The sequence below is a fragment of the Poecilia reticulata genome, chromosome 1, assembly GCF_904066995.2.
Source record: "Poecilia reticulata chromosome 1, P_reticulata-male-v2, whole genome shotgun sequence".
Lineage (NCBI taxonomy): Eukaryota > Metazoa > Chordata > Actinopteri > Cyprinodontiformes > Poeciliidae > Poecilia > Poecilia reticulata.
Window position 1 is genome coordinate 13,752,174 of NC_088830.1, and position 268,289 is coordinate 14,020,462.

The window sequence follows — 268,289 nt, forward strand, 5'->3', positions numbered from 1 at the left end:
CATTGTAACTGCAGAAGAAGAGTCAAGTGTGAATTTTTGGTACTCCTTTCCTTTTGGAATGAAAGAAAAGACATGACATGTTTAAAATGAAGTTTTTACAATATCTGAAGACATGTCTGCAGTTTATTCAGGCTGGGAGAAAGAGAGAAAGAAGGAGAGAGAGAGAGAGAGAGAGAGAGAGAGAGAGAGAGAGAGAGAAATTTAGCAGTTGCTATTATTTTATAATTTTCAATCAATCAAGTTTAAATCACGTTTATTTGAATAGCAGATTTCAGCAAAAGGCAGTGCTTTACATTATTAAGAAAATAAAAAGTCATAAAAACATACTGTCACATTCAACTTTGAGCTTTGAATCTCTGTCACATGAAACATGATGAATTTGGAAGACCTTACTTTAACCTGGAGTTAAGATAGGAACCTAGAAAATACACATAGTTCATAGTTACTTGTGCTAACCAGGCAAACATCCGGTTAACACTAACCAGCTGTTTAATAATGCTTGAATTTCAATTAATTAATTACAGAAGTTTTAACGTGTTAAATGTTTTACAGGAAGTAATTGCTTCTTTTATATATATATATATATATATATATATATATATATATATATATATATATATATATATATATATATATATATATATATATATATATACAGAAGTCAAGAGCAGGAACCTTGAACCTTGTTGTACATTTCTAGCGCGCCTGTAAATCTGACACACAAAGTTACATTTGCAAACGCAAACAAAGTGATGGATGACAAAGCCAATTCTCTTGGCCCATTAGGGGGTTAAATTTTGCTTCAAAAGTAGCAAATCTGATGGGACTTCTGTCTCTTCTAAAGGAAATCATGACCCACTCACACATTTATATTTATGTTACAGTGACTTTAAAGCACTGTATTCTTGTGGCGACTCAGAATTGTATAGTTGTGTGTCACCGGTAAATTGCAAAGGATGTTTTAGTAGTTTTTCATCTAAGCATTGTCAAGCACATCAACACTGAATTAAAGTGACCCTAGCATGGAGCTTTGGGGAATCCCACATGTGATCTGTGTTTACTCAAATTTATAATTGCCAAAATGACACAAACTAGTCCATGTATGTCAATGAGATCTGAACCAGTTTACCACAGTGCCAGACAATCACACTTTTTCAGTTTTTCAATCAGTATGCTATGTTTGGCTGAGGTCCAACAACAAACACAGCTCTTGATGCAATGCTGTTAAAATATATATGTCATTTGTTTTATTAATGTGGTCTCAGTGCTGTGGTTTGAATAAAAATCTACCTAGAGATATTCCTTGCCTACCAAAAATGGTTAACTTTGTTGATCATCATGTCTTCGCATCAACCATTAAGTGAAGGCATAACAGTCCAGTCCCATTCTGAGCATTAGTGTCAGTCCACAGTTTATTTATGAACAGTTTATGTCAGGTTTGTAGCATGCTGTACCAACATTATGAGAAGCAAAGCACTTACAGGTCAAAGTAGAGTACAGTCTGTGACCAAAGAAGCACTGCCATTCCTCCCCTCTCTTGTAGAGCTGCCGACACCTTTCCGGAACAACCCCGTTCCACATCCTGTGGAAACAAGACATTCTTTGAAATAACATAAATAACAATTTCAAGAGAAATAAAGAAGATCTCTGTGTTAATTTTAGGGATAGCGTCTGTCTTTGACAGTCTATCGAGTGTCAGAAGTGTTCCAGGGTCTACCTGAGTCCTATTTTGATAGCATCTTCAGGTGTGCAGGAAACAGTCGCTGGGCAGTTGGGGGACCGCTGCTGCTTGCTCTCCAGAAACCATCCAGAGTCCACCAGGCCGCGTACCTGAGCCTCGGTACCTAGCTGCTCCAGCTGGCTGGCGACCCTCTCAATGTTGAGCAAAACACCTGTCGCGCCAGCACTGCAAAGGGACCCAGGGGAATGATTTCATAACCTGGCTTTGAGGTTCATAATCACTTTCAGCAGCTTCCCATTTAGACGGTGGATCTCATTTTGGGATGCAGAGGTGCTGTCCCTGCAACCATCCCGCTAACCAGAGAGGAATGTTCACCATTACAAGGCAAGGCCCTTTAATAAACATTGTGTCACTGATCACAGATGACTATAAACATCTTTATTACCGACAAGAGGATGCACCCAAAATAGGACTTCTCGTGTTTAAAGCTAGGAGTGGAGGACATCCAGGGGACTTGGTTCCAAAAGCTGTAGGCGTCATGAGAACACAAGCGATAAAACAGACTCACCTGGTGCCAGCCAGCATGACAACCTTGGCCTGCTTGATTCCTTTGGGAATGAGGTCTTTGATGACCTCCCGGATGATAAGGGATCCCATGAAAGAATACTCAGCTGCAAGGAAATGTCAGTATTAATGACAAAGGGCAAACATGGTAAATAACAAAAATTGTTTGTCCTTTAAAAAAAAAAAAAAAACAGGTACGTTTATTAAGAGACTCACTTGCATTTGTGCTTCTGTCTTTCACTTTATCTTTTCCTTGTCTTGTTCTTGGAGCGGGAGTCGGAGCAGGGCCCGTGCCGCTCCATACGTCGCTGGAACAGTATGGGATGAATCTGCCCAGCATTTACATTTGTTACGTTACAGATGAAGGATTTAATCTCACATCATAAGGAATATTGCCTGTCTTAAATGTTTGACTTTGTACATTAAAAAAAAAAGTGTTTCAATTCAGAATAAAATCAAAAGTAAGCACAAGAGCTATGTCAAAACAACCAGATGAAATTGTATGTATTTAATTTTATTAATTTTTATTGTATGTTTTTGCACATAACGCAAAGTTTAAAGAACACATCGGTACCTTGACCCATGACAAGAAAGTAATTATAAAGCAGATTTTAACTGTGAGCTGGTTTTGAGTTTGGTCCAGTAAACATTGACGTCAACTACTTCAAGGTGCTAAAAATCTCTTAGTATATCAAAGCTTTTTAAAGACAATAACATAATTCATAACATTAAAACCTTCAAAGGGAAAGTAATTAATTCTCTGTCATGTACAGAGGTGAATCAAATGAACAAATCAACGTTTTTTTCTTTAAATCTGTTTTTATTGGACTTATTCAGGTGAAATTTAGGCTTCAAGTTAGTAACAGGATGTAAATATTAAACACATGAAATAAAAAGCAGCAGTAAGACATAGAAGTCTAGAAAGCTTACGTAAAGACGTGTCTTTAAGTAGTTATTACTAAAAACAAAAGCCTTCTACTAAATATCAAACTAATTTAAGAAAGCATAATCAAGGCTTTTTTCCTTGTGCCGTTCCACTTCCTTAACCAAATTTATGGACTAATTTTGTATGTGGATGAGTTGGTGTACATATTATATCTTATAAAATAAGATCTTATAAAAAATAATATACTCAATATTTATTTTACCCACTACTATAATGTAATTTCTTTGTCAGTGGGGGTGCAAAATAAACTATAATCAACCTCCCCCACATTTTACATATTAATGTTTCTTTAAACAACTAGAATTATAGTCACTGACTACAAACTAAGTTGCCTGAACTGCTGCTTGTAGTTTTTCTTTCTAACAGCCATACTACATTAAAATGTGGCAATTTGCAAGGGCAATTTAAGAAAAGAAAGAAAAAAATCCCAGTCCAAGGTTTCACTTATGCAAAATGACATATTGGTCTCAGCTACTTACACAAGATTTGCATTATGCCAGTGGGGGTTTTCCTCTGCTTGGGACGACAATATTCCAGTCCCTGCAAAAATATCCAATCGCTAAATAAACCTCTTTCCTGACAAAAACAAAAAAACATGTGTAGCACGCATGCCAAAGTATGGATAGATGACCAACCTCTTTTAGTTTGGGGCCACCCCGATGAGCTCATTAGGCGGGGGATATTTTGGTACCTGGAATCACAGGTCTCTTTGCTGTAGCAGCACCAGCCACCTAAAAATAAGTCAGACTAATATTGGAGACTCCGATGTGAGACACCCTGGTTAGCCCATCGGGCCTCCGAGGAACACCTTCAACCGGATCAAATTTATTTTGTTATAGACATTTGTCCACTAATGTGAAACTATTGCGTCGCTCTAAAGTTGGCAAGCACGATTAATATTTTCTTCTGATTAGACATCCCCACAAGTAAAATACCACGGTGTCGAAATATCTCGCTCACAAACGAGACTTTTCAGTCAATTTACACGATTTCCATTGTTTTCCTCCATCCTTGGGTCAATCGAAAAAGTAGAAACAACCAAAAATGGAGAAAAGCAGACGATGACATAACAAGACAACATCCCCGTCAAAATTCCAAAGGGGGCATCATGCCAAAAGCATCTGACCTTAGAGGACCAGTTTAACCAGTTTGTAAATACTCACCTTCCAGAAATAACAGCCATCTGCGGCTTCCTCTGAACTCTTTTAGGTAGAACCTGCACAAACACCGAAAGGGACCAGATGAAGGCAAAGCAGTAATGAATGGACCTGCGCAGGAAACCTGTTAGAAATCCAAATCATCTCACCCAGACGCTGATCCATCATTGCATGTCACCTGGGCGCTCCGAAGGAACTGCAGCCTCATCTCGTCCGTCTGTTGTCCAGCTGCACGACTTCCTGCAGTGCTGTCCTGCCTCGAGTCAGCTGACCTCCCGGAGTTCCTGCTGCTCCCTTGAGAAGCGTCGGCCGTCGGGGTGGACTGGCCGGCATCGCCTGCTTGGGCAACACCACCACCACCTCTCTTGGCGGATTTCCCACTCACTTTAGCATTACGGCTGCTCTGAGCAAATATTCCCCCGAGCAGAAGGAAGAAGGTCACACGGCCAAGTATCTTCATGTCTGACAACATCAAGAAAAGAGGCATGCAAAGCAAAACAATTAACCCGACACTTGCATATGCACGTGGAAAGCATGACCTCTCTTCACTGTCAAAGGTGTAAATGAATTAACTTTTTAAAGTTTACCAGCCTAGAAGGTTGCTGCAGAGGTTCCTTGTGAGGGCCGGTGCTGCTGCTGCTGCTGCTGCAGAGGAAGAAGTCAGAAACTCAGTGATCTCTAACCAGGACTGAGATGAAGATGCCGGTCATGAGAAGTGATGGGAGTCCTAGCCAAGTATTGATGAATCCTGCAAATCAGTGATGAGCTTTATAGAGGCACCACCTGAACCACATCACCTCCCACTTTCTCCTGAAGTTCTCCCCAAGACCTGAGATAAACCGCTGATGACACAACCCAAGGGGGGAGGTACTGGACAGTCAGCGGCCAGGAGAATAGATAACAAACATTTCTCTTCAACATATTTCAAGCCTTTGCACACGCCCACCGCCGAGCACTTTACCAGCTGACCATTACTTAGAAATGAGCCCTCGTTGCCATCTTTCTCCTCTTTCTAAATCCCTGCTGGGTCAAAATGAATGCATGCAGAGCGTTTGACCTGGAGGTCACCGGAGCACACACCTCAAACTTCAAACGTGAAGTTTCTTTTACGAAAATGGAAACTGTTTTTTTTTTTGACATCACATATTATGACACATAATAACATAAACATATTGCTTCTCTAGTTTGTGATGGCAAAAATCAAAATGAACTTATCAAACAGCAACACTATTATTTCCCTGCAAAAAAGAATAGAATAGATCAGTGCAACTACAGATGCACTGAAATGTCAGCTGATCATAAGCTTGACTAACATCGACTTTTCACCCAAAGGTGGAAACTCTAAAATTTGAATTTGTTCAAACCTGTGAACGTACCACAGCTGACAGATTTAGCTATGGTAAATCTGTCAGTGTTTTTCATTTTCACTGAATGAAAAACACTTAAACATAACTACTGCTTGTGCCAGTGGGGTGATTAGAAGAGAACTAGATTTGGCAGACATTTAAAAACTCTTAGGGTTAAAGGACAGATCAGGGGAAAAACACATTCAGAGAGTGAGCTTTTAGAAATGCTAATGGCTGATGATTGCTCATTAGAGTTAATAAACACATTTTAAAATATCCATCATTCTGCTTTTGTTGCAAAAATAATAGTAAAACCATGTTTTAAAGCAACTGCTCCTATGACACCGTCCCATTATGTTAACTCTGCTCCTGAAATAATAATAATAATAATAATAATAATAATAATAATAATAATAATAATAATAATAATAATAATAATAATAATAATAATAATAATACATGATGACTGCTAATTACAGGAACTGTAAAAGAAAATATTTAAATTGCTATTCGTAGATTCTCTAATAATATTGTTCTGAATGCAAAATTGGAATTGGCCGTTCTGCTTTGAATCTAAGTCAATGAAAATGCAAGAATGTTAGCAAAGAAAAAGAAATTATTTAAGCAGCATTTTCAAACCTAAAGGTGATGAAACAGACGAGCTAAAGTTAATTGTTTTGTGTGTCTTTTGCTTTGAATAATAAACTGGAATAATAAACTGAACCTAACGTGCAATAATTAAAACTAAGAACAATGTGGAATATATGTGTTTGACTCTGAATCTGTATGAATGAATTATTACAGGTTTGACTATACATTTCTGCATATTAATTTGTTTTCCTTTGGGGTTTTTTGTAAAGTGCCTTAAAACAGCTAACTGTGACTAGTGCTACATAAACCAAATCCAAATCGCATCACAAGATATTTCTTCACCACAGAAAACATTTGCAAATCTCCAAAACCTCTGATTGAACCTAAACGAGTCAAGTTTAACCATTTCTAACCTACAAAGTAAAAGATTTTGTGCAGTGCAGATGATCTGTCTTTACCTGCAGCTTCTTGCCTGTCCAGGTCAGTGTCTGCGGATTCCCCGGGTCGGCTGGTTAGTTTTGTTGGGTTCTGGTGATGAAAGTGACAGAGTATTTGAAAGTGATCTGCAACCGTACCCTCTCTCAGATGGCCTTAGGGTGACGTACCAACGATGGCTGAAGGATCACAAGCCGCAGGGCTCTAAAATTCTCATCAATGAAATGCACACCATCCCAAAGTGTCAATCACGGAAAATAATGATCTCTTGGAAGGCCAAAGGCTACAGGGCGGTGCTACAGGCACTGCGTGGGACCTTGAAAAAAGTCCGAAGACTGCGGTGTGTGTACGTGTCTAAATATGTGAAGATGAATAAACCACAGAATCCAAGATAGAATTGATCCAATCGATGAAAGCCCAAATGAGTCTGATTGACAGGTGGATCGTTTGACTTTTGGTATCGGAAAAGAAGGGGGCTGTACAATCGCATAAGAGATGATAAAAAAAGGGCAGATTAAAACGCTGTCCCATTTTTAAGATACTTGTGGTATTTCATCTACTTTCAACAATAGCCAGAGAGAAACAAAGCTGCTACAAAAAAAATTATAGTGAGTCTATACACCCACGCGCAGTGCAAATGTAGCCAAGGCCTATAGCAAATTTGATCTACTGAGCTGAACAATCCTTCATTCCTTCACTTGTCCTGAAGCATGCACACCACCATCTGTCTTCCCAGAAATCAACGCAACAATCTGTTTAGCAGATACCTGAAACAGCTGAAAAATGAAAGCACTTGTTGTAAATCTATCATTGTTTCACCAGAATGTCGATAGAAAGCGGAGGCATTACTAGACTTTTTGTTTTTCTTCAAAATTGGAGAGGACAGAATGATATCTTTTTTTTTTCGAACCAGGCTTTTGATCAATAGATTAAAGTGAACTTATGCTCTCCAACGATTCATCTTGTCAGACACTCTCCCACTTAGGTTGAGCATACCGATAAAACACATAACAAAACAGAACCGACACACTTTGGCAGTGGGGTCCATTACTGCTGATAAACTTTTTTTTTTTTAATAAATCATCAGGGCCTCATCATAAGACATGCTGAACTTCACCCTGATGGGGCAGTAGCGTGACCCCCTGCACAACATTGGAGGCATTCTTTCTCCCCTTGTGTTGTTATTTTTCACAGCCAGCCTCCAAGGTCAGGACACCTAAAGCCCGGGTGGTCCGGGTACTTTGTCTGTTCAGCATGTGTGTCATCGCCGGCCTCGGGAGCCTTAGGGCTCGGCCGTGAGCTGGAATATTTCTCGGCTGATAACTTCAAAGAACAACGAGCCAGGGACTGCAGTCATGTGCTGGATTCTTGTGACCGCACCGCGGCAGAGAAAGGTCACGACCCAACGAGCTGTAGGTTCAAAATCCAAGAGTGCTACAATCAAAAGATTTATCTTTTAGCACACCAAGAACACCACATTAAAACATTAAAACTCCCCTCCCCTCCCCTCCCCCCATGGCACTAAGACTGCTGAAACAATCACACCTCGCCTCGCTCCTCGTTGCCTCATTCGTGACGTCGACAATCAGAGAATCTCCCTGAATCGGCGTCGTCACCGGCAGCGGAGTGCGCAACTTAACAAACAGGATTGTGATTAATGGGAGTTAAGAGTGGCATCTTTACAAGCCACACGAAAAGAAGCCACAGGCGAGAGAAATGGGACCTGGGTTGAATAACACCGCCAGAGCTCAACACTGAATCAACGAGCATGACAGACAGCCTTAGCAGCACCGGCGTGAGGTGCTGGGCCGCAGCAGGAGGCGAGCAGGTGGCGCAGACGAAACCATCCATGAAACCAGGTGTTTAGGGGCCTTCTGCAAACGGCCAATGCATCACAGTGATGAATGGAGGAGGGGTCGACAGCAGGGATATGAGGTGTTGGATTCAGTGATGCCTAGAGAGGGGCGGGGGGGGACGGATGGCGATAAGAGTTTTAGGGTTCACCTCGTTCTGCTGATCCCCTCACCACCAACCGTGCGTTTTGTCCATCTTAATAGCATGCCACACACACCTCCAGCCGGGGAAAATATGTTCAGCATGGAGTTTAGGTGTCACACCTGTAATCCTGCATACTCTGGAGATAACCATAACCAGCTTGAACGACATACAGTTGAAGCCAGAAGTTCACATACACTGTACAAAATGAAACATTCTCCGTTTTTTGTTCCTCAGGGTCTGAAGTTAAATTAGGCCACGTTCATTTCGTTTTAGGTCAGATAGAATTACCAAAATGGATAATGATAGAAAGAATATGTCAGAGACTTATTTATTAATGACTGAAGTGTCATAAGCTTCCATACATTTTCTGCTTGTATGGTTGCATTGCTCTTGCAAAACAATTTGGTCAACTGTTTTGGGTTTCCTACAAGCTTCTCATAGCACATTTTTCACTTTGAGATGGCCACGTCAAAACAATGACTATATTGTCCTCAAGCCACTTTGTAACCACTGTCTGTATGCTGTGATAACAACAACTTATCGTTTTCTTGCCACAATTCCTTAAAATTCAGATTTGGGGAGCTCAAAACTCCACAAGTTTTGTCCATCCTGCTGCAAATTTTCCACCTGAGCTCTACCAGAGTTACCATGGGGTCACACTGCTGCCCGTCTGATTAATGCGGCCCTGGTCTCAGTACTTAGTTCAGATAAGGAACCTCGGTACACAGCAAATTCAAAAGTGTTAGATTTCCAGTGTAAGTGTTGTATGTTAAAAATACAATGTTAATTCAACAACATGAGTATTAGTGAGTATTAGTTTCCCTAACACTCACTAAAGAGTTCAACAAAAAGCAATCCATTCCATTGTTGATTTCTAAATTAACACCAACAGTAACTCAGTCTGATGTTGATTTAGAAATCAACATCAGACAGTTCCTCCCACAATTGTAACATATTTGTGACATCACACCTCAGGGAAGGAGCTACAGGTAGCAGCAGAATTGCAGCAGAGGGGACCTAGAGGGAGCCCAAATGGGAGGCAGAACATGCCTTTAGGGATTCAATTTTTTTTTTTAATCACATCTGACAAGAACTGGAAAGGAGAGCCCTGACTGACTGATTTTAGTGACATAGTGGGTGTTAAATATTGAATAAAATGTTGTGCTACATGACTGGTTTTATTTTCACTCTTATATTTAACTTTATGACACACAAAACTACAAATGAGTCGTCATTATTGTCTCCAGGTGCATTCTGGGTAAAGCTTGTCACCAACGTCATCATCAGTCACTTGGCAACAAATGGCAAACTAGCTAGAGCATTTCTACGGCCCACGTTAGCATGTTTTGAATTTGTGTTGTTTCATTAGTGACCTGCAGCCTGATGTTTCTGTTCTTCTCTTGGTTTGTTGTACTTCATGTCAGATGGACTTCAAAAATGACAAAGCCGCTCTCTCTGGTGATGAAACTTGTTAGCTCCGCTATTGCGGGCATGTCCATATTGTAAAGTTAAATTATCATGAGCTTTATTATTTGGGCCCGGTCTTTAGTCCCGCCCCCCGGCCAACTCCGTCTTGTTCCGCTACTGCGTCACATGTTTGGAGGAGCAGAGGCAGCAGTATGGCGTCTTGTGTGGAGATTATTATAACAAGGTAAGTTCCATGTTAAAATGATTATATTTTTGACTATTTTTTATGGAGGCATTATTTTTCAGTTTACGCAAGAGTATCGATTCATATACACAGTTCGCTTAACGTATGTTTATTTGTTTGGATATCATGGTATATATGACTATTTGTTATCTTAACCGAACATTGAAACTATCAGGAAAATCTGGAGGCCATTTGAGTTAACATTATTTAGCTGCGGAGGTCGTTTTCTTTAAGTTTTTGGCTGTAGACTCCAAAACGGGGAAGTGGCTGTGCTGCAAAATGGGGGATTGGCTTGATCTATGCCACAGGTGTCAAACTCCAGGCCTGGAGGACCACTGTCCTGCAACATTTAGATGTGCCGCTGCTGCACCACACCTGAATACAATAATTAAGTGATTAGCAGGACTCTGGAGAACACATCTACGCAATGAGGAGGCAATTGAGCCATTTGACTCTGGTATTTTATACCTGTAGCATATCTAAAAACTGCCAAAATGTTTTTTCTTTGTTAGTGTGTCATGTTGGTCACTGAAGCCTGTTATGATGACTTCAACACATTTCTTCAGACAGTTTGGCACGACTTTTAATGCTGTCAATTTTTTTCAATAAGCTGACTAATTTCTTTAGTAATAATTTCTGACTTTTTTATGCTTTATCTTGTAAACAGGGTGGGCAGAGCAATTTGAATGAATATGACGGTGACACACACTGATTAGTTTTGTTCAAACTTCATTTTAAAAATATTTATTTATTATTCTAATGTTTCTGCTATATTTCCTGTTTTTGCTTCCAGGCTGGAAGTCTTCCTCCTTCATGTTGGTGAAAACAAGAGCAGCACCAAAGACACTTCACCATCAGTGATTACAAGACCATCCATGGCCGCTTCCAATGAACTTTCAAAGCACACTTCACCTTCAGTGCAAAGTACCATGAATGAATGACCTTTGTTTGATGTTTGATGTTTTGAAATGAAAGCAGATTACATACTGCAAATGGTACTGGTGTTTTTGTAGATTCAAGTTGCATCTAATGTCTTAAAATGAATTTGGGGATTATTGATGGCCAGTAGTTTCTGGGGAAAAAAAGGTTTTAATTACTCTAGTGGCTTTCATTAGGTAGTAAATTGACAAAAAGTGGGTAATGAGAGAAGGGGAAGACCAGGAAGCGATCCCACGACAGCCGCATTGAAAACTAGAGCCTTCATATGAGGGTTGTGCTTAAACCCCGCGCCACCACAGCATACCCTGCCAGTAGTATTTCAAAACTCAGATTTCTATATTAATATATATACTTTACACTGTTCTGTGTTACACTAACACGTTCATGGTGTTCTGACAAAATACACTAGTGTTGAGTAAGTCAACACTGATGTGTTTAATTTCAACTACTGTGAGTGTTAATTCAACTATATCACAAATAACACTTTCAAAAATGTAATTTCTACACCATCCAGAGTGGACCAAAATAGACACTTTCAAAATGTTGAATTTAACTCCGTAGGAGTTGATGGAACACTTCCAAATTTCCTGTATAGGCTTGTAGTTGCAGTGGATGAACTGAGCAGTGAACCATGAAATATTTAAATCGTGGAGTATAGTTGTATAAACTAACCCTGCTTTATTCTCCCACACATCCTGATCCCTGACCCATCTTTGTCCTCATGATGCTCTTTGCTTTTTTTAATATTATACAATATTTTGATGAAATTTAGTATATTGGACTTTCAGAGAAATCAACAAAGGAGACTAATGGCAAATGGACAAAAACATTTTTCTGATTTTAATTAGCTAAAAAATGTGTAAATGTTAAACTGAAAAAAAATAATCTAATGATTAAAAAACATACTAATATAGTTATTCCTGCAAACGTTTGAACCGTAATCTTGACCGGGCTGGAGAAGCGTTCGTTCTCAACCTTCAGTTATGCCCTGTTGTGCTAGAGAGCGTGTTTTTGAATGTCTTTTGGTCTCATGTCATGGCATTAGCTTGGCCTCGGAGTTATGCTGAACAAACCAACAGGCCTGTCATTGCACTGATAGATATTATTGAAGAGGGTCACGCAACGCTTAACTCTGGCACTCAGCGTGAGCTCTGCCGTCTGATTGAAAGCTGAAACAAACTCAGCGACAACTGGGTCTTACGTGATACCGGGAGAATCACTCTAATTTAGTAATGTTGGTAGACAAGACAAAGAAAAAGTTTTTGTTTCTGATTTTTTTTTTTTCTTGCACTAAACTGGCCCCCAAAGTGGTCAATTGGTTGGTGCAAAATTAATTGCATCTTGTTTTGTAAACAGATGTTCTGTAATATTGTTAAATATATTCATACTTGGGATTTATCAAAGCTGTAGATAAGTATTTGGGTTTTATTTAACACATACATATATTCATACCACACATATTCTTGTTATATAATTTGTGAAAGGTGTATCTTTTTGCCTACATTTCAATCTAAATCCATTATTTTTTCTTTGTGTGTAGCTTGTTACAAAAACGAATGTAACTTTTATGCTTGCTTTTGGACTGCAGTTGCCAGACATCTGTAGTCTATTATTACTTTTCTTTTCATTATATGTAGAAAACATTGTGCCACTAGCATTCAGACAACAAATACGTTTTACACTGACCAACCTTCCTAGAAGACTGACCTTGGTTTGTGTTGTTTTTGTCTTTCTTCAAAGCAGATGGTAGATGTCACTGCATGACAGACCATAAATCAGAGATTCCAGCTGAAATGATGTCAGCCCTTTACATCATGTGTTGTCACCTCACGCTATGAAGACATGTGGACATGTGGTCGCTCTCATAGCTACATTCACTCCTCAGACTCACCAGAGATTTTTCCAGGGGTTAACTAGTCACATAAACAGATGAACAGCGTATGTCTTGCAGCATAAAACAAATCAGTAAGTTACGAATCAGTCCTCTACGATGATTGAGCCTCTCTAGTGACACGGAGGTGATAAAGAAGAGCAATATTAATTTAATTATAGAATGTGGCTGTATTAATTATTTTCCATTCTATTTAAAAACAAGCATATGATTTTGTTTTAGTGTGCCTTGTGTTATGTCACAATCATAAACGGCAAGAAGTGTAAAATTTGTGTAATATAATTTTATTATATATGGTTCATATTGTTTCGTTTTCTTCCACTTGTTTATCCATGCATCCATTTTCTTTACAACTATTCAAACAGTTATTTGAAAGGGGAAAATTGAGCAGTTTTTTACCTTATGTTACAGTTCTCTATTTCTCTATTTAATATGGTAAAACTACAAGCTCATGAGTTGAAGCCCCAAGTGTAAATTGTAAATGGACTGCACTTAATGAGGGAAGTTGGAAGGAAATGTATAATATTCCATTTGCCATTGCCACCCCCATTTCATATCAATTCAATTATAAAACAAAGAAGTGACGGATGAAAATTGTCATTTTTACCATCAAGTGTTTTTGCTAGGATATTAAAGCTCACCTTTATCCGCTAAATTCCCATCTGACTATTTTCATGCTACCCATTACTCACTATGAACTTCTGCAAAGCCGAAAGACTGACAGACTGCGGGTAGAAGAGCCAAAAAGTATTACAGTCTGTATCCGAAAGCTTTAATGACGTATGGTGATTTGTATTGTCCGTGCTATTCAAAATTTACAACATCAATTATTCACGGATAGCAAGACAGTCACAGTTTGGTAAAAGTTTTACTGCTCGCTACATTCTTGTTGTTGCCAGTTTCTGAGTCAGTAATTCAGCAGATTCCTCTGGAAGCGATTCTGAGAAACCGTGCACATGAACTCCTGACATTTACAGGAGCAGGAATGATTTCTTCGATTGTCTTAAAATGTGCCTGTGCAGGCATTACCAGACACTTGGACTACATGGTGGACATTGTTCATTTATTTGTGGTATTAAAGAATTTTGGTTAATAATATCAGCTCTTTAACGGAGCCATCACTCTGGTCTTTATGCGGTGGTGACTTCGTCACCCAGAATGCAGCTAGGAATGGAGCTGTACATGTGTTGCTTTATTTAAACAGTTACACCTCGCTGTAAACCTCTCAGCGCCATTAATCTGGGGCAGAGACGATGCGAAACGATCCACCTTTGAATTTCACGGCTCCCCGTTGTCTTGTGTCGCTCATGTGTGGCGACTGACCTCAGCTGATCATGTAACTACAAAAACATTTATACGCCTTAAACTTTTGCACATCGTCACCTTACAATCACAAACCTTAAATCTATTTTTTTGGGGGGAGGATTTGTGTGATTGACCAAAAGAAAGTAGTCCTTGATTGAGAAGTGGAAGGAAAGAGAAAGTTTTTTGCAAAAGAAATCCAAAAAGTTGGTATGCATTTGTATTCGGTCCCAACTCCCAAAGCTGGTTAATCCATCAAAATGCCATGCATTGCGTAGTAAAAAGATAACCAGTGAATGCACCATTTCCATGGTTAAACACGGTGGAGGAGGCATCATGATGCTTCTCTTCAGCAGGGCGGAGATGACGGGAAGATATGCTCATCAGATATGATAAGCCTTGAGCAAAACTTTTCAGAGGATTTGGGGATGGAGCGGAAGTTCACTTTCCAGGAGGACAATGATCCTAAACCTACATGTCGACCAGGTTGTATCGTGATGAACCCAACTTGAGCAAATTGAGGAAAGTGGATGATTACTTTTCATCAGCAAGATCTGGTTGAGATCTGACGGCATTTAAGCTTTTTCTGTAAAGTGGCAAAGTGTGAAAAAGTTTAAGTCTATAGATATTTTACATGTCGCCTAATGTATTTTTTTCATTAGTTGTGGTATGTCAGATTTTGTGGTACAGAGCATTTATTTTATGAACAAATTGCTCTGGGCATTCTCTGCGTTTACGCCATGCTTTGTGCTCAGTGGCCTAATGTACCCTGAACAGCTGTGCGCTTAGCGGCTTGAGATGAATGACAAGTTGATTCATGAACTATTACATGTGAAAGATGAGTGGAAGGGTGTAGCGTGAGCATCAACATCCCGTGTGCATTTAAGCTTTTCACATTTTTGACCAAGACAAACAGAAAATGATGCAACATCATGTTAAACATAATTTATGGACTTATTTATTTAAAGAGAGTTAACCAACTTTGCCACCAACAACACAAAAATTTGTTTTAGCTTTCCTGATAATGCAATACTAAAACCAAACATTTGAGAAAATAACATTGATGCATTTAAGCAGCTGTACAGATAAATTGAAGCATAATCAATGCATCGCAATGATGAAGTCAGAACTCAGTTATTTATGTCTTTTTTTTTTTAAAGTATGTATACCAAATGTCACATCTGGTAAAGGTACAACAATGTGTTGCGTCACAAGGTCCTTCATTCATCGATGACTGCGTCAAACAAACATTTCCAACAGAGAGAACAAAAAAAAAAAAAAAAGGAATTCTGTTGTGTTTAAGCTAAAATTCAGACACGTTGAGAAACGTATATCGCAGCTTTGCAGCCCAGCTGGATTGCGTTTTTTAGCAGCCAATATCCAGGTAGCTGAAAAAAATAAACACAAGAAACACATTTTACTTTTTTAAAACTACACAGCTTGTATGTACTTATATTAAATATGTTTATTTAAAATCACCCATATGGATTGAAGACTCAACTGTCCAAGACATGATTTGTTGAGAAAACTTTCATGTGGATAATAGAAATGCACTTACTGATTCGGCGTCATGCTCCAAACCAGTGTCATGATGGTCCATTTCATCATCTCTAAATTCCTTTATCACCTATTGAAGGGAACCACAAATGAACACTTTTTACATCACTTCTTGGTGCAGATTACTAAATAAATTGTATAATTTGTTCATAAAAAAATGTGTCCCACACGTTTTCTTGATGATGTTAAACAAACCAGTCATGGAGAATAATGTTATTCGATCAGGCAGGAAATACGAGAGTTTTGCGTTATCATTAACAGAACCGAGTTCAGGTTAATTAATCAAGTCAACTATAGATATTACATGACATACGGCACAGAACAACTTCTTCTGAACAACTTCAAATATTTGCAGACTTTATTCCTAGTCTCGATTTAGATAAAACAAGTAAGGATAAAATATTGTTAATAAGTGTCATCGTTGAGTTTGGCTTCAGTCAGTTTGCAGGGGTCTTGCTCGAATACCTTTTTGCTTAAAGTTAAACACAAAGTACAAACATCTGAAGTGTGGCCCTCACTTGTAACAGTTCAGTGTATCTCTCTGGGTCACTCTCCATCAGCGCTCTAATCTGGCTGTTGTAGTGCTCAGAGATGCTCTCCTCCACTGCCACTGTGCATGCCATGGCCCCCTCTTTACCCAGGAGAGCAGTGGACGCCCCTGGAGGATGTGCAAAACAAGAGAGATTAATACAAATAAAACGGTAATCTTGTCTTTTTTACCAGCTGTGTCAAGAGAGATTTTGTGTTTTTACTTATCTATTGTCTTTTTTTGTCTACGTTACAGCTATACAGACACTGTATATTTATCTGCTGCCCCAACCTAAAACAAACCCAGCCAGGTTCCAGAGTGGCAGGAGAGCCGTGGGTCGAACTCTGTTCTCAGCAAGGATTTCGTTGAATTTTGATAGGTGTTTCTTTTCTTGATCCCACATTTGCTTAAAAAACAAACAAAAAGGTTAAAATATTACTCGTACCATTCAGCTTGATCTGACAAAATAATTTAACTGAAAAGTATAAATTTTGATTCATTTCTTTTAAATCTACTAAAATATTTAAGTACATATCTAATAAAAAAAATTGATCTGACAAATGAAAAGTTATAAACCCCAAGTCTTTTTTTTTGGTCTTACTGTGAACATTTTCTCACTGTTATTAATGGTTTAAATGCAATATTCTCAAATACCGAACAACATATTGGCTGAGAAAAGCAGTTGCTAGGTTAATAAACTGATGATGGTGTCATTCTTTGAGCATTGAACATTTTTATTTATTTATTTGTGGGCATAACCTTTCATAAGTTTCAATATAAATTGAGAAACATACATGACCACAGAATGGAACTTTTTAAAATGCTCCAACTATCAATTTTTGACCAGCATATACGACCTCTGCACTATTTAAAATATATTTTAATGTTCTTTAACATGAGACCTTTTGTAGTGACAGCCAACTCTTTTGAACGATCCGCTCACGAACCTACTTTTAGACATAATGGGGTTTTGACACCTGTAGGTTTTCTATGGCATGTTTACCTGGATGAGTGGTCCAGTTCTGGACCGGCCCAACACTGCCATCTGCCCGGCGTAGATGCGATTAGCACCGTATTCACCCGCGTGATCCACGCGCAGCATCCGGTGCATCATCTCCTTCTCCGCGCTGTCGCGCGGCGCAGGAACAACACTGTAGGCACGAGCGCTGTTCTGGAGGCAGCCTGTGTAAACATTATAATGTAAACATGAGTAACTTGAGGAAATCCTTCAAAGATGGTGTCCATCTCTAACTGCAGGGGGAAAATAGTGGCAGATTTAATACTGAATAAAAAATATTTCAGTAATATCAAACAGCTAAATTTTGTTTTAAGCACGTTCACAATCTAACTTCAAAGACAATGTCATGATGCCAAGCTGACAGTTACATCATGGCTATCTTAGGTTTGTGTTTTTAGCATTTTAGCTTCACGCTGATAAACCAGCAGCTCACCTGTGCATTTTAAACTCTGTCGGATCATCGCTGGTCTGACAAACTGAGGCCAGTCACAGAAAGCCGTGTGCGCTGCTCTGTGCATTATAGTTAGTGAGGGATTTAACTGCTACCGTAGAAAAACACATGCAAGAGGACATTGAGCGTCAGCTGATAAACCAAACGCACACTTATGACGTATGCGCGCTTTACGACGGCGCCCCATTATGGCAGGCTGTTGTACCATTTAATTAACGAAACGTTGGACAACAACTTCTACTAGATTAAATTACCTTTTAAAGCGGGATTTACTGAAGTCTGTTCCTCAGACAGGGATTAAAATACCCTCAGACATTTCTTAGTCTGGAATCAACCAAGCTGTTTTTTCAAGTAAAGTCCAAAAGAGGACTCAAATTATATATGACCAGATGCAATACAGATTAAGGCCTATTTGCCTCACGGTGTGTGATGTAACATGTTTTTCTTTTTTATTTATGATTGACAATGAAAGTCCACTACCAACAACATCTGAAAAGGTGAAGGAAGTAAAGATGGAAGGACTACTGTGAGGAGTGACAGCTCATAGATGACCCGGTAACCTTTCAACAGGACAATGGTCCCAAGTATATGGGCAAGATGTCAAAATAGTGTCTCCAGGAGTTCCTTAAATGACTGTGAGTGGTCAACCAGAGTCCCAAACCTCTGACTGATCAGACTGAATCTGATTAAACATCTCTTCCAAGGTCTGAACATGACTCTGATGTTTCCCATTCAACTTGATGGAGTTCTAGTGACTCTGGAAAGAGACAGGTACCCCAAACGTGTTGCATCATATTGAAGAAGACGTGCGGCTTTAATTGCTGTCTATGATATTGAGTTAAGGCTGTGAATACTTATGTATTCCTCCAAAACAAAATTACATTATGCAGTGTTTTGTGTATTGAGAGAAAAAAAATAGAATTTCTTTTTGAAACAAGGTCATAAATGCAAAATGTGGAAAAAACGGAAGCGCTGTGAATTATACGAGCGTCATTTCTGTTTTCCGTATCCACTGTGCTTTGTGAAAACACCCACACAGGATCATGAACTGCTGAGGTGAACAGGTTCAACACCTTGGATAATTTACTTGTCTGTCACAACACAAACAAATCCACGCTTCTCTCCAGCTAATTCAGTGCTCACAGTTTACTTGGCTTACATATATTTGGCCTGAGGGGCATAAACAAACATTTAAAGGTGAAAATTACATTTTGGCTGCTCTCTCTTTGTTTTTCCTGTGCTAAACAAATTTTGACTGTTTTCTTTGTTTAGGCATGTTGTGTAAGAGGCAATTAGGCAAAGAAAATGAGGGCTTTTATGGAGCAATTTGTGTTATTTTTGAAGGTCTACAGATGGCAGTGCAGCACAGTTAAAATAGGCAGAGGGACGTTTCAGCTCATGTACACCAGCTGGTCCCAGTTTGAAGGATTTCAGTTGAAGTCAACACGTTTTTACTGAAAAAAAAAAAAAGCTTCATTTAACATTTTAACTTAAACTAAAAAGCAAAGAAAAAAAAACATCTTTCTAGAATTATAACTATGATCTCTTATAATCCTGCTGTCATGAGTTGCATTAGCAAATATTAGTCTGATTCCTGCTTTTGATGTCTAATAATGACAACAATAAACATAATAATAATGAAAACAATAAATTACACAACACCTAAAACAGACTGAGTGGAGAAATGTGTGAAGAGGTTGACTGCTGCAGCAATACGGTGGTCAAAAGTAAACAACGCCAGGGCCTTAAATGGCAGGGTGTGTTGGTTCTGTCTGTATGTGTGTTTGTGGTGAGACACCGGATATGTGTTTCCTTATCTGTCTGTCTGACTCTGGGTTGCTACATACGTGTGGCCTCGTATCGGTGGGTTACCCAGGGCTTTCAGTGCGAGTGTATGTTGGTTTTACTGCAATAAAAAAACATTTCGAATAACTTTCACAATCGCCTTTGGTGATCTTCTCTGCTTCTAATTTAAAGCAACTAATTGCTGGTGTTTGGAAAGTCGCACCGCAGAAGCAGCGCTTCCGCTTGGTTCTCTGTTTTCACATTTGATTCGGCTGTTACTGAAAATAAACTAACTTCCGATTTTAAGGGCTGATGAAAGCAAGTGCTGAAATTTATCAAGGTTTTTTTTTTAGATATTTAATCTTGAAATAATTAACAGGGACATTCAATTCAATAAAATCTGATTTTTGGAGTGAAATTACACAGAATATCTGAAGGTCAGAAAAACAATAGTAAAATATGGAACTGAGAGGCAACAGTAAAAAAAAAAAAAAAGACTTAGAGAACACAATGTTTCAGAAATCTACTACGATTGTTTCCAATCATAGTGGTAGTAAATTACAACTACCACTGAAACAAAACTATTCACTCTTCTCCAGTAGTTTCACATTTTGTCATGTATCAAACTGAAACTGCAGTGTAATTTATTTAGATTTCCTGTTGCACACTAAAACAACGTTCTAGTTCATAATTATAGCTCGAAGGAAAATGATACACGGTTTTCTAGATTTTTCAACAAAAACATCTAAGAAGATTAATATGTAATTATATTCAGCTCTTTTTATTTACTCCTAAACTAAATTACGTTGACTTAATTAGTCACATGAATTAGCTTTCATCAGTGGTGCTGGTTTTCATCATGGCCAGGCCAGGACATGGATCCAATTGAGAATCTGTAGCAAGACTTGGGATTGATGCGCTCCATCCAGTGTTAGCTTCAACTATTCTGGAAAGACTACAGGGCAAATGTGTTAATTACAAGAAAAAACTGGTGGAGATAATCTACCAAACGTATTTCAGCTGTAATTGTTGTGAAAGGTGGTAATAGAAAGCTGAACACAAACATTTCAAGGCCATGCCATTTTCTTTCCACTTCCCTTCTACATCGTTTTGGTCTGTCACATAAAATACCAATCAAATACACTGAAGTTTGTAGTTGTTACAAAACATGGGAAAAAGTTAAAGCATTTCATGCTGGATGTCAACTATTGGGCCAAACAGTGACTCACAGTGACACGGTCTTACCCTTTCAGTATTTGGAGTTAATTGTAATTTCTTGGCTTGTGTTTATTCTGCCGCTTTTTGAGAAACTTGTATCCTGGTTCTCAAAAGAGTAGGATTGAGAGAGCTCTGAGGTTTCCTCGTACCAAAACTTTCAGCGATAGAATGCATCTATTAGTTTAGAACCACGCATACACAAGCCAATCCAAGATTTATTTTTATATATATATATATATATAAAATAGGATTAGAGAATCTAATTAAAGCAAGGAACAAATGAAAAATAAAACAGATACCTTAAAAACAAAACATCTTTGTGGTCATTGTTTGTTATGTTGGAAAACAGATCATCTCCTAATTGTGTCTGTTTTTCAGAAGACGCTTCTCCTCAGTGATGTTTCTAGCCCTCTCTTCATTCCTGAGTAGAATAGCGAGTGAGCTCTTTTGGATGAAAATCAGACCTACACATGGATTGTATCAGGATGCTTTGCTGCTGGCATGACAGAAAACTCATGGTATCCCTCACCTTTTGGGGGAAATGATGTTCCAGTTGTCTCAGATAATTAGAATGAGGATTCATCTCAGAAAACAACATGGCAGGCAGTAATCTTCTGCTGTCCATTCCTGTGTTTCATGTTTCAGTCTGTCCTCCTTGCTTTATTTGGACACATGCAGCCTTTTTTCCTCAAGATTGTTTTCTTGTGTTTTTTCCACAGGCAAAACTGTCACCAGTGATTGCAAATATTTTCAAGCTAATGGATAACTATATACATTTATTGAGATCCATCAAATCCAGAAGCTGTACTGAAACGTGTTTCTTCTCTGGTCTTAAGCTGAAAAACAAAAAGGAACAACATTTTAACATTCAGTATAGTCATCAACGTCCTGCCAACAGAGAAGAAAATCACCATGCCTTCCAGTCTCTAGATTTTACTTCGTCTCCACCGATCTCATTTCATCAGGAGTGCAAATAGTGATGTCAGTAACAAGCCCTAAAGATACAGTCAACTATCTGCTGTACAAACTCTCAGAATACAGCATGCAACTGTGCAGCAACACTGGGCCACGGCAGTGGATCACTGGAAGGTTGATAAATTAGAGTCTTTAACGTCACGTTTGGTGCTGGGCAGAATCAGAAACTAGTAGATTTACAAGTTTATCTTTATAAAATACAAAATGGTTCAATCTCAAAACACAATGTGTCAAAAAAAAATGGAGGATTTTTCCTTTTTTAAGGAGGCTAGGAACTTGAACTCCCCTCCAGCTTCTATTAGAGGTGAACTGACTAGGCTGTTTTCATTAGTCAGCACTATGCCGTGGCAATCCTACGCAAGCAGATTTTATAACATTAGGAGAGATTGCCCTGAATGACTTGCATCAATGGCACTTTCTTGTCTCTGTGGCATTCTGAAAAGAAAACATAAGGTTTTTCTTACTCAAAACATTTTAGAGGAACCTTTATACCTATCTACTTATATCTAGATAAGATAAGATAAAAAGTAGCAATAATGTGAGTGGTCTGTGGCTTATTATGCAACAAGACTAGATGTCATTCAACAGGGGTACAGCTGAATTATTTTTTAGCTGTAGGATTGTCAAATAAAAATGTAGGGAGCTGAAAAGGGCCCCACAAAACACTTCAGTTTTTCCATAACCCAATCAAATCTCCACCAAGTTCTAACCAAAGACCAAGAGACAGAAAAATTATACAAAAGAAATCTCTGTCTCATCTCAGATAAAGTGCAAGATTAAGATCCTGGGTTCAGTGAGTTTTTGTCTCAGACATATTACAAATTATGAACCACAAGGAATAAGTGCATGCTTCTAAAGTAAATATCAAGGGGCAAATTATACATGTCTCAGTCTTTAGTTGAGCTTATTCATACATCCGACATTACACTTTTTCTGCTTCTAAGAAAAAGGGATAAAGGCTGTTGCTAAATTCAGCAAAAGCAATCATTTGAAAAAAATAATTAGAATGAACCAGGACACTTACTTTGAACAAAAATTAACTCCAGTACACTGTAAACATCTATTATATTAAATAAACAATGTTTTTTTAAAAGGTTTCTTATTTAAATTTGATGCACAGTTGCAGGTCATTAGTGGAACTATGCATCGGTATTTCTTTTTATTTAGATTTGATGAACTGTGAACATTTGTAATTAAAATAGGTTTCAAATAACTAACTACCTCACATGTAGTAACAAATAATTGTCATGTCATTGTCTTCATGTTGTGCGTCTTGGCGCGAACAGGGGGGAACAGTTATGACAATTCTAAGGGCCCTTGACCGACAGGGGGCACCCCACAAAAAATAAAATAAATTTAACGGAAATATTAAAAACAATCAGGGCCCTGTCAATTACTGTTATTGTATTTTTAAAAATTGTTTTTGTAGTAAAAATTGAATGTTACCTCTTCCAGACCAAAAAGCATACATCCATATTGGCACTGAACTCCCCCCGTATCCGCGTTAAATGGTTCGTTCCTTCTTAGAGCGCTTGACCGTAAGCTGTTTTCAGCAGCAGTCAGTACAAGAACTGTGGCAGCTACTATGCTGCCTAGAAAAATAATAAAGTCAAGTTAAAAAAAAAGAGAGAAAAAGACAAGAGTGTCTATTTGTAATCCAGTTTTTCTCCAAGAGAGGTGAGTAGACTGACTGTGTGAGATTATCAACCATTTAGCATAGTTAGCTTAGCTACAGACTACTCCATAACATTTAATGAATTAAGGAAAAGAAATAGCAAGATATCTATATATTTAACATGTCCCTGTACCTCTTACCACACTTAACAACAGGTGAGTCAGTCAGCAGCAGCAGCTCTAACCACTATACCAGCATAAGCCCTCTTCCTCCCACATCCCTGTGAAAAAGGTGAGCAACACTGTGTCCAATTAAAACCTAGTTAGCATCATTCCAGGGAATCCATAGGGATTTCTCTGTGTCTTTGCTCTTTTTACAATTACACAACAAAAACAATATATTTGTTGTTGACAGAAAGTCAAACAATCTTTATAAAGTGAAATTAAAGCTGCAGTATGTAACTTTTATAAAAGATATATTGTTTTACATATTTGTTGAAACTGCCATTGTGTTGTGACTGTACGGCATGAGAAATGATTAGTGAAGAAATTATTTCCTCTGCCTTCTCCCAGTGCTTTCTAGAAACAACCAATCAGAGGCAGGAGGTGGGTTTTAGTGCTGTCAATCAATCACAATCTCATGTGGCTGCTCATCCTCCCTCCCCCTCGCTTTGTGCTATGCTACAACTAGCATAGCCTGTTGTGAATTCTCAGTTTAGTTAGCATAGCTACCAATGACGGCAGATAAACAGTTTTTCTGTAATGATAAGTTGTTTCTCCACCATTAGCACATTTAGCAGTGAGTGAATGAAGTTGATTAACAACACTAAGACCCTCCTCCTGGTTCTGATTGGTTGTTTTTGGTCAGAACAGCGCATTACTTTAGCCAGCAATAGTAGTTCAGGAAGGAGATGGAGGAGATTGATTTTTTTTTTTTTTACAGATTATCTGTCTCATAGCAAACTGTCACAACATGGTGACAGCTTTAACAAATATGGAGAAAACATTTATTTTAATTAAAGTTATGTACTGCAGCTTGAATAAAATGCAACTACATACCATTTTTTGAGAAGTCTGGATGGTTTTATGTATATTTTGCACATTGTCTGTGACTGTTGCAAGTGGGAAGAGACCTTTCAATGAGATAAAACTAATAATAATACAAAATTTTAGCAACCTATTTGCTGTATTGTATGTGGACTGTTGCATATAAAATTCACTAGCAGTAAATATTGTGGTAGTGTCAGGATTGGACCAAAGAAACAAGGCAGTTGCAAGCCTTTAAAATTGTGATGCTTTTTATGGGTCAGATAGACTCAAGAACCTGTAACAGTAGTTGCACAGCGGGAGCCCAATTAAATTTTTTGTCATGGGGCCCAAGATTCCTGGCTGCGCCCCTGCTTGATGTTTTTGTGAATTATCTGTCATGTGAGGTCAATGGGGTAGACATGTCACAATAGACATTTTTAACATCTTCCCAATGGGCCTGGAAAGTAACTTTTTTTTCTCTGAAGAATCAGAGGAGTAAAAACAGAAACTAAATCTTTCAGCGCAGGCAATTTAGGCAAAGACATTCCTGCAAGATTCATAGTTAATCCCAAAGAGTGAACGCCCCCTTGAAAAACAAGAAAGAAGCAAATTGTAGTTATGTAAAATTCAGCAGCTCGACTGAAGGAAGCAAAGGTCAAGAGAAAGTGCACCTTTCCTTGCACACTTTGCATAAGATTTGAGGACTGAGCAACAAACCGCAGAGCTTCAGAAGGAGCTCGACTGGGCGACTGGCTCATGCATGTGTCTGAGCACCTGCATGCATGCGTCTCTGACCGTGTTTGCATAACGTTTGCATGCATCCGTGGATGCGTGTGTGTGTCTACACACACCCTTGCTCCAAGGCTCTGGTCAGACGGTGCATAGCTGTGGCGGGACGCAGCCCAAGCGCTTCTAGACGGCACTGAGTCAACAGCGTCTGCTCTCACTTAGGGAAGACATGATAGGTCTTGTCTCATTTGGTCTCTGACTTGTGTGGTGGGACTCCCGGAGCTGGTGTGTGGGGTGTGTAATTTTAAGTAAAATTAGCAATATAACTAGTAGAAGAACAACATGCGTCATTGTCTCAGCTTACTAACGTCACAATTTAAGTCGATAGCTCTTTGGGTCATGGAAAGTGTTTTTTTTTCCCTTTTAATGACAGATGAAAATAGATTCAAGCATCTGCTTTAAAAAGGAATTACTATGCGATGTGGAAATTTAAAGTGTAAATGTATTTTATAATCATGTTTGCTTTACCAGCCCCCTTGAAGTTTTAATTATTAACAGAAGCCACTCCGGGTAGCAACACTTAAATGGCTCATTCTTTTCAAGAATTGAAGTTGCGTCTTAAATTTGGGCCTTTTCAAAAGTATTTAAGCCAGTTAAAGGCATTTCACATTTTGCCACATACCTACCTCAAAATTAGTTACTTTGTTAAAATTTTAGACCAACACAAAGAAGTGCATGACTGTGCTGTGGAAAGAAATTGTGTATTTTATGCCTAGGCGCTGAGTAATCCAGCACCTAGGCATGCTCTTTACAAATTAAAAGCTGCAAAGTGAGGCATGTATTTGTATGTAGCCCCATTACTGCACGCAAATACATATAATACTATAGTTTACTTAGGAACTCCTAAATAAACCAATGCACACCGGCATGAACACACCAGATGGATAACGAAGGATGATGATGGTCGCATCCTGAGATCTGATGAGGTCAAACAGCAGAAATCAGTGAAACGTTGAGGAGTGGCTTGGGCCATCAGTGGAGCTGAAAACACAGCTCAGGAAGCTAAAAATGTTTGAGGCTCTTGTCTGACAGATTTTACTAATTTGGCCAATATCCAGCATCGAGGGGAAGACTTATGGAATGACCCATTCAACCCGACCGAGCTCAAGAGCGTCGGTAAAGAGCGATGGTAGAAAACTCTCCATTGCTGCCATAGGTGCTTTAACCCTTTCATGCATGGATTATGATCCTTTGTGTCAGGATTTTTTTCCCAATTTTTCTTTTATTTTCTTAAGGCATAAAAAAAAGGTAGGAAAAAGAAAATTGTAAAAAAAACATGTTTAGGTGATCTATTGTAATTTTATCCAAATACCAAGTTATTTGAAAAACACATCAGTAGTATTGTTCTTCAGGGGTTATCTGAGGTCACAATATTTTTTTTACCTGCTAGAGTCGTCTACAGTAGAAAAAGGGTCGGCCACATTGGATTTAACAAAAATAATTTCTTGCATTTGCAGCTGATGGCCAGTAGTTGACAGTGTATTTTATGATGCATTAGTGTCCACTTCAGTGGTCTGTGTGTATTTGTAACATAAAAATCCACAAAGAGGAACAAGGAAATGGCTTTTAGACAGCTGTCCACTGTAGTGACCACTATGCATGAAAGGGTTAACAAAGCATTGAGGAAAAGCTGTAATTACATTACATAGAAATTTGAGGAACAAGGGAGTTTAATTTCTTTTGAAAAAATAAAAGCTACGAAGTAGCAAAATGTGGAAATAGAGAACACCTTCCCAGTGCTTACTGAGGTTTGAATCGTAGTATTGTGTGAGTGGAGTGGTAGGCAACATAATTGCTTTGACGGCATGGTACTCCCGTTGAAAACAACAAATTAGTCATCCCAAACCGTTGCAAAGCAAGGTTGAGAAAGAAATTAAAGTTATGTAACATTGTTTAAAAAAGCCAACCATATTATGGGTTTGGTGGTAGCCCTCTGGAAAAGGCACAATGTCTCATAAAACACAACTAAAAAGAGAAAGTCATTTTCAGATTTCAACTCACCAAGGCTCTTAAAACACCACCTACCTCCATTTTAAAGACCTCATACGTGATTAACACCAGATGACAGAGATTTCTATTATATTATTGAGCTGTTACCACTCCTAGGCTGCATACGGATATAAATGTCCCGGAAATGTCCTGTTTTGCAGGTCACTGGAGAGAACGGAGTGTCTTTTTCCACATTGTAGTGGTGAAATCACAACTTTCACTTGGTTTTCACGTAATGGAAACAAAGTAGTGCATATTGTGAACTGGATGATAAAAGGATAAACGGTTTCAAATATTATTTTGCAAATAAGAATTTTTTTTATTCTGCTTCTTTTATTTGGATACCCCTAAACAAAACTCAGTTGCTTCCAGAAGTTATATAATGAATAGAGTCCTCCTGCATGTAATTTTATGTCACTATATTTAAATCTGTTCGGTGAAGGCTTGTTACAGAACATCAGTGAACAAACGACGTCAAGAAAACCAAGGAACGCCACACTGGTGTATTTTTATATATATTTACAAATATGTCCTGGTTTATGTCGGCCTGTTTTGTCAAATCCAAATGAAAAACATAAAGGTTTGAGGTTGGTTTGTGACTCATGTAATATTATGTAATCCCAGACCGAGAGGACACAAAGATGATAATCAAAAGCAAGTTTTACCAACGTTTCCAGGTGGAGTCCTCTGTAAAAGTTTAGGGTTTCTGAGTTTAGGAGAGTCACAAGGGGATCGGTTTGAATCAAAATGTTTTCTTCAAAAGATAGATTTTACCTTCTAAGACGACCCGAGGAGCTGCCGAAGGTTAAACTTTTGGAAGGCGACAAGGAAGAAGTAATGTGTTCTGGTCTGGCTGGGAAAAAAACAGAGAGACAGAATCAAGCTGTTTCTAGTGAAGGTGAAACAGTTCAATGCTTGTGAATGTTTATCAAGGCATCCAACAGCCTTGACCTGTCCAAGCTGAACAATCTGTGCCTGCATGGCGCTTATTTGTAGTTTTAGCAATTGGAAAAAAAAACCCATGAATTTCTCTCTCTGGGCTTTCGAAGATTTTGACAACTAAATTACTCCACCAAAAAGTAATAATAAATGTGATTTAATGAGAAACATTTAAGGGAAAATTTGCTTCCCAACTTACAGCTTTTTTTTTGACCATTTAAAGGTAAAAGAAGAATATGAGCTGCTTTATGTACAATATAAGCGTGATTATCCCTTCGAATCATTGAATCCAGCTCCTAGGCATGCAGACTGCTATAATCGTGACAGAACGGGTCGCACTCAGGAGCTGACCTCCATCCAGCAAGCATCTGGACTGGATGCAACCTGTCCAATAAGACCAGTCGAGGAATTTCCTCATTTCTGAATATTGACCAGGCGTACCACTAATAGTCAACTCGTGGTAATATAATAAAATGGAAGCGACTGGAAACAACAGCAACTCAGCCACAAAATTGCAGGCCACAGGAAGTTACAGGAGGGTCAGTGGATGCCAGGCTCAAACTTTCCAACTAGCTCCAAGCAGCTGCATCCAAGCCTCACATCACAAAGTTCACTGCGAAGCACCAGCGGTTTGACAGCTGCCAGAAGAACAGCATTCGTCCGTATAAAGTTTGACTCAGACGAGGTTATATCGTGGGGCTCTTTATCAGGAGCTGTGCTTGACCTCTTAGGGCTAGTAAAAGGAAACGCTTTACCTCTCCAATTGCTTCATCCAAATCCAAACAGTCACGCTGATGCAGAACGTTCGTATTCACACACGCACACCTCCGGCTTCGGTATGCGTCTCACCGGGTTCCCCACGCTGTCCATGCATTCTCCACTTTGCTTTAATCAAACAGCAGTGGAGAGAGAGACCAGCCTCCTATGTGGACAACAGCTTTGCAATTTCCATCCTGAAGTTGTAAATCATTTGACAACCTTTGTAGGGATTCGGCGAAGAATTGTACAAATGTGATTCCTCGCAGCGTCTAATAAACGCTCCTCAAAGCTTTTCACGCTGGCTTTGGATACATAAGATTGGACAGTAGAAGCAGACATGTTAAAGAGAAAAATCAACATTGCTGTTCGAGAGCATTTTTAAATAAAAGAGGCTCCCAAGCTTCTGACAAATCACACAACACATGACATAGTTCGACCAAGGCATGGCAAAAAAAAAATAAATCTCATAAATAAACTTCTAGTAGTACTTCCTAGGAGAGTTGAAGCTGTCACCTGCAAAGAGTGCTCCAATAACATTAAACCATGGTAAAGAATGGTCACTCAATTTCATTTATACAGACAAGGGAATGTTTTTCAGTGCATTTAGTAGTGCGACAATAATTTAGGGGAAATCATTCTCACGATGTTCACCGCAAATGTGATAGGAATCAACAGAAGTCGAGTTAACAAAGATTTTTGAATAGTTGTTACATTTTTAATGAAGGAAACAACGGAATATGCCAGCAGGCCGTCGCTTGTGAAACCTGTCATTTAAACATAATTTCCTGTTTCCCTCAAAATGCGGCTCATTTCACTCCACCAGCCTGGCCCCTCCTGTCCTATATGTCTTTCCCGGAAGTCTGTCGTGTTTTTGCTCTCTGATTTACTGGGTGAAAAGTGCAGGTTTCTAATGTTTGAGTACATACTGCAACAAATGGCCCTGCAATAAGATGCTGAGTAATACACCCTGCGTGAAAATACTTTGATTTACTGGTAGTTGCTCATTTTCCCATGCTTTCTCATAATTGAAGCCAACTTTCCGGAGAAAAATGAAAATATCATTTCATGCTGTTTTGCATATTTTGAGCTGCGATTTACGCAAAAACATACCATGTTGCGGATTTTAAGACGGAATATGTGATGAAATGTCTTTTAGCTATGTTAAACTTAATGCACATCAACTATGACACAGCATTAAATGACTACATCTATATATATATATATAATTACAACAAGCTGTAAAAAAAAAAACGTGTTGCTGGTAATCGCAACATCATTTTACCACATTGTACTCATCCCATTTGTTTTCCACCCTGAAAAAGGCAGTGTTTTTACAACCCTTAGGGAGTGGATGATTCCCTAATAAATGCCGCAACCGCAATCCAAGCCTCCCCCTCAGTTTCCCTCTGTGATATTTTTAGAGGGGATCTGTCCTCAATCATCAAGGGCAAAGCAGAGGAATTGTTTTTGTTGCTGCTCGTCTTACCACTTCTCTGCGGTGATTTGTGCTGAGCTGGTGCCTCTGTACGTCACAAGGGCCATGCGTGAGTGGGAGCCAGGCTCCGGGATCTATTAAAGTGGGAGTCGGGAGTCCAGGATGCTGGGTAACCAGTGATGAGGGGCTGTCCCGTGAAGCTCTGTTTGGTGCTATTTTTGGGTGGTAACATGTCGGTTTTACATTAGGAGAGAAGCTGCAATATCCTGTTGAACAGCGTGAAAAAAAAAAGCTGAGTTCATGCTGGGGCAGGCGATGGATGGATGGATGGATGGATGGATGGATGGATGGATGGATGGATGGATGGATGGATGGATGGATGGATGGATGGATGGATGGATGGATGGATGGATGGATGGATGGATGGATGGATGGATGGATGGATGGATGGATGGATGGATGGATGGATGGATGGATGGATGGATGGATGGATGGATGGATGGGACAAGAAAAGACAATCAAACCAGTCAACATTTGGTTATACGCTTTTCTGAAAAACAAAACAAAAATCTTCCTTTTCTGTGATACACTTTTAAAACAGATGTGTCAAAATCCAACCCAATAATGTCTCTATGTAAGAATGGCATATTTTGCATTAAATTTGACACATTTCATGTGCTAATTGTTTAACACGGTAATTATAGTTAACACAATAACTGTGTTTCTATACACGGTTATTGTGCTAAATGATTTTACCGTAAGGCAGGATAAACCCTGGACAGGTTGCCAGTCCAATGCAGGGCAACATAGAGACATATACGCTCACTCCTGCGGACAGTTTTACAGAAAATTGTCTAACATGACCTAACAGTGGCGTCTTTGGAAGCTCGAGTACCCAGAGAGAACCCAAGCATGCACAAGGAGAGCTCCATGTGGGAAAGGTCAGGGTTCAAACCCAGGATCTTCTTGCTACAAGACAACAGTGCTACCAACTACACCAACGTACAGCTCCACAAATGAAAAACCAGTTAAAGCTACATTTGGTGCGTAGGGACAATGTTTTTTTTGTTTTGGTTTTTTTAACATTGTCCCCGTTACATAAACTAATAAACCAATAAAAGCCTTAAAAACAACTATGGAGGTTGCTTTAATTAATTGTTTTTCCAGTGGAACGTTCCAGAAGTGACGTCCAAGAAGTGACGTCCAAGAAGTGACGTCCAAGAAGTGACATGATTTGGTCGACGGTTTATAACATATTCCGTGTCCAGTTGTTGTAATAAAACAAGACAAAGTGTAGAAAACATCACAAAATATGTCTGCCTGATGATAACACAGAAAATATGCTAAAAAAAAAAAAAGAACAATTCACTTGCATGAAGAGTGTGTAAACAGAAAAACAGATTAAAAAAAGATAAACAGCCTTCAAATTGCCGGAAAGACTGCTCAGTGCAGCAACTAACAAATATGTCAAACTTAATTTCTACATTTGGTGTTTCCCGTTTCTCCATGGTTTTTGCCCTTGCACATATTGGCAAATAAGAGTATCCATCAATGTAAAAATACACACACTGTAAATTAACACTGTTTGTTTGGAAAATTACTCTCCAAAGTGATCCTGCGGCATCTCTGCCATTCCTCTGGCTGGATGTCATCCAGTGTGGTTTCTCCTCTAAAGAGTAATCACAGCACAGTCTCATTCAGACACCTTCGGGTTCCAGGACAGCTGAGAAAATGATGGCAGCCATCTGCTGTCTGAGAGGGAAAAAAGAGCATCTTTACTATGTCTGAGGTTTGGAGATGTCAGGTTAAGATTAGAAAAACAAAAGCTCAGCCCCACAATTATCTTACTAATTCTGGATACATTTTGCAACCAGCTGTCTCCCGGTGTCATGGAAGACAAATAGGAATCAGAATAAATATTGTGTTTACCTTCAGAAGTAGAAGATGGTTAAAGTCTTATTTGGACATCATTCCAAACAGACGGCGCATGAAACAGTAGCTCAGGCATTTTACGTAATCTCGTTTGGTCTCTTGGAGTTACACGAGGAAAGTTTCACAGCTCCAGGTTGCTTTGTTTAGAGTTATGCCTGAAAAAAAAAGGCTAACCATGCTAACACGAGGTCATAAGGTCAGCAAAGCAGAATGATTATTGTTGACTTGAGGAGAAAAAAAACATGGAGCAGAATAACAGAAACAAAGGCAAAGCTGCCATGTGTTACCTTCCAGCTGCTGGGGGAGAAGTCCAAACCGCTGCAGCAATAACAAAACGCCAAGCAGAAGAAATCTGCTAAAAAAAACTCCTAAGAGTGATCATCTTTAGTTGCATTTGAAAATGCTTGGTCCTTCTCCAGTTTCTACACCAATGTATGGCTGCGAACCTCCTCAGTGTCATTATGTGCCCACTGGAGAGAGATCCCACTTGCTTTTGACTCAGATAAAACTCTTATTACCAGTGACCTTTAGAAAATTTGTCTCATTACAACCACAAGCTTGCAAGGCTAATATAGAGATTTTATTAGCCATCTTCCTCAAACAGAGAGAGAGAGAGAGAGAGAGAGAGAGAAAAAAAAGACACAGATCCCTGGTCCAGGCACGGAACAATAGGGGGAAAAACAAAAAAAAATCTTAGTACATAGAGTTAAGTTATGGTCGCAGCTCAGTTAGTGATTGTTTTTTGGTAAAGACAGAAAGTTAATTGGAGAATCGCTGAGCCAGTAGATCTATGGGACGAGAACCAGTGAAAATACGTCTAGTTGCAACATGAGGCCCTGCAGGGGCTTTGTCCAGGAAAGAATCAAGGTCAAATGCATAATTACTGTGTCCTCTATGGAGAGCCAACACTGACAACATAACAAATCCAGCAGCAAAAAGATAATCATCATTATGTTTTTATTGCAAAGGGTACACAGAAAACATGCAGAAGACTGAGCCCCCTTAACACACCATCCCTGCTGTGTGGTGGTGGCAGCATCATGCTGTGAGCATGCTTAAGCAGGGGCAGTGAAGCTGCTGTAAAATAAAAAGGAGAAAACTTTTCACGGCCTCCAAACCACTTTGAAAAGGGGGCAGAGGTTCACTTTTTAGCAGGTGCCTCAACACTATTACGCCTTACGTTGATCTTCCACATAACACAACGTGAAAAAGAGGCACAAATTCTTTGGTAGGGCTCTGCATTTCTGCAACGCGATGAGAGGGATCGATCTTTGAGTAGGCCTTGTGAGTGGGGCCGAGAGGGGGCTGGTGCCAGCTGGGTGTGACATACCTGCAGGCTCGACTCACTCGCAGCAACATGCGAGACCGTCAGGGGTCTGCAGGGCCGAAGAAACGGATCTGATGCACAAAAATCCACAGATGAGGTTAAACTTTTCCTCCCCTCCCCGCTCATGCTTGTATCCGCTTTCACAGCACAGGAAGCGGGTCGTAGTCAAAGATCAACCAGAGTGAAACGGTGAGGACAGATTAGGACTCTCTGCGTGGAAGGGCAGCGGAAGATGCCATTTTATTTGCATGCGTAGGCTGACACATTAGAATTTACAGGCTGCACTGGAGCTGCGCCACTCATTTAAGACTTTATTTAAGAGTTGTGAGACGAAGAAGAAGAAGGAGAAGGAGGAGGAAGAAAAAAAAACACTAAACAGATATTTTACTTGCTTGTTTCCTCAACTGTTTCTGGCTTCTCCCGTTGCTTTGCTGCTTCTAAATCTGTCTACTCTCCCCCCAACCCCTTCTTGCTCAAACGTAAGAAGCCTAAATGACACCATTATTTTGACTAGACTGTTTTTCCTCCCAGAGAGAGGGAGGCCAGAGGAAGTGTAGGTGACCCAGACTGGTTAACCACCACGCAGCCGTGGCCTGGCTGGGGCACTGCCACCCCCTCAGCACAACCTCTGCATCCATCCACCGCCTGCCGGGTCCTCATTACTACTACTACACGCCATGACCGCACATGGCCTCGCTCCAGCTCCGGTCTCCCTTCGGGTCCACGCTCTCTGCTTTCTCTTTCTGCGCTGGTGTAAACAGTCTGGCCGTCTGGCTTTAACAAATCTCCTTTAGGTTCAGATATTTTCTGCACGCGCTCTGGGCTTGGCCCCCTATCATCAGCTCACGCACTTCTCCCGCCGTCGCTGTATGCGCACAAGTTTGCGTGCCCGTTGTTTTTGTGCTACTTTCTCTTCCACGAATCGCACCACCTCCAACCTCAAGCCCCTGTCTGGGAATGATCAGCTGAGGAGTCCTGGCTCAGAGTCATTAAGAGGGTTATATATATATATATATATATATATATATATATATATATATATATATATATATATATATATATATATATTTTTTTTTTTTACCCAAGAAGGGAGGATTTAGTCCCGTCTCCACTCAGGAAGCACATAAAATATATATATGTGTACATTTCACTAACAAGCCTTCCGTAGGCAGCATTTACAAACCGAAATCAGGGCTACTTCAAGACACAGTGTGCAACCATGATTCGGATGAGAACTATTTATAAGACTCCATTAAATGACATCAACATCAAAACAAACGGATTAAGAAAATAAATGACCTACGCGCTACCTTTTTTTTTTCTTAGTCACCAAACTGCATAAATTTTTGGGGACTGTAAACATTTCATGTCGCGCTACATTAACAGACACACACCGCTCACACCTCAGTGGCTGTGGTGTTTCAGACCATTTCTCTGTAACTGCAACACTGTGGGAGACATAACAATAGCTGGATAGACTGTTCATGCCTTATTTATTTAAATTTCTGTCAAAGATGCACTGATGCATTTTTACCTTGAACCTTCACACGTTTGCAGGACGCACTTTGGTCATTCACTGAGTCTTGTAAAAGTAATAACAACCTTTGTCACTTTGCAACTGTAAACTGCAGTGCGTTGAAATGGGATTTTATGTGAAATGCTAACATAAAGTAACGCATGTGCAGGAGAATGATACGTGATTTTCAGAATGTTTTCAGCAATAAAAATCTGAAATTGGATTCACCTTCCTTAACTCTGAAATACCCAAGTTAAATCTAGCTTAACCAACTTTTCTCAGAAGTCACACAATTGGGAAATAGTGTGTAATTTAATTGTAGAATGAATGCAGCTGTTCTGTGAACCGATGTTTGTGGTAGAGTTTGTTAACAAACAACTCTGATATGTCAAGATAATCATTTTTAGCCATGCACTTTAAAAACCTGGCATTATGTAAGAGCGGCACAAAGAAAGCTATTGTTGAACGAAAGCCATGATAAGTTCAGTTTGCAGTTTGGCACAATCCGTGTAGACACAGCAAATATTTAGAAAAGGGGGTTCTGGTCTGGTGAATCCAAAACAGCAAGAGACTGTAACCTAGATTTTTTACTGCTTTCATAGAACACTGCACTCTTTTATTTACCTTGAAATGTCACTTTAAGACAAAAGCATGAAGTTACATCCAAATCCTGGCTTCTGTTGCGTAACCTCTATCATTTTATTGCAGGAGTTAGTTGAATTACTGCGCTGGAGGCACTAGCTAGCCCAGAGCAGAAACATGAAGTGATGAATCCTTTTTATTTTTTATTTTTTTAAGAATAATAATCCCATATTTGCACATGGCGAGACACCAGGCCCCAGCGGTGGTCTGCCTCTTTGCCAAGCTTTCCATGTTTCTTCTCTGCGGTGATGATGATGATGCCGGTGGTGGTGTCAGTCCCAGTCCAGACGCTGTCATATTTTCCTGCAGAGCTGAAGTTTTCCCCAAATCCTAACAAGACTCACCAGCTTCTCTCCATGTGGTGATGTATTTCTGCAGACAACAAAGAGCTTTGAGGACAGTCCCTCTTGTTTTATGTCTTTTCTAAAGAGTGACTATAATTAAGGGGGGAGATTTTCATGTATTTTTTATTTTTTTTTAGATAAAACTACTCTCTTGTTATTAATTTTCCAAGAAGTAATTTCACTTTACATTGTCAAAATTTCATATTTCCCAGATTTTCCAACAGGAACATAGACTTTTAAAACTTATTGTCCAATTGAACTAGATGTCTTGATGAAATGCTGTGGAATGACTTCATGTTTTCCACTTACAGTGCAGGTTCTAGTCTAACGGGATGACTAATTAACCAAATGCAATCTGTTTCTCACAGTATCAGCAAGTTACGCAATGCCTGGAAATGCATGTGATGCTTTGCATCACTGAGGAGACGCAACATACTCCGCTTAGTATAAATCCTGAAACTTAATGTAATATCAGAAGATACTTGTACATTGGTTGATTTATTGCAGATCCATTCAATAAATTAGAGTGTCAGTGAAAAGCATAACACATTTGAGTAACTCCGTTCACTAAGTGAAACATTATATAGATTAATTACACAAAGACTGATGTTTTCAACCCTTTATTTCAGTTACCTATGATGATTTTCTGCTTAAAGTTGACGAAAACGTGACGTTTAAGATCAGAATATTAAGCCAGGCTGCTGAAAGGACAGTGCATCTGAACGCCAACACTCACATGCACAAATGAAACGTTGCGGCTTTCGCTATAATTCTGCTGCGTTTGATTCCCATATATATTTATAGCAATTTATTAGAAATTGCTTTGGGTTTATTTTAAAGCCACTGGACATAGAGGTGGGAAAGAATGGTAAAAAAAGAAGAGTGGAAGACAGATGCATAAAGCTGAATGGGAAATAGAAACACAAGAGAGGAAGACAGATTGAGAGAATACAAGACAACATCTTAATCTTGGTAGGTTTGCACTTTATTTGCTCTTTTATTTAGCTCAGACAAGTTGCATCATAGCTGCGCCACCCGTGATTCAACTGGAACCACTGCTGCCTTGCAATAAGAAGGTCCAAAGTTTGAATCCCGGCCTGGGGTTTTTCAACATGGAGTTTGAATGTTCTCGTTGTGCATATTTGGGTTCTCTCCAGGTACTCCGGCTTGCCCTCACAGTTCAAGTTTCCATCTTTTTAACGACTGCTAGTTGGTTACTCTGAGCTGCTCTTGGAGTGAATGTGCATGGCTGTTTGTTCTGTGTGTCTCTATGTTTTCCTGAAAGGGTAAGCAGAGAGTCCCCAACTCCATGGTCCCCAGACGTCACTCTCCTGCATGTCTTAGATAATTCCCATTCCTGCGCAGGTGATTGGAATGACTGCATTACCTCCTGTGCATGCCTGCTGTTGCTGCAGACGGCTTCTTCTTCTTTTGTTGAATTTTAATGGTGGTTGGCAAGAAACGTTAGGTAAGCATTACCGCCACCAACTGGTAAGGAGTGTGGACCACTCTGCAGACGCCTGTTAATCACCAATTCATTTAAGCCAGATGTGAGGCAGGAGGGAAACCCCTAAAACATGCAGGACAGCGGACCCTGAGGACCAGGGCTGGGTCAATGTATGGACGGATGAACTGAGTAGTGCTGGGTGAAAGGCCCTCACGGAACATTTGAGTTTATTCTCAGATTAAGTTGCACACAGCTGGACCCTTTTTACTAATTAGTTGACCCGTGAAGGCATTCGATTCCACCAGACTTCCTATTTGTGTTTCAGGGCAGAAGGGAACTGAACACACTTCATAATTATATTTCACTTAGAGTTGGTCTGTTGCAGAGCGTCCTGTTAAAAATATATAGATGTTTCTCAATGTAATGCGACGAACTGCGGAAATGTCATAAGGTGCATAAGGTGTAAGGCAATAATCTTATTTCTCTTTTTCTGAAGAGACAGAGAAAAACATGTCTTACGGTTTTCCTCAGATACTTAAAACTATGTGCCATAAATGTGACACAAGACAAATTTCTTTACTTGCTATTATCTCGGATTTATATGAAGAATAAATCCTATAAGCACGGCGTTTATTGGAGTGTGTCTCGTCTCAGTTTAAAGGGTATTTCTGTGTTCAACCAGACACTTTGTGGCCAGACAACTGGTCTGTTTGGGATGTGGGGAAAGTGGGCGAGAGAAGGACCGAGAAAGGAGGTGAGGGGGCAGAGTCAAAATGGGAGGAGTGAGTCTGGGTGTGGGACTGTCATCCCATTGAGGGAAGTGGTGTTTTGATCAAAATCCAGTAAATGTGGGAGAGCAGAGAGGGGTGTGAGTAAGCGATTGAGTGAGTGAGTAAGCGAGAGAGAGAGAGAGAAATATTTCCACCCACCCAGCAAGGAGACTCACTCATAAGCAGCAGCCAGGCTGACTGGGAGTCAGAAAGACACCGGATCTCTGGGCAGCAGCAGTTACAGTCAGGGTGGCAGGGAGAAAAGTGTTTCATTCAGACAGAAGATGTTTTATTAAAGGAAAGCTGAAACACACACTAAGAAACACAGAGGCTTGACACTCACTGTGCTTCCACTAGAAACAGAGAGCAATAAGAGATCAGAATTAAACTATTTCAGACACACACACATATACATATATATATTGATATACTGGTGGTGGTGCAAAGAGAGAAAGAGAGAGTGTGAGAGTGTGTGCAAAGTTTGCTGGGTGGAGAGAAGGCCTGATCGACCCAAACGAGCAGAGCGCCGGTGGTGGAAGAAACCAGTGAGTGGATGGACGCCTTTTGCAGACTGAGTGGCCTGGACCCTCTGTGGGTGAGTTTATGATGCGTTTCCTGACCCTGGAGTCACATTTCTTCACCGAGTGTTTTTCCTGCCTCGAAAGTCTTAGAGTTAAACCATATGCAGCTTGTTTAATCGCTTCTTTCTGAATTTCTGTCACATTTACGTAGCGTTGCTTTTAAATATTTTTGGTTCTGAAATTGAATAATGGGAAGAATTGTTGGGATTAAAACCTTTGATTGTTTTTCTGATCGTGCATCATCTTCAAGATTTAAATGATTGCTTCCATCTGCATCATTCTTTTTTTATTATTATTATTAGCTGTCTGCTTACCAGAGAAGCTTCAGAAAACGAAAATAACTGTTATAGCAACACTGATAACGATGAATCTTGTACAGCATAGAAGATATTTCAATACAAGGTCTTGCAAAGCTCGTCTGTGTAAAATGAAAAATGACCAAAGCGTTCTCAGGTTGTTGCATGTGTGAATGGAAGCAAGACGGATTATCTATAATCTGCCTTGAAGGTGTTTTACCCATCACTCTGCACTGAGATTCGGATCATTGAAATGCAGAGTAATGAGAACTCAAATAATCCAAGCTGTTTTGGTTGGAAATTTTTTATTTTTTTTAAGTCTCATTTATTAGCAAACCTCCACATTCCGGATCTTTGCTTAAAAAAATTGCAGAATAGCTGTGAGCCAGCTGGAAATGAAAACACTCATTCCCAACATGCCCCCCGCCCTCCTCTATCCCCTTCTATTTTGTTCTGGATCTCATTACAGCTAATGCTTTTCTTTTGTCTCTGCTTCTGCAAAACATCAAAACAGTGGTCATCATGCTTTGCGGAGAAAGTAAGCGTAAACTGTGTTTCATCATGTGCACGCTACTGTTGCATGAAACTTCAAAAACATGCTGACGTTACATTTGTGACAGTGTGCTGGATGATGTGACACGGTTTTTTTTTTGGTTGTTTTTTTAATTTTTTTATGTTTGCCGCACACAGTACTTTACGTCACGAACTGAGTCAACCTATTTACATGCTTTTGAAATACTTTCACTCAAAGTTTCTGCTCACACACTTCACAAGTGATCCGAGCTAAAAAGAACTTTTTTCTGCAATAGGTAAACATGCCTGGAAAGAGGTTGAATGCCATTTACTTTGGTCTGTTGCAAGACGTGCAACACATGTGGAAAACATAACATCATTTATCTGCAAATAGAGAGAGCGAGAGCTCAGTCTCTGTCACTGCATCACATAAAAATAATACTAACATAAACATGTTTTTAAAGTTGATATCGTAGCCTCAGTTGATGTAAGTTTACCTGCAAGGTGGTGGAGGGCAAAATGTTCTTTGCTGTTTGCTAAAAACGAGATTTTCCTCTGGAGAACCTAAAGTAATTGAAAGGAATTCAAAATAAAAATTTTGAGCCAAGCTGCTTCTCTAAGATTTGTGCATTTTTATTTTCGACATGTTCATCTATAGCAAACACACATCGGTCTTGCCAGTGTGTCTGTATTTGGATGAGCTTGCTAGAGTGACGGTGCTAACATTGCTAACGTTGCCAACGTTATAGATGGATGTTACAAAATTATAGTTTCACAAGGAAGGTAGTCAAGCAGAAACTAGTAATACTGATGCCACTTTTCTGTCCAATGTTACACCTTCTTGCAGATACTTAGCTGGCTAAGAGTAGCTCGATTGCTAAACAGCACAGTCAATGCTCTTTCCAGGAAAAAGACCAATGGTCGTAACCTTTCAAACAGCCACATTTAACCTTTCGTCAGCGTTATTCATACTTTTGAGCTTTTCCCCCTGGGTAGTACAACATTTACGAATTGAGTAGGTTTGAGGACGAAATGGGGGCGAAATGGGGCTAATTTTTGACATCTAGAGACTTCTGGGTGTTTGAATCTCTCTGAACAACTTAAACAGCAGATTGAAGGATTTTCACCGTATTTTTCAGACTATAAGCCACTACTTTTTCCCCACGCTTTGGACCATGCGGTTTACGGCCAGGTGCGGCTTGTAAATGTACTTTTCCAGTTTAAAAAAAAACTTTGTGGGTGTGGCTTATAGGAAGGTGCGTTCTGTAATTTGGAAAATACGGTACTTTTCAGTGTATCAAAGTGTGACATTGCATTCTAAATGTCGAAAGTACCCAACAGTCTCAATGATAAATACTACAACAACACGTGTTCTAGTGCTACTGCGAGCTGCCATCCATCTCACCTTGGCTTCTAGATATTTAATATAACTAGAAAGCTCTCAAGAATGACCTTTTAGACTCGTGGAATTTTGAGTGAGGAAAAACAATACAACTAATAAATATGCCAACGCTACTTGTACTTTCTGTCCAACCATCCAGCATGGTCAGGTCACATGCTCAATAACAGGAAATCACACTGGTCTTTCTTATCAAAGCTGTAATGATGTTACTCGAACTGATGTCTCGCGTTGACGCTAGATTCAATTTGATCGCCTGAGGTGAACAACCCGACTATTTTTGCTGACACTGCTAACGTCTGGTCTTGCCAACAACTGACGTGGTTTCGCAAGCAAATCTGACTGAGCAAACAAATACACTACTCTGGAAAACGTGCAGGTCTTATTCAACAAAACGTAACATTTTCTACGCATCAAAAAAAAAATCACATTGCTAAATGTTGAGAACGATTAAAAAAGCTCACCGACTGTGTCTTTAAGCTGCTTTCTGTTTTTTTGTCAAAGTGCTGCCACCTTTTGTCTCGCATGGTTGCAAGTTGATGGCACACAAGTTGCGCAGGTCTTTCTCATCAAAAACGTAACAGCGTTCCAAGAATCAATATGTCACGTTGTATTTTAGGTGTATAATTTGAAATCCTTCTGAAAAACACTTTTTAGGAAGCTTTCGACTGATCTCTATAGCCAAGATGATACCAAAAATGAACGAGTACACATCGCAAATTGATTTTCGAAACATCACAGTGAAATGTCACCCATTTTCTTTGAGGTGTCAAAAATAGCAATGAGTTATAAATGCAAAACATATAAAGAATTGGAACTGAACTCAGACAATATTGATTTGACCTTTGACATTGTCTGAACTGAAAGCCTAAATTCTTTGAGTGTGCTAATTTTAAAGAAATAAAAACTTTAGTCCAGTAAGATATGTAAATATTGATTTTCTCCCTCTTTACTCAACCTGACCTCCTGTAATTTGAATCACAGGAAAAGCAATGCTGACCTAACAGTTGACAGAAAGGTTGACATTTATTAAATTAACGGGTCTTTCTTTTTTTGACACATCACTCACCTGATGCAGTTTTTATAGGCAAAGATACTGGAAATCCTTGCGGATTTCACCAATCTTCTGCCTCTAAGGGTTTCAAAATGGTGAATTTGTAAAAAAAATATGAATTCAGCACTTTTGCAGTGGCACAGAAGATGTGTCTCTGCTCTCCACTTTCACATCACTGTGTTTGTCTAGTAAAAATAGACGCCTTGCAGAAGCTCCTGGCATATGCAAGTTTGCAGAAACCACTTCGGCAGAGGGTGAGAAACGGGACGAGGATAGCAAAATGCAGAAGAAAGTGCTTGAATTGAGTTGTGGCAGGTTGGACTTTTTCGTAAAAGGGCTTTGAACATCTACTTGCCAGTAACCACAGGAGTCGTAAGGGTCTGTGAAACTAGCCTCCCACTCATTTAGATTCATCACTCGAAAGGATTCGGGCGGTCCTTTCAAGGGTTCACCTATGTGTGTACGTGCAAAATGGTCTGCTCAACTGCAAAAACTTTAATGAGCTGAGATTTGAAGATTTACAAATGTGCTCGGTGTGCGTAGTCCTTTGGAGCAGATCGTGCTTTCAGATCTTGTGGTTTCAGAGACTAGAAGCAGCGGATTTACCAATTGTTGGTAAATCCTCAAACGTGCTGCAAGGAACAAATCCTGACTCACCTGCGCTGGTTCACTGTGGGAGGAGGGTTGTTACATAATAGCCACACAGCTGCCACCAATTGTGGCTACTCCGCTTCATCCTAGTTGGGAGTCTACCAGCGGGACTAGACTCCGCTGCCATGCTCAGAGCCTTAAACCACTTCCTGTGGTGACTCCGCAGGGCAGTCTCGTTAGCGCAGCCAGACACCCTGCCCCTCATTAGGCAAGTGAAGTGATAAACAAGGGAAGCAAGAGAACAACAAGCCACTTATCCCACCATATTGTTTTAAACAAAGACATCACAACCAAGTTCTGTCACTCTCTGCTTGTATCTTTTATGGCAGTTTTACACCGGATTTTCCTACTTTGTTGACCGACCAGACAGAAAAGTCAGAACACTCCCCAAACTGATTTGGATCCCTGTAAAAAAAAGAAATTGCTTTTTTTTCTTTTTTTTTTTGCTAGCCAAGATTGCCAGGATTCAGCACATATTTCTGGTTCCTACTTGGCTTACTTGCCATGCACAAGCTGCACTAAAGTCTAGAACATTTGCACTGTGGCTAATTTGCACAGAAAGTTTGTGAATTGTAAAAAGTAATAGCTAAATCTGGGTCTTTTCCCTTTACCAAACTCATTGCAATTCTTCCCCCGCTCATTGTTTCAGGACTGGAACCGCACCTGGTACACAGCTAACCCCGACCTCACTCAGTGTTTCCAGAACACAGTGCTGGTGTGGGTCCCCTGCGTCTACCTGTGGTTGTTGGTTCCTTTCTACTGTGTTCATCTCTACTGCCATGACCACGGACGGATCCAGATGTCCTGCCTCTGCACTGCCAAGATGGTGAGATTCCAGCCACTCATCTTTTGATCCCACTTAATCCTCTCCAGGTCACAGGGGCCAGGAGGGATGGCTGTTTATCTTCAGAGGTCAAAGGTTGAGAGCCAGGTCGCCGGTCCTTCACAGGGCAAACAAGTAGTCACACAGGACAAGGCAACCATACCGGTAGACCTTTACACCCAGAAGTTTGTTTCACTGTGAAAAGTGTGCATGAGACATCTATCCACCCATTTTCTACACTTGCTTAATATGTCCAGGACTGCAAAGAGACCGGTGCCTATGTCCAGCAGTCAGTGAGTGAGATAGGCATTCACAGGCTAACGCACAGAAAAACTGGTCACACAACCACACATTAAGCAAAGGCAACTCAGACAGGTCAGCTAACCTGACATTCATGTTTTTGGAAGGCTAGTTGACCTGCTGGAACATGTAAAAAAACACACAGATGCAAACTTAAGATCTATCTTGCTGCAGGGCAGCGGTGCTAAGAATTTCATCCCTGTGCTGATCCTGCATGAACCATTACTATACCAGCTTAATCCTTGCATGTTTGTGTGGAAGTGGAGGGGCTGGTGCTTATCTTCAGAGGTTAATGGACAGGTTGTATTTTCTCACAGGTCCACCTAAAAGAAAGAAAAATACAAACATGCGTTGACAGATTCACTCTTAGTGGCAATTAACCGTTTTAGTTTTTCTTTTTGTTTTGTTTTTTTTCCCTCAGGTGTTGGGTTTCCTGCTGGCCTCATTCGGTTTTGTTGAGTTCTTCTACATTCTGCTGGAGAGGAGCCAAGACATCCAGCACCACATGGTCTTCCTACTCAGCCCCATCATACGTAGCATGACAGTGGTAAGTTGTGTGTGTCTTTTTTCTTTTTTTTTTCACACAGACGTATCACCATTGTCCATTTTCGGACCAAATTGCTATTATTTTTTTCGTAGAGCCGTGAAAAGAGACCTCACATCTGAGCTTTCCTTTCGAAAGACAAAAAGCTCCACCTACAGAGCTGTACCCGACATTTCTTACTTCTCACTCTTACTGAGTTTCTGTGAGCAACAGAGAACTTTTAGGAATATTTGACTTCACATCCTGACATGAAAGAATACACACAGAGCAAGTGCTCAACGGGCACTTGGGTGCAAACATGCCTAACCAGGTATGGACTTATGGTGTCACAGACTATGTAAATACAGCAGTGACCTGTAAACACTGCACATTTTGGATAATCAATCATCAGAGCGCAGAGTACAAAATGTCATGACATCTGTTACAGACTGATAAGGGGTTGGCGTAAAGTACGTATGTGCAAAGTTCCAGTGCATGAAAAACCTTTCTAAATGCGTTGTCAGAAACAAACCATGTGTCACAAGGAAGAACACACAGTGGGAAACCAGATATTTTCGATATTATGAGAGAAAATGCAGCTGAAACAAACAGGATCAGCATTTTTAGTTGCAGGACATCAGTCTGAAGCAGAAGGAATTGAATTTCTCATATATGGCAGCTCAACCGTACAATCATAAAGGTGCATCGAGATAAAGTTCACGCTATAATTGTATTTAATGAAGATGAACTTGCTTTCCTGTCATTGGGTCTTCCTCCAATTGTTTGGTTTGTCTTACAAAAAAAAAAAAACACAAAACCACCAAATATAAAGTTTAAGATATACAATTGTAGTCTGTGTTGACCCTAATTACACAGACGGCTTTAGTCTTTTTATAGCTTACAGGTGTACAGTCGGACAGGAGGCGCTGAGCGCCATTGTTCTGCCCTGAACTGTATTTAAGGTGTAATGTGGTTCATTTTTACCGCCTCGGCAGAAAGAAAAACAATAGTTTTTCTCCAAATATGAACGCTTTCCTGGCCACGCTCCCAAAATCCATTATAGGCATTACAGCATCTGAAGAAAGTTCAGACAGGTCAAATATTCAGATCTGCAGTGCCTTGCAAAAGTGTTTCGACTTAAAAAAAAAAAAGAAAATTTTTGGAATGTTGCAACCACAAACTTCAATGTATTTTGTTGTGATTTAATGTGGAAGACCAAAAGAAAGATATGCATAATTTTAAAGTGGAGGAAAATTATTCATGGTTTTAATTTATTTTGATAAATATTTTATATGAAAAGTACAGTCTGCATTTGTATTTAGAGCTGATTACAGATCTAAATTCTCAGTAAATATTGCTGATAATCTTTTTGGCCACAGACTAACATTTCTGGGAAAATAGATCAATCTCCATCAGATTACAGTCAGAATCTTCCAAGTCGGGTTGGACGATGTGGCTGAAAAATACATCGTGGTATAAACGTTTCAAATCATATCGATATCAATGATTATTGTTTATCTTTTTTTTTACCTATTTGAAATAAAGACCAGGAGAAAAAAGGACTTAATACTTTTATTAAAACAAAACCTAAAAAGATTACAACACAACTAAACAAAAACAGAAAGATGAAAAAGTAAGTAAATCGCCATCGCAAAGGTTTCAATCAGACTTCAAATATTCACGTTCCTTTATTTTGTTCAATCATTCTGTGTTTTAATGTCCCATTAATCTGCGTCATATTATTTAGTACTCTGTTTACTTTTAGGTGATTTCTAAAGGGAATAAACTGAACTATATTTTATTTACTAGAGTAAACGGGGTCAGATACAAATGCACAGGTTTACAAAGACATTGTCTTTGCACTAACCTGGACTGGTCGAACCAACACACATCAGTAAAATAAATCACACCTCATTGACGGAACAAGAAGTGAAAAAAGCTGAAGGGGAGCGCACGCTTTTGGACGGGACTGGAGCTGTGGAAAAAAAAAGTATTTACGCTCAACAGATGTTGTTCATCTTCTACGTCTGTACATCCTGAAAGCGACCGACACGGCCTCTGTGACCTGCATCAGGGTGGCATGAGGGCTGGCTGGGACACACAACAATATTTATAGGAAATAAGGGCTAGCATGCAATCAGAGAAAGGTTCTAGTTGCAGTTGTTTCTCAAAACGTGGATCTTACTCATTTCCAGCAGTTGTAAAATTACACTTAACCTGTATGTGTAGGCAAAATGAGGGAGGAGTGGTGCAGCCTCACATGGGTGGCATGACAAGTTAAAATGTTGTTTATGCTTTGGCAGGAGTGGATGCAAAAGCTACAGAACGGCAACAGGCCGTGCTGAACGGCTGCAAAGAGTCCAGAGAGAGCAGCAGAGCTTTGCTCACAAAGCTTTCTCTCTCTCTCTCTCTCTTTCTCTCTCTCTCTCTCTCTCTCTCTCTGCAGACTCACACAGGTCCTGCTCAGTTTCCCTCTCTTAAGGTCAGACGGTTTTACTGACCTGTGGTCTTTTCAGACGACTGAGTAAACACCGGCACGTGTTTGGACAAAAATACACTGAGACGGCTCTTGTATTTAGGGATGCGCCCCAAAAAAGATCTTCTATTTCATGGATATAATTAGTCGCAGCAGGAGGCTAAAGGACAGACAGCCGCGATATCCTGTAAAAAAAAAAAAGTCTCTCACCAATCGTTCCCTTCTCTTGCCAAATTTGTCTTTATTAAAAGACAGAGTTTTCTTCACGGTGCTTAAGATAGCATCTTGCTCCCTACATGCAGGAGATGAAACAGACCAACTCTGTTTGTTGCCCTTTTTTTTGTTTAAAGTATATGGTTAACTTACTACAGATGAGAAATAGACACATCATCAGCTAAAATCAGTAACTCAATGACGCAAAGCCTGTGTTCCTCGCTATTGCACAACACACTTCCCGTTTAATTAGAAGACGGGGTTTTGTTTCAGACCTTAGCGATCGCGCTAGCTCCACCCTTTGTTGTTGTTGTACAAACAAACAGAGACGATCTCTGCAGCAGCAGGGGAGTCGGAGCAGGAGGCTAAAAGCAGAAAGGAGCTTGGTGCTACGTTAACGTAGCATCCCAGTGCTACGTTATGCAAAGGAGCCGTAGGCAGCCATGTTGTCTCAGCGCCTTAGAAAAGGAAGTTTCCAGCTCAACCGGAAGTGAAAGTGCAAAATAATGTTTGAGGATCCAGTAAGATCTGACGTCCTCTTAAGTTACGCAAACTGTAATAAATCAAGTCGCGTGTAATCTAACATATGATTCAAAATCTGATAGGCTAACAAGCTGCCACTAGCTCTAGCCAATTCCTCCTTTTTAAGGTATCAGGGGAAGCCTGACAAGGCATTTTATTCAGAATATTTTAAACTGTAAAAAGAGAATGTCTGAAGATTTATGTGGTTTGTTGAATTTTTAAATCCCTGGTGGTGTAGTTGAGAAATTAAACCGCCTCTACATAGTCAGATTTAGCACTAAGCCAAATGAGAATGACTGCTGTTATTTACTTGTTCATGTGGACATAAACAGATATCAGTGTTGATACAAATTCTGATGTTGATCCTATTTATTAATTAATAATGCATATTTCTTGCAAGTGCATCAAACATAGTGAACAGGCTAAAGATATGCGTCACTGGTCCAGTCGCAGTCCTCCAGGGCCGGTGAGCTGCCACTTTTAGATGTCTTTGTTCCAACACAGCTGACCCAAATGGTCCAACTACAACAAGTCAAAGTTCTGCTGAGGTTTGCCAAAGAACCAGCTGACAGGGCTAGTACCTGCAGAAAATATACGAAAAAAAATTAATGCTGTTCATATCGCCATGCCAACCTTCAACGCTGTCTTTTACCATAGTTGAAGCTGACAAAATTGACTTGGAAAGTTTCCTGAACTAGTTTATAATAAGACAGAGTTGCGGCTTGTCTATAAGTTAGCAACACAACACTCATTTCAAAACTCTTCCCGCACTCCGTGATTTCTGGAGGAACAACATGACGACTCACTCAGCTAACCGCTCTGTGGGGAGGGGCAGATTATAGCCGTTCCCAGGAAAATGCATGATTCCGTCAATGGTGCACACACGGTGGTGTCCAAGAACTAAATCGGTTTTATTTTGGGAAAAAAAAAAGAAAAAAAAACATTGAGGTGAAGAATGTTTTTCGTATTGTTTATGATTCCACTGAAAAATGTGTGCGAGGCAGAGTGCATACCAGGCATGTGTGAATCACGTTTCAGTCTGCAGAAAGGGAATTCCCAGAGACCTATGTTATTGTTTTTAAGAAAACCACCATCATACATATGCAAAATAAATCAAAAATATTTTCCCCTTCCAATGCTAGCAGCCACTACAAAAAGTACCTGATCAGAGTACAGCTTAGACTACCTAAACCCAATATTGCATAATGTGCAACTTGTTGCAACAACTCCATTCCCAGACTCTCTCTGCGGATAATTCAGATCTTGTTTCCTTTCTGTGTCTTCCTGCAGATCCTGGCCTTATGCATCATCCAGTTGGAAAGAATAAGAGGCTGTCGCTCCTCCGTTTTCCTCTTCTTGTTCTGGGTCTTGTCTGTTGTTTGTTCTCTGGTGCCTCTGAGAGCAAAGATCCAGCTGGCCATAGACGAGGTAGGTAGAAAGACCCCGCCGTTTGCTCTTTCTAACTAAGGATGGGCGATTGATTCGGTCTCTTTGCTTCCCTATGTAATATTTTTACAAGTCAGAATCTAGTTCTAATACCAAACTTAGCACATGTAAAATTTATAATAGCAGTAAAATGGAGTCAATTCAAACAAACTTCAGTTAAATATGTACAATTTATAACAACATGACTTTTAATCCTAAGCTGGGGCAATATGAAGACACCAAAATATATGATTTCAATATACAAGCCAGTAGAGATAAAAAGAGCATCCTTAATTGGAAATGATCTACTTTGGATTTGTTTGTGTGTCCAGTTTGAACTCTGTGAACTAGCGGTGTCAAAACAAAGAGCTAGAATATCTAATCAGGTCTATTCTTACCAAAAGTCTAGACACAAGACTCCAGCAGCACAGTGTGCGATATACCCTGTGTCAGCAAAGAGTTTCTATTTCTTGCCTAAGTTTTAACCAAGGTAAGCTAAAGTTAACACAAAGTGTTGGAGGATGACACTGCCAATTCTGGTCAAGGCTGTGAGTGTTTAAGTGCTCCCTTTCTTCCTGTGTCTCCTGTCAGACATTGCAATCATTGTTGTATGGAGAGGTTAGCGCGCGCGTGCACGCACACACACACACACACACACACACACACGCACACACATAGCCGTGATGCAGTAGCATTTGCATTTCTATAAAAACGCACGCATCTATATTTCTGTTTTATCGTCCTCAGCGTGACATTCCCACACTGTTGGGGGGGGGGAAGTAATGATGGCCCTGGGATAAACGCTGGTGAGACATGGCAGCCCAGGGTCAGACCAGAGAAACGTCAGTGCTGTGTTTATGGGGCTGCACCGCTGTAAACACAGCCAGATGAAAATGTATGCATCCACACATAATACAAAGCCATTTGCAGCTTAGATGCAGACATTTTAATTTTGCACAACCACAGACGTGAACATAGTGGACGTATACCGACACCTCCTATACTCTTAGCCTCCAAGTTCTAGGTTTGACAGGCCTCTTTTACAGCTATAGTAACAACAACAGCTGCTTAAGGTCTGAATTTAAAACACTAAAATGAACATTTCAGTCTTTAAAGACTGTGATTAAATATAATACTGCAGATGCCTAGAAGATTATGCACATTTTAATGTCAGCAGTCTAAAAGAACCTTGGAAAAAGTATTTACTCGCTTCAGTCTTTTTACAAATTACAGATACTAATAAAAGTTTATAATTAGGGATTTAAGTGATATATCAACAAAAGTTGCATGTAATTTGTAAGGTGGAAGGAAGCATATGCGTGGCTTTCAATTTTTCTGTGGAATGCATACATTATTTCAAAGTAAAAAAAAAACATCAACACCACAGTTGTATAATAATATTTGATTGAATATTATATTATCGATCAAATTGAAACTGTTTTTATCTGTATTCTGCCAAATACCATCAACATAAAAACAGTGATGTAATTTGGGTTCAATGTTATTTATTCTTAAAAAGTGAATGCAGGCACTACTATTAATATTTTAACATTTTGTTAATGCCAGAACGTATTTTACCAATACGCTTTGGCACGGCCAGCCCCTTAAGGACATTTATGTCCTAAAATGAAATGGGTTTGACACCCCTGACATAATGGACCAGATAGCTAATACCAACATTGCTACAAAGTAAAAGTGGGGTTCTGTGGGTGGATGGTAAGCAGTCAGTATCTTACCAGCAGAGGACAGCCTCGGTGAGTAGAATCAGAACAAAATCACTAAGCTCAGTGTTGATCTATGTTTTCTATTATAATCTTGGTTTAACAATTTTTTTTTTTTTACTATAAGCCTATCAGACTTTAATTAAAACTTAAATGAAATTAAAAATTATAGTTTAAGCAAACTTGGGTGAATTTTGAAATTAAAGACAGGGTATTTTCACTACAATTGCACTACAGTATGATAGTTCAAGGCATGATTTAGCTTTTCTTCTTTGACTTTGAACCGTTATCACGTATCTCAAACTGCATCAGTTTAATATAAAATCAAGCTATAAATTTTCACCTAAAAGCAGTTTTTAACTTCTTTACATATAGATATTTATTGCTATTTCCAAATGGATTCTGATGCAAAGAAGAAAACTTTGAAGCACAGCTAGGCAGCTTTCTGACCTGTCAACATCTAAGCTTACATAATACCATATTTTTAACATTTACCACTAAAGCCCCTAATTCTTGTTATGACATTGATGCCTCTAGTTTACAGGGTTCATGTTTGTGGACCTTGGCCATTCTTAGCCACCTGACCTACATTTTTCCCACTCGCTGTCTGACCGAATCTGCTGTTTGTCACTGTGTGGCCAGATCCATTTGGCCCCTTTTATATCTGCTTTCTGGGCATGGCACCATGCTTCTCAGCGAAAAAAAGAGTTTTACTGTTTGCAAGGGCTGCCACTTTGACACACACACACACACACACAAATGCTGGTACTGCTGCTCAACAGGCCGGCTGTGGCAACAGCGTTTACCCAGCGGTAAACAATGCATGCTGCCAGAAGCCACAAATTCTGTATGTCAAGAATAACATACACATCCTGCTTTTTACAAAAGCCTCTGAGCGGTTAATATTAAAGCTGCTCCCATGATTGGGAGTGAGGGTGCTGGTTTGCAAAACCACAATTTCCCTATTTACAGATACGGGCCCTTTGCGTGACTGAGAGGCAGCTCCAGCTTTTGCTTCATTTATATAAAGTACACCAATAAAACTGTTGGGTTTTCACCCCGATGTTGCTTACAAGTCCAAATTAATCTTTATTGAGTCTGTGATCTTGGTATATAAACCTTCCACTGCTGTACGATGTGGAAGGCGAGCCAAAGCCATATGAGGAATTTGGTTGGGTTTTTTTTTTTCAAAATGGGACAAAAAATGGGACGTGTGATGAATTACCCCATATTCTATAGGATGTTCTCAATTTTCTTAAAGCTGAAAGTTGGAAAAAAAACAGTCATCTAAGCACCATCTGACTGTATTAAAAATACATTTTGTTTACGTTTGCAGTCATTAGCATAGGAAGTAAAGCAACGACGGTGGCTGAACAATATATTGCAGCTCAAGTTCACTTTAACTTTACTCAAGCAGTAATGAGCCACTACTATAAAACTCATGGGCTTTCTTCTGATATAATTATTCCCTTCAGTCCTGTTTCAGTCATTTAGCCAGATAATTACATCAATGAAGCTTTTCAGTATTTTATTATGTGTTTGTTTGTGTTGGCAAAAGTGTTGCATAAAAATAGGTGACAACAAGCCACCAAGAACAACAGTTTTTTTGGGGGGGAAAAGCCAAGAATTGTCATTTTTTTGGTTTGTTTTTCAGAAATACGTTAATCCAGTTTAGATTTGATAAGTCTAAGTATTTTTCGCTTTGGAAAGAAGATGATTAATTGCAGCCCAGATTCCTCACAAAGCTGTAAAGTACATAAATTGCTTGTGAAGTTGCAGTGTTGTCACACGTCAACCTTCATTCAGTGCAGTAGTTTTCAAATCAGCTTTGGAAAAGTCTACTTCAGATTTTGAACAAGAAGCTGGCCAGCTGCTGTTTTCTCACGGTGGTGACGACCCAGCCTTACTATAGCTCAAAGAAACGGGTGGCTCTGCTCTACAGGCTCTTCTGATGCCTGGTGTCTAACCAATCCACAAATTCTCCGCTGACCTCTGACATCAACAAGGCACTTTGGCCCACACAACTGCTGATCACTGGATATTTTCTCTTCTTTCAGTCTGTTTGAAAACCCAAAAGGTGGTTTGCAGTCCTGAAAATCCCAGTGAATCAGCAGTTTCTGGAACACCCAACCCAGCCCATCTGGCACCAATAACCATACCACATTCAAAGTCACTTAAATCTCCCTTTTCCCTCATTCCGGTCCTCTGTTTGGACTTAACCAAGTCAACTTCACCATGTTCAGATGCTTAATTGGATTCAGTTGCTGCCATGCGGCCGATTCCTTAGTTGTGCCAGCAAGTAACTAAAGTGGCCAGTGAGTACATGTGGACACCTTGGTGTCTTAGATTTTATTAAATAAAGTCAAATATACATTTGCCACAATTTTCATTTCTGCAAGACTCCTTCCTTGAGTGGCACCAGATTAACTCAGCTAAATTTAAGAGTGACTAAACGCGTCATTCCCACAACTTAAAAACATCTTCACCTCCTTTAATCTGCGTTTTATTTTTCAGGGCATTGCTTCTGATATTGTACGGTACCTCGCCTTCTTCTCCTACTTCTCCATCCAACTGGCCCAGCTCTTCCTGTGCTGTTTTGCGGATCAGCCTCCACAAGGAAAACCCGTCTTGGAAAAGGTAGGCCGAAATGAGTGTATCCCACTTCCGGTTATTACATCTATGATGACACAATACCCAGGAAGCAAAAACACCAAAGTGGCTATTTTGTGGGTTTTCTTTTTTTTTTTCTTTTTTTTTAACTTTTGTTGTCAAGACAGTTTTGCCTTTTGCAGGAAGTGATGTGGTCCGCCTCCCCCATCATTCCTCTTGCACTTAACAACTTCCTACAAGAGGAGTGTGAATGAGTGTATGTGTGTGTTTGACACAGAGCTCCTGCATACCTTTATAACAACTCATAGGCTTTGTGAAATAACATCGCGACCAGCTGTGTGGAGTTTGTGGCCACACAACAGGAAAGCCATTACTTTAACACAGATCTCGCTGTGCCATCAAGCCATGATAGGCTAAAGTTTTCAACTCTTGGCAGCTGACAGATGACCGAAAATGAGCTCCTTATGAATCAAAGTGGCATGTGATGTTATATTTCCCTGGTGACAGAGTGTCAGAAGAGCTAGAAAAGTCCCTAACCCACTCCTGGCTGGCGGTGAGGAGCTGTGGGGTGCAAGAGCCAATGTCTGGCGTGGTGAGGTGGACACACCCAGTGGTGTGTCCTCCTCATGTTTTTTCTCCTCCACCTCCTCTCTTTCCTGTGCTCTGGTTAGAGTTACTCACATGAAGACAGGAAGTCCGGAGATAAAAAAGTAAAAGTGTCATAACGAGGAGCGAAAAGACCCAGGACGGGAAAGGGGGCGGGAGGGAGGAGGAGATGCCATGAAGTCTGTCAGGAAAAACACAACGTTTCTTCACGAAGTGTGTGTGTGTGTGTGTGTGTGTGTGTGTGTGTGCGCGTGCGTGTGTGTGTGTGTGTGTGTGTGTGCGTGCGTGTGCGCACGTGTGCTTGTGTGCGTGCTGCGTGTGTTGGAAAGTTTGCGATGACATATTTCCGCTCCGTCTGCATTAGACCTCAAAACGTCATTTTTCCCCCTATTTATTCTGCTCTCTGGGAGTTCACGGCCTCCGCTCCACAGAGCAGACCACCTGAGTTTACCGGCTTGTTTACAGACATTGGCGTTCCCAAACACACCCCTCACATGCAACAGCATTCAACCGTCAGCCAGCTCTACCTCAGTGAGGCTGCGTGTGTTTCCCAAAAAATAAAAAACCTCTTGGTGGTGAGCGCTTTCTGCAAAACCAACTATCAAGTCTGGTCTTTAATCTGTTGCAGAACCCTTGTCCCGTGGAAGATGCCTCTTTCCTGTCAAAGATCCTCTTCTGGTGGTTCACTGGGTAAGATGGTTCTTTGAAAACCTCTCATTTTTTTTCCACGCATAATGACTCACTTACGAGCAGCAGTTTTTACTTGTTTACAATAATGTGTGTTTTGATGATGGACCTCGGTGTGTGAAGCGTCTGCCTTGCCACCTCCCTTCAGGCTTGTCGTCAAAGGGTATCGCACCCCGCTGGAGGCAAAAGATCTGTGGACCCTGAGGAAGGAAGACACGTCGAAAAACATCATCTCCGAGCTGCAGCAGGACTGGACAGATGAATGCGCCAAGATCCAAAAGTGAGAACTAGAAATTGACCGATAGTGATGATCGTAATGTGAGAGCAATTTCAATTCTCACCGACATAAGCTCCGCGTCTCGGATGACGAGAAATCTTTTGAAGTATAAGATTTACGTCCCTTTGCGACATTAAACATTATTATTCACGTTTTACGTTTTGTACTGTTTTTAATTACACATTTCTCTGTATCTCGTTAGGAGTTTTAATGGGAACAGCCCACACGAGAAAATAATCAATGATTAGAAAGATTTTATTAGAAGCAAAAAGTCTGGAAAGTGTCACAAGATGTTTTTGTCCACATTAACAGACGTATTTAGGTGAAGAAGCCAGGAGGCCCAAAGTCATTCTGGAGACGCACAAAAAGCGCAATTATCAAAGGAAAAACATTAAAAAAAACAATTTACTGGTTGCACATTGTAACCAGTAAGTGGTTTGGAAAAAAAATCCTGCTGTCAGGATTTTTTTTTTTTTAGTTGCTCAAGTCTAGTGTAGTGAGTAGTCAGTATCCTACCTGCACCGGAAAGTATGTAAAAAGCATGAATGTTTCCCAAAACTCTACACGAAATAGATGTTATGCTCGTCCTCACACTTGACATATAAAATCATAATAAAATGTATTAGAGTTTATTATTGCAATGTCAAAAAAGTGAAAGAAAATCTAGGTCTGTGAGTTGCGTTGTGTCTTTGAGAAACATCTGCTGTGAAAAACGAATCCTCTGTCAGATCCGACAGACTGAAACATGTCTGACCTGCTCTAAATCTGAACTGGTTCTACTTTGTCAGAGTTTATGAATGTGCTTAAACTTAAGCTACATTTAAACTTTAGCTACATTTAAAGTTTATGAATTTGGTTTGTTGCTTCTTTACAAAAAATAAACAAACAAACAAAACTTGCCAAGCATCAGAGGAACACATGCTATAAGTCTTGTGGGAGTTTGGTTTTTTTTGGCGGTAAGGCTCAAACTATTGTCATAGGTCCACATCCAAAGATTCAGTTCAGGTTTATAATCTTGTTTTATATCTCCGCTGCCACGCTTCCAGCTGAGTTAATGAGCAGACATGTGGCTGCGCCTAAGTGTAAATCAGGATCTCTCAAGGACAAACATTTGGATCTAAAAAAAAAAAAAAGAGAGAGAGAGAGAAAGTCACTTGAGGACAAAAGTACTACAGTGTCGTTACAAGAACCCTGAATCGTTTTTAAAGCTCGTTAACGTAATCCACGTCTTTGAAAAGCCGTCGTTAAGCGTAATTATTATTTGCAAACCATACTTTCCACAGCTGTTGATGAATTACTTGGTTAATCAGTGATGGCAGGAAAAACTAACGTTTTATTGCTGTCTGTTTCAAGCAGCCAACACCAACTTTGTGCATCTCTGACACTAATTTCTTGCCTGTAACTATTTTGTTTTTGGACTCTTTTTTTCCCTTTTTTCTCTCCCTCATGCAGGCAGCAGAAAGCCTTGGCGTCAGGCGCAGCTCTGGGCAGCCGGCTGCCAGACCAGGCTCAGCTCCTCAGGAAGCTGCAGAAGGAACAGAGCTCTGGCTTTTTCCTGCTGAGGACGTTGGCACGCAAGTTCGGCCCGTACTTCTTGACAGGCACCTTGTGCATCATATTTCACGATGCCTTCATGTTCGCCATCCCTCAGGTCTTGAGGTAAAAAAATGTCAAGAAATGACATTTTTTATTTGATATTACTCGGGGACCGATCTGTGGTGCGCCACATGCCTCAAAGCAGCTGCTGTTAATTTTAACGACAAGCTACAAAAACTGCTGGGAATAGTTTATCTGAAGCTTTTAGTTTTCTTCAGTACAGAACTATGAAATCCATGTCTTGAAAGTTGCTGTATTAATAAAGTTTTAATTACTGCTTTTTTTTACTAACGATGAGCAACAAATTCAACTGCAAGAATTAGCTTTGTGCATGCAACTCTGTAAATTATGTGGACAGAGTTACTGCCTTTAACTTTGTGAATATAATTTTGAGCTCTATGTGCTGAAAGCTGCAACAAAATATGTCCAAACTTTATTTCAAGCTTAAAAGAAAAAAGAAATCAACATATGTCCTCTTCACTGAGATTTCAGTTTAGATGAGATCCTTGGATGAAAGCTGATCATTCCGGTTCTGATATTTCAAACAAAAAGTCAGCAGATTAAAGTGCAGCCAAAGACGGTGTCTTCTTGAAAATGCAAGAAAAGTTCTACTGTACTCAACATCAGGCGCTAGGATCTTTTCTACACATTCGATCTTTTGTTTCCCATCACATCCACTTGACCCAAATTTCTTGCAAGTAAAGATCAATCTTAATTTTACAGCACACAGCTTTAGTTAAACCCAGAGTAGTAGTAGGACAATCAAACCGTTTACATTTGTGATTGTACATAGAAATCTATGGTCTTTATGGAGTTATGATGACTCCAACATGCAGGTCTGCACTTTACTTTGTGCAGCCATGTTTTGAACAGTTGGATTAGAGCTGTGTCTGTAGATATGTTAGCTAAAGTTAGCTAAAAATAACAATAAAACATGTGAGGATGATGTATTTTAAATCAGCTCTTGGGAGAGCAAATAAGGGTAACGCTGGTCACTTTGTAGAAAAAACAATGTAATAAAATATAGTCATTATTTTTTAATGCTAGTGTTTTTCCCCCACTGAAAAAAAAAAGTTGGTGCAGTAAAATATTATTTTATTTCAAGACTTTTTGTGCATAATTACCAAGGGGGTTTCCATGATTTACAACTTCATCGATAAAACAAAACCAGGAGCTGGCAGCGGTGAAAACAGGTCACGACTGACCCACCACCAGCTGCCTCGCCGCCCCACCAATCAGACTGGAATGTTGTTGTTCATGCTGCGCGCCGAATCAGTGGAAGTGATAATTACGGTCGTGGAGTTGTGAGTGAGAGGAACAGGCGAGACCACAGCCCTGAGTGCTCCAGTAAAGGAAGGACAAGGCTAGATGAATGGAGAAAGGGCTCTAAATGGCAGAAATGCTGTCGGACCACAATAAGTGAGCCGCAGGCCAAGTGTGAGTGCAGCCCGGCCGCAGCCCGAGCGCCATTGTGCAATGCGAGCCGCTTCTAGCCGGCCAGTCAGCCAGAAGCCACAGCGGTGCTCAGTATCAAACCGAAAAGAAAAAGATGTTGACACAATACAAGCCTGTTTCTGTCTGCTTAGCTTTGTGTTTTCAGGAAAAAAAAAAAAAAAAGAAGAGATATGTCTGTCACACCTCGCTTCTTAATGCTTTCAACTAAACAGTCAATTCGTGTTTTGCTTCTCCTTGTGCTCAGTCTCCTTCTGGGCTTCATGAGGGACGAAGACGCTCCTCTGTGGAAGGGCTACTTCTACGCCACCTTGATGTTCCTCCTCTCCTGCCTGCAGTCCCTTTTCAACCATCAGTACATGTACACCTGCTTCACGGTCGGCATGAGGGTGAAGACGGCAGTTATGGGCTTGGTTTACAGGAAGGTGAGTAACTCTGCATCATTTAGCCACTGCTTCTCGGCATAAACAGGAGATTTGTCTCGTTTCAGGCCGAGAACGGCAAGAGGTGTATGATTAAATGCTTTTACAAGGATGACTGATGTTGTGTAGTCTTTACAAAAGCATATAAAATGATACCGTTAACCTAAAGTGCTTGGCTAGAATGTCTCTTGCTGTCTATCCAGTCTCTGGTGATAAACAGCTCTGCCAGGAGGACCTGCACCGTGGGTGAGATAGTGAACCTGGTCTCGGCAGACACTCAGAAGCTCATGGACTTTGTGGTCTACTTCAACGCTGTCTGGCTGGCTCCTATCGAGATCGCTCTTTGTCTCTTCTTCCTCTGGCAGGTGTGTGTGGAAATGCGATGTTTTCTCAGTGGCTTCCATTCATACAATTTAGCTCAACAATGTCTTGACAGCTTTTCTCTTTTTTTCTTTTCTCCACCAGCATCTAGGCCCGTCTGCTTTGGCAGGAATCGCGACTGTCATTCTCATTTTCCCGCTCAATGGATTCATTGCAAAGAAAAGGAGCAAGCTCCAGGTAAAGCCAGGAATCCTTCCACAGTAGGTCAGACATCTGGCACATCGCATCACGAGGGAGGCGTGTGTGTGTGGGGGGGGTGCCACAGCTGGTTTAGATAGTGGCTGAAGCGCTGCGTGGGTGTTTGGCCTGAGTGCTACATTCTCTCTTGTCCTTTTGATGTCTGGCTCATATAATGTGCTTGAAAAACAATGACAGGAAAGGGTGGGCAGTAGCAAGACATAATTTTTCATTTTCCTGGAAAAACAACAGACGACTTCTGTAAATTTAGATGCCGGTTTAATCGAAAATTTGTCTTGAGCGCAGAGACCGCATTCCTGCCTCTTTGTTGTTCTCTCGTAATAAAAGAAAAATAACTAAAATGTTACAAGTAACAAATTCCTACTGAATTAGACAATTTCTGCTGCGTTCAGAGGAGACTACCGCCGCTGTTACGAGGGCAGACAAGCTTATGTGCGCAAAGGAATGCGCTCGTTTCGCTTTGGTGTGGTGTTTGTCAATTCGCTGCTTTGGCTTTACGACGGGTAATAAAAGAGTTTTATCATCTGGTCAACAGGAGATCCAAATGAAGTTCATGGACGGCCGCATCAGACTGATGAACGAGATCCTGAACGGAATAAAGATCCTGAAGTTTTACGCCTGGGAGAAGGCGTTCCTGGAGCAGGTTCTGGGCTACAGGGAGAAAGAGCTCAAGGCCCTGAAAAAATCCCAGATTCTTTATTCCATCTCCATCGCCTCGTTCAACTCGTCCTCTTTCTTGGTGAGAAAATTAAAAGGAAAGACCTGCTAATTCAGGCGTTAACGCGATGACGCCCGCAGGCTCGGTCAGCTCCACATCGATTGCACAAAGATTGCAACAGAACCGAGTCTGAGATTAAGCAGATTGTTCACAAACTCCTGGACAAATTGAAAATTACATCTTTTGTATGCTTTAACTCATATATTCTTAAGGGTAAACTATTGCTGAATGAGATTCAGTGCTGTGTAAAAGTCACGAGTCGTCATTCATCTTACTTGCTTCTTACTAGCGAGAGCTTCTTGTAATGAATGTGATCAACAGTTCTTTGTAAATGTCTTTTTAACATTTGCCTTTAACTTTTTTTTATTATTATTATTTTAGTGTTGCACCTAACATTCCAATAAAACAACAAAATTTTTGTCAAGAAACTTGAAGCATGAAAAAAACTCCTGGATGGAAATGATAGCTTGGTGAAGAACTAATCGAATCAGATTTACTTTGCACTTAATATGCCACAAAACCCCATATTTTCACTGCGCTAGTGAACAGTACACAAGCATCACAGTTATAAAATTCTGAAATAGTATTTTGACGCCAACAAAGGGATCCCCAGCGTAGTATTAGTTATAACCGTGGCATGCAGAAGACGATTCACTGAAGAACAATTTGCTTGGTTTGCAAAACACAACTGTATATTCAGTCTTTATGCTGATGACACAGTTCTTTATTTTTGCAAACTACTTGTTCCACTACTTATTTTAAACATCTTTAAGACAAAAAGGACATTATTTAATACGTCTGGAAATCTTGATAATGAAGGTGTACTGTACTGCGACCGGAAAATGTTCCACTTCTTAAAGATATCACATTTAAATACTATTAATCTGTCATTAGTCCATCTTCCAGATCATATTAAATGAACACTGTACAACATGTAGTCATAGTTATGGACAAGGTCTGGTTAAAATAAACGAATGAAGAAGTCAAAGTCCAAAGAGTCTCAGAAAACAAAAGAGAAATGCCACTGGAAACTATGAGGAAAAGTTGGATTCCAACAAGAAAAAGCACAAAGAAATTAGAGATAAACAAAATTATCCCTGGGCATCTCGGCTAAAACAACTTTGTTGACAGCTGAGCAATTTCAACAAATATAAGTAAAACGTATTAAATTACTTTTGAACCCCTGTTCTCAAAAATCACGAGGTAATTACTCTATAGCCCAAGATGAAAACACTCTGGCTCTCTGTGCGTTATGCTTAAATGAACCTCTTTTGGCTTTTGGTTGCGCTCGTCCTCCCAGGCGTCTGAGAGCAGGAAAGCCTGGGAAAGCAGCGCAGTCAACAGGGTAGTAAATTCAGAAAGAAGTGAAAGTTGACAAAAGCGCTGTCTGCGGTTTTAATCTCACCGTGGGACACAGTATGTTGACAATAAGATGAAATTACATCGAGCCTCGGCTTATCCTCAAAGACGTCTGAAAGGCCATAATTCACGCAGTTTTAAACATTTCAAAGATGTGTAGATAACAGTCTCTCCTGTTCTCTTTTCTAAGATCGCCTTTTCCATGTTTGGAGTCTACGTGATGCTGGACGACAGGAATGTCCTGGACGCACAGAAGGTCTTTGTCTCCATGGCGCTCATCAACATCTTGAAGACTCCGCTTAGCCAGCTCCCGTTTGCAATTAGCACAACTATGCAGGTGGGTGTAGCTTTTCTTCGGTACTCACGATTGCTCCGAGTCATCTGGGCATTTCTCTCATATTTCTGACATTTTGATATTTCAGGCTCTAGTTTCACTGAGGCGCCTGGGAAAGTACCTGTGCTCAGAGGAACTGAGGGTGGACAATGTCTCAAAGGCTCCACTGAGTCCTGGTAAGAACTGCTACTACTAAACCCAACCAACCAATAAATCGTCCGATGAGGCCTAATGCAATGAATTCCCACAAAGTGCTCCCATTCTGCCTGCAACGCCATAATCAATAAATAAAAAAAAAACAACCCACACGGATCTTGTTGTTTATAACTGTGGAGCACCACAGCCTTGTATGGATCATATGCACTGTCACTTCCTGGGTCCCCGGCTGACTGGAAGATGGGGTAATTATAGGATATTCCCCGTTTAGTGGTTAAACTTAAATCACAGCGTAAATTCAGACACATGATTCATCGAGGAATAAAAAGAACGACTACTGTAGTTCACTGTCTAAGATCTGTCAACACTTCCTGAGACGGCTTGTGAAAAGACAACGGCTCCCTGTAATTTGCCTGATTAAGAAAATTCACTTGTAATTACGCCCAGGCAAGCACTCTGATGAGAAACTTCAAGGGGGGAAACTGCTTTTTTTGGAACATTTGTTGCGTAGTTTAAAAGAACACGTCCCTTTTATTGCAGGGTTTTTTTGTTTTTTTTTTTGGTATTTTTAGTTGATTCTTCTTTCCTTGTTTAGATGGTGAAGATGTGATGATAGAGAGTGGCACTTTCAGCTGGACTCCAGAAGGTCCTCCTTGCCTCAAACGGTATGAATCAAAGGATGAAAATAAAATCCTTGTGGTAAAATCATTGGAGTCTCACAGAGAAATTCCCCTTTTTTTATTGGCAGAATAAATGTTCGTGTGCCACGAGGCTCCCTTGTTGCTGTGGTTGGACATGTGGGCAGTGGAAAGTCCTCTTTGTTGTCTGCCATGCTCGGCGAAACAGAGAAAAGAAGCGGCCAAGTCACTGTCAAGGTACACGGCTAATGTTCCATGGCAGGGAAATCTATTCATAGCCATCTGGTTTTCACAAATATTGACAGTTTCTGCATTTGTTCATGCAGGGCAGCGTAGCATACGTGCCTCAGCAGGCCTGGATCCAGAACGCCACTGTCCAAGACAACATATTATTTGGCCGCGACAAGCTGAAAACATGGTACCAGCGTGTGCTGGAGGCCTGTGCCCTGCTGCCCGACCTGGACATCTTACCCGCTGGAGACGCTACGGAAATTGGAGAAAAGGTACACGATACCTACGAAATATTTTTTCATAGGCAAAATAACTTAATCTTTGACACTAGTATAGTCTCAAATATTTGTAAAACATCTGATCTCTTCTGTAACTCTCTCAACTTTTCTTATTTCTCACCTAAGCTAGATTAATGCTTTTATTTATTTTTGTCAACCAGGAAGTTTTGTGGTCTCTCCATTTACCCAATGGGACTTTTTCCAACATCCGTTCTTATGTCAAACTCAAGAGTTTTAAAAGTACAATGGGTACAGGGTGTTGAGCTTGAAGCACTCGCCATCACTTCTGGGGCTCATAATTATAACTTACACTTACTTCACCAGAAAAAGTCACATGCTGACAGCAGCTGGAAAGTCCTTTGCAAGACAGATTACTTAGGCAAGAAATATTGTGGCGCCTTCATATTCCAACATGTTATTATACATGCTGTTGAATTTAAAAAAAATCTTCATTGATGTTTTTTTTAAAAATTATTATTATTTCTACTGCAGGGACTTAACCTGTCGGGGGGGCAAAAGCAGAGGGTGAGTCTGGCCAGAGCCGTCTACAGAAAGGCCGACGTATACCTGCTGGACGATCCACTTTCTGCTGTTGACGCTCATGTGGGTCAACACATTTTTGACAGAGTCATCGGGCCAAAAGGAGTCCTTAGAGACAAGGTAACTCCAGACAATAAAAAAAAAAAAGTCTACAAACAGCCAAGCACAGTTTTACACCTAAACCAACAATTTCATGCCATTGTTGCCACAAACTGGAAACCACCACTTTGCTGAGTCTTTTGTTTTTTAGGTTGAGAATAGCGCTGGATTGTGCTCACATATTTTTTTTTTCTCTTGCTGTTGTGGTGTACTTAACAGACCCGCATACTTGTGACCCATGGTATGAGCTTCCTGCCGCAGGCTGACCTCATCCTCGTTCTGGCGGACGGCAAAATCACAGAAAGCGGCTCTTACCAGGAGCTGCTCGGCCGCCACGGCGCTTTTGCAGACTTCATTCACACTTTTGCGATCACAGAACGGAAAGAGAGCGTCATACAGAGAGGTGCGGGTGCATTTTGTTGATAGATTAATTATTCATTGGGGTTTTTTTTTCTCCAATAATCAAGATAATCATAAGCATTCTTTAAACACAAGTCCTTTTTTCGCAGCTGGCTCCAGGAGATCCAACGCTCGACTCAGCATGGTTGACTTCATGCCTTTTTCTAGAGACTTGTCACAAGAGCAGCTAATCGGGTATGCAAAAAGAAAACAGGAGTGAACTGAAATCCTAGGAATTTTTTTTTTACTGAAACTGACCTCTGACCTGTCTGTGTCATTCAGGGGAGACACCACTAATACCAACTTGCAAAATATGGAGCCTGTGTCTGAAACTGACCAGGATCAGATACCAGAGGACTTGGGGAGGCTGACTGAGGTGGACAAAGCTCGCACTGGACGAGTAAGTCTAAAAACACCCCGGTTGGTCAACGTCTTGGCATAAGATGAGTGTGACTGGGCCTGACTCATTTGTCTTTTCTTATCTTTTTGTGTTGCAGGTGAGGTTGGAGTTGTACAAGAAGTACTTCAAGACCATCGGGTTGGCCATCATTATTCTCATCGTCTTCCTTTACGCCTTCCAGCAGGGCGCCTCTCTGGCCTACAACTACTGGCTTAGCATGTGGGCCGATGATCCAGTTGTTAACGGCACACAGATTGATACAGATCTCAAACTGTCTGTATTTGGGGCTCTGGGATTTGTGCAAGGTCAGTAAGTTGGTTTGGTGATCCAACACTAATTCTACGTCAACTGGCTGTTGACAACTTAACAATATTAATCATATTCTTCTCTCTCAGGAATCGCTATCTTTGGTACCACTGTTGCCATCTCCATCTGCGGCATCATTGCCTCCAGGCAGCTGCACATGGACCTGCTGGTCAACGTTCTCCGCTCTCCGATGTCGTTTTTCGAGAGCACGCCCAGCGGCAACCTCCTGAACCGCTTTGCCAAAGAGATCGATGCCATTGACTGCATGGTCCCCGAAGGCTTGAAAATGATGCTGAGCTACGTCTTTAAACTCCTGGAAGTCTGCATCATTGTGCTGATGGCGACGCCCTTTGCAGCCGTGATCATCCTGCCGCTTGCTTTCCTTTACGCCTTCGTCCAGGTACGTGCGGCAATGATTCCCACATATAACGTCTTTAGAAGCAAAATCTGAATTTCTTTGCTGTATGTTATTGGAATGCTCTGGGGTCCAAAATAAACTCTGCTGACATAAATTTAACTCGTGTTCATTTTGAATTATGGGAAAGCCCTTCGTGCTCCTTTTTTTTTTTTTTTTTTTTTGTCGAGCCTGTGAAAGCTGGTGTTTTACTTTTCCACTGTGGGTCCACAGAGCTTCTATGTCGCCACATCCTGTCAGCTGCGCCGGCTGGAGGCCGTGAGCCGCTCGCCCATCTACACCCACTTCAACGAGACTGTGCAGGGCGCCAGCGTGATCCGAGCCTTCGGAGAGCAGCCCAGGTTCATTCTGCAGGCTAATGACAGGGTCGACTTCAATCAGACCTCCTACTTTCCTCGCTTTGTCGCCACTCGGTGAGCAGATTTGTGTCTTTGGTCGAAGGCTTGTCAGAGTTTGATTCCTGCCCAGAGGAATTATGGTTTTAAGCATAGTTAATAAAATGTTAATGGAAATACCAAAAGTGTTTAGTTTCATGTTGCCTCCCATAGCTTTGGCGGGTCGCAACACTTTTCTGACCAGTGCTAAATCATTATTACATTCTTAGGTGGTTGGCGGTCAATCTGGAGTTTGTGGGTAACGTCGTGGTCCTTGCTGCTGCCATTCTTTCTGTGATGGGGAGAAGCACTCTGAGTCCAGGGATCGTCGGTTTGGCCGTGTCACATTCTCTCCAGGTAGGACATTATATCCTCGAACACAGAGAAGAGGGCTCGAAAGGGTTTTTCCTCGTTATCCTTAAAAGTGGTGTTGATTCGGTTTTTCTTCAGGCTTTTGGAAGATCTTGCATGGGTAACGACAGGCAGTAGAAAGAAAATGAGCGAAACGGCAACAAAATCCTGAAGAAAACTTTCAAAGATATCCAAAAACCTGAAGAAATATGAAGCCAGACCACCCACCAAAGACTGCAAAACGTGTTGGCTCTTTGTAGGCAGCAGAGGTTACTTTATACTTTTGCACAGCGGCGAACATTCTATCCAAAATTCATAAAGAACATTAGAACCTGGCAGCCCCTTTTTAATGTGCAACTATGTGCCAGTTAGCTTCGAAAACATGAAAAAGTCGCCAGTTTGCTTAGTCAGTAACTGGATACCGCAAGTGAAGTGAACCGCACCTCACTGTGTGTTGCAGGTGACGGGAATCCTCAGCTGGATCGTTCGGTCCTGGACGGACGTGGAAAACAACATTGTTTCTGTGGAGCGAGTCAACGAGTATGCTGATACTCCCAAAGAGGTCAGCGCTCCGGTTACAAGCAAACGCTCAGCAGAACACCGCCGGGACCCGTCTTGATCCCGACTCACCCTTTGCTACTGTCTCTCACAGGCCAGCTGGAGTACAGAGGGCAGCTCTTTGCCTGTGGCTTGGCCCCAGAGCGGCACCATCGAGTTGCAGGACTACGGGCTGCAGTACAGGAAAGGCCTGGAGCTCGCTCTGAAAGACATTACGCTGCACATTAACCCAAAAGAGAAGGTGATTTATCGTCTGTTGTTTGCAATCGCCAGCGCTTTTTTAAAATGTTGGATTGCAAAAACGCGCCTGTATTTACTTTCAGAAATGTTTGTTTATTAGGTTGGAATTGTGGGCAGAACAGGAGCTGGGAAGTCCTCCCTCGCACTGGGAATCTTTAGGATCCTCGAGGCCGCAAAGGGAAAGATCTTCATTGATGGAGTGAATATTGCCGACATTGGACTCCATGACCTCAGATCTCGCATCACAATTATTCCTCAGGTGAAGTAGCACAGATGGAAACCAAGTTATGCGTTTTGTCGTGTAAACTGCCGTAGTCACACATCTTTCTTTAGGGATAGATAAACTGTTTACAATAATCTTTTCTTCTGTTCCTCTTCACAGGATCCCGTGCTTTTCTCAGGCTCCCTCAGGATGAACCTGGACCCCTTCGACACCTACACAGATGAAGAAATCTGGAGCTCTCTGGAGCTTGCTCACCTCAAGACATTTGTGTCTAATCTGCCTGATAAACTCAACTACGAATGCTCAGAAGGAGGCGAAAACCTCAGGTAAGCATCCTTATATCCGCATGATATTTTGCAACGGAGCTGCAGCACCAGACGTTGTTTTTGTTTTTTTTACACGAGTCCCATAGGAGCTACAATGAAGACAACTTGAGTATAATTGTGTGTCTCCACGTTTTCTGTGTAGCTTGGGTCAGCGCCAGCTCGTCTGCCTGGCCAGGGCCTTGCTGCGGAAAACCAAGATCCTGGTTTTGGACGAAGCAACGGCTGCTGTGGATCTGGAAACGGACACTCTCATTCAGTCGACAATCCGCACACAGTTTGAGCACTGCACTGTGCTGACCATCGCTCACCGCCTTAACACTATCATGGACTACACAAGGTACGCCGCCTCAGTGTTCAGAGTCTGTGAAAACCAATTTACATTAAGATGTGAATCGTTTCTCTCGAGTGCTGGTAAAACGACATCCGCAGAAAGATTAAACACACTGGATGCTTTCGATAGGAAACTTTAGCTATTAGATACACCTGTAAATATTTAAGCTACGGCTTCTACTTTAAAGGATTTGCAACAGTTATCAAAGTAATTTGAGAATGCAACGAGCATTTTATAAACAAATTATGGGGAAAAAAATATAGTTTTAGAGCGCAGGAAGTTGTTTTATTTTTATTTTAGCCGATTTTCTTTAATCTATGTCTATGTTTGATGTTCTGTCAAGTCTTAGTGAATTTTGTAAGTGTCTCTGTTATGCACAAACAAAGCCTTATTGCTGTCTACTGAAAGATTAATTAGAAATATTTCACATATAGTAATACATACTTGAATGAAATTCATTTAGAGAGCAGATCAGGAGACGTGATCTTGAGTCTGAAAACGTTTAACACCAGAGGGCGCTGTAGGGTAGTGAATCGTGTACTACAACATAGATGGGATGAATTTTCACTGCAGTCCTTATGTTAGAGTAATAACCTGAGGATATATGCGCCATATAAAAATAAATGTCAAAGTGAGACTAGCTTATGAGGGGAAAAATTAAAAGCTGACCTTTAAACTAAAACTTACCCATCTGTCCTACTGAGCTCAGTGTTGAGGTTATACTTATTAAATTCCCCAAGCTTGAAATTAATCAGAGAAATCAAAGGTCATTTAATGTACAAAGATCAGTGACGGGTGCACGGCCTTTAAATAAAGAAAATAAGAATCTAAAGACTAAAAGTGATATGAAACTTGCTGGTTTTGGCAATATCAAAACTCTAAGCCCAGAGTTTTCTCAGTGTGGTCGGTATGTTCTACTGGGCATCAACCCAAGCAACTGGGTTTGTTTAGAGCCTATGTTTCTTGGAATACCGTGGCATGAGAAACAAAGTACGCCAGGAGATCTGCGTTCAGGAACGGGCTCGCTAAGGCTTGGCTTCCTAACAAAAATACTGGCAGTCCTAGTTTATTTGTTTTTTTGGTGTTTATTGACTGAATGAACCATATATAAGAAAGCAAAAAATAGACTTTCTAAAAAAAAATTTACACATACAAAGATTTCTAGTGGTAGATGTTGAATTCAAGATTGTATGCATTGCCTGCTCAGAAGTTGACTTAACTGTGCAACATTATTTATTGGGTGTATAACTGTAGACATTCATAATCTAAATCTGCGTCTCTGTTTTTGCAGGGTGATTGTCATGGACAGAGGCCACATTTCTGAGATGGACTCTCCAGCCAACCTCATCTCACAGCGGGGACAGTTTTACCGAATGTGCCTGGAGGCCGGACTGGTTTAGGTCTCCTCGCACCAATGAACTGATTGCCTTGATGTACAGATGTGGGACCTTTTTTTTTTTTTTTTTTTTTTTTTTTTTGTGCGACCCTTAAGCAAACATTAAATCCTGCCCTTCCAAGCTTTGCAACATCTCCAAACTATTCCAGCAAGGGCATTGTCGATGAATCTCATGAGCAGCTGCTGACATAGTTCCTTTAATATTTGTTTTGTTTTTTCCATTTTAAAAACCCAAAGACACCTTGCTCAAATTCAGGAAAAGACTTTTGTTAACCTCAGAGGACAGACAATCAAACCAAAGCTCTGGAGGATTGTCGAGTCCTTAAAGCTACAAATGTACATAGGGAAGTGAAGGTTTAGAAGCCAAACGCTTGAAGAGTACCACAAATTTTTATGATTTTCATTCTCTTTAAGGATGGGAGATGTATTATTTGCATAGTTTTTGTGTTGTAAAGCACAAGACATTTATTGATGTTGTCTCAGGCGTAGACATTGATGTTTACTCATACTTTTTAGCCTTCTATACCAAAAAAAGAGGCACTTTTGTACTTGCAAACTGACAGAAGTCTATATTTTTGTCTTCTCTTAGAGATTGGGATGGGAAACATTCTGACATATTAACCTTTGCGAGGTTTATGCTTGCAAAGCCGAGGGTTACGGGGTTTTCGTAGGCTTCAGAAGTCAAAACTTGAGGCCGTTTTCGTTTTATATGTCAGGGAGACGGAGGAAAAAAAGACGGCGAAGTAAGCCAAGACATTAGCAGTGGTCCAACTATGTTGTGGCTGGTAGTTTATTTCTGTCAACGTAAACACATAAAAAAGGCAACAGACCTTGTTGGTCAGACTTAACCTGAAACCGGTAGTGAAAACCACCATGAATGAAGAGAATGCTTCTTTAAAACAATGGCGACACATCTCTACGGGATCGTCACTGCCTACGCCACACAAACTCAGGCCATAACATACGCAGAGAGCGACAAAAAAAACAGTATTTTTCTCAAGGTGCTGACATGACGGACTGTAAATAGTCCACACAAGTGTTGATTCAAGGAAAGAACCCTATGAACTTTGAAAAGAGAAGAAGCATTCACTGTTTTTGTCTTACTGGTTTAGACAATGTGTTGTAAGAGAAGCCCAACTGTTTATTTATGTTGTTCGTCGAAATGTGTTGGTTGTCCTTAAAATTCTGAGGAATATATTATATTTATACTTTTTATAAGAAGCTTGTTTATTTTCACTGACCTTTAATGTACTGTCGTGTTCTATATAATGCTGGATAATAAAGTTTATTTGAATATGTTGTTATGTCTGACTCAAAGTTTTTGTTAGGGTTTTTTTTTTTTTTTTTTTATCTGTTTGACCAACTTACAGAGCTTTGCAAAACTACACTGCTCAAAAAAATAAAGGGAACACTTAAACAACACAATATAACTCTAAGTAAATCAAACTTCTGTGAAATCAAACTGTCCACTTTGGAAGCAACACTGATTGACAATAAATTTCACCTGCTGTTGTGCAAATGGAATAGACAGCAGATGGAAATTATTGGCAATTATATTTAATTCATTCAGATCTAGGATGTGTTATTTGAGTGTTCCCTTTATTTTTTTGAGCAGTATATTTATTCTCATTTAGTTTTTCAAGGAGAATAAAAAAAAGCTTGTTATGTTTCAGCAGTAAACAGGGCAAAGCTTTAACAGCGAACCTTCATGTGTTTGTGACAAGAATATGGCTCTGAACAAAACCAGTGTTTAAAGGTTTAAGATTGTTCTGATGGATACTCAAGACTGACCTGCTTCACCCAACATGATGCTGCCACCAACATGTTTCACAATGGGGATAGTGAGTTCAGGGTGATGTACAGTCTTACTTTTTCACCAAACCTTTGGGCTCATCCTCCCTTCTTCTGTCTGCCTGCTGTGCTTATGTTTTTACATGTTTTTTCTTCTTTCTGGTAATTAGTTACTATATCTATATGCCACAGAAATAATAAAAAATGTGCACCTTAAGAGGCACAAAAGTAGATCTGGAAATCCAAAAGACCACAAAGTAGCAGAACTACTTTAAATACCAAAATGTTTCACATAAAATCACCAAAAAGGCTCAGAAAATAAAAAACAATAACTATGACCACATTAATTGTTCAAAAATTTCTAAAGTTTCACAAAAAAGTATAACACACAAAACTAAGACAAATGAGTATTGACAAAAAAATGCCATCAAAGACAGTTGAATCTCTCTTCAGAGGTCAGACAATGTGGCACACACACACACACACGCACACACACACACACACACACACACACACACACGCACACACACACACACACACACACACACGCACACACCAGTGGTGGGAAGTACTTCGTTACTGTACTTAAGTACAATTTTCGTGTATCTGTACTTTACTTAAGTAGATTTAATAATGGATACTTTATACTTTTACTCCACTACATTTTACAGTAAGTATCTGTACTTTCTACTTCACTACATTTCTACAAACTGTCGCGTTACTCGTTACATCCAAGTCGCGTTGCTCTTTTTTTCCGTTAAAATGTGAAGTTCAGGGACGTAAGGTGGCGCCGTAAAATCCGAGCAATAGCGTAACTTACGTGTCTGTTGTCACCCATCGCCTCCACCTTTACTCGCACGCGAAGCTCCAGACATGCGCAGTGGTTTCCTCTGAGCGAGTCTAATCATCAGTAATATAATAGCGCTACATAAATTGATATGGCTACATGTAAAATCAGCAACGCTTCGCTTTCACAGACGGTGGGGACTTCGTCCAACTTTTAGCGTCACTTGGAAGGAAAGCTTAAAGAAAGGTAAGATCTGTGGACGTGATGCTAGCAAAGCTAGCTGTACTGACGTAGACACACATGTTGCATCTGAGATGAAAAAAAGTTGTCATTCATGCCCTGAATTATTGTGTGGAGGTGTTGACTGAGGTGTTGCAAATATGGGACAACGCTGGTACATTCAGGAACGATCCGATTCTTCTGGACGGATCTTTACTGATTGCATTTATTTAAGCTCTTAAGTATTTAATAACTAGTTTTTTATGGGAATGTGGATCTTTCAGATCAATTTGAGAAGCAATTTTGATAAGTAAAAGTTATTTTTTTTGTGTCACGTAGCGCGGGGTGCTGGTCTTGACTTGGTCTTGGGTCGGTGACCTTGACTACAACTCTGCTACTGGCTCCTTGGTTGCCTGTCCTCTCCCACCCACCTTCTTTCCATCCACTTTCTGTTGGATTTCTTTAAAAATAAAAGCCACTAGTAGCAAAAGAAAAGTGAAGTTCATGTTATGTTAGGACAGGAGACAAGATGTTTCCATCCCTGAAAGTATGATGCATAGAATCACATAGTAAGTAATCACATACTGTAAACATAATAAAAACATGCTTTATCTGTGGCATTGTTCATTAAAATGGCACATTTCTAATGTATTAAAATTAAATACGATCGGGACACTTAATGATATTAGCGATTAGCTAATCCATTCAGCAAGCACTTTTACTTTTAATACTTAAGTATTTTTAAAAGCCAGTACTTTTTTTACTTTTACTTAAGTACAAATGCTAATGTGGTAGTTTTACTTTTACTTGAGTACATTTTTGTCTGTGTATTTGTACTTTTACTTAAGTACATTTTTTGAGTACTTTCTCCACCACTGGTTAAAATAAACTTGAGGGTTATTCTCACCTCAAGTAAATTAGCACACGGGAGACGCAGTCTGTTACTCCAATTTCTCTCAGCTTATGAGAAACTGCAGAGCAACTGGCAGCTCAGAGTTCCCATGCACCACATACCGGTGAAACACCGTTACTGCACCCATTATCTTTAACCCCTGTAAACAAGTAAAATATTATTATTATTATTATTATTATTATTATTATTATTATTATCATCATAACCCCATAAACATTTAAATGCTCCTTTTTTTACTTTTTTTTCACACACCAGTGGGCATCACAAGAGGTTTGTTTGACTCATAGCCCGGCCCAGGTCATGTTGTGGTTCCCCTGACATTTGCTCTATGCCTGTTAGGAGATGGAACCCAAATAACAAATAAAAATGGGTGGGCGGTAAGTGGAGGGGCCAATGGTCCTGTTAAGCTGCGCAAATCACTGCCAGTTCAGACTTGCGGGAATAATGCATTTAGTGGCCACAGATTAATTTTTTTTTCAGAGCGCATGCTCACTGCGTGCTATTTTTACCCTTAGCAACAGTTGCCATGCTGCTGACAATGATGTCATCAGCATGACGTCAAATGATGTATGTGTCATGAGGCCCTTCTGAGGATGACTTTATGATGTCATAGAGTCCATGACATCACCAACTGATCAGTTAATTCTCTGATCAGTTACCACAAATCAGTTAACAAGTCAGTCAACTCGAGATTCATTTGGACGTTTTAGCTCAGCACAACAAAGATGAACGACGAAAGCCCACAGAGAGAAATGGATGTGAAACCTAAGGTTTCTTTTTGGACGAAAGTGAAAAAGACATTGTCCAGCAAAGTTCATCCTGGTCAAAGAAGCCCAGATTACAAAAAGAGAAACTTTCTCAGTGAACTTTTGTGGGAAGTGATTGAAAAGGCTGCAGATGGACCAACTCTGCATCTTGTCCGACAAGTCTTTGAGGAACAACATAGCAAAATTTTGATCTTACTTTTGAGAAAAACTGGAGATATAAATGTGAATGTACTCTCTGAGGTTTCAGAAGAGCTTGGTGAAAGGATTTTCCAGAGTCTTGCGAGAGATGCATTCCACTTTGCCAGTGGACTGCATTTAATCGCACTACTGGAACACCCAGAAGGACACCAAGTCATCGTGGAAAAATTCAAAAAGCACCTGGAGAATCCTGTTCCTCCAAAGAAAATGTTAGCGTCTACCAAAAGAAAGATCCGAAAGACTTTTTTTCCAACTGAAGACTTGTACGCAGATGAAAACTGCCTCAGTGAAGATTATACTCAGGAAACCATGGACCCTGAACAATTTTTGAGGGACGCAAACAGGATGGGATTTAGACATGGAACAGAAGAAGAAAGGAGAGTTATGGTTCAAAATATTCTTTGGAGATTGATTTACAAGTCCAGTTACAGATCTAGCTATGGGCATTACAAAAGGAAGGACACCGAACCAGTCCAGAGAAAGCTTGCTCCAAAAATATGGAAAGAAGTCAAGGATATAGATTTTGTCTTTTATGACAAAATGGAAAAAAAAGCCTGCCGAGACATCCTGCAACTTCTCTGGGGCAATGAAGACGCAGTTAGAGAACTGCTCTTCAAAATGATCAAAAGCAACAACCCACTAGTGATTTACAAGGTTGTGGAATGCTTTAAAAGAACCCTTGCACGACCACGAAAAATCAATCTCAAAGACACCTTTCTTCAAAAGGCATGGGGCCTCATCAAAAAGGCTGCGGGTTGTGGAGACAATCCAGACGAAGAAGAGAGGCAAGAGCCCACCAAGAGTGGATCAAATGTGTTTAGTCCACACTTAGCTGGGCCTCTAAATGTGGTCAACTCAGAGGTTGGTACTGACTTGGAGGAGTCAGGGCTGAACTCAGAGTCAGGGCCCGCCTCAGAGTTAGGACCCGTCTCCGAGTCAGGACCCGTCCCCGAGTCAGGACCCGTCTCCGAGTCTGGATCCGCCTCAGAGTCTGGACCCGCCTCAGCGTTAGGACCCGCCTCAGCGTCAGCACCCGCCTCAGAGTCAGGACCCGTCCCCGAGTCAGGAACCGTCTCCGAGTCAGGATCTGCCTCAGCGTCAGGACCCGCCTCAGCATCAGGACCCGCCTCAGCGTCAGGACCCGCCTCAGCGTCAGGACCCGCCTCAGCGTCAGGACCCGCCTCAGCGTCAGGACCAGCCTCAGTGTCAGGACCTGCCTCAGAGTCAGGGCCTGTCACCGAGTCAGGACAGAACTCTGAGACGGGACCGACCTCTGAGATGGGACCTGCCTCTGAGATGGGACCCGTCTCCGAGATGGGACCCGTCCCCGAGTCAGGACCCGTCTCCGAGTCAGGACCCGTCTCCGAGTCAGGATCTGCCTCAGAGTCAGGACCCGCCTCAGCGTCAGGACCCGCCTCAGCGTCGGGACCGACCTCTGAGATGGGACCGGCCTCTGAGACGGGACCTGCCTCTGAGACGGGACCTGCCTCTGAGTCGGGACCCGTCCCCGAGACGGGACCGACCTCTGAGACGGGACCGGCCTCTGAGACGGGACCGGCCTCTGAGACGGGACCGGCCTCAGCGTCAGGACCCGCCTCAGCGTCGGGACCGACCTCTGAGATGGGACCGGCCTCTGAGATGGGACCGGCCTCTGAGACAGGACCTGCCTCTGAGACGGGACCTGCCTCTGAGTCGGGACCCGTCCCCGAGACGGGACCGACCTCTGAGACGGGACCTGCCTCAGAGTCGGGACCTGCCTCAGAGTTATGACCTGTCTCTGAGTCAGGACCTGTCTCCGACTCACGACAGACCTCTGAGTCCTCATGCCTAATCTCACCAACGTAGTGACACCTTGTCAGAAGTGTCAAAACTGTTCCTCAGCAGAACTTCGCAACTTACCAGAGCGGATGATTATGGCCTTAAAGATTGCTTGCAAGTTTTCAATCTGAGAATACCGGAAACCTTTAGTCATCCGTTGTTACAGTGAGAGCAAGACGGGTAGATTGACCTGAAGAATCAGAATTGGAGGCCGAGGGAACGATGGCCCACTGGGAGGCTAGAAGGGGTTCGAAGAAGGAGAGAAGGTGGGGGGCTGATGTATCGTTAGAGAGGTGGGGGGCGGGGGAAGCAAAGGATTGAACGAAGGAGAGACATTGAGGGGGGGCTAGTGTACCATGAGAGGAACACTAGCCCACCGTCAATGTAGAGATAGATGTGAGGGGTCAAAGAGGGTGGGGCCGGTCTAGCGTACCGTTGAGTGCTGGGGAGGCGGACGGACAGCAAATTGCAAGAAAAGGGAGGAGGTTTGGCTGTAGAAGGAGGGGGCAAAGGAGAGACATTGGGGGGGTTAGTGTACCATGAAGGTACACTAGCCCCCCTCAATGTAGAGATAGATGTGAGGGGTCAAAGGGTGGGCCGGTCTAGCGTACCGTTGAGTCTGGGGGCGGATGAACGGCAAATTGCAAGAAGGGGAGGAGGTTTGGCTGTAGAGGAGGGGGGTTAGTGTACCATGAAGGTACACTAGCCCCCCTCAATGTAGAGGTTGTGGGTCGAAAAGGGGGGGCCAGTCTAGCGAACCATTAAGTGCTGGGGGGGCAGACGGACGGCGAATTGCACGAAGGGGGAGGAGGTCTGGCTGTATGTGGAAAGAGGGGGGCGAAGCAGAGACATTCGGGGGGCTAGTGAGAGGTACTCTAGCCCCCCTCAATGTAGAGGTAGATGTGGGGGGTCAAAAAGGGTGGGGCCAGTCTAGCGAACCATTAAGTGCTGGGGGGCAGACGGACTGCGAATTGCAAGAAGGGGGAGGAGGTCTGGCTGTATGTAGAAAGAGGGGGGCGAAGGAGAGACATTCGGGGGGCTAGTGTACCAGGAGAGGTACACTAGTCCCCCCTCAATGTAGAGGTATATGTGAGGGGTCAAAGAGGGTGGGGCCGGTCTAGCGTACCGTTGAGTGCTGGGTGGGGGGGGCGGCCGGACAGCGAATTGCAAGAAGGGGGAGGAGGTCTGGGTGTAGAAGGAGGGGGGTGAAGGAGAGAATTAATCCCCCCGATCCACCTATAAATGCTATTTTATTTATATAATTAGGGCTATTGTAAGCAAAAATTTTAGTAATCGCGTAATCTATCGATTATTCTTACTATTAATCGAGTAATCATATAAAAAAAACTGACAAAATAACGAATTGGTAAATCTGGCATAACAGCAGTGTTACTATCGGATATCAATATCAGTCCAATTTTTCATTTTTGAGCTTCCCTAACAGATACTTTTTTGTTGTTTAGAAAACTAACCTGTAATAATAACAACTTGTTTTCTAAGTTAATCTGAGAAAAAGTCATATAAAAATCTAAAATTAATTTCAATTTAATAAAAAGAGGCAGGCTCACAAATACGCTTATTAAAAATATCTATGATCCAGCTTTTAGTTTATGTAGTCAGTCAGTAGATGAGCTCTGACGTTGCCCCATACATGTCAAGCTTTGAGTTTGAGAATATGGGAAATGTCACCTGAAGTGGTGGTGGGCCATAATTTAACAGTTTATGTTAAATTATGGGGAAAAAAACTTAAATTATGGAAAAATTCTGCTGAAATTCCATAAAAAACGAGAAAGTGTACTGACAGAAATTACCAGGACATTTCCCTGTTTTTTTATGGAAAACTTTGAAATAAAATACTGTTAAATTACGGGAAACTTCTGATGGAAATTCTATAAAAAACACTGAAAATATCATGGCAGAGAATTACCAGGACATTTTCTGTATTTTTTATTTTTATTTATTTTTTTCAGAATTTCCATCAAAAAAATTTCCATAATTTAACAGTTTTTATGTCAAATTTACCAATATTTAGTTAACCCAAAACTGAAATTCTCTTTTTACTCTGTCTTTTGTGATGCATTCACAAACTTTTTTTTTTAAAAAACCTTGGACATTTCCAAATACTTTTGTCCTCCAAACCATTGAAGTCTGTATTCTATACCATATGTTAATTATAGTGTAAAATATATTAAAGTTAATGTATTTAATATATTCTTAACATAATTTTGAAACAAAATTAAATTCTAAGTCCACAGGAAATGTAGTTGTAGAACACAAAACACTTAGTTTGAAAGTAGCTCATGCAAAGTGATGTAAAAATGAAACCATTCTGCAATCAATTTGCAGACTTTATTTTGCAATTTAAGACCATAAATTGACGTCATCTAGTCTTTATAACTAACCTTTACTATTATATATTAAGAGCTAAACATATTCTTGAGCTTGCTATTGTTTATCTTCTGTACATCACAACTAATTTATTGCATTTTACTATACAAATTTTCAACGTATAAATTAAATGTAAAGCAATTTTGACTCTAGTCTTTGAAGTCAAATAAACAGTTTTGTTAAGTTATTACTATAAGATGGAACATAAAAAATTGCTTTTGTACATGAAAATCATAGTTGTAAACAGGATCAACATACTTCAAAATAAATGCCGAAAGTCTACCATTATTTTTATGAAATACAGGTATAAATATTTTGTTAAAATCAAATGCTACATAAACCTAGCCGGTAACACTTTATTTGAAGGCAGGTGAATAAGACTGACATGACACCGTCATAAACATCTGTCATGGACATGAATAAGTCTTCATAAATATTTATGAGTGTTGTCATAAAGCGTCATTCAGTAAATCATGACACTTTTAATACAAAGTTGACATTATTGAAAATGTCTTTGTTTTGACAACTTGACATTAATCTAGACAAAATGATTAATGATTGATTAATAGTATTCAGCAGGTTGTTTTCTAATGTATTAAAATTAAATATGATCGGGACACTTAATGATATTAGCGATTAGGTAATCCATTCAGCAAGCACTTTTACTTTTAATACTTAAGTATTTTTAAAAGCCAGTACTTTTTTACTTTTACTTAAGTACAAATGCTAATGTGGTAGTTTTACTTTTACTTGAGTACATTTGTGTCTGTGTATTTGTACTTTTACTTAAGTACATTTTTTGAGTACTTTCTCCACCACTGACACACACACACACACACACACAGTCTGTCAGTGAATTCGCAGGGGAAAAAAAGAAACAATGTCTTCATAATTGTTGTAATATTTGTTTTTCAAACATAGTTTGAAAGACATTTAAATTCTAAGAAACCCTCTCAAAAGTATGTCCAAAATCTGATGGAGGAGTATATTTTTTTTTTTAATGTTACCAACAATTGTGGAACATATCCCACTTACAAACCAGGCAGTAGACGGAGAGCTTGAAAGGAAAAAACAACTCAAAATATATCTTATTAGAACTTATTTATTTTGCTTTTTTTTATTATTATTTATTATTTTCTTATTTATTTTGCGTCCTATATCCAGTTATAACTGCATCGGTGTGCATTGTTTTGTAGTCTTTCGAGTCACCGTTGTAGATATAAAACTTGGCCACTAGGTGGCAGATGTTTGTATAGCCAACCGTTATTCCAGGGTTTGTTTACACTAATTACAATGGCGACCATCTCTGAGTTGAAGGATGGTAAGCGTTCTTCTTTTAGTCAACTTCCTTATTTATTTTAGGCCTAAAATTATTAATAAAACCTAGTTGTGTCGTGAAGGACGAGTCACGACACAATTAGCTTGTGTCGTGACAAGCTAATTGTCACGAATGATGTTGAATGAAGGAGGACTGGTTGGCCAGCATAACAAACTCAAAACTCCGTTTTACCTATCGATTCGTGGACATTTTAGCCAAGAGTTTACAGTTACTGAAAGGGCTTGATGAATGATAGTCTCTTCTGTATTGTATTTACATTTCAAGCATTAAAGCTCGAGTCTAAAAGCTCGAGGTATTGTTTACCTCGAGTTTCTGTTAGTTTACTGATGCTAGATAGCAACGAGCTAGTTAGCTAACTGTAATGACCTTTTGTTTCTGGGGGAAATTTAAGTATTTAAAACTAGAAGTAGACGTATTAAGCTCTTTTATGGGTTAAAAACTGCCTTATGATCATATTCCCATCTTTATAAGTAGTATTTAACAAGTCAGGAATTGAAAATCCGAACCTTCATTCAATAATATTTGAATGAATTTTGGCAAGTGCCGCACATCATTTTTCTTTTTCAGGGTTTCTAAGTACACTGCTCAAAAAAATAAAGGGAACACTTAAACAACACAATATAACTCCAAGTAAATCAAACTTCTGTGAAATCAAACTGTCCACTTAGGAAGCAACACTGATTGACAACGGGGACCCTCGTCGGGTCAATCAGTGTTGCTTCCTAAGTGGACAGTTTGATTTCACAGAAGTTTGATTTACTTGGAGTTATATTGTGTTTAAGTGTTCCCTTCATTTTTTTGAGCAGTATATTTTATAGGTCAGAGTATGCAAAGAAAACAAAATATTTGTGTTTTCAGATCTATTAGTGTCTGCAACGAGTTTCTTATCCGCTCTTCCGTCCATTCATTCCTGGAGGTTTGACTGGCTCTATGTTTAAAGCTGATGACTGTAGAAATATTTGCAGCACATTAGTAGTAAATATTTAAAAAATGGGTTGGAAAAACTGGAAATTTGAGGGTGAAAAAGTATGGAGTTTTGATATGTAAATATCAAAACACATTATTCCAAATAATGTGTTTGGAATAATGTGCTTCCAAACACATTATTTTGGCCCCTTTAACAAACTGTCTCATGTACTATAATACTTGAGAATTAAAACCTATAGAAAGTTATTTTACACCACAGCAATGCTATTTACAGTACAGTTGGTGGCTGATTTTTTTTTTTTCTTGCAGTAAAAAAATATATAAATCTGTGATTTTAAAGCAACTTTGGCATCCTGTCACCTTTTTCTACTTACATGCCAGTTTAATTTGCATTTGAATGGGAAGGGAATCGTAATTCATAATTCAGAGAGAGTCTGAACCTTTCAGCCATGAGGCAGAAACTGGAGTCCCGTGGCGTAATGGGCCAGCTGAAGGCTCGGATCCGAGCGGAGGTGTTCAGCGCCCTGGATGAACAGCGGGAAGCGCGGCCGTCGTTGTCCCACGAAAACCTGCTCATAAACGAGCTCATCCGGGAATATCTGGAGTTCAACAAGTACAGGCACACTGCGTCGGTGCTCACAGCAGGTGGGTAAGTTCATCAAACGTGGCTCTATCTAATGACAAGGATTTCAATACGAACCCAAGCTAACTGTGTCAAGATCAAGCACACATGTCGTCATAAACCCATCAGCATTTTTCACCTTAGAAAATGTGTACTTTCCTTTCAGATTTCACTTTCTGTTAGTTTAACTTGCTCTGATTTCACACCAGTGAGCTACTTCTCTCCAATGTTTGCTTTCACAGAGTCAGGACAACCTGAAACTCCCTTGGACAGACAGTTTTTGGCCGCTGAGCTGAGAGTCTCGGAGGACGCAAACTCCAAGTCTGTGTAAGGCCCGAGTCGGTATTTGAAAAATCTCAGCACAGTTTGCTGTGAACTTGGCACAAACACAATGTCATCCTCACAGTGTATAATCTGAAATAAAAAATACCAGAGGTTTACGAACTTTTTGCAGCATTTTAAAATAAGAAAATCTAACTGCGTTTATTTAACTCTCTGGCTTTGTTCAAAAATCACAATCCAGTCAGTCTGAGGATGAGCTTTTATCTTTTCTGCTGTAACCAAAAATAGTTTATTATCCGTTGAATACCTTAAATACCAGTTTGTACAATATACTTACTTGAAAATACTAGAGATAATGTTAGCAGTTTTTATATCTCAATGAACCTCGATCAATGTGATGACATGAAGTGAGTTAATTGCTGCAGTAAATAATATTTCATGCTTCAGATCAGGGTTTGGCTTTAAAGTTTGATGCCTTTTAAGGCATTTGCTCAACCAGTAAATCACTGACCCAGAACCGCATCTGTCAACCTTTTTTTTTTGTTATAGTTGAAATTATGAAGAAAGTAAAATATACATATATATATATATTTACATTTTTGCTGTTTTTATTATTCTTATTTTATAGACCTCTGCTGTATGGGCTGTTTTCTCACTTCCTGAACAGCAGCGATAACCGAGGGAAGGTTTTGCTGCGAGGTGCTGCTGTGAGCATCTCAGCTCCTGGACATGATTCGTGACGTTCAGCTCCTGACCAGCGATGCTCACGGACTTAGAAGTCGCTTTGGCTCTCGCAGGAGTTCTGCACCACCTACCTGAATACAACTTATTTTGTAATGTAGAAGACTTGCAGAATGAAAGGCCTAAAGGGGGGATGGAGGGGTAAATGGTATTTTATAAGTTGGCAAAGTGTGGGGGGATGGATTGAGGGTTTTTTTTTCTTGTCTTCTTTACAGGAGATGTAAACAATACATTTTGTACAAAAATTAAACTTTTTCATATTTTTTGTGTTTACAAATATATGTCCGTTTACTGTTTTAATAATACAGACTTCTTTATTTTAAGATACATTGAGCTTTATTCAGAAAAGGTGCTGTTTTAATTGTGTGCCACATGGTGGCGACATCACCACAGAAATGGTGAGGACTGCTGTTTGATCAGGAGAACCTGACCCATCCCAATGCTTGCATTTTAAAATCCTCCAATAACCCTGCCCTAAACAGGCAGGATGCTAACATGTATCAGCAGAGCTTGGTAGCAGGTGTAGTTTTTCAATTATTCAGAATGAGGTGTGCTGCATCAGGGACTTGTGTAAAAGCCTCGGGACACTAGCCAGAAATGGACACCACCACCTTAGATGGTGCATTTTTAAATTGTTTTTTGCAGCTAGTTGTCTGGTTTCTCCAAGATCCAGATTTTTTTATTTTTTTTACCTACAGATGTTTTCATAGTTTACTTGTTTTTATAAACATTTAAGCCCTAAAGTTACATTAACAAACATTTTATTTGAAAGTCTTTATGGTAATACAAAACTCAAATGTAATTGGGAGTCAGAGTTTCGTCCATGTCAGAAATCGTTATTTATCATTGGTTTGGATTAACCTAGATCCTTAGCACCGGTGAATTCAGCCCAAATTACGTCCAGTTGCTAATTTGCCATAGTTTGAGGATGAAAGAAAACTAAACAGACCATGTTTAGAAAATAGTGTGTTCTACTGTTTTAATAAATTACCTGTAGAACATTTGAATTGATGTTGAACATGTATTTGTAAGTTTCCAACCTTATTAAATGTTACATAAGGAGGAAAGAAAGTGCCACATAAGCCCATAAAGCTGCATGTGGACCGTTGGAATCGATGTTCCTGTTTTCGCAGGTTGAATTTTCTTCTCTGCTTCGTGGAGCAGTTGTCTGCAAACAGGACGGCTTTCATAGTCGCATCGACTCCATTTCTCTTTTACATGCAGCAGAGGGAAAAATTCTGTTTCCTTCCAAGCTCAAATTAGAATGAAATTGCATTCCAAGAGGGTCAAACATATCTATAAACATATTATTGCGCCAATGGATGGCCATCTATGGCCATAAAGGCGAAGAAAATGAAACATTAGGACTGTGATCAAAATTTCGATATATAAAAAAAAACCTCCTGTTGTATGTTTTGTCTTTTTTTATTTATTTTTTTATTTTGACGCACCAGCCTGATGAGAGGTTCACATTCTAAGCAGTTTACGTAGGTTTGGTGATGGACGGCTTGTCGGTGACCTCGCGTAATTTCAAAGTGCTCTTCAAAATAACCTTTTATTTTGAGTCGTTAAAAATACTCCTGATTTTGTTCCATTTGGATGCGTTCGCTTCGCTGGATCTGATTCTTGACTTTCCACTCACGTTATCTTCCTCCCTGCTTTTTTGGATTTGCCCCAGCTTTTAATAATTAATTTGAGGAACTGGTCAGATGTTTTTTTTTTTTTCTTTTCTTTTTTTCTCTCACACAGCTGGACAAGGGAGGAAGGGAAAATGTTTGGACAAAGTAAAGTTCAGATCTTTGTTTTAGAACGCTCTGCTCTGAAACTTGCAGTTTAGTTTCATGATGTCTTGCATCTCTCTTTACTGAGAAAAGTATTTATTACAGAACCAACCAAAGACTATGAGGGGCCTTGACCACAATTGGATTTGGGGCCCTAATTCCAGTTTGGATTTTTTTAATAGTAGCATTAAATCAGTTGTGTAGCCAAGGTTATTTCTGTGATTTATTCATTTAGTCTAGCAGCACAGCTTTTCATGTAGAGCAGAGAAAGAGGGCCCAGTTTCCACACATTTATTACGTAATTTGCATTTGCATTCATTTTGACTTGAACACACGGCAATAAACTTAAAGGATATAATCCAGAGGTGGTTTTTTTTTCAGTAACAAATATGAAAAATGTAGGTGGATGTACAAAAAGGAACTCCTAATAAGTTTTCTGGTGCCTTTTTTGACGTCACCATGTGCATAGAGTGTTTTGGGAAAGTAGATTTTGTCTTGAATAATCAACTTTTTTCAACAAAATAGCATAGAAAAATTTGTCATTACATGTTCAACAATAATTGAGGTGAGTTTCAATTATGTTATTGAGAAAGCTGCTAAGTAGTTTTAAATTCTGACTATTATTATGTAGTTGTTTCTTAGCTCATGCCTTACGTTGGCTCTAAATATCTTGAGACATTTCGATCCATCACACGAAATCAAATGAAGTCAAATTGCTGTTACTTATCCACGCGGTTTCTCGAAGTGTATCAAACCCTTTGCTAATCTTTCCTTAATAGAAAAACACTAGCTATTCCTCCCTTGATTTATAATCGCCTCTTACCTTCACATATTAAGGAACGCTAAATCTACCTGTCACTGGCAGGGAAATTGTCAGAGCTATCCCTTTCAGAGGCATCTTTGTTTCAACAATGCTAATGCTGTTGGACCATATTTAGTCACCAGGGCTTGGGGTTGTTGCTCATATGAGACTTTGAAAGCAACACAGAAAGCTGCAGAGATTCCACTCTCCTTATATGGCACACATTGCAGCCTGGATGCTCCACGCTTCTGCCGCCTTACTTTCCCCCTTCTTCTCCTGCGTTTGTTTCATCTCTTCCACTTTTCTCAGCCAGCGTACCTCCTCCATGAACACCTCCCCATCTTTTTGATGCTGGTCTATCGTCAGGTTTCACACACACACACACACGCCACGGCGCAGCGGTTTTTTTGCATCTGGGACTAAACAGGCCACAGCCATCGGAAAACCGCTTGATTTATTGGAACAAACAGAACGGTGTCCTTATATAGGAAGTTCCATTGGGGAGAAACTGGAAAAGGACGGATGCAGCAAGGAGGGGGGATTTGTTTTCCATACTGGAATGTGGAGAGTGTAAAAATGGAAAGCTCACAAAGAAAACGTACATTAATTGGTTTAGCTGTGAGTCGTGTGCTGGGGGGATACACTTCAGAGACGTTACAGAGAAGGGGAATCCTGCGCTGGTTTTCCTTATCAGGACAGGGAACACATTTCATGATCCATACACTGGAGCCCACAGGCGTCCGTTGTTCTGTCTTCACTAGATAATTTACGTTAGTTTTTAACCAACATCAAATGTGTTCAGGTACAGTTCTCAGTTTCTCAAAATAGAACTATGATGGTGAGGTCTACCAAAACCCTCTTTTCCAGGGAATTAAATGTAACTATGTGTTTTACTCATCATGTTTTATACTTCTGGTAACAAGACTCTCCAAGCCTTTACTTTGTTTTCTGAACTGTTAGCCTCACTGGCTAAATAATGCACTGCTTTGTCATGTTTTATTATTTAGAATAAATATATGACATCTCTTAAAGGAAAATGTGAATTATTGCAATAACCCATAAGTGGAAATCTTGGCTTTTTTATAATAATTTTAAAGTGTGATTTTTTTATTTTTTTTTTAATTAACCAAACTGTAACAAAATCCTGACCAACTCACTATTTCTTTGATGAAGTTTTTGCTTTTTATCTTTTACCTTGTTACTATTGTTTGCATTCCTCTTCATCATTTAGAGATCAGTTAAAAGTTAAAGTTAAAATGTTAACTCCAGCTTATTTACTTCACTATCTTAAGCATTAAAATGAAGAACTCTAAACCTTTTTTTTTAAATCAATTTTATCATATTACATCAAAAACGTCACAACTGCTTGTCTTCCAAGATATGCCAATATTTAATAACATGTTTGGTAGTGTAAGGCTGCAGAGTTACTTTACACTTCAGAGCTTTTTTTTCCCCACCAACTTCAGATGGTCCAAGCCGGTACGTAAGAAAATTACGGTTAAAGAGAAGGAGAATTACCAAAACGGTGGACAGCGGTACCAGAGAGACAGGCAGGTTTGGACAACCAAAATCTCTGCAAAATCAACACAGCAAGCAGATGAAGGAGCTAAAGGTGAAGATAAAGCAGCAGAACAGAACAGATAGAATGATGGGAACCTGGAAAAGAAAAACTAAAATCCTTGAACCACAGATATGGTGATAATGATTAAATGAGTTGGTAAATGTGTAGCGGTTAAATAAAGACCTGTTGTGTAGGGAGAATCTGAAAACTAAAACATTCAATCATGGCAGAGAAAAGAACGAAAGCAGTCCATCTCTCTTTCGTTAGGTATTTTGAGGAATACAGAAAATGATCTACATGTTTTTACTTAGTCATCAAAAACAAAATGGAAAGAAATTTGACAAACTAATTAGTTATAAGTACATTTTTTGCTACTTTCACTGAGTATAGTTAGAAAGGATCAGCCAGGTGTTGTTTTTGAAAAGCATTTGATAATCATCAGTGTAATCCTCTCAGTGAAAGAAGATGATGACACTATTTTTTCATTTTGCTGGTCTGGAACAAATAGTTGTGTGTTCACACAACGGCGAGGCGGAAAGACCCCAGTGCTGGTTTCAGAGAAGCGATTGTTGCTGTCCTTCAGTCTGGGGAGAGCTGTAAGGCCATTCCCAACAATGTGAAGTCTGTCATTTTTTTTTAAGTGAGAGAGAATAATTCTCAAGAGCAAACACTTGAAACAACTGACAAGTTTTCCATGACTGAGCCTCCCGACCAGTACACCCCAAGGTCAGAGCATGTAACACTCTGCAGACATAAGTCTGCATGTTAAATGCATTACAGCGCAAACACAAACCATTGAATAAAGCTTGTTTTTTTTGTTTTGTGGTTGTTTTTTTGCCAGGGGAAACCATCTTTTTTTTCTTAAAGGCTTTAATAGCATTACTTAAGTTTTCAAACTTGCACTTGATTTCATAAATCTTCCTTTCAGCTTGAAGTGGATATGATTGGTCTGATCACAAACATCTCCTTCCAGTTGTCAAGCATGGTGATGGAGGGGTGATCATTTGGGCTTGTTTTGTTGCCATATATCCCAGACATCTTGCTGTCATTGATCGGACCATATGACCAAATAAAATATGAGGACATCTGATTGATTTACCTTTCTTAAACAAATCACTTAAATACGTTTTCCTTCCTAATGTGTCCACTTAAAAGGAGATAAACATGCTTTTGAAAAGTAGACAATATTTGCTAATTACCAGCCAGGTGTTGCTTGAGGTTAGAGCTAAATTATTTTAGTGTCTGGCATAAAGACCAGATCATGTTAATTGTGATATACAAAACCCTAGTTGTGCTTTCTCTTTCTCATTATTGCGTCTAAGCACAGATACTGACCTAAATTAAACCGTGTAGCACAAGTAAATCCACTGTCAGGGTAATCTTCAGAAGTATTTTTAGTCTGTAATAATACAAGGTTGCATGCGGTGTAAATTTGACGTTTTATCCTCTGTAACTTCATCAACACTAGTTTTCTTCTGTTCAACCCACTGGTGGACCTTACTGCGCATGTCCGCAGCCTCTGTCCTCTGCGCTGATAGAGGAGGTGGAGGAGGCGAGAGGGAGGAACAGTTTAAATGGTAAGGCTTTTAAATTGACGGGGGTCATTTGGACTGCTTGCTTGAGGAGTACCTCGTCGACGCCCACCTTCTCCAAACTCCAGCTTTCCAAATCCGAACTTTCTTCACGTTATGTGAGTATTTTACAGCGGAGGGATATCTTCAAATTGATCGAAGTGCACCTGTCAGACTTCAGCAATCCGCTACAGCACTTTTTTTTTTCTTTTACTTAACCGCATTGGTGCTTTTTTGCCTACTTTTCCTGAAATTGGATATAATTGGCTAATTAGCCCATTGAATTGTGTGAGCGTAAGTTATTAGTCAACTCATGTTCTTGTTATGAGTAACCAATTAACGCGTTCGGATTGGCTAATTAAATATTTCGTCTGTTTCGTGTTCAGCTGATCTTGTTTGTTTTGTTATTTGACAGGTCAGCTAATATGTGTAAGACATGTTGCTATCTCTTGAGCGATAATTATACTAAGCTGCTTTGTGAATACAACAAATACGGTTGACCAAGGAGTAGTTTTATTGCTAATTCAACAGACCAAATTGTTGCATAGAGAGACGCAGGATTGAGAATAAAAAGGAAGTTCCAACTTTTATCTCAGGAAAAGCATGACTCTGGCCATTAATGGCGTTTCCTGCTTTCCAAATATAGTCCTATGAAGTTGATGCTTGTATGACAAACATGTTTAATTTATTTGGCGTTCGGAGATGCAGAATGTCAAGGCGAACTAGACATGCTCTCCTGTTCTCTTGAGCATAGACGTGAAATTATTACTGGGTTCTGGGCCAAATCTTTTTGAACTACAATTAGACTTTAAAGGGTGTTTTGAAGGACGAGTGGAGACATCAAGGTTTTATTTTATGACAGTGACATTATATTTATATGCTGTCACGAAGGAATTTGCGCTCACTGAAGGAGCAGGGAGTTTTGATTTCACTACATTTGTATTCTGTGTTCAGCCTGATAGCTCTGCATTCTTATAGTTTATGATAAGAAATCTTTCTTTGCACAAATTAAGTGCTAAATTCAGAAAACATGATTCTGTTGTGTGTGTTTTTAATGCTGTAGTCCTAAATGCATTAAGCATCTGGGTTTCTTAGTTTGATGATAGAAATGTTTGTGGAGCATTTCAGATAGGAAATTAGAAACATGATTTACTGACCTTTAAGGTCAACGTCCCCCAACCCCAAATAGAAAGGTTATAGAGTCTCCAGGGCAGCATCTTCACTGGTTTATTATTTTTAACAGAGACATTATTAATGCTTCAAAATGACTTTGCACACATTTTTTTAAGTTGGGGAATTGTATTGCGAAACAAATAATACAGACATATTCTAAAATATATGGTGTTTACACTGAATTATGATATTTAACCTAATTCAATTTGCTTAATTATAGTTTGACTATAGACATTGTAACTGAGTGTTTTTATCTCAGGTTTTTAGTTTGTTTATGTCAAACTCTGACAACCACTTGAGTCAGTCAGTCTTTAAGATGCAAAAACTTTGATGCAACATTTTTAAATGATCAAAGGCTTGATACCCACGTATTAAATGAAATTGCGTAAAAGGAAAGCTCGAGTCGCATGAGGAGGAGCAGTGTCTCCTTTAAACATGGGGTGTGCCAGGAAATGTCTGTTTACTTTTATCTGCCGACCATCAGAGCATCAGCTGATTCCCCCGTCTCTCACAATCCCTTACAAAGACTTTCATCTCTGGTCTTTGGCCACTTTTGACAGGTTGATGGGAGGTTTTTAGGCGGTCATATTCTTTTTAAATAGTCCTTTTAGGTGGATAGCTTTTCTTTTTTCTTTTTCTTTTTTAGTCCCAGTGGAAGGTTTATAAGTGTTCTCAGGAAGGTTGGGTCTGTTTTATTACTTAGTTCCCACTCAGTTTGTTGCAGTCTCCTCAAATAAAAAGATAAAAGCAAAGGTCTACAGAGAGATTCGTGATTTATGATCCATCCAGAAAGCTTCACAGACTTTGTCATGAATACAGAAGTATGTTTTTTTGGAGGTTTTTTTTGTTTGTTTGCTTTTGTTTTTAACTTATTTAACCAAACTAGCTGTATTTGTTGACTTACCCTGTAATTAAGGGGCAAAAAATATCACTGATAATTGTTTAATAAATTAGATGCTTCTGTGATGGAGAAGTGGGCTCTGTCTTAAACAAGCAGTTCGCTAAATCAGTGGTTTCATTTCTGTTGTGTTCAGTTAGACGATCCTCTGATGAGAATGCGATAAAACAGGATCCATATCACTTTTATACCCAAACAATGTTGGTTCATACAGTCTTAGGAATGGAAACCTCATGGAGGAAACGATTTCCTCCAGGTTTAATTGAGCTCCGTCTATCTCCCTATCGGCTTTCTTTTTGCTGTTAAAGAGAAACCTCCTCACAGCATGATGCTACCACTACCATGTTTCACAGTGACGATGGTCGAGTTGGTTTTATGCCACACATTTTGTCCGAAGGGTAAAAAGCAGGGATCGTCTTCTTCAGTCAGAAAAGCTGTAAAGCACCTTGCACGGGAGTTATGGGAGACGCCCGTCTTCCTTACTCTCTTACTTTCTCTGCAAAGCACTCTAGTTTGTTATACGTTGCCTTAACCTGCAGGTCTCTCTAAAAGCCAGACACTTGTTCGTAGTGCAGCCACTGACTGTAACATTTAAAAATGAATTCCAACAAGGGCCCATGTGAAGCATGGCTGTTAAAATCCCGAGCCCCCCTCAGCCTCTCTGCCTCGCTGTTATCATTTTGCAGTAAACGACAAAGCCGACCAGAGACATACTATTCCCTATATGGGCTTTGTTTGGGAATTCACTTGCCTTGCTGTTTAGGTCCACAGAAAGGAGCCCTGCTCCAGAGAAGGAGCCCTTATATGGTCATCGCAGCACGAGACTGAAGCTTCCCTAAGCAGGAGACTGAGAGAGGGAGAGAGAGAGATATGGGGGGACAGAGGGAAAAAAAAAGTTGGTTATTAAATTTAAGAGGAGCTCGATGGTTCAGTAGCAGAACAAGTCGCTCGGTTTGAGTTGTCTCTCAGATAAATCTGTTGACACAATGTTGTGAGGTTAATTAAAACCAATTTCCCAACCTCGGTCGTTATGTCTGCAGTTGAGAGGGGAATTGTTTGTTCGTTTCCCGTGTGACGTGTGGGGTCGAGAGGGAGGTGGACGTCCGTGAGAATGGCTGTCTTCTGAAACTCCCTAATGGGGGGGGGGAAGCAAAAAAAAGAAGTATTTTATGTCTTTTAGCTCCAAGAAAGACATAATTTTACTGGATTACATATCTTTGGAAAAGTATTCATGCTTATTATGTTACATGCATTTTGTCATGTTACAAAGCTTGAATGTATTTTGTAATATATATGAATAGAAAGGAAAGTAAGTTTTTTTAGTTTACAAATTAAACTCTGAACAGTGTGGAGAGCATTTGTGTTTAGGCCCCCTCAGTCAAAGCTTTGTAGAACCTCCTTTTGTTGCAATTACAACTGCCTCTCATTTCTTCTCTGCAGAACAGCTCAAAGACAGTCAGACTGGACAGGGAGCACTCATTCCCAATTGCATTTAAATCTGGACTTTGACTAAGAGATGAAAATAGTTTCATTTAAACCTCAGCAGTGTAACTCAGGCTGTGAGGCTCAGGGCCATTGACCTGCTGGAAGGTGAACCTCTATCTCAGTCTCAGGTTGTTTGATACAAGTTTATTTTTCAGTAATGAGTCATCAGTGCTCACCAGCATCCCCACAGCCTAATGATGCCACCACCATGTTTTAATGGGGAGAATGCGAGTTCCATCTGACCAGAGCACCTTACTCTACATGTTTGCTGTGTTCTCTACCTGGATTATGGCAAACTAGATATGTTGCTCATGGTTTTCCTTGAAGGCCAGATTTGTGGAGTACACAGCTAAAATTTCTGCTGTCAACAGATTCTCCCACCTGAGCTGTGGATCTCTGCAGCTCCTCCAGAGTCACCATTGGCCCCTTGGCTACTTTTCTGAAAAATGCTCTACTCGGTTTAAATGGGTTGCTTTGTTTTGTACAGCAGTTTTCCTCCAGAGGTTTTATAGAGCGCTGTCAGGGTCATTCTGCTTATGAATATAAATGCAGATCACGCTGAAATTATTTGTTTGTAAGAACATTTATTTAGCACACAGTTGCAGGGTGGAAAATATGAAGAAGTTGAACGGACTCTTTCCAATGTCCATTCTATTCTTTATCTCTACCCTCAAATGAGAACGTTTACACCTCGATTGTGATCCCGTAAATATGGTGTCGTTCGACCATAACGTGGCTCCTCCACACGCCATCCATCTTTAACATTTTAATGCACTGATTCTGTTTTAGCATCTGGCCCTCCACCACTAGCCAAGATGTCCAACAAGGCCCCGACAGAGGACGAGAAGTTCCTCTTCGTCGATAAGGACTTCCTGAACAGCCCCATGGCTCAGGCCGACTGGGCGGCCAAGAAGCTGGTGTGGATCCCCTCGGAGAGGCAGGGCTTTGAGGCGGCCAGCATCAAGGAGGAGCACGGCGACGAGGTGCTGGTGGAGCTGGCTGATAACGCCAAGAAGGTCACCGTCAACAAGGACGACATCCAGAAGATGAACCCGCCCAAGTTCAGCAAGGTGGAGGACATGGCCGAGCTCACCTGCCTTAACGAAGCCTCCGTGTTGCACAATCTACGTGAGAGGTACTTCTCCGGGCTCATTTATGTAAGTACGCCACAGAAAACATGCAAATTGTTATTGATTGTGCATATTGGTTTGACCTTTATCTGAAGGTTACACTTGTTTTTTTTTTGGCTGAAATATCCTTACATAAACACATTTTCTTACAAAAACATAATTTCCTTACTGTCTTCTAACAGCCATGAAAGCAAAAACATCTTCCAAGTTTTGAACGTGGCATTTCTGTGTTTTCAGACGTACTCTGGCCTGTTCTGTGTGGTGGTGAACCCGTACAAAATGCTGCCCATCTACTCCGAGAAGATCATCGACATGTACAAAGGGAAGAAACGGCATGAAGTCCCCCCTCATATCTACGCTATAGCGGATAATGCCTACAGAAACATGATGCAAGGTAGGATTTCTCCTGCAGTTGGTTCTGTCACTCCGTTAAATCCCTGCAGTGAGGTTAAAATCGATTTTAAATATCCATTTTGGCTCTTGACTGGAAGATTATTTTTAATGTACTCAGTTTCTGAATCATAATTAAATAAGTCGATATTAAATTTATGTTCTTTTAAATGTATTAAATATTGTTTTATAAGTTGATTTCTAAAACATTTGTTCAGTTTGTGAAACTGAATATTTTTATTCATTTCTAACAGTTTATTTAAAAACCGTCATACTGACTGAGTTATGCTTTGAATAGTGATACCGTTTTATAATTTGTGTAACAAAGTTTGTTTTTTAATATAAAGGCTGTTTTTGATTAAAGGCAAATTAAGTTTAGGGTCAGTTTTTTTTAATATTACATTATATATGTCACAACTTATACATAGTTTATTACTGATTAATATGTTTATTTTTACCTCCTTAGATTGGGTAGCTTTTAAGATTAACCCATTGTAAATTAGTCTTAATTACAACAAATAAAAATATTAAATTTTTTTTTTATTTATTAAACCTGTCATTAGTTTCATATTTTGTCCAGTTTTTGTTGATCTGTGTAGAGTGGTAAAGTATTTAAACTGGACCCCAAAAGTTTTCAAATTAAATAAAAACTTTGCAAATGAGCTTTTGTAAAACTTTGAACATAAAACAATGCAGATTATTGCAAGTATTTTATACTAGTGGTTCAACTGTAATCCATAGTTTGTAAATGTGGTTACATTTCTCTTTAATCAAGAGCTAAATTGAAAGATGCTAACTTCACGTAGGATGTGGAGGAGACATTTAAATGACAGACGGGTGTTAAAAATATAAATGGTTTCAAATATATTACCAATTGTGAGAAATCACAGGAAAGCTACGGCTTTGATTGATAAAAGGGATATGTGCAAACTAAGAGTGTGTGAAATCATAATGGCTCAGCCCCTCAGATGAAGTAGACGTCAAGTAGCAGTTTTTCGCCCTTGCAGCCTGAGCTGAAAGTGTTTCCTGGTCAGTGGATAGTAATGGAGGTTAGAACAATTACTGAGAGTAAAACAGTGAATTTAACTAGTGAATTTAACTAACGTAAAGAATTTCCTGATCATCTTATGTTCAGTATGATTTTTTTTCTTTCCCCATTTGAATTAAACTTCAGTTTCACTTGCAGACCTGTGATAACCATCTAGTCAAAAACCTCCTCTAAGCTTCCTTTCTGCTAGCTGCTGTGCGACGACGATGAGGAAACTGGCAGGTTCCTGAACAGTATTTTCAGGCCCGTTCCGGAGTCAGTGTATCAGAGAGGTGACGACTGTGGCCTCGGCAGCATCGTGCTTACAGTAAATTGCTCTTGGCTCAAACTGCAGTGATGCGATTTCATAACGGCTGATTTCCCACAGAATCCGTTTCCAGGGGGCTTTTGCACCACTTGATTTCATGTTGACATGAGGACATTTTCTCAAAGGAGTTGACATCTGGATTGAGAGATGGGCGGAGGGCAGTAAAGCATTTCCTTCTTCCAAAATCTCCCCTTCAGTTTGCTGCTGCTGCTGCTGCTTCTTCTTCATGACACAGAATATTTGAAAGAGACTATTGAAGGATGATTTGCAGTTTCAACAGTGTCCAAAGTTGAATCATTCTGTGTAATATTAGAGCTTTCCCATTCAGAATGACTGTATATGTGGCAGAAAATTATTACCCAACATGATATGTTAATGTTGTTTTTAATTTTGTTTTTAGTGAGTTATACAGGTATTTTAAAAAAATCTAATGTCTTCTCTCAAAATAAATTGCAAAGATATTCATTATCCATTGAACTTTCTTTAAATGTTGTCACATTTTAACCACAAACAGCAGCATTGGGATGTAGTGTGACAAACCAACACATAGTAGAGCCTGATTGGGAAGTGTAAGGGAACTGGAATGTAACCTTTCAGAAATAAAAATCTGGAAAATCCCATATGAGGGAGAACTTTTGGATAATCAACTTTACAGCAGCAGATGTTGCTGCTGTGACTTTTGCACATGTAATGACTATCGTTCTTATTGATTCTTCTGCTTAAAATGCCCTTTTTTACTTTTCCCAATTCTTGTTGCAGATTCTCAATTTTATTCGGATCTGAGCTTTGACTGGGCCATTCAAACACATGAACATGTTATCTAAGGGATTTATTTGACGTTCTGGTTGTAGGATTACCGTCTTAGTGGCAAGTGAACCACCATGGATTGTATTTAGAGCTATGTGCAGCCTTGGTTTGCCCAAAAAGCAACTTGTTTCATCTGCGCAGAAAACTTTCTTCAACATGTTCGCTGTGTTTCCCTCATCAATTGTGGTAAACTGGGGACGCCTCTGTTTGGCTGCGTTTCAGAAGTGGCTTTCCATCTTTCTGCTCTTGCATAAAAGCCGTGCACCTCTCCAACACCTCCAGAGCAGCAACAAACTTCTTAGATGCTTCTCCGATTGGTGCTCTTAAGTGCTTTGCACAACGGCACATCATTTTGTGGCACGGGGCTGGAAATGAACTTTCTAAGTGCAGAACAAATACTTTACACATGACAGTTCTCTAATAAACCGCTGAGACCTTAACAGATCATCAGACCATCACCCAGGTGAGTGGGTGACTCCTGACTGAAGGAACTGTTTTATTTAGAGCAGTCAAAATAAAGGGGGCAGAATTCATTTGTACCCTGAATTTTTCAGAATTTTATTTGTAAGAAATGTAAAGAAACCATTTATGGTTTTATGTTAATATCAAATTTGATCAACCATAATCCAAGACTTCCTGGGAAAAACCAGCGCACAGGAAGTTTATGTTTACGTGAGAGCTCATATTTACACACTGTAGCTGTGGAGGTAAACAAGAAAACGGGTGGATTGACTGGTATTTTGCTGGTGTTTGGATTATATGTCTTCAATTTATCCTTTGCAGAAGAAGCACCATTACAGCTCAGGACTGAACGGTGTACCTTACAGGAATGTACATGCTCAAACCAGGAAAAAAAACAAAACTTTTTAACTTTAGGCTTATACTTCAGAATAAACATTTGTTTAGGACAGATGACTCATGACAGATCTGCATAATTTAGCTTATGGACCACCCCTTTGAATTTGTAAATAACCTTTTCAATAATGTTTTCATTGTGACCTCTGGTAAAGATGTATAGATGAAAAAAAAAACGTGACTTGGGAAAGGGAAACTGCATTTTTTAATGCATTTATTTTTTTTAAATTACCTTCTACCTTCCTGTTAATGTCACCTTTTCACCTGACCTGTTGCCAATAGAACATGTTCTCCAGTAACATTTCACAAGATTCATACCTCCTAGTGCGCTTTATGACCGTGTGAATAAAATTTGTCATCTGTACCCCCCCCCCCCCATCCCCGGAGTCCATGAGAGGTCTCTGCGGATGTCCGCACAAAGCCCAGATTTATATGGAGGGGAAATAATATTTGCAGTCACAGGGGTGCCACAAGCAGAAATCTGCTTTCTTAGTGTGGATAAATTATCACAGGGAAAACTGGGATCAAAAACATGCAGTGATATTGTGGTGTAAAATCCCCTTATTCTTTTTGTTTTTTGTTCCCTCTTCTGAGAGGGTGTATAAACCTGCACAATATCGCCCCCTATGTGGCTTTAGTGGAAGCTGTGCATTTCAGAGTGGACCTCTGGCTTTGCTGAGCTAAAAATGGTATGTACTTGGCCACAAGGTTAAACTGGCTCGCTCCCATTGACGCCGGGAGTCATGTTAAGCCTTTTATGCCCTCAGGTCTTCTGTTGGATTTAGACATGGAGACGAAGAGGTCTTTATAAAAAGGTTGAACTTTGTGGTTGGGAGATCATTTCTGCATTGATTTGGCCTTGTTTTGGATTATTATCCTGTTGAAAGATGCAGTGACTGCCTGTTCATGTTCTGGCAGAGTTCACTGGATTTTTATTTAAAATCTTCTGGTATGTGTAAAAGTTTCGGTTCATTGATGTGGGGCAGAGCTCTTGAAGAAGGTTCCCATGGCTTTTAGGAGAGAAACTGCCTCATTTTGTCACAGGTCCTCCACCATACCTTTTCTCCACCAGCTTCCATTTGTGATGGTAGAACAGAAATTACTTTTTTTTTTCTCCATGTTAACTTCTAGATATTGTTTTACTTGAGGAAATCAACAAGTATCTGCCTGACTTGAATGGCTGTCTATTTTGAAAAGTCCTTAAAAGTTCCTCCAAGATGACCAGCAATGCTTAATGTGTGCTTCAGCTTAGTTATTTTTAACGCCACATAGTTAGTTTATGTTGGCATTAATGCTGGCTGTACTTCCCATGAAGTTAAAACCAAGTGAAGTGGGATGTTTCACACTGACTAGTCCAGCAGGAACAATTCTCATGTTGGAGTCATAACTACCACAAATTCAGATAACTCTAAGCTTTGAAACATTCAGCCTCCAGCTTGGCTGAGATCCCAGGCCTCCAAAATTACCCTTCAGTCTTTGATGTGCAGCAGATAAAAAAATTTGAAATTCCCAGAAGGGAGTTGGTGTCTCATTGCAGCAGAAAACCGTTTTATTCCTCTGCACTCCCCACTACATTTACAGGTGTAGAAATCTCTGGCCTTTTTTGACAATCGTATTGACTCCATATGTCTGACTCGGTTTCGTAGACGTGTTTAAGCATTTCTGTTCCCTTTTAGGTTTTGTTGAGTGAGCGGTGTTTTTGGATAGTGCTCAAAAACGCACATATCTGACTGTCGCACGTTCCCTCTCCCTCTGCCTTAATTAGGAAGTGCAGAGTAGGAACCGGCTGCATGTTTTGTGACTGCCTACGAGGAATGGAGGGAAGTGGCCAAAGTCAAGTTGGCACTAACGAACCACTTCTGCACTGGCTTGTGTTATATGTGGGGTAGATCTGTGAAGAAACTTATGGTTTGACCAGACATTTAAATATTAAATGAAGTGATGCTCCTGCTGCAGCAGTTGCTCTCGACTATTCAGCATCGAGCTTGGAGGTGTTTTGTATACATGGACTGAATCGCATGAATAATCACTCAGGTTAGTTAGTTGGATAAAAGCTGTTGTGGTGTGACATTAGTTTCACATTGCTTGAACCTCAGGTTTTCACACAGGAGTATTTTTAGAGTGCTGTAAAGCTAATCAAACTGCATTTGGATCATAAACAGAGCTGAACTGAATGTATCAGAGTTGGAAGCCATTTATTTTGAGTGACTTATGTAAAGTGCTGTGCAAGAACAGTTGCCCTCTTACAGACTCCTTCTACTTCCAAATTTCTCATGGCACAAAGTTTAACATCCAACAAAACAATACTTGAGCTTTGTTTTTGTAATTTTAGTTGCATTTTAAAGTAAAGTAAGTTGAAATGAATGTTACCTAAAATAGACAATGCTGAGTATGCATGACCAAATATCCTCAGGGTACAAAATTCAGATATTTATATAAAAAAAATGTTTTGCTTTTGTTTAGTTAGTATTTTGCAGTATTTTGCTTTGCTGTTTGTGATTGGTTATTTATGCAAGCCAGTGCAGTGCAAGGAAACTCTGGATGAAGAAAGACCAGTCTGTGGTCGGTAGATGTTGTGGTTTGTTTACATTTACGTTATCGAGTTGCCCGAGTTGCCAGTCAAGCGCAGACCAGAACACATTTTGATCAAGAGTGTACGAGATGTAAATGCACACTTGGCATTTTTCTTTGTGAGTGGAACGTTCTCCGTTGCCAACGAATTTAACTATCATTGAACTGGAACACATGGATGTCACTTTGAATCTGCATGATTGAGCTGAATTCACTGTATCTCTATATAAAGAGATTTTTTTTCTTTTGCAATGTGGCCTTTATATTAGATGTTGTATTTTTTATGAATTTGTGCTCTGTAAATAAACTGAGCTGCATTGAAACTATCAAGTGTGACCAAAAATAACAAATCTGTCCGAGGGGAAATGTTTCGTCTCACCACTGCAAGTTCAGACCCTTTACCACATCAATGAACCGAAACGAGAACCTCCGTCACCATCATCTAAACAGCATTTAGTTTTAGTTCTTTTGCACTTGAACTGAATTCATCCCATTGTTCACATGCTGCTGAATCGCTTGCCATAAATATCTAATGCCGCCACTCTCTTTGATTTTGCAGATCGTGAGGACCAGTCCATTCTCTGCACGTAAGTGAAACAAACTCCAAATGTCTCTCGCATTTATGTTGCGCTATGTGACCTGATGTTGCAGAACAGTCGCATATCGCTGATGCAAGCAGAGATCTAAACCAGATGCCAAAAATAAATGAAACGGCAAAAAAGTTTAAATGAAAACTCCTTTCTTGTCTCTTCATGCTAAAGTTTTTGCAGTTCTCTGGGAGAGCCGTGTCCTTGCTTGTCACCCAGGGATTTGGTCAGGAAGTGTGTCCTGAACTCTGATAGGGGAACCAGATTAGCTCTCAAAATGTTTGGGCTCAGTTCTGTTTATTTGAACTAAACAAATTACCGAGAATTTTTGAACAGTTGCAGAGACATCCAGAGACAATTGGTGCATTATCTTGAATTAAATTTTGGCTTGTTTATTTACTAAAATAATTTATTTAAATATAATAATAGAGGTTTATCATTCAAGCTGAATGTCATATCCCAGCTTCATCCAGTGGCAGTACAGGTGTGTTGCATGCAACCACTTAAAGTAAAGACAAGGGGGGAAATTAGCTGTACAAATGAAATGCACACATCAACAGATTACATAAAATGCATAATTAATGTTTCCATTTTCAAAGTGAGCTCAGACAGATCTGATTGCATAACTTCATTCAATATTTGGACAGAAACGTCTGGGTGTCCTGAGTTCAACTGAACCAGCTGAGAGAAAAAGGCTTTCCCCATCTTTGCTCTTAATTTATTGCAACCAGGATGCAGTGCATTCTTTCCCATCAAGCAATTTCCTCAGCGATTATGCTTCCTTATCAGAGGGAAACTGGAAAAGTTTAGATAACTCTATACCACCAGGCAAATATCAGATGTTTAACGCTGAGGGAAAATTTGTGTGGAGCATGAATGAAAAGGGTTTAGAGGGAGAAGCTGTCAGGATGTTGAACTGTACCTCGTCTTAAACATTGTTTTTATACAACCATTGTGGTTTCTAAACCTCAACAGGCCTCTGCTTTAAAACCGCTGAACCTTTGTGAATTTTCACTGGTTACTTTGTATCTTATGTGATATTTTACGACAAGTTAATGTTGCAGTTCTGGAGTAATGAGTGGAAATATTTGGCAATAGATTTTTTTTAATTTTTATTAAATAATATCCCTCAACTCAGTTTAGTGTGGAAAATGGTTAGAAATGTAGTAAAAGCATTTTGTAGATGTTGACATATATCAGCAATGTCATGGTTTCTTTTTCTCTAGATAATAATGTTAATAACGCAGAATGGAAAGATCAGCTTAGGTGGAAAGTATAAAAAGTTTGCTTGCAAAATATCCTTAGTTGCCTCCTCTTTTGTCACTCTTGAGGCCTGAAGGAGATTAAATAATGATGGCTGCTGGACAGAAGTTGAGGCAGAAGTTGGCAGATGGAAACCCAGTGTAATGGACAGCTGGAAGAGGCGGGGGCAGGACATACGAGTGAAATCTATGAGGAGTATAAAGTACAAGGAGCTTCCCACACATATTCACCCCAATAATAGTTTACTTTTTTTTTTAAATCTGAAAACGCAAAAACAAAACCGCATTGCCATATTTGTGCTCTGACACTCAACAGTCTGTCTGCATATTGTTTAAAGTCTAAAAAACTTTTTTTTAAATTTTATTTTTTTTATGTGGGTATTTTTCCTCTTTAAAAGGAAAAAGTGAAACTCCATAGAAGAGGCAAGAGAAACGTTTCAACACGAGTTTGAACATAATTATAAAGTTGCTGCTGGAAGTGTCAAGTCACTTCCAGTGATGACAAGTCAAAAATTAATGAACAGGAGAAAATCTTGGATGCATTTTAATCAGTATTCCCAAATGTCTACAGCCCCAGTCTGGATGTTGTACGTCCTTACTCAGCCTAAACATGACACCACAGTTGGATTCCTCTCGGAGCTGCCAAAGCCTAACACACAGAGTTCCCCAGGCCTTTTAAGGACCCTCGAACAAGCTTGCACGTGTGCTCTGCCTGACGTCTCTGGGTTTAATCAGACTCCTGTATCCAAGTTTGTTGTGTGGAGGGAAAGAATCTGTCCCTGTTGCTTTGTGAAAACATTTGAGTGTCTTTAAAAAGGAGTAGCAGCACATACTTCAGGTTAGAGCGGTCTGATTGCCTCCCCGTAACTTTCATTTAGATACAAAAGAGATTTGTAAGTGACCAGTAACGAGCCTTAGTTTGGTCTGCCTGATATGGTGTGTTAAGGTTTGAAAGCCACCTGGACTCCTTCAAACTTTTATTTTGTCATTGTGACCCTTGCAGCTTTTAACAAACGCCTGATCTTTGTCTCCTCTGAACATAAAACTATCTGCAGAAAACATTTGCCTCGTCCATGTGAGCCTCTATAAATGTCAGTCAAACCTGAAGGTGTTGGCATCCTTTCAGTCAATCTTTGCTAGTGGTTCTTGGTTTTTCTTTGCATCCTGAAGAGATTTCTTTTTAATGTTGAGGGTGAAATTGGGAAGTCGGATGGTTAAAACCTGAACACTATATTAAAGGGGCAATAAACCCAACCTCGTATATAAACTATTTGACTAATAAAGCCGGCAAACATCAAGCTGCTGGACTAATCTCAACCTTGTTGCCAATTTCTTGAGAATATTTTAAAGTAAAGTTCTTGGTAGGACAACAGACTCATTTAAATGATCTCTGCTAATTCTTATTACAGGAATAATTATATCACGGCAGAATTATTCCAGGTTGTTTTTGATTCACACAACCATGTTTTGAGTCTTTGTGACTTGAAAAGTGGCATTTATCCAAATATAGGATGCATACTACTGTATGCATCATTTTGACCTGATGCCCATGAATGGTGTTGGTAAATGGTTGCACTTTGATCCCTACTTGTCCTGTTTTAATGCTAGACTGAAATGACTTAAATAATCCTAGATCAGCTGAATTTTCAGACTTGAAAAATTCCACTTTATCAAAGGATCAGATTACATAACGGCAAGTCAGATTTTACTTTGGGTCAGGCAATGGTGAAGTTATCTCTGCAGCACATGATTCCCATCAAATTAAACTGGACTGTTGAACTGTGAACAGAAATCCTGTCAGTTGTATTTATCCTTATGGCTCTCTCTCTCGCTCTCTTGGGATCTGTTAATCCTGCTCTTACTTTGTTTCCCCCGCTCTTCAGAGGAGAGTCTGGTGCCGGGAAAACGGAGAACACCAAGAAGGTCATCCAGTATCTGGCTCTTGTGGCCTCGTCTCACAAAGGCAAAAAGGACAGCAGCGCTGTAGGTATCTGTGTGAAGAACTTGTGTTCGGATCCATCAGTCATTTCCCTCACTCTTAAAGGAAACCTGCCCAGTTTAATTCTGTATATTTCCTTCAAATAGCAACAAACAGGATCACAGTTTGCATACGTGAGTAAAGGGGAATGCCTGAAGTGTGCTGTTTTTTTTTTTTTTTTTTTGTTTTGTTTTTTGTGTGTGCCATTTGAAAAGTGCATGAAGTTTAGTGTCACCAAATGGGCATTATTCTACCTCCAGGGTGTCCAGTTTTCTAAAATCAGATGGTGTTTTCTTCAACATTTCTCACTAGTAGCTATAGCTTATTTAGAACAGCCTCCTCGCTGGAATAAAATGATGGCATACTTCCTGGAAGTCCTCCTAAAAGAAAATGCAACGTTTTACTCTGGCGACTGGCTTGTTCAGACTGCATGATGGTTAGTAGAGTACTGACACGCAGTGATGAACGCAGCCCCTTCTCCTACCTTGAGACGGGATTTTTATCAAACTGGTGGTTTTCTCTGCCGCTGGAGATCAAACCAAACTCTCTGCAGCAGCGAAAGAGTCTCTCACAGATCATCGAGCACAGTGTGAGCATGCCCATCTCCTGTTTTTGTCTGTAAAAATCCAACAACCTCTTGACTTCTAAGCATATAATCTACTTGTGAGGTACACAGAAGTGTTCACTGACTCTTCTGTTGCAGATTTTATTTATCAATGTCTTTTTATTGTGTTTTTTACATAGGCCTCATAAAACAGTGACAAAGACTCGTACACACACAACAGAAATCCCTCCTATACCAGATCCATTACCCCAACATGCATCCACCTTGTATTCATAAAACAGCCCATGAAAGGTACAGGTTGTGCATAAGTGAAAACAACCAACATTTGACCTTTACACAAAATTATCTGCTGAAATTATTTCAACTTAAGATATGAATGGCTGCCAGACATCATTGCAATTTTTAAACAGATCCCCTAACTACATATATTTTATTGTTTTATCCAGTGGTGCAACTACACATTATTCAGGTGGATGCGAAAACATAGATCCCCCACCCCCGAGGCGAGGATACGTGAAGGGTAAAACTCGCTACTAATTACCTCGTTATGTGCGCGAGGTGAAGGAGCGTAAGGCGCACTGTGTAGTGTATGGGAAAACGTCATCGGCGCGCCGCCCCCTCCAGACGGGGTTTTGGCGCCCCCTCTGGTGCTGCGCCCCTATGCGTTGCATACCCTGCATACCCACTTTTTGTGCCACTGGTTTTATCTTATGTTTTCATGACAGGTTCTGAAAGTGTTCATGCCATGGCACATTACCTAAAGACAAAAAGGTGTGAAAAATGAGGATTCATACAAATTGATGAAGCGAAAAAACAAACTTTTCTCAGTAAAGTGATTCTTTTTTCATTCTTTTTTTTTTTTCACGTGGCCATTGGTATGAAACTTGCTCCAAATTTCTGCCACAATCACACCAAAACAAAATATTCCATAAATTGGATGCAATCAGTGAAGTCACACAGCATAGAAGTGTAGGAGACATTTACTGAAAATTTGTCTAATACCGGGTAGAAAAGGTAAAATAACAGATTCATCCACACTTTCGTAGGTTTTTCAGCTTGAGTCAGATTGACTGGGGCATCAGTGGCTTTGTTGTCCGGCCTTGAAACCAGTTAAAAGCTTCCTTTTGGTGTTTTTTTCAGTCTGTTTTGCTCCACACTTGTCTCACCTTGTCGAGAATAACCCAAACGTCACCGTCACTTAACCTTTGGCTCCAGTTTGTCCTCCAAACACGGTGCATTTTGTTACATTCAGAAATGTAATTCTGGTCTCCTATCACCAGACTATGTTCTCCCTCTAGTTCATTGGATTGTCCAAATGTTCTGCTGTTAACTTTAACATCCTTCAGCAGTGAGTGTGCATGGAGTTCATTTCTCATTACTTTTAGGATGGGAAGAAACGGTGCCTGCCTCCAGGTTTTTCTAAAACCGACTCCTCGGAGCACCTCGTCATGGCTAAGAAATTTCTAAAGCAATCTGAAACCAGTGCCATTCATTTTTTGCCACAGTAAAGTTTTGAAGCTTTTGAGTTCTCTGTTTTTACCCATCATGAGAGGCTTTTGATTTGATGGGATTTCAGTGAGGATTAAACCCACTGATGTTCATTTGCTCTGACAAGGAGCAGAAATGCTTTATACTGCAGATTTTAGACATTTTCTTTTTGTACTTTGTGTTCAGAGCTTATTTCGTGTGTCGTTCCACTTTATTACACTTGTTGCATGGAGTTTTTTGCTTTTTACTTTTTTATCTGAATTTCCTGGTTGTGTTGTTGATGTGGTGGGTATTTAATCTCAAAAGCCTTTACTTAGTGAGGGGAAAAGGTTTTGGTGATCATATTCTGCCTTAGGTTATGTGTTTTAATGTTTTTTTAAGTGAGTAACTTCTTTTCTACTAATCTCACACACGTTTTGGGTGTCTAGAGGAAATATTTCCTGGTTATTCTTTCCTCTAAGTTCCAGAAGCTCCCAGTTCGAACAGAAATAGTTTCAGGAATGTTTTTTTTTCTTTTCTTTTTTTTTCCACTCTGTCCTTTTCAGGTCTTTTTGACTCCTGCTGCTTATCTGTCTTAAAAGTTTATATTTACATTTCATGAGATGCAAGTTTTTCCCTTTACTTCCACCTTGCTGTGCTCTGTCTTCTTCCCTTTGTTTTCTAGTTTTCCTGAACTCTGAGCAGCACATCATCAGTGGGTCTGTATTTTCTCCTTTTCCCTAAAACATAAGACTAGCTTTTATTTTGCCACATTTGGTACAGAAGTTTTTTTTCCAGAAACATTAAATTTATACAAGATCGAAATAAATTCCAGGGATTCAAATAATGACCTTTGTAAAATGAACTTTGACTATAAATCAATTACCGTCTATCTAAAGAGCAACTTCTTTATATTGTTTTCTGTTTTCCCTCCTTTCTCTTCCAGGCTTTAGCTCATTTACACAGTGGGTGTTTTTAATTAAGGCAGTTTATGTAGAGGTCCTGAGCTCCTGACATCGATGCAGACAAAAGGAGCCACTTTGATCAGGAGGATTATCTCGATTCAAAGTGATGGGCTGTCCACCACGGTTACAGACATTCACTCAGCCACTTCTGCTGGAGACAAATTACATCTCCGGAAAATATGTTTGGATAATTCTTAACCCATCGAAATCTATCACATAAGTTTGCGTAAACTAATACAGACTTTTCTTGATTCTGCGTAATTATGCCTTTTACTGCTCGCTATGAAATGCCTTAGTAGCAGCGAATCAAATAGATGAATTATTTGATGCCTTCTTCCTCTTATCCCATGTCATTATCGTGGTAAACACTCACCGAGAGCCACCTGCTTATGTCACCAGGGTGAGCTGGAGAAGCAGCTCCTGCAGGCCAACCCCATCCTCGAGGCCTTTGGAAACGCCAAGACCATCAAAAATGACAACTCCTCTCGATTTGTGAGTTTGTGGTTAAATGAAATATATATTTTATTTATGTATGATATCTTCCAGTCCATTATGAAAAGCTCACTTTTCCTTTTCATTTCTCTCTCTCAGGGAAAATTCATCCGCATTAACTTTGATGTGACGGGCTACATCGTTGGAGCCAACATTGAGACTTGTATCCTTTTAATGAGATTTTTCGCAGCTATTTTAGCTACTTACCCATCTGCAGTCTCATCGGGCCACAACTCTTTTTAACAGAAGTACAGAAGAGATTAAAATGACAGCTAGCAGATTGTGTCCTACATATGAAGTCATGCCGCTTGAAGTTTTCCGTAGTTTGTTGCGAACACAAGCTTCTACATATTCAATCCATAATTGCAAAGGGGGATCTATATGCTGTTTACTCTGAATGCACATTTGTGATCCTCAACTATGGGCTGCTCTCAGACCTGCTGGAAAAGTCCCGGTGCATCCGGCAGGCAAAGACGGAAAGAGCTTTTCACATCTTCTACTACATGATCGCTGGCGCCAAAGACAAACTGAAAGGTTAGATGATTATTATCTTTAAGCTTTAAACTGTTCTCACGTTGTACTTAAGAGCATACCGACAAGGAGTCGCAAATTTTTATAAATGGGGGGGGAAAAAAATAAATAAATTCAAGACAAATGAAAGCTGAGCATGCTCCCAATGATGTAATTAAGTTTTTTTTTTGACTGTTTTGCTTATTTTATCATCAGAGGACCTTCTTCTGGAGCCCTTCAGTAATTACCGCTTCCTGAGTGCGGGCCACGTTCAGATCTCTGGACAGCAAGACGACGAACTGTTCGAGGAGACCATGGAGGCGATGAACATCATGGGTTTCACGGAGGAGGAAAGAACTGGTAACGGCGGCTTTTCTGTGCCTGGAGATGCCTGCAAATTTCACACAGCGGCGGCACCTTAATCGGTCTACTTCGTGTGTTTGCTCTTAATGATGCAGATATATTGAAGGTTTGCTCCACGGTAATGCAGCTGGGAAACATTGAGTTCAAGAAAGAGAGGAATCAAGAGCAGGCCACCATGCCGGACAACACTGGTTAGAAACCTTTACGTTACAAATTTCCGTGCTTGTTGGTTTTATTACTTAACCTCTTTTTTTTTTCTCACATCCCCAGCGGCGCAGAAGGTTTGCCACCTGCAGGGCATCAACGTGACGGACTTCACCAGAGCAATCCTCACCCCTCGTATCAAAGTGGGCAGAGAGGTGGTGCAGAAGGCACAAACCAAAGAGCAGGTAAAACCAATTAAAACTACACACTACAGGTTCATTTTGAAGTCCTTATAACAGTTAGTGCTTTTGATTTGTTGTGGATTTATTATTTATTTTTATATTAGGCTGATTTTGCTATCGAAGCTTTGGCTAAGGCCATTTTTGAGCGACTCTTCCGCTGGATCCTGGGCCGCGTCAACAAAACATTAGACAAGACCAAACGCCAGGGAGCATCCTTCCTGGGAATCCTTGATATTGCCGGCTTTGAGATTTTTGAGGTAAACATATTTATCAGTCACATTTCATCACTGTGTGACTACAAATGCTTTGCACAGATGGAGGACATGTGATGTGCAGCTTCTGCTGTGTGTGTGTTAGGACAACTCATTTGAGCAGCTGTGCATCAACTACACCAACGAGAAGCTGCAGCAGCTCTTCAACCACACCATGTTCATCCTGGAGCAGGAGGAGTACCAGAGGGAGGGCATCGAGTGGAACTTCATCGACTTTGGACTTGACTTGCAGCCCTGCATCGAGCTCATTGAGAGGCCGGTAACGAGTACCAGCACGTTAAAAATAGCCAGTGGAATGAACACATTGCAACAACAAGTTCCACTTCTACGCACAGAGGAAGTTTAAAATGTAAAATGAGTTTGTTTTACTGCTAAGTCCCATTTTGCATCCTCTGCAGAACAATCCTCCAGGCATCTTGGCCCTGCTGGATGAAGAGTGCTGGTTCCCAAAAGCCACAGATATCTCTTTTGTAGAGAAACTCATGAACACTCAAGGAAGCCATGTGAAGTTTGCCAAACCAAAGCAGCTCAAAGACAAAACAGAGTTCTCCATTCTTCACTATGCTGGAAAGGTGAATGTGAAGAAACGACAAATGCATCCCGTTCTTGTTTTACTCATGCATTTTTTGTTTTAATACTTTGCTTTCAAGAAGGAAGATTTTCTTTTAATCTAAAATGGTCTTTTTTTTTCCTTTGAAAAACCTTCAGAAACTTTATTTAAATTTTTTTTTTTTATTTGGGTGATTTTCTTTCTTTCTTTTTTAATTTTTGTAATAAAGATCTTTCAGATCATTACATGTTGTTTCCCAAATTTCCATCTCTTGATTCTTTCTAAATGACCGTCAAAGCTAAAATATGGATTTTATTTTTGTCATATTGTCGTTTTGTAATTTTCATACATTGAGGCCAGTTAAGATGACTTGAGGTTGCTTCTTTGTGACAAAAAGCTGGTTTATAATTGGTTCATTATCAAACTGTTCATATCTTCCAGTTATTTTAACAAAGCAAAAATGTATTTCTCTGAAGACTAGATTAAAACTTTTTGCACTGTATTGTTGAAAAAAGTTTCCTCTTTGATTGCTTACACCTTATAGGAAGAAGGAAAATCCACTAAGGTTGTGTAATGATTTTGTTTTTTAGGTAGATTATAACGCCACAGCCTGGCTGACAAAGAACATGGACCCTCTAAATGACAACGTCACAGCACTGCTCAACAACTCCTCCAGCCAATTTGTGCAGGACCTCTGGAAAGATTGTGAGATATGAAATGCACAAAAAATAATTATTTCTCATAAGTGAACCTACATTAACCTCATAGAAACGTATATAGTGTAAATGTACAAGCTCTGTTTACGCTTTGTTCTTCAGCGGACCGGGTGGTTGGTCTGGACACAATAGCCAAGATGACGGACAGCTCCGCAGGCGGGTCAAAAACCAAGAAGGGAATGTTTCGTACTGTGGGACAGCTCTATAAGGAGTCTCTGGCAAAACTCATGACAACACTACACAACACCCAGCCTAACTTCGTCAGATGCATCATCCCGAACCACGAGAAGAGGGTTAAGCACAACGCATAGCTTTTGTATCATATGCTAAAGCTCTTGCTGTTAAAATACTAAAATCGAACCTTTTCAGGCAGGAAAGCTGGATGCACACCTGGTGCTCGAGCAGCTGAGGTGTAACGGTGTGCTGGAGGGAATCCGAATCTGTCGGCAAGGTTTTCCAAACCGAATCGTTTTCCAGGAGTTCCGTCAAAGGTCGTTGTAAAACCATTTGAATCGGTCTTGATGTCCAGCTTATGATAAATCTGGGTAATTGCGACTTCTGTCCGTCTCTGTTACAGATATGAAATCTTGGCTGCAAGTGCTATTCCAAAAGGCTTCATGGACGGCAAACAAGCCTGCTGCCTCATGGTGGGAACAATTAAAATTTTTAATCTCATCTCGCTGCTCTTCCTAAAAAGTCCTTTTAAAATCTTACGTCTGTGCAGATCAAGCATCTTGACTTGGACCCCAACCTGTACAGGATTGGACAGAGTAAGATCTTCTTCCGAACTGGAGTGCTTGCCCAGTTGGAAGAGGAGAGAGATCTGAAGATCACCGTGATCATCATCGCTTTCCAGGCTCAGGCGAGAGGCTTCCTGGCTAGAAAGTAGGGAGCGCACAAGCTTTCGTGCACAAAATTTTGTCTGCTCTTACTCAACATGATTTTACATTTATGATTTCATGTTCTTTTTTAAAAAAATTATTTTTAACTGCTTTGTTTTCAAAGGGCATTTGCCAAGAGGCAGCAGCAGCTAACGGCCATGAAAGTGATCCAAAGGAACTGTGCCGCTTACCTTAAACTCAGGAACTGGCAGTGGTGGAGACTCTTCACAAAGGTCTGCTCCTAACGGACAACAATGTCACAGTGTAGCGCTGTTTTGTAGCTTATATTTAGTGTTGTGCAAGATCATCCTTAATGATGTTCTGAGTTTTCTTCACACGAGTTAATATTAACTTATTTAAATGCCTTCTTCATGATGAAACATGTCGGTATCAGTTTCTTCTCCAGCTGCAGATTTCCTGCCTGCAGCAGGTTCTGCAGAGTAATACCAGAACTTTGATGCAGTTACAACTCAATATAATCTGCTTTAATAAGAGTTGAGCCACAAGCCTGCAGTTTAAATTAAGCTTAAAATAGATAGAGAGGCATAATTTACCAACAATAATTCGGCACAAATGTATGTCTTCAACAGAAAAAGTTTTCTCTTGTGCACACATGGAAAGCTTTTTGCTTTGAGGGAAATGTTGCAGCTCTATGCTGCATGAAAATTTAAAATAAACCTTATCGAGTTAAATTACAAAACATTGTCACTTACAAACGTGCTCATTTAAGCACTTTTGTGCACAACATACATTTGTTTTCATTTACCCAGAAATAACTGGATAAATTATTTTAAATGATTTAAAACGACTTTAAATTTAACATCAGTTTGAAAATATTTTTCCTACGTTTGCCACCTGCAGGTCAAGCCTCTGCTGCAAGTGACCCGACAAGAGGAGGAGATGAGTCTGAAGGAGGACGAACTGAACAGAGCCAAAGAGGTGGCGACCAAGTTTGAATCAGAGCTAAAAGAAATTACCTTGAAACACACTCAGGTAAAAGATGACGCAAACAACCACATGCTTTACAGTTTTCCAGACCTTTCTGCTAGATATTTAGACATGAAGTTTCCAGCTCGCTTAAGCCTCTCTTTTCGTCTTTTAAGCAAACATAAAGAAGAATTGACTATTTGACTCTGTGCCCTGCAGATTGTGGAGGAGCGGAACGCCCTGCAGGAGCAGCTCCAGGCCGAGACCGAGCTGTACGCAGAGGCAGAGGAGATGAGGGTCCGCCTGGCAGCGAAGAAGCAGGAGTTGGAGGAGATCCTCCATGAGATGGAGGCCAGGCTGGATGAAGAGGAAGAACGCGCTCAGACACTGCTGCTGGACAAGAAGAAGATGCAGCAGCAGATGCAGGTCTGATCTGAACCTTCACTTCTCTGCTCATTTGTCCATAATGGCAGGTGATGAAACTAATGGCTGTTTTTTTTTTCCTAAAGGAACTGGAGGAGCACTTGGAAGAAGAAGAGGATGCCCGTCAAAAGCTGCAGCTGGAGAAAGTGACGTGTGAAGGGAAGATAAAAAAGCTGGAGGACGACATCCTGGTTATGGAGGACCAAAACAACAAGCTGCTGAAGGTCTGGTTTGCAAACCCAGAATAATTTATTCCAGATTTCTGGCTGTCACACACTGAGGGAGTTTTATTTGTGATGGCTTTTTAGGAGCGCAAGCTGATGGAGGAAAGAATTGCTGATTTCAGTGCCAATCTGGCAGAGGAAGAGGAGAAATCCAAAAACCTCACAAAGCTCAAAAATAAACACGAGTCCATGATCTCGGATTTGGAAGGTAATCCAAGTCAGATCTTGAAGCATGAAAAAAGAAAAAGTTTTAACAAAGAGGTTGCTGAGCTGACTTTTCTGCCGTTCCAGTCCGCTTGAAGAAAGAAGAAAAAACTCGGCAGGAGCTGGATAAGGCAAAGCGCAAGTTGGAGGCAGAGTCCAACGACTTGCAAGAGCAAATAGCCGACCTGCAGGCCCAGATTGCCGACCTTAAGGCTCAGCTGGCCAAGAAGGAGGAAGAATTACAGAACGCGTTGTCCAGGTGACACCCTGCATTTGCAGAACGTTCATACCCCTTGGACTTTTACTGATTTTTCTTTTCTTGTTATAAAGTATTATTCGATTTTATGTAATGGGCATAATTCTGTTGCTCTATTTATGAGGTGGAAGAAAAATGGTACGTCATGTCAAAAAGATTTTTTACTAACAATCAGTAAAGATTAGCTTTCAGTTGAATTCAACAACCTTCATTCAGATTGTCCTAAATAAGAGCAAGTTAAGCTGATTTCTCTTGGAAGTATTTTAGCATATAAATTGAATTGAACGATGGACCTAAATTTAACTTTAAATATCAATTTCAAGGTTTAGACACATTCTCAGATGCTATTCATCCATTCTGAGAACAGTTGTGAGTAAAATGTTCAAAGTGTTTGTAGTGTTTCTTGCTCATGCAAATTATAAACTTTTTATATTTTAAACCAGACATTAAGTAAAACATGGTTCCAAGTATCGTCTTTCCTTTGTCTTCCACACCACAAATATGCAGGTAGTTGTTTATTTACATAAAATGATCAAATGAAACTTGGAATTGCAACGTGACAAATAAACCAGATCTCAAAAGTAACCAAATATTGGCTTGAGTTCAAGTTGACACCAGGTTTACCCCTTATTTCTCTTAGGTTAGAAGATGAGACGGCCCAGAAAAACAACGCGCTGAAGAAGATCAGAGAGCTGGAGGGTCACATCTCTGACCTGCAGGAGGACCTCGACTCGGAGCGAGCGGCCAGGAACAAGGCGGAGAAGATCAAGCGTGACCTCGGCGAGGAGCTGGAGGCACTCAAATCGGAGCTGGAAGACACTCTGGACACAACAGCAACTCAGCAAGAGTTAAGGTTGGTCATATGGAAATGAAAAGAACATGTTAAGAACAGCTTTTCTTTGTAAAAAACAAAACATAAAAACTGTTGTGCCTCGCTGTCCGTCTGCAGAGCCAAACGAGAACAAGAGGTGACCCTGCTGAAGAGAGCCATTGACGAGGAGAACCGCACGCATGAGGCCCAAATACAGGAAATGCGACAGAAACACACCCAAGCTGTGGAGGAGCTGACTGAGCAGCTGGAGCAGTCCAAACGAGTATGCCTGGGTCGCTAAACACACGCGCAGTGTGTTTTTTTTGTTTGTTTGTTTTTTGTTGTTGTTTTTTTTATCCCAGTAGATGCTAATGTCGTCACCATCTTCTGCTCAGGTGAAGTCCAATCTGGAGAAGGCTAAACAAGCTCTGGAAAAGGAAACTTCTGAGTTAACCATTGAGGTGCGCTCACTGACTCAGGCCAAACAGGACGGGGAGCACAAGAGGAAGAAGCTGGAGGGTCAGGTGGCAGATCTGCAGTCGCGCTTCTCTGACAGTGAGAAGCAGAAGGCTGAGCTGGGAGAGCGCTGCTCCAAGATCACTGCAAGTTATTTTCTTCTCTTTTTTTTTTTTTTTTGTTCCCCTTTTTTGTTCTTAAAAGCACCAGTGCAGAAATAAAATGGGAACTTTAAAGTACCGGGGTGCAGAAATAATTGAGAATTTTCTCTGTGCAGGTTGAACTGGAGAGCGTAACAAACTTACTGAACGAAGCAGAGGGCAAGAACATCAAGCTGAGCAAAGATGTGACCAGCCTTTCTTCGCAGCTCCAAGACACGCAGGTTTGTGCTGAAACGTGTGTAACTTTTTCCAGCGTGAATGTTTTCCAGCGGCGCAAGTTTGTGATGAAAGCAATGACTCTCTTGAGCCGCTGTGCATCTGCAGGAGCTGCTGGCCGAGGAGACGCGTCAGAAACTGCAGATCTCTACAAAGTTGCGTCAAGCAGAAGACGACAAGAACAGCTTGCAGGAGCAGCTGGAGGAGGAGATGGAGGCCAAGAGGAACGTGGAACGACACGTTTCCACCCTCAACATCCAGGTCAGGAGTCGCATTTTCTTTTTCCACAGTTGTTGTTTTTATCAATGTAGAAAACGGAGTCGATTGTTTTACTATTTTTTTTGACAGTTATCAGATGCTAAGAAGAAAGTGGAAGAGATGTCAGGTAACATAGAGCTTCTGGAGGAGGGGAAAAAGCGAATGCAAAGAGACCTGGAGGCGGCCAACACTCAGTTCGAAGAGAAGGCCTCGGCTTTCGATAAGCTGGAGAAGACCAAGAACCGCCTGCAGCAGGAACTGGAGGACACATTGATGGACTTAGACAACCAGAGACAGATTGTGTCCAACCTGGAGAAGAAGCAGAAGAAGTTTGACCAGGTGAATATCACCAGAAAACAAAATCTCTTATTTTATTTATTTATTTTTTTAATTGGACAGAAATCAGTTTAAATTTAAATGTTTGGGAAATGTTTCTGTTATAAAAGTGCATACAGTTCTTGATTTCATCATCTCTGACCTTCAGATGCTGGCTGAGGAGAAGAGCATCTCCAGTAAATACGCAGATGAGAGGGATCGTGCAGAAGCCGAGGCCAGAGAAAAGGAAACCAAGGCTCTGTCGCTGGCGAGGGCCCTGGAGGAGGCCCAGGATGCCAGAGAGGAGCTGGAGCGGGCCAACAAGGCCCTGAGGGTGGAGATGGAAGACCTGATCAGTTCCAAGGATGATGTGGGAAAAAATGTTAGTTCTTAAAATGCCTGCCAGCAGATTTTGGCCTTGAATTGACTTTAAGCCTCCCAGTTAATCTGAAAATGTGCTGACGGCAGGTTCACGAGCTGGAGAAGTCCAAACGAGGCCTGGAGGCACAGGTGGAGGAGATGAAGACCCAGCTGGAGGAGCTGGAGGACGAGCTGCAGGCGGCCGAAGACGCCAAGCTGCGTCTGGAGGTCAACATGCAGGCACTGAAGGCCCAGTTCGAACGAGACCTTCAGGGACGGGACGAGATGGGAGAGGAGAAGAAGAGGCAACTGGTCAAACAGGTCAGAACCGGGACAGATTCCTTTTAGCCCGGCGTTGAAAGACACTTTATCGGTGATGTTGGACAATCCACACCGACTCCAGGTCCGCGAGCTGGAGACGGAGCTGGAAGATGAACGTAAGCAGAGGGCCCAGGCCGCAGCAGCCAAGAAGAAGCTGGAGACAGACATGAAGGATCTGGAGGGACAGATCGAGACGGCCAATAAGGGACGAGACGAGGCCATCAAGCAGCTCCGCAAGCTCCAGGTGAGAGTGAGGAGATGAAGGAGCATGGATGGATGCCCGTGTCTTGGTAGGTTTTCATACATTTGTGCATTTATAATGTGTGTTGTGTTTTTTTTTTTTCACAAATTATCTCTACAAGGAAAGTTTTTTTTCTAGTTGTTGACAGCATAAACTCTGATAAGAAGCCCTGCAACTGATTGCTTGGTTACTCTGCTACAACCATCTGTAGTTACTACAACACTAGAAGTGCCTGGCTCCACGTAAACATTCCAAACGAACAAATCATGTTGACGTATCCCTCGTCACCCCCTGTTTTTATCTGCGTTTCTGCATCCAGGGTCAGATGAAGGACTACCAGAGGGAGCTGGACGATGCTCGTGCTGCGAGGGAGGAAGTTCTGTCCACAGCAAAGGAGAGCGAGAGGAAGGCCAAGAGTCTGGAGGCTGAACTCATGCAATTGCAGGAGGTGATGAGATGAATTCCTAACAAGGTAAAAAATCTCTGTGCCATCAGAGGATGCTTAGTAACAGGAAGCCCCTCTAATCCGTTTCCAGGAGCTGGCTGCAGCCGAAAGAGCCCGGAAGCAGGCAGAGGCCGAGAGAGACGAACTTTCTGACGAGCTGGCGAGCAACTCTTCTGGAAAGTGGGTGGACGATTTCTGCTTTTCTTTGTCCGTTGGGGTAAACAGAGCGCACGTTTGACATTTCCTCACTGTGATCCACGAGTTTAGATCCGCACTGGCGGATGAGAAACGTCGACTTGAAGCCAAGATAACCCAGTTGGAGGAGGAGCTGGAAGAGGAGCAGGGCAACATGGAGATCCTCAACGACAGGCTGAGGAAGAGCGCGCAGCAGGTGACCTGACCCCAGAGGAGCCGCTCGGATCGCGGCAAAATGAAAACTGCCAGCCCCGAACCTTGACTCTGGATGCGTGTCTTCATCAGGTGGAGCAGCTGAACAACGAGCTGCAGACGGAGCGCAGCACCTCCCAGAAGAACGAGAGCGCTCGGCAGCAGATGGAGCGCCAAAACAAGGAGCTGAAAGCCAAGCTGCAGGAGATGGAGAACCAGGTCAAGTCCAAGTTCAAGTCCTCCATCTCTGCCCTGGAGGCCAAGGTGGCACAGCTGGAGGAGCAGCTGGAGCAGGAGAACAGGTTGGGGAAAAATTTAATCCTTGTGTAGCTTTCAAACATAACTTGTTTGACTGCTGGTCATACTTTATGATTGATCAAACCTAAATAACTCTTAATTTACAGTAAGGGTTGAAATCACACAAAGTAGCAGTCTGATTGGTTTTAAAATATCACTGTCTAACTTTACACACCATTTTATTTTACTTTTTACTTTATTGGTATAAAATTGCACTTGAACTTTTTTTTTTCTATCACTTTAGAGATAAGCAGGCGTCTGCCAAGAGTATGCGCCAGAAGGACAAAAAGCTCAAAGACATGATGATACAGCTTGAAGATGAAAGGAAACAATCAGAGCAATACAAGGATCAGGTAAAAACACCCAAGCAATCTGTAATAAATAAGGATTTCTTTTTGTTTGGTTTGTTTTTTATGCAAAAACAAAAAGATGCCTGCAGTTTCCATTGCAGTTATGGTGAAAAGCACATTTTCATACATAAATAAATATCAGTAGCTATCAGATGATCAAAAATATACTCTTTGACTCACTAGCTTGCAGAAAAGGTGAGATTTAACTGCATAAATAGTTTTTTTTTTTTTTATGTGCCCAGCTGCCATGGTTGCAAAGCAAACCCACCACCATGCTTAGCAGTTAAGTTTAGGGTGTTGGTGCGTCATTTTAGTTTTTGCCAGAAAATGCCGCTTTGGCAGCGAGATTTGTTCTCTGCTGCAATTGTCGAGATGACTTTGTGCACACACATACTTGCTAGCAAAAACTTCAAAATAAAAAGCAACATGCTCTCAGTTAGGATATTACTTTTGCTAATCCACCAGGCAGAGAAGGCAAATACTCGCATGAAGCAGCTGAAGAGGCAGTTGGAGGAGTCTGAGGAAGAGTCTCAGCGCGCTACAGCAGCCCGCAGGAAGCTGCAGCGAGAGCTGGATGAAGCCACAGAGGCCAATGACACCATGAGCCGCGAGGTCAGCTCCCTCAAGAACAAACTCAGGTAGGACGGTTTTCTTTTGACCTCATTTATGGGTTTATTTTATCCTCGACACTAATAAAAGGAGCTGGCCAATGTACTGCCATTGAAAATGTATTTGTAGTCCTCGAATTAGTTTTACAGTTTGTCATAGTACCAGCACTACTGATATATACTGAAATTGGTGGTTTCAGAAAATACACAAACTTGAGCTTAACTATGATGTGGAAGGAAAAGGAAGCACAACTTTAAGAATTTCTACAAATAAAACCCTAAAAAGAAATTGTGGATAAATCATGTTTTTTTGGAGACACACACTTTTGCTACAACTATAGTTGTAGCAAAATATCTTCAATCTACAGGTGTTCAGAGGCATGTATCTAAAAATGGACCCTATTAACTGCAAACCAGATCAGGCAAAGTCGGATTGGTCCGATACTCTTTGGACAATTGTCAATTATTGCTAAAATTCTCTGGAGTTGCGCATCATTTTCCTTTAACTTTACAGTTATGTGCTACTTTCTGACATACAATCTCCTAAAGACATTTAAATTTGTGGCAGTAAGAAGAAAAAAAAAGTGAAAGTTCAAAGGGTCTGAAACTTTATGCACTTTCTTTTAGACATCCAGGTAGTAGCAAGCTTCCTGAAAAGGATGAATCTATAAAACAACGGATATATATAAAATTTTGTGATTTAATGTTTTGAAGAAGCTGTGTACTTTCTTGAACAATGCTTTCAGCAGAGTCCCTGGATTTAATTGAGATTGAAAATTGTCCAGTTTGACTGAAGAGTGACTCTCTACTACAAAACTATTCCTGGACATTTAAATCCATGAAAGATGTTTCCATTTGCTGAGTCGAAGCAAAACGATCCTGTCCCTCTCTATTGCAGAGGCAACCCTGAGCCTAAGGAGTGACACCGCAGGTACCTCTGCATTAAAAGTTCCCCCATCACCATTACTCATTCATTTACAATCTTTTCATCCTCCGTGCTCACTCTAAATGCTCTTATTTCTTCCATTGAGCCTAACTGAGAGAAATATGGCTCATTATTCTCTTAATTAAAAAGGGGGGGAAAAATCCTCAAATCTGGAATTTCACCATCGAGTTCTCCTTAATCCTGTTTTCTGGTGGCCATCTTTCTCTCGGTGCTTGGTTTAATTGTCATAAACCAAACTCATTTTCCTGAGCAAGGACTTAAATGAGTTACGATAACCAGCGTGCTTTAGCAGTAACCGAAGCACAACCTGTACGTTCTGCGTTTCATTGGCCCTCCCCGCAGTGTGCAACACCTGCCTGGGTTTTTTACACGCCGCCTAACCAGCTGACGGCATCGCTGCTCTCAATGTGACCGTGTGTTTGTGTGTCTTCTTCGTGCGTGCACATCTCTCTGTGGCGTTTTTAGGCGCGGAAACGAGCCGTCCTTCAGCAGCGCGCCGCGGCGTATGGGCGGAGGCCGGAGGGTGATGGAGGATGCCTCGGAGGAGGACGGAGACTCCCAAAACGACTTCAACGGAACAAAGTCCTCAGAATAGGAGGGACTTTGGAAAAGCAGACATAAAAGTTCAGGGGCGATGGCTGTCACCTACAAGTTCATGTCAAAAGCCTGCTTCGCTATCCTTCGTGACACTTCTTAATATATATTTTCATTTATCTTGTCATTTCCAGTAGTTAACGGCGTATTATTTTGAAGCACACGTTCAGAAGGACTTGATATTCACAAAGAGGAGTTGTTCGGGTGGCTCCGTTGATGTGATTTGCTGTTTCTAACACTGTTTTTTTTTTTTGTTTTGTTTTTCTTTTTTGTACTGCACTGAATGTCTGATTCCTCCTCATGTAATGTTTTGTACACAGAAATGCCTTTTAATCGACACCCACTTTAAAATCTAAAGCAGGCGTGTAACTCCTGTCGTCCTGTTGCCTGTGACTGCTGTTACTGTTCCAGCAGCACTGAAATGGGTTCAGATTGGATGTGCAGAGTTTAGTCTTTCTGCGTCCAGTCAGTGCTGACTTTTATATCCCATCAAATATTTAACCCAGAGTTTTTAAAGCCACTTTTTTGACATTATTTGCACCTTTCATTGTGCTGTTGTGCTCATGATTGCCCCCTAGAGGACAGAGGAGGTTTATGTCCTATAAAATCAGTCATGAACCACATGTTTATATGGCACTGGGCACATTTTTTATTTTCTATTTGTTCAAATTTACATGTACATGTTCTACAATTCTCCTCCAGTCACATTTAAACTAAGTCTCATTCGATATAATCAGCTGTTGTTTACATGACACTTTGTTGTATTCTTTAATTGTTGAACCACTTGCACAAAAATAAAGAGCTAAAAAAAACAGAGTTTTATTTATTTATTTAACTTCAACTTAACATGCCAGCTGTAAGCAGGCTGAATGAAAGGTGAACGTGGGCAGGTCTAATACGTCGGACGGTTTGAGTCGTTTCCCTGATTATTTTTTAATAATTGGTCGTTGGCAAGTCTCTGAAGAACACAACACTGCAAAAACACAAAATCTTATTAAGGTTTTACTTCAAGTGCAAATATCTTGGCACAAAATTAACTTGCAAGCAATAAGAGCTTGTTTCAAGTAAATTCCTTATATTGGAAAAAATACAAGTTGGCGAAATAATTCATCTTCCATCGTGTTGGTTCTTGTGCAAAATGTAGAAATATGCATTTGCTTGTTGAGCTTATTGATCAGAGTATTGACGGGGTTTCTGCATGTTAAAGAGCTACGTAAAATCTAAAAAGACAAACTCAACTTCAGGTAAACCTGGAATTTGACTTGAGTGCTTCTGATTTATGCTCACTGTACAAACTAATATCAAGTGTGAAATTCTCACAAATTCCTGTTTTCCAGGTAAGCCTTGCATGCACCTTCTCATAATGAAAAAGCTGATGGTGTATTTAATAATCTTTATTTTGTTACTTAAACATATCAGAACTGTTGGACTGAAAAGTAAACTTCTGAGAATTTCCTTTCAATTGCAGTAACTACATTCAGGCATCATGTGCAGTTTTGTCACAGCTTAAATCCCAATCAGATCTGCCTCTTTTTAAAAAAAGAAAAAAAACCCATACAAAAATCAATGTATGAACATGAGATCAAAAACTACGATTTTTCAGTTTACAGGCAAACATTTAATTATACACCGTCCTGTTAAAAATACAATGTCAAATATTGGCTATGTAACACAACCTCATTTTAAAACTTAAATATTAAACATAACCCTCGATGCTCAAAAGACCTGTACATTCAGAAGTGCATGGGTGCCAAGTTAAATGCTATAATTGCCTGAAAATCTGTAACAGCATAGATTTTGCAGAAATGCGTAAATCTACAAGATGATAAATTGCATCTGTCAAGAGCTCAATATTTTTTCTCTCATTAGAAGACAAAGTAATGAAAGGAGTCGACACTCATTTTATTAAGGGAAGAAGCTGACATTACCAACAGGAAGTAATTCCCTTATGTAGTTTTTATTTTGACTATGGAAAAACTATCAGTCAAATTGGTCTTTTCTGGAAGTATGAGAAAAACTTCAGCTTCCTGACCAGTAATGTGCATCAATAGTTGGAGGAGGGGCATTGGAATGGATGGAAGAAAAAAAATTACTCATGTGTGATTAAAGAGATTTTAAACCCCAGGAACAATGAAAGAAGATTCAAGGGTTCTTGTAAATCTTACATCTTTTTAAAACCTCTGCAGACCTTATTAGAAGCTGATCCCTACTAAGCGCCACCACCTTATAGACTATTGAAGCTGCTTCAAACTACATCTAGCAATGTTGGAAATAATATTCCACTTCTGCCTGCCGATGCTCATTCAACACTTACTGGAGCCACATTAACAAATTCTATCAAATTATGCTAATTCTTTTTACAAAACAAAACAATTTGTGCCTTTATATACTTGCAAATAAATTTGGGCAGTAAAAGGGTTAAAAGGTTTTTTTTGTTTTAAGTGTATGAAGTGCTGCTGCACACTGCCAACCAGCTGTCTGAAAGGACAGCTGGTTGCCACTTTCAAGTCTCGAGTCAATATGAATCTGGTATCAATTATTGCCTTAGGTTTTACTGAAAACTGTGACAAAATTTAAAAGAAATGCATCAAAATAAAATTATTCTATTATAGTTCAAAATGCTGTTACCCTTACCATTTCATATTTTTTGGTTAATCACAATAAACGGTAAATGCTATCATCAGCTGAAAAGAAATGTGGTTGTGTGAATAATAACTAATCTACTGGAAGCGGGTTACTCTGTGACTTTTATTGATTCCACTGATTTGTGATCACAAATCAATAGAGGGTGCAAATCTAAGGTTTTCAGAAAAAAAGGTGTCATTTGAGCATTTAAGTGACTGCTTGTATTTAATTCATTAAAAAAAATACACTAATGGTTTTATGGGTATGAAATGGAAGCAGGTTGGGATAAACACCAGATTAAATATTAAGGATAGATATTTTAACTTATTTAAAAAAAAAATAAAAACCCAACCCAATGGATTTATATCCATTTATGTTTAATCACAGCTTCAGTTTGGTCAGAAACACAACGTTAGCTAAAACCCAAGTTCAGGTTCTTGGTCCCTGTTCCAGGCTCATCTCCCAGACGGCTGTAGTCGCCGTCGCTCTTCCCCTCCCTTCCCCCCCGTGTAGGTCGCGATCGATAGGCAGGCGCAGCGGCTTCACTAAGTCAGAGTCAGGTGTGCTTTGATCCGTCACAGAAAGCGTCGACGCAGACGGCTGCGTAGATAAGAGTGGAAGAGATGAGCGGTGGGCTCGTTAAGAACGTGGAGCAGCTTTCTGTGGTTATATGTTGAGCTTAAGGCAGCGGGAGTCCATGCGCTGATGGGCGGAGTCGCTCTGCTTTTCTCCTGATCCGAAAACGGCGCTCTCTCTGTTCAACTAGGGCAGACGAGCTGAGCTCAGAGTACCGGGTTCTGTAGAACCGTCTTACAGCAGGATCTTCACCCCTCCCTGCGGAGACTGGGGACTGTGGGATACCACTCTGGGAGGAGCCGGTCCGAACTCTAACCGCTTCACCAGACTGAAAGACAAGCCAAAACTGGATCATGAGAACTCGCCACACGGCTTGGTTCACGTAGAGCTCCTCCCGTCCAGCGTCTTTCTGACCTGTCGTACTGAGGAGGAGGGCTGAAGCTGCTGGCCTGGACCTCAGGACCCGCGTCTAAACCTGAAGGGCTGCAGGGCCCGGCGGGGAGCATCGGTCTGTTGGAGGACGTCTCGTAGACAAAGTCTCGACAGGACGCAAGCTTCGACTCCAAATTCTGACAGCGATTATGCAAAGTCGGGTCAAAGATGCAAACCCAGAAACAAGAAGAATTTATTTACATATCTATATAAAAAGGTCCAATCTTACCCCAACTTTTCTCAGCAGCTCCCCGACAATGTTCAGTGCAGATATTCTAGCAGATGTGGTCAGAGGGGTTCCTGTTAGACCGTCTCCTGGAAAATAAAAGGCAGCTGTTGAGTTTAGAGTGAGAACCTGAATCACTTGGTCCTAGCTCGTAGTTGTGACTGTCTTGTCATTTACCCCTGCGGATGCTGGAGGCGGGGGGCGTCATGTACGAGGCCACGGGTTTGGAGGGCGTGATGGGGATGGACGGATTGGGCGGAGAGGAGCACAGCATTTCCGAGCGGTCTGAGTCTTTGCCCAGGCTGCTGGACGGCCGTCTCTCCTTCTGACGGACGGCCAGCTCCTGGCGGAGGTCTGACACAAACAAAGCCAGTTGGTGTGTGTGCATGTGTAAATCTGTACTAGTCAACCATTTTGAATATTTCAGATGTTCAACCGCACAGCATCTTAACCTAGAAAAAAAAAAACAATCCCTTTTAAAATATATGTGGTACAAACAGAGCTTCCCGTCTATAAACGAAGTAGCTGAGAATAAACAGAGTAGTCTGACAACAGATTTCTTTAAAAGAAAATCTTGAGCATGGCTAAAGCAGTGCTGGGTCTGCATTTGGCTCCTAATTTCCTGGTGCATGAATAGATCCTTGTTTGGTGCCAGCTGTCAAATCATGTAGAATGTAAGAGGTTAAAACAGACTCCAGCGCTACAAATCTGCCAGCCTGACTTATTGACTTCCTGTGCAATTCCACTCAAAAAAAAAGTTCTTCCAGCACAGTCTGGGCTTTCTCCCCCTGACTCGGGTCGTCTTCGGTAGAATTTCTACCAATTGTGAGCAATGACATCGATTTTCAACGCTGTTTTAGAACTGTAGTCCGACGGTTTTAGCAACGGCAGTGGAGAAAGTCAACGAAGCCGTTCGGTCTGCGTCGGCCAGACTTTCAACTACTGAATTGACATCAACGGCCGCCTCATCCAGCTCGGCACTTCGCTCTTTGCAGTGAAGGGCGATTGTTTACAACGCAGGAAATTCCCATTAAGCTTGTTCGTGTCGAATCGTCAAACTACATACGTCACGAGCAAACGTTAGCAACTGGGCGAAATTTAAAACTTCAAGAGAGTCCACGCAATCGTTTCTCAACAGAGCCCAGATCCTCTGTAGGAAGCAAATGGCGAAGGACAAGGGAACTGCTTTTACCAGGCTAGGAGTCTGCATACCTCTGGCTTCATCCTTTAGTCTCTGAACGGACTCCAGCAGGTTCTCCTTCTCGTCCAGCTCGCTTTCCAGGAAAGCGTTCCTCTCGATGACCTGGTTCATGCGCTGCTCGAAGTCCTCCAGAGACATGATGGTAGCCCTGTGACAGAGTTCGCAATTTAAAAAAAAAGTCAGTTTCACCGCTTACGATTAGCACATTTTGTACAATGCTGTACTTGCTTTAAATGGTAAAAAGCAAGAAAATGTTTCTCTGCAGTACCTATTTTAAGCAACACCTCCTGACCTGTGCTACCAATTCATCATGAGCCCAAACACTGCTCCTTTTCCTCTCTATATATACCAGAAAACGGACATTTTATCTTTAAACGAGCGATCAATCTAGAATAAAGCATTAAAAAACAAACAAAAAAAAGAGCAAGAAAAATCTTCTTAAGATGTTTGAATTGAAGGTGTAACTAAATTAGTATAGTAATTACAAAAACACTGACCTTTTAGTCCTCTCTAGGTCATCATTGGACTGTTCTAGCTCCCTGATATACTTCTGTAGATGGTCTCTGACCGCCTTGGTCTCGGCCAGATCGTCCTCCAGTGTTGAGATGTGCCTGAAGGCCTCTGAATGCTGCGCCTCGAATTTCTCCTGCAGACGGCACACCGAAAAATCAGCTGACATGTCCAGCTTCACAAGGTCATAGGTCAATCAATACGGAGCAGCATCGTGTATTATTAATGAAGAGTGTTGTCCAGGCATAACCTAAAAATGTACTTTAAAACTTTCTCCTTCAGTTCCTGTTTAAATGAATTCAGAACCTTGAACTTGTCCACATTTTTTGGGCATTACATTCATTAATTAGTATATTTTATTTGGCTTTCAAGTTATTATTTTACAGTTAAAGTCTAAAACATGTATGTAGTCCACCTGAATAATCATTTTCTCCCACTTTGCATTTTTGCACTACTTTGTGGTGTGAAAACTCAGTAAATACACTAAAGACTGGTGTAATGGAGGCTCATAAGGTGCCGTATGAAAAGCAAAAAGTAGCTACTTCATATCTGGTCTGTGTTCTGAATAAAAGTTGTGAGGACAAATTCTATGTCATTTCTTTTGTAGTGTAGTCATTAGCAATAGTCTGGTCTGTTTTTGTACCTTTATGCTTTCTAGTTCCATGCGGAATCTGTTGTTATCCAGCAGCAGTTCTTTGTTCCGACCTTCACACTGCTTTAACTCCGTTTCCAGCTCTGCCTCATAGTCTCGACTCATCTGCTGGAATTCCTGCAGCTCTTCCTGAGCCTCATCCGCCCTGGTGACGAAAATGTGTTCAACTTCACCCAAAACACCCGGAAACACAGTACACTGCTGGGTGGTTACCTTTGCTGGTGTTTTTGTGCTTGTTCTTTCCAGTATTCCAGCTCCTCTTTCAGGGATGGAAATGAGTGTGCTGTTGGCTCTACCATGACTGCTGGATTAATAATGAAATGCAGGGAAATTTCAGCCTTTAAGGTCGCCCGTTAGCACAGGCTAACATGGCTAGATATCGGAAGCAACGTGATCGTTGTCACAGTAGTCAAAGAGCAACATAAGAGTTGTATCTTCTGTGCTCATTTATGACTTTATAAAAGAATAATTACAAGTGGAGTTCAAGAATTAGTATTAGCGCTTAGCTACCTGGAGCTAATCGTGATAGCTAAATGAACAGAACGTATTATGCTATCACATCGCTATGCTAACCCCAAACAGTCCAGACTCACCTGTTTACGACTGGAAAATCAACACATACTACAGATAAGAGACTATTTATCGATGTGAGAATCAGACTGTAACGGATTCAAGACTTGCATTAACTAATCTCCGTTTACGTTAACGCAGCACCGAGCTCTCCAATCAAATACAAACGAACGTTTAACGTTTAGATACTATTGGACGCCGCAAATGACGTAAAGTTGACATTAACCAATCATATTAGCTTACGACAACGTCTCCTATAATCGTCATGAGTGATTCTTGCTATCAGACTGGTTGTTGAATTCAAACAAGTGCTGCGAGATGATCGTAATTTTTTTCTTAATTTCTTCACCTTTGGTATGGAGATGTCAATCTTAAAACTTTAGGCCTTCATTATAAATAATACGACTTTATTTTTTAAAATTCTTTTTATTTGTTTTTTCACATACTAAATGTTTGTTTTATATATATTACAATCAGTGCAAACAACTTCTAACACATTAAATGCTGTTATTTCTTGTAATAAGTACTTTTATTTTACCCAGAAATGTTAGTAAAAAGTTGACTAGGATCTAATTTACGACAGCGTTCTCACATAAGAGCTGCTCAAGTCCAAGAATGTTCTAATCTGTCCTTTTATCATCTTGAAGAAAATTCAGTCATCTTGACCGTAGCCTTGAGTTATCGATCTCACTTTACTGTTGTTTCCCTTTTCTTACACGACCAACACTTCTCTAAATACAGTAATTGCTCTTCCTAAACCACGTTTAAGCTAAGCCGTCCATGCAGGTCTTGCACATTTTATAGGATAGCTTGAGTACAAGGGTTTTAAAAGCCATTCAGACATAAATAAAACATGCAAAAAGTGCCGCTAAATTTCTCCAAAATTAACAGTTATTCCTGTCAAGAGTGCATGTTGGTCCTTGCACCTGAAATTGTGTCTTTGCTTAAGGCTTTCTCCATCGAAAGCAATCTTGGATTAAAGACGAAACTTTTGTATTATTGTCAAAGCATCGACGGGACATTCACTGGCAAACCACAGGCCCTGAGCCAAACCCAACGTAGCTTTCCTTGGAACAACTAAACCTTATTTAGGTCAAACTGTCCAGGAACTGTCCTTGTTGTGTGGATCTAAATCTACACATCCAGCATTTTAGGTGAAAATAATGCACATATTCTCCTCTCAGATTTCCTCTTCTTCACCTCTTCTTCTTCAGAAACTGTATGAGCTGAGAGGTTCGGGGGCAAAAAAAAAATCACAAAAGTTAATCCAAACCTGTACCCACCATTCCAAATGAAATCTTGAAGAATTTAAAGTAGGAGCAATATTCCACCTTAATCAGTCTAATTAATTTTTAGGCTTATCCATCTCACAGATGTTCGTAATGGAGCCCATCTTCTGACTGTCAAACACATCAGTTTTCACCTGGCTCAGAGTTTGCAGCACGCACATTGTGTCAAACCCCTCCTCAGCAGACTGCTGCAACAACTCCAGCACCTGTTTATGGGAAGCATAAATGACTTGTGGAAGAGACACAAATCCACGGCAACTACTAATCCAATCATCGTGTGACATGGACTCACCTGTAAGCACTTAAAGGACTTGAGTTCACTCAGGTTCTCCTTCAGGAAGAGCAGGTAGATGCTGAGGTCGTTGTAGATGGGTTTAAATTTGCCGAGAGCACCGAACCCAGGCAGCATCTCATAGGCCTGCAGGAAGCTGGAGCTCTGTCGCGCCGGCCCCAGAGCCGCCAGCACCACCAGAGGAGTGAGGAGCAAGTACACGCCCAGGTTGATGTAGCTGAGCAGCCTGAAGACACCCACCGCCACCATCTTGCACTGAACGGCGGCCGGTATCGCGCTGTCGTTCTTTAGCATTCCCGTGCGCACGTCGCAGGGGAACTCGTCGACGAGCGAAGCCAGAAAGATGTAGTAGCAGAGGTAAACGCAGGAAAGCAAGAGGACGAGCAGAGTCAGGCATTGACAGACCATGTACTTGACCACGAGGCCGCAGGAGAACCCCTTGGTCTTTAGATACTGCTCCACTAGAGGGTATTTGAAGCAGCCCTCAGCCAGATCCAAGGCACTGCAGCAGGACAAAGGTACATCTACATGAAGCACACAACTTTATATTAAATAAAATGCACAAACAAAACAAAAAAACAGTAACACTGACAATTGTTCTTTATATACAGAGCCACGCAACATGTTCTTCATATTTTTTTAAAATAATTTTCTCCTGTTAAAAAAAAACACAAGCTGTATTGTTTTTAATTGACAGAGCAGAAAAACACTAGAGCACTGAGGGCCACATTTGGTGCATCATAGCTTCTTATATGGGTCTCTAGGAATAGAGAGTCACATAAATACAACCTTCAAAATACCAGTTCTGTGCTGTTTGCTTAAAGATTACTTTATAAATCAAAGCAGTTTGTATCTGTATATTTCAAAATTCTCACAAAGATTTGAGAAGCTGTGACAAGACTTAAAGATTGATTCTCACAGTCACTTTCCATCCCAGCTGACTGAACTCGAGCTACTTTGACAAGAAGATTGGAGAAAGGTTTTCGGTCTGTAAATGTGCAAATATCCCCCAAAAGACTTCCAGCTGTAACTGCAGTGAAAAACGGTTCTACGAAAATATTGATTCAGAGGAGCTGAAAAGCACAAAAAACAATAACAACAATGTATAATTTCTTTCTTCCTCTTCACAATCTTGTTCCTGTGTCACATAAGATCTCTTTATAACACAATGAAGTTAGTGCTTATCAAGGGGGTATGAACTCTTTTTTCCCCCCTGTCTACCTCTGGCTGTCCTGCTCTGCGTCCCTGTCGTCCAAAGTTGCCAAATTTTTGGCCAGTTTAATGGCGTGGTTGTAAAATCGATCCAGCTCCTCCATGATGAAGTTGAGGTCAGACGAGAGGTATGGCACTCCGGTGAAACGCCAGAGTGCGGCGGGGACCGACATGAGGATGGCGATGAGCAGAAGGATGTAAGGAAAGAACTGAGGGTGTCGGAGAAAAGAGAGCAGGAGAACAGGTTTGAATAAAACGGCAAGGAACGCAATTTTGATTTGATTTCTGTAAATTTGACCTTAACCGCTCTCATAAAATGAAGGACATCTAAACACCTCATTAGTTTTCTAGATCTTCGGAGGTGTTTCGAGAACGTTAACAGCTTAGAATACGTTCTGTAGTCACTATGTCCCCTATACACCATTTCATGTTTAGCGTTTGTGTCGGTTTATTGGGCCAGAGCTCACATCAACACTGTACCTTGTGGAGCCAAAGTGGGGAATTGTCGGCCTGGTACTGAACTGCAGCCCAACAAAAAGAGTCCACATATACAGCTTGTTTCATGGAGAAGTTGAAGGGAGTAAAACAGGTGATCTGAGTCCCTGAGAGAGAGAGAGAGAGACAGTGAATCAAAGCAGACTGGCATTCAAAAAGATCAGAATAATAATATTTATAATAAAACCTTACTAATGATCACCAGCCTCCCCTCTTTTGCACTCCTGACCCAATTTTTTTGTGAGCCGTTTGTTGCATTATTACTCCTTATAATTAGACTGGGCCCTTTCAATAGGAATCCAACAAAGCATGACCCAGATATTCACTCACTCACTTGGACTTAGACTTTGGAACTAAAATATTTGAAGGAACCCTCTGCATGTCCATGATGCCAGTGGCAGAAAATTGTTGAATAAACAAACAAAATAATTCATTTTCACTTTGTTTCCAAGGCAGTACCTCTCCCTGCATGTAATGAGCCAGCATCAATATAGTATTGTAGTGAAAATAGCTAATAAAGCAGGTACAGCCTTATGCACGTATTATCTATCCTATGTTTTACATAAAATGATAACGTATTTCTTTTCTTTTAGCAGGAGTAAGATCAGTGAAATTCACTGGCACTCTGTCCTCTCAGATTTCTCTGGCTTTAAGGACAAATCCACTCATCTCTGAACAAGATCGGTTGTGGACAATCTTCTGAGAGCTGATTTGCTGGCCGCATCGGATTTCAGCCCTTAATGGACATGTTCAAGATCCGGTAATCGATAAATCCTGATTGGTCTATCTCGTTTGTACTCCATCAGAACAGCAGAGGAAATGTGAACTTACACTTGGAGAGTATTTAAGTATTATTCCCATGTTTATCACATGCATTATCTAAGTTTTTTTTTTTGTTTTTTTAATCTGAAACAAGTTGATTCTTCTGCCGGTAGAAGAATGTAAACAAGCTCCTCTTTTCTGAACGACTGTGAAATAAGGGTGGATACCTAAAACCACACCTTCTCACACTTCTGTTCCAGCTGATAACACAAGCACGTTATGCTTCTGTCTTCAATTCATGGAGCCCTGGATTTATTTTAGTGGTATCTCTGTCCTGGGGGGGGGGGAAGCATTATCTCACACAGTGAAATGTTGAAAAATGCACCATCTCACCTACAGAGACCTCCTGCGCAAAGGCGAGCGAGATGAGAAACAAAGGCAGCCCCACCGCCAGAATTGTCACTATTTTATCCAAGGCCAGCTCCAGACGGACCCCTTTGTACTTCGGCTCCTTGGCATCCTTTAACAAAAAGTCCGAAAACACGTACTCTGTGGCCACGGAGGCAATCGCCATGAGGGCCGCACACACACAAAAAAAAAACCTGAGTGTGAGACTGAAGGAGAAGCCGCTCTTTGTATTACTTAAAATGACAAAACCTCGCAGCTTTTCGTCTGTCTGATGAAGAAAAAGCGTTCAGAAAAGAGAAACTGAATGAATATTTAAAGCACAAATTAACTCTATTGTTCACCAAGCTCCTTGCACGCTGAGTGATGGATTAACCTGCTGCTATGCTGTCCCGTTAGTGAACCCAGACGCAAGGAGTTGATAGTGGAGCAAGGAGGCCTGCTAGAGGGCGCCATTGATCAGTTAGATGAATCTGTTACCATTGGAGACGGGAGAGAGCGTCGAGACCCTGCCCACATTCCAACTGCATTAAATAAACAGTGCTTTATACGTAAAAGTTATTTAATAAATGTAAGAATAAAGAACTATATTTAATTCATGATATACGTAGTTTTTTCTGCGTTAATTTAATTATTTCATATTTCAATCTAGCAAGAAACAATTAAAGCTGTATCTGTGGCTCATTAAAAGGACACTGCACAACTAATTATACTGAGCACAGAATTTAAATGACGTAATTATTATTACTATATGACTATTCTATATTAATAGTGTACATCGCTTTAATTGACATTTTTATATTTTATTAATATAAATGTCTAAAAAAATATATGAAGGACGAAGTCTTATTTTTACATAATATCGTTCAATCTATTTTTTGGTGTACTGCCGCCAATTGCACAGCACAGTCGCCATTCCACAGCAAAAACAACAACATTTACGACAGTTGTGTCTAGTTTTTGGCAGTCCTCGGCTACAAAAAGGTGCAGGTTTCCCGGGGAGACAAACACAGGTGAATGGTAGTTAGAGGAGGATGTGAGAGGCTAAACTTTCGCAGGTAAATGGTTGAGAAATTAACTGCAAACAAATCTTTGACATTTCAAAAATGCTAACTTCGTTTTAAATGTAGTTGAGTGACAGCTCTATTTATGAATGTTTAGGTTGCTGTGAGAATGTCGCTCTGTCGTTAGCAAAAACACCTACATGCGGCTAACTGTAAGTCTAAGGACTTATTATAGTTTCTTCAAAGTTAACCATCTTTATTACTTTGTCTAGAAATATAGAAACGACAAAAGCGTCGAACTAGCCGGCCACAAAGTTTGCTAGCTTGGAGCTAACCTTATCTCGGGTCTGGTTGTTTTGATGGCTCCCTTCTGTTAAAAACAACTTGTATTCGATTAAATCGGCATTATCTACAGCAATATCCCGACCTCCTTCCCCCAAAGACCTTTAAGCTCCAACTCTTGTTTCATCAGACGCACTTTAACCACATATGCTGTCATCGTAAACGAGTCACTTTGAGCTGCAGTGTCCTGGTTTTGTAACAGAAGTACTATTGGGAACTTCAGTTTCATTTACTCTGCATAGGGAAGCATGAGAGAGAAGAGGGACGGAAGCATGGTGAAAGGCCCCTGGTGTTTGTCTGATGGATGGCGCAAGGAAGGAGAGCTCCACAAGCGGCTCTAGAACCGCCCCATGGCCATTTCCTCCTGATGTCTCCAGCCACCTATGGAAACATAAAAACTGCTTCTCCTCAAATGAGACGACTTCCCTTCATCAAAAAAAGAAAGATGCAAGTATATTCATCTTTACACGCAAACTTATTACAGTGAGACAAATTTGGGGAAAAATGGGGTCTGGGAGTGTAGGAGTAAAATAGCCGCCTTCAGAGAACTTTTGTAAAGTTTTATGCAAGGTGCACAGGTCATGAGATCTGCTGTGTGTCTTGTATAAGTTAATGACTACTTGCTTTAGTTAGTACTGTTTTGATTATGATCACACACTTTGATGAGCAGGAAATTAAGGCACAGGGGCTATAAACAAAGTGGTAGATATCAGAAACCCATTGTAATCTCCTTATTCAGTCATCTCCAATTCACAACATATCAGTTTGCATATCCCTCCACCCCCTGAAAAAATTTGAAAACTGTCTGAAAATATTAATGTACACATGTAGAAAGTTTGGTCTTGGGTGTTAAGATTTTAGAAAAATCCAAACGTGTTTAGAAAGCACACAACTGCTGCTTTTCTTTTACCCTCTTAGACATGGGCTGTAAACAAAATCTGTCTGTTGTGAAGCATTATCTGGTCCTACACACATCTGTTCAGGCGACACATAATCCAAATGAGTGAAAATGGTGTATTTGGTTAAATAGGCCAGTTCTCTTTAATTCAGTAAATTTTTCATGGAATGAAAAATTTGAAGGAATCCTGAAATCTCTGCGTTTTGGTTTTAATATTTCAGAACATTTACATGGACAACCGAAAGGCTGTGCTGGACCTGAAGGATGTCCCCCCACCACCGCCTCCTCCTCTTCCTCATTGTCCTTCCACATCCCAACTGTCCCAGCCCTTTCCTTTGGCACCTTTCCCTTTGCCCCCTGCCTGCTTGCCACCCTCCCTGCAGCTAACGCCAGACTCGCACCAACGACATCCGCCGTCAAAACCGCAACAAGAAGGGGCTAGCCCCAAAGTAAGCGTTTGCACCCACTGTGATTACTGCAGCACAGACGGCTATGGCTTGTTGGGTGGCACAGGTTTTGACGGTGGCAGTAATCCTCAGGCAGCACCAATCAGCAGCAGCAGATTGGAGCAGCGCTCTGTAGCCCCGTCTACTTATCGCTGTAACAACCTGAGCCATGGAGGGGGAAGTGAGGCGTCTGATCCTTTGCTCACTCTAGATTGCAAACCTCAGTTGCCCTCTTCCATGGCTACCTCTCAGCCTCCTTCCTTTCACCCTTACTTCCCCTGCTGCTCAGGACTTCTTCCGCCACGCTCGGCTTTGCCTCTCCCACACAGTCAGCCCAGCACGTTTCCCTCTGCCCCACCTCTGTCCTCCTCTCCACCTGCTCCCGTGCAAGGCTCCTGCCTGGTTTCCTCTGGCTTTTACACGTGCGGTGTGGACTGCAGCACATCAACCAGAACCAGATCCCTAAGAGCAACACTCGGTGAACTCTCGGGCAGCACGACCATTACCACTTCAACCACCTCAGCACACTTCTGCTCTAATCCTATGCTCCGGAATGTAAAACACACGGTTTGTCGCAATGGGGGGCACTTCTGCCAGGAGTGCTTGTTAAAGGTTGGTTCAGTTTACTGTTTTAACGTTTTTGGCTTTCTTGGAATTTGAAACCACGAATCTCACATCTGATTTTAATTTTTTTTTTAATTCAGATTTTTTTTTTTTTTATAAAACCAGAAATTGCAAATGACAACAAATCTTTTCAAAAGTGGCTTTAGTAATGCCTTTTTTGAGTTGTACAATGGAGTCTTAGGGCAGGCTACAAATTTCTTCTTATTTGCTTAATTGTGAGAATGTAGTCATAGTATTAACAGTATAAAAACTTGGATAGTTGTCGGGATCTGACGTGACCACCGTGTAATATTTTCTTTGAAACGAAGAAATATGGATACTAATGAAAGTCAAGAAGGTGCAGGTTTCCTGCTGAGATGGAAGAAGTGAATTGGTAAAAACAAAGATTTTTCCAAAATTTTAATCTTCAAATGCCAAAAATTTTTGATTTATTGATAATCAATGAATCACCCAGTCCTACCATGAAGATGAGAAAATCTAAACTCCGATAAGTAAAATGGTTTGAGACCTCTGTTGTCTTTTTGTTTTTTGTTTATCCATAGTTTAGTTTCCTCATGGTTGTTAGTTTTTCCCTGATTTGCAGCCAAAGACCGCTCTGACTTCAGAGCCCAAAGTGTGGCCTGACGTTCCTGCACCTCTGACCGCTTCCATCCCTGTTCCCATTTGCAACGGCTGTGGCACGTCCTCTGATGGCATGATGCTCATGCCGCCCCTCAATCATGGCATGATTGGCTATAAATACGGTATACAAACGTGACAATATAATATGTAATTATGAGTTCTGCTTTTTTATTTTATTTTTTTGAAGACTTGCTTTCAGCATATGTAGTCGACACATTGAATTTCTAACCTACATTGTCAAAGTCTTCAAATTGCAGCTTTTATTTTGTTTGTTCAGGTTCAGAGAACAGTGGTCCTGAGAACATCCCTCCGGTCGGTGTCTTCTGGGACATTGAAAACTGCAGCGTGCCCAGCGGCCGCTCTGCCGAAGCCGTGGTGCAGCGGATTCGCAGCAGGTTCTTCCAGGGACATCGCGAAGCCGAGTTCATCTGTGTCTGCGATATCAGCAAGGAGAGTAAAGCGGTCATCCAAGAGCTCAACAACTGCCAGGTATCTGCGAGGATTAAAGTTGTTGGCATACTCCGGTTTCCTCAAGTATTCATGTCTCTTGGACTCGAATCATTAATTGTAACCACAAACCTAAAGCAACGTTGTTTGGATTTACCTCATGGACACAAAGTGCCAAGAACGGATTTTCCAAGAACTAATATGTTTATAAATTGTACATTTTGCTCTTCATCAGGTCACCGTCGCTCACATCAATGCCACGGCAAAGAACGCTGCCGACGACAAACTTCGCCAGAGCCTGAGGCGATTTGCTGATACCCATGCTGCCCCTGCAACTGTCATCCTGGTGTCCTGTGAGTTTGCCTTGTTTACCCACGATCACCTGAATCCGCTGAATCGGGTTGTCTTTGAGGGAGATCTTTTGCTAAAAAAAATAAAACACAATCGTTTCCTCTCTTTGCCGCCAGCGGATGTGAATTTCGCCAGCGAACTGAGCGACCTGCGTCACCGCCACGGCTTCCAGGTGATTCTGATCCACGGCAACCACACGTCTTCGACTCTGCTGCAGCACGCCCACCGCCATGTTCCCTTTCAGGAGATCACAGCGGATCTGCCACAGCGTATGCCTGTCAAATCCCAGGTAAGCCTTGCAATCCGCCACTACAGCCTGAAACACCTTTTTAAAGCTGTATCTGATGAGGTAAGTTGGGATTGTTCAGATTAAACAAAGAAAAATATAATTGTTGGTCAATGTGCATATTTACTCTAGGTTAACACCTTTTTAAAAAAAGCAGGATTAAAAGCCTGCAGGATTAAAATATAGTATGCAGTCGTGTTCCTTTACCCTCATGTATAAGAAATTGACATGCTTGCTAATCGAATCACTGCCCTGGCATGATTACCACCTTACAGATTAAGCAAGTCCCCTGCCTACATTTTTGATCTTGCATAGTACACCAAGGAGATTGTTACATACACCGTTTTTTGGCCCCTAAAACTGAACTTATTTTTACAGTGTCTGTCAGAAGTATCCATACCTCTAATTCAAAATGTCTTAAACTGCCCTGAGCTCCTTTCTGTCTGTGTGAGGTTGAGATGTTGTGCAAAATCACAGCGAAATGCGTACCACAAACTTGAGTTTGTGGTACAAACATGTGGAAAAAGCTTCAGGTGTGTTTAAATACTTTTTGAGATTCTGTATTTAGACTTTAATTTGTATTAAATGTTTAAGATATTAAGTTACTAAAAAATGACAGCTTTTAATTTGATAGTGCAACTTTTGTGTTTTGGAGCTTTATTTCTTTTTCTTTTTTTTCTTTTCTTTTTCCCCCAGTGTTGAAATTAATGGAAAAACATCCACTCAGCTCTAGTAAATGTCTTTTAAGGCTACCCTAATTTCTTTTTAAAGCAAACACGGCTTCAGTTTTGTATCTTAAGTTTGATGCAAACCAGATGGGCACAATGTCTCTTCCTCCCCTCTCTCAGCCCAGTTTCAGCCTCCTCTATGTGCACAACCTCCCTGTCATCTGCGACAAGACCCTGCAGAACGCCGTGAGGCTCAGGCTTCGCCGCCTGTCAGACAACTGTGGGGGCAAAGTGCAGAGCTTGTCCCCGGGTGCGGCGGTCCTCCGCTTCTGCAGCCCCGAGGCAGCCGCCCGCGCCCGCAAACGAATGGAGAACGAGGATGTGTTTGGCTACAGAATCAGCCTCTCTTTCACGCCAAGGCCCAGAGACGAAGTCAGTCCTGAGGCTCCGCTTCAGGCCAGACCCCGCTCCCTCCAAACCAAGGTGTCTGTGCTCGCCCCTTTCCCCACCATTTCCTCCTCCTCTTTTCTCCCCCTGGAGAAGCCCAGGTCACCCAGGAGGCCTCGGCGAGCCACACGCCCCTTCCCCACCTCTGCCCTAGTGCCCGAGAGGCCCTACAGCCCCAGGAGGGGGTCCAGTGGGCCTCCGGGCGGCGCTCCAGCCAAACCGCATCAGGTCAGCAGACTCCTCCACGCCCGCCTCCCACTGCGCTCTGTCCTTGTCTGGGCTGCCGTGCCAATCGCAGTAGCTCGTCCTCCCTCAAAGCTCTCCTGATTGCTGCTTTAACTAACGCCTTCATTCGTCTGCCGCTACTAGCAAATGGCATGCAGTGTTTGTGCTGGTGCATGCTTTTTTTTTTTTTTCTCTCGTCTCCTGGCTGCCCTGCATGTTCATTTATCAAGCCTTATTAATAGATGAGTTGCCTCATTGCTTTTGTGCTTTTTTTTTTTTTGTCTGTGAAGCCATATTTCTACTAGCCAGTTTGTCTTGTTCAGATTCAGTTTTAACCTTTTTTCCCCTAATGTTTTCCTTTCTTACAAAAGAAATTAAGGCTTTTTACTTTTACATTATTTTCTTTGCGTTCAATTAAGCCAATGCGACTGTCTGATCAAAACCAACCCATTAAGGTCAAAACTAGAGATGTAAAATTGAAACATATTTGGAGTTGAACTTTGAAATTTAAATCAAAAGTTTATGTTCAGCTACCCCTGTCACAATAAGCAATTAATTGCATGATAAATTGAAATGACCTCAGTCATTTCCATTCTGATGATTTTTTTTTTATATATAGAAATTTTATATAGATACTTCAAAAACCATTTTGTTTAGGTTTTTATATCTGCTTAAGTTATTTGGTTGTCATGTTTTATTTTGGATATTTCAAATGTCTTCCACTTCCTGTGTGACATGTTCTTTACAAAATTAAAGCTTATTGATCTTGCATTTTTATGCCATCGTCAGCATTTTGATCGAGACTGGTCTCAAAACAACAGTATTCATATTTATTGCAACAATTACTGAGACAATTTATCATACAAAATTATTTAAAATCTGTTCCTGATTTAATTGCTTTGTTGATCTTAACTGCACATTGCTAGATTCACCTTAATGAGTTGGTTCAGGTCTGATTTCTCTTCAGCTTGTTTGCATGCAGCCTCGCAGATGTTACTGATGTCTCTCCGGTCTGTCTGTCCTGTCTGAAAAACAATCTCCCACTGTCTTAATTTAGGAGATTAACATGGATGCAAAGTCCAGGGTGGTCCTGCCCCACCTGGGCAAGGGGCGTGCCGCTTCCCTATCGCCGCAGAGAAAAGAGACGGGAGCCCCGGAGGAGCAGGCAAAGACCAGCCTATCAGGAGAATCAATGCACAAGAGGTACACACACACACACACACACATCATGGGGGATAATTTGTTTTTATTTAATAAACGCCTATATAAATCCATTTAGGTTGTACAGAACTGTGAAATTCAGTATTCATTGTTTTTCATTTTTCATTTTTTTCATGGAAAAAAAAACAATCTTATGGGCTGTGTGCATCTTTACATTGACCCCTATACTGTGATGTTCCTAAATATCTAATCTAGCTGCCTTCAGAAGTTGCAGTTAATGAAGCACCTGTGTCTGATTTCACCTCAGTATAGATGCAGCTGCTCTATGAAGGCATCAGAGGTTTCTAAGAGAACAGTAGTGAACGAACCTGATTGTTATGAAACGATGACCAAAGCTTTGAATACAGGGTGTGAAAAAGTGTGTGCCCTGATGGGGATTTTTGGTATTATCATTTTGTTGTTACTTTCAGTCTAAATGTTAGTCAGTTTAAAGTGTTCTCCTCTTTAAACTGTATGTGTGAACTGACCTAGAAGTCACAGCTGCCTGTTATCTTCATGTGAAACAGTTTGACCGAGATTTGAACCGGGCTCAGAACATGGGACAGATGTTAAATTGTTTTACGACCTTTGCTGTGTTTAGGTAAAATGTTTTACGACCTCAGCTGTTTCCCTGTTGTCTTATCTTGCCTATCCTCCCTCTTTGAAGTTTGAAAATAAAAGACAAGCTCTACCCAAAGATTTTCAGAACGCTCTGTGAACAGCTCTGAGAAGCAGTTGACAGAGTCTTCTCCTTTTGCTGCAGAAGCTTTGTCATAAAATTCATATACGTTGTCTGTGGTTCTTTTATGTAGGTTCTAGGAAAATACCTATCATGCCCCCTTCCTGATTTTTTTTTTTTTTTTTTTTGCATGTTTTGTCACACTTCAATGTTTCAGAGCAACCAAGTTCTGGCTTTGTAACCCCTTTCCAGACTGGCAGATCTCAATTGCTTTACTGGATTTTTTGGGATCTCAGCATGATGTCTAGCTTGTGAGAATCATTTGGTGTTCTTTATTTGTCAGGCCAGGTCATATTTAAGTGATGTCCTGATTGAGAACAGGTGCAGCAGTGATCAGTGCATGGCTGGAGACGGTGAACTCGGGTGTGATAAATCAGTTATGTTTTAACAGGAAGGGCAGTCACTCTTCCCCCACAGGGCCATGTAGATTTGGAATTGTTTTTTTTCCTTCCTTAACAATCCTCTTCATTTAAAAACTCCATTCTGTGTTTACTTGTGTTGCTTTGACTAATATTCAAGTTCTGAAACACTGAAGTGTGACAAACATGCAAAAAAATAGCAAGTCAGCAAATGGGGCAAACGTTTCCAAGACGCTCTTGAATCCAATGGAATTGTATACAAAGAATACTGGTTGACCAAAACTGAGTAACATCATGTTTTTTTTACTCATAAATTCCCAGTAAAATGAGTCTGTGGTCTGTATTGTGAAGATGTTTGAACACTGTGCAGCTGTCTTCACAGGAACTGCATAGTATTTCATCTAGTTTTGACCACAAAACTGTTTGCCGAGTTGATGGCGTCTGTGCAGCGTTGTTCCCAGCCTAACCAGGCCCTTTCCTCTGTCCGTGTAAAAGAGAGTGCTCCAGCCCTCGAAGCGTAACCGGATCACCAGCAGCGCAGAGGGACCAGAGCTCGGACGAGTTCAAGATTAGCACACCCTCAGCCTTCAGCAAGCTGAATCTGAACAGGAGCTTCAGCCCCCTCGTCCCATCTCATGGGTCCTGGTCGTCCCGGTACGAACGCTGCGTGAACATTATCCATCAGCACCGTTTTATAACTACAACTGTTAAATTTTTTTTTTTTTAGATTAACAAACATCTCTTCTTTCAATAAAAAGGAGCGGATCCCCCTGCCTGTCCAGCCGCTCCTCTCCTCTGCTCACAACCGCTCGCAGCTCTTTCTCTGAAGGGCCGTCTGAGCCTTTATCAGAGGGGGCGGAGCTTCAGGTCGCCAACCTTGACTACAGGATGTCCCGCAAAGATCTGCAGCAGATACTGCATGACACCTTCTCCCGCTATGGACAGGTAAGGCGTTTACACCTGGTGTTTGGAAAGATATGATGGGTCACTCGGGGAGTCGAACGTTTCTGCGTTTCCTCTTTGTTTTGTCTAGGTGAAAGCCGTGGATCTGAGCCCGCACACGGATTACCAGCTGAAGGCCACAGTTCAGATGACGTCCCTGCAGCAAGCCATCAGTGCTGTCAGCGGCCTGCACCGCCACAAGATTGGAAGTAAACGCATCCAGGTGTCTCTCGTTACTGGTGGCAACAACAAATCGCTTTCCTTGCTCAGGTACAGTTTGGTGAATTAGTTAGTAAATTGACGAACATTTTGTCTCGTATTAATCCCTAACATACAAAGCCTATAATCAGTTCCTTCTATGAAGCAGTTTCAAATTAAAGAAACAAGCTATTATTTAATACATTAACTATTTGTTTGTTGTTGTTTTTTTATATTAAAGGTCAGGAAAATTTTTAAAAACAATTGAAGGATTTGGGTGTGGATTAATTGTTGTGAGAAATTACAACTGTGTTTTTCACTCTTTTTAAATAAAAAGATTAAAATTCACTTTTGCTAAACAAATACAAAGATTATGATTCTAGACAAACTTAAAAAAAAAACAGACTCACCTCAAATTCCTTGGAGATGTTTTAGAAAAATATACAGGAAAGATCCTCCTGTTTTTGTGTTTTTTTTATTATAATTTTTAATGGATAAACAAAAGTGAAGGTATAAAAAGCTTATGCTTCCACCTACATTTTGCTATTGCCATTGACGGGAATTTAAGTATTTTTTTGTATTCATTTTGGGGGGGTTTTCAGCATGGTGGTGTTTTTTCTTCTTTGGTTTTTGTACGGAAAGGTTAAAAATCACCAAAATAAATATGATACTGAAGTAATTTTCCTTCTGCCGTTTTACAGCACTGAGCTCATTTGCATTCTTCAGGATGCTCCTGCTAATTGCCTGCCTCTGTTCAAGCTGGCTGAGATCTATGAGAAGAAGTCGGTACCCGTTTCAACCCATTGCTTTCGATTTAGCATCTACTAAACGTCTAAGCTGTAAAGCAACATATTTATCATGTCCTCCTTTTTCAGATACTTGCATAAACTCGCCATCGGTGAGCTGTACAAGTTATCGGACGTGCTCTCGGTGCGGGAACAAGGCGGCTCCAGGCTGGTGTGTCTCCTGCCCAGCATCCAGATCCGTCAGAGTCCGCTGGGATCTTCCCAGTCCCAGGAGGGTTCGTCCTCTGCAAGCGGGAGTCCTGTTGTGTTTGAGGAACTCGAGTACCATGAGCCTGTTTGCAGACAACATTACGCTAAGCAAGACTTCAGGTAAAAAAAAAACAAAAAAACGTGTTCAAACGGTGTCTTGCAAAAGTATTCACATCCTTTGAGCTCAGAGTTTTTCAATGGAGTTTTAGTAGTTTACCCACTTGTAGTCATTTCAGTTTTAATGAACTAAACCTTCCTACTTTTTTATCAACAGAATTCACTGGACTCGCATAATTTTAGTGATTTTTTTAAAATTGGAACTAAACATTTTTGCTATGCAACCAGGATGTTTTGTAGCACAAAGATCTGTTTTAATTTCTTAGCTTTTAGACAACTTTATTTGGATTTTAAAAAATAAATAAATCAAGAATCCTACATATCCTAAATGAAATATGTTGAAAATATAAGAACGAGCAGGTTATCATTTTAAATCGTCCCCAATGAGCCTCTTCTTCCTGAACAATAAGTTTATACTGTTAAATGCTCCAAACAAAACCTTTAGGCATGTTTAATAGGAATAACCCTTAATATTGTCAAGGGAATAAACTGAATAAATGATTATATCACTCAACGAATATTTCAGCTACATCATTTTTCATCTATGCATGGACAAGGCCTAACATTCCTTCAAACCATTAAGAAATGAGAAGTGTAAATATTTTGGTGCAAACATTAAAAGCATATTGTAGTCAACAGTCGGCCATCTTGCATATTCAAACTTCAGTTTTATCTTCAGACCCCTTATTACCGTTTTTTGTTTGTTTGTTTTAGTTTTTTGACACTTATCGGTCTCCAACCTAAAAACTGAATCCTACACGATTGAAAGCTGGTCATGGTCCTTTTGTTCTTTTATCTCAGATTAAAATATGAACGTTTACTTTTTTTTTTTTTTTTACAATTATTTTTTACATTTTTAACAGTGAGGCCGACTTCGACCCTGAATCCTATAAAATCCCTTTTGTCGTGATGTCGCCGAGTAGTTTGTCCACTGAAGTCCACAGCCTGTTACAGATGCATGACGGCACTCTTCCACTGCTAAGGTAACGCCAAAATTCTGTGTGTCGTTTATGAAACTTGTGTGTGGGCACATTTGAAATGAGCAATGTTTAATTTTAGTTTTCCAGACTGCTATGCAGCAGCTTTTAGCCCTCTGCAAGTTGGCAATGAATCTCTAGAGGACGGCGTTCCTCTGGAGCATCTCATTACCTGCGTTCCCAGCATCGCTGTCGTCACGGCGCAGAACGGGTTCAAAGTCATCAAGTGGGTCAACAACAAACCACCTGGACAAAACTCTGGTAGGAATAGACACAAATATCCAAATGATGTCTCTACCCTTCACATGTATCTGAATTTTAATATTTGGGGTGTTTATTTTATTTTTTTGCAGAGCCCTGGTTTCAGCGTTGCAAGAGTCCGGTTGGTAATCCCCAGCTCATCCAGTTTAGCAGAGAGATTACTGACCTGTTGAAGAGTCAGCCATCTTGCCTCATGCCGATCAGCAAATTCATACCTTCATACCACCATCACTTTGCCAAGCAATGCCGAGTCTCTGACTACGGTTTCTCCAAGCTGCTGGAGCTTCTGGAAGCCGTCCCACATGTCCTGCAGGTTCTCTAAAGAAAACCCATTCCATTAATGCTCCCATTAATGAGGTTTATTTGGGTTTCATGTTTTTGTTTGTTTTTACCAACAGATAATTGGAATGGGTACCAAACGTTTACTGACCCTCACCCACCGAGCACAAGTGAAGCGCTTCACACAAGACCTGCTTAAGCTGCTCAAGTTTCAAGCTAGTAAACAAGTGGCGCTCAAGGACTTCATGCAGGCATACCATTGGTCAGTAAGCATGGCAGCGATGGCGCTTTAAGTCTCAAAAAGAGTTTGAATTGCTGGTGTTTCAGACCTTGTATTCTTTGTTCCAGGTGCTTCTCCAGAGACTGGACGGTCACAGACTATGGCGTATGTGACCTGACGGACCTGCTGGCTGAGATCCCAGACACTACCATCACCATCACCAACCAGACCACCGACACGGTCATCTCTGTTCCCAAGAGAGGTCGGTCTGAAACTGACGAGACGCTGATTGAGTCCGAACAAAAACCTCTCGCTTCGTTGGGAGGTTTTTGGTTCCATTTGGTGACGTTTGTTACAGAGAGTTATCCAGTTCTATGCAGATAGATTTTGAAAGCCTTAAACACTATGAGGGCCGTCGTTGTGTTTCAGTGGAGTTTAATGTGATGGACCACTAAAACTTGGCATATAATTGTGAAGCAAGGGTCGTCATCTAGAACCTGACAGTCCTCACTATGTAAAAATACAAGATGTGTACAAGAATACAATATGCTTTTTTTTAAAAAACTTATAGCAATCTGTGTAGCATGCACATGTTGAATAGATTCCAGATTGCCTTTTAGGTTGTCACCAAATTAGAGAATGGTGTGTAATATACCAGCTGTACCCTCAGCTGAACATTATTAAACAAACGGCATCATAAAATTAAGGACTGGGTTTAAAAACAAAGGGAATAGAGCCGCAGTGAAATCATTTAGGTCAAAGCGCATTTTTGTTAGAATGGCCTAGTCAAAGTCCTCCTACGATTGTAATTCAATAACTGTGGTGGAGGATCAGCGTCTATCAAATGATTTGCAGCTGTGTTTACTGAGCTGTGGTTCTACAAAGTATTGAGTCAGGAGCTGAATACTTCCAGTCAGATGTGTCGCAGCTGCATAAACTCCACTGACTCTTAAGAAGCGGCTGCAGACATCGTTATGCCGACAGGCCTTTAACTAGGCTGCTACATTTTATGTCCCTTTTTTATATTGATTTATGATTGTGTCTTTGTGAAGCACTTTGTGATTTTTAAAGTCTGTGTTAGGTGCTATATAAATGAAACTGAATTACTTGCTTAAAGAAAAAGAAATCGACGACCATTTTCCTTCCACTGAGTCCAACGTTTGCTTTTATTTTGGAAACCCGGTTTCCACTCGCCAGAGCGGACCATGGAGGAAATGGAGCGAACCAAGCAGTTTGCAAAGGAGGCGGTGGACCTTCTCCGGCATCAGCCGCACTGCCGGATGCCGTTCAGCAAGTTCATCCCCACCTACCACCACCACTTCGGCCGGCAGTGCAAACTCAGCTACTACGGATTCACCAAGCTCCTGGAGCTCTTTGAGGCGATCCCTGACAATCTGACGGTACGGCCAACACGGCGCTCCGGCCGACTTGCCGCTCCGGACTCCGTACCGCCCTCTGTTCCTCTGAGCGCCCCGGTTGGTTTCTGACCTACCGAGCGTTTCCGTCTCTTGTCAGGTTTTGGAATGCGGGGAGGAGAAGGTGCTGACTCTAACCGAGGTGGAGCGCATCAAGGCTCTGGCGGCCCAGCTGGTCAAGCTTCTACGGGCTCAGAAGAACTTCAGTCTTTCTGTCAGCCAGCTGCTCGTAGAGTACAGCAAGACCTTCGGTTATGGGCTCCGTCTGCAGGACTACGACGCGGATACGCTGCCCGCTCTGCTGGCCAAACTCTGCCATGTTGTCAAGGTAAAAAAAAGAGATTTGTTCTGAAATATATAATATTAAAAATGGGTTCAATCTTTGTATCACAGAAACGACAGTCTAAAGAAGTTATCAGGAGGATGGTTTACTGCATAAAAGTTTGTGTGAGGTTTCATGTCTTCAGTGATGGTTCCCTTATTTGGAGTAGAAGGTTGTCATATTATAAAGTAATGAGATTCTCAGACCAGTAGAAGGTAAAGCTACTAATAAACCCTCAGAATATGACTAGAAAAAAATAAGCTGTACCACTTTAAAAGAAACTGAGTATTTTGGTGTATTTTCCCTGTTGGGCTATGTCAGATTTTTGTCTACATCGACTAGCCACTCAGATTCCCCTGAAGCTCCAAAACGGAGCGAAAACCTGTACCTGCTGCTAAAATACTCTATTTATTACTTTTGCAAAATATCGTCCTGGCTATAAGTTCCAGAAGTCTGGATAATATCTGTTGGTTATTTTAGTTTTGCTGGAGTGTCAACGTAACTCCTCCAGTATCTCTCAGTTTACCGCTGAGGCATCGATGGCTCTGCGTTCCTGTTGTTCAGGTGGTGGACGGCTCCGACGGTCGGGAAGTGCAGCTGATCAACAGGAAGTCTCTGCGGCTGCTGACCACTCAGCTGCTGGCCCTGCTCATGTCCCAGGAAAGTGATCAAGTGACGAAAGGAATGAAGGTGGAGGAGCTGAGTCTCCAGTACCTGAGTGTCCACGGAGCCCAGCTCAATCCCTGTGAATACGGCTTCCTGTCTCTGAGCGAGCTGCTGAAGAGCCTGCCCTTCCTCATAGAGGTTGGAATCAGATTTCTCTCCAAAGAACCGCAACACATTTTCTGGTTCTGCCTAAACGGCAGCTAACAGCTAATCTCCTCCTCCTTGCTCTTAGCTGTACTTTGAAGAAAGTGGTGGAAATGTCGAAGACTGCAGTGCTGGCGGCGGCCATGAGGTTGAGTGGGTGAGGCTTACCAGACTCTACCAGTTTGCTCGTAACGTTCGGGCGCTGCTCCACACCTACCACTACAACCAGATCTTCCTGACGGAGTTCCAGGGGGCGTACAGCAAGTTTACAGGCTGCAGCCTAGAACCTCGCTTTTACGGATACATGAGCGCCGACGACCTGCTCGGCGCCATTCCACAGGTCAACATAGACTTTTTTTTTTTTTTTCCCCTCCATTTAATTTTATATTGTAATTCAGTCCCTAAAAGATCTATTAAAATCTTTTCAAATCTCTTCTTCTTTTTGATAAACACCCCGTCTTGTTTCCAGGTGGTCTGGATCAAAGGACACGGTCATAAGAGGATTATCGTTTTAAAGAACGATATGAAAGGTAAGGCGACCTGACGGGAGGACGGGGCATATTTTGGATCTGTCAGGTTTGAAAGAGATTTTCATTCGGATGAAAAGACGATGCAGAAACTTTAAATGTGGAGTGTTTGTTGTCTGTTTGTTTGCTTTAGCAAAGCCAAGCTCCTCAGTGCCCAGCAGCCCACAGCCAGGAGAAAGCATGGAGAGTCCCAGGGACAGCCCCATCAGCAGCACAACGTCAGGAACACCAAGTCCAGGTAATCCAAGTCACACGTGCGTTCATATGAAATGCTGGTTGCATGTAAACATCTGAAGTTCTCTGAAACACCATTACATGTTTCTAGTGCTGGCTTATTTTATGGTGAAATTACAATCGACTTCATGTTGACTTGAACATTCAGAAGTTTAGAAATGCAATTGTAAGCATTACTTTTAGTTGGTTTGTAAACCGTAAGACTTTTAAAGTTTCTGCTGTACTTTAGTAATGAGAAACCTTTTTATTAAAGGCCATCAATAGCAGAAAAAATGCTTTTTTTAAGTCCTGATGGGATTCCAGGTGGTTTCTTGGCTTCCTATGCCATCCTTATGTTCAGATGATAAATCCTGACTCCAGATGTCATTTTATTGTACTGAACTTGATTTATTGGGTTATAACAGCTGTGAATTTCATGTAAAGAACTATATTTACTGAGAGAAATGTGAATATAGCAAAAACTTGGATAAATTAGTCTATATTTTTGTATCAATCTTGAAATGTTTGACTTAAACTTTGACTCTTGAATCTGTTTCTTTTGTTGTTGTTTTTTCCGCCTGCCAGGTTGCGACGCCGACTCGGAGTTGCTCCGTCTAGCCTCGCCCGTTGACCTGTTGTGCGGTCCCGTGCCATCCTGCCTGCCGTCACCTCAGCTCCATCCTGACCCCGTTCTCCTGCAGCAAATGGACCTGATTGATTTTGAGAGAACTCCACCTCCGCAGCCACCAACAGGTCGGTCCCTGCTCAGTAATTTAAACTCGTTTGATGTCCTTCAAGATATAAACGCTGTACACTTTCCATTTGTTTTTTTTTCTGAATCTCAGAGCTGGAATCCGTAGAGGAGGCTGCAGCAGATGGTCCGTCTGATCCGGCGGAGAGGCGCGGCGGTTCAGACGCTGCACCGTCGTTCCCTGAAGGGAAGAACATTTTGTCCATGGACAGTCCTGGCAGGAGAGCTTCCCGCAGCAGATTTAAACTAGCTGCCAACTTCTCCTTCACAGCAGGCCTCTGATCCACTCATTTGCTTCCACTTCAACACACACACACACACACACACACTCGTCAGTGTAACTCTAAATGGAAGAGTTGACCAGCTCCAAACGGATGCCTACCTTCGACACGGCAACAGGCTGTTGTGTTTCCGTTTCCTCCTCCTCGGCAAGCTTTTCGTCACGTTTCATTAAAGTTCACCTAGCTGATCTTGTTTTTGCAGACTTTCTGCAATTCTTTGATTTGCAAACTGATCTGCTGTATCCTCGTTTTCATCCCAGGAGCGGCCGCTTCTCAGAGGGCGCCCGCGGTTCTGAGCCGTAGTCGACGTGTTGAGGAACTCGGAGTTGTAAAAACTGAGTTAGTTTTCACTGTACGGTTTTCAGTTTATAAAAACTGCATTGGGATTCATCAGTTCCATTCACGGTTCCTTTTTTGCTCCCTGCCAAAAATAGAAACTTTCTTTTTAAAACCCTAGTTTCGACCTTTTGGAGCTTAGTCTTTGGTTGGTTATAACGAGCAATCCAGCTGAAGAGTCGCTAGCCAATGAATTATTTCTGATTTTTAAAGTAGTTGGCCTCTGTACGCTCCCCTGCAAAGTCTCTGCAGTGTGTGTGTTTTTTTTAGTTCCTTCCAAAGTTTTTGAGGAGTCTATGTTCATCTGTGAAGGAGCTTGGGCCTAAACGTGACAGTAGATCCTAAATGACACAAAGCCAGTAATCTGCAGCCAGCAGCTCTGAATGTTTGCCTCCAAGCTGTGTTTGTGTGTGTGTGATGTACTCTGGAGAGGATGGAGTGAAATGTGCAACGTGTTGCATAATTGAGTTTATGCAAGGGGCAGATGAGGAGAAGACATTTAGTTTCAGGTCGGTCTTGATTTTTCTACCGCGGTCTCAGCTGCCTCGTGAAGGTTTCATGAGTTAACCTTTGCCACTAGTGGGTGCTGAATCAGAGGCGGAGTGTTCAGAGGACAGCACACAGTCCTGAGTTTTTGATTTTTAACGGCACAGTGACTATGTTTTAGAGGAAACGTGGTGGGGGGCGGGAGCGGACGGTTTTCGGAGTGAGGGGGGGCCTTGAGAAGCCTCCTGCACTCACAGAGGGGGGGGCCCTCCGCCGCTCTCTGGGGTCTGCCGGGCTTTTACAATGGCTTGTATTCGCCACGGCGCTGAAACACGGTGCCATCGTTCCTCCCTCTCAGGCGGAGTAGTTTTTAACTTGCAGGTGCGCGGTGGTCTCTGATTTCTCTTTCTTTCTTCGTTTTCCGTTTCGCCCCTCGGCTGCTGGCTGCCGAAACATCTCCAGACGTCGGATGCATGTGTGAAGTTTGGCACAAACCGGATGTAACTGAAGTCGAAGCTGCTGCTTGCTGTAAACCTTTAGGGATTGGGTCAAAACCCATGTAGGAAGTTTGTTCGCCTTGACACTGGGTTTAGTCTGTTTAAGGTTTCTTTTTACTTGGGTGTTGATGAGCTCCATCTTGCACAAATCAAAGTTTTTTAAAAGTGGCTCTTGTTGCTCCTTTCTTTTTGCACTGTTTTAGTGACCAGCTGAAGGAATCATCAGTTCAAAGTAATAGTTTGAAATTAATGACACAAAAGCAGATTAAACGGATCAGCGAATGTCTACAAATTTTTTTTTTTTTTTTCCTCTTTCGTTTGAACTACAGTGACAACTAACTCCATTTTAATGAGTCCTCGATTCAGTTGGATCACCGAGAACCTGCTGTACCGGTTGGAATATGCACTTCTGCATAGTTTTAGTTGCTGAAATACCTGTTTGAGAAGGGATTTAAAATGAGTTCTTCATGTGTTGAATTTCCTCATAGTTATTCTACAAAAGATTTTAAGGAACTTTATTTATTCGACCGTTTCCTTAAAGCTTTATGTTGCCATGAGTGTTTTGTTTACCTCAGTGATTCATTGTGTCTGCAGTCATCTGTCCCTTCAGTCAGTTTTTACTGCCTTGCTGCACCGACACTGTTGCAACAGTCAAATGATGTTGAAGTGACCAAAAAGAATCGATTAATAAAATTCACAAGCATTGGTTTGTGTGTGTGACTTGTGTTCCTGGTGCATCTTAGTAAATGAGAATATTAAGTTTATTCAAGCGGTTTAGTTACTGGGGCTTGTAAAGTCACGCAGATGGACGTATTGTATATGTTTGAGTTCATTTTGATTATTTATGGCTTAAAAGAAAATGAAAATCCAATGTTCACTTAATACAATGTCTGATAAAGTTCAATTGCGAGGTAATTAAACCTTGGCATTACTAAGTGATGTCAATTATTGCTGGTAATTAGTATCACCAATTTTTATTGGTGACGCTAATAAAAATTAGGCCAAAACATTTCAGTATTAAGCCGTTTATAAGTAAATTTTTATACTTGAAGTGTAAAATTTTGCACTTCTAACCTGAATGTTTTGTGTCTTTGGGTGGAATCGTCCAGGTTAACCAAAGAATAAACTCGACACCCAAAAAAAAACCAAAAACAATTTGAAGTGAGCGAAATAAGTTGACATTTTAATAACATTATTGCAAAGGTTCCTGTACTTGCAGAGGGCAAACATGACGCGGTTCGTTCTTGAAAGATGCTCTTTATTGAAACATATTTACACGTGCTTTCAGCTTATTTTCTGCATATGTTTAATTTCTTTTTTTTTATTTTATTTTTAAACAGCAGAACTTTTATAAAGTCACTACACTTACAGGATGCCAAGTTATCCGAAGAAAGAAGTGATAGGAGATCGACAGTTTTCTTGACGCGAGTCACTAAAGTCCTAAATACACTCAAGCACACACGGTTTATTGGAGGCATTAAAAAGGGGCTTCATTCCTTTCCTGTTGTTTATCACAGAAATGCAAGGTTAAATTTGAAGGATGCAATTTGTTTCGAGAGTTTATGATCACAAGTGAGGTCGTACTGTCCGTTATGTCCAGGTTGTTGATGGCGTCTGTAGGTGACCCTGCAGAATGAGGAAGCATGACCAATGATTACAGTGGAGGCATTTACAAGCGTCGAACTGTGATTCGGAGTAAAGTTGAAGAATAAAAGTGACATCAGACTTCATGCCAGTCAGCGTTCTCCACCTGATTTTTTTTTCTTCCCCTCTGTGGAAACATAGAGGGGAGCAGGAGGGCCCCTACCTCACCAGCCCCGGTTGTCATTTCAGTCGATTCTCATCTTTGATCAGAAGCCAAACAGAGGTTTATCAGAAATCAGAGGTGTGCGTTACCTGATCTATGCCAGACTGTTGGGATTTTTTTTTTTTTATCCGAACAGTCAAGCAGACATCTGTCTGGTAAGGGCCGTGGAGACTTTTCTAAAACTTTGGGACCCCATTGAGAGCCGTTATCCACAAAAGGAGAAAACATGAAACAAGAAAACCTTGCACCACCAAAACCTCTCCAATGGCACCCATGATGGCCAAGACTATCGAGAAAAGATTTAAAAAAAAACTTTTAAAAGGTGTGTGCTGCTATATCTGACCTGATTCGGATTTGATTCAGGTGTGACAGATAAACCAGGGAAAGAACTAAAGCGCGCGCGATAAACACAACCCTATGACAAGGAGGTATAAAAGATGCCATGAGAAAACAACCTCCATTATCTCGTGAAAATTGTTGTTAGAAAATGAGATTTTTAACATCAAGGTGAGAGAAATAATTAATAATCTCCAGGTAAAGATATCTGAACGAATGTTTACGACTGTCTGACCTCAGGCGTTCGCAGAGAAAGTCTTTGCGCCTTTGGAAGCTCATCAAAATGACTGAAACCAAGTCTGACTTGGATCAACGGTTTGCAGCAGCATTTGAAGTGGTGATGGTGTTTTAAATCGGCATGAGATTAGTTATTTCTATACATTTTTATCCACAAAAGAATCCACTGCAACCCGACCTTTGAACATGAACCCAATTAATGGGTCAAATTTGCTCATCAGAGCAACTCAGACTCACAAACTGGGATGAATAATAATAGCTTACGAATGAGAACTGTTGTCCTAAATGACACAACGAGAGGCTTCGTGTTCATGTCAGAGAACCCCGCTAATTACTGACGCGGTGGATATTGTGCTTTTTAGGCCTTACTCGACCGGTCGGACGCATCCTCGCCTTAAAAGGAATGCGACGTATAGGAAGGACCTGACCTGACCTGCCTCTGCTTAAATACATCAACCACACGGCTATCGGACTCTATTTACAGCTCTGCTTAGTTCATGTACAGTCCCGGTGGATATGCGCTCCCGCTGTGAAACACCCCGCGCCTTGAGCGCTGATCAGGGATCAGTTCCCACGCGCCCGCAGCTGGGAAATGGACCCGATTCCTGAACGTGCTCAAGGGCGAGTGCTGCTGTCTGTGGTTCTCTGAGAAACAGGAAGTGACTGGGGTCATGTGACATGAGAGTAGCGACCGTCGATAAGGAGGTCGGCTACATTACAGCACACTGGGCGACTCCGCAGCAGTCCTTGATTATGGCCGCCCCCGACTTGGTGACGAAGGGTTTGTTGGGAGGCGGCTCTGGGATCTGTCGCTTGGGCTTTTGGGGATCTGGAATGAAATTAAAGGACAGAGATTTTTTTTTTTTTTTGTGCGGCTATAGTTTCTGTCTCTGAGGGTGAGTTTTGAAACTCTTGACTCACTCGGCGTGGCTTTGAGTTTCTGCTCCAGAGGCCGGAGCTTCAGCCGGAGGAACTCGGCCATCTCCTTGTCCTCCTCCTTCTCCCTGAGGAACGATCACATCTCTAATGCAGCTCAATAAACATCAGCAGTTATCCGACCAATCAGAACCCGTATTCTGCACGGTTTATTAAAGCTTTGGCCTTGTCGACTAAATCAATTAGTCTGAAAGACAAAAACCAAACTCGTTTAGTTTCACAGTTTTTTTTTTTCCAGAGGTGGGTTGAGCGAGAGCAGCATCACTTCAAAACAACATTTTTTCTGAATGAAGTCACTCGTTTGAGTGACTGAATGACTGAATAAAATCTTACAAAGTCTTTTTGGTCTAGTTTCTAGGGCAAATGAGACAAAACTAACATTTGAGTAAGACAAGTGGTTCTTTTAGGTCAATAGTTCCTAACTATTAGTCAATAGTTTATTGATGGAAAACTAGTTATTTCACTTCTGACAAGGCGAATAATATTCAGACTCGTCCATCTCATTCGCTGTGTGTGCATGTGTGTGTGTGTGTGCATGTGTGTGTGTCAGTATGAAACGCTCGGGCACAGCTGCACTAAGAGACAAAATCCCGGATATTAACTCTGCCCGTCATGCAGGTGGTACCTTAATCTCTCCACCTCGGCGTCGTCCACCAGGAAATCCCTTTTCTGCACCAGTTTATGAATCTTTAGGATCAGCTCCTCCTCCTGCTGCTTGTGTTTCTTGTTCTTTTCTTTCTCTTTTGGCAAATTACAAAAAAAGGGGGGGAAAAGTATTAAAAACAGTGCAGATCACAAAGACACAATTTCCTAAATCCCAACATCACAAATAGATCCAGAACTCTCTCTTTGCTATTCATGGCAAATAAAGCACTAACTTCATTATAGAAATACCAGAGAGCTTGATTTCTCTTTAGAGAGTATTGTCTGACCTTCACGCATCAGTGCAAAAACCAGAGCTGTGTACTGTATCATATGAACATGCATGTGTGCATGCTTGCAGCTGAATAGGCAGGTTGTCTCGGGATGGGGGGGTCGAGAAGGGAAATAAAACGAGCCATCTGCACCCCTCGGCTCTTTGTCCTGTCTGGGAGTGAAAGTGGGACATTGCAGCTGCAGTGACTGCCCCCATGAGGGCAGAACAACCTGAAGGGGGCAGAACTCGGGGAGGAGGGGCGGCGCTCGTCGTCCTGAGCTGGAATAACTGGAGAGGCCCTCCAGTTGCTCCATCCGCCGCTGAAATACTGCAACATTTATTTTTTGTTTCACTTTCATGGCTATCGGCAGAGTTGTCAATAAGTGGGACACCTGGGACTTTGCTTCAGTCAAAATCTTTCAGCTGGAGAGTGAAGTTATCCCTGCCTCAGTTAAAAAAGACAAATTCATCACAAGGCTGGTTGCACATCAGACGTGACCCGCTCTTTACTTTGCAGGTAAATCTGAAACGCAGCTCTCGCTCAGAGAGACGGCCGCAGAAATCTTTTCGGGAGAACAGAGTCATGGCAACCGTGGCAGAAATAAAGCTGCTCTGGTTTTGTGTACTTGAGGCTCAGATTGGGATCAGATCCTGCAGCAGAGAGAGAGAGAGCGCTGTGCGTTGTGTCAGGCCATCTGCCTGAGTGACTGGGATGATAATGATCAACAGAACATGAGCAGATCCACTGAGAAGTGGGTCCAAAAGAAGAAACGGAGGGGCGTGGGGGGAGGGGGGGGGATGTTGATCTCTGTGTTGGTTTTAATGAGCTGGGACATTCAGGAAGCAAACATTTTCTTACTCGGCGTCAACAAGCGAAGCAATTAGGTCCATTTTCTGCAGGATGTTTCAGTGTGAGGAAAGCTCACGCTGATATGATGCTAATGAAATGTTTTAGACTTTACTCATCAAGAAACACAAGAAAGTAAAGACTAAATAAGCCAAGGAGATGTTCTTATTTTCCACCGATAAATAAACACAAACATCCCATCACGACAGCAGCAGATGTCTACAGGTTGTCAGGTGATCCCCTTACTTTCTCTCCCAGCTTTAAAATAAAATTGTCATGTGCGTCCTTGAACATGACACCGCCACCTCCTCTCCACCTCACACACACACACAGACATATAATGAAACAAGATGTACATTCTCTATCAGGCTCCTGCTGTTGTCAGGTTTCATCTCTACTCGCTGCTTCGTGTTACTATGGGAGACGCTGCTGACGTCAGGGAAGAACTTTACCACGCTCAGGATGCGCATCACACGGCTGTAGAGTTATGCCCCCATTAGAGTTTTTACTGTCGTTACTATTATGTTCAATTACGTGAATTTTATCTAGAAACTGTCTGGCTGCTTCTGATGTAGGCGCTCCGATACATTTTTATCAGCAGAAAAAAAAAAAAAAAACGTGTCAAACTCAAGGCCCTCGTCAGAAGTTCATATGTGGCCCCTAGAAATAAACCATTGTTTAATATAACAATTGTGTGCCTAATTATTATTTTATCAATCAAAACAAAGCAATTTTTATCTGCATTCTGGAAAATTGGATCAAGGTGAAAATATATATGATGTGCATACACTCAGTCCTGTTTGTGTAAAATGGAAGCTTTTTCGTAGTTGTGCTCAGCAGAATATACACCATCGTACCTGGTACTGAAACAATCTGTCTCAGCTCCTGCTTTAGGCTCATGATGTCTTTGCAGAGCTGAATGTCATCCATCCTGAGATACAAAAAACAAAATAGAGAGAAACAGGACAATGAATCAATGGCCTCCATCAGATTAAAGGGCTTCTTATATTATTAGCTCAATTTATTTTTGGAAATCTGACTGAGCTGTCAGAGAGGCTTATTTTGTTTAGAGGGTGCTGGAAAAAAAAAAAAAAAGCAAAAGCAGGCAGAGGTACTGAAAGATGCGAAGGAGAAGGTTCGTCAGACAGGATTATGGTCCGCAAAAAATCCTGTCATAAAATAAATTATGTTTATAGGTTCAACAAAAAGCAAAAACGTCACATTTTAAATCAAGCAGCAAAGTTGCGTTCTGGATAAATTCCTCTCCAACGGGTCTTCCCAACAGTTTTTATTTTATGCTTCACAACTTCATTCCTCTACGGAAGCGCAAATCGACTGATGGAGGCTGGTTGTTTGCACTCTAAGGTTTAAACAGTCTGTCAGATGTTACCAAACCAGGCTTGAGTCAGCCTCAGGCATCTGTCACAGACCATAAACATGATGAAGAAAGATGCACCAACATAACTCATCTCTCTGAAGAACTCTTTACTGGTCCTCCGTCGGGCAAATTCCCGCCTGAATCCCTCCCGTCTCTGACATCATCCACAGATCTGTTTCACTCCACGACAGATCAGGCCTATGACTCATCCGCACCCTCCCTCCTCCTCCTCTTCTTCGTCTTCTTACTGTCACTCTGCTTAACACCTCCCTCCTTCCCTCCCTTCTTTCCCTGCGCTTCCTCACTTGTGTTGCTTTGCGTTTCACCCTCTAAATGCTATCCGTGGATCCCGGCCACTTCCGTACGTTGACGTCCACACCGAGCCTGTGTGACGTCTTGCCACTGCAGACTGAGAGGTTAGCAGATGCAGCAGACCTGACGAAGCCTGGAGGTACGAACATCGTCAACTAAGCTCTCCAACTGTGTCGCCACCATCATTTGACACCTTAACCGTCCAGCTGCAGGTGTTAGGCAGCGCACCGAGTCACAAAAGAAGCCATCCAAATTGGAGAGAGAGAGAGAGAGAAAAAAAGAAATAACCAGACTGTTTTACTTATTTAACATTTATCTGTTAATCCTGTTTAGTGCCACAGGGAGGCTGGAGTTTACCTCTGGTGATAGGTGGGGTATCTTACGCCCAAATGGGTCTCCATATTAGAAGAATATTCAAATCTACTTTTCCTTGGTGTTTGATTTGAACATCATAAATTAGCTTTAAGAGATTACAGCGCATGTCATTTTAAATTCAAAGACATAACAGGAGTTTATGAAACTGGAGCAGGAAGGCCACACAGCCCAATCATTCATCATGATTTAGTTTTGATCTATATAGTTTAGCACAAATAAATGTGATATTGGCTGCAGGTAAAGAGACTGTTACTACACCGTGTGTGAACTTTGCCTGTCTCATCATTTCCACACTCTTTAAAATGAATTCAGCCTCATTTAAATTCCCTTTTAACTTACTTATTGCCATCACTGCATCCTGGATTTGGGGTGAGATTTATGTTTTGCCTTTTAAATTGTTATGTACAGTCAGATACAGACATAGATAAAGCCCCAGAAACAGAGTTGAAGCTGCATTGGATGAAGAGTCAGAGGTCTTCATAACTCCACAGCCATCAAATTGGAATAAATTCTGGTGGTGTTTCTATTATTTTTTGACATAAGAGTAACATTGGGAAACAAAAAGGTAGAAATCTTGTATACACTAAAGATGCCTGTTTTTGTAGTTTCACCCTTGCTGCCCTCATCTTCAACCAGATCGTCACACTTTTCCCCTGACAATTATTATTTTTGGAAGCTGTCATCTTCAGCACTGCTCAACTCCTGACTCCTCTCCTCTATGGTATCACGAGGAAAGATAGTATGTGGATATTCTGAAGCAACATCTCAAGACATGAGCTTTAAGAGCTCATGTCTTGCCAGGAAGTCAAAGCTTGGACAGCAGACATTGACCCAGCAGCTCATACAGTTTCGGAGGGACGATCGGTTGAAATTCCAGCAAACTACTGAAAGCAGGAGGGAAAATGTTTGATCCCGGCCATACAGCATTAAAGCCAATTCTACCTAAATACTAAAAAAAAAAAAAATAATAATAATTTCTGGCATTGAATAAAGTTTAAAAAAATCTCCAGAAATTGTTTCGTCCCTCTTATTATTTTGACAGTTAGCAATTCAAAGCTAACCAACCTAAAGCAGATAAACGTTTACTCTGCTTTTAATGTTGGACAACACTGAATCTGATTTCAACTGTCTGTGTGCTGTAAAAAAAAAAAAAAAAAGTTAGAAGAAGAAGCTCAGACTGTGTAAGGAAACAGTTTTAGACTCCCTCCGGAAAACTGATCTCTAATCCGTGAAGCTGCGGGTTGATGAGGAGCCAGCAGCTTCATCACAGTGACTCATTCGTCTGCTGGCGGTGTTATGCTGCTCAGCCTGCTGAATAATCAATGGACGCTCTCAAACGCCCAGTAGTTCACAGAGTGCCTGAACTAGTAAAGCAGCATCTGAAATCCTCCCAAAAGTCTCACTGCGACAAGATGAAGCTCATCAGCCCTGCCGATCGACCGCCCGCAGGAAGCGTGATGCCACTTCACCGACTAGCTCTCTCGTCACATTCCGCTTTGCATCGGTGTGAAACGGGCACGGAGTCACACTCACATGAAGCGCAGCTCCGACTCCCTGCGCACCAGGACCTCCCGCAGGCGCTGGATGCGAGCCATCTCCACCTCGATCTCCTCCGGAGACATGGTGCTCTCCGCCATGGACACGTCGGAGTGACCTGAGAGAGGAAAACAGAGCCCCAGTGTGACGGGAAGGAAAAAGAAACGTTGTAATTACAGAGAGCGCTCACTCCACGCTGCAGAGTAAAAGCTCCAGCTGATTCTGATTGACTGCAAACCTCAGAGTGTTTTCACTTCTTGGCAGCTTTTGCCATGATGACATCAGGCGATGTTGCCCTTTTCGTGTGACAAGTGTCTTCACACAGCCCCGGGAGGAGTGAGATTTCCGGAGAGAGCAGCAGGACGTTTTTATTTTTATTTTTGAAGAGTTTTAATCGCTTACTTCGAGTCAGACTGAATCATCTTCCCGAGGTGACGGTTGTTGTTGTTGTTGTTGCTGTTGTTGCAGAAGGGGAGGAAACCCCCCACCTCTGCGCGAGCATCGATTTTACACAACATATCATGGCAATTATGTGCACAAACTGCAGCCTCTGATGACGATCTTTGCAAACCACTTAATCCGCTGATCAATTTACTGCTGAAAACGCTCCAGGATCTGCAGGGCGCTGACCTTTCCAGCACACCAACGGGAGCACGGATCTCGTCTTGTTACATTCGACCTACAGAGGCTTTGTCATGTTGAAAACCACACTGGGGTTTTATATAACGACGTTAAAACACAAAATAATTCAGAATTTTGAAGAAGAACAAATATTATACATGGTTTAATTTTTCCCCCCCCCCACATAAAAGTATTTTAAAAATTGAGGTCATTGTATGAATCTCATAGCTTTAATACCCCTAAATTAAATTCAGTGCAGCTAATGGTCTCCAGATGTTGCCTCATTAGATGCCCATCTGGCTTTAAATTAATCTCATTAATCCAGATGTTATGTGAAGGCCTTGGAGGTTTGCGACAAAACAAAGTAAAAAAACAAAAAAAAGCAACATGAAAACCAAGAAACACAACAGAAAGGTCAGGAATAAGGTGGTGGGAACATTTTGAGTCAGAGTTATGTAAGTCATCATCACAATTAATAATCCCACGTCTAACAGAGCGGGAAAGGAAAGCATTGATCACAGAATGTTGACAGAACTACTGTATTCTGCATGTATGGCATAAATCTAATTGTTATGAACAAGTAGAAGAAGAAAGCCTTCGTTCAAAAGGATCCATGCAAAGTCGTGTTTTTCTGCTTGTCACAAGTAGGTGGCATAACAAACTAACTGATGCGGAGAAGGTGTAATCATGAGACGAAACCAAAACTGAACTTTTTAGACTACATGCAAAAATCTACGTTTGGGAAAACCAGCACTGCACATGTTTGATGATGCACATGAACCTGGAGCTACAAAAGGGAAGGTTTGGGTCAAACCTTGTTTATATGTTAGAAGGGCCTAGTCAAAGACCTGAATAAAACTCAAAATCTGGTGCAATATTTGGAAATTGTAGCTTACAGCAATGCTCTCCATCCATCAGGCTGCCCTTTAGATATTTTGCGAAGAAAAACAGTCAAACTTTTCAGACCCAAGACATGTAAAGCTGATAGAGAGCACTCTGCTAAATCCAGAGAATCCCATTTGTATCTGCAAAGTCACAGAGCAACAAACTGAGCCGAGTTAATGGTCCAAGTTATGGTCTGAGGACAGCGTTGAACTTAAGAGAATTTGTTGATTTTTCTCAGAAGCTGTGAAGCTGCTGTGATTCACACCAAGCCACTGGAAATCCAAAATCACTGTAAGAAACTGCGAACAGCAGCTACAAAGATACGAGTCAGAGGGGATTAGAAGAAACAGAAGTGAAATTACACATAGATGGACTCGATTTACTAAGTGACTTCAACTGGTTGGACTGGTTCTTATCAGAGTAAAAGGTGATAACTACAAATGCACGCCATATTTTTCAAATGTGCATTTACAAACAAATTGAAAACCACGCATCATTCTCCACTTGCACCACTTTGTGTTTATCTATTGCATAAAATCCTAATAAAATAAGCTAACATTTTTTTGGTTGTAGAGTGATAAAATGTGGAAAGCTTTAGGTTCTATCTATGAATATTTGTGAAAGACAGTACACAGCGTGCATGTTTGAAAATATGGAAATATTCTTTCATACATTATTATAAAGCTGCATTTTTCATTTTCACTGTAGCCTCTAAAGTTCAGAGATTAATGGTGCCTGAACCCAGGCTGGAAATAATCTGACAGCAGGCGCTGTTATCGAAGCAATAATCTACATAGTTATGAGGAAAGCCATGAATATTTCTTGATGTTTAAGTTGTTTCTGTTATTTCCGGAGTTTAGGGGATTGTAGCATGTAGAGAGGTGAATCTAGCCCACTTCTAAAGCACTAATCTTTTCAACAACAATAGCAAAACAATTTGTTTAGAAAAAAAAGAGACCCCAATCCGATTTGATGATTTCAAAGCAAGAGGGTCACAAGTTTTGTTTTGAACATTTTTCATGGATAAATCACCTTTGCAGAAGCCGTACGTCACATTAGATGTCTCAATATTCTATAGCTCTTGGGGGACCGCTGTTAGTCTGGAGGCAGCAGCTTTGTACGCTTATGCCTTGAGCCGGCTGTACCTTCCTGTGGCTTAAGCCTTTAACAGAGTTCCCTTGATCACATAGCCCTTACTTTCATCCATGCTGCAGTGAAACCCACTCACAGAGAAATGCACTGATAAACAACAACCCCCTTCACATATATAGTAACTGAGTAAACAACTCAAGTTCCCTGCTTTTCCTGAGTCAACAGCGATGATGAATCCACGGTTTATACTGTAGCAGTGGAAGACCAGCTGGCCGGGCGCTGCAGTCCGTTTCTGTGGGGTTCTGCAAGTAGATGGAGCTGACTCACCACATAAATGTCCGAGCAGGACCACTCGGTTTCTTTTCTGTCTGCTTGCGATTTCAAATGATCTAATGTGCCTGTAGATAATAAACACTAATGGTCTGCATCACAGAGCTGCAGCATGAAACAAGCTAAGGTGTTGTTGTCCCTCATCTTCCTTCTTCTTCCGCCATAAATAGAGGCCAGGTGTCTAAAGACATATAGAACAAGTTGCAGTAAACCGATATTTTACCATTAAAGGTGCTATGTGACACCCACAACTTCTTCTCATATGAACAAAATATTAAAACCACAGGACAATTAATTTAAGTTTTCTTTTAGCCTCCAGCAGTTAACAGACTACCACCCATTGTTTTATGAGCAAAGTTGTCTAATTCCACGTATAATTATTCAGGTTTATTTAACCCTATTTAAATAAAAGGGCGTGCTCCTCATCAAACTGCCTGGAAACTCTGTAGCACACCTCACTGAACGAAACAACAAATAAATGTCAGCGCATGTCACCCGATGCAGACGCCCCTGACATATCCTGCAGCCACGCTGAATGCTCTGCTGCTGCCGGACCGGCCCTCCCCACACTTAGACAAGAGAACCAGGTGAGCACCAAATACAAACCATATAGATATACATTTATATTTTGGGGATAATGACATGCAAACACAGCAACTAAGTCAAGACACAAACAACAGCCACTGAATTGTAAGTGGCTTGGTGAGTATTCAGAACCAGCAGGGATCCATAACGTAAAATAACAGATGTTATGTGAGCCGTGTCATTGATTTTTATTTTTTATTTTATTACATTATTATTATTATTTTTTTTTTACAGGTTCAGATGTCAGAATGGGAGAAAATAATTGAGACATCTAATGTGATGTAAGCAAACTTTAAAAAAAAAAATTAAATTGATTATAAATAAAATATAAAAGTTTTCTATTAACCTCTAACAGTTAAGGTTCAGCAAGTGATTAGAATTTTCACAAAAACAAATGTAATTTACAATCATCTTGAAGATTGCAACCATATATGTTGAATCAAAGCAATAACCCTGCATAATGACGCTTTTTAAATTATTATTATTATACGTCAATCAGTTACCGTAAGTCCTTGTTAGTCTACTCAGTCTGAGTCATCAGCCCCATGCAAACTCCTCCTCGGCTTTCAGTTACCAGTGTTTAGTTTTTTAACCGTAACTGACACGTTCATGCATCCTGCACACGGTAATGTTCGCTGTAAGATTTAGTGCTGTGTTTGTTATAGTGCAATTATAATCTAAGGTTGTAGGGATACATATATTGACTCAAACTCATCCGCAGCCTCTTATTACCCACCGTGGTCATGTCAGTAAGTAAAAGGCCTTAATAGCACTAAAGCAACGTCAGGCTGTCGATACATCAAAACCCTTTTGTGAGTCACACATTAACCACTTCAGCGCCGACCGAAATCAAACCTGCAACACGAGGCTGGTCTGTATCAGAAAGAGCTCTGCGTTTAAAACATCAGTGCACCCGGATGCATGTTGCCCACCTTTGTCCGTCGTCCACGCCGTTTCCGACACGGCGCCGTAGCTCCGGAGCGCTCGCTCAGTGTCCGAGAAAGACTTCTTCATCTCCATGCTGGAGTGGACGGAGAGTAGGGGGGGTGGGGGGGGAATCCGAGAAGCGAGTGAGAACCTAAAGGGACGATCTGCAGCTTCTCCTCCCTGTTTGGGTTCTTCCAGATGAGTCAGTGTTCACCCGGCGACAAGCGACCAGCGACCCGAGAAGCTGAGAGCATCTTCAGCCGAGTCTTCAAATCCTGCTGGATAGAGGGGGATGCTGGGAGCATGCGCAGTGCGGGCGGAGATGTGGGGCGCTAGAAGACGCGAACGAACTCTAGGATGCTGATGGTGATGATGATAAAAATAAAACAGCAGGCTTAGACACACACGCGCGCGCGCGCACGCACACACACGCGCGCGCGCGCGTAGTGAAACACATTCGGATTATTAGATATATGCATTGCAGAAGGCAGGGTCTGACCTTTTCTTTTGAGAAAAATATATTTATATACATATATATGGTCCAACTTTATATATAGGCCTCAAAATATAATGATATGATCCAATCAGTTTTGGATAGTAACTTGTGCTGCTGCAATATGTATTAATAATTTCTTGTTGCTTTGTGTTCAAATGCTTAGGACGATCATTTCCTGAATGACTTAGGCTGGGCTAATGTATTATTTATAAATAATTTAATTCAGACTGTAATCCATTTAGGTATAAACTTTGCAAGTGTAACATATCTCTATAGAAACCCAATGAAAAACACACAGAGTCAAAATAAAGTTTATTTTTATTAACTCCATAGTATTATCTTTCATAATTAGTGCAACAAATGCAAGACGACATCAATCAATTTTAAATATTCAAGAGCACCAATCTGTTCTCACACCCAAAAAAAGTCAGAAATCTCGGACTGTGCAAACCAAAATATTAAATTAGCTGCTAAAATGACCCAGCAGGAACAAAGGGAATATTCAATTACATTTCATATCCAGTGTTGCAAAATCTCCATACAAATATTTACTTAAGAAAATACTGGGATAAAAAAAAAATCACATCGTATTACACAAATAATAAATCCATAATTCCAAGGACACAGCTTAAACATAAATAGGACAAACAGCTGTAGCATTACATTTATTCTCAAACAATCTCCCAAGTTATGCTCTTATATTGATATGAAATTCTTTTAACTCAGTTGTGTGAGCTATATGAAATGTTACAAGCAGACAAAACTGCATACTCACATCTTCTCTGCACTATTAAAAACAGAAGTGAACATTTTTCTGTCATCCACATAGAAATAGGAACTGAAATCAAGTCTGTCACAACAGAAAATAAAATTAGGATATAAAGTACTGTCTCTTTAAAACAAAGGTAGGAACACATGTTAACATTTGATGGCTGACGATTGCATTGAAGACATAAAATGGCAGAAAAGAGAAGAAAAGAATATTGCATTCATGTGAAGAGGAAGAAGAAGAAGAAGAAGAGCTGAGCAGTATATAGCCATTCAAGTAAACTTCTTAAATCAGATGAAAAAGAATCTCAGATTGCCTCAGTAGAAAGTTATTAGCTGTAGTGTTTCGATCTTTGCTTGAGCTGGTAAGAGTAGAAAGCAATAAAAACAGACTTCTCTTGTTTAAGTAGCACCTGCTGAAGCATAAAGCATGACAAATAAAAATAAAGTAGACAGCCTTTCTCTGCTCGTCTTTGACATTCACTCTCTTGGCACGATTCAAGACATGGCAAGCTTTGACATAATAAATCAGATTTTTGACTGTAAAATGGCAGCATGTGCCTGGAAAAAACACAATTCTGCCATTTGAAGACTTCACTGCATAAAAACCATGAGGAGGTTTGTGCGGATGCTTCGGAAAATGTTAGTCACAAAAAACAGCAAAAATAAATACAAATTGTAAGGAAAAGCCAACAAGGAGCAAATGCTGACACAACTGCTTGTCAAACCTGCTAATATTTACCATCTGCTTTTCTTGGACCAGAAGATCCTGATATGAACCAGAGCAGAAATGTGGAGTACGGTCAGAAAAATGAAACCACAACAAATATCAAAGTCAAGAGAAATATGAAAAAAAAAAAAAAGTAAGCCCCTACCGCTGTGCATATTAAACTGTGTTTCCCAGAGACGTTAATGAACACCCTCTGAAATTCTGCCTCAGCTGCAAGCCTCATTCCCAGACATGTTAGCAGAATGTGGTAAAAACCGCCACAGCCCAACCTTTTCTTGGAATGTGCTGCTACTCCGAAATACAGGAACTATAAATTACTGGAAGGGAAATTAAATTGATGCGATTGACGTTCATTTTGAAATTTCCCGACATTTCTTTTTTGAATTTTAAACATAAAAACAGATTTCCTAACTGACCCTGTTGACGTACCGCAGTGCGAACTGAAACCCAAACAGATCACAGAAGCAAAGTGGATAAACACTGGCTGTAATCTGTTTTGTTTTAAGATGCTACAAGTTTTGATCAAATTAATTAGATCCCACTCTGCGCTGCGGAAATGATGTCTTGTTGCACATCGGATTTTATCATTAAAAACAGAAGACATGCTAATTAATATTTCAGTCTTTTTCAGACTGCTTAAGCTAAGCACTGGGCGGAAAAACAACACAACAACCGGTGCTAACCTGATTAAATAATGCTGACAGGTCACCGTTACGCACAGTAAGATTAGATCATATTTTTTTGACCTGCTGTATTTCTGTTACTGTGCATATGAACACATTCAACAAGCTGGTGGAGGTTTGCAGCATCAGGGAGACCTCGGTAGACGGGTCTGGCAGTGTTTCTGGAAACAATGAGACAGTAGAAACAGGACTGACATGCTGTCCTTCTGGACCTGACGAATCCAGTTTGTGTCCTCCATTATCCCCTCCTGACAAAACAACCTCCCTCCTATCCTCCTGTTATGCAGGCCTGGATGCTGCCGTTTCCTCCACCTTTTGCTTCGGGTCCGTTTCGTCGTTGGCAGGTTCGGCTGCCTCGTCTTTCGGGGGGAACATCCATGCCAGGGCAGCTCCAGCTGTGCCGTCCCCAGTTTGACGAGAGAAGCAGAGGAAGGTGGCCCAGACGAAAGCGCAGCAGCCGGTGAAGGTGGTCCGCACGTACAGAGGCACCAGGGCGAAGTTCAGAAACTTGGAGAAACAGACACCTCTTAATATACGAAAGGCGCAGTTGCTGTGATTAAAACTCAATAGACGAGAAGTCACAGAAAGGACCAGCTGTAAGTAGCATACAGTAGAGCTGATGGTTTCAGCAAACAAGGCTTTAGTCTGCATACACATACACATTTTCATTTTGATCATTTATTCCGACTTTAATTTAGTGTCAACATCCAGTAGATAGCTTGTAAATTCTAAGTAATGAGTGTGAATCTAACATTTTTAATAGCTCTACATATTTTATATTTCTAAAGTCCTCGCACTTGTTTTTATTTTAGAAAAACTGTTTTACCATAACTGTTACAAAATGCTTGGGAACAAGTTTATTCTGAGGCTCTTTGTCCGCCTGGTGTTAATCTGCTTCTTGGGTAATCTGCTAAGAAGCAGGATGCGTTAAATACATGTGTGAAAGTGTCCAGCACACTTTCGGGTCCAATCACTCAGGCCACATTGATCCAGAGGATCCGTCTCCTGACCTGATACACTATCTTTACTACTTTAGTGCTCAACACTAAAGGGATAGCATAAGAACCTGACATGAAAAACCAAAATATAAAAAAAGTGATTTAGGATTTATGAAAAGCTTCTGGCTATGCTGAGAATATGAATATTTCTCAGGATCTGCGGCGACATGCCTTGTGTTTCTGTTGTCGTCAGCTGGTTTCTATTATGGATTTTTATCAATATTTGGACACCATTCTGGACAATAAGCGGACTTTTAAGGCTAACACTGATGCCATCTGTGAGAATGAAAAACCAGAGAATGAGAATGAATGGTTTTAATGCTGGAGTCAATAAAATGAATGTTTTTATTTTTCAACAGTTGATCGCTGAATTACAGATTTAATCGCAATCGTCTTCTCAGCGTCACTGTGTACATTATTAAAATCTCTATTGATTAAGCTGTCATATCTAAAAGGCAGCACATTATCACTTTGCTTGCTAGTAATATGACTGGCCACTTGGATGAACTTTTAATTTTCGCACAACTGACAGATTTCACAATGCAAAGGAAGAATGACGGGAAACTATGGAGAAGCAAAAAAAGGAGAATAGTGAGGAAAATTGAGTCTAATTACAACTCATATTGTTATTGGATAAATAGTATTGAAACATCATGTTTTCCTAATAGAGTGCAGACTTAAAATCACTACATACATCTGTATTCACATAAATATTATCCACTGCTGACAGCTGAGGTAGAAAGGTTACATGTTCATTTATAAATAGAGCAGGTAACTGAGACTCAGCCAGATTTGCAGACCAATGTTAGCCACCACCTTGCATTCTTGGATCAACAACGATGCATGTAAATAAAAGGGTAAATAGATTCTTTTTCTTGATGGATTTTGGAGTTCAGATTTTTATTTTTCCCCCTCCCACCAATACAAACAGTCGTGCAACAAGATGCTAATAATTACCTGCATGAACGGCCAAAACATCAGCCCAGTCTGAAAAAACAACAACCAAGAAACAGAAATCAGACATCTCCTTACTAGCAAACAAAGAAACAAAACTACTTTAATTCACCTGCGGAGATTCTTACAATCAAAAAATTTATTCTAAGTGTTTTAATGTTCTAACAAGCAAAAACAAACAGTTTCTCTGGTTCTTTGGGTTTACACTTTGAAATTCTATACTTTTCTAACAGACCCAATAAAAAAATCACCAGCAAAGGTACAATTACAGGAAACCCAGTGACGTTTGGTTACTGAATCCTGTGAATCGTGTGTTGACCAGGAACTCTTTGACATGTGGAGTGGCTGTGGAATGAACAGCCAACCTTGTGTCTGAACCAGTCTTTCACCTCAGCTCCAAACGTTTCACAGCTGAATGTTCTGTTCATTCATACCGTGAAACCTCAGGAGTCCAAAATTATAAAGAAGGCAGGCTTTACCATGAGTTGCTTTATTGTTTTTTTTTAAAATTGTTTTACTTCACTGAAGGCCCACTTGTGGACATGCAGAGCAAATTAGCTAAATCTATTAATGTTCAGTATTTGTTTTAACACTTATCCCCCTGCAAATACACATTTAGAAAAGAAGAAAGAAAGAGGTGACCTAATAACGGACACAAACAGTAGCAGAAATCTGCTTTTTTCTCTCCACAGGATAATAATATTAAATTTCACTCCTTATCTTTGGTGGAAATAATCTGCAGGAAACAGAGTAAGTTTATGTTCTTGCTTTTATTTCCATCTTGGACAGAAAGACAAATCCATGCTTTTGAGAGCCGACCCACCTTATATGTGTTCAGGAATTTTTCCCTCCAATCTTCCAGGATGTCTTCTTTGCCCTCCAAAAAACTGACTCCTGGTTGGAGCAGAAGATACCGCACAAAAATGATTTACAGTGACCATGGAAGAGACCATTTTAAGCACTGCTAAAAAAAAACAATAAGTCACTGGTAAAAAAAAATAAAAATAATAAAAAACACTTCATAAAGAAACTTTTGTTATTTAAATAGAAGGAGCAATATTCCCATAAACTTTTTTTATTTTTTATTAACAACAGCAAATACATTGGTTTCCTGAAAAAAATGCAGATTTTTTTTGTCCTGGCTGGAATCACTAAAAACTTAGAGAACTTTTAATAAGTGGAATTAGTTGCACAAAATAATACATGTGGACACAAACAAGAACATGGAGCTGTAAAATTTCAGCTCAAGATGTTGCCAGAAGGTGATGCAGCCCCAACTTAACAGAATCATCCCATGACGCTCCGTGGTAAGCGAATTGGATATTATTCACTGGCATGCCATCTCTAGTCTCTCAAAGGATTTTATGATTACAGATGGTACAAAAACAAGTCTGTAGTCATTTAGTTCAGTGAGAATGGGTTTCATAAGGAAACAATATGATTTTTTGAAAATCTTGGTGAAGACAGAAATAGTTGACATAATGGCGTCAAGGTCGGGTACTTTCCCAGTTCTCTGTTTCAAGACTGATCTTCAATGCAAGCTTGTTGCAAGAGGGAAAGCAGCTGAGGCAAGAGCAAATTCGTAAAAATAACTCAGTAGCAGTTTTAAGACCTCAGCCAATTGTTGGTTGTTAGGAAGGTGAGGTTGGCGGTTTGTAGTTGGTGATGATTTTCACACCAATGACTACTCTGAAAGTAGAGTCAGTGGCAGAGAACTGGTTCATCAGCTTCCTGGAATAGCTCTAATCTCCTTTCAGTCTGTATTTGGCCTGATTTTAAAGCTCTTTCTGTTTTGTGGTGTCATTGTTATGTGCTAGGTGGGAGCTGTCTGGGTTAGCAATAAGGTAAAAAAAAATTATTACTGCAATATATTTTGCTGTATTGAATGGTTTTGATAATTGTAAAGATACAACTTTGAATAGTAACTGTTTAAAATATGTACTAGAAAAAATACATTCAAATAACTTGTAAAACAATAATAACTAATGATACGTAACTCCCTTAATTTCCCCCTCTGCACTGCCGTTTTAGCAGTGTCTGTGTTATTGAATATTAAAGTCTGTCTTTATAATTCTTGACTTTTTCACTTTCTCAAACAATTATTGAAAGTATTTGTTGACCTTCAGTAACTGGTAAAGGACACAGATGTTCTAAAATAAATGCAACAGTTTAAGTAAAACCATCTCCATGTCCTCCCACTAACCTATGAACCCAGCATCAGCTGCAAGACTATTTCATTTTTTACTCTATTTCTAAAAATCTTTGTAAGTACCAGCAACAGTGGGCATAAAGACTATAAAACTATAAACTAATGCCAGAAATGGAAAGAAGCAAAACAAAACAAAGAGATCCCCAGATTGCATCTAAAACGTATAATAAAAGGGATAATTATGGTTCTCCAATCTTCAAAAGTTACTGAATGTGGCACATTCAGTTATGAAATTAATTAATTTCTAATTAGTCTTAGTCAGCGCTGAGACAGTTTGACCTGGCCTCTGTATGTCAAACTACACAGGACTATGAACCAGTGGGGCACGTGAGGGGATCACGATGTCCTACGTGTAAGTTACAAATCGACAGATATGTTTATACGTTAACAGCACAGAGTGTTTTCAGAGTGGTGATGCGTTCACTGACCCGTGTAGAAGACGCTGGTGGCCAGGGGCGCTGCCGTCGTCTGGTCCAAGAACAGCTTCTTCATCACCATCCCGGCGGAGTTTCCCGGAAACCTGCGCTCCAGTAAACGCATCCAGAAGAAATTGAAGTTCCCGTGGAAACTGAACGCCACCACAGCGACGTTGCGCGTATGTCTCCAGTCCATTTGGTCCCTAGCGGAGAACCACTGGTGGACCAAGTCTCCCCCGGCGAACAGGCAGCCGTACAGTGTGACATTTGTTACCCACGGAAAGCGGCGGACGTGCCTCAGAAACGCCTGGAGCATAATTCAGTCTGCACCCACCCTGTTGCCCAACATGAAGGAGAGCAAAAGACGTTGTTGTCCCGGGCTGGGAGTTAGCTAAATCATGATGTTAAACCATCGTTCATTTTTTTCTCTGGAGGACCGTTAAAATACACACACAGCTGTACGCTTCCTTTTAGGTATCAACAAATTAAATTTGTAAATCAAAACATTTTTTTTTGTGTTTTTCTCTGACAGTGAAGGTTATAAATCTGTAAAAATCCACAGTGTAGCGTACTTGCTTGTCAAACTCCTTCCAGTACAGAGAACGGGAGCGACAGTCCTCCACCGGCTGCGGTTGACTCCTTCTGCGTATTTTTCTTACGTAAAAAATACCTACGCAGAAAACTGAATGGGTGGAGTAGTACTAAGGGTACAGTCAGTCGGCTATGCTCGGTTGGGCTTAAAGTGCCATAATCCAGTAAATACTTCAACAGTAATATGAAAAATACACTTCTATAGTGTTTATTATTATAAATAGAAGTAAAAATATAAATATTTCAATTCAATCGCATAAAATGAGTTTCCATCATGAATTTTAATAGACCAGAGAAGAGCTAGGATCTATGAGCAGCAGGTTAAATACACCAAGAAATAAAATGGGTTTTTTTAACAGAGGAAACTCTGGATTGGAGTGTCTTCACTGTGCTTGAAGCAGCTTTCGAAGAAAACAACTTATCAGAAGGCCATGTATTCAGGTTTAAACTCATAGATTTTTATTCCACTATGTCATAATTCCTACCATCACTAGCAGATGATTTTGATGGACATAAACACATGCACTTTTAAAAAGAAACACATTCACAGAAAGTGTGACATGGTCAAGAGCGAAGGATAAATAAACATAAAAGACAACTCCAGTTTTGAAGGTACATTTCCACAGATAAAAAAAACATTCAACAAACTGACCACTTCCTCTCTTAAAAGTACAATTTGTGCACTTTAGAACAGTACAGATATTTGTTTTGAGTCTGTTAAATACAGAAAGGTTTTAAATCAGGGGTGTCAAACTCCAGTCCTCGAGGGCCGGTGTCCTCCAACTTTTAGAAGTGCCTCTGCTGCACCACACCTGAATAGAATAATTAGGTCATTAGCAAGGCTCTGGAGAACTGAGGAGGTAATTAAGCCATTTGATTCAGGTGTTTTGTACCTGTGGCACATCTAAAAACTGCAGGACAGCGGCCCTTCAGGACTGGAGTTTGACACCCCTGTTTTAAATGGAGGCTGCAAAGTGGCACCGTTGGTAGCACTGTTGCCTTACAGCAAGAAGGTGTTGGGTTCGATTCCTGGCCCAGGGTCTTTCTGCATGGAGTTTGCATGTTCTCCCTGTGCATGCGTGGGCTCTCTCCGGGTACTCCGGCTTCCTCCCACAGTAGAAAAACATGACTGTCAGGTTAATTGGTTTCTCTAAATTGCCCCTAGGTTTGTGTGTGCATGGTTGTTTGTCCTGTGTGTCTCTGTGATGCCCTGTGACAGACTAGCAACTTGTACAGGGCGTACCCCAGTTCTCACCCAGAACGTTCGCTGGAGATAGACACCAGCAAGCCTCCCGACCCCACTACTGACAAGGGCGTACAGAAAATGGATGGATGGTTTTAAATTGACTTTTTCATAAAAAAAACTTTAAATAACTCCCCGGCTGGCTTTCTGTAAAAGTGTTTATTAACTTTACTGTGTGGTACTGTTTGTGGTAATACTTTGGTTCTCTTCAGAAATGGCAGCAGAAAGAGTCAAACTCACACTGGGCCAATATAAACCAAAACTACCATTTCAACAAGTTAACCTCAAACAATGGACACGTCGGGAATATAGTATGGAAAAACATGTACTCACATGAAAAAAAGAAAACAAAAAAATATATAAACCTGTGAAACAACATAAACCCACCGACTAAACATGAACCATGAAAAGGTGGCACCAAGAAATATTAGCTGAGTATTCATCATCAGCAGATACAGAAGAAAATCAGTAAGGGCGCTTGTTTTTAGGAACCAATGTGAAAGGTGCCATTTATTACTCAGTGTAGGGCATTCATTAGAGCTGTGGTGAACCTGTCACCCCTGAAAAAGCTTCTTTACTTTGAAAGAAAATGAGTGTAAAGTGTCACCTTTTTTGGACTGCAGTGTGAAACTGGCCAACACTAAGGCAAAGTTAAACCGCAAACTGGTACAGTTATGAAATCATGTACAGCAATCCAGTGGACCTATGGATACAACTTGTTACCATATGAGCCTGGAGAGGTAATGTGCTGCACCTTGCAAAAGAAGCTTCCATTAATTTAGACAGACAGACCAACATAAAGTAGCTCATAACTATAATGTTGAAATGTTGAAGGAAAATGAAAATATCCCATTCTCCTTAACTGATAAAAACCTCAAAAGTGTGGTAAACATATGTATACAGGCCCCAATACGCTGATACCCCCAAATAAAATACAGAGCAAGCAAATATATTCACAAGTCACATAGTCATCAATACATTCCTCCCAGGGCTGGGCGATGACTAGATTTTATCGATTAATCTAAATTTGGGTTTTTGAAGATTTCATTTTTGGGCAAAATTAAATCTTCAACAATTTATTCCTTGGATTTCTACAGTCAAGAGTGATGTCAGCACACCCAAGGCCGGCCATCTTGCTTGACAGGTTTTACAGCTTCTGTTTATGTGTACGAGGTTATACTCTGGTATAAGTTTTAGAGATAAGACGATACCTCATCTTTTGACACATCAGCATCAACTGGACTTTGAAACAATTGTGCAAACGACTGTCTATTCTGAAGAAAGAACTACGTGGTAACTCTGTAGAAGTTTATATTTCATAAAAACAACTTCTTATTGCAAATTTAAGGCATTCTTCTAGTAAAATTGTGACTTTATTCTTAATAAGCTATTGAAAAATTGTGTCTCCTGGCCCTAATGCACCCTTATACAACTCACAAAAACAATGACAAAAGCCACTTTTTGAAAAATATTTTCTCTTTTTCTTTTTAGAAAAGAAAGCAAGAAAAAAAAGCAATATCGGATCTGTAATGAAAAAATCTGAGATTTAATTTTGAACTCATATCGCCCAGCCCTAATTCCTTGCATGAGTAAATTTAAATCGGTTTAAATCGAGCTGCTCTGTGAAGGCCTCAGAGGTTTGCTGGTGAACGTTAGTGAACAAACAGCATCATGAAAACCAGGGCCCCCACAAAACAGGTCAGGTGTGTAAAAGCTTAAATCATAACTGTTAACTGGGCAACACATTAGCATTCATCTAAACCAGACATACCAAACGTAAGTCTTCAGGGACTGGTATCCTGCAAGTTCTAGGTCTGGTTCAGTTAACTCCTCCTGAACCTTAGGAGAGTTAATTTAACTATTTACTCAAGCTGTGTTGGCTTAGATAATACGCACATAATGTGCGTTGACTCGTTCAATGGTTTAGATCGACGCATATTTGCGTGTTTAAAATATTCTCACCCTAATCTAAAAGAGTCTGTAGACTTGAAAAGTGATTTTCACGAAAACTCTCCGTCCAATCTGCAAAATGCAAATACAAAACTGGCTTTACTCAGAGGAGCCGAACAGAAATGATCCATGTGGTTTGAATACATTTGCAAAGCGCTGGTCAGGGACTGGACCCTTGATAAAATACTCTGATTGAAAAGGGGTCACAGTGTTTCCATTGGAAAAACAGAAAAAATTACATTTGAAGGTTCGGTTGTGATTTGTTATGACTGGACAAGCCTCTCCCAGTTGCCGCTCTCCGTCCGGTGGTAGAGGTGCGGCTGACCTCCCAGGAACAGGCTGTCAGAGTTTGGATGCGACAAAAGGAACTGGATGGTGGACTTAATATGCTGGACAAAGTGCGGCGGTTCAGCAAACGGAGACGTGGACAGGTACTACAAAAAAAGACAAAAGATATATATATATTTATATAACTCACTTTACTGTTTATTCTCACAGTGTCGTTCTGGTCACCTTCAGAGGTTCAATACTTCCCAGGTATTACGTTACCTTTAAAATAGTGGCATCACTTTGTGACAACCAGAAGGCAATTTCCAAATCAGGACTCCACTGGCAAGGTCCAACTCTAACAAGTCCATGTCTTGAGTCATAAATGTCAGTCATCTGTAAAGAAGAGATATTTCATTAAAAAAAACAAGGTGTAGTCTAGCTTCAGTCCCTTATGCATGCAAATTTACATCATAAGGACAATAACATTTACAGCTAGAGATAGTATTAAACAATAAACTGAAAGAAATAATAATAAAAGTGTTAGGCATTTTAAACTATTTATGCCCTAAGATCTTTGGGGGTTTTTTGGGGTTTTTTTTGTGCCTGTTTTACAAACTAACATCTGAAAGTTGTAGAGCATTCTGCCCACCTGCCCATACACTGCAAGCACATATTTCAATGGTGCTACAAATAGAAATACAAATCTTTTGGGGTATGTCTCGACCAGCCATAGACATTTAGACACATTGACTTTTTGCTCATTCTTCTTTGCAGAACAGCTCAAGCTCAGTCAAACTGGATTGAAATTGCCTTTGAATGTTCAAATTCAAGTGTTGCCATTCTCAACTTGACTTTAGAGCTGAGGCTTTGACTGGACCAGACGGGACTTGTTTTTTTTTTTTACCTCTCCTCCAGTGAAGGTCCGTGCCGACCGCAGCATCTCTGCAGGTCCTTTATGAGGAAATGAGGCAGGGAACACTTCCCCTGTTTTAACATTGACACCTACACAGACTCAAAGTTATTGCCAATAACATACGACATATATGCATATTACTTGTTTCTTTGCCGCACATGCCCACTCACCTATTCCGTATACTATCGGTTTATGAATTCCCTTGTCAACTACGTTGTTCATCTCTACAACAGAAAGAATTGTGATTGAGAAATCAGTATGTCCAACTACAGTATTTCCAAATGACGTAAAATGTATAAAAACCTGTGATGCAACATGTCTCCAGGTGAACGTGTTCCTTCTGTTTCTGGAACACTGCTATAAAGTAAAAGCAGCTCATGTCAAGTTGGCGTTTTAGAGATTATGTCCACGAGCCACACACCATGGAGAACTTTATGAACCTACCCAGGATGTTAAGGCTGAGTTTATGAGATCTTTTGTCATCGTCATCAAACCCTCCAACCAGATGCAGCTCAAATCTAGACGATAGCAGAAAGTGAAGCAAATGTTAATGGGAAATTATGGACTTTGAACTTGTACTTGTGAAAGTATGACGTGCCTGCCCTCATTACAGCCGTCACTCAGTGATGTGACGGCTTTCATAATGAGCTGGACCTCAGTCCTGGTGCTGGAGCCATCGAGGTGAGACAGACAAACGGCTCCGCTACCTGCCAAGTAATGAAACATTTTAGAATCCTTTAGTTGGAGGCAGATGTAACGCACAGCAGGAATCTGGTAGAAGTAAACAGTACCGGTGTGTCGCAGCACGACCAAGTGGCAGGTGGTAGCATCATCTGATCCAAGGATCGAAACGCAGTCTGTGAAAGATTTGACCGGAACGGATGAAACTGACCAGAGTTCAAATTGTAAAGTCACACCAACAAAAGCACTGATCTTACAACGCATGGAGAGAGAGAGAAAAAAGAGGTAGGTGTGATGAGGTAGATGAGGTATCTCCATCGAATGACGGAGAAATTATGAACAAATGCCCATAACTTAAACATTTTTTTTACACTTTAAAACCATAAACTTTAATGTATTTTATTTGGATGTTGTATGTTAGACTAGCACAAAGTAACTCATAATTATGGAGTGGCTGGCAAATAATGAATAGTTATCAAAATTATTTATTAAAAAGTGCAGACTCTTTTCAGATCTGAAAAGTATGCCATGCATTTTTTATTCAGCCCCTTATACCCGTGAGCCCCTAAATAAAACCCTGCGCAACCAGAATTAACATAAGTAGTAAATAGAATCCAGCTGTTTGTAATCTAATCTCGGCATAAATGTAACTAGTCTGTGTGACAGAGTTTCTTTTGTCAGTAATACATGGATGTCAACTCAGAAATCAGAAGAGTATTCAGGTTCTTAAATGTGTGACTGTGATTTGTTGTGATTTGTCATCGTGAACAGCAGGTGTACTCACTGTCTGCTGGAGTTGTCGCTGCAAACTCTCTCTGCTGAACATACAGGAGGTGCTTTTGATCTACATCTACACGTGGCTTGGAGCGAAATGCTTTTGCATTTTCCTGCAAAACAAAATTAAACTGTTGTTTTTTCCCCCTGGATTTATCTCCAAAATAAATACAAACCAAAAGTCAGTCTAGTGACAGCAAGCACTGATTTAGCACTGATTTATTTCTATGACTCAGGAAAACATTCTGTAAGAGAAAAAAAGTATTTTCTTGAAATGCTATGTGTGTCCTACTTATAAGCTTTTGTTCATATTTCATCATGGTCATTTCTCAAAATGTTATAATTACTTTGCATTAGCAATTTTACAACTCTAAAAATTTAGGTACAAGTTCTGTACCTAAATGTATTTATGTAAATTTATGTACCAACTTATGTTATTTATCCACACTGCCGTTTCCGGAGTTCTCGAATCCCTCTTAACTATTTTTAAAAGTATATATGCAGTCAGTATCTTTTTATTTCAGAAATTGTTTGAATCTGCAAAATAAACAGACACATGAAACATGGAAAGCAACGCACACAAAGTGTGTAAATGTATACGTGTACATCATTATTACACATTTATATCCCTTTACTGTTTTTTTTCCTACTTCCATTTTTTAACCTACAGAATTATACTTACCTTCCCTATCTTCCCATGCTGATTGAAATATGCAGCACTTCCTTGTGTTTCAGAGAAGTAATCATTATAATCACTTTATAACAGACACAGTAGGTCCATATAAAAAATGGCCGGGTGCAATTAATGTTCTATTTTTTGTTTAGACGTGAAACAGATGCCGTGATTACAATTGTCTTAAGGTGAAAGAACAGTTGTAATGTGGGACATAAATGCCAAAAGTAACACTATCACATACAATCAGACACTTGCAGGAAACAAACCTGTAAATGTGGATATTTGTCGAATAATTCCGCTGTTGATCTGAAGCAATCTAATTCTCTGTTCTGAAAAAACAAAGGCATGTCCTTCAACCTGATCCGTTTCCAAACCAGTTCGGTATTATGCTACAAGAACACCAGTAACTTCGGTATCAATATTGGTTCACTATAAAACAGAACTTCCTGAAATGACCGCAGTCTTTTTCGTTTTAAACAGTGTTTCTTTTAAAACGAAGTCTGGCATAGTCGCCACCTACTGACCCCTTATGGTTTTGCTACGCGTCTCTTTTCTTGTTCAAATATGTAAAACCAAATTATGTTTTATGAAAAATATCTTCAGACGTAGGAACAATGATTTTTCTTATGCTGCACAGTGCACATTTGCTTTTTTTGAGCCGCAGCAGAGGCATACATACCGAGAGTCTTAAAAGTGCCAACATTTTCACGGAGTGAGATTCTCCATTATTACTTAGGCAAATTGCGTACGTCCTGATGTTTGTTTTGAAAAAGCGCTACGTAGTTTTACTAGCCGTTAGGCCGAAGTCGATGTCTTTCGCTGGTAGGAAACAAACAAGGCGATTGGCGACGTGTTTAGAGTTGGTCAATAATTCCCGTATTACTCGTTTTATCTTCTTATTTCAGCTGTTACAAATAAAGTAATTTTTTTTTGTTGTGAACTCGCTCATTTTTACGCTTCTGTCGTCGAGCCTATTGCGGCTAACCATCGTTCTAGCTAGCGACAAATCTACCGAAGGGGCTAACAGTTTTATCGAAATGAGAGGGGGCTCCTCGTACGGAGACAGGGACAGAGACAGAGATCGTGGACGAGACAGGTACGTGTTTTAGATTTAGCAAAGAAAAAACCCCAAAAAAACTTAGTGTTAATTAATGTTTGAGCTTCAAATATAGTTTGGCTTTGCATGGATGAAAGGAACACACAAACAAAAGCTAAGCTAACGCTTAAAGATCCATTCCAGTTAATATTTACATCATCAAAAAACATCCGATCAGTCGATGAACAAAGTTAGGTAAAGTGTAAATTGAAAATAATATTACCACAAAGGACTGAAAATGCTAACAGCGTGTTTGTGGAACCCCATACAATTGCTTCAAAGTTGGCCTAACTTTGGTGTGGGTCGTGTTTTCCTTCTCACTCAAAAAAGTCTTCCAGCTATTGTAAAAGTTTTTATTGGACGTCTGATCTTGTGCAAATAACTACCCTAGATTTTGGGCTGCAGTAAAATAATGGTATTTTAATTTAGGTAATTAACATTTTTGAAGGAGTTCTAGTTAGATACTGCAGTGTGGAATTGACATTAATAACTCAGCTGACTTACTATTTTGTCTAACTAAAAATAGCTTCATTTTAAAAGTTGTATCAATAACAACAACAACTCCTCCGTAAAATATGCACATCCTAAGAAGCTAAAATAAAAAAGGGAGTCCTAAAACAGATCTGTCCAAGAGAATAGAAGAGCAATATGCAGAATGTACCTTGTAGATGATGCCAGGCTTTGGTAGCTTGTCAACACACTGTTCCCTTATTTTACACACATTTCTTCATAGAACCCATGAACTTCAAATGTTGTCTCAAGACACTTAAGATTACAAGGCAAATTGCGCCAGTTTACATTTCAGGTTTCATTTAATTTGGGTCTATTTTACAAGGTCATTTAATGATTTAAATCAAGTTAGCATTGGCCATTGTGCATACTTTTAGATTCAGATTTAATATGAAAGCATAAAAGGCGGGGGGTGGGGGGGGGGTGATAACTATTGCCTGTTTTTTACTAGGGAGGCACCATTCCACTTTTTTCACTTCCAGTACGGATTCAGATATTTGAGGTTTAGCATTGGCTGATACCGATCCGATACAGTAAAGCAGCGATGAAGTGACTTAAAACAATTTTCTTTTTTTAAAATATAGACATAAATGTACTGAATTACAAATTTATTTGATAACTCCGCACCACTACAGCACATGTAAATATACCAATAACTTCACAAGCTTCACAAACAAGATTCTTTGATGTTGAGTAAAAAAAAAAAAAAACACCTCACTGTTGAGTTACTGATTAAAGATACGTATTTACTCGAAAGCACTTTAAAAATGTTCAGTAATGGGTATGGTTAGATAGACTTAATTTGTGTAATAATTGGTTTGCATCCTAATTTCTTTTGCTTCACATCTCTCAGACCACGGTTTGGAGGGGGCATGGGCGGCCGCAGCGGACCCCCGCCCATGAAGTTTGGAAACCCTGGTGAGCGTCTCCGCAAAAAGAGGTGGAACTTAGATGAGTTGCCAAAATTTGAAAAGAACTTCTACACTGAACACGTTGAAGTCCAACGCATTGGTCAGGTAGGGTTTTTTTTGTTTTTCTTCTTTTCTTTGTGCTTGCTCACACTATCATTAAAAATGATAATAATAATAACAAGCTGTTTGGTTATGTGTATTTTTTATTTTTTGATTTATTTTTTTGGAATGCTTATTTTTCTCTTTTGCTTCCATACCTAGTATGATGTGGAGGAGTTTCGCAGAAAGAAGGAGATCACCATCAGAGGCTCTGGCTGTCCAAAACCCGTAACTGCTTTTCACCATGCTCAATTTCCACGTGAGTCAGCTCCTTTTTACCCCATCTTTCATAAAGTTTTTTGCTGTAAAAAAAAAATAAAAAATCTAATTTTCTAATTCCATAAAACCTTATTTGCCTCAGTGTAGCACATTTACTCATTCTTTCACTTTCGTAAATATCTTCTTTTATTTAAATATCGCCCAAATTAGAAAAAAAAAAAAAAAATTATTTTTTTTTAGAAAACCCCCGACAGATCGCTTTCAGTAACATTTAAATGGCTGAGTTAAACTGTCTCCCGCCTTTGCCTTGCAGAGTATGTGATGGACGTCCTGGTGCAGCAGAACTTCAAGGAGCCCACAGCCATCCAAGCCCAGGGTTTCCCTGTGGCCTTGAGCGGCAAGGACATGGTGGGAATAGCACAGACTGGCTCTGGGAAGACGCTGGCTGTAAGGCTTTCTCTCCATGATCTTGTCAATAATGTATTCAAATCATTTTTAACATTTAATTTGATCTCTAATAGGTGGAAATCTGTGAGGGATTCTGAAATATGAACAAAAGAGTCAGATTAAAGTAAAAAAAGTAATTCATGATGTATATTAAGTATCATAAGTAACCTAGAGTTTATAAGTAAAATTCAAGTAATTTAAGTTGATATTTAATGTTTAGAATCAAAATTTTTGGCAAAAATTGTGAAAGCAAGTCCTAACAATTTATTGCCTCTTCCCCCCCACCGCCTTGCAGTACCTCCTTCCTGCTATCGTACATATCAACCACCAGCCCTACCTGGAGAGAGGGGATGGCCCCATAGTGAGTGCAAGAAAGACATTTAAACAGTTCGGTGCACAGAATCCTAGTCGTTTATCCCTTCCTCCTTCGTCTTCCTCTGTTCTCAGTGTCTGGTCCTTGCACCCACCAGAGAGCTGGCTCAGCAGGTCCAGCAGGTTGCCTACGACTACGGCAAGTCCTCCCGCATCAAGAGCACCTGCGTGTACGGTGGCGCACCCAAAGGCCCACAGATTCGAGACCTTGAGAGAGGTGGGTGTGCGGTGGGCTGATGTTGACTGTTTTGGATTTCGATTGTTTCTGACATTCTGTTCGTATCCGACCACAGGCGTTGAGATCTGCATCGCCACGCCAGGCCGCCTCATCGACTTCCTGGAGGCGGGGAAGACCAACCTCCGCCGCTGCACTTATTTAGTGCTGGACGAGGCCGACCGCATGTTGGACATGGGCTTCGAGCCGCAGATTCGCAAGATTGTTGAACAAATCAGAGTAAGGCGGTTCTGTAGTTTTTCTCTTTTCAAAATGACCATTGATAAGTGAGGGTGTTTTGGTGCTTCTTTTTCTTTCTTTTTTTTTTCCCAATTCATGTAAACCCGTCGCTCTCTCGTCTTTTTCAGCCTGACAGACAGACCCTGATGTGGAGTGCAACGTGGCCAAAGGAGGTTCGGCAGCTTGCCGAGGACTTCTTAAGGGAATACATCCAGATTAACATTGGCGCTCTGGAGCTCAGTGCCAACCATAACATTCTGCAGATCGTCGACGTCTGCATGGAGACCGAAAAGGACAACAAGTAAGACTTAAGCGTGCGACCTATGTCATTTGCTTTTGTATGGTCTGATCTTCTCTTGAGATCTGAGTTGATTTGCTAATATTGTCTCTCTGTGTGCAGGCTTATCCAGCTGATGGAGGAGATAATGGCCGAGAAGGAGAACAAAACCATCATCTTTGTGGAGACCAAGAAGCGATGCGACGACCTCACCCGGAGGATGAGGCGCGACGGGTGAGGAGCGACTCTTTAAAAACGTGGCGGGCAGCTTTCAGTGTGTGAGTTTGACTTGCTGAATCGATGTGGTCTTGTTACCTAGATGGCCAGCCATGTGTATCCATGGAGACAAGAGCCAGCCAGAAAGAGACTGGGTTCTCACTGGTAAGAATATATCACAAACAGTGGAGGTCAGGGTGTCGGCACTTTCATATCATGCATACCTTAGGGCTATGGAGAAAAATGATCTCTTGTGCTAACGCCGACAGATTTACATTGATGCCTACTGCTGACATTGATTAATATGCATTGTCCTTGTTTAAATAAATGAAATGAGAGTCTACAGATGAAAACATTCTCTGGGGTTGAAGTCTTTAAAAGTATAAAATGCAAATACTTTTTTTAAATATAGAATAAATGTGAAAATAGAATATGGACAAATATGTGTGGCATTTTTTTCTTTATCCCGTTCCCTAGAAGTGTTCTCCGTCAGTCCATCTGTCTCTGTGCTATCAATCTTTCCACCAATCCTTCCACAATCCATTATCCATTACTCATCAGTCTAATAATACACATAATGCACCTGATTCAAAAGTACTAATTAATGTCTTACTTAAAGAAAAAATGTCACATTCCCTCACACCTAGGATAATCAAACTTTCCTTCCTTTAAGATGTTTCCTCTCCTCCCTTTTAATTTAATCTTCTCCTGCATTTATTTATCAACTATTTGGCAACGTATTTTTTCGTTTCGACTCCACAGAATTCAGGAGCGGCAAGGCCCCCATTCTGATCGCGACAGACGTCGCCTCTCGGGGTCTGGGTATGTCTGGGATCACATTGTTTACCTCCTGTGATTTCTGTTCTCAGCATCATTTGTCTTGTTTAATTTGTTCTTCGGCTAATAATGAATTTACATGTATTCAAGTCAACCATAATCAACCAGTTAATGCTCTGAATTAAATTAAGCAGGTGGTAAGTATAACACGTTAGTAAAAAAAGACTCTTATACAGCAAGCAGGTTTGAGAATTATTATTTATATCCCACAAGCTTATTTGCAGGTGTTGTTTTCACAAAATAAGCAGAAATGATGTATACTTCTTCAAATTAATTTTAGATATAATGTCAGTAAATTGAGTTTTTTTTTTTTTTTTTCTTCAAAAAATTGTACAAGTGAAAGTCCAGCTGTCAGCCAGATATGTGAAAACCACAGAAGGAAAAAAAAAAAAAACAAACAGAATGAATCTAAAAAAATAAGACGTTACAACCTGGTGACGTTGTCGGCCGAAGCTTGCAGAGCTGCAGGCTTCGAGCCTCTCGGCTCCAGCAGGTTCATAGTCTGTTTCTTGTTACCGCAGTTTAAAATCTTCCTTCATGCGGGGCTCTTTGGCACGCTGCCTGAAAGGAGGGGTGTGTGGGCCCACAACGTCCTGCGCACCTTTTCTTATGTCTCCTAGTGTGGTGTCAGTATGAACTCCTTGGATTGCTGCTCATGTTTCACATTTTTCTGCTCGAAATCTTTCACTTCAGGAGAGAGCCGTATGTTTAGGAGGTAGCTTTGAAAAGAAAATGGAGGGGAAACAAAGAAAAAAAAAGGAACAGTTTAACGTCTGACATTTCTGTAGAATATTTTGAGAAGGGGGGATAAGTAAAGTTTTGTAAACTTTTACCAAATTCCGATGACTTTATCCTTGTTTTCTTCTCCCCTCTTCTCCTCTCAGGGTTTGGCAGCACACGGCAGCTGTAACAGTCTGTGCTGCTGTCTCTGTCCCCCTCAGTCACATTATAAAAGGCAAGCTTTGTGAGCTTTAGTGGGATTAACGCCCCTATTACTCTCCTGAACTATAAAAAAAAAAAAAAAAAAAGAGGGAGACTCCAGCACCCCCCCAACCCCCATTAATGTCAGTTTGCAAATCCAACGAGCCTTCCTTGGGAGCATCCTGAGGGTCCTGTATGTCTGCCCGTCGGTCCAAAAAGCAGACAGACAGGCGAGAGAGAATTAGACGGGCTCGTCTGGATCCAGTCCTGGCCAGGGTGTGAGGAGGGTCCCGCAATGCGACGAGAGAGCAACAGAACCAGCCATTGGGTGTGCGTGGGTGTGTCCTTTGGGGTTTAACGGTTCTGCTCCCGTCTGACGTTGCTGGAGTGAGCAGAAGGTGAGGGAGGAATCCAGTCTCCCTCTCCCTCAGCCCTTCCCTTTGAACCAGGACTGATCAGGGGGAACCTTTGTAAAAACAACTTGCAGGGGGTAAGTACCGCAACACCCCTTTGTCTTAACTCCTTCACGAGCTCACCCTACAGCCAGGTTCTGCCTTTGTGCTTATATTACAAAAGAAAAGAGTTCATGGTTCAATAATCACAGCACACTATTGTTACTGTGTAATAAATGATTACATGGCTTCCCTCTCGTGATGGAGGGGGAGATGGGAGACTTATTGATCAGCAGTGCTGTCAGAGCCCCACGTCTTCTGTAATGAGAAACAGACTTCCTTACCTTCCATGTTCAGGCCGGTAATCACGAGTCCTCTGAAAAGCACAGAGGCCTAAAATGGTTTCCTTTACATGCCGGTTCTCACTTTAAATCAAGTGAGCGCGCAACGTTGAAGGCATGTTGAGTAGTAAAGCTGTGTCTCTGAAATGAATCTTTGGATGTGTGGATTGTTGCACGGTAAGTGAACTCCCAATTTGTTTCAATCTTTCTGCTTCTCACCAAGACATGTTGTTGCATTCATAGATGACTTCAGTTGTTCATGGGCATAAAGCTCCCAGCTTTTTTTTTTATTATTTTTTTTTAGAATTTCATTAAATACATCACTTCCTGATCTCTAAAAGCCCTTTACCCTTCTTGAACTTCCTTTGCTGTCTATCCCAAAGATGTGGAAGACGTAAAGTTCGTCATCAACTATGACTATCCCAGCTCCTCTGAGGATTATGTCCATCGAATTGGGCGCACGGCCCGCAGTACCAATAAGGGCACCGCCTACACCTTCTTCACCCCGGGAAACCTGCGACAGGCCAGAGACCTGGTCCGGGTCCTGGAGGAAGCCCGGCAGGCTATAAACCCAAAACTGCTCCAGCTCGTGGACTCCAGGAGCGGAGGTGGAGGCGGTAAGAGGAGCTATAATTTTATTTGCAGTGCCAACCAGTGGTGTACATATACATCAGTCTTTTTAATTGATTTGATTTCTCTTTAAATTATTAAGAAAAAATGCAGAAACAACTTTGTACTTATGTTATGCATCTCACTCCACAATCTATTCCAGAAGCACGATCCATACCGTTAGCTCATCTACGCAAGTGCTAAAAGAAATACTTCCGGGAAGATGGTTTTTTTTTTTTTTTTTTTTTTTGCTTCTAACTGTAATCGTAAAAATAGTAATATTTTAAAAGTCAATAATCAAACACAGACAAAAAGGGTTTAATTGTATTTTTGCTAGACTGCTCTGCTATTTTATGTGAAAAACAAAATCAAGCATATGTGCCTGCATACAACAATCAAGCATGAGGAAAGATGGAGTAATACTTTTGGATTTTACATAAAACGATGGGATATAGTCTTTTAGAATTCAATAACACCTTTTGTTAATCGAATAAACAATTACAAAAATAATGGGTCTTCTACCAGAAGACATTGACAAATACGTTACAGTCCAGTGAGTCCAATACACAAATTTCTACTGCATTATAATTTAATAATTATGACAATTATTTATTATTGGAAAAAATAACATTGTCTTGGGAAATAGATCCTTGGAGAAAGTTTTACTTTGAAAGTAGTAGTTTTAGCGCATGCGCAAATGAGCGAGCGTGGCGTTGGGCCAGAGGTAAAGCGCGCGACCGTACTATGGGGACCACAGGTTCAAGTTCTGGCCCATTGACCTTTGCCGCATGTCTTCCCGTTCACTCATACTCTACTTTCCTGTCAACATAAGGCCACTAGAGCCAAAATAAATAAATTAACATTAAAAAAATGCGCAAGAGCTGACGGTCCAAATAGTGCTTTCCGGGGCAGATGGGAGAGTGACGATGCTTTATGCTTTCAATAGCTATCTTTTCGGGGCTAATAATCAGGCTTCTTTGAGGCAATGAAAGCAGGAGCCCAATTTAAATGTTACTTTTCATTGTTTTTGGGGCGGGTTTTATGTGCAGGTGGCAGGATGCGTTACCGTGGCGGCAACTCCAACAACCCTAACCTAATGTATCAAGACGAGTGCGATCGGCGCATGCGCTCCGGCGGAGGCGGCAAAGACGGCCGCGGGGGCTTCAACCGCGACAGCCGCAACAGCCGCGACGACGACCGCTCTTCGTCGTCCTCCTACAGAGACAGAAACCGAGATCACAGGAACAACTACAACGCCGGTTCGGATCAGTACCAGAGCTACAACAACAACAACGGCGGAGGCTACAACACCCGCGGCGGAGGCCCGACCGGCGGCGGTCAGGAGCAACCCAACCAGCCGCAGGGCCAGTTTGGCCAGGGCCCTCCTCCACCCCCTCCGCCTACAGGCGCCCCGCAGCCGTTGATGGCACAGCAATTTCCCCCGCCGCCTCAGCCCCCACTTATGGGCTTCATGGGGCAGCCACCTTTCCCTCCTTTCCCCGCTGCCCCCCCTCCACCGCCAGGCCCACAACCACTCCGTAAATAGTTATAATTAACATGTACTGGGTAAATTTGTTCAAACGTTTTTAGCTCAGTTTTACTGTTGTGGTCTCCCAAACAGTGTTGTATCCAAGGAGGTAAGGGCTTGTACTTTCACCTGAATTTTAAAGCAAATTTGTTTCAATAACCCCAAATAATTAAATTTCCCCAACCGAGTATTGAGGAGGAATTGAAATTTCTCTTTTTTTTATATATTTTTTCCTTCACCAGCCAAAACTTTAGGAGTTAGAGATGCAGTCACATTCCACACGCCTCCTTGATCTTTGTACTTGTTCAACTTGACTTATTCAGTTTGAAATTGGTGGCTTTTGTTTATAACTTCAGTTATAGCTTCACCGTACGTTTCTGATCTTCTCTTCACTAGTTTCGGTAATGACCACTTTTAGGTAACTTTTATTTTGCCTTTTTATTATCTATTGTTAGATTTAGGCACATTTAATCATGCATGCCTCCACATGTTCCCTTTGTGTAGCAAGTCAGAAGTGAAGTAGTGTTTTGAGCTTTAACTAAAAAATATATTGTTGCCTGTTTTGTCAACTATGCTCTTTTTACAGTGTTTTCCTAAATAAACAAATGAAATCAATGTATTTTTGTCTTAATTTGCAATTCATTCTGAAATATCAGGTAAATTATTGCATCTGCTTCACACATAATAGTGGAATATTCTTGGAATTGATTATATGTATAGTAATATTTTAATTTCCAGAAGTAGGTGATTTGTCTTTAGAAAGTTAGTCATTCTAGTTTTATTCTTAAAAACAGTCCTTTTTGGTAACCAAAACTCAATTTAAGCACGGTTTCTGTTCTGAAAAGTCTAGAATTTGATTTTTTGTTGTTGGTCCCCCATCCAAACCTAGAACTCTAAAGTTGCAGTTGGATCACAAAATGTATTATATAACATCCACAGTAAAAGTTGCAACACATAAAGCACATCTCTGTTTCCTCTCCTAACCAGGGGTGAAAGTAGTTTTAAATTCTTGGGGGTACTATGACCAAAAAAAAAAGTGTGTATATATATATATATATATATATATAAACCCTAGAGAAGCAATCAGATGCCATAAACTCGCACAACACTGAAAAGCATTCAACAGCAGTAACTGCACTGAAATTTTTTGGCTGCTGATAGAATAGGTGTGATATTTTGTAGAAATTCATGTTTTATTCTACTTTCAATTGTGATTTATCCTTAATTTATACTTGATAAAGTCAAACTGTCCCTTACATCTCATTGTATTCCATGTGAGTTATAGCCCTGATAAAGATGCCTTATTTTCTCTTGACAGCCTTGTGTTTTGGATCATTATAGTTAAAGAGTGAAATGGGTTTTTACCGGCATCCCTGTTAAACTGATTGTCTAATGGTTGCTATGATGACTCAGCAACTGCAAGATGGCAGTTGCAATTTGATAATTAGAAATTTCTAGAAATCTTTGTTAATTTGAAAAAGTATAGATTATAAATTGCTTTGATTACAAAAAAAAAAAAGAAAAGCTCCAATAGTACCTGAACTGCGATCCTAAATTCCAGGAGTATTTTTTTAATTAAATTTAATTTTCTTTTTGGATTAATAGTGTTTTTGAGTTGATTACATTTATGCTGAAGGGATTTGTTTTTATAGGAACAATTGTGGCAAAGCTTAAATTAAAGTTTGCATTTGTTTTTTTTTTCCATACAAAATTTATTTGAAGGCTTTTTACACAACTTTACCAGTGGTGCCAACAAATACTTCCACATTTTTATCCTTATAATTTTTCCCAAGAACAGCCACCTTTCTCCAATCTCATCATTGTATTCTTTCTGAATACTCCAGAAAAAATACAGATGAGTTTATATATTTCTTCTCTTGCTGCACACAACATCTAGAAAGATCATTTAACACATAATACATCTTATGCTTTACAAAGTCATTTTGGGTAAAGACAAACATGACTAAAAAAAAACCCCACTTAAGTTATATGTGTACAAAACAAAAAAACAAAAACAACCAGACAACCCAATCTGAGGCACATGTGGCAGAATCAAAATCAGTATGACGTGAAAATAGAGTTGAGAGTCTTTGGGTTAATCAGTAGTAGAAAAGCAAAGTGACAAGAGATGAATAAACAAGAATGATTTCATGTGCAAAATATGAACAAAGTAAGTGCATACGAGTTTAAATAAGGAAAAGGGAAAATAATCCTGAGTTAAACTGTTAAAAACAACAACAAAAAAACAGTCCTAAGAACAGAAAAAGTGCAGAAATAAGGACGTTTGTAAAGGAATGGAGACTGTGCCTTTCAATTACAACAAGAAGAAAAAAGTGAGGCGAAAGTAACACTAAAGGATTAATTTTGGCTGGATCAGGTTCAGTAACAATAGTTAGCTGCGGTGAAAACTCTGTTTCCTGCAGAAAGACATCATCGTCGTTGTGTTTACCCTGCACGCTTTGGTAACGCCATTTTACATCGGTTCCTCCTGCTCTGAAAAGATTATAAAGATTAGACTGAAAATTAAGCCACTGCAGTGGGTTTTAAAAATGCGTTTAGTTTCATTTTGTCAACAAATCACAGTTTTAATTTGATTGTGTCTGATTAGTTTGGAGGAAACCCATTCAGTGGTTTGACCTGCAAACTGTTTAATGAGCAGCTGACGGCGCAGGATGTGTCGTACAGGAACGGATCAAGCTAATTTGTGGGTATGTCTGAAACAACAACATGATTCATATGACGCGGGATTTGCTCAACGGTTTGTAAGTTTAAACCAATTCACATTCAGAAATTCTGCAAATCAACACACTGGGCTAATTATCTGAGACGGATGATGCGGCGACTCCATTTAGAAACACTGACGGGATCAAATAAGGATGAGAAGGCACAAGGTCAACTGGCTTCAGCAACTGCTCTCACAGTCCATCAGTTTTTTTTTTTTTTTTGTACAGCAGAGTCTGAAACCGCTTCATTGTAATCTGGTCTTTATTTCCCCCCTCCGAAAGGAAAACGCCGACCCAAATATAAAGGATGGTGCAGGTGTGACGACAGGAGGCCCGGTCCTCTCCCTCTCCCTCTCCCTCTAAAGGTTGCCCCAGGTGTCTGGAGGTGGGAACTCGTCCACGTCGCCGGACTCGTCGTGAGATTTGTCCCCCAAGTTGAAAGTTAGTTTGTAGCGCAGACGCACTTTTTCCTGAAAGAAGAGCCGTAAACAACGGGTCACGGTCCGTTTTCAGGGTGAATGCGACCCTGCTGGACACAGATAAAGACACATCAGATGTTCTCGGTAGTGAAGTGTGGAGAAAGCACCTTGTGAGGGTTGGCCAACAGCAGGATCTGTGTGACAGCGGCTGGAGGGAGGATGGGGTTGAAGGCTGGCAACTCAGTACAGGAGGGAGGCTGCAGCTTTACTTTCATTACCTGTAAAACAGAAACCCACTGATCAGTTAAAGCCCATAGGTTGGAATAAACGTCCAATGTTTATAAATACAAGAATTATGATCAACTTTCATTTGTTTTTGAGAAGGTCCTCAACTGAGCAGGCAGAGATGAAAGCGAAACATGTATGTGACGCTATTAGCAAGAATGAACCGATCAAGATTTCCCAGGTCAATACCGATTTCCGGGGTTCTTTATGTTTTTGACAAATTCAGATTTTTTTCCTCTAAAGACCTTATAAGTTATAAATTCTTTGAATCCAGCAGAAACGGAAGAATTACAATATTATGCCAGTTTCTGCACCTCTGAAAGGAATTAAAATATCGTTTATATATTTATGTATTTCTTTTTAACCATTGTTTTTTTCAGCATTGTGTGTATTTTTTTTACTTGTGTATGGAAAGGTTAAAAATGTTTGCGGCAAATTTAAACTGAAAATGGTGGTACTGATTAGTTGTGGTGCATTTAATAAAATAGGAAACAATATAAACATGTACACTTTTTCAGTACTTGAGCCTCCAATCGGAGCAAAACTGTCCGATTTCAGGCTGATTAACTGATGCAAAAAATAAAAAAAATCACAGACATACTCTGGGAACGGCTGCCTGGAAACGGATGTTGGTGACGGGAATGGGTGCCGAGGACAGCATGGAGATGATCACCACCAACACGTCGGGCCTCGACGGAGGACAGTCGCACGCAAATGTGAACAAAACCCTTAGGCTGTGTTTGTCGAATACAGTCACCGGTAACACGCTGCCTGCAGCAGAAAAACAAACCGTAAACAATGTGAAGCAAGCGCAATAAATGGCTTTGGCCTGATTACAAACATCAAAAGTGGTTAATGGACGAGCATCTTGATGGATTCGGAAGCATTTACGCTGCCACCTGGGATATTTGAGTTGGAAAGAAAACTTTACTGGTAAGAATCTGTTCATATTTGTATTTTTCTCCCAGACTGGTCTCTGTGTCCACACTTGTACTCTTCACAAATGACAAAAAAAAAAAACTAAACCAAAAGAAAGGCAGATGGTGAGCTGCTTTTTCAGGTGACAAACTAAATCCAATGCGAGTTTTACTGATGTCACAGCAGAAAGTCTGTTGAGAAGCTTTAAATTCAAAGTCTATAAAAAGTGTCACTGTAAAAACTGAAAACTGAGAAAATCTGACTTAAAGATGTTAAATTCATGCTTCTTGAATTACACCATCATAAAAGCCTCTAAAGTGCAGAATAACTCCTATCGCTGTAGCTTAAAGGTCTGGTGCTTACTAGGCTTGATTGACTCCAGAGGCACTGTGACGTCTGTTAATGAGATGCGGTCGTTGGGGTCAGCAGATGATGACGAGCTTTTGTCTGCAACGCCAAGACTGAAGTGGAGGACACCATCGGGCTGCTCCGACTGGACGAGGAGGCTGGACGTCGGCCCGGGACCCGCAGCAGGCCTGGAGCTCGCCCCAGACTTTACTTGGAGATCTCGCAAAGGGACCTTAGAGTGAGGCTGGAGTTTATCCCTACAAAGGAAAACAAACAAGCAAACCCCACAGACGATCACTTTCTAGCACAATCAAAAGTGCTGTTTCAATCAAACATGACTTAAAAGAAATATGACTTTGCAATTTAACACCTTGAAATTGGGTCTCTGTCTTTTTAAGAAGCTCCTGCTCTTTGAGACACTCCGTCTTCAGGAAGTCGTCACAACAATGCTTCTCTATTCAGCCTTTGGCAATGTTTTTTTTTTTTTTAAACCAACGCTTCATTGAGAAATAGTTTGTATGATAAGGAAACAGAATCGCTGTTCCACCAGGTGTTTGCTAATTGCTGCAGCTAGTCTGGAGGAGCTTTGTGGAAGTGGTTTTGAAATAGCAAGCATTTCTGCAAACAGACTGGCTGCCAGTGGACAGTCAAGGATTTTTCAAACATACATGAAGAAATTACAGCAGAACTCCAGATATGTTTTAGATGAGGGAATTACATTGAAACATGACGTAAAGCTCAACAAGTCAATTTTACATAATACCCCCCCCTTTACATATGGAACCATTAAAAACACTGATGAAAGGTTCGACAGGTTTTTAGAAATGCAGGCAAAATTTAAGGTCTGTGAGAGGCAGCTGAATAACGAATTATGCGTTGGAATACAAAGGTCTTATTTTACAAACCTTCACGTTGTGAGGCCGTGAAGGAACCCTAAACAGGATGTCCACTCACCATTTCACTTGCTTGCTCTCTGGAGGTAGAGACTGCTGTAACAATGTTTTCCCCAGCAAATCCAGCTCTTCCATTGCTCTGGGCGTAGCAGTGCCGCCCCCTGCTGGTGTAGCCTGTGACGTTTGCACCACAGCTGGTTGCAACGCTACAGCCGGAGCCGAAGACTCTGCAATGTTTAAGGACTGACAACAAACAGAGAGTTTGGTACAGTGAGACAACAGGCAACAGGCTGCAGGATATAATCGTTTTTATGCCAAATCATAACTGCAGCGCTCTTGTGAGGGTATTAATTCCCACCTGAGAGATGATGTTAGAGTCACAGTTTTCTGATACATTCAATCCTGAAAAACAGAGGGGGGGAGGAGGAGATTTAATGATGTGCAAGTGGTAAAAGTTAAATAATTCTCAGGTTTAAATCATCTGTAGCTTGCTTACCAAGAGACATGAGTTCATCATCCAAGAGGCTCAAGCCCAGGCTCTGAGGTGCAGCCTGTGGGTTGGAAGGTTCTGTGTTTTCTGAAATGTTGAGTCCTGTCAGGTCTAATAGTGCTGAGCTGCTGCCACCTGATTTAGAGTCTGTAGAAGAAAAAAAATAAATGAAAAATAAACACAAGCAACTCAAACCAAAAGGGACGGAGTTGCACACGACTGCAACGATGACTCTGAAAAGACAAACGCACCTTGTTCAGAGGCGGGAGACGGTCCGTCTTTCGACACCTCCTCACCCTTAACCAGCTGCCTGTACAGATTGATGACCTGCGTCAGGCTGTCGTTGGCTTCCAGGATGTCGGCTGCAGGGCGTAAACGTGTTAGCTAAACATGTTGGCGACATTACGGTGGCGTTCAAATGCTAAACTTTTTAAACCCAAATGCACCTAGAGCTTCGTCGTTGTCTTCTGTGTCGCTTGCTAATCTGAATAACGTCGGCCTCATCTTCTCACAGCGCTGGTAAAGATCCTGTGATCAAAAACATGTCAATGTGTAAACAGCGTCACAAAACAGTCATTTATCAACTCAATTTTTTTTTATATCCAAATTAAAGGTTAGGTTTTTCCAAAACTATGGTTCCACAATAAAAGATTAATTCATTTCAAGGCGCTTTGGTTTGTTTTTACTCATAAATGAAGTGGGCACAGAATCGCGCTTTCAGGCATAATTTTAATTGTGCCCACACATGCTGTATGATTAAAAAGTGAAGGGAATATCTTTTAGTGTAATAAGGAAAAACAAATTATACTTTACACTTAACTCGTTTACAGAATGACAAGATTTCAAATCCAGATAAACGGGAGTTTTACCTTCACTAAAAGCAACACCTGCTATGAACTGCATCAGCTGCTTTGTTAACAGTCCAGTTTTTTTCTTACATGGGAAAACCCCACAAAAAAAAAAGAAAAATATATAATAAAAATAGGAAGCAGTGTAAAGCAACCGTATAAAAGAAAGCCTTTGGCTGCATTGGACCAACAAAACCTGCAGCCTGGGCTGCCGGTGAACAACCAGCAGATGTCACCCTGTGCTGCTGGGACTGGTTCATGTGAAATGGTAACATTGCTCTAATTGTGGAGTAAAAGAGCAAAAGGTGAAATCCTATGTTGGAGCTTATATTTTTCTCATTTTGAGCAACTCTGGTGACCTTAAACGAACAGGAACTTAAGTTTTAGACAGAAAATTAAAAAAGGACTCGCTGTAATAATGAGCTACAGGAAAAAAATAAAACGTGTCTATACATTTAAAAATGCTGATCTACTGTAGTTGCTCCGTTATGAAAAATCAACAAAAACCTAGCGATGGGTGACTTTGTTAATGACTGAGCGTTACAAACCCTAACGAGCTCCTGGTTGCTATGGGAGCAGCTCTCTTGGCTGTAGCCCTCCAGCAGCTGGCTCAGTAGGCTCACGCTCTCCTTCACCTCCTGGATGGCGTTCACTCGCTTGGAGACTTTCTCCACTCGCTTCTGATCCTGGGGGCGTGGGGGAAATAACACAAGACAGAGGAAGTCATCTTAATTGGACATTTTCGAAATCCAGTTATGTTTTAATAGGACATATATCCAAATAATTAAATGATCGTATTTTGCATTTAAAAATGAAAAAAGCAATCAGTTCAAAGCCACTTAATTCCAACACAGTTCTAATATTTACATCAAATAAAAATGACATAAGGAAAATGACAGCGATTCAGGTTTTCTGCAAACTGGACTTTTCATCTTAACAGAAATCAAAACCCGTCTACATGCGAGTTGATGTCCTGCACTTTGCGAACTGAGCCACTCACTTCTTGAACCATTTCCTTGATGAGCTTGTTTGCTGCTCTTAAATCATCTGGGTGGGTGCTCTTCAACAGGCGGGACAGCGTCTACAATAACAGGATGAGGCAGAAGAGAGTGGAAAAAGAGAGGAAGAGGAATGTGCATATAGCGAGTCCTCAGGAGTTCAATTTCACGTGGATTTTTGTTCATTATGAGTCTTGAACATGTCCACAAAACCCCCACCCCAAAAAACTAAGCAAAAACGATCTACATCACAATGACATATTTGCTTCTTGATCTCTCGTCACACACCTTGGATTTCTCCTCGTCCTCAAAGATGGCACTTTTGACTCTGGGTGGAGGAGGTGGTAATGGCTTGTCACCAGGAAGCACAGGATCTTGCTTTACAATGCCTGGAAATGACAGGAGCATCTATTAACCTCCCGCAAAACAAACTCCTAACACAGTCCAGCCTCTGTTTCATGTACAAACACAGTGTGTGAATACGTCAAGAGCATCCAAAAATATTTCAAATCTGGCACAGCACATTCAATTTTTCCTGCCCTAAAGTGATGACCTCACAGCTTGTAATTAAAGCAATCATTTCAAAATACACATTAAGTCATATGTGGGAAGTCCATTTTTAACATCACAGCAGAGTCAACTACTCATGACCCAGGACATCGGTCTCGTGCTTGAGCTAAAAGCAGAACTGATTCTATCTACCTACATGCTGGAGAAGAGCAAGTATGGAGAACCAAAACCGACATTATCAGCTTGGGAAGAGAACTAAAAACTTCTATAAGCTACTTTTGGTTAATCTACCACACATATAAAGAAAAAGCAGTAAAAATAACATAGAAACCCTCTCAAAGTCAATTCCTTAATTACTTAAAAGATAAAAAAAAAAAAACCCAACTCACCCTGTTTCTTCAGCATCTGATAAGCTTCAGCTATCTTTGCCTCATCAGGATACCACACGGTCCAGCTGTACATCATCTCCAAAACCTTTGCCTTCACCGGCTCCGGAGCCCGGGATCCTAAATACTACAAGAAAGAGAGAAAATGTCTCAAATACTGTAATGATTATTTTAGAGCTAGGTTGGAGACGGCAGGCTCCTTGAAGTTTTTAATCCACATCAATGCTCATATATCCACAGCTTCAATTCCTTTTGAAGCCATTTTAACAGGATGCACATCATCGTTTACAGAAGAGTTTTCTGTACACACAAGGTCAGGCTTTGAGTGAGGTAGTTTGGAAAACGGATAGCTTGATAAATGGATGGATCAGCAAACAGAATCAGAAAAGTCTGGAAATACAATTTTGTTTTTTCTACGCTCCATTTAATTTTTCATATTTATCCAGACACAGCAAGACAACGCCTGGTTACGTGAGGAAAAAAAGTCGCAACAAATCAAAAGAATGCTCACATATACTTAATGTGATATACAAGATGTACATATCCAATATATAATAATTTTTATTTTTTTTCTGAAAAGAAAGCCATAGAATTTTATGTAAAGACTGAAAAGTAACACTGGATTTACTCACGAAGCAAAAAAACAAAACAAAAAATAAAAACAAAAAAAAAACATGAAACAGAAATGTGTTTTCTGACACATTTTTTGTGTGCTCACATCATGAGCACCAGGTATGATTTGCCTGTTTGTGTTTAAGCAATTTCAGATGGGCTAAATCTAAACCCCTTACCGAAAACAAAGCTTTATTTATTAAGTCAGACATTTTTTTAAATGCCTTTTCTGCAGCATTCTAATTGTTTCCCCAAGTTTACATCAAATTGTAAACTTCTCCAGCCTGTGAAGCAATGTTTTTATGGGATCTAAGAGCAGTTGCTTTTTAGAGCTTATAATTTAAGACTTTGTATTGAAAATGTGGCTGCTTTTGGCTGGATTTCAAATGGTACATAATAAAGGTTTTATCATTCTTGCTACATCCCTACAGGTTCTTCTCTACAAAACACTGGATGGTGAAAGACACAGTTCCCGCTTTGTTATTATAGCTCAAAAGAAAAGAAACAATCTCAAGCGTATCAAGTTGCTATAAACTAGTGAGACAAGAGAGAAGGTGTTTACCTTAGGCGAGACCACCTTGATGAGCTCATTAAGGAAGCGAAACTTTCCCACTTCACCATGAAACTTGTTTCCGCAGTTCTTCATGCACGTCTCAAGCACCTGGGAGAGGACAAGAATTTTAAAATTTATATGTGTATATGTATATATCCATCTGTCCATGTATGAGAGAAAAAATGTCACTCGAAGTTTGGTGCTTATTGATTCAAGTCTTACCAGTAGTGCTTGCATTGCCTCCCACTCCTGAGGAGACTGGATTTTGTGGGCCAGAAGTCTGGTTGCAAGCTGAGGCCTGATAATAATGCAAATATTAACTGTAGCATTTCAAATCATCTAGTTGTTTAAAACATTGATGCAAGCCTTTAAATGATTTGTTAAATGATTTTAACAAATAAGACTATATATATATATATATATATATATATATATATATATATATTTGGCTTAAATAAACTGCACTGTTTCCAACCAGTCAAACTTTTTGTAATGTTTTTTTATTTCTCAAGATTTTAAAGCACTGAAAAGTATTTGCCCCCTTAAAAGTTTGCTTTTCTTTCACAAATAAATGTCTGAGACGAAACTAATTTTAAGGTCGCACAGAAGGTAACCTGAGTAAACACAAAATGAGGTTTTCATATGATGATTTGTACCTGTCCCTACATGAAAAATATATAGTTCACTTCCTTGTTTATTCCTGAATTAACTGTTATAAGTCACTTTTTTGGGTTCACTTTGACCAGGTACAACAAAACTTATAGTATTCATCAGTATTAACCAGATTTTAAAATACCATTCATCCATCCATCCATCCATTTTCTATACACTCTTGTCCTTTATGACAAGTCTGGTTCAGGGCCTGGACAATTTGCCTTGTTTAAATGAACCAATATTCTATTTGCTTCCAGAAAGTCGTAAAGAAGAAATCAGGGTAATCAATGTATTACCCCAAGATCATGTAGCACAACTGAAGATCCAAAGCATACATCAGGATGGCTCAAAAAGAACAAAAGGTTTTGGAGTGGCCTAGTCAAAGTCTGAACTTAAAACTACTTGAGATGCTTTGGCTTGACCTGATTAGTCTTTCAAGTAGTGTTTCAGACAGCATTTTCTCTCAAAATATGAAATAATCAATTGAAAATAGCTTTCTCTCTTCACTGAGCTCATCTTTGGCAAACTGTAAATTGGTTTCAAGATCTGAAACATGTCATTGTAGCTAAAACAACAACAACAAAAAACGATAAAAGAAATATTTAAAGGGACAAATAAGTATTCAGCTCTGTATCTGTAATTTTCATTCATCAACTTACCCATCTGATTCATTGTCGAGTTTATCACAAAATGCCTTGATATTGTCCCAGTCAGTTTCCTTATTGAGAGGATTGGTGGTCTTGTCTGTGTGTGAGAAACAAACATTACATTTAAAATCATGGAACAAATTCGTGCCAGCTGGATGAAACAAGACTCCGTGACTTTCTTATTTTTTAAATTATGTTAAGTTTGTGAGTAGCAAAATATCAGCTCTGTGGTTTTACGGATAAATAAATCAGGAAAATCTGTTCTTTGCAGAAGTTCCTCCAGTTGAGCAGATCGTTCAGGAAGGTGTAGCTTTTGGACCTGGTTAGCATCAAATGGACCCTTCCAGGATATTTACATTCATTCGCTTTTTAAGCAACGACTGACAACGGTATAGAAGGTAACAGCAGAGCCAAAGCCAGCACAGGTTGTAGTTGTCGTTTTTCCTTGTCAACAACTGCACTTTGCTGACTTGATATTTTGACAGTGACAACTCATTAGCTTGTGACGAGGGTGTCGGTGACAACCAAAATAAAACACGAGTTTAACCATAAGGAACCATCTAAAGCAGTATCTCAGCTCTGAATATCGCTTAAAACGTCATCATGTCTAGTAATGTATGATGACTTACTGATTAGAGACTGAAGGCTAGTCTCATCAGAAGGGGCCGCCGCCATCTTTACAGGATTCCTACCAAGTGACTACTGTCGCGTGACTTTTGTAACATCGCGTGGATAGGCAGACGTCGTCGGCGTCACCGTCATGTTGTGAGTGGCATTTTGGTTAACGCGTAGGCAAAAAATTGTCCCATTATTTGAAGCAAAAGCTCGAGTATAAAGCATGCATGTGTATTATTATTATTATTATTATTATTATTATTATTATTATTATTATTATTATTATTATTATTATTATTATAATACAGTTACTATTTTAGTGACTTTGTTTGCTGTTTTGTTCACTTAAGAAAAACTCATAAAATGGCGGACGCACTGACCCATCTCTTCTCTCTGGTTGTGCAGCGCCCTCTGATGACTGAGAGGCGGAACGACAGAGTGGTTCAGAGAAGAAAGGTCGTAGGTGTGCTGACAACAAATTTGGCTAAACTAGACTACAGTAACTCCACCGCTTTGAATTTTATCACCTACCCGTTTTTTAAAAAGTATTATCCGTTTTGAATTTCAGGTTTTGACAAGAGTTTTGAGTTGACCCAGCGTCAGTTAGAGACTGTAGCAACAATAAGGCGGTGTGGACCAGATCGAGGAGGAAATTATCATCCCCGTTTCGACATTATCACAACATCTGGCTTTTATTTGCGGACCCACAAAACGAAGAAGCCTCTTTAAGTGGATTCGTCAAGAAGTTTGTATTGATTAAGCTTACTTTATCAGCTCCGGGTTTCAGTTAGTGTTATAACAACAACAGCAGGCTCGTGTAGCCGTTTTGAGTGTCGATAGTTTCACACGGGAAATGAACTTAAGCCTTTTTGTTTTGCACTTGCAACAGTTAGCTAACTTCTCGCACTATTGTGGTCCATATTCCTAACGTGACTCTGTGGACGTGGGTGAATGCAACGCCTCGTCTCTTCGGGTGTTGCCTGCCTGCCTGGCTGACTGGCTGTCTGTCGACCCTCTGCAGCAGCACGCTGCTGCTGCTGCTGCTCCGCCTGCTGCTGTGGTTTCCTGTCTCTCCTGACGCCGTTTGAATCTAAAAGACATCGATTTTTTTTATTTGGTTTTAATGCAGCTGCTCATGTGTGCTGAACAGTAGCACGATGGGATCCCTGAAGGCTCTCCAGGAGTGGTGTCGGATACAGTGCGAGAACTACAACGATGTGGAAATCAGGGACATGTCCGCGTCCTTTCGGGACGGCTTGGCGTTTTGTGCCATCATACACCACCACAGACCAGATCTAATGTAAGTACTCTGAAACCTTACTATGTATCTGATATAGCCTTAAACCGATGGTAATGTTTTAAACGTCATGACGCCTAAGGAAACAGCCCCTTGTTGTTACAACATTGTGAAGAAGTATGCCAGAAATAAAAAATTAAAGGTCTACAGTCAGCTGCATTAAATTTAGCTGCAAATTCACTTCCAAGTTTAATCGGATGATCACAAGACTATCGGCAGGCATGAGGGTTTGTAAGATTTGGCTCAATTTCATTCACAACAAATATAATGTCAAGGCAATTAACAATAAAAAGAGTGAAATCAATGCACAGAAACGTATAATCAAGTCAGTCCAATCACAAAGACTGATTCAAATTCACTTGCACACCTTCTAGTTTGACAAAGCAGTCAGTCAGTATATAATGCCAGCTGGTTGAACAAAATGACCAGGGAGTGATTTTTTTTTGTCTATATTGATATAATAAAGCATTATAATTAATTGAAATATTGTAATTTGTTAAGCAATTGCTTGTTTCCATTCTTGATAAATCTGCATGTAACGTTTAGACGTGTTACCCCCTCCACCCCCCATGGATAGCTTAACAGTAACAGTGTGGGACAAGCCTTGCTATCTGTCTGTCATAAACACCCGCCCTCTCCATATTTCACACCCACACAAGATAACACAACATCATCCGTGGTATTTAGGTGGTTCATTGTTTATGGGGAAGCTACAGGGATGACTTAACATTGTTTTAGTCAAGCTCAAGAACAGGAATTTCTCGACACATTTTAACCCTACATAAAATGACCATGACCTAATCATAGTGAGAAATTACCTTTTTCAGTACAGAGCCTTTTCCCTTTTCAGTAAATGCTTTAAAAGTAAAGCAATTGAAGTACTTTGAACCTTTTAGGGTTTTTGAAGAATTACATAAAGGTTAGGGACAAATACATAAATATAATGTTGGATTTCCTGCATTTTCTGTTGGAGTAAAGACTAGTACTTTAACCAAGCAAACATTTTTGTCTGCTCGCTTGTGTGTTTTAGTCCTTATATCGGTCGGACCAAAGAGAAACCTTGAAATCTACATTAATCGGGACAAGCTTTATGAATGCACTTTTAGTCATATGTTTAAAACAGTATCCGAGTTTTAATTAGTATTAGAAGTACGTATAAAGCAGTTTGTATGCTAGAAATTTGAGAACTTAACAGTGTTCTTACTTTGTAACATTCTTTCATCTTTTTCATTTAAATTCCAAGAATACATTTTAAAAAACATTTTAAAAGAAATGGTAGATTTTGTTGTCCTCACACAAAAAAAGACTCCAAAATACTAAAAAAATATTGTAATCTGTTGAACAACCTCTTACTAATGTCATATCTTATTATTGTACATCCAAACAAAGTGTAACCATGCGACACAAAACACATCGTCATCTTTGTGATTTGTGTGGTTTGTTGTAGGAAAGAGGTTCAGGATGACTTGCCACTGGTTTGGTTGAGGTCAAGAGCAGGAAATGTTCTCACAATGCAGTTTATTTGTACAGCAACAATTCACAAACAAGTGTCACCTCAAGGCCTTTTGCAGAACAGGTCAGTTTAATGGCCAACAATATAGATAAATATAATCAAACAAATTCATATTAAAGCAATCCAAACATCTAGACAGAACCAGAATTGACCAACATGCAGTCCATTTTGATCACAGCTATGACATACATGGTCATTTATCTGTGGATCAAAATAGTTTCCTGTGTTGGATTAATATAGATTCAGACTCAAACAGTTAATTAATTCTGGTAAGCAATTTATTTGCAGTTTTTTCCGTTTTGCATTTACCTCCAACCTGCAATGGAAAATCCAATATTGGGCTTTAGCCAAATCCTGAATGCAACCAAGAAAACATCAAGTTAGAGCTGCAGATTTTTCCATTATGACCTTCAGGTCATGTGACGGTTGATCCTCGATGATTGATCGGGACATCTCGACAACAAATACTGCATAACTGGAGCAAAGCTTGTTTGTTTCTTTGAAAAGTACTATTCAGAATTCACATCGTCCATGTTTAGCAAAGAGGAGCTCAGAGTAGCTTTTAGCTCTTGCTTTGGACACAGCATGATATCAGCCTAAACCCTGCACAGATTATTATCAACATTCCTACGTTGGCATGCTCTCGAGTCACATCACAGGACATGGCATGTTACCGAAATCAAATTTATGCAAACACATCATCCTGCAAGGCTGCTTCTATATTAAATTAGTGACAGTAAGTGAAAAAAACAACGGAAGATGCAAGAAGCTCATGACGGTTTGTATTTTTAGTAAAGGGAGCATAAGTGAGAACAAAAGTAAAACTGGAGTGCATCTAAAACAAAAACACTTCCACTATCAGCAGCAATTTAACATCAAAGCACTGGTGACACCACTTCCTTCTCTTCAGGTTTCAGGCTAGAGTGTTTTCTTTGCTTGGAAAAAAAAAAAGTAAAGTATATTACACTTGTAATATACAAGTGTGAAATTTGTCCTGCATCACAGCACTATTGTTTACAGACATCTGTACACAAACACATCTGATTTTATGTTACACATCCCTAAAAAAAAAGTATCTCTACTTTCCAATATGTTTATTGCTACGCTGCAGAAAATGTAAATATTGCATTTGCTGTTTCCCCCGAAGTATTGTTCAGCCGTTGCTTAAACAATTGTCCTTCTTTGCGGTGTGACGGCAACCATTCACAGAAAATCTGCGCTGCATATGACTCACTTTAGAAGTCCTCTCTGTGTAGCATAATGCAGCTCTGTTGGTAGCGCCTGTGCTGAGCAGCGTTAGGATTTCCTGCTGGAGCAAGTCAACGACCTCCATTGTAGTGGCTGGATTGCACACAAGCCTTCTGTAAATCATGTGTTTGCGTCCTTCCCCTGGTACTTGGTGACAAAGAGAAAACATCTGGTGGGCTGATTTTTTTTAATTTTTTTTTTAGATTAGCATCTTGTTTCTTTCCAGAGTGCAAACTTAGACTTTGCCTTGATGTGACAAAGTAAATATTGACTTATTATTAAATCTTTGACTATCCGGTGGAGTGGAATATGGAGGGTTTAAAGGACAAAAGTTCATGAATCATTTATACTTTTAGTTTTCTTTTGTGCGTACCCTTTTGCTTAGCTTTCCCTGTGCCGCGGATGATGAGCCGAACTCGCGCTGATCCAGGCATGCAGCCCTGTTGGTCTAATCTGCGCATGAGACTTCTCTGCCTGTCAGACTGTATTTGCCATCAATTTGGATCCAGGCCATTGTTTCCCTGTACTGTACACTGCAGCCAACTGTTTTCATCTGAGTAAAGTGGCAGTGATGCAAAGGAGGGGCGTCATCATAATTCCTGTGGCCAAGGCCAACCGTTACTAACATGGGGGGAGTCAGTATTGGTACAGCCAAATTAGTCTAAGCTGGAGTGCCCTGCAGAAGTATGAGTAACCCTTGAATTTCTCCACATTTAAACTTTACCTTTAATAACATAAAGATACCTCATTTTTAAAGTGCAATCAGTAATACTTTTATAACAAATTTATATCAGTAATGATTTCTTGGTTATTGTCAAGTTGTCATAACAAAAACATTTTGAATAATGTCAATTTTGTTTTAAAAGTGTCATAATTTACCGAATGACGCTTTATGACAACAGTCATAAATATTCATGAAGACGTATTCATGTTCATGACAGGTGTCATGTCAGTCTTATTCACCCCCCTTCAAATAAAGTGTTACCGTAAAGTCTTACTGCAGGTCTTGTAATCAGTCGATGGTTTTTGACCCTCTGTCTCCTCAGGAATCAGGTGGGAGCTGCTGTTAGCTTTTTCCTTCTGCTACTTCCAAGTGGTGTAGCCACTTATTATTTTTTTATTACTTTAAACAAGATATCAATATGCCTTGTTGGCAAAATGAACATTTATGATGAAAAAAAAAAGGGAGTCCAGATGAAGTTCACCATCAGTCTTCTGGACTGATGGTGACACAGCATTCAGAGCCTTTGCTGTTGGTTATTTTTTTTATGTTTGGTTTGTTTATTGTCCTTTTTCTTGTGGGAGGCAATGAAAAAATTAGTTTGGTCTATTTTTTTGACTTGATTTGTGAAGAATTGCGTTCATATTTTTAGACTGCTGTAGATATCGCTTCTAGTACATTATGTTTACTTTTGAATGAAACGCTTTTGATATCAGTTTTATTGAACTTTTTAATCTTTTATAGTCTTGTATTGTTAAAACTCATGAAATGTAAAAAATTTTTTACCAGTAAAACAAATTTTCATCTAATGCCGAGTAATTATAGGTACATTTGTAAATGGCAAGCTGGAAGTTTTTTTTTTTTTTTTTTTGTCATAACTAGAACCTGTTTTAATTTTTTTAGTCAGCACAAAAATCTTCCGACTGAACTAAATTTAACAGAGTTACTGACACAGCCAGGTTTTCATCGTGAGGATTTCAAATGCCCAACACACAGTCAAAGACGCACTGTTCCTCAGCATTACTCACTCCCAAAATAAACCCAGAGTGGGACTGAGATGCAGAGGATTAGGATTGCAGTTCCAGTCGCACGCCTGGTCTCATCATATACGTCTGTGTCAGCGAGGATCTAAGAATATGAACCCTGGCCAATGGTTTCAGGGAGTGTTATAGGTCGCTCTCAATTAGTTTTGCAGCATCGGAGGAGTTTATACACAATCTTGATGTAGGGGGTGGTGTGCGTTGCAGCCATGGGAACTAGATTAGAGAGAACAGAGGTCACTTTGTGAGCCTATGACACGCAGCTCATTCAGAGGATTTTGCCTTCTTGAAACAACCACATGGTTTCCAAAAGCTTTCACCAAGGACAGGGTGTGTTTTTTTTTTTTCCTTTCATGCTTCATTAGACATTTGTATCCACACAGACATATTTATCCCAGAGCTGCTCAGACGTTTTCCAGTTTTACTGCAGGAAGTTTGCTGGCAGGGGCCCGGCTGTATTTGCTTGCTCCAAGCACTTCTGGGCCAAGTCTTGTAATTATCAGGCCCACGCCAGTTTGATGCTGCCGTTTCTTTCCTTTTGTTCAGGCAGTTTATCGGCCTCACGTGGCGTTTATGTGGAGGTTGGACATTCTCAGCTGCGGTATGTGTGAAGCAGACCAGCTCAACATTGCTGTGTGTCTAGCTGCCCTGCCAGTAATAGAAAGCTGATGAGTAAGACTTTGTCAGCGGTAGAAATACCATGCTGTTCGGTAAAGGGATGACTTTGAAGATTCTTTGGGGTTTCTTCACTTTGGTTGCCTTGGGTGCAAAAAAAGGTACCAAAGCCTGGATGGGTGGAAAAACTGACAGCAACAGTCAATGTGGTCGATTTCATTTTTGTTCAAAGTTTTTTAATTTAAAACAACACTTTTCCTGTCCCATTTATGTAAATTTGATTTGTCACGCATAAAAAAACATCGTCACCTCATCTATTTTTAAAATTGATTTCAATACCAGGGAGGAATGAAGAAAAAGAAATCAAATGGCAAAGGGAGTATTAAAATTCACTGCAAAATACAACAATAATTACATACACTAGTAAATTATGCAAAGATAATTTCAAGGGATCCAAAAGGATTACAGCTGGTAAGATTTAAAAAATTAACTTGTAGTCTGTAATTATAGTGGCTACATGCTAATTTGTATCTCTTTCTCTCTTTTTTTTCAGAGAATTTGATTCACTGTCTAAAGAAAACGTCTATGAGAACAACCGTCTGGTGAGTCACAAAGTTTTGCTCTCATGAAGTCATTTTTTTGTTTTTAATGATGGAGTATTTGCTCATTTCTTGCCAGGTAGCTGTTAGGTGTTGTGTCTATTAACCGCCTGTCCTTTAGGGTGAATGCAGTCATGGCTGGCGTGACTTTGATTTATTTAACAGCTTATGCAGGGTTAATGTTACTTAATCCTGGTGGAGTCTGACTAAGGCTCAGACTCTGAGGGAGACATGTGATGCATTCAAGGTCAGGAAAAAAAGCATGTTCTTTGCACAAGCCTGTAGAGAAGTTATGAAGAGAGGATTGTAAGAGCAAACAACTTTATTTGCAACTTTTTTTAGTCTTAATTTTACCAACTGTTTATAAAAATGCTACATGGGGGGTTGGGGGGAAGAACCTTTAATGGCATGAAGACATTCTAACTCTTATAGTTGCTGAGCAGCTTTTTGCTTGTTTCTACTGGTATTTTGAAAACTTTTACAACAAGCTCCAGGTTTTTGAATCACCCTCTTTCCTATCAGCCTAATCTTTAGTTCCCTTCTCAAATCGTTCTATCCTCTCTATAATATTACTATTGCTTCCAGTTATTATACCAACAATTTTACCAGCAACATTTATTTTCCTTTTGGGATCAATAAAGTATTTTTGAATTAAACTGAGCTGGTAAATGAGAAGATGACTTTAATCTTAAATCTGCCAGGGGTTAGGAATCATTTTTTTAATTACATGTAAGCTCATTAGCTTAAACAACACAAACAGGCTGCGGCATCTAATACTATCTCTCTTTCACTGTGAGAAGGATTTTTAAAGGATGTAAAGGAAAATCCAGATTTGTTCACAAATTAATAATGCTCAAGCTCCATTTGGTTTTGCAGGCTAATCAGGGAGCAATTAAAAAATATGGCTGTGTAAAAAGGAACCTCACAGCTCGCCGGTTAGCACTGTCCGTGTGGCTCACCTGTAACAATCACAGATGGTAAACCAGTGACAATTATCAGGAATTCACTTTCTTCATTGACTCCGTTATCAAGCTTTTGAATTCAAGTAAATCCCTAAGGATTTAATGAAATCAATTTGATAAAGTCATTATGTGATTGTCAAATTAATAATCAGGTTAGCTAAACGATCAACAAGAGTTCTCTATATGCCTAACCTGCTACACATCATGGAGCTCTGACCCCTCTCAACTGCTATAAATGATTAGCCTATCAAATAATGTTCCTTCCCTTCCTCCTTCATGTTTCTGCTGCAGGCGTTTGAGGTGGCGGAGGTGGAGCTGGGGATTCCAGCCCTGCTGGACCCAGAAGACATGGTGTCCATGAAAGTCCCGGACCGGCTGAGCGTCATCACATATGTGTCTCAGTACTATAACTTTTTTAACAACAAGTCCCAAGGTGGGTTCACTTCGCTCTCCAAAGTCTTCAAAGTCTGCCACGTGATTAACCTGACTCCTTTTGCTTTGTCAACCACAGCAAACCCCCCGTCTATGAAGAGGCTCAGTACGGTCAGCCATAATGAACCAGCTCAAAAAAGGCCGTTGACTCCTTTGGAAGACAAAGGGGTTGAGCCTCAGGTAAGTGTTTGAAATGCCAAGGAGGGAAAACGCATTAAAATGAACTAATGTCTGTGTACTTGCATTGTTTTTCACTCTTTACTGCTGGATTTTGGTCTCCATGGCTAATATTTGTTAAAACTGCATGACAGCAACAAGTATTTCTCAAATGAATTCTATTAAGCCACATGTTACCTTTTTTTAAATGTGTATCTGAAGTCATATACGTCTGCATGATCTGTTTGGTTTTAACTGTGAAGCCAACATTGCACCAATCCTCATTGGGATTGATATTTCTGTGCATCCCCGTTTGGGCATTGTGTTATGACCGGGGGAGGGGGGGCGTAACCATAGCGATAGAATAAGTCCATAAAGATAGCCTCTGTATCCTGTCTTTCTTTTTTCTCGCATGACTCCAACTTCTTTCCTCCATCCCATACTTGCATCATATCCTCCCCCTTCCTCATGTCTGTAGATGGAAATTCATTCCTCTTCCTGTTCTTCATCCTCACATCTGGTCCCCCCTTCACTCTCTGGTCCTGAGCCTAGGCAGTAATGTGGGGGTGGGGGTTAGGGTAGTAAGTAAAAGGAAAACCCTGTAGGTCAGTGTTTTCTAATCATCTTTTGTATATAAAAGACTAACAGTGGTTTTATCCTAACATCCTATGTGGCAGGATTTGCAGCGCGTTGCCTTCCAAGCGCTTTACATAACGCATAACACACAGAAATGCCTAAAAATATAACAAACCTAAATTTCAGTCACAGCAAAAAATATGAGTGCTAATCTGTTTTTTTGTTTTTTTTACTATTTATTACTTTAACACATTTTTTTGTTTGAACTAATTGCTGTTCTAAGCTGTGCAGACGTGAATCTGCGAGCTGCAGATGTAGCCAGATTAAGCAGAATGAACAATCCACATCCTCAAATCCTGACTCCATGTGTAATCTCCCCCCTCCCTCATTGCTCTACATCTTGCCCCTTCCCCTGATGTCTCCTCCTTGTGCCCTCCCCGCCGTCCTGCGAACAACGTCCTGGGTCTGCGGTGTCGTCGGGTTCCGCCTGCGCAGACCGGTGCAGAGGTGGCTGCAGCTGCTAAGCGCAGCAGTCTGAGCAGCACTTGTGCTGCTTGCCAGAAACACGTTCACCTGGTACAGAGGTTCCTCATCGATGGCAAGCTCTACCATCGGAACTGTTTCAGGTGAGTACTGAGAAGACGACTGCAAAACATCAGTGGAGTCAAACATGTTTTTGGCACGTTGGAGAAAATAAACTCCTAAATTAATGTGACATCTATTTAAATGGTTTGAAGTAGCTAATATTTAACAAGAATTGGGTACTTTATTGTTATAAGCACTTGCTTTCAGTCCTGGGGGTAAATTATAAACTCAGATATTTATGGGATATAGATGTTTTGGAGCATTTAGATGATAAAAATGGCAAAAAATACAATTTAAAAAAATCACTTTTTTGGTTTATAGCCAAAAAGACAGATTTATAAACACATAGAGCCTCAGAAAAACAAATACTTATTATAAAATATGAATGTTTCAGACAGGCTACTACAGTACATCAATTATGTGTAGTGTGCTAAACAGCACCCTATAATTACATTCAATTATATTTTCAAACGGAAACGGCAAGCACTTACTGATGCTGTCATGTAAAAACCTGTGGAAAAATGGTTTCAGCTGCTAAGCAGATATTGCCTTTTAAAACATCAATCACATATCATGGAAGTTTATCATATCTGAATACAGCGTAGTCTTTAGGTTCTTTTGTTCTTAGACACTATTTTTTTTGTCTATAAAGATATACTTCTGGCCAGCATAAAATCTTTCTGTTCTCCATTTAAGAGCAACACTCCTCCCACAACGCTTCATCGTCACCTCTACTTCATCCAACGCCTGACCGCTGAAGCGTTTACCCAGCCACTGAACCAGAGGAATTTAGGGCAACAGTTGACATAACTCCATTAAGCAGTTTCTCTTGACTGTGTTTTACTCCACACAGGTCAAGAAACTAACGTGAATTAGTTTCCGGATGATATTTCTTAGAAATAATATATATATATATATATATATATATATATATATATATATATATATATATATATTTTTTTTTTTTCCAAACTAAATCTGATTTTAAGCCTTTTATTCTGAATTGCTTTTCTTAAAACAAAAATAAATTACAAAAAAATATTTTCAAAAAGCAACATTTCTTTCAATCAATCTTTCTGTGAACTGACTTGAATTCAAAGTCCAACAAAATAGAGATTGTAAACAAGATGGTGGGCCTTGGGTATTCTGATGTATGGAAACCCAAGGAGTGTATTAGTAAAATAAAAATCTGATTTTTCAAAAATGTAAGAAAATTTGAATAATTGGTGAAAAAATGCGATTTCATTTATTTTTTTTGCCCAACTCTAACTTGAATGCAGTTCAGCTGATATATTTTGTATGAATAGTTCCTCCTGTTAGTCTCTAGTGAAGACATGTTTATGGTGGCCTGCACCATTCACCCAAAAACCACCATCATGTTATCACTTAAAGATTTTTAGCAGTAAGCTTAACATTTTCACTTTCTAATTTATGTCACTATTTTTTTGATGATGCAAATATGCTGGATGTGCTTTATATGTGCATCGTAATGACAGGATTATATTTAAACAAAAATATATTGTCAAATCATGTTTTTATGTAAAAAAAAAAAAAACAGTCTGATTTGTGACTTTTATTGACATAAGATTTATCATCACTATTTCGAGGGCGACAGCTCTGTGTTTCTGTAAGAAAATCTTTAGGTTGACGTTTTTCTTTTAGGTGCACAGAGTGCCGCAGCACTCTACTTCCTGGATCCTACAAAGGAAATAACTCCGGGGCGTTGGTGTGTACACACCATCTTTCAAGACACGCTTCAGCCAGTCAGAACGGCCGTCCAGATCTCAGCAAGAAACCAGAGGAGGTTCAGTCTGCTCGGACCGGTCGCAGTGGAGCTCCCTTCCCCGCGCTCTCTGAGAGGGATGAGGCGAAGACCCCTTCTCCAGTTCGCTCCACAAGCACCGACACGCCAGCTGATGACTCGGTCACAGCCACTGCTGTAGTAACAAGCAAGGAAGAGTCTTTGGGTGAAGAAGAGGAGGAATCGTGTCCTTCCTCTCCTCCTAATCCTTTCGATGAGAGTGATGAAGAGGAGGGCGAAATAGAGGAAGAAACTCAAGCTGAAGAAGCTTCAAACGGGGATCTTCCTCCTCCCTCCAATGGCGAAGCTGCTGAAGCCAGTCGACCTGTTCCTGCACCCAGGAGGGTGTCAGAGGTCACCCCTCCTCCTCGCCCAGCGCCTCGGGTTCGGATGTCCTGCACCGCAAACAGCTCCCCAGCCGGTAAGTTCCTTCATCAGGATCCGAGTGCTCTCAAATTAGATGTACAAACATTTGTTCATACTTTTCTTTTGAAATCACAGGTGAACATCTGAAGCCTCCCACTCCTCCCAAACCAAGAGAAAGATCACAGTCTCCTGGAAGGTGGGCCAGTTCTCTGTGTGATGCCACTTCTCCTGGGCATCGGCACCATTTCACCTCCCTGAATCATGTCATTAGCAGTTCCTCGTCAAAGTTCTGAAATGCATTTTGTCGCAGCGTGAACCATCACTGTTTGTGCCTTGCAAAAGTATTCATACCCATGAAACTGTTGGATACTTTGTCAACTTGCGACACAAAACTTTGAACTGCATCATGGGGATTTTATGTGATACACAAACACAGTGCGGTGTATAATTCAAAGTTGCAGAAAAATGAAACATGGATACTTTATTCCCCCCTCAAATCTAAAAGGTGTGTCATACACCCTCCCTGAATGAATATTTTATAACTCTGTCTCAGTTGCAATTACACATGTAATTTTTAGAGGTATGTGTGTACCAACTCTGCACATCTAGAGACTGAGATTTTCCCAATTTTACATTTTTACACTAGTTAATGATTAGTCAGATTAGATGAAGAGCTCCTGTAAACAGGGTTTTGAGGTAGATTTAGGTCTAGACATGGTGTAACAATCTCTTAGAAAGGTTCCAACACATTATTGCACAGTTGTAATGTAAAACTTGACATTGTAGCTCCAGTTATGTGTGTAGGATTTTCACTGTTTTTGCTGAAGAAAAGCACACCCATAAATTCAGGGTGATGCGCAGAGTTAGTTTCCCACCACACTCAACATGCATCAGATTTTTTTTTTTTTTTTAGTTTGGTTTTCTTATTGCTGCTCTCCCATTAAGACCATTTAACATCTACACAACTTGAGGAGTGTCGGTGTAAAAAGGACCAAATACAAGCACTCCACAGCAGATTCCAATTAGCAAAAAAATGTGAAAACTATTTAGCATTTTCCTTCCACTTCACATTTCTGCAGTAAGGTATTTCATCGTATCTTGATGTGAGGTTGTTGAATGACAAAGTGAAAAAACGTTCAAGAGGTATTCATACTTTTCTAAGGTATTGTGTGTGTGTATATGGGTGTGTATGATGTGGTTTTCCTCTGTGTGACCCCTCCATCACTGTCTGTGTCTCATGGTTCAGTGGCATCCATAAACCTAAAGACCCACCTTGGCTTGCCCTGGTCCAATCAGAAACTAAGAGGAAGAAAGCCCCTCCTCCTCCCCCTCCTGGAGTGGCAACGCCTCCAAACTCGGGCTCTCTGTCTTCTCTCCAAGCGGAGGGCTCTGGACCCGGCACACCCGCCAACCCATTTGAGGATGAGGACGATGAAGTCGACGAAGAAGAGGGAAGCGATGGAGGAACAGCTCCACCCACAGTGGCGGCCACCCACCCATGGTACAGCATTACCCAGACACCTGAGGGGGCAGGTTCAGAGGTCATGCCCAGAACAGGAAGTTCGTCCCGCTCTGCCAGCCCGGGCAGCGCGAAGAGCAAGAAAAGGCCGGCCCCTCGGGTTCCCCCCCAACCGCCTACTGGGAACCAAGGTTGGTTTGATCAAAAACTCATCTAGCTGAACATTTGCACTTTAACAAAAAAAATAAATTAACATTAGACTCGTATCAGCAAACCCGTACTAGCTTCACAGCGTTTACAGACTTGTGCTGAGTGAATGAAGCATAAAGAGGTTCTCTAGAAATTTTTTGCAAAAAAAATTGAGGATTCCTTAACCATTTTTTTGTCTCTAGTAAACATTAGAACATTTTTGTCAGGCCTCAAGATCTATCTTGCAACTTTAAGATGCCTCCTTGCTCCAACAGACCTCTATCAGGTGGCTAAATGAACTGCAGAGGCCTGGTTAATTTGATTCATGTGTGCTGGGTTCATCTAAAAGCTGCAGCCCAGTAGATTTCGAGGAGAGAAATAGGCTGTTAAGACTATTGTATTGTAATAATATGTTCTTTAACAAATATTAATACATTTCACGCATAAAAGGCAAGTTTATTTCTATAGGAACAGGCAGTTCATGGCGCTTTACCTGATGAGAACATAGAACACACATGCAACCAACAAAAAATTATAAATTTCTTAATTCATAATTAACAAAAATCATTATGAAATATAGAAATGAAGACTGGAATGAAATGGAATGGAAGAATGGAATTGAATATAAAAATTGCCTGTTATTCTCCTCCTTATCTATATACTAGTCAGTGTGTGAAGGGACGACCTTCTCTAGGTCTGAATTAACCTTTTTTTTTCTTTCGCTTCCATTTTATCTTCTCCCTGCTTTTCTGCTTCATTTGTGCCACCTTGCCTCTGTATTATTTTTTTCTTCTTACTAAACGACCTTCCTCAGCTCCCTCTCACTCGCAGCCCTCCTCCTGTTCTCCGTCTCCAGCTCTCAGCATAGAGAGTTTGTCTTCCTCCTCAGACCACAGCTCCTCCCAGCTCCCACTGGGCACCAGCAGCGACCAGGAGCAGAGCTTCAGCAAGAGCGTCTCGGAGCCGTCCATCTTGTTACCTGGCGACAATCAGTCTCCCTCGTCCTCAGCAGATCTCCTGAACCACTCCTCCCAAAGCTCCTCTCCGTCTACTTTGCCTCCCAATGCCAGCTCCGCTCCGGCCACTCCGCAGAGCAGTCGCAACACTGGAGCCAAGCCGCCTCGACCGACCACCACTCCCAGCCCGCTGACCACGCAGACACACAACAAAGTAATGAAATCCTATACACTTGACATCATAATGTCCAGGTGTATATCTGGACATTAGGTCCAGATATATACCTTGCATGTTACATCAAATGTCTTTTTTTTTATATGGTGTTGTTAGGAATTGTTTAATCAGGACAGATTCCAGGAGGATTAGAAAAGCACAGATTTGTTTCTGCCTCATTACTCCTACCTGTTCTATACTTTTTACAGGAAAATCAGCATCTGTTACACTGACACCAGTCCTGGTGTGTGTAACACATACTACAATCACAATCTTTAATATGTTTTCTGGAGATGTTGGCATCAGGGCTGCTGGTCCAAGCCTCCATGGGACTAAACACACTTTTATTTTGGGTCCCTCGATATCTGCTGTTAATGTGGACTGCTGCAAATCAACAGACGATTAGATAATTTGAACAACTGCTATAAACACATTGCATCTCTGAATAGTGCTGTTTATGTTACATTCTACATCCAGATCATCTAGTAGTGGCAAAAGCAGCAAAAAAACTAGCATGCTCTGGACTTAAGATGGAATACCATCCATTCATCCATCCATCCATTTTCTGCCGTTTATTCGGGGTCGGGTTGCGGGGGCAGCAGCTTCAGAAGGGAGGCCCAGACTTCCCTCTCCCCAGCCACTTCTTCCAGCTCCTCTGGGGGAATCCCAAGGCGTTCCCAGGCCAGCCGAGAGACATAGTCCCTCCAGCGTGTCCTGGGTCTTCCCCGAGGCCTCCTCCCGGTGGGACGTGCCCGGAACACCTCACCAGGGAGGCGCCCAGGAGGCATCCTTACCAGATGCCCGAGCCACCTCAACAGGCTCCTCTCGATGTGGAGGAGCAGCGACTCTACTTTGAGTCCCTCCCAGATGACCGAGCTTCTCACCCTATCTCTAAGGGAGAGCCCAGCCACCCTGCGGAGGAAACCCATTTCGGCTGCTTGTATCCGTGATCTCGTTCTTTCGGTCATGACCCAAAGCTCATGACCATAGATGAGGGTGGGAACATAGATCGACCGGTAAATCAAGAGCTTCGCTTTTTGGCTCAGCTCTCTCTTCACCACGACGGACCGGTACAGCACCCGCTTCACAGTAGACGCTGCCCCAATCCGCCTGTCGATCTCCCGCTCCCTTCTTCCCTCATTCGTGAACAAGATCCCCAGATACTTAAACTCCTCCACTTGAATCAGAATGACCCCCCTGACCCGGAGAAGGCACTCTACCCTTTTCCGGCTGAAGACCATGGCCTCGGATTTGGAGGCACTGAGCCTCATCCCGGCCGCTTCACACTCTGCTGCGAACCGCTCCAGCGAAAGCTGCAGATCACGATCTGATGAAGCCAACAGGACCACATCACTTGCAAAAAGCAGAGATGCGATCCTAAGGCCACCAAAACGGATCCCCTCAACACCTCGGCTACGCCTAGAAATTCTGTCCATGAAAGTAATGAACAGAATCGATGACAAAAGGCAGCCTTGGCGAAGTCCAACTCTCACCGGAAACGAGCCCGACTTATTGCCTGCAATGCGGACCAGACTCTGACACCTGTCATACAGGGACCTGACAGCCCGTATCAAAGGGCCCGGTACCCCATATTCCCGGAGAACCTCCCACAAGGCCCCCCTAGGGACACGGAATACATTAACACATATTCATGACATGTCTTGGTTAAACTAATTTATCTTTGGTGTAATTCCAGTGCTGAAAAATTTACTTTATACCAGGCGAGTTTCTTTCACCTGAGAATGTGAATCTGTGCTGGGCTGATACTGTGCTTTCAAATAATTTTAACAGTGCTCCTGAAGAAGATTCATAACTTATAATTTTATAAGTCTGAAACAGGAACAGGTCTGGAAAAAAAACCCTGTGTGCTACATTCAAGAGAGAGATTCCTGTGATGCATCAAAGAGTGATGTCATCACTGCTGATGTCATTGTTACCACTGGAACTGAACATTCTAATGGTGCACTCACACCAAACACGCCCCGAGCGCCAGGCGAGTCCGGCCCACCCCCAAAGCCAACGCGGAGTGCTGGACACACTCCAAATGGTTGAAAACGTGCCAAAACGGCCCCCAACGTGCCTCCACACAGACCCTGAATGCAAACCAGGCACGCCCGATGCCCAAAACGTGCCCGGTGTGAACGCACCACTACATGTCCAGTGTCATATTAGGTCCATCACATTAGAACCAAAGCCCGGTCCCAATATAATGGATTCATTGCTTTAGTTTAGGGGTAATTAAGTTTTAGTTAATAGTAGGGTTAGGAATAGACTAGTATTGGTTAGGGTTGGGGAAAATGTGTGGGTTGGGCAAAATCAGAGCTACTAAAATGAAGGGGAATCAATGCAAAGTTCTAATATGGGTCGAAATAGTTTTGACAAACCTGTGTTGCATTTTGTTTTCTAAATCATTCTATAAATAATGATGTTATAATGTTAGGTTGTTTTTCTGCATAGCTGCAGTACATTAGTAGCCTAATGTGTTGAATGTGCTGAGACACATTCAATGCATTAGATGCCAATCGGAACCAAAAGTTTGCCTTTTGGTTCCTTTGTGGCATCATAGAGTGATGACATCACTCCTGATGCCATTGATACCATTGGAACTGAACATTCTTTTGTAAAGGTAAAAGGTAAAGGGGATTTTATATTATATAAAATATAGCACATTTTCAGCAACAAGGCAATACAAAGTGCTTATTGTAGCCTCATGTGAAAACATTTTGCTAGTCAATGTCAAACATAGAGAAGTTTTAATATTTGTTATCAAACATTATGAAGCCAAAAGAAGAAAAAATACTCAGAAATGTGCAGTTCCAACCTCGAGAATCAACTCAAACCCAGTTTCACACAAATACAATGACGCTAGCATAAATGTTTGGCTGTTGAACGGGAACGTTCAACGTCACTAGCAAGCTAATTTTCTTTTAGCTAATTTTCTTTTCTCTTCTATAAGAAAATTATCTTGGCTTTTTTCTATTCTTCCTTTTTCTTTCTCTCTGAAGAATAAGTTCTCTTTTGCGACATTGGTTTGCTTATCTTCCATCAAATGTCTTTTTTTTAAATTTTATTTTATTTATGCAGAAGTTTTGTAAGGAGAATCCCTTCAACAGGAAAGCTTCTCCTTCCAATGCCAAGTCTGAAACTCAACCTTCCAAAGGTCCTCGTCCTGCCAGACCCCCGGCACCAGGACACGGCTTCCCACTTATCAAACGCAAGGTGTGAAATAGCTTGGCTTGATCGTTTTTTTGTTGTTGTTTTTTTATGATACCTACAGGATACGTTCTCACCAGGCTCCAAATAATCCTTGCAGGTGCAGTCGGATCAGTACATCCCAGTAGAGGACATCCATGCGGAGTTGCTTCAGCTGGAGAAGCAGCTGGATGAGCTGGAGCAGAGAGGGGTGGAGCTGGAGAAGAAGCTCAGAGACACTCCTAACGGTGTGGTTTCTGTTATTTCTCGATGCAATACAGTAAATATAAAAAGTCTACTCAACCTTGGAAATATTTCTGTGACTTAAATAAAAAAAATTGAGACAAAGATAAATGATTTCAGAGCTCGTTTCACCTTTTCATATGACCGTTGCTTTGTACAGTTCAAAAGGGGAAAAAAGTAAATATTTTAGAAAATAGTAAACATGAAAGAGTAATCAGGTTGCATAATCTTAAAGCAATACTTTGCTGAATCATTTTTCAATTCCAGGTTTCAGTCTTGTGTGGTAGTTGCAGGATCTTCATTAGGTGTGCGTCACTTTGGCTAAACCTGTGGTTTGTATAGAGTTTACAAAAGGATCAAAATCTCATTTTACAACGAACAGTAGGATAAATAGTTAAGTCACTACAGAAACTATTTCTGACAAAAAAAGCAAGACGCAGGTGGGTCAGAGGCTGCTAGGAGCCCACCAGTTGTGAAAATGTTCAACAAGAACTTATTGTGTTCTACTTATCAAAACAAACTAATGTATTCTCCATATATCTGGTTTGAAGAGAGAAGGTTTCTCTTTAAAAGGAAACATCTGGGCATGGCCAAAATCTCCTAATCCCTTCTGGGGAAAACAAATGATGGTTACATTAAAACTTTTGACCATAATATGGCACTAAAACAAAGGTAGGAAAAGCTCTGACGCGACTTACCATGTTCTCCTCTTTTCATGTCGCAGAAACATTTCTACAGGTGTGTAGAGATGAGTTCTGTTCAATACAACTGTTCAAAGAAACTTTGATATTTAATGCCAAGTCATGCTGAAGTATTTCTCTTCTGCTCTCTGTGAAGATGAGGATGAGGAGCGCCTCCTGGTGGACTGGTTCACTCTGATTCACGATAAACATCATTTAGTGCGACGTGAAGCCGAGCTGGTCTACACGTAAGTCTAATACCGAAGAAACGGTTCTCTCCATATTTTGAGGACGAAAAGCAGCAGCAGCAACTGATACTCTCATCGAGCAAACGATTAAATGAATCGGTCCTTTTGTAAAGATAAAAATAAAACTAAATTTGTTTTCCTGTTTATGGTTGTGTACATTTATCTGCAGCTAGCTTTAACTGGCATAAAATTACGGAAGAATTGGACTTTATGTCCATCTGCAATTTTTTAATCCATTTACAGATACAGAAACTACAGGGAAGCTTTTAATTGCATGATTCTTTATTCATTGGCCCAGATCGTTGATGCTTCTGTACACAAACCGTTGACGGTATTTCTATCTTGTTTTTAAACAACGGTGCAAACATGGAAGAGACGAGGTTATATTGCATCTGACAGAAGTAGAACCATGAACCGGAATATGGTGTTTCGCTCTCCACACAGTGCGAAGCAGCAGAACCTGGAGGAAAGACAAGCTGATGTGGAGTATGAGCTGAGGTGTCTTCTCAACAAACCAGGTTTTTATAGACTTCCATAATACCCTTTGACACCTACTGTTTAATTCGCACGATTTGTGCAAAATGAACAGGTTGAGTCTCTAAAAGTGTAAAACAAATGTTTGTATTCTTTAAAAAAAAAAAAAAACAGAGAAAGACTGGACCGAGGAGGACAAGAGTCGGGAACAGGAGCTAATGGCAGAGCTAGTTACCATCATTGAACAGCGCAACCAAATAGTTAACAGCATGGATCAGGAGCGACAGAGGTAGTCAGGAGCTTGCTTCACTGGTATCCATCACTGCTGTACTGGTATATACTGGTCGGTAATATTTCTGATCACTGTGTTAACAGGGAAGAAGAAGAAGACAAACTAATGGAGGCCATGCTGAAGAAAAAAGGTAGGATGTTTAAAATTAGGCGCTGGGTTCCTAAATCAATTTTTTTTTCTTTTGTAATTCCCTTTTCTCTTTTCTTCTTCTGGTCAGACTTTCACAAGGATCCAGACAGTGACCACCAGAAGAAAAAAGGGACAAAGTTTAAACCTATCAAGGTGCTAAAGAGGCTGAGCCATAAAGGAGACGCAGGAAAGAGCCACAGCCCTCGCAAGGACAAAAGTTGAGGAGCAGGGACTGTTGGACTGTTTTAACAAGACTAAATGAGTTTTTATTAAAAGCTGAATTATGAAACATATCAGATCAAGAAGAGAAACTTCCCTTTCCACCATGGCATCTGCTCACAATCCTTCTAAAACGGCTGCAGTGACTGTTTCCATCTGTCTGTGTTTCAAAGCGACGGTCTAACAAGCAAGCGGTGTTGCTCAGTGAACCATGAAGGCTCGGCAGAGGACCATGTTTTAAATTTTTTGTTTCAACTTGACGCCTGAGACCCAACAGTCATGGTTTTATTGTAGGGATGCCCCGATCTGAACTTTGTGGGAGTGGATCCGATCTCTGGTTTCTGTAATGCTTTGACCTTCTGAAACGGTTTTCATCCATATCCAGGTTTACTTGGGGGGCATGAGAAGAGTATTCTCTAAGAAAAAAAAATGCATTAAAAACATTTTTTTACACATTTCTTGCCCTAAACAGTCATTAACAGTTAATCTTGGAAACAGAGACAGTTTCAGACTGTATCTGAGAATATATAGTAATAAATATAATGACAAATTGATATTGAAGGCTGGAAAGAATAGAACAGGCCAACTACAGATAGGGGGGGCACCTATTGCAGTTTTCTGGCCAATCGCTGATTACTTATCTTGAAAAAGCCTGACCTGCCGATTTCGATTTTAGCTCCAATTATTAATTTTTTTCTCTGACATGTTGCTGAGTTGGCAACAGTGGGGTGACTGTTGTTAACTGCAAACCTGCAGACATGCCCTGGTGGGCTGGTGAATCAGTCAAACTTCTCACAGCAGAAAAGAAGTAGTGGCTGATTTTTAGGCCTTTCCTGAGGTAGATGATTGGGAGACGAGACTGACTTCACATGTATCGGATGATCACCGATCTCCCAAAATTAAGGAAATCTGCGCTGTTACATCGGTGCACTAATCTATGATGCAATTCATTCAGCCTTCCTGTTACCTTCTGAATGTGCCGCTCTCTCTTGTTCTCCTGCAGCCTTATTTGCAAAAACATTTTTTGTTTTCAACAGAGTTCTTGGAGCTTCTTCTGACTACATTTTAAACATCCCACAGCTACAGAAAATACTCTCTATACAGTAACGGTGTCCACACCTGAGATTTTTCTTACTCTGACCTGATGGTGCAGAGGTACAGTGCATTCACTGATCGGTAAAAACATCACGTGTTTGAGTTTCAGTTTGGCTACTCATAGGTCAAAGCCTTTAAAGGCCAAAAATGGTCAACTTACAGATAATGTTAACTGATTTGACCTCAATATCACCTTTACTCCTTAGGAGAGAAGATGGAGTTTTTATGTTTCAACCCGTTTGGTTTGAATTGGTGGTACTGTTTTTTTTTTTTTTTTTTAAATTTTTTTTTTTTTAGGATTGTGTTTTTGCTTTAAACTGCAGCATTTTCCATTGAAAAACTCAACCAGCAAAGTATACCTAAAGAATTCCAGCTGCTATAGTGTCTCTGAAATACTTGTCATTTGTTTGTGCCTGTGCTGGAAACTTACAGTATTTATGTGAAGTGTGTGTTTGGAAAAAAGTGACAGGGAGAACATGTTTTTTTTTAAATAACCAGTAGCTCTGTTGTAGTTCTCATAGCTATCTGTCACACATGCAATAATTAGAAAAGGACAGTATATCAATAAGCAAATTACCGTTTAATAGGAGCTTTATCAGGTTTATGTAGGCTTCTTTATGCAATCAATGACTTTCACATTACAAAGCCTTGCTGTTTGTATATTGCCTTAAGGTTGATAGGAAATTGTATTTATGATCTTGCTGTCTGAGTGCCATTTATTTAACTGCGCATGTGGATGAAGGTCTGTGAAGTTCATGTAAAAGCGTGTGTTGTTGCTCTGCTCTTGTTTTTGTCATTTAGCTCAACACTCCCTCTGTCATCGCTCTGCCTCTGCTCTGTGCCTGATTTTTGTCCAGCGTAAACCAAGGGCTTTCTGTCGCACATCTTTCTCGTCTATACTGTATTCTGCAACAGCAGCCGGATTAAATAAAGTACTGACAGATGTAGGGTGAAGAATAAACCGAATTTATTTATCCAGTTTGGGGTTTTTTTTGTGGTTTTTTTCCACTTGAAACATGAGCCAGACAGCAGTTTGAAACGTTCTTCGCAGACCTGTCTCGTCGGTGCTCGTTATCCCTGAAGTGATGTTCACTTGTCTGTTTTCTCCTTGGACTTGCGGTCCTTTTCCAAAGCCTCCAGCTCATGAAGCTTCTGTTGTTGGTTAAAGTACAGGGGGAAAATGTGCCATTAATGTAACATCCTGGGTAAGTGCAAATGTATCACCAGTTGGCTTGATAATGTTAACTTCTGCTGCCAACCCATATAATTTATTTATTTGCTATTTTCTTTTGCATATTTTTGTCGTGATGAAGATCTTAAATTTCTTACATTTGAGTATGTTGGTCACAACATTCCTTCTGTATTGGTCTTATGCAATATTCAAATTTCCTGACATGCTGAATTTGTTTTTTTTTATCAGTAAGACATGATCATCCAAATGAACAACAATAAACACTTTCTATATACATTTGTAGACAATGTGGAAACTAGCATGGATGTAAAAATTTATTTTTGACAACATGAACCACTTGCTCACCTCTTGTATCTGAGATTTGACAATGAAGGAGTCCTGGTCCTGGCCCAAAGCTGCCATATCTTCTAGAAACTGTTTCCTTTCTTCTATTTCATTTAAAACTAAAGAAAAGAAAAAAATGCTTCATGTGAGGAACACAGGGAGAACAAAGCTAGAGAGATTCAGAGATGCTGAGAGAATTACGAAGACTAATTCACAACAACCAAGACTTGTCCTTGATGGATTGTTTTTGTAACGTTGCTGCTCCATCTGGATCTGCGTTCTTAGCGTTACCTTCCTCATAGGGGTCGGGCTTCTGCGCTTCCTCCGGCTTGCAACGTTCAGCTTTTTTTGTTTTTATTGACATTCCAGGGTCTTCATATCGTCCCGTTGCCATGAAATTCTGAAGCCTCCTCTTCTCATCATCCATATCTCCTGAGAGCGCAAGCAGAGAAAGGATCAGTGTGACCAGAACCGGTGTTCTGGATAGTTCTGAACATTCTCCTGCATTCACAGGAGAAATTCTTAACTACTGAAGTTCAGTCAAATATAATTTCATGTACATACGAAAGGGACCAGGGTGAAACATTTCCCTCTCGTAGCTCTTCCCAGCTCGACAAGCTTCAGCAGTGCGTTTCGCAGTCCTTCTAGGCTTGCATTGATGGTCAGATTTACTTGCAGTAGATTTTTCTGAAGCAGAAGTCGACAAAGCTGCACCAACGCAAGGGGGAAAGTTTTTAATTTATTCACCTGTGGGTAGTGATGTGTATTTTTAAAACTGCTGACTGAACACATACTGTGTATTTTCAGCCATATTCAGCCTAGATTTAAAACGTCTAAACATTTAACATCAATACATTAACTACCCACACTGTGTATAAAAATACCGATTTAAAAAACTCTTTATACTACTTGCTAAAGAATCCGTCTATATCGAATGAACTTTTCGCATTTTGTCATGTCAAAGCCACATAATTTCAATCAAGAGAGATAATTATGAATTGAAAAGAAAACTGCAAACATTTTGAGCTGTTTTTATGTTTGTTTTGCATTTGTAGATATATAGATTTGCATTTTTAAAATGTTTTTCATTTAACATGGATGATTTTCTGAATGCACTGTAAAGGCAACAAAAAAAATTTAATGTAAATTGCTATATGCATCATTTGTTAGTCTCTCACAAAAGCCGTTGAGTTGCAAGCTTTTTTTTTTAATTATTTTTGTAACTAACAAGATATTAAAAATACTTTGTTGTGGTAAAGCATTACTGCTTCTGATTTAAACAGACTTACGCGTTGTTGATCTGATGCTCTCTTTTCTCTTGATGTTTATAATGTCCACCTCATCTTTCCTCACTGAACAAATCAGAAGAACATCATGAAAAGCACAAGTGAGACGAGGAGTGCTGAACCACTGACCTTAATGAACAACAACACTATCTCAGCCTTTCAGCCTTTGAGGACACGCATATAAACCCTGTGATGTTTTTTTAATGCATTGTCAAAGGTTTGATAAGCTTGCCTATGTTTCCATCTATCTTTGGCTGTGCAGCTGATATCAAAAATTAGATTTAAAACAACTGTTTGTTAATGTAGTTTAATTTCATGAGTGGAAACAGTAAAATATAAACAAATGTATCCACTCACATTTCTTCAATTCCTCGGCCTCCTTGTTGTACCGTGGGTGTCTGGGATTATTCCACAGTCCTCCTCCTCCTGCACCTATGAAGACGTTCTCCATCTGTAAACACACACACACACACACACCCACACACACACACACACAGAATTAACAGAAAACCACTTATCCAAGCTCAAAACGTCTCATCTTTATAAAGGTGCTGATATATATGTCACCAGGAAGGTATGGTAAAGACATTTAAATAATTTATTTTTTAATAACTAGCTTGCTTTAACAAGGTTTGGTTAACAACTGTACGTCGCCGCATACAATTAGAAGGCAAATGAAGAGAAACCATAATAAACTGACGATTGTTTTTTAGAAAATAAAGGGAAAAACATTCAAAAGTAGTGACAACATTAACAAAAACAACTAAATTTGACCTACTTTGAGTTTTAAAAGCACGCAAATCCAGAACTCCGCTCAGTGAGTTGGCGAAAGCGTGTTGCTATAGCAACAGCAAAACACTAGGAGAGTCCGACGATAATGGTTGTTTTTGAATTACACTTTACCTATTATTTCAGCAGGTTTATTCATGAAATTTTCGCTTAACAGTAAAAATATGTAAAAGAAAAAAAAGCTCCTAACACTTTAATTTATTAAAGTTAAAAAGTTATGAATTTCCGAGTCTTAAATCATAGATTCAAAGTCATGGGTTTTAAAGTATTAATTTATATTTTTAGTCAAACTATCAGTTTCTATATCGCCAGCTCAAAAGTAAAAATGATACCAGCAAGTTACGAATACATAAGTTATAATTATCACATTCAAATTCGTAACAATGAGACACGAAGTCAAAATGGCAGGTTTCAAAACTGTAATTATTAAATGCAGCTATTTTTATGACCTTTGGCTTTTAAAGTGGTAATTATGTCTTTTAAATTTTTAAACATGAAAAATAAAGTCAGCAATCTAAAATAAAAACTTATGACATGCAATGTTATAATTATGAGATTAAAAGTAATCATTTTAATTTATTTCATACGAGTTTCAGAGTTCTGCTTTTGAATTTCGTATCGTTGAATCTAAATCCCAAAGATTGTTTCTATTGAATTTTTTTATTCAAACACAAGTAATTTTTAACCTTTGGCCTCCAAAGAAACACAAGGTTTTCTGTTAATGTTTAATAAAGAGAATACATAAAAAAATCTTCTTTTTTTTTTGCAGTACACATCAAAATTAGTTTTTAGTTGTGCAAATGGGCCAGATTTTAGTCTACACCATCAGAATGTCATTAAACAGAAGGTGAGAAAGTTATTTAGGTTTGTACAGAGTGACAACTTCTTCATAGTGTCATATTTCTGAAAACATCTGGGATTTATACTACACCTCAAAAAATTCAAGTACTTGCCTCGTCCCAGGCAGGTGCTTGGTTGAGCAACTATCACTTTATTAAAATGCCTGTTGAAGAACTTTATGAATCAAACAAAGTTCATGTTTAAGGCCATTCAGTTTTCTTTATGAGTGTCTGCTGTAATCATCATTCAGATGGAAAGAGAGTCTTTATCAGTGGCGGACTCGTCATCACTGATCAGCAGCAGCCTTTATCTGCGAGTAGGCAGCCGGCTGGCCTCAACCCGTTTCCAAAGATAAACAGCAGCGAGGATTTAATCACCTTCCATGCACAGGTCTTCTCAGAAGCTGCATGTCCGCACCAGCAATATACGGACAGGACTGCGTAAATAACTGGGCTAAACTTTCCATAAGAAAACAAAAGAGACTGGCTTTCCAGAGAGGACTTAGAGCTTTAAAATACTCACTTTTAGAAACATTTTGTTTCTATGTTTTCTTTATTCCTATTTTCTCTTATTTGGGACATATTTACTTATCAAATTAGCAAGCTTTTCTAAAGATAGGCCAACAGAAAATTGTTTTTTTATTTTCTCACAATAACTTGAAATTAAAATTTTACATAAAGTTACACATTCCTGAAATATACCCATAAAGTCTGCATTCTGTGGCACAACAAACATTTATTAAACGGTTTCCGAGCTTTTGGAAATTGTCTAAAGTAAACTACTCATAGGTTAAAGCTAAAAGAACAAGAGAAATGACAGAAATAGGTAAATTTCATAGACTTATGGGGTCTTTCTGTCTTTCTTCCTTCTTTTATTAATTTATTTTCTTGTTTCTTTCTTTCTTGCTTTTTTCCAGTTGTTTCCTACTTGATTTCTGCCTTTTTCTGTAAAATATGTTTCCCAATTATTCATTTTTAGGATTTTACTTTTTTTATGCCAGACATATGGATTCATTCAAGTGTTTCAGCTAAAAAAAATATAAACTATCTGAGTGTCCACATATAAATTAAAAGTTTTTTGTGATAATAATCATTTATTGCAATTCTTTCTTCAAATATTCTGTAAATTGTGATTTAAAATAGGAAAGAAAAAAAATCAATTGTCAATAGTTCAATTGAATAGTTTTTGGCTCTAAATTCTCCAGAGCAGGAAGACGGAGAGTTGAGCAATGAAAAGGGTAAAGTAATTCACTCATGTCTCCTCCTCCTCGTCGTCCTTCTAACGGTCCAGAGCTACATGAAAAAGAGAGATTTGAAATTGGACGACCAGCTGACAGAGACAGACAAGAGACATGAGGAGAGATAGTGATGAGCGCTAAGGAGACTTTACTTCTCTGAGGCCCTCGGGCTCCCAGGGGACTAGAACTGAGCTAAGAGGACTCACAACTTTAGAAAGTGAGGGGAAAATAGTCATGAGAGATTTTACAATTTAAAAAAAAAAAAACTCTGTCAGAATTGTAATCACTGTTAGTATTTTTAATTTATTTTTCTGCACTCCGCCTCACCAAAGAGATTGATGGCTGCCACTCAGGCTACGCTCCCTTCCTTTAGCTCATTCTCTGGTCTTTCTCACTCCACTGACAACATGAAAGTGAGTATGGCATCGTCTCTATGTTTTATTTCTGCACATTGCCAAAACAACAGCATAAAAAACACTTTAAAGATGCAGAGAAGATTGTAGCTGGAGAGTTAAAAGAATATCTAAGAAAAGTGGAAAAGTTAGTAAAATTAGATTTTTTTTTCTGTGCAGTTGATATCTATTTTACTGATAAGAGTTTTCTAAAATGTTCTGAATAAGGTTACAATGTTGCTTGTGATTATATCAGTAAAAAAAAATCTTTTTGTGATCTCATTAGAAAGTGTTTTGTATTTATTGGTATTTTACTGAGGCTGGTTTTTGAAACTTTCACTTTAGATTCGGCTTTAAACAACATGGATGTGCTCAGAGCCGGACCGAGGTACATGCAAACCAAACTGCTACTTAGGGTTTCCAGAGCAGCAGAGCTCTTATAAAACTGCTTCAGTTCTCCCTCAGTATATAAAAGTTGTTCTCAAAATAGCAGATTATAAAGTTTTTTTTGTTTTTATTTATTTAAATCAATTAATTTAACACCAAAATGTAAAAAAAAAAGAAAAAAAGAGTGACAAATGTACTGTGTTTGAACAGAAAAAAAAGAATGCCATAGTTATGCTGGTGGAGTCATAATTGAGCATAATCATAATTACGCATCATGTGTCTGAGCTGCGTTCACATTTTTCTGTTTTCAGATGAATCATTCAGCCACATATTTTAGTGCAGTTTATTCATTACAAAGAAGTGTATAATTATTAACAATGCACTTGTATAATTATCATTTGTTTGTAGGTTTGTCTTTGTGCCACACACTTTTTGGTTCCTCTTAGTAATTACATGATTTCTGAAGATAATAGGATGCATTGTATTTTATTTAGGGTTATCAGAGTAAGGGAGTTGAATACAAATACATACCATAATTTTCAGATTATCATAAAAGAAAAAAAAAGATTCCCCGGCAACTATTGGTTTGTACTACTTTAATTGTTTTAAAACTTTTTTTGACTCATCTATGGAAAAGTTAAAAATGAGTGAAAAATGAATAAAATGAACATCAGTCTGACACATAAAATCTCAATAAAAAAAAACATTTTTAGTCTGTAATGTGAATAAATGTGAAAAAGATGGATAGTATTAATAAGAACACTTCTACTACAACTACTACTAAAAATTATTATTATTATTATTATTATTATTATTATTATTATTATTATTATTATTATTATTATTATTATTATTATTATATGTTTGTCTCCAAAGTGATACAAAGTTTGTTACACAAAAAGACCCCCCCAAAAAAATAACTAGCATAATTGCCACAACACAAGCTGATAAACATGACTGTCATGCTGTCAGGTTAAGGAAATTATTGTTTAATTCTAAAACATGTTGAGTTAGCGTTACATGCAAACAAATAAGGGTTTTCCTGGTATTTCTGACAGGCTGCCAAATTTTACTTAGGTTCTCATTAACAATATGACAGGCCCTGAAAGCGTATAATTGTATACATTTTCAATACAGTTTTTGATGTTTATGGAACTCAAAAACAGAAGGTAGGAGTCATCTTATGATCGTACCTTTTGATCTAGGTGTGGAAGTCCAGTGACGGCGCTCTCCCTCTGGAATCTCCAATCAACAAACTTTCACCGGACGGCTCTGAGCAGGTCCAGGTCAGCCAGCAGATGACGGAGGAGCTCCTGGATGACGACAGCCAGACGTCACTGGATCTCGAGTTTCTGCTGTCTGAGTGGAGCAAAAATTCTCCTGATTTCAACCCTCCTTTAGACGGTCAACAGCTGGCACAATCTGACCCACACCTGACCTACCAGGAGGTGGGCATGTTCAAGGAGCAGGCAGGGCAGGGGAGTGTGCAGATGGGCAACACTGGGGTCATGGCTGAGCTCATGTCTCCTCCTGAAACCACATCAGCGCAGCCGGAGATCTACCACCATGACTACACTAGCAACCAGCCGGGTCGACGCGCATTTCCCAACGTACAGAATATCAGTCAGTTTGACATCCCACAAGGAGGCAGTGTAGACAGACACAGCAGGGGAAGTCACACTAAACTCACTTCCTGGGACTTTAACCACTACTACGCCCAGCAACATCACCCACTGCGCACCATGCCAGACAGCAGGTTCATCCAGCCGCAGGTCATGACCTCCAACCCTCGACTTTACAGCTACGTGCCTCATTTCAGTCTCAACTCCAGCTTTCTTGGTGACTACTCCCACCCCCACGGCCAAGCCACGGTGCATTTGGCCAATCGCCAGCAGCCCATGGTGATCAGACCACATTTGCCCCCTGGTGGAGTGGAAGAGAAGCGTGGCAGGAGGCCCGCGGTGAAAAAAAGACCTGCCATCCACAGCTGTGAGTACGCCGGCTGCACCAAGACCTACACCAAGAGCTCGCACCTCAAGGCCCACCTCCGGACCCACACAGGTAAACAAAGGAACAACTGCAAGAAAAGACACTCTTACTACAACCAGAACGGGTATCTCATGTGGAAAGCCACAATTCAATAAATAAGGTGCTGAGTCAATGATTACATGTCATAATTTACAAAAACGGGAACTACACTAAATATGTCAAGTCATTTCAAGTTTATTTGTATAGCGCATTTCAGCAATCAAGCAGTTTGAAGTCAGAACATTTATGTAATTATTTTGATGTTTTAGGAATTTATAAAATCCACAAATACATAGTTAAATGTTCAACTGTATAATTAAAAACTGAACTCATTGTATTTTAAATGCTAAGTGCTTTTGAAATACAATGTCGTTGTCCCATATATATATATATATATATATATATATATATATATATATATATATATATATATATATATATATATATATATATATATATATATATATATATATATGCATTTTTGAAAATGCATTTTTAACTAAAACCAAGGCCTTTTATTTGATGATTGTTTTTGTAACTGAATTATGGCCCCTTTGGACCTCCGTAAAAACCGATATGTGAATTTTACAGGAGAGAAGCCTTACAGCTGTCCATGGGAAGGCTGCAGCTGGAAGTTCGCCCGCTCCGACGAGCTGACGCGTCACTACCGGAAGCACACGGGTCAGAAACCGTATGAGTGCATGCTGTGTCACAGGGCCTTCTCCCGCTCTGACCACCTGGCCCTTCACATGAAGAGACATGTCTGACCAAGCAAAACCTCAAAACCTCACATCGACGTCTTCTCTTATTTTACTGATAACGACTGTTTAAACAGCCATTCTCAGGCTTTTCATATAACATATGTTTCTGTTGTCGTGTTTGCTTTGTACCATTCATGTTCTCACTTCAAGGACCTTCAACAGCTCTCCTGTTTCTAAGACTGAACAGCAACTCTACATGTTAGACCAACATCATTTGTCCTAAATGAAAATGAAATGAAAAGGCAAAACAAAAAGCAAAGCAGGATTTGTTTATTAGCCACTTATAAAAAGTGAACTTGGAACTTTTTTTAGAACCTGCAAAATTTAAATGAGGACAAATGAAAGCCTGTTAAACCAACACTGTATATATACTATACGCATGTAGATAGCTAAACACGAACAGACTATCAGGAAAAAGAAAACAAAGCAAACGTTGAATATTAAAGGAAAAGAGTTGATATCTTCTGAAGTCTCTCAGTTGTATTATGCAAAATCACCATAAACTGCTGTTGGTTGTCTTAATGAATCATAGGTTGAGAATCAAATAAGTTTCTGCCTTTTTCTTCCCATTTTAAAAATGTAAATATTTGATACTTTCAGCTCCTTACTATCAACTAGAAATGAGTATAATATTTATATTTATGATCTTTTATATCCACAGAAGGTACTATGTTGTTAGAAAATGTTATTTTTTATCATCAAACAGACGCTTTAAAGTTGTACACATATTGTTTATGTTGCCATAAATCAAGAAATAAAGGCTCAGAATGTTACATTTCCGATTGTGTTGAATCATTATTGGTTGTTGATCTTATGAAAGCAGAAAATAATTGACTATGACTCCTGTAAAAATATTTCTGAGAAGAAAAACTAAAAAATAAAATGTAAATAAACAAACTGAAGTCTCAGCTGCATCCTGTAGGTGGCAGTATTCTGCCATGTCAGTGACTGGGAGCTGAGTCTACTGTGCTTCCTATCTGGGCGAGGGTGAGGTGAGGATGACAATCTGCTTATGTAACTGAGCACCCGGTGATTCATCCTGATTATGTCATGATGGGAATCAACAGGATGTTGTGAAGCGCTCTCTGTGCCACTGTCACAAAATCTGGCACGTCGCACACATACAGCGAGGAATGACAGTGATGAAAGTGACTATTTATCCAAATTTGCAGGACACGCATGTATTTGTACAGAGGGTTAATCTGTGCAAAAGGAGGATCGACTTTATGCAAAAAAAAATTCATTAACACACCTGGAGATGTGCAAAAAGCTATATATTTTATCGCTGGGATATTTTATTACACTGAAAATTTTTACTTCTCAATGTGTTTTTCTGTGTTCAAAAGATGACTGTACTCAAATTGAAAGTAATATTTTTCTGAATATTTGAGTATAAGATTATGTCTCTTCAATAAAAGAGTAATTTATTTTTTTTAATTCTCATCAAGCAAAAATAATTATAAATGTGTGTATGTGTGAACGCCCCCGGAGGAGCTAGGGAAAGTAGCTGGAGAGAGTGAAGACTGGGCCTCTCAGGCTGCTGCCTCTTCTTCATCTGACTGACGGACGGATGGACGGACGGATGGATGGATCAGTGTTGCATGTATCACTCTGTCATCTTTCTAAAATAATGGCCTGTGTCATTTATTTATTTATTTATTGCCAAAAGTGCTTTTTTGTTTGCCTAAAGCATCTTTTGTAAGAAACAGGTGGTTATTTTTATTGAAAAAATAACTTTCATCAAAAAATGACTAGGCTTTTAATTTAAGAAGGTGACGATATAACTTTTTCCCTTTAAGATCCTCCATATATACGTTAAATGTCAACAATCTATCTGCTGTTTATGTAGACCAAGTCAGTGATTGCGCAACCAAGCTAGAGCGACACTACAAGTCTTCAAAAAAAAAAAAGAATATTTAATTTTAAAAAATGTCAAATATGTTTTATATATCATAAGTTGGACCCAAAACAAAGTTTAACGTAGTTCAACAAAGAAGACATGAAGGAATCTTAAATAGTGGCTGATCAGACTCAGACACTGTAGACACAAAATGACTTATGCCAACAAAATGGTTTATACAAACTAACAAAGATTAAACTAACAACACAGGTTAAGATAGTGCTAATTAGCAACATATAAAAAAAACAAAAAAATCAAACCTTATTAAGCTATAAGAAAAGCTGAGTAAATAACACCAAATACCACCTCTTACGATCAGATATAGTGGCGTTACTCACCTAAATGGTTGTGGTATTTCAAGAGAACTGATGCAGCCGTGACTCTTATCTGATCCAGGAGCATCTCCATGGTAACCGGCAACTCTAAAACACAGTCTAGCAGACTGACAAGGTTAACCAAATATGTGCACTCTCAGTCAACTAAAAAGTTGGGTTAATGAAAAAAATGACAAAGATTTGATAGAAAATGCTAATTTAAAACGTAAAGCTGTTTGAACTTATTTTAAGAATAAAAATATACACAGTAAATAAAGCTGTATTTTTATTGAATTTCAGTCACTTGTCTGATGTGTGACAACATGAACTTATATATCATTTTTTTAACATAAAAATCATTAAGGAAACCAAGTAAGAGAAATAAAACGAGGAAAGAAGAATTAGAAATGGTTTGCTTTGATTTTTCCACAAAGGCGTTATGGGTTATTAAAACATTCTTGGAATCTGAAGGAATTTTGTTGTTAAAGGGCAAGCTTAAACAGGATAATCATCTACGATCCCTTAATTGGCTCAGCATAAAGAACAACCATTCATCGATGTGTGATAGATTACTCTGGAGAACCTTAAACAATGCTTTAAAAAGTACAATAACAACATTATGCTGTGGCAGTTTCCCTGGGCTTGGACAGATCTTGGTCTAAAAAGGATAATAAGAAAATAGATGTAATGGGAAGAACAAAAACTGGCAAAAAGCTCCTTTTCTCTCTGGATCTCACAGTGCAGCATCCCTGATTGTTCTCGCTGCAGCAATACAGCACTATGCGCCTCATGGTGACGCTCCGGTGACTCAACATGAGAAATATCTTTACATTCTCGCTGTTTCTTAAGAACAAATTTAAAGTGTTTGCTCTCCCTGTTCAAGTCAAGGTCTGTTTGTTTAGCATTGTGTAACCTCGCAAAATTTGAGTCGACCGCTTGGGGATTAGAGTAATAAAGCTGCTGCAGACACAGGCTGAGTGTGAGGGGATTGTGAGCTGAACTGAACTGCAGTGAATGTGGCCAGAGTCAAACAAGGTCACTGCGGCGCCGAGCTTCAAGGACCTAATCAAACTTCACCTGCAGGACGCGCCTCGCTCGTGTTTATTCATAGTGTGTTCGTATAGCTGTCACAGCACTTTGGCTGACTGAGATTGTTCTGAAAAGTGACACAGAAAAAAAGACTTCACGGTCCTCAACCATTTTTATTTGGATTGTTTTCAGACGGTTTTTTTGCACAAACCTTAGTCTCACCAAACATGGAGGTACAGCAATAAACCCATCTGGTGTTTTTGTTGTCAAAAAGCCCTTTAGTTTACAGACTCTCTTTGTTTACAATTTTGTTGGGAAGACAGAAGTGTTTTTCCTGGTATTCCTTCCAAACAAACATTTACAAAACGTGTTTTTCTGTCAAATCTGTGTCAACCCAAGATGCCACACCTTGCCAGAGTTCTGCAACAGTCTGCAGGGTATTTTCTTTCCTTACCATCAATAAATGGTTATGAAGAAAAAAAAAAAGAAAGACCAGGTTTAGTGAGGATGAGAAATTTTGCATTTAAAATGTTCATGTTGTCTCTCAATCTGCCTGCGTGGTGATAAGATAAATATGGGTGAAGTTTAATTTTTTAAGTTATTGTTCTGACTTTCAACAAGTTTAGGCGAGTTGCTGTTTTGCCTTACCCATTTACAGATTTATAAAGAGCAGCTTGAACAACATGTCCTCTTGTCTTTCCCATTTTGAATATTGGCAAAGGGAAATGGGGTTCTATGTCACATCTTATTTATACCCCAGATAAATGGGTTGTCCAGGTTTAGTCATTTAAATGTCTAGTATATTATTCAGCTTAAAAAATGTAATAGGAATATAAAGAATGCTTTGTTTCATTGGTTTTATAGGAATTGTTAAAGGTGATCTTGTAATTGTGCAAAAAGAATAAAAATCTAAATACTACTCAAAGTTGGATTGTTTGGTAACACTTTATTTGAAGGCGTGTGCATAACACTGACATGACACTGTCATAAACATGACATAACATCTGTCATGAATATAAAGAAGTCTTTATGAATGTTTATGCCAGTTGTCATGAAGTGTCATTCGGTAAATAATGACACTTTTAATGCAGTTTCTCTAAAAGTTGCAGTGAAAGTTAATTAAAAATTCAAACTTTGCATTAAATTATCATAATTTACAAAATCATGCAAAGTTGGCACTTTTAATTGACTTTTAATGCAACTTTTAGAGCAACTTTGCATTAAAAGTGTCATTATTTACCGAATGACACTTCATGACAACTGTCATAAACATTCATAAAGACTTCTTTATATTCATGACAGATGTTATGTCATGTTTATGACAGTGTCATGTCAGTGTTATGCACAGCCCTTCAAATAAAGTGTTACCAAATGTTTTTATTTTATTATTTCATTTTTTACCTATGAATATATTCTACTTAAATTGAAGGTTGGATTTTGCTCTTTTTTCTCTTTAAACTTTATAAAACAGAAGGTGGATTTAACTAATATTTAGCTAACGTAACCTTAAAGTATCCTGTTAAGTTTGTGTAATTTACTTTTTCCTTTTGATTTCTTTTGTCTGAATGTGGACATTTCTAATGAATTGAAAGGGTAGTAAAATAAACTGAGGGAACTGAGGGATAAAGGTGTTTTTTACACATCTTTGCCAAGTGTTCCACGTATTCACTGTGTGATGTAATTATAACAAAATAAATGATAATCCACTTAAGTTCTGGTGAGGAAACTTGTACTGAAATGTGTTCCCAGAAGCTTATTTATTTATCCTGCAGTGATTTTGTGTATCTGGCTTTCCCTCCTTTGTGTCATGGTCAAAGAGAAAGGATTACAGTTACTCAATGGCCAAGAGGATTTTCCAGGAAAAAAAGGAGATAAATATACACTAATGAGACTGACACGAGGAGGCTGAATGGGAACTGTTTCCCTGTTTTGGGAGGAAATGTCGTCGTTCAGTAGAATGAACAATGCTGCTGTTGTCGTTCAGCTCGTCTAACCTCAGCCGAACTTCCAGCGCTGCACTGTCCTCAGACGCTCTTTCTTTGTGTATTACACAACAGCCTGCCTTTCCGTTGAAGACAAGGCGTTGAATCGGGCTGATTGATTCTCTGTATGGATCTGGTTATATTACTTCCACACTATATTGTGCAGAACCACTGAGTCGTCTCTCATTACCTTATAGCTCAGCTCCACACAGCAAAAAGGTTCCATTGATTTTAATCTTTTTGGAAGACCTGCAGATGTTTTGCTTTTCGTATCTGAAGCTTTGTTTCTCATTTTCAAAACATGTCTGAAAGAAGCAGCACTTTTTTTATTATTATTATTTTGGTAGAATTAGGAAAATAAAAACAAATTTGGCTTTTTATTGTCAGCTGACAAAAGTGCCTCTCTCTCTCTCTCTCTCTCTCTCTCTCTCTCTCTCTCTCTCTCTCTCTCTCTCTCTCTCTCTCTGTATATATATATAAGCTTAATTTCATATAATAAAATTTAGGAAGTCTTACTCCCTTGCAGTAAAACCTAGAGAATGATGATTATGGTCATGTTTTGATTAAGTATAGATTGATGTTTTTCATGTTTTAAATATAAAGTCTTTTTCTTTTTGTGCGTGTTTATTTGGAAACTTTTTGAGTTTTTTTTTCATTTTATTTGCATATTCTACATATTTTACACTAATTTTGAGTGACAGATCAGGGCAACACATATTTTCTATCTGCTGAGACATTTCAAGTAAATATGCAGTAAATTGTGGATTATTATCGCTGGATAATATATAGACAGTAAGTTTTCATTTCAGTTTATGTTGAAAAAATAATAATTTTATCAAGTATTTCTTCTGCCTTAAGTTGTTATTTTGCAATTATGTCATTCATTTGTATTTTTTTATTTTAGGGTTATCATCAGTTACTCGTTACTTGTGTAGTGCTTTTACCAAATTTTTTTTTTTACTCTTATTTGAGTAACTGCTTGAACAGCCACTTTTTGATGGAGTGTAACGTAAAATAAACTAAAGATTGTCTGATTATGCTCTTTTTATTTTCTCTTTCCCTTTTCAAAGATTTCTTGCCTACGGGCAATATTGTACCATCATACAACAACCAAATGCCTTGAGGAGTCTAAGCTTTACTCTTTGAACGTTGCTTATTAAAACCACCGTAACATAAGAAAAATAGGAAAGTCAAATCCCACTGTTTTAAGTCAGAGTACGTCCTGAAATCTGTTGTCATCTTTTGTTGTGAGATGGAGAAATTGATGGTGACTCACGTAAAGCATCTTTCTACAACAACAAAAACAATAAAATATAACATGTCCCCCTTTTTTAGCACATGTTCATGCGTTGTTGTTATCTCATAACAGCATAATTTCATAAGCATAATGCAGCCTTTTCTTTCCATGAAAGCAATTTGATGGTGGCAGTTCTCTTTTGGCCCAGCTGGCTTCCCGTCCTGAAGAGGCGGAGGAGGAGTGGAGGGTAGGGGGGGCGGGGGAAGGGGGGGGGGGTTATTCAGGGTGAGGATCCGACCCCAGGCGAACCAGTGAGCTGCCGCTACTGGAGGAGGAGATGCCAGAGAGATGCGGGACTCTGCGGGGCTCAAACAGCCACACGTCTGCAGCGCTTCGGGTTTTCATCCGCGTCAAGTCTTAGAGAAGAGGTGAGTCAGAGTTTCTCCTTCTCTCTGTGTCACCGAGGGTTTTTTAATCTTCTGAAATGAAAAAAAGTTTCTGATTTAAGGCAACATATTCAGTTGTGGGGAAAAGTCAGGATTTTTATTGCCATACCTATTTGTGAATTTACACTAACTGATATGGATGATTGTGAACTTTCTAATATTATTTGAATTGGCACATAAAGTCTAAGGTTGACTTATGGCCTGCTTTTACCTAATGCTCTTATCTAATATTTAACTTGTAATGTTTTCGTTGCCTAATAGGTGATGTTGTCAAGGACCAAAAATGGCAAAAATAAATAACTATTTATAAACGTTTAAATACAGCTGAAAGCACATATCTCATTAATATATAATAAATGGCATGAATAACTATTTGATTTTTACTTTTTACTTACTTAATTATTTATATCTATTACACCAAAATGTATTTAATGTAATTTTTAAAGCACATGGTTATGTATTTTTAATGAGCTGTAGAATGGGACACATGTTGAAATTAAGTTGATTTATACAGTATTTAATTATTTGTTTGATAAATTGTCTCAATATATTTTCATTTTATTTCAAATTTTATTTATTTGCTTGGTTGTGGCACTTTTGGCTCTCGCTGTAATTCTCACATCATGCATTTTGTGTTAATCGCCTCTAGGTGGAGCCTTAGCCGAGCAGTCCAGTTTGAACATGGCAGCTGAGACAGTGGGAGCTGCCTTTGACGTGATGCCCCCTCTGCTCCATGCAGAGACCATAGCTCTTGGAGGACCAGGTTCTGGTTCTGGTTCTGGTTCTGAATCCTACTCTTTCTCTGAGAAATCTGTTTCCAACCTCAAAATGCAGACGTACGAGCCCCGCTCCTTCGGACTGGAGTTTCACGAGAGCCTTGCCAGTCCAGAGGACAGTGCTGCAACAGGTTTTGACGAGAGTAACAACGACAGTGTGCGTCGCAAGCGTGAGTTCACCCCCAGTGAGAGGAAAGACGAAAACTACTGGGACAAGAGAAGGAAAAACAACGAGGCGGCCAAGAAGTCCAGGGAGAAGAGGCGGGCGAACGACATGGTGCTGGAGCGCAGGGTCCTGGGTCTGCTGGAGGAGAACGCTCGCCTGAAGGCTGAGGTGTTGGCTCTCAAGTTTCACTTTGGGATGGTCAAGGACCCGTCTGATGTGTCCATCTTGCCATTGTCCACACCACCCAGTTTGACCCCCAGTAGCACCGATGGCCTCTCATACTACAACACCCACCAAACCCAGCCTGTGCAGCAGGGTTTCCGGACAGAAATGTCTCCACAGACTGGCAGTAGAGACTCCAGCATCCGTCCAGGTGTCCCACAGGCAGACAGCACTGGGTTTTATGATGACCCGCTGGACGAGTGGGTCAGGCCTCCACCAACACAGCATCCACAGGTGTGTGAGGCAGCGAGCTGGAGAGCAGACTCATCCGACGGACTGAGGAACCTCCCGCACAAGCTCCGGTTCAAAAGTCCACCCGATGGGAGGATGTCTTCATCACGTGATAGCAGACCTGCTGGCCCACTTGTAGCCATGGTGGAGCCGAACATCCAGGTAAAAACGGCCCAGCAGGTGGGATGGACTGGTCAGGACGGGGTCCAGGCTCCTTATAGGTGTGAGCAGCAGCAGCAGGTCCGGGACTCGTCCTGTGGACTCGGTGATTCCTCGTTTCTTCAGAAGTCGAACAGGAAGTTCTCAGGAGGAGATGTGAGTCTGAGGTCACACATCAGCAGTTTGTCGCAGGAGGTGGCTCAGCTCAGGAGGCTCCTCTCCCAGCAGCTTCTCCATAAAATCCCTTAAAAAACCTCCAAAAAACTCAAACCCAAACGTTGACAGAGATCTCCTCCACTCAGACATTCAGCTTATAACTAATCTCCGCTAAAACGGCAAACTTTTTTATAACCAATCTTTATTTCTATGTATGGATAAACCTGACGGTGACTTTTAAATTTGATTGGGTTAACGTATTAGTAAAAAGACTGTGGGGAACGGGGAGCGCTTTAAGAAAATAAAAGATGTAACATTAATTCTCACTGGTTTGTACCACAATTTCAACCATATGGTTTGATATATGGTGGACGGGATTTTTTTCTTTTTAATTATGAAATTACTCGTGCTAAAGTTGTAATTAGTGTGATTAAAATGTTTTTTTCAGTGTTTTATTCTGTCTGTTGTTCCACACTATCACATAACCTGTTAGGTTTGACCAGGCCAGCTGCAAAACTGACTTCCTCTTAATCCGTTTAGAGCTTTAATTGCTTGTAAAATATTAATAATAATAAATCTGACCTGCTTTTAATAAGAAGAAAGGACAAAAACAATGTCTCGATGGCAGGAGTTTGAATGAAGAGATCAGTGGGTGTGTAGAGTCACAGATCAGGTTATTTTCCATTTTTCTGTCTTTGTTCTCCCTACTTGGTAGAGCAGAGCCAAGCAGCTTACAGGCATCTGAGACTGTGTGACGGTCTAAAGTCTTTGTCAGAACCTGAACTGTTTTTGTCTTTCATGTTGCTTTTATAAATCAATCCTGATTAAAAATTTTGAATTTTGACAGAAAACCCTGAGATAAAAACCCCTAATGGCAAATTAAAAACTGAGCTCTGCTCCACAGACACTCCATCCCCACATGGACTTCTTGTGATGATGTGCAGTGATTGGTGTCTGCTGTGTTTAGTGCTTTAGAGAAGGTTGTTTCCATCCCCTGACTTATACTTTTCAGCAACATTTTCTCTGATTTGCTTGGAGTGTTTTTTTGGGGGGTTTTTTTTGTCTGGCCAAGAATACTGATGAATGAACCTTTCAGACACAGACTTCTTTATACAACAGTCACTTAGGTAATCTCCATTTCTCCCTATTTCACAGTAAGTTGAACGGAAAACTGGAACTTAGTACCAATTGGCTGGACCTCTGTTGAATTAGGTCAGCAACTTTAAAGTTTCCGAATATTTATGCAACACCTTATTGTATGTAATACAATTTGTATTTAATTGTCATTATTTTGTAGAAATCAGTTTTAACTTTGACACTGAATTCTTCTCCTTTTTTGTGTGCCTCCAGAAAGCCAAATTTTATTATTGATTGAGATTGATTTGTAAAAGCAATAAAGAGGATAAAATAGCTCCCCAGGATGAATATTTTTATAGCCACTGTAGTGTAATTGGTGGAATCATGAATCCTGAAGGAAAAGATTTGGAAGATCCAGTGTCGTCACGTGCATTTCAAAAGTTGAATTCAACAGGGACATTTCGAAAGCAATAAGAAATTATTGTTGGGGCGTTGTGTTTAATAAAGCAGATGTACTCCAATTGCCTCAGTGGCTAACCGACCCACGCTTTATAACAAAAATCTTTGAACCGATTCAAAAGAGCAGTACATTATTAACTAAGAGAAAGAAAAAGATTAGCAGCATCCTGAAAAAAAACATGATTGTATTTGCCAAAAACTGAGCTACTTTGCTTTCACTACAATACTAAAAAAAAAGAAATCTAATTTGAAAGAGCTGGGTGACATTTAAGTTGATGTATTCTGGGAACTGGGTCATTAATTCTTGTCTTCTTTAGGCAGGGCATCTAAAATAATTTGAAATATCAATGAAAAGTTAATTTATTTCAGTCATTTCATTCAAAAACTAGACCGCATCCCACTCTCCATGTCTTGTGACTCTCCCTCAAACTCTTCACTCTTCTTACCATTTTTTAAAAGTTGCAATACCTCCGTTCACGCAAGAAAGTGTTTTCCTTCTTAAGCATGAAGCTTAATGCTTTGCGTAATTCACTAGCAAAGAAGACCACAGCACAGTGATATGAGTTAAAATGTTTAGTGAACAAAAGACTTGAAGGGGAAGGAGGGACTGGGTTTGGAGATGGGTCATCTGGGGCAACTTGCTGATGAATGCTTAGGAGGAAAAGACTCAGCGTGAAGAAGAAGTCTTCAGAAAAGGACCTTTTCCTGAGCCAATGCAGGACCAACCAGATGGGACATGAAACAAAGAGGACTACCTGGAAATGATCATAGAAAGCAGATATGAGGGTGATAAGAAGGGATGAGGAGAGATGAAGAGATGTCCAACGGAGGGCAAGGAAGGGTTGGGATTGAAAAAACATGGCTGACAGTGAAGGCTGAGTTAAATGGATACAAACAGACTGCTGGGTAATTAAAGCAGTGCTTGAGGGAACATAACATATTAACTTCTTAAGGTACTGTTTTTTATTTTGTTTTATTTGTCTAATTAAATGGTTTTAAAAATATATGTTTTTAAATATTTTAGACAGTTTGATGTTATTTCTTTTCTGAGTAGTGACTGGTGGAGGGACTTGTGTTGAATCAGAAAACCTAGTCCTGGTTTTGTGGCATCAGAGGCTTTTATTTGCAAAGTTCAGACAGGACAGAGACATAAACAGAACAGGGTGAGACATGCAGCACAGATCTTTATCTGAAGCTTGTGGACAGCCTCTGTGTGAGTTCCCTGTTCCACCATTACACCATCAGAGCCCCAATTAATCAACTGGTTACTGTAATGCAGAGCAAGGAGTGTATGAAATAACAGACAATACTAATAATAAAGAGCAAACTTAAGTGTAACACATTGGTCACAGAACTGTTTTTAATCGTATTGCCTTCTAAATAATAAAAAACCTAATCTGACATTTTTTTTTCCTTTTTCATAAATAGGGCTTTTTTTAGCATCTTTTTCCTTTTTTTCTACAACGACCTTGTCACTCAAAGCAAGAAGTCTCACCCTTAAGACTACTTACTACACATGCACTATTGAAAAACACTTGAGTGAGAACAAAGAAAATAACAGCTAAGCTTGAAAAATGAAGGTTGCTTTCAAACTTTTACCTTCCACTCAACTTTCCATTAATCTGCTTGGAAACAGCCAGCTTTTGCAGCAGTGACCTTTACGACTTCTGCGAAGTCAGCAGTCCTCTCCACAACAGTTGTTCTTAAATCTGCTATATAAAAAAAATGATTTTATAAGCTTTGGTTTCTGAACTGAAACCATGAAATAAATGAACTTTTCATTGATATTTTAGTTTTTGATGGACTGTTATCTACAGAAGTTTTGACCTTGTGCGTTCAAACTCTCGTGTGTGCAGCAGAGGAACGTCTGATCTCAAGGTCACAGCGTACGTTCAAGAAAACCACATATTTCAGCAGCTTTTAGCCAAAAATAATCTCACAATTTTCACTCAGAGCTAAAGCAAACAATTTGATTTTCATTTATGGCTATGCATTGTTTAATAAACGTCGTAAAACTGCAATCACCGCAGTAGCGTCGACCTGGTTTTCTCGGTAAAGGTGATCCACTCACAGGGGACAGTGAGACGTGAGGAGGGCGCGGGGGGATGAATGCAGGGGAAAATAGTGAGACCCTGAATGAGTCATCGATCACGTCAGATGGAAAACAGAAAAAATAGGCTATTTTTAGCCTTAAAGGAGCTGAGCTGGAAACAGATTGTCCCATGTGGGGGGAAAAGGAGGCATGATCAGCATCCATACACCAGCCCTTTCGGAACCAGGACGTGGCTTTGGAGAACTCACAACCAGAGAGCTGCAGCAAAAAAAAAAAAAATTAAAATAAATAAATGAATAAACAAATAAATAAACAAATCCAGAATTACTCAACAGTCCCTCAAAAAATATTGAAATCTAATTACATCTTTGATTATTCATTCAGCAGTTCCTATTTATGGCAACACTAGAGGGCACTGAGTGCCTTCATGTGCATGAATGTCATTCATTCATTCATTCACAGCGCTGTCTATTGTGTTTACTACACCACCACATGCTGCACATGCAGAAAGAGCAGAGGTGGATTTCAAAGGAGAAGCTTTTTTAATGAAAAATGTATCTGCAGAAGCCCAATCTCATTTCAGTATTAATGGTGCAAGAAAACACACTTCAGTGTTACACTACATAGGTTGAGTGTGCAGCAACATCTGCTTCTTCACCTAAACAGCAACACAGACACCAGACCTTTTGTCTGTGATCCAGTCTGATAACCCCCCGCTCCCTCCCTCCCTAAATAAATATGAGAAGCAGTGAAAGCCTGTGGTTGCTAAGCAGGCACTGCCACACCACAGCTGGAGCTGCAGCTGGAGAAATGGTGGAGAGAGTTGGGGGTTGGGGCTTCTGACAGAGGATTGACTGGGAGGAAGGAGGAGCCAGACAAGTTCAAGGCCGCTGTTTCCCCAACACCGTAATGGTGGTAATGATGTGTGTGTGTGTGTGTGGTGAACTGGTGCACGTGTGTGGTTGCAGACAGAGAGGGGGGAAGGGACGGAGCTGAAGCAGCACTGATGTAAGACCCCATGAAATATGGAATATGAACGTGCTGAGAACAACAGGCTTTGTTGGATGATGGAAAAGCTCCTATAAGAAGATACTTTTTTTTAATGAACAAAAAGATAGATAAATGAAAGTAGCAACTCCATGCGTGCTGTTAATATGAAGTAACTTCAGCCACATGAAAACAGATTATTCAAGCATTCATTTTTTATCTAAAACAGCAAATTGTATGATTTAGGTTTTGATTTTAAATAAATGTCGATGCAAATTTTTAAGCTGGACCAAAGCAATGAAAAGGGTGAAGCGCAAATTATTTCCTCACTATAAAACCTGAATGCAACAGCAGAAAACAGTGGCGCTGATATAAAGTACTTTGCTGCATAAACAACCCGATTTTCTAATCATCTTGTTTTTTTGCAGACCAGAGCAGGACAGGAGATGATTTGAGGATGTTCCAGCTCACTACTCAACGAGTATCTCCTGAACATAATTCACGTTTGAATGTTTTTGCAATGAGATAATGAGAATACTATCAGCTACATATATTATCTGACTGTACAGCTGAATGGATGTGGGCCTTTTCCTCAACTGAGCCACAATCAAGCTGAATAAAGAGGAGCAGATCAGCCGTCCGAATGCATTTCTAAAAAGTCATAGAAAAGCTGCAGGATTGTTCCAGGAATGAATAACTTCTGTCTTTTATGTGATGAAACTATAACTACATGCCAAATGTGGTGTCACAGGAAACAAATTTTGCACATTAAGTCCTGAACGGTGCAACATGGTGAAGAAAGTATCATGCTGTGCGGATTATTCTTCAGCAGTGACAGGTAAGCTGGACAGCGCTGAAGAGAAGAGTGATGGAGGTTCGCATGCGGTCAGACCTACAATGAAATGCTTTGAAAATCATATTTCTATACAGGAATGGTCAAAGTACAAACCTAAAACCAACTGAGAGTCTGTGTTAAATATTTCTTCTAAAAGGCTCTTCATCCAGTGTTGACTGAGCTGGAGAATTTCTTCAAAGAAAATGGATGAAAGGTTCACTCTTCAGATGTGAAAAGCATCTACCGTAACCTAAAACACCTCCAACCCTTTGTGCAGCAGATACAAGAGCAGAGAGATTTTCTTAAGAAGTCCAAAACTTTCTTTTTATATTCAGAATTAAGTATTTGATCTTAGTATTTGATGAAATTACCTTAGAGACTGTATGACTCTAAGGTAACACAACGGCTTGCTGTGATTCTGGGACATTCCTCCTGACAGACCTTGTATTTGTAGGCCAACCTGCTCACACACACGTACACACACGCACACACACACACACACACACACACACACACACACACACACACACACACACACACACACACACACACACACACACACACACACACACACACACACACCTTTTCAACTCTGACCACAAATCTTCTGTGAGACTGATGTCCTGAAGCACCTTTATAGGTAATTTGGTGTTATGCTATGTGCTGCTGTCTAGTTGGAAGATTTGTTTCTGCCAAACTTTAGGATCCAGGTTGATGTTCCTGTTTTGCTGTGGAAAATCTCCAGCATCTTCTCAAATCTCAAATGTTTTGGCCTGATCAGAAGCCATAGAAGCCCTATCTTGACTTTCCCACATTGTTTAGAATTATACTAATTGTATCTTATGTAAATTAAATTTTATGAAGAAATAATATTAAACAAACTTTAAACTGGCTTCTTATTCTCGCAATGAGCTAGTAGATGTAATTTTGACAATCTAAGCTAACTTTAAAAGGTCAAGTTAAATCAGTTTTTTAAATATCAGGCTATGAGAAACAAAAACGTTGAGTATTTTCTATACAGTTTTATTTAAAACAATTAGGTTCTCTTATCAGAACTCCACTGGTATTTATAAAAATAGTCATGACAGACTAGTCTAGAGCTATGAAAAAAAAATATTTCGTATTTAAATCCTAAAGTTTAATTTTAAATATTGTTAAATTTCCACCACAGTTTTCAGTATTTTGCAGTAGTTCCCAAAAGCTCATTAATTCGGGTTTATTGTACTAAGCAAAACCAGTTCCAGCAGGAAGAGGAAGACTGTTCACACCACATAAACAAATGAATAACAGACTATATATTTTAACTATCTATAGGTCTACAAATAACTTATGGGGTAGATGTTTACAAACATCTTGGGTTGCTAAAGGATTAGTAAAAAAAGTTCCTCACAGGTTTCATAAGAACTAATTTTGTCTTCATTCGAGGAAAAATCCTGTAATGAACATAGCTTAAAAACTACAGCACAACAACCCAGGTGTTGTTACGCATTCACACCCTTTTTCTTTTTTCTTTTTTATAAAAATGAACCACTCCCGCAAGTGGAGGAGCCGAAATGAGATGGGGCGCAGAGGGGAACAAAAAGAAAGGGGCCAGTAGAGCTCCTGCAGAGAGAGAGAGACGGGGACCGAAAAAAACGTGACTCGGCAGCCTAAGAGCTGTTATGCAACCGCTGACCTACTAACACATATCTGTAGCAGGGGAGCCGGAGAAACTGGAGCAAAGTGTCCGGCAGCGCACAGCCGACGCACAGATAGCCCGAGCCAAAAAGGACAGGAACAGCATCCAGCCGAGCCAGTGACTCATCCGACACCGAACCGAGCGGCGGCACTCGCACAAACTTAGTTTTATTTCACGACTCCTCGCTCCTTTTTTTTTTTTCTCTCTCTCTCTCTCTCCTCTCCTGGAGGTTTCCTCCTCTGAAGGGACAATACGGGAAGGAGGAAGCGGGAGCGAGACAGCTTTTGTGTCGGGGAAAGCCTGAAGCTTTTTTTCCTGCTGCTGCTCCTCCTCCGGGACGCTGAAAGGTATGTTTTGACTGAGCGCTGGACTGCTTCGTGGACCCCTGTCTTTACCCGTGTGCGTGTTTTAAACCATTTTTCCGCCTCACATAAAGCCGTTTCACCGACGGGAGGAACGGGATGCTCGTGGCCGGGTATTGTTCACATGGCGACTCGCTGCTCCGCCGGTTTGATCCCGCGTCTTGTGCGTGACTTTCAGGCGTTTGCGGCTTCCTTCTTGGGTCACGTAACACACGACTCATAGAGGAACCAAGCTGGACACGTTTGTTGAAGTCTCTGTTGTTTTATTTGGCTCCAGGCAGGAGTGCATATATGTGGTCAATGTCAAGGCTAGGTAAAAGCCCTCATGGTGGTGCGTTGCAGTGAACGGGGACAGCTGCTGCTGGGCTCTGTTGTCCGCTTAATTCACTTACTATAATAAGTGCTACACGTGGCATGCTGCTTTTCTTTCGTTTTTTTTTTTCCGCCTATCAAACAACTATTGAGTTATTAATTTATCCATGTATGTGTTTAATGCATGCAAACGGATACATCGTAGCTGGTTGAGGTGCAGTTTTTAAAATGCGTTCATTTTGTAGCATCTTCAGCTAAAAGGCAGATTTAATGTAAATATTAATCTTTCTTTACGATAGATAAATATTTACCCGTTTTAATAGGGTTATGAATTGGTGTACAATAGACATTAGGTAGATATTGATAACCTTAAGCAAAAATGCAGCTTTACATAAAAAATTACAGTAAGAAAATATATATAATGATTTCAATTTGAAATGAAAAACCCATCGAATATGTAATCATAGCTGAAATAATGAAGCATATTTGTTTAAAGTGATAATGTTTTATTTAACGTGTCATTTTGGTTCAGATACATGAAATTAAGCAATAAAATAGTTAACTATCTCTAAATTTAGCAACAGTTTTATAGCTTAGTAATTAGGTGTAAAACATAGTAATGTAATGGTTTAGGAACAAATAACCATATATAAACCTGACCTTTTGTTAGCATGTTTTAAAAAAGGTTAAATGATGACATGTTTGAATACTTGACATAAAGTATTTGTTACTCTGAATATTAAGCCTTTTTCAAAGGGAGACCAGTCTAACCATCTGATATTAGATGGTTAATTAGTCAGGCTATCTGCTCTGGTAGTAATGAACATGCCATTTGTAGCTCATTAGTTTCAATACAGCATTCCAATGGTAAGGCTAAGATGGTTGCGCTGCTTCAGTTTCTTCTTTATGACTGTTTTTTTAAATAATAAATAATAGAAAGAAAATGTGTTGCAGCCTTCTTTTAGGCAGCTGACTGGCAGTGTGCAAGAACATGAACATGTAGGCACAGGGGATGTTCTGTCTTACTCTAGCTTGCTTCAGCTCGGAAAAAACCCAAACTTAAATCAATCTAGTACTTTCCAATTCCTTATTAGAAAGATTTCATGCTGAACAAAGTGACAATAACATTTTTGTGCTTTTGAATCAAAGAAAATTGATTTACCAGCAGCGTCTTCATGTCTCTTTTACTAGAAATGTGTTTTTGTTCAGATTTGTGGATCAATTGGTTGTGCTGTTTTGGTTCCTGTTTTAGGTCGTTTCTAAAGACCACAGTTTCCTTTAAGTAAACTCAGAGGATATGACATAACCAGCAGCGCAGTATCAGAAACTGTTGAAAAGTTTTACATTTGATTGTTTTATTCAGGAGTCTGGAATGGTGTAAAAGAAATGAAACTGAGTTTGGACAATGTTTGATTTTCAGTAAATGTTTGAAAGAGAGAAATGGTAATATCTAAAAAAAAAAAATCAGATTGATGTCCTAATTTTAAAAATTATAAATAAAAAGGGCAATTTTAAAGCCGTTTCTTTACTTCAAGAGCAAATTATATCGACACTGTTAAAAAAAAGAAGTCAGGATTAGATTACAAATAAAGCATGTTAACTTCGGTAATAGTGTTGAGCAAATTAATTTAAATAATCTGTATTTAATGTGGAAAGCTCCATATTTCACCCACATGTTTCAAGTGTCGAATGAGGATTTTGAAACGGAGGTCAGCTGCGTTTGTTGACCTAGAAAAGCAGAGTAAATCATCCCTTCATCAAACTGTTGCAGCTGAGCTGTTATGAGACTTGTTGAACATGCACATTATAAAGTAGGCAAACGTTTCATGCTCAGATACCCAGAATGTTTATAACACTTCCTGAAAGTTTTGGTGGTTTAGTGGGAAATTTCTAGGATTCCTGCTGATTCCTTAAGCACTCTCTACATATTTTGTTTTTAAATTTCCAAAGCAGAAGTAAGGGTAAATCTCCACAGTGGGAGCTGTGTTTTTAGAAAATGCTTTCAGCGGTGATGTAACACAGCTGCTCAGTGTCTGCTGCTGCTGCTACTATTTTTAACCCGATTACCTCTTTTCTTCCACCAGAAAACGTATAGGGTGAGCCAGATGCAGCTCTTCCTTCATCTCTTTCTGTTTTGCACCACATCTCTTTGTGGGATTGTTGTAAAGTTAGCAGAAGGGCGTCCAGCCTTGTGATGCAATGCATCGGAAACCCCTGTCTGGCGAGGGCAGGCGCAGCGCTGGTGAATCCGGCTGCTGCCAGTTGGTCTGGTTTCACAGTGTGGGTGCGTTGCTCACTCCGTCCCAGCCAACTCTCCAAATGTAGGTCAGACCTGAATCTGGGTGAGGAGGAGAGACACGAGGTTTACAGGGCATGTGTTGGACTACTTTTTTTTTATTGTTATTATTTGGCTCAGGCTCTGAAAGGCACAAGATTAGAGATGTAATTCCTGATTTGTCCCAGCTTCCATATCTTAATGTGAAATCTAATTGTGCTGATTAAGAAAATGCCTTAAAAACCTGCACCCTTTCCTCCGCAGTAATTGTTTCCAGTCGTTGTTCGTCGGCACATTGTCATATGGAGGTTAGTTTCTGTCAGGGAATTCTCGCCTCCTGGTTTGTTTGACACAAAAGCCTTGGTGCAAACAAAAAAAAAAAAAAAAATGGAGGTTCCTATCTGGGGCCTCTTCCACGTGTGTGGTGTTGGATCTTTTTAAGCATGGAGGAGGGGGGAAGAGGACGTTTTTGCGTATTTAATCACGCTTGCCTCGGAGAGGGTCAGAGGTGAAGCATTCCTCCGCCGAGTGGCAAGTGGCTGTGAACTACCCCCGGGGGGGGGGGAGGGGTTTGTTTTTCCTCCGGGAAAACGCACAGAAAACATCTTACAGTGAATCAGTCTTCCTAGGCGCACAAAGAGCAAATTACACAATGCGCCGTGCCTCAGCTCTTATCTCTTGAGTCTACGGGGCTACGCAGAGGTATCTGAGGTCAGCTTGTAAACCTGTGGCGTCTGCTGCTTTGTAATACGAATGTGTTACACAAGCTTTGGTCCTCACCAGGAGAAAATTCAGAGCACGTAGGCGATGAGCAACGACGACAGCCCCTCCCTGAGCGGGCCTGCGAGGGAGCATGGGAGTGAATTTGGCTGCAGAGATGGGTGTGTGCCATGACGTCAATGCCGTTGCGCTATCTCTGGTTATAATTTCCCCATCTGCCATAGGTTTCTGCTGTAATGTGTTCGGGAAAAGGTATAACGTGCTCTCTCCGGTGTTCAGGAGGTAATGTTGCATAAAGAAAGAGAAAGAAAGGAAGAAAGAAAGAAAGAAAAAAAAAATCCCCCCTTATGTCGATGCAGATGACGTGTTTGAGTGCACCTTGTTTCATCGTGCTGCAGCAGCGTCTGTAAAATTCCTCTCATGTCCACTAACTGAATTCCTTCTGTCACCAGATCTCCCCCCTCTCTCTCCCTCTTTGTCCCCCCCACCCCCTCCCGTACCTCTTTCACTATTTTTAGCGTACGCTCTAATACGCTCCTGCTTCTCCCCTCCCTTGCAGTCCCACTGACCTATTTAGTGGCGCACCGTCAAAGACAGGAGGAGTGTTTACTGCTTTGCGCCGTTTCTAGGTCAGTGGGACAGCGCAGAGACGTGTGCGTGCGTGCTTTCTTCCCGCCCGCCTTTGTTTTCGCGCTGCCTCTCTCCTCGCTCTTAATGAAAATTATCCAAGATCGGGGAGGGCGGAGGCTTTCAGCCTACATTTTTCCACATCGTTTTGCGTGATTAAGTTCAGGTCTCTTTGTGCTGAATGCCAAAGTTAGACAAGACACGAGATTCAAGAAGGCAAATAAACAGCTTTGTATCCAGAGCAGTTTTTAGGTTGTCTGTGGTCATAATATTGTTTATTTTTTAATAAATGGAGGGGTTATGTAACAGGGTCACTGACTCTGGAGGAAGCCAAGAAAGATTGGATAACATGTATTACTCTAAAGCACGTCTGTGGCACTAGATCTGCAGCTCTAATTAAAGGGGAACAGCACATTTAGGTCAGTTTTCTTCCACTAACTAGGTTTTGCTGAAAGGCTGCGCAGCAGATCAAATTGCAACCTTCATAGCAATAAAACATGATCAACGTTGTGAACAGAAAGTACTTCTTGGATTCAGTATTTGGTAGGATATTATATTTCAAGTGCAATGCATAATTTTACTGTGTGCTAATAATATATTTGGCCTTTGGGACAGACTTCCACTGGCCTCAGCGACCTCACTTCATGTAATAACTGAGGACATTTTAATGAAAGAAAAGAAATAAGACAATATGAGAAACGTGGGCCGTCGTAATGGCTGCAGTTATTGCCACTTTCATCAATATGATCACAGCAACATGTTTCCCTGATGTTCATGCAGACCTAGCGGAGGACTGCGATTTTGACCCTTACATCCTCACTATTTGGCTAACAGGAGTGGTTATTTGTTCAGCTCTGCAAAGAACTTTCTGTATCTAAACCTTACATTTGCACAAGAGCTCACTTAATTCTTACCCATTTCTGAATGAATGTGTTAAAAAAAATACACGAATTGGTGTTTTTGCTGTTAAACAAATGCTACATTAAAAAGTAAAGTGACATTTTTAGCTTTTGATTGGGCTGCTTTGTGGAAAGGTTGGATAATTCCAACCTCTGGACGGTCGTTTGGCGAATCGCTGCAATTATCCGAAGCTCTTGTGGAAACAAAACAATGACAGCACTGCTTTTATTTTTAGTCTTTGATTCTTTGAGTAACTTTAAAGAGGTCACTTGTTACACTCTGATGTTTCTCTTCCTGTTTGTGTCTATCAAGCTGAACTTAAGCTTCACTAAAAATTAAAATCTCATTCTCAAAAAACATGTTTTAAAAGACTATTTTCACACAAGTGATCGTATTTGAAAATGTCTAATTTAAGCTCCATTTTAATTCCAGTGCGGTCAATAAAAAGCAAAGCCAAACTCATGATCGGAGGCACAGTGACCTAGATTACGTTCACTCTGTGTGTCATAAAAGGATGTTTTCATGCTTGTGAGGCACTGCAGGGCTCAGTGCTGCGATGTGTAATTAATTTCTGCATACGAACTGCGCAACATTGTGCAGCGAGAAAACTAGAGGAACCAGAGCAGATCTGGCTGTTACATAACACGGAGCGGCCCGTCAACATCCGTTTGTGGTGCATTGTTTTTAATTTTATGGTGCAACGCACGATGGGTGGGAAAGACTTCCTGTTTAGCTGCAAAGTTGAGATGACACGAGGAAGCTCAGTTTGCAGTGTTGTATAATTTTAGAAACTGCGATGGCTATCAGAGAAACTGCGATGTTGTTGTTGTGCTAGAACCTCCCACGAGCCAAAAAGCAGAAATTACAGCATCAACAGTTTCTTTCTTCTTGCACCATAGTAAACCATCAGCACTACACAAATCCAGTCACTCCTCCCTCAGCTCTTTAATAGTTTGCCTCTGCAGAGCTTGCACTAGGTCAGCCAATTTCATTCCTCGTCATGTAACAGACTTCTGCATATGCAGCACCGTCTGCACATGTGTAACCACAGCTTTTTCTTTATCTCTTAAGGCATTAACAAAAAAACAAGCTATTTTCTGTACCCAATGAAGCACAGCAAGCAGCTTTCTGCGATTGTTAAAACGTATAATCGTAATGTTTTTTTCAAATAAATGTCATGTCAGACTGTTTCTGCACCTCATCTAACTTTTTCTCTCTTCTGTTCCTTCCCTTCTTCTCTTTCCTGCTGCCTCAGTAACCCACTTAGAGGTCGACATCGCTAAGGCAGAGTTCTGAAAGAGCCCTGGAGAAGACGTACTGACCTACATCCTGCATAAGACGCAGCGAGAACCAGAGCGGTGGCCTGAAAAGCTCCTGAAGACTGACAGAGAGGCAGATAAACTCAAAGTCACCTGCAAGACTTTGGAGTGCGCTGAACTATTTGAAGAATCAGCGTAAATATCTCTAAAATCAAGCACCAACTTTGGTTCCTGTTTTTCGACGCTCATTTTTCAGAACACTACTTCAATGTCTGAAGTTTTTGTCGAGTTCCACCTCTTTTTAATCTTTTTGGCTAATTTAGACACTTGAAAAATTTGACCTTGGAAGATAAGTAAGAGCAAATCAATGAGGCAGTCCTTTCATCAAGCACAAATACCTCATCCAGAAGTTTTTACTGATCCAGCGACATAGGCCAAACATTATAAAGTAAAAGGCTTGTATAACTTTTCCATCTTTTTTCACCCCCCTTTGCCCTTCAATAGGGTCATACTGTGACCCCCAGTTGGGGAAAAAAATGGAAAGTCTCAATTTAAACATCCCATCCAACACTAACAAAAACACCATGGAAGTTGAAGCATTTTCTCCCTACGATGGGAGCCTCCCTTCCCCTGGTCCTGACGGTCCAGCACGGATCAGCCGCCAACCCAAAGGCTCTAAATCAACCGTGACCTCACGTCGCAAGCGAGAGTTCATTTCTGATGAGAAGAAAGACGCCTCATATTGGGAAAAACGGAGGAAGAACAACGAGGCGGCCAAGCGTTCGAGGGAGAAGCGTCGCATCAATGATATGGTGCTGGAGAATCGCGTCATGGCGCTGAACGAAGAGAACGTCCGTCTGAAGACAGAACTCCTTCAGCTCAAACTGCGCTTCGGTCTCATTAGTGCATCTTCCTACATGGAGAAAAGTCAGCAGATCTCCAACAGTGCTGCAGACGGAAACCCAGGTAGCAATGGGAGTAGCACCAATGGCACCCCTAACAGCAACGCCTACCACTCGAGCAGCGGCTACTCCAGCGCGTCCCAAGTGATGCTGAATTCTGACTCATCTGAAGCTGAACAATCCAGCCGAAGTGAACGCCACACCATGCTCCACAAGTACTCCCCTCTGGGCTCTGTGTCTGATATGTCTGATGGTTCTTCCAGAGATAGCCCCGAACCCATTGACTACAACATCAAGAAGGAGCCCTTGGGAATGGAGATGGGTGGACTTGAAAGCAATAGGATTCCCAATGGAGTTGCCAATGGGATACCAAACGGAGCTTACTGTGGCAACACCACTCTGGTTTCCTCTCACCAGCAAAACACCACATTAGCTGAAACTGCCAGAGACTACCAGTATCATCAGCAGGAGCACCAGCAGTGCCACATGGAAACCACTGGTCCTGCTCCTCAGGCCACCTCTACGCAGAGGAGCGTCATCTTGTACCGTTCCAGCAGTGGCTGTTACCCCATGGAGAACCAGAAGCTGGAGGACCAGCAGTCCCAGCAGAACAGACCTCCTGTGCAGCACATCCTGCACAGTTTGCCCTCAGAGTTCTCTGACTGCTCAGTCACCATCTCTGAGGTTGCAGAGAAGCTTGAGAGGACAAAGACCATGGACTCACCTCAGTATGAATACACCAACGATCATGAGGAGTCCTCCGAGGAGCTCCAGCAAAGGTTCAGTCACAGAATCCACCTGCCAGGTGACGACCACCACCGCTACAGCTACCAAGCTCAGGAGAACCGTCTTCAGCACACCGAGAGTCCCCAGAACTCCTTCGCCCCTGAGCTCATCAGCAGTGAGGAGAGCAAGTCCTTCATACAGCACAATGGCTACCTCGGCACACTGGATGAAGAGCCCCCTGTTCTCACCTACGAAGGAGGGCCCCGACCCAATGGCTTCTATCAGGAGAACTCCTCTGCTAAAGACACCTCCTCAAGCGACGGAGACCCTCGTAGCTCTGATAAAGAGGGCTCCACCGATGACGAATCCCCCTCATCGTCATCCTCAGACATCAGCAGCTACCACCAGAAGGCAGAGGGAGCCTGCGGTTTGCACAGTGAATACCACACCGAGGTCCACGTCACTGCCCTGCCCCACAAGCTCCGCCTCAAGTACAGAGCTCTGTCCAACGGGGCAGCTGGAGCTCAGGTGGAGGGACTGGTCTCCAACTCTATGTCCCCTTCTCCCACTCTGCCCCAGCATCCCTACTTAGCCCTGCCCAGCAACTCTTCCAATGGCCAGGCCAACGGAGAGGGCAAAGAGACTGAGTATGTGGAAGACGTCAGGGCTGAGGTGAATGACAGAGCAGAGGCTAAAAAGGAAGGAGGGAAGAAGGGATATGTCAGTGGAAGAAGTGGACGGAATAAGAGGCGAGATTAAGAACGAACATAAGCAGCTTGTGTATTTTCCTGTCAACTGTCATTCGATGAAACTAGACAGCTACAACTCACACTGGCACTTTGCAGGACAGGCAGTGATCTATGTGAGGTGTATTTAGCACTGCGTGAAAACGTCAGTATCAGGATATGTGAAATCCCAGATCCGTGCTTTGGAGGAAGATGGACATCCTTTCCCCAGAGCGTGGTGCGTTTCTAACTGCGAAGGAGAATTTCTCACAACCAGATAGTGAAGTTTTCTTTCATATTTCACCATCAGATTCACTGTGTCACTTGTAACTCCTTCCTTTACTCTCTCTCCTACCTCCCTGTGATCCCTCAAAATTAAAATAGCAGACTAAGGAGGGATGGATGAAACTCCAGAGTTGGAGTTTCCCTTGAGGAAAATTCAATTATTCATTTTTATTAATTGCCTTATTGGCTGGTCAGTCTGTATTGTGGCATTATGGGAGCATTCCTTTTACCAAAGATATGCATATTTCCTTTATTGTCTCCCTTTTTTGTCCGTTCCCCCCCTCCATTTATCTACTTTTTTATCACCATTAGCCTGGTCAATTGAACTGGATTCAAACAACCATCAGCACACAAGTCCCCTTCACTCCCAAAGGCACTTAGATTGTATATTACTGTGAAATAAATTTGCAGATATCAAATATATATTTTAAGAAAAAAAATGTGGCAAAAACAAAAAAAAATTAGTAAAGAAACGGGATGTGGTAAAAGACTTACAAGTTATGTGTGTTGTTTTGAAACTTCTTGTACAGTCCTGTTGTTCTTTTTTATTCTAATAAATGCCTCAAAAATCGTTCTTTTACTAAAACTGTGAGCTACTACTCGTAAAAAAAGAAGACAGGTACATCAGTTCTCAGACTGTGTTCAGATTGTCCACTCGTTCACCTTAAACAAAACAGCCATTTCTGCTGTGGGTTGGAAACTCACACTATAATGCTTCATGATATTATGTGGTTCACTAGAGGTTTGTGTCATGTGATACACTGATAAGGTCAGTTAAAATAGACTGTAAATGTAGGGACAGAATTGACCTTGCATGGTAATGTTAGCATTAGTATGCTAACCACTTTCTTTTTGCGTTAGCATTCTAATGTTAGCTTTGGCATGCTAATGCTAGTACTAGTGTTGGCACTTGTGTGCTTCCATTTATACATTGTAGAGTTAGCATTGTAATGTTAGTATTAGCATGGTAATCTGAGGATGGTGTTAGCATCCCACTGTTAGCTGTTGATATTTGATTTAGCATTTGTTAATACTAGTTTCCTGAACTAATAATTGCTATTCAAAGACTGAAAATGTCTAATTCCAGCAATTCCCTATTAGAATGACCTGGAGCATTTCTGAAAGTTTTGAGTTAAAACAGATGATAAAGATGTCAAAAATAAATTGTAAATACATATAAGAACATAAATAATGAGCCTAATTTCGACCATGTGCTCATATGTTTATTTGCACACACTACAATTTTAAAAACTGTTGTTTGTATGAGATATTTAATAGCTTTCCATGGGTCTTTACAGTTTTTTATATATATATTGAAGTTACATTCTTAATGCTGCTTAAGTGGATACAGTAAAGAAAAGTAAAAAAGCAGTTTTGTGTGACATTTATGTTTGTATTGTAAATGTACATGATGTTAATTATGTTTTCAGCCTTATGCTGTCCGTCGTCTCATATTTAGGGATGCTTCTGCAGGGTATCGATGAGTTTTCAAATTGGAAACAAAAGTACCTGCAAATCCCATTTAATAGCTCAGTTGGATTTTAACTGCTGATGCCAATTAATGGTTTTCTTGATGTCTGACAAGCCATTTCTATTTTCTAAGAAATAAAAAACATAAAAATATTTTGTGTAGGCTGATTAAATTGACCAACTTCTATTTGTAGATTATCTCAGTCTATGCATCAAAGCACATGTTCCTAACATCCACCTGATTTTGACCAAAGTGGGAGTTTTGAGGTTTGATGCATTTAATGACGCTACACAACTTTTATCACTGGTTAGTTAGTTCACCAGTACTTTGGTCTTTATATGAGTGAACGAGTGGACATGTCGAACACAGGTTCAGAGTGGGATCCATGCTCAAACCACCTGCGCTCCTTGACCAGTTTTTTTTTCATATCAATTAAGGCAACACATGGCCTTTAGCAGAACCTGACAAGCACAAGCCTTGTTAGCAGTTCATCCAGCAAAATCCATTGAATCCATTAAACAAACCATCTCTCCAGTCACAACCAGCAAAGCTGCTCTCTTTTGGATAAGGTGCCTCTTTATTGTGTTGTTCCTCGTCCCCATGTCGGCCAATGTCTTAGATCCCTTTCAACTCTGCACTGATTTGTTTTAGCTACAGTAGCTGCAGTAGATGATGCGGTATTTAAACTGTTTTACTTCCTGGTGCCTGCCTCTGGCCGCTATGTATAAATGTAAAATTGTCTCTATCTCTTGTATACTGCTGTCTTTATTATTTTTAATAATATTTTATCAATATTGTTTTTTTTCTATTCTATTATTGTGTGTATTTTTCAGCCACTTGTTTCATTATGCTCTAAGCTCTTCTTGTTGTGCTGTGTATTTACCCATTGCTACCCTTTGCTGCAGTTACCATTTGTATTCTGTGTTACTGTATAATCTTTGTCTTTTGCCTAAAGGCTTCCTGAAAATGGAAAAAAAAAATAAACAGCTTGTTCAGAAGTAATTATGTATTGATATAATTCACGTTGATATGCAAATGGCTACAAGAGAAAACACTCAATTTTAATTGTGAAAGATTGAAAATGGGGGAAACAAATTAAAGGTTGTTGAACTAAAGAATGTCTCCTTTGGCCTTTTTAAGACTGTCTTAATCTTGTTTTATTAAAAGTGACATACAAGTACAACATTTGCATAAACCCAATGATTTACACACATATCTCAATAGTTTTGAATAACATTTATGTTATTCAGTTTTGAGTGAAAGTAACATATTCTACAAAATAAGTGTACAGTAATATATTGCAAACACTTTAGTAATGGACTGCAAATAGAATTTAGCCCTTTCATGCATAGTGGTCCCTACAGTGGCCAGCTGTTCTTGTGCTTCTTGTGGATTTTTATGTTATAAATGCACACAGATCACTGAAGTGGACACTAATGCATCAAAAAAATACACCATCAACTACTGGCCATCAGCTGCAAATGCAAAAAATTATTTTAGTTAAATCCAAAATGGCCGACAAACAAAAAAGCACGCCAACCGACCCGGTCCCTCCTACTGCAGATGGTAGAAAAAAAATATTGTGACATCAGATAACCCCTAAAGAACAATACTGCTGATGTATTTTTCAAATAAAAACTTTGTATTTGGAGAAAATTACAATTGATCACCTAAAAAAATAAAATAATTTTTTTTTTACAAATTTTTTTCCTACCTTTTTTTTAAGCCTTAAGAAAATCAAAGAAAATTTGGGGAAAAAATCCTGACACAAAGGATCATAATGCATGAAAGGGTTCAAATTTTACATAAGACTTATAGAAACATATTTTTATACAGAAATATAATGTGGCTAACACATTTACAGGTAACAATGCTAACTTGACTCCTTAAGTCACATAAGGCCATTGCTAAACAAGCTAGCTGCTTCAGGAGGAAAACAGGAGATCAGATTCAGGAGGTGTGGACTCAGTTTGGAGTAAATTCATTGAAAGGCACCACACACACACACGCACACACACACACACACACACACATCCAGGACGCATTCCTGGATGTGTGTGTGCCATTGTCTCCTGAACCAAAGACAATGGCAGAAGTGTTTCCTGGGCAGCTTCCTCAGTTACCAAATGTCCTCTTTTCATGTGAAATAAAATATTCTTTACGCTTGACAATCAATACCTCCCAGCCCACCATCACTGTCACCTGGGTGGTCCGATAAAACGAAGGGATTTATCATGAAATCATTCAATAAGCGGTCACTCAATTTAAAGCGTCTCTCCAAAGGAAATGAAACAAATAAATTAGATTCACATACACCAAACAGACAAAAACGAGCACACATTTAACTTTACTTCGACAGTCTTTACTTCGACAGCTTGGAGAAAAGTGAAATTATTTGAAAGAAACGGCTTGAACCTTGTCAAGTTTAGATGTTTCCTGAGAATATTGTGCAGTAAGGCAGAGCAGTGAGTTTTACTCAGATTTTTACCACATCTAATAGGAAATACCACTGAAATGACACAAGCAGGTGTGAGAGATCATTAGTTTTGCGCTTCATGCCACTTCCGAGCATTCCCCTCTGGGTGTGTGTGTGTGCGTGTGTGTGTGTGTGTGTGTGTGTGTACGTGTGCGTGCGTGTGTGTGTATATGTGTGTGTGTGTGTGTGTGTGTGTGTGTGTGTGTGTACAACCAGCAAGAAAACATGATTCACTGGAGCTGGCTCCATTCGTTCAGGGCTCCAGCCTTCATTTCAGATGCTTGACTCACGCTGCTCACTAAGTGCTTTCCTAATGCACACTTACCTTTCCATCAGAGCCAGCTTTAGAGCAGCGCCTCTGTGCTGCTTCTTACTTCTCAAACACACCAACAATCCAGAGCCACACATGGACCTGACTATTACATAATCAGACACCGTCATGCTATGTGGCTGGTGCGTATAGACTCCATCTTTGTGAGCAGCACTGCAGCTACACGGTGAGTTCTGCTATTCGTCAAAAGTCGCAAAGATCCTTGTATGGTGTAAGTTTCTTGGCAGTAAGTCATTTTGGAAACTGTTTAGGTGATATCCGTATCTCTTGAGCGTTTTAGTCGTGCTACAACCCAGACTTCAGCATGTCTCATGGAGATTTTATGTGGCAAAACAAAAAAATCTGAAAAGTGCAGCACGAACTTGTGTTTAACCTCAAACCACGTTTTGCTGCAGCTGAGTCTTTTGAAGTATGTTTACCAGCTTTGCACAGCTAGAAGAGTCTGCCCCATTCTTCAGTCAGATTCGATGGAAAAGCCTGGAGTTTAAACCATTGAAACAGGTAAAAATGCTTTTCTATAAGCAAAGGGACGTAAACTTCAACCCCAGAGGAACTGGTGTCCTGTAGCTTGAAGGTATTCAGCCGTTTCAGCACAGCTGAATCAGATATTTAGGACATTTGCAGTATTTGTATGCTGAGGAGGTAATTTAGCCAGTGTGTTGGGCCAGGGACACATCGAAAAGTTTAAAATCTTTTCTAAAACCATTTTGTTGTAGCTTTCTCTGTAAATGTAGCGTCATTTAGTTCTTGAGTTATTGACAGCACATAATGCTAATATTGAAAAAGATCTCTCATTTACCAGTGTAATTCACTTCTTATTTTGTTTGACTGGATCTTAAAATGGGTCCATTTTGGAAGCCATGAAATTCTCATGTTTTGGGGTCCTTGGGAAACCCCAACCAGATTTTGTTTGAAGTATTATCAATCTCAACTAACTAAATGAATAAAATTATTAACTGGGTTTGCCCAGATGATATAGTGAAATGACCCAGTGCTGAATCAAAAGCCAGCTTTAAAACTGTGACGTTCAATCATTTGTGGGGAAAAACAAAGTCATAATGTTATTAAAAACAACCACAAGAAAAATTATAAAAATTATTGCAATTCAGCCATCTGAGGACAGCTGGTTGTATTGGACTTCACTAAGAAGTATTAAAGGCATTCTCTTCAGCTTTTTTAGCAAAAAAAGAAGTAAATAAAATCCTTAAATCCTTTTTCTCCGTCAAAATCACGCAGCACTCTGTCGGTCGATCACATAAAATCCCACTAAAATCCTGCTTTGGTTTGTGGTTGTAACTGTACAAAAGGTGTCATAATATATGTCCCAGTTTTTGTTTCACTACCTGGAAATATTCAATTAATACTAAATACATTTTTAGACAACACAGAACACACTTACCATCTTCAAGAACATGTTTAAACCAGCAAAAAAATGGGCAGTTCATAATGGGAAACCTCAAACCTTAAGTGAAGTCGTGTCACAAAGCCCAATTATTAGCTTAGACTGTCTTGTGTTGCCCAGAGTTGCACAATATTTCAGTTCAGTGCTTTACAGGGAAAGTTACACAACAGCAGCCTGAAGGGAAGAAGAGCGTTGGGCTGCGAATGCAGAGCCGGCCGGCCCCCATCCTGCCTGCTTTTAATGCAGCGACTGCTGCTGCTGGGAACAGCAGGTTGGCATGAGAGGAGCAGGAGTTACATAAGAAAAAATGACAGGAAGGAGAGCCTATTGCACACTGCGCTGTTGCAGTCTGCAACATAAACACAATTTTTTATCTTTTTTATTTTTCTTCTGAACCGATGACAGCAGCTCTGGCTGGAAAATGTCAACATGGATGACAGGGAGCCCCTCCCAGGAACTTCACGCCATGTTTTCAGTGGCTCACGTTGTTGAGCAACTTCGCAAAGTAAATCAAATGTACGGCTTCTTGTCTTGTTTCTCACTTTCAGACTGACTGAGTGAAGGGTGTGCGGTGGTAGCGGCTCACCACAAACAGATCTGGTGGTTCCAACGAGTAATATGAAACTCGATGTTGTTGTTTCTTGTCTTCACTCCTGCCCTCTGCGCCACCCACGGCAGCCAGCTACAACAAGGTGACGTTCCTGAGAAACCACTTTTGGATCGGATCTCCTGTTTTCCCCTTACTTCTCCTTCTTCTTCTTTTTTTTTCTCCAGCCCATCTTTGAGCTGTACAAGCTGCTTTGTGTTGTGCAGAGGCTTGTGAAAACAGGCCAGGAGAGAAAAAAAAACTAGGTCAGTGAGGAGGGATGGGAGAGGATGGAGGAGAGGGGCGAGCGGCGATGTAGAAGAGAGGGGTTATTCAAAGTGGAGAGAATGAGAGCCGGGAAGGAAAGGGGGAGGGAAGGTTACATCACATCCCTCCACAGAGTAAACTTCGGCAAAGTGCTCAGAAAGGAGCCTTATTCTGTTCCAGGGAGCAGGTCAGCAGCTCACAATGGCCGATTATTTCCTCTCAGCCAAAACACTTTTATGTAGGAATGCTGCGTGAAAAAACTGCAGATTATCAGACGGATTAAAAGAGACACTATTTGCTTTTGTAACTTTAATATAACAGTTGCCTTTTTGTCAGTTACATACTAGAATCTGAGCAGAGGGATGGATGCACGAGTGTGGAAATTTAAAAGCTGGAAAAGATCGAGAATTATTGAGACTTATACTTGATTTGACTTCTACGCCGCTTCTCCTCTGAATTAATCCATCTCTGTCAGATGCAAACAACCCTGTAAGTCGGTTTTAAGGGTCCTGTGAGGAGGGTATGAGCAGTCAGTATCTTTTTGTGAAATATACTTTGCATGGCAGATTGTAGAAGCAGGACTTTATCAGAACAAGGTGTTAAATTCAATCACATTGAAGTTATTTCCAAGAATTAAATTGCTCAAATTAATTAAGTTCAATTTAATTCACTTCCATCCAGTCCATACCAAGTCGACACGTAGACAAACAACCAGTTAACCTAAAAACTAATGCATATAAACTATAAGCTGGCGAGAATCCAATTTTATTAAACAATCTTTATTTTATTTTATTTTTGGTGTTGTAGTCTCTCAACTCAAGCTCAAGAAGTAGCTGCATTTTTAAATTGTTCTCAAATAAAAAGATGCACACACAAACACGTTTTGTTTTTCTGCTGTTTCTGTTCATCGTGCTAATTTGTTGCTAAAGTATTTTTATAAACTTTGTCCACGTTCCGTCCTCAACTCAAACAAACCATTTTAAAGAAAAAACTGCAATAACACAGTTAGTGTGTTGACATATCAAATGAATATCAGTATCGGAGTTTGTATCGGTGACACTGGCGCTGAGTTTACTTGGTATCGGATCGATACTAACATTTGCAGTACAGCACACCTTTAGTGAAAACCATCTAATACAAAGGTGGTGAAGGTGTTTATAAAACATGCTTTTTGTTGCTGTTGTTTTAGAGGAGCAGACATTTGCTTTGCTCTTAACCCTACCGTGCCATCAGCTCTGCTTTCCAGACAGAAACATCTTCCTCTCTGAAGACTGCGGAGCGCCTCGGTGAATGATTGACGATAACGCCACCAGATAACCTCACGTAAAATAAACGTACTGTCCCTTTAAGTAAAGTTAGGCTGTAATACCGTGCTTGTGAAAGTTAGAGACTGAGAAGGGGGTGTTGGCCTTGCCGCCGCCTGTGGTGATCAACAACACTGGCTGGTTATGTAACCGGGATGCTGCAGTATGTAGGTCAGCAGCACAGGGAGAGGCAGGGATCGGGTAAGGCGGATGAAGCTGTGGAGTGTGTGTTAGGCTGCCTGTCCTCTCAGCCGCTCACCCGCTCTACCCAGGATGTGCCGCTTAAACCGCGGCGAGGTGACGTCAGACTACATCAGTCACTAGTTAAAAAAAAAAAATCTCTGCTTAATGACCTGGAAATCTGGAGGCAGAGGGGAGGAAATCGTCAGAAGGGGGATGCTGCAGGACCTTGTTGTGCAACCAAGCCAGACATGCTCAAACATTAACTTGGTTAATGTTTCCATTTCACATTCTAGTTCTTGTAAACAAAGTAGATCACGCCAAGTGTCTTTATTTTATATCTTGTTTCTCGTGTGCATTTAGCTTAAAGCTGCAATAAAAGCATTTATTGTTTTGCAGCAATAGAAGTTTGGATAAAAGTTGTCAAGTTTCAATGAGGAGAGACGCTCTGTTGTGAATATTTGCTGCATGACAGAACGTGATGTTCTCACCCTTTCCAACTGAGTGTTTGTTTTGATAACATCTCCGTGCTTTTCCCGTTTGCCTAAATTTCCTTCAGCATAACTTAAATAAGAACAAGCATCTGGCTTCGCGGATCCCTCTGACCCAGTTTTGCTCATGTGTTGCCCTAAAACGAGAGTTCCTCTGGTCGAAACCGAAACGTTTCACATTGGTAAAAATGTAAACATTTCCCCTCGGAGCAGATTTGGGCCCCTGAGCCTGCAGGAAATCGGGGAGACAAAACCCGGAGCGACTGAAAACAAGTCCTCGACTGGCTGACATTCAGGAGGGAGTTATGCTGCCTGCAACAACCCAGTGACTCTCCCACTCCCTCCGTCTGACACGGTACTGTAAAATAGGTCAGTGTGTAACTCTACAGATGTGCGTGCAGAGGGCTTTCTGCGTCAGAAACACACACAAGCACACACACACACACCAACGCATTCATCTCAGAGTGTTAAAATAGGTCACAAGGAAGTTGTGCGCTTCAGAAATGAAAGTAGGCCATCAGGAATAACTGCATGTGTGTTGGTGAGCGCATGTGTAAGAGATGAATCAGCTTCATGTTATGCAATGATTAAGCCACACTCCAGCCTCTTCAGCCTTATCCTGTGCCCTCGCGGTGAAACATGTCGCTTGCAGGTGTGCACGTCAGGGTATGTAATGCAGCATGAGGTAAAGTGTTGCTTCTGTTCTTCCTTTCACTCACTTTCAAGCATTTTGATCTCATTCTGGAGTAAAATCTGGTAGTTTCACAATCATCATTTTGTGAAAAAGTTTGTGAAGTAATTTATATTCACCTTCTGGATATTACCCACATTCAGGAATGAGTCTCTCTTTTTGCACTGTGTTGAATAATCTTATGCGGCGCCTTGTTATCTCCCCTCTTATAAAAGGGGGAAATATTGTCGCCTGACGGATAATTGCTGCATTTGTGCGGAGCACCATCTACCGTTTCGTAAAGGCAGGATCTGATAGTGCATTTGTTCTGCACAGATCCCCACGGCGACCACTTATTGCATAACCCGCACAAGCTGAGAAACCAACAAGGTCAGAGGTCAGCTAATGCGAGTGCAAAGAAGGTAGACGTCTAGCGGAGGCGTTGCTGAGCTGAGCAGCGAGCTTACCATCGCTGAGGCTAAGAAGAAAGAAGAAGAAAAGCTGCTGCCATTAACTGCTTTTTCTCCAGCATCAGTTCCTCCTGCGGTTGTTTGTCTTCTAAAACCCAGAGTTGGTAAAGAGTTAGGTGAATAATTACAAATTTAGCTGTATCTAAGGACATGTTGGCCCTCCACTCCATTCAAGTATAACTGATCACCTAATCAGTATCCCTCCTTCTTATTTCTTTTCCAAGTCACTGTAAACAAAGAGGCGAAGGGGACTAGCTCATCTTCATGTCATCAGAATGTGAAAGTATTTTGACACCTCTCCTGCCAGATAACCTCTAATGTGTCAACAAACCTCCAGAAGTCACTAGACCTCATCAAGACATAATAAACTCCAATGAACTCCAAATGCATTCAGTTTTTTTTTATTTGTTACCGGTGGAACTGGATCTGTTTCTGTCTATGTACTGGTATGTGTGCCTTGGGAAAATTGTTTTTTAAAAAATGCTGTCCTGCAGCCATCTGTTGCATTACAAACTAACATAGATGTTGTTTTCACTGTATTCCAGCTGGTGCTGTGACAGCCCCCCCCCCAACAGGACAAAATGTCACAAAATTTGAAGATAAAGAAACAAGTTTATCTGCAGTCTGGAAGTTAAATATTTACATTACCAAGACGCTTATAGGGACCGCCTTAATGTATATAAGCGTGGCAAAAATCATTGAGATACGGCCGCTGCTTTCAGATCATGGATCTGATCATTTGGATTTGCTCATTTAACAAAAACAAAAAAAATAAATAATAAAAAAAAAATCCCCTGCATTATGCAACAAAATGCAGCCCGATCTGACTCAGTTCAGACAAACAGCTACGTGGGAACCGCTGCAAGTTTCCCACGTTGCTGCGGGACGACTCTGAGTCCGTCTGCTGCCTGTTTCCATGTCCAAACATCCGTACTGGAGCCACGAACGTGGACAGAACTAACGTGCTGAAAGCGGAGCGACGCTAATGGCTCCCAAAGCTCCGTGAGCTCAGGCGCACAGCGCGCCATAAATATTTCAACGTGGAACATCGCGGATCAATAAAGGTAACTAAACACAGGACGGCGCAGGAGCTGAATATTTAACGTTTTCCATAACTTAATCGGCGTGACTACCTTCCGCTAAACAGTGCTTCACTTTTATGACTTTACTGATCTGTGTAATAAGTGGCTTTTGAGTGGAGACAGGGCCTCTGCTGCAGGATCGTCTCACTTCTAGCCTTCAAAATGTTTTTCTCTGGTTAAATGTTGAGAACGAATAACAGGCCGTTGGGATTTATTAAATAGGGATGTTTCCATTTACAAGGACTCAGATTTGCTCTGAAAACGTTGGGGGGGGGGGGATAGTTGTTCCGGCTGGGAAACATGCAGCTCCAGGAATACCGTTAAAGTGCGATAACCGGCTCCCGTTTTGCGTCAAAGGATGCAACACGTTATGTTTATGGATTTTAAGAAATGTGTTAAATGTCAGCGTTCGCTTCTGTTAAGATTACAGCAATTTCCTTGCCCATATGTGAACCATAAAGGAAATGTGAACTGTCTGCGGACAAACGTGGTATTAGGTCAGAGTCGCACTATCTGTTTGTTTTGTTGTGGTTAAATTTGTATCAGTTTAAATTTGTATCAGGTCAGAGAATAACTCTTCTGGCATCTTCATTTAGATTAGATCCAGACTAGTTGACAGCGGAGGCTAAAGCTAGCAGCTAGTCTGCAGGAGCCACAGAGGAAGATTTCTAACGTTTGAAAACGAACTGAGATTCAAGTGATGATGATGGAAACACCTCTTTTTTTATTGGCCCTTTTTTTTTTTTTTTTTTTGCCAAACCAGAATTTCTCCCCATGATCAACTAATCTGGATTTACATGAAGTCACCAAAGCAATAATTCAGATTAGGTATCAACTTGATTCAACCTGTGAAGAGGAGCCGGCAGCGTCAAGGCAGAACATTTTTCAAGGAAGCACAAACTCAGAATAATTTCCTCTTGCCAGGAACTCACTGTCGATATGTCGGCGCAAACAAGTCTGTCAAGTTCAAAAGGTCTCAGCGATCAGTGCTCAGTGTGTGTCGGATCGCTTCTCACCCTGTTTCAGAATCTTAAGTATGAAATCTACCGCAAACGCAACAGGTTTATGGATGGAGAGGAGGAGCAGGAGCAGCTTCTTTTGCTCTGACCGGTGAAGATCCGAGGCGCTCCACGTTACTGCGCCAACCTTTTACTGTACCTCATTTACCATAAATGAGGTAAATGTTTCTGAGGCCCAACTGGGCCAACTCACATGAAGAGGAAACACATTTATTTCTGTTCTGCTTATTAAACTTTAGATCTGAGCTGGTTTTTGTTGGAATATTCAACTATTACAAGATCTGTAATCTGAACGTGAAACGGCAAAAACGTATTTCTGGGCGCCATTTTGCAAACTTGTGTTTATATTGTAGAGATAAGTGCAGCTATAAGAGGCATTTTTAAGCGAAAGAGACGATGAGTTATACCGACTGCGACCCCGCAGAGCCAGCGGGGTCAGAGGTCGCTTTTTTAACCCCTTATCAGGATCCTGATGCGCAGATGCAGTTTTCATTTAGTTTTCTTTGTTGTTGTTGTTGTGTGCTTTAAATTGCAATTGTGCTGTAAAAACCAAACGATAACGACAGACCGTACAGTAAGTACCAGACTGCTAATGTTGAAGATGCCATGAAAGAGGAACCAAAGCGCTCACTATTTCATGATTGATCTTCAATAATCGCATCTACTGAAAACAAAGGAACGAACAAAAAGTGACCTTTCAAAAACAATTTAAAAAGTAACAAAATTGGGTGTGTTTATTGGCGCGTTTCTGACCAAAACACATTCATCTCTGGGACACGGAGCTCGTCTCCTTCCTGTGGAGATTGTTCTCGCATAAAGTCGTTTGAACGGATGAGCGCGGCGGCGTCTTCGGGCTTCTGGAAATTATACAGAAGGACAATCTGTGGAGTTTCTGGTATCGTGATTCATTTCTTTTAAGTTTCACTGATGTCACTCAGGGAAGCTGTGTGTTGTTGCCTCACAAGATGTTCCTTCATTTTAACATAGATGCTGTGAAATAACCTTCAATAAACAAAGGAACCTAAATATGGACAATAAAAGTAAATTAGCTTAAAGATGTGAGAAACGTTAAGAGTTTGTCTAAATCTTTACGTCAAGCTGGTTAGCAGAAATCAGCAGAAAAATTTTTAGTTACCTATTTATTTATTTTATTTTTTTGCTTGTTTCTGGTGTAGTATTTCTATTTCAAAAAATGGCTAAAGAATAATAATAATTAAAAAAAACAGCCAAGCTGAATGCCAATAAAAATATAACTTGATATGAAAGCTGTATCATTAGCAGCTCAACAAGCCCTCTAACCAGACCTGAAACACGCAACAGGGTTCACAAACAGGATCAAGCTGTTCGTTTCTGTGATTCCTGATGAATGAACCCAGAAGGCAAACATTCTGCTGACTCTGTGTGAGAAACTCTCCAGTCCATGCGGTCGGTCGTCAATGCTGGGCTTTTATCTTCTTCTCAGAAAGAAAGCTTCTTTAAATGTTATCGTCTTTGGTTTATTCCCCCGCTCTTGCTGTTCAAATGAACTCCAGTCAAAGGTGAACGTTATGCAATCTGTGTCACGTTGAGCTGCGCCTGGGCAATGACCTCGAAGCTTTGGTTGCACAAGTTTTTTTGGGATCTTTTGCACCTTTGACCAACGACATCGTGTTTTGTTGCCTTTCGCCTGATTACTGCTGCAGCTGCACTTCCACTGGTTTCCACCAGGCCACTGAAAAACAAAAAACCCAGGTTCTCTTTGTAGCTTACAGAGGAACTGGAAGATCTTTGGTCTCGGATTAGCTGATTTCGAATGAACACAATCTGACCAGGTCAAACGAATGTTCTGGTGGGCATCTGTCATTTTATTGTAGGTTGTCTTAAAATCCCAGCGGAAGTGAAGTTGACCAATTATTGCGATTTTTATTTTTTTTTATTTTTAGCAAAATAAAGCCATTTCAGAATGAAAAAGGTTTCCCAAATTGAGTAAGTTTGCAAGATTTTTGGGTTTTATTTTGTGAAATAAAAAAAAAAAAACAACTTACACATATTTGTATGTAAATTACACCATTGCAGACTGATGAGTGATTTTCAACATTTTGGATTTGATTGGAATATATTACATCTGACAGAGCCTGTAGTTGATACTGGTTGTATCGATACTGGACAGTCTTCATACTCACTTTTTTCGTGGTATATGTACAGGTTTTTATGCGATAGACGATCACATTTGTAGAGTTAGTTTTCAGTCACAGGTAGCGTTTTACATTAGCCAAAACGTTCAGCTCCTTTCAGATGTTTGCTGTTTGTTGAGGGACCTGAAAATGGGATTTCTCATGGTTTTCTTCCCCCCCCCACTCTTCTGTAAAAAAAAACAGATTTGTGGAGTGCATAATCAATAGTTGTCCTGTTAAAATGTCCTTCTCACCTGAGCTGTAGATCTCTGCAGCTCTTCCAGAGTTACACTGCTCTTGGCTGCTTCTCTAAACGAACGCTGTGTTCTTTACGATGCTGTTTGGATTATTACTGTAATTAAGCAGCACATAGAAAAACTCCCGGTGACGTCTGAAGGCAAGCGGTTCATTTTATTCAGGGGTAACAGAGTGAAGAATTTAAATCACTTTTCTGATTTTTTTTTATCCCTAAAAATGTGAAAACCGAGCATCACATTCCCTCTAGTTTAGATTTGTGCGCCACTTTGAGTTCATCTGGCTCATGAAAATGCCACTAAAACTCACCGGTTTGTTTTTTTGTGAATAGGCCTGCGGGACGGGAATATTCACAGGGTTTTGGGTTGGTGGAGTGAACGCTGCTGATATTTCATCTGAACAATGTTGGCATTCCTGGAGCTCTGCAGGCCTGACAAACAACATGTTTGTCGCTGAGATAACCTGCTGTTGTTCCCGGTGGTTATTAAGTGGATTAACCCCTTTAGATTAGTCTCGGCCACTTCTCCCATCTGTCCACTTGAGCTCCCCAGATATGGTTCTGCACGAGCACCGAGGGGATCACACACACACACACACACACACACACACACACACACACACACACACACACACACACACACACACACACACACACACACACACACACACACACACACACACACACACACACTGCACAGCAAAAGAGGCTTTGTGGACAGCCTCATGTTTACATAAGGAAATCCTTTTCCATCTTACCTGCTGTACATACGGCCCCAGCGTGATCAACACGCACCGATCAGACCGCTTTATTCCACCTAGAAGTGTTAACGGCAGCCATAGAAAAATACAACGGGACTGTAAACGGTTAATGATTTAAACCTCAGCTGAGAACAGTTTACATGCAGCTCATAAACACCGTCGACACATTAAGGTTGAGCGAGTGGCTCTGGGCTCTTTGATCGCAGCTGTTCCTCTGCGGGGACTTTAGATTAAACGGGTTTTATGCACCGCGTTCATTTCCAGTGATGCGTTTTATTTGTCTTATGCAACCGTAGTCTCATCACAAGTAACCAAACGTAGAGAGGAAGAACAAACGTTGTTTAAAAAGCAGCTCCAAAAGACAAAAGTGTGTTAAGAAAAGGAGAATTTCTTGGCAGTTTGGGTAGGAAAGTTGACACAGATCCAACTAAATTACCTTGAGTTCAAATGAATCATTCAGCTTAGTTCTCTCCTTTGGTGTCGACATGTTTATGTCACTTTTCATCCAATCAAACAAACTCTTCATATTGGTCAGATTAAATGCAATTGGCCCAAATGTTTATCAAAATATAATAGTTTCTCTCCATAAATGACACCATGTGGAGTTTCCTGATGTGAATGTCCTTTGTTTCATGCATTTTGCGTCACTTTTGCAAAAAGAAAAGGAATCTGATTCTACGTTACTTTTTAAACCAGCCTAGTTTCAATGTGTGGTAATACTAAATAGATAATTGTGTACAAGTAATGGAACAAATTTCACACGTAGTAGTTTGGAAAACTTCGTGCAACCTGCACAAACAATCAAAAACTTCCACAAGGCTTAAAAAAAAAGAAAATATAATTAATTATGCTGCTGAAGTTAAACACATTTATCTGTAAATGTTTACCAGTGAAGCTAAGACGAGCCTGATTAGGTGGATGTTCACAACAAATAAATAGTTATGAACATTTTATGCATTTAGTTAATCACATAAATGTAAAACTGATATAATATAATTAATTTGATGATAATTATAATTATATGATATAATTTGTTAAATAAGTTACCAGTCCTGTTTCTTTTCAGGAATTTAAAGCAAATAAAAAAAAGCAGAAAGAAACTACGTTTTTATGCTCCCAGCTGAAGTCGTAACTGGGACAGAAACAAGATCCTAAATATGCAAATGAAGAGTTTTAACAGCAACAGAACTGGCTGGACAGGTTTTCTTTCTGTAACGTGGGGCCTCACAGAGTCCTGGGCTCCCTCTGGACTCCCAGCTTCATGTTTGCTCTTGTTTATTTATGCTGAACATGCAAACAATATGTTGTTACACAGATACTTTTATATAATTAAAGAAAGGCGAGTAAAAGAGTGTAGAAAAAGATCTGATTTCTGCACTAACATGCTGTGTTGTAAACATTATTTTATGTCAAATGTACATCAAGTACACTTTTACAAAGTAATTATATATTTCTTGGATCATATGTGTGTGATATTTGTACAGTACATTATAACTACTGTAGTTGTTAAGCTTGTTGTTTTTACATATCGTTTTAACACTTTAATAACTTTTCATGTAACTATATCTGATCCTGCTGTTAGACTTGATTTTCTCCTTTGCAGTAAACATTATCCTTCTCTTTCAGTATAAAATGATTATTTTACTTGGATAATATTAACTAGAAAAATCTAATCAACAAAGAATTTGTAACTGAAAACAAACATTCACTACATTTTATGGAAATGCTTTATAAATTGCTTTTTTTGTCTAAACTTCTCTTTTTTTTCATAGGTCGAGTCCATAAACAAAACAAAACTTTTTCCTAACACTGCATGGTTTTAAAGCAAACATACAATTATCATTTATACAACCCCTAAATTATAATTTACCTAATTGAAATAAATATTTTATTTTCTCATAAACAGTCTTACACAGAAGATGGAAAAAAAAAGAAAAAAAAAGGAGGAGCTCACTTTAGGAATAAACAAACCAGAA

At 40.4% G+C, this 268,289-nt stretch overlaps 17 protein-coding genes and 1 long non-coding RNA gene across 36 annotated transcripts in view; 10 read left to right on the top strand and 8 right to left on the bottom strand.

Annotated features, from left to right (window-relative positions):
• The window catches only part of notum2 (notum pectinacetylesterase 2), a 7,269-nt gene extending 2,032 nt beyond the window's left edge, over positions 1–5,237 (bottom strand). The window contains exons 1-9 of the mRNA XM_008409181.2: positions 4,936–5,237; positions 4,498–4,810; positions 4,355–4,407; positions 3,827–3,922; positions 3,671–3,731; positions 2,462–2,574; positions 2,250–2,352; positions 1,718–1,906; positions 1,482–1,582 (exon numbers count right to left, since the gene is read on the bottom strand). Of these exons, the coding sequence (XP_008407403.1) occupies positions 1,482–1,582; positions 1,718–1,906; positions 2,250–2,352; positions 2,462–2,574; positions 3,671–3,731; positions 3,827–3,922; positions 4,355–4,407; positions 4,498–4,808 (1,027 nt within the window). The 5' untranslated portion in view covers positions 4,809–4,810; positions 4,936–5,237. The remainder of the gene's footprint in view (positions 1–1,481; positions 1,583–1,717; positions 1,907–2,249; positions 2,353–2,461; positions 2,575–3,670; positions 3,732–3,826; positions 3,923–4,354; positions 4,408–4,497; positions 4,811–4,935) is intronic.
• Positions 5,238–9,720: 4,483 nt separating this feature from the next.
• LOC145551543 (uncharacterized) lies at positions 9,721–13,498 on the top strand. Its single transcript, XR_014087420.1, has 3 exons — positions 9,721–10,369; positions 11,163–11,293; positions 13,052–13,498. It is a non-coding gene; the product is annotated as an uncharacterized LOC145551543 (long non-coding RNA).
• A 1,938-nt stretch (positions 13,499–15,436) lies between these two features.
• coq7 (coenzyme Q7 homolog, ubiquinone (yeast)) lies at positions 15,437–18,214 on the bottom strand. Its single transcript, XM_008409169.3, has 6 exons — positions 18,039–18,214; positions 17,591–17,769; positions 16,879–16,993; positions 16,577–16,716; positions 16,060–16,128; positions 15,437–15,889 (listed from the first exon to the last, which is right to left on the bottom strand). The coding sequence occupies exons 1-6, from the start codon at positions 18,121–18,123 to the stop codon at positions 15,812–15,814; spliced, it is 666 nt and encodes a 221-aa protein (XP_008407391.1). The 5' UTR covers positions 18,124–18,214; the 3' UTR covers positions 15,437–15,811.
• Positions 18,215–38,437: 20,223 nt separating this feature from the next.
• abcc6a (ATP-binding cassette, sub-family C (CFTR/MRP), member 6a) lies at positions 38,438–70,263 on the top strand. Its single transcript, XM_008409156.3, has 31 exons — positions 38,438–39,161; positions 43,710–43,886; positions 44,605–44,730; positions 49,208–49,345; positions 53,578–53,700; positions 54,908–54,969; positions 55,115–55,246; positions 56,696–56,902; positions 58,539–58,716; positions 58,917–59,078; positions 59,179–59,271; positions 59,828–60,031; positions 61,560–61,706; positions 61,792–61,879; positions 62,455–62,524; positions 62,608–62,734; positions 62,824–63,000; positions 63,499–63,666; positions 63,865–64,048; positions 64,155–64,239; positions 64,327–64,444; positions 64,542–64,749; positions 64,840–65,150; positions 65,379–65,578; positions 65,770–65,896; positions 66,351–66,452; positions 66,543–66,689; positions 66,789–66,947; positions 67,071–67,237; positions 67,380–67,574; positions 68,860–70,263. Exons 1-31 carry the CDS (start codon positions 39,120–39,122, stop codon positions 68,966–68,968), a joined length of 4,533 nt encoding a protein of 1,510 aa, XP_008407378.1. The 5' UTR covers positions 38,438–39,119; the 3' UTR covers positions 68,969–70,263.
• An 8,782-nt stretch (positions 70,264–79,045) lies between these two features.
• Positions 79,046–82,033, top strand: cep20 (centrosomal protein 20). The gene is made up of 4 exons (XM_008409144.3): positions 79,046–79,166; positions 80,559–80,756; positions 80,976–81,060; positions 81,644–82,033. Exons 1-4 carry the CDS (start codon positions 79,139–79,141, stop codon positions 81,753–81,755), a joined length of 423 nt encoding a protein of 140 aa, XP_008407366.1. The 5' UTR covers positions 79,046–79,138; the 3' UTR covers positions 81,756–82,033.
• Positions 82,034–87,434: 5,401 nt separating this feature from the next.
• On the top strand, positions 87,435–118,745 carry myh11a (myosin, heavy chain 11a, smooth muscle). Of its 3 annotated transcripts, XM_081606704.1 has the most exons (43): positions 87,435–87,590; positions 91,817–92,184; positions 92,395–92,551; positions 98,695–98,722; positions 101,868–101,967; positions 102,070–102,096; positions 105,359–105,451; positions 105,551–105,614; positions 105,887–105,985; positions 106,178–106,321; positions 106,420–106,515; positions 106,595–106,713; positions 106,815–106,967; positions 107,068–107,241; positions 107,381–107,554; positions 108,123–108,237; positions 108,351–108,541; positions 108,618–108,739; positions 108,826–108,895; positions 108,973–109,133; positions 109,254–109,362; positions 109,991–110,122; positions 110,276–110,482; positions 110,566–110,703; positions 110,788–110,911; positions 110,995–111,166; positions 111,804–112,016; positions 112,113–112,257; positions 112,370–112,576; positions 112,708–112,812; positions 112,916–113,068; positions 113,156–113,404; positions 113,550–113,762; positions 113,849–114,061; positions 114,144–114,305; positions 114,622–114,750; positions 114,839–114,927; positions 115,015–115,138; positions 115,228–115,436; positions 115,676–115,784; positions 116,247–116,419; positions 117,288–117,320; positions 117,801–117,940. In XM_081606704.1, exons 2-42 carry the CDS (start codon positions 91,843–91,845, stop codon positions 117,310–117,312), a joined length of 5,829 nt encoding a protein of 1,942 aa, XP_081462830.1. In that variant the 5' UTR covers positions 87,435–87,590; positions 91,817–91,842; the 3' UTR covers positions 117,313–117,320; positions 117,801–117,940. The 3 variants fall into 3 exon arrangements, with proteins under 3 accessions (XP_081462830.1, XP_008407342.2, XP_081462828.1); XM_008409120.2 differs by lacking the exon at positions 117,288–117,320 and having other exon boundaries at positions 117,801–118,745; XM_081606702.1 differs by lacking the exons at positions 102,070–102,096; positions 117,288–117,320 and having other exon boundaries at positions 117,801–118,745.
• A 563-nt stretch (positions 118,746–119,308) lies between these two features.
• LOC103464757 (nuclear distribution protein nudE homolog 1) lies at positions 119,309–124,902 on the bottom strand. 2 transcript variants are annotated; one of them, XM_008409102.3, is made up of 9 exons: positions 124,745–124,902; positions 124,365–124,455; positions 124,143–124,296; positions 123,487–123,635; positions 123,001–123,137; positions 121,966–122,142; positions 121,792–121,877; positions 121,545–121,699; positions 119,309–121,458 (listed from the first exon to the last, which is right to left on the bottom strand). In XM_008409102.3, exons 2-9 carry the CDS (start codon positions 124,448–124,450, stop codon positions 121,365–121,367), a joined length of 1,038 nt encoding a protein of 345 aa, XP_008407324.2. In that variant the 5' UTR covers positions 124,451–124,455; positions 124,745–124,902; the 3' UTR covers positions 119,309–121,364. The 2 variants fall into 2 exon arrangements, with proteins under 2 accessions (XP_008407324.2, XP_008407332.2); XM_008409110.3 differs by having other exon boundaries at positions 124,365–124,452; positions 124,745–124,891.
• Positions 124,903–125,127: 225 nt separating this feature from the next.
• LOC103464752 (pannexin-1) lies at positions 125,128–129,723 on the bottom strand. 4 transcript variants are annotated; one of them, XM_008409087.3, is made up of 7 exons: positions 129,553–129,717; positions 129,165–129,447; positions 127,995–128,116; positions 127,524–127,723; positions 126,303–126,804; positions 126,053–126,216; positions 125,128–125,947 (listed from the first exon to the last, which is right to left on the bottom strand). In XM_008409087.3, the coding sequence occupies exons 2-6, from the start codon at positions 129,343–129,345 to the stop codon at positions 126,067–126,069; spliced, it is 1,155 nt and encodes a 384-aa protein (XP_008407309.2). In that variant the 5' UTR covers positions 129,346–129,447; positions 129,553–129,717; the 3' UTR covers positions 125,128–125,947; positions 126,053–126,066. The 4 variants fall into 4 exon arrangements, with proteins under 4 accessions (XP_008407309.2, XP_081462879.1, XP_081462864.1 ...); XM_081606753.1 differs by lacking the exon at positions 129,165–129,447 and having other exon boundaries at positions 129,553–129,723; XM_081606738.1 differs by having other exon boundaries at positions 129,165–129,717.
• A 384-nt stretch (positions 129,724–130,107) lies between these two features.
• On the top strand, positions 130,108–148,166 carry marf1 (meiosis regulator and mRNA stability factor 1). Of its 6 annotated transcripts, XM_017304624.2 has the most exons (28): positions 130,185–130,234; positions 130,338–130,392; positions 130,765–130,969; positions 131,642–132,478; positions 133,074–133,233; positions 133,389–133,600; positions 133,794–133,911; positions 134,026–134,198; positions 135,044–135,538; positions 136,593–136,738; positions 138,329–138,487; positions 138,592–138,778; positions 138,867–139,045; positions 139,675–139,755; positions 139,849–140,088; positions 140,949–141,068; positions 141,145–141,323; positions 141,416–141,636; positions 141,722–141,864; positions 141,951–142,084; positions 143,020–143,222; positions 143,338–143,565; positions 144,124–144,363; positions 144,458–144,709; positions 144,839–144,899; positions 145,030–145,134; positions 145,695–145,862; positions 145,955–148,166. In XM_017304624.2, the coding sequence occupies exons 3-28, from the start codon at positions 130,823–130,825 to the stop codon at positions 146,140–146,142; spliced, it is 5,376 nt and encodes a 1,791-aa protein (XP_017160113.1). In that variant the 5' UTR covers positions 130,185–130,234; positions 130,338–130,392; positions 130,765–130,822; the 3' UTR covers positions 146,143–148,166. The 6 variants fall into 6 exon arrangements, with proteins under 6 accessions (XP_008407224.1, XP_008407214.1, XP_008407274.1 ...); XM_008409002.3 differs by lacking the exon at positions 130,338–130,392 and having other exon boundaries at positions 130,108–130,189; XM_008408992.3 differs by lacking the exon at positions 130,338–130,392 and having other exon boundaries at positions 130,139–130,234.
• Positions 148,167–148,701: 535 nt separating this feature from the next.
• Positions 148,702–168,500, bottom strand: bmerb1 (bMERB domain containing 1). Of its 3 annotated transcripts, none has more exons than XM_081606776.1 (6): positions 167,847–168,467; positions 156,138–156,258; positions 153,397–153,470; positions 151,402–151,516; positions 150,762–150,844; positions 148,702–150,669 (listed from the first exon to the last, which is right to left on the bottom strand). In XM_081606776.1, exons 1-6 carry the CDS (start codon positions 168,148–168,150, stop codon positions 150,551–150,553), a joined length of 816 nt encoding a protein of 271 aa, XP_081462902.1. In that variant the 5' UTR covers positions 168,151–168,467; the 3' UTR covers positions 148,702–150,550. The 3 variants fall into 3 exon arrangements, with proteins under 3 accessions (XP_081462902.1, XP_008407285.1, XP_017161078.1); XM_008409063.3 differs by lacking the exon at positions 167,847–168,467 and adding an exon at positions 160,586–160,916; XM_017305589.2 differs by lacking the exons at positions 148,702–150,669; positions 150,762–150,844; positions 151,402–151,516; positions 153,397–153,470; positions 156,138–156,258 and adding exons at positions 161,377–163,764; positions 165,213–165,242; positions 166,033–166,103 and having other exon boundaries at positions 167,847–168,169; positions 168,407–168,500.
• A 2,888-nt stretch (positions 168,501–171,388) lies between these two features.
• Positions 171,389–175,426, bottom strand: ntan1 (N-terminal asparagine amidase). The gene is made up of 10 exons (XM_008408947.3): positions 175,199–175,426; positions 174,267–174,369; positions 173,593–173,658; positions 173,400–173,508; positions 173,246–173,319; positions 173,105–173,158; positions 172,972–173,025; positions 172,793–172,890; positions 172,168–172,281; positions 171,389–172,052 (listed from the first exon to the last, which is right to left on the bottom strand). Exons 1-10 carry the CDS (start codon positions 175,277–175,279, stop codon positions 171,882–171,884), a joined length of 924 nt encoding a protein of 307 aa, XP_008407169.1. The 5' UTR covers positions 175,280–175,426; the 3' UTR covers positions 171,389–171,881.
• Positions 175,427–175,678: 252 nt separating this feature from the next.
• ddx17 (DEAD-box helicase 17) lies at positions 175,679–184,776 on the top strand. Its single transcript, XM_008408939.3, has 13 exons — positions 175,679–176,028; positions 177,392–177,554; positions 177,711–177,807; positions 178,081–178,214; positions 178,510–178,575; positions 178,662–178,803; positions 178,880–179,040; positions 179,169–179,341; positions 179,441–179,551; positions 179,637–179,698; positions 180,296–180,355; positions 182,408–182,641; positions 183,683–184,776. Exons 1-13 carry the CDS (start codon positions 175,970–175,972, stop codon positions 184,177–184,179), a joined length of 1,959 nt encoding a protein of 652 aa, XP_008407161.1. The 5' UTR covers positions 175,679–175,969; the 3' UTR covers positions 184,180–184,776.
• Positions 184,777–187,128: 2,352 nt separating this feature from the next.
• Positions 187,129–196,209, bottom strand: LOC103464672 (ADP-ribosylation factor-binding protein GGA1-like). The gene is made up of 17 exons (XM_008408928.3): positions 196,075–196,209; positions 195,458–195,542; positions 194,367–194,442; positions 194,154–194,252; positions 192,983–193,106; positions 192,372–192,472; positions 192,086–192,166; positions 191,634–191,771; positions 190,684–190,765; positions 190,489–190,599; positions 190,244–190,384; positions 190,106–190,149; positions 189,809–189,990; positions 188,870–189,111; positions 188,190–188,359; positions 187,471–187,581; positions 187,129–187,354 (listed from the first exon to the last, which is right to left on the bottom strand). Exons 1-17 carry the CDS (start codon positions 196,118–196,120, stop codon positions 187,244–187,246), a joined length of 1,944 nt encoding a protein of 647 aa, XP_008407150.1. The 5' UTR covers positions 196,121–196,209; the 3' UTR covers positions 187,129–187,243.
• A 210-nt stretch (positions 196,210–196,419) lies between these two features.
• On the top strand, positions 196,420–218,339 carry micall1a (MICAL-like 1a). Of its 5 annotated transcripts, none has more exons than XM_081606721.1 (16): positions 196,420–196,805; positions 197,190–197,360; positions 203,048–203,096; positions 204,347–204,488; positions 204,567–204,667; positions 205,715–205,845; positions 207,467–208,026; positions 208,107–208,167; positions 209,218–209,621; positions 210,434–210,789; positions 213,874–214,008; positions 214,103–214,229; positions 215,062–215,152; positions 215,597–215,670; positions 215,801–215,915; positions 216,002–218,339. In XM_081606721.1, the coding sequence occupies exons 2-16, from the start codon at positions 197,218–197,220 to the stop codon at positions 216,267–216,269; spliced, it is 2,757 nt and encodes a 918-aa protein (XP_081462847.1). In that variant the 5' UTR covers positions 196,420–196,805; positions 197,190–197,217; the 3' UTR covers positions 216,270–218,339. The 5 variants fall into 5 exon arrangements, with proteins under 5 accessions (XP_081462847.1, XP_081462848.1, XP_081462851.1 ...); XM_081606722.1 differs by having other exon boundaries at positions 197,211–197,360; XM_081606730.1 differs by having other exon boundaries at positions 196,422–197,360; positions 216,002–216,048; positions 216,136–218,339.
• Positions 218,307–225,106, bottom strand: c1h22orf23 (chromosome 1 C22orf23 homolog). 2 transcript variants are annotated; one of them, XM_008408896.3, is made up of 7 exons: positions 225,002–225,106; positions 220,521–220,614; positions 220,167–220,229; positions 219,442–219,585; positions 219,169–219,309; positions 218,899–218,996; positions 218,307–218,513 (listed from the first exon to the last, which is right to left on the bottom strand). In XM_008408896.3, the coding sequence occupies exons 2-7, from the start codon at positions 220,612–220,614 to the stop codon at positions 218,451–218,453; spliced, it is 603 nt and encodes a 200-aa protein (XP_008407118.1). In that variant the 5' UTR covers positions 225,002–225,106; the 3' UTR covers positions 218,307–218,450. The 2 variants fall into 2 exon arrangements, with proteins under 2 accessions (XP_008407118.1, XP_008407110.1); XM_008408888.3 differs by lacking the exon at positions 225,002–225,106 and adding an exon at positions 220,942–221,048.
• Positions 222,797–227,370, top strand: klf1 (Kruppel like factor 1 (erythroid)). The gene is made up of 3 exons (XM_008408909.3): positions 222,797–223,442; positions 225,014–225,869; positions 226,428–227,370. Exons 1-3 carry the CDS (start codon positions 223,368–223,370, stop codon positions 226,601–226,603), a joined length of 1,107 nt encoding a protein of 368 aa, XP_008407131.1. The 5' UTR covers positions 222,797–223,367; the 3' UTR covers positions 226,604–227,370.
• A 5,986-nt stretch (positions 227,371–233,356) lies between these two features.
• Positions 233,357–235,665, top strand: LOC103464609 (uncharacterized). The gene is made up of 2 exons (XM_008408833.3): positions 233,357–233,487; positions 234,155–235,665. Exon 2 carries the CDS (start codon positions 234,187–234,189, stop codon positions 235,306–235,308), a length of 1,122 nt encoding a protein of 373 aa, XP_008407055.2. The 5' UTR covers positions 233,357–233,487; positions 234,155–234,186; the 3' UTR covers positions 235,309–235,665.
• A 6,517-nt stretch (positions 235,666–242,182) lies between these two features.
• On the top strand, positions 242,183–253,986 carry nfil3-5 (nuclear factor, interleukin 3 regulated, member 5). Its single transcript, XM_008408822.3, has 2 exons — positions 242,183–242,651; positions 248,756–253,986. The coding sequence occupies exon 2, from the start codon at positions 249,296–249,298 to the stop codon at positions 251,144–251,146; it is 1,851 nt and encodes a 616-aa protein (XP_008407044.1). The 5' UTR covers positions 242,183–242,651; positions 248,756–249,295; the 3' UTR covers positions 251,147–253,986.
• Positions 253,987–268,289: the final 14,303 nt, after the last annotated feature.

Excerpts from the sequence above, each read along its gene's own strand:
- marf1 (XM_008409002.3), top strand. The coding sequence starts at position 130,823 with ATGGATGGCGCAAGGAAGGAGAGCTCCACAAGCGGCTCTAGAACCGCC. Across the intron at positions 139,756-139,848 it reads GCTGAGATCTATGAGAAGAA|ATACTTGCATAAACTCGCCA; the intron begins GTCGGTACCCGT and ends CTCCTTTTTCAG. Across the intron at positions 141,069-141,144 it reads GGCACTCTTCCACTGCTAAG|TTTTCCAGACTGCTATGCAG; the intron begins GTAACGCCAAAA and ends GTTTAATTTTAG.
- LOC103464672 (XM_008408928.3), bottom strand. The coding sequence starts at position 196,120 with ATGGCGGCGGCCCCTTCTGATGAGACTAGCCTTCAGTCTCTAATCA. Across the intron at positions 191,772-192,085 it reads TCAAGGAAATGGTTCAAGAA|GATCAGAAGCGAGTGGAGAA; the intron begins GTGAGTGGCTCA and ends CCACGCCCCCAG. Across the intron at positions 190,150-190,243 it reads TGATGAACTCATGTCTCTTG|GATTGAATGTATCAGAAAAC; the intron begins GTAAGCAAGCTA and ends TCTGTTTTTCAG.
- LOC103464609 (XM_008408833.3), top strand. The coding sequence starts at position 234,187 with ATGGCAGCTGAGACAGTGGGAGCTGCCTTTGACGTGATGCCCCCTCTG.
- myh11a (XM_008409120.2), top strand. The coding sequence starts at position 91,843 with ATGTCCAACAAGGCCCCGACAGAGGACGAGAAGTTCCTCTTCGTCGAT. Across the intron at positions 112,258-112,369 it reads AGCTGGAGCAGTCCAAACGA|GTGAAGTCCAATCTGGAGAA; the intron begins GTATGCCTGGGT and ends TCTTCTGCTCAG. Across the intron at positions 115,437-115,675 it reads CAGCTGGAGCAGGAGAACAG|AGATAAGCAGGCGTCTGCCA; the intron begins GTTGGGGAAAAA and ends CTATCACTTTAG.
- klf1 (XM_008408909.3), top strand. The coding sequence starts at position 223,368 with ATGGCTGCCACTCAGGCTACGCTCCCTTCCTTTAGCTCATTCTCTGGT. Across the intron at positions 223,443-225,013 it reads ACTCCACTGACAACATGAAA|GTGTGGAAGTCCAGTGACGG; the intron begins GTGAGTATGGCA and ends CTTTTGATCTAG. Across the intron at positions 225,870-226,427 it reads CCACCTCCGGACCCACACAG|GAGAGAAGCCTTACAGCTGT; the intron begins GTAAACAAAGGA and ends TGAATTTTACAG.
- micall1a (XM_081606721.1), top strand. The coding sequence starts at position 197,218 with ATGGGATCCCTGAAGGCTCTCCAGGAGTGGTGTCGGATACAGTGCGAG. Across the intron at positions 209,622-210,433 it reads ACCGCCTACTGGGAACCAAG|CTCCCTCTCACTCGCAGCCC; the intron begins GTTGGTTTGATC and ends GACCTTCCTCAG. Across the intron at positions 215,916-216,001 it reads ATGGATCAGGAGCGACAGAG|GGAAGAAGAAGAAGACAAAC; the intron begins GTAGTCAGGAGC and ends CTGTGTTAACAG.
- ntan1 (XM_008408947.3), bottom strand. The coding sequence starts at position 175,279 with ATGCCTTTGTTTTTTCAGAACAGAGAATTAGATTGCTTCAGATCAACA. Across the intron at positions 173,659-174,266 it reads AGCGACAACTCCAGCAGACA|ACTGCGTTTCGATCCTTGGA; the intron begins GTGAGTACACCT and ends AATCTTTCACAG. Across the intron at positions 173,320-173,399 it reads GACGGCTGTAATGAGGGCAG|ATTTGAGCTGCATCTGGTTG; the intron begins GCACGTCATACT and ends GCTATCGTCTAG.
- c1h22orf23 (XM_008408896.3), bottom strand. The coding sequence starts at position 220,614 with ATGGAGAACGTCTTCATAGGTGCAGGAGGAGGAGGACTGTGGAATAAT. Across the intron at positions 219,310-219,441 it reads GTTTCACCCTGGTCCCTTTC|GAGATATGGATGATGAGAAG; the intron begins GTATGTACATGA and ends TTGCGCTCTCAG. Across the intron at positions 218,514-218,898 it reads TCAAATCTCAGATACAAGAG|AAGCTTCATGAGCTGGAGGC; the intron begins GTGAGCAAGTGG and ends AACCAACAACAG.
- coq7 (XM_008409169.3), bottom strand. The coding sequence starts at position 18,123 with ATGCACAGAGCAGCGCACACGGCTTTCTGTGACTGGCCTCAGTTTGTC. Across the intron at positions 16,994-17,590 it reads GAACTGGACCACTCATCCAG|CAAATGTGGGATCAAGAAAA; the intron begins GTAAACATGCCA and ends TTGTTTTTTAAG. Across the intron at positions 15,890-16,059 it reads TGGAGCATGACGCCGAATCA|CTACCTGGATATTGGCTGCT; the intron begins GTAAGTGCATTT and ends TATTTTTTTCAG.
- bmerb1 (XM_081606776.1), bottom strand. The coding sequence starts at position 168,150 with ATGCTCCAGGCGTTTCTGAGGCACGTCCGCCGCTTTCCGTGGGTAACA. Across the intron at positions 156,259-167,846 it reads CACCAGCGTCTTCTACACGG|GTCACTCCGACGTGTCCATG; the intron begins GTCAGTGAACGC and ends TTCCTCTCTCAG. Across the intron at positions 150,670-150,761 it reads GAAACTCAAAGCCACGCCGA|ATCCCCAAAAGCCCAAGCGA; the intron begins GTGAGTCAAGAG and ends ATTTCATTCCAG.
- LOC103464757 (XM_008409102.3), bottom strand. The coding sequence starts at position 124,450 with ATGGTAGAGCCAACAGCACACTCATTTCCATCCCTGAAAGAGGAGCTG. Across the intron at positions 122,143-123,000 it reads ACTAAAGGATGAAGCCAGAG|ACCTCCGCCAGGAGCTGGCC; the intron begins GTATGCAGACTC and ends TGTTTGTGTCAG. Across the intron at positions 121,700-121,791 it reads AGCTGCTGAGAAAAGTTGGG|AATTTGGAGTCGAAGCTTGC; the intron begins GTAAGATTGGAC and ends AATCGCTGTCAG.
- ddx17 (XM_008408939.3), top strand. The coding sequence starts at position 175,970 with ATGAGAGGGGGCTCCTCGTACGGAGACAGGGACAGAGACAGAGATCGT. Across the intron at positions 177,808-178,080 it reads TCACCATGCTCAATTTCCAC|AGTATGTGATGGACGTCCTG; the intron begins GTGAGTCAGCTC and ends TTTGCCTTGCAG. Across the intron at positions 179,342-179,440 it reads GAGACCGAAAAGGACAACAA|GCTTATCCAGCTGATGGAGG; the intron begins GTAAGACTTAAG and ends CTCTGTGTGCAG.
- cep20 (XM_008409144.3), top strand. The coding sequence starts at position 79,139 with ATGGCGACCATCTCTGAGTTGAAGGATG. Across the intron at positions 79,167-80,558 it reads CATCTCTGAGTTGAAGGATG|CCATGAGGCAGAAACTGGAG; the intron begins GTAAGCGTTCTT and ends TGAACCTTTCAG. Across the intron at positions 81,061-81,643 it reads GACGCAAACTCCAAGTCTGT|ACCTCTGCTGTATGGGCTGT; the intron begins GTAAGGCCCGAG and ends CTTATTTTATAG.
- abcc6a (XM_008409156.3), top strand. The coding sequence starts at position 39,120 with ATGGACGCCTTTTGCAGACTGAGTGGCCTGGACCCTCTGTGG. Across the intron at positions 39,162-43,709 it reads GTGGCCTGGACCCTCTGTGG|GACTGGAACCGCACCTGGTA; the intron begins GTGAGTTTATGA and ends TCATTGTTTCAG. Across the intron at positions 64,750-64,839 it reads GGCTCTGGGATTTGTGCAAG|GAATCGCTATCTTTGGTACC; the intron begins GTCAGTAAGTTG and ends CTTCTCTCTCAG.
- LOC103464752 (XM_008409087.3), bottom strand. The coding sequence starts at position 129,345 with ATGGCGATTGCCTCCGTGGCCACAGAGTACGTGTTTTCGGACTTTTTG. Across the intron at positions 126,805-127,523 it reads GCAGAGCAGGACAGCCAGAG|TGCCTTGGATCTGGCTGAGG; the intron begins GTAGACAGGGGG and ends GTCCTGCTGCAG. Across the intron at positions 126,217-126,302 it reads AGTCCTTTAAGTGCTTACAG|GTGCTGGAGTTGTTGCAGCA; the intron begins GTGAGTCCATGT and ends TCCCATAAACAG.
- nfil3-5 (XM_008408822.3), top strand. The coding sequence starts at position 249,296 with ATGGAAAGTCTCAATTTAAACATCCCATCCAACACTAACAAAAACACC.